Below are 251,410 nucleotides of genomic sequence, written 5' to 3'. Positions count from 1 at the left end.
GAAGAGCACTCTGTGGTTAAAGCGATTAACCCACCGAAGGTATTCAGGGGTTAAAACTTGAGTGCAGGCCCATATCGACCCAGCAGACATAAACAGAGTGTATGCTACACACCAGCAGGCTCGCTGGGGATAGTGTCCCTGGACTCTCTGGGTGTGGCTGAATCCAGAGCTGGCATGTGAGAGGAAATCAGTGGGGAGTGGAGGTGTTGAACCCTGTCATCCTGTTGTTTCTGGTCACACCTGTCTGTTGGTAGTAAAGATTGTAAAGAATCAACAGGAGATGTTGTGTCTGTTTATGGTGAGAGCAGTGAAACGTAGCAAAGAGGAATCTTTTTTAATTATATAGTTTAACCAAAGTATGACATGGAAACAACTCACTTTTGAACGGCCTGGGGGCTTTGAAGAGTCCATAGAGCTACAAGAGACACTGCAATCTAGACAGACACACACTTACATGAACAATGATGGCAAGGCTGTTATTTAACGCCTCCCTCATTCGGCCGGGGGATTCACTAGGGTGCTTTCCTAATGGTCTTCCAACTGTGGCCTGAGCAAAAGGTATAGAGGAGGAGGAGAGTGAGGCAATAAATTTAGAGACAGCTTGATTCTTCTCTTTGGCTTAGCTCCAGTCACAACTTTTTTTTTCTTTGTGTTAGAAAAGTCTGGACCATGTTCACATTGCACTTGAATGGAGCTCAAGCTTGTTGTCAGATAGCCTTTTTCAGGGCCTCTACACGTTACACTCCACTCATAGCTAATCTGTCCATGTAAAACATCCCTCTTAGCTTGGTCTTGGCATCATCACTGTTTTTTTCCTCATTGAGAGCCCCACAGTTAATTCTGTGTATCACAGCCTGATCTCATTCAGCTCCAGTAACTCGGTGAGGAGTCCCATCTCAGACATGGCAGCGATAATGTCCACTTCTTGTAATCAAGCATGAACAAAGCACGCCTGATTACTTCCATACAGTAGAGCACAGTGACAATATAAGCATCAAAGTAGAGGAGGGTGCCACTTATATGGCACGTCAGGGCTGTAGCCTGGGCACAGATCTGGGCATGAAGTGGCTCTTTTAATGTGTGTGCTCTCTGAACAGTGACTGACATGGAAATTGCTTTGAAGTGCAGTTTGGTGAGCCCTCACAGATCTCACAAACACGCTCTCATACTTAAACTACCTAACTGCTTGATCATCACTGACCTACTCTATGTGTCTGCAGAAACAACATACACAGTGTTAGAACTTCTAATGCCTGATTTAGACCTCTGCAGGAAATCCACTGGAAACCCCTTTTAACCCTGTGGCATAACCCTCCACGTCATTCAGTTGTTGTGGGCTGCGTCAACCCAACTTATAGTTCCATTTCTCAGGAGGTGCATGTCAGGTTACGTGGACAGCAGAGGGTTCAGAGGGGTTTGTGGTTATGTCAGATGTTACGGCATAGAAGTCTAAATCAGGTAGATATGCATTCAGAGGTAGTTTGAGGGAAGACTGCTTTTAGGCCTAGCTCACTATTTAATTACTTTTGTTTTCAGGTAGATTTTTGGTTTGCAGTGTTAGCCCCTTAATGCTTAGTGTATAGAATAGAACAGAATAGCCCTTTACTGTCAGTATACATGTACAATGAAACTGTGGGTGCTCCACACCAACTGTGCAAGAATAAAGTATAAATAGTAGGACAATAGGAATAAATAACAAACAAGATCATACTTGAAATTTTTTGATTTTTGAAATTTCTGCATCATCAATGTAATTTCCCCCCCCCTGAAAAACCTGAACAAATTGCAAAAAAAAGCCAGATGTAGCAAATATGACACACATAAAAACTCATATGCAAAATCAATATTTAATTGCTTTTTTTAGGCGCTAAAGGGTCAAAGGGTTACCCACACTAACTTCTTGTCTTGCCAACATGGCGATGAGTCCTGCCCTCATGCCTTTCAGAAATATTTTACATGCATTCTCCTACTTAGCACAAGAGGCTGTCTGTGTAAACAGTGGCCTCTTCAATGCTCTTCAAAAGAAATCGACCACCATGTTGTTTTTCAGGGTCAGACTGGCTCTCACACGGAGAAACATGGAGGACTTTAATTTTCTCCGATCAAAGTGAGCTGTATAGAGGAAAGGCTTAAACGAGGAATCGAAATGACGTGTTTGAGTCTCAGCTTTAATTCTTGGCCAATTTTCCCACCAGGTGCTCTTGGGGAGGAGGGGGGAGTATTGCCAGTACTGCAGGCGATATAATAACACAGTGCTGCCATAAAAATAACAGATAAGCTAAGGGTATTCATTAAAGCTAACGGCACTGTAGCCTGTTGTGCAGTGTTGTTGTTTAAAAGAAATGCAGTGGTGACATAATGTTTTTTGTAATTGTTGTTGTTTGATTTGGGAAATCGAGCTGAAAAATTGCACTGTCACATACATTTAAATGACGTACGCACTCATTCATCTTGTTGTCCACGCTCCACTCCAATTTCCCAGGTGCACCGGGCAGGTCTTAACCAAGCAATGATAATTATGAGCTAGTTGGTTTCTGCATTGTGCATCACACAAAGGGGATTTGCTCCAAACTAAGGTCATGCTAAAAAAAAAAAAAAAACAGGCCTGCACACATTGTACATAAGCCTGGGTGTCTGAATTGCTGGTTATGTCACTACGTCATTTCTTTTTTTCTTCTTTTCTTCTCTCTCTCCATATTAATCATATCAAAAATAGTGGTGTAACAACAGTAACCACAGGCCAAGCAATAATAGTGCTTTACAAATAGTGAAAACTATCATTAAATATAAGGCACATGCAAAATTATTAATAACTAGCATTTATTTCAAGGGTTAAGAAATACTGTTTTCTCTGCACAAGAATGTTTTTTCTGGATCCACACACCTTTGGTGCCCTTCTCACTCTGTGTGGATTAGCAAATGGTTTGTTTCTGTGGTTATAGACACCCAACCCTAAAAGCCTTTATTCACACTGTTCTTGTACAGCCAGACATGAAAGTCACCCAACCAGACTGCAAACATAACAACAGCTACGCTCTCCATTTTCCCTAAAGCTAAGTGTCTCTCTCTATTTTGTTTTGGACTGAAAATTGCCACACTTCAAAGCAAGTAAGCATTTGGGTCAAAATTTGTTATCAGATTTTCCAAGCTGTTGTTGACATATTAAATTCTCATTTTGAGTTGCTGGAACAGCCGACATCCTTCAGACTTTATTTGGTTGTGTTTCTCTTACTTTGAGCAGAAAAATAATGGCCTTTATCTGGAATAAACATGCTCACTTATTAGCTGATTCCGAGCCAAAACCCATTTCTTGTTCACTTCCCCCCTTGTGGGTGCCGGGCTCTCTTCCAGTGTTGAACTTTCACAGCCTCAACAACAATATGAGAACAGAGACAATAAAAACGAGCATCTGCATTACTTTCTGCACTGAATGTTTTGGATTCAAACAGGAAATCCCACATTGTACACACAATCTGCTGAAAGCTGTCACTATGTCTTGTCATGGCAAATATGTTGAAAGTGAGCTGAAAACAAGTTTTCAGAAACCAATCATTTACAGCACAGTACCTACATCTGTCTTTTCAATCAGTCTAATCCAGGGGTAGGCAACTCCAGGCCTTGAGGGCCGGTGTCCTGTAGGTTTTAGATATCACCCTACATCAACACACCTGAATCAAATGATTAGTTCATTCCCAGGCCTCTGGAGAACTTCATGACATGTTGCGGAGGTAATTTAGCCATTTGAATCAGCTGTGTTGGATCAAGGGCACATCTAAAACCTGCAGGACACCAGCACTCGAGGCCTGGAGTTCCCTACCCCTGGTCTAATCAGTACAACCCATTATTCAGTAACAGGTAGAACCAACTACAGCAATAGCTTTAATTTTTATGTATGACTTTATCACTCTTCATGACAACATTGCTTCAGTTGATGGAGGTTTGTGGGTATTCTCTTAAGTGCCGACTACAGCATTTCAATCAGGCTTAAGTCTGGCTTTGATTAAGCCATTTCAGCACCTTGATCTTTTGTTTCCTTTTTCAGTAACTTTGCTGTGCTTGGAATCATTGTCCTGTTGCGTGACAATTTCTTCCAAGCTTTAGCTGTCAGGCAGATAGCCTCACGTTTGAAACAGTTTTTTCAATGACCGCAAGGTACCCAGGTGTCACAAAACGGCCGGAGGCCGAGCACCAAAATTCAAACCCACGTGCAGAAACCCCAAGGCGGAGGCAGAGTAAAGGGTTTAACAAAGGTTTATTAACTAACACCAAAAAATGACGTGGATTGGATTTAAGGCTTGATACATGGGGCATGAGGGTCTTGGCCAGGGGAGTGGGATAAGCAGGGGACAGGTCCAAGAAAGCAATGGCAGATATACATGCTATACTTTATTTTGATGTGGAAAAACACAGATGTAAAGCATAATATTAATAAGGTTTGCATTAAGGTGAGCCCATTAAGCACTACTATTGTGCAGGCCTCTCTTATAATAGAGATTCGTGCCTTTTAAACCAGTGTAAGCACAGTGGAAAATGCCATTGTCATTATGGTTGGTTTACTTACTGGTGGGGCAACTCTTAAATGAAAAATTGATGTTATTAAAGAAAGAAAGAATAAAAGAAATGTAATTTCTATATGCTACAACACAACACAGCGGACAGAACATTACAAAATGAAAGACAAAGCATTTCTCCAGAAGTTTATTGAGTACGTTTAAATTGTAGATGAAGATGCAATAAACTAGATGTGGTGAGTAATGTTAACTGGATTGGCAGTTAAAGACTTGGAGTCTGCAACTTAGTGGCTACGGTGTCAGAGGTCACCACGCTATCCATTTCCTCAGTGACCTTTGCTTCTCCATCAGCAAGCCCTGACATTTCACCCCAGTTTCCTCCTGGCTGGACCCACCTTCTAGGAGCGGTCTCCAGGGAAGGTTTGAAAGCTGTGCTGAAAGGTTAAAGATCACTCAAGCTAGTAATAGTAAAAGTGGTATTTTAGCACTATTTAAGTGCTATTTTAATACAATGTATATAACTTTAGGTCATTTTGACTGTGCAAATTACAAAGCGCCCAAACTCAGAACCAGTTTTAAATCCTCAGTATTTTCACTTTTCATTCAGTCAGCAAGTAACAAACACGATTCCTGTAATTGTTTGGCGAGAGATAACACAGGATGTAATCCTCTGAATCTGAACAGCTTGCTGATAAATCAAAAGTAAATATATTTGTCTTGCAAGTAAATTACCCCTTTTCTGTGGATGTTAGGGTAACCAAAGTGTGCAAATTCATTGTGCTGGCCTTGCACACAAACAGTAGATTTCACCACTCTCTGCTCTGTTGGTGGCCTTTGTCACAACAGCTGTGTTTCTCTAAAGTTCCTCTGCTCAGTAGAATGACTGGTACAGATGCTTTTCCTAAAATGTTTCACGTTGCATGTGAATAATGAAAGTATAAAATTGATTTTACTGGATGACTCTCAGAAGATTTTGGCTTGTCCGATCATGTATGATTTTTTTTAACGCAGCACTTCAGGGTGTGTAACTTTGAGTAGATAATGAAATAATCGCTGTCAGCAGGTACTGAGTGTGTCAATTCAAAGTCACAGCAGGGTGTGATCAGTGCAAATCTTCAATGCCAAAAAGCTCTATATTTTATGAACCACACCTGCCCAGTCTTTAATCATCACCTTCACTTAGTTTTCAAGGTAAACGCACGGGTCACTCCCAGTCCAAGATTTGAAGTGTTGTTTTCTGCTGTGGCGTGGCATGGCATTTTACAGAAAGCAGTCAGCATAATGAAAATGCTCTTTATCATTACGGTCTCTGTGTTTATGTGTGTGTGCATGTGTTTACAGGGTGAGCAAGTGTGAAATTGTCTTCAGCACATGTTTTATTGTGTTCCATGGCAGGGGCAGTGGAAGCAGCAGTCGACAGGCTGCAGTTACGCCTTTTCCTCCAGACTCTTTCCCTGTTCCTTCCACAGCTGTTGCAGCGGTCCAACCCTTTTCCGACCTATGCCGCATACACACAAAGAAATACTTGGTGCTTGTTGCGTTTGCAAATGCATAAAGAAAGTAAATCCCACTGCATTAAAAAGAAAAAGCAATTGTCTTATAAAACCCTGGCATTTGTAAAGACCTAACACTGAAAGATGTTAGGTTAGAATGACAATATTTGCAAACTATTCAAAAAGTGGCACTCCAATCAAGCTGGCAATGTGGCTCGAAATAAGTCTGTGCATGGTTTCCGCAATAATTCTACGACTGTGTGTTTCACATAAACAGGATATCTAGAGAGGAAAAGCTCAGGGTGGGAAAAGACAGAGGTGGGCTAGGATTAGAAGCACTGAAACAAATGCATGAACAAATAATTGTACAATTGAGAGGAACTACTGAATCACCACACTGAAGAAAAACAATCATACAACTCCAAATGAGAAGATAACTGCAGACTAAACTACTTTCCCAATGAAATACTGCTGGGAGCTGCAAACTGTGATGTTGAGATAAGAACATAATCACTGAAAACCAGCCTTGTGCCACAACTTCTTCTTATTATTATGCAGCTTATCTTCTCAAACCTGGTCTAATCCGTTATTGTGGCACAGTGTGCAGTTACATAACTTGGAACAGCATCAGTAAGATGGAGGAGTTCTCACACACACTGGAAGACCATCATATGATGGGCACAGCAGAGTACAAACGCACAATGCAGTGCAAACAGGTGCAACAAGTCCAGCTGGAAAACAGTGGGCTTCCTCTTAAGCTGCTTAAACGAAGTCAGAAAGTTTCGATCTTTTGGTTTTTAGGGCGAACAGTAGCGTATTGTCCCAAAGCATGTCGAGAGGCTGATTTCTACTCGCGGGCGGTGACCCTCTTTCCAGACAAAGTGTTTCCCCTCACCATCACTGACTCACAAGGTAGAGCCTATTACACAACCGACGGGTTGAACGGGGTTAGAACAGGGGAGGTGAATTACTGATGGATGATCCATTTTTCGAGATAAAAGATTTTAACAAAGTGGATGACTTTTGCGTGAGAACGGAGCTCAGCACATGTCCTATTTGCTCGAGGCTGGCTACAAGTCAATTATGCTGTAACTGCCAGTGAAGAGGAAAACCCATTGGAAAGGTCCAGAAGAACTGAGAGAGAGAAACAAGGTTATTATAGTTCGCTAAAACTAAGTTAGAAACTACAAGCTGATTTTAATTTAATTTAATTTAAAATTTAAATAAAAAGTAGATGTCTGAAAAGGAAAAAATGAATGAACATCTTTATTGAGACTCTGGATGTCTTTAAGTCGACTGCTTTCAAAAAGTTTTGTGTTTTTATTGTACTGATATTCCTAAACCTTGCCTCTGACACATGCCCTGCACACAATAACGATTAAAAAGACTAAAACTAACATAGAAACGAATAAAAGTTGAACTAAAACCAAACACTTTCAAAGAATAAAAACCAAACTGAATCAACAAAATACAAAACTATCATAAGTCTGGAGAGAAACCAACTGCCAGGTCGACCCACCACGTAGCCGGATTATTGCTTTATTTGGTGGAAAAACTGAAGATTTATGAGTATCTTAATCTTCCAACTTGTGACACTGTTAGCGACTGTACACTCAGTAATTATACGATTAGACTCTGACAGCTTATTTGTGTGGTTTTTTTTTTTGTTTTGTTTTTGTTGGATCTAAGTTCCCATTTGCTCTTAAACAAACAAAGGGATAGGCCGTGACAAGTGTTTTCAGTGGAAATGAGGAAAGAAGTCGAGAAAGAGTAAAGGGTGTGTTTGCAGTTTTGTGCAGCAGAGATTCCTTCTCGGTCATTATTTGCGAGAAATAAACAAACAAAAACTAATTAAAGAGCATAAAACAAAACAATAAAACATAAAAAGTAGATGTAATTGACTCACAAAGTCTTAACAAGCTCATAAAAGTCAAGTGCGTAAAACAGTGCAGAGCACCATCTCCAACTGTTTGATCTAAAGTTGCTACACTGGTTACTAAATGATAGAGAGAATAAAAAATATCAGAAAACCAGCTGTACAATCAACCCCATGTGTACAGGAGAGCCTTTCAGATAGTCCAGGACTGCAGCTAGCCAGGGGGAGTCTCCTCTAATCCTTCCCCACCCCAGACATCTCGTCTCTGGGATTGCATGCCGCTCAGTGCACCCTCAGGTGGATCTAAATTAGATCTGGCAAAGCCTGGATCAGTCGAGTATTCCATCAAAAGAGACTTTTCATGGTAGCTAAACCCTGGAAAAGTCACATATTCACTCACTAGCCATTTTAAAATATTGTTATTATTAGTCCTACAAAATGCAGGAGATGTGCAAGTTGTGTAGAGAAATGAGAATCTGCATTAGCACGGCTGCTGTTGTCAGTGTTAGAGATTCCCAGAGGGGGAATAAAAACAGGGCTGAAGAAGGTTGTCTGTCAGCCAGTGTTATTGATAGAATAGACTGACAGCTGCTGTCATGAAAAGAGCCGCTGTGTTCTCCACGCTGTCACTCTGCTCCTCACAGAGAAAAGAGGAAGGAGGTACACGGGGAAAGATGAGCTGGCAGCGTGAAACGAGAGCGGTCAGAGAGTCAGAGGGACAACAGGTGATGACTGCAGAGATTTACAGGAGGCATCAGGCAGGTCCCGACACCTTCACAGCAAGCACCGGCTCTAACCTGTCCCATTTCTGTTCTCTGGATGCAGACACAGACAGGGTTAACTTCTAAAATCACTATATAAAAGTACTTATAAGTGTTGGCGTGTGACTTAAATGAGTATGATCTGCCGTTTGTGCTCTTTTTTCCCCCTCTAACCACAAAGAGACACATCTGAGAGATGCCTGTTTGCAGTTTTCCACACGTGCTAACTAACTTTTGATCTAAAAATGAGAAAGCGATGAGTATTAAACCTAACTTGAAACAGAAACAAACAGGCCACAGCAGTGGATTTTTGTGCATTCTTGTTTTGTTGAGACACAGCTTCAAACCGCAAGATGTATGCCTGTAAAACATCAGTCTGCACCAAAAGGTGCCTTAACTAAAGGCTGTGAACATGAATCAAACTACCACTATCTGATGATTAACCATACAAAACAGCTTGAAGTCCTATATCTGCCTGCCTATCTGCTAAAGTTTGCAGTTTTTTCTAAGCCCGTTTCACTTCTTTGGAAATTCGACTCTGACAAAACAGGGAATAAGAATGAGTCATTTCAAAATAAACCTTTACATATGTGAAAGCGATTGAACTTTATTTTACTGTGCCAGCATTTTGTTCTGTGTCTTTCTTCTGTCTGTCTTACAGATAGAAAGATGATAGTGACAAATATGTCTAGTGCCTCAGGCCATCTAACCAATAAAAGATAATTTGTGCTTGGCTTCCTCTTTGCCATTGAAAAAAATCGTATTCTGTTTTACTATTACACTCTTCGGCCTCCCTGGGAAGGTCTATGTTAGGCACTGGAGAGGAAAGTTTGTCCGTTATTCGAACCTGGTTACATCATAAACAATGTGGTTTTTGTCCTGGTTGAAGAACACTGGACCAGCTTTTGATCCCTTCAAGGATATTTGAGGATGTGTGGGAGTTTGTCCAACCACTCTTCGTGTGGTTTGTGGACTTGGAGAAGGCATTCAATCGCATCCCTCTGAGATACCTTTGGGATGTACTTTAGGATTATGTGGTGCTCGCCATTGCTACAAGCCATCTGTCTCTGTGCAACTGCTGCAGGAGCCTGCTTTTCATTGGTGGCAATAAGTTTGGCTCATTCACAGTGCGTGTTGGTCACATTTGTCACAGATTCTTTTGATGGTTTCTGCGGACAGAATTTCTACGTGTAGAGATGGGGTGAGGAGTTCAGTAGAGCCGCTACTCCTCCAAATCAAAAGGAGTTAAGTTGTTTCGAACATCTGGCAAGTGTGACTCCTGGTCGCTTCCTGGGTGAGGTGTTTCAGCTATGTCCCACTAGAAGGAGGCCCCAGGGCTAGACACATTGGAGAGATTACATCTTTCTGCTGGTCAATGGATGGATGGATGGATGGATGGATGTTTTTTTATTAGCAATCTTGTGAAGCCATTTGGTTTTTCCCTGATATTTGTGTTCTGTGTGAATTCAGGACTTCTGTCTGGCTCTGTTTCCTTTCTTGCTCGTTGTAGTTTGTAATCAAAGGCAAGTTTAGCAGATGCAGATGGGACATTTATTTGCCTTGATGCAGATTTGTTTTTTGTTTTTTTGCAGCTTGCTCATTATAGTCAGAATGTTCCTCATAGAATGTAATCATTTTAAAGTAAAATTCAACTTCTTTGTGAACTAACACTTATCATCAGTGTAAATAGAATATATGAGTTTTGAATTACAATGCCTCAACAACGCTCTTCTTCTTTGAGCTGCTCCCTTTAGGTTTCCCCACAAATGATCATCTGCATCAATCTCATCCTATCCCCAGCATTCTCCTTTGACATACCAGCCCTCTGCACACGCTCCTTCACTACATCCATGAATCCTCTCTATATTCTTCGTCTTTTCCTCCTGCCTGTTGCCATCCTTTGTTCACTTTAACCCCAATCTCACCTCTGCAAATCCCAACTGTCTCAACTTCATCTCTCTACTCTATCTTTGCCATCTCCATCATATCAGCCAGCTCTCTTTCCACTTACCAGCCATTTCCCCTGTATTTAAAGTCCCTGGTCTCACCTCTACACACCTGCCTTCATTTTTCATTTTATGGCAAACACCCTTCCTCCTGATTTATCCAGGATTGGGACTGACATTAGCCGTATACTTGCTTGTAGCTCCCCTGCGACTGGGTTAGTGCCTCAACAAGGTTACAGCCATAAAAATCAAAAGGATCCATTAATGTGAAGCTGTAGACAGGTTCTGAAGTACTTGATGTTCAGAACTGGAAAGAGCAGAGGAATGTGAAAATTACTAATTACAGAACAACATGAGCTCATGTTCTGTCGACCCAGGGTTTCATAGTGCTCTTTTTTATATGGAGTCAATGATAATGCTCCTCTGTCTTAAAGGGAGAAAAGCTAAAACAGCTTGTTTCGGATTGTGGATGAGATGAAAGGCTCCACAGTTCCTCTGAGCTTGAACTGGATAAGTGCTTATTAAATGGATGCAAAGCTACCGTAGTGGTGACCAAGAATAGAAATATAGAGTCGATATGAGCATAATAGGTACCCGTTTAGCTACGAATGACTGAATGCAACAAAAGTATTCAACAAATAAACAAATAACTCCCGAGGAAAGCATTCCAAAACACTGCTAATAATGTGGGTCATCAGCTTGTACTGGATCTTATCCGAAAATAAATGGGCTGAAATAATTTAGGCCACTCAATTGGTGGCAGAATTTTCTGGGCTGGTATTTTAGCAGCACAACAGACTCCAAATATCTCCCGGCTTTTCTGTGATTTTGATATCGCCATATCCACAATTGACGTGTGATCGGACCCCTTGCTCTCGGATGCTTCCTAAAATAGCTCGTGTGAAAGCAGGGTCTGTTGTGCGGAGCTGTCACTGACCCTTTCGGCAGGGGAAGATGCGTTCACACTGACTGCCTTCCTTGTGACCGTAGCCTGCACAAAGATAAAGCATGTCACATTCAATCGCCGTAGACACACGGTACCCATGACATCATCCTGTGCACAAGAGGCCGGCGAAGCGGTGTGAAGAGTGAGAGCAAAGCAGAGGAACGTGAAGAAGAGCACACAAACCAGGCGCCCTGTGCATGCTTTGAGCACACAGAGCAAAACCAACATGGGCAGTGATGTCAGCTGCTTTCCCATAGATAGGCTATGGGAAAAAACTGGGGTGCAGCCCCCCTTTTTAACATCTTCTAGCATAAATGGCATATTAATCCCTCACATTTAATTGGAAAAGGTAGCATTAAATATGTCACTCAAAGAGTTGTTGTACATAACCACTTAGTTTGAATATAAAATAGTCACTAAATTCTGATGCTGGTTGATGTAAAGCTTTAAAACCATAGAAAGGATTCTTGCAGTTTTGTGAAAAGAGGTAGAACGTCTTAGTAGTGGATTACGTCACATTTCCAACTACAGACATGTTCTGGATTTGAGGAAATAAAAGATCTAAAGCACAGTGTCTTAGACCAGTCTGCAAGGCTCAAGAGCTGAATCTGAGAAATGGGTTTACAAAGGTTGCCCTCTGTTGGTGATTATGAATCCTGCAGAATAGTTGCACCTAAAAGCTGCATACCGTGCAGCTTGTACAGCCAAGCTGACTGCCTATGCTGAGAAAGGTTTTTGAAAACCAATTTCTATCTTAATTAATTCAGAATTTATGCTAAAACTGCACCTATTGTGTTGGGGAGTCATGCAGGTATTGAATTTAGAAATAGATGGAACGAAAAAAAAACCCAAAAGCCCTGTACACCCCCACCCCTCTTTGTCCCACAATGAAACAATCCCAAACATTAAAGAAATTATATGGCTCACCATTGTCCCTAACAAATATCTGGAATATGTGGAAATTATTTTCCATTCCTTAAATTTTTCTACATTTTCAGCTGATCTACTCATTAAAGTATGCACAGTTGTACAGTGTAAAGTATTTCCCCCCTTCCTGATTTCTTAGGTTTTTATATATTTCTCACAATCACGTTTCAGATCCTCAAACAAATTTTAACATAAGGCAAAGTTAACCTGGTAAATAGAATAAAGAAATTCATTAGTGGAAAAAGTTATCTACCTTCCTCCCCATGATGAACTAACTGTGATTAACCACATTTATCAAAAATAGTAAGGTCAGTTTCTCCTGCCACACCCAGGTCTGATTACTGGCCTGTTGAATCAAGAAATCACTTAAATAGAACCTATCTCAGAAGTGAAGTTCGCTAAAAGATCTCGAAAAGTAACGCATCATGGAACTATCTAAAGAAACTCGAAAACAGATAAGGAACAGTCACTGACGTCTGGAAAGGTCTGGAAAGCGATTTCTCAGGCAATGCGACTCCAGTGACTCACAGTGAGAGCCATTATCCACAAATAGAGAAAAAATGGAACAGAGGTAAACCTTTGCAGGAGTTGCCGGCCTACCAAAATTACTCCAAGACAGCAACGATGACTCAGCTAGAAAGTCACAAAAAACCCCAAATCAACATTAAAGAACCGCAGGCTTCACACGTCTCAGTTAAGGTCAGAGTTTATGAGTCAACAATAAGAAAGAGAGTTGGGAGAGTTCAAGGAGAAAACCACCGCTGACCAAAAAGAACACAAAGGCTCATCTCACAAAACATCTTGATGATATATTTAGGAATTTAAGGAAAATAGTCTTTGGATTCAGAAGACAAACGATGAACATTTGGGAACGTTTGAGTCCCGTTATATCTGGCATAAAACTAACACAGTATTTGGTCAAATAGAGCATCACACCAGCAGTCAAACACCGTGGTGGTAGTGTGATGGTCTGAGGCTGCCCCAGCCAACATGTATATATGGGCCCCACCTGGTTTTTGCGCGGGCTGGATGGGTATCATGTGGGAATGGGCTCAAACTGGGCTTTTTGTATGAGGCCTACTTGGGTTTTTCACATTAAACCCATATGGGCAATCCCAAGTGGGCACTTTTAGTAGGTCCTAGCTGGGTCAAACATGGGAAACACACGTAGGGCCCACTTGGGTTTTCCACCTAGGATAGACATGGGCTAATACAGTCATTTAAGGATAGGCTGTTGTTGTGTGCCCCAGGTGGGGCAAAGTGAGGTAATCAATATATGTTTTAGTATCGATGACACAGGTGGGGCCCACCTGGTCAAACTATATGGGTTACACATGGGCAAATGCAAGTCAGAACCTAAAAACATGTCTATGTGGGCCCCATATGGGGCAAAGTGAGGTAATCAATATATATTTTTAGCACTGATGACACAGGTGGGGCCCACCTGGTCAAACTGTATGGGTCCCACATGGGCAAATGCAAGTCAGACCCTGAAAACATGTCTATGTGGGCCCCATATGGGTTATGTTAAGTTAATATGGGCTTATATTTTATGTGGGCTCAGGATTGTTTAGTATATATGGGACCCACTTGGGTTTCTCACATCAAAACCATATGGGCAAAACCAAGAGGAAACATATAGTAGGTCCTAGCTGGGTCAAACATGGGAAACACTTAACTTGGTCCAAAATGGGAAACACACGTAGGGCCCACTTGGGTTTTCCACCTAGGATAGACATGGGCTAACACAGTCATTTAAGGATAGGCTGTTGTTGTGTGCCCCAGGTGGGGCAAAGTGAGGTAATCAACTTTGCTGCTGCAGGACCCGGACGACTTACCGTAATTGATGGAACTTTGAATTCTGCTCTCTACCAGAAAATCCTGAAGGAAAATGTCTGGCTAGCACTTCATGCCCTGAAGCCCAAGCCTGTTTGGATTATGAGTGGTACAATGATACACAACACACCAAGTCCACTTCTAAATGACTTAAAAAATAGGAAAAACAAAAACAGAAGCAAAATAAAGATATTTTAGTGGCTTAGTCAAAGTCTGCATTAAAAACAGGTTCGAGGGCAATTACTTTTTCACAAATTGGGATTTATTTACTAAAATAAATCATAATTTATCTCATTAATCTGTGTTTAATATTAAGCTTTGCTTGGTGATCTGAATGATCTGTGACAACTAGTTCTTGAATTGTATATTAGTTAACATCACTACCACTTCAGTTTTTGCGCCTGTTTTATCTGCATAGCAGAGCCGCGTAGATCTCCAGCTGTGCATTGCATAATTTAAACAGAATCCACCCACTGTTATATAATGTCGGTGTCTCACATTATTCTCGTGTGGCTGTGGTAACACGTTACAATCCACAGACGACCTGCCTCGTGAATCTTAAAACCGGTTCTCTGCTGGCTTTTTCCATTTGCACTCCGTCTCACTGCACCAATGTGTTCTTCCGCGCAGCATCGTTCCTAATGTGTTTTTTTTTTAAACTTTAGTAAACAAAGAAATAACACGCGATAAAGGGAGAAAAATGTAATCACAAATCTTCTGAAATATTTTTACATCGCTAAGTGCGATATTTATTACAGTTTTACACACGTGTCTCGGTAACGGCGGTGAACGGATCTAGTTTATCTCAAAAACGAGTTCCACCCATCTCGCCATTTTATGATCCACTGCTGCTTTGTTGGGAAGGGGAAGCTAGCAAGAGCCATTAAACAAATAGCACGTAACATGTTAGCTTAAAAACGAGCTCTTAACAGCAAGATAATTGATTGGGTATTAGCCAGCTGATACTAACCACTGCGAGGTCTACATTTGTCGCTTTAGGGAAAAAAAAACACACCATACGTTAGGACATTAGTTTAGCTAACTCTGCATAGCTATTGGGGCAACGTGTTTGCTGCTTGTCGCAATTTTTTTCTCTGAGATTGTTATCTGCTAGAGGACACATTGACGACCACCGTGCAAGACTCGAAGACCGAGGAGATGGCGAGCTCAGTGGGAAACGTGGCCGACAGCACAGGTTTGCTGTTTTTATGCAAGTAATTCTACACAGAAGGCAACAAGGCAAGCTTCAAAGACGGTGTCCTTGTGTAGGTTTTTCCCCCTTAGATGCGATCGAGCTAGTATCTAACAAGTAGACCTTAAAAAAAATAGGTAAACTATTTTAACCCTGTTTTTATTAAATTTGTCTCTTGTCCAACGTGGAAGAACATGTTAGTAATAGCAACGCGGGTTCAAATTTCTACCTCGTATCGCGACAATAAAAGCCCTAAAGCTAACATTAGCGTAATTTAGCTTTTAGCACAGGTTTGCGTCGAAGTAGCCGCAAATTGTCTACTAGTCACACTTTAACGCAGACGAATAAGCATTCCATGAAGGTGCTTTAGCGGTTTGCTCGGGGTATACCATTTTTGTTTCATTGATTTCATGTTTGAGGGTCGCTGTGAAAGCTAAGTCAGCACAAAGGCGCTTGAAGATGTCTTTGAAATTTGTTATCGGGGGGCCTTGCTACTGAAGTCTGGCCTGTGTCTACCGCTTAGCACAGATAGCCTTTAGGCTAATGGTAGCATTATCCCAAAGGTTATCGGCGATACTAATACCAGAACGTTCTGAAACCCGGTATTTTCGCGCATTGACTGGTGGTTTAAGCAGTTTAAGCTATACTCTTTCCACAAGTAATGTTACGTAAGTGTCATGAACGCTTGAGCAAACCGGATCTACTGCATTATTAGCCCTGCAATAAAAGTTTAACTGTATGATGCGGCTTTGTTTTCTCAGCCCCACCTTTGAATAACTATTTTGTTTTGTTGGAGCAGAGCGTTTTGATGTGTTCACTACCACTTCAGTGGTAGTTATAATACTATATATATATATATATATATATATATATATATATATATAACATTACAAAAGGCCCACAAAAAATAAAAATTGTATTAGAATAAGTTACAATAAAGTAATCTGGTGTTTCAAAAAAAGTACATATTTGATATGTGAAATTACTAAACATCCAAAATGTGTTATGGAGAGTTTTTGCCAGAACCTCTCACACCTGTTTCATCCATCTGCTTGCCTGTTTTCCCATCACACCCATTATTTTCTATTTTCCTCCATTTTTTTATTTGTTAGACTTTATTGTGACTCCTACCAACACAATAAGATGTAAAATCCCCAAATGTGTATCATGAGTCCCCCCCCCCCCCCCCCCTTTTATGTTGAGTTCGATTTGTGTTAGTCACTCTTCTTAAATTAAAGCATTTGTCTTATTTTCCTCTTTAAAAAAATTCTGTTTATCATTTGTCTGATTTTAATTTTTTCCATCACCTCTAACGTGTCGTTTTCCCCCTCCTTGGCTTATGTTGGTGCTCCAGAACCAACAAAACGTATGCTTTCCTTCCAAGGGTTGGCTGAGCTGGCGCACCGGGAGTATCAGTCAGGGGATTTTGAGGCAGCTGAGCGCCACTGCATGCAGCTGTGGAGGCAGGAGCCTGATAACACAGGCGTGCTGTTGCTCCTGTCCTCCATCCACTTCCAGTGCCGAAGACTCGACAGGTGAGGTGTTGGGGGGGTGGAAAAGCACACTGGGCATGTGAACAGTAGCAGAGGAAAATGGGTCGTCTTGGCTTTGAGTGCACACACTGGGGAGTCCTGTGGAGCAGCTGGGCTGTCTTGTGCAAATCCTGTTATGTGGTTTAACTTGGGTTTTGTGCACTTCTGGTGGTTGGAGTGTAACCTTTCTTTTCAGGTGCTTTGGTCTTTCAAGTAACATGATCTAAAGGCTTTTTCACTCATTTCAAATCCTTAAATGTGGACAATGCCAGTATCATTACAGCCTTGTAATGCTGTTGAATTTGGTATTTAACCATAATTCAAATGCTAAACTTGTATGCTTTTGTTTACCCCAAAAACTGTTGGTTAGTAAAAATGTTCCATGACAGCTCACAGGATCAACTTGAATATGGTGATCTTCTTCGTAGTATTTTCATCATAACTTATTTTGGGCTGTACTGCCTGCATGTTTGCATAGTAGACATTTGAATAAAAAGTTGTGCTCAGGTGCTGAGACTCATGTTAATGTGTCTTGATATTTGGGATTTTCATCATATTTGACAATGCATCTTAAACTAATTTTCTGTTCTTTAACATCTTGGGCCTTGCTGTTGTTTCTACACAGCAGTTTGAACCAACTGTGTCAGCTCTGGAGTGTAACAGTTTGTGCATAATCTTTCCTTGCAGGTCTGCTCATTTCAGTACCTTGGCCATCAAGCAGAACCCAATGTTGGCTGAGGCCTACTCCAACCTGGGGAATGTGTACAAGGAGCGTGGGCAGCTGCAGGAGGCAATAGAGCATTATCGCCATGCTCTGAGACTCAAGCCAGATTTTATTGACGGGTACATCAACTTGGCTGCAGCTCTGGTGGCCGCAGGAGATATGGAGGGAGCCGTGCAGGCTTATGTATCCGCATTACAATACAACCCAGTGAGTTAATTTATATTTTTTTCTAAATTGTATGTGTCAATGCCCTATACATTTATTTAGTTGGAATGGCCACAAATAGGCTGTTTATTGAATTTTTTATTTTTTTCCATCTTCACAGGATCTATATTGTGTGCGCAGTGACTTGGGGAATTTGCTTAAAGCCCTCGGGCGTTTGGAAGAGGCCAAGGTATGTTACAGCGCGTTGGCGTATATTTAGATGTGGCGTTTGTATTTTTGTGGTAGATCTTTTTTCTTTCTTTCTTTTTTTCCTCCTTGTCCATCAATTTTGTTTTTAGTGTCACTCACTAAGACCATAGATGTTTTTCTTTTCTCCGCTTTGACATTTTTAAAGCAGTCTTACTATTCAACCCACTTATGTGAAGGACAGAAAATAGAAGCATCTCCTCATTTTTCAGAGTTGCAGTGAGCTTCTTATCCCCTTATTTTAAACCTTTTTGAAGTACTGGACTGTAATGGGTTAACACCCATATGTGGAAATCAGGTTTTCTGAATTTCTTTAAAAAAAAAAACAAAGCAATACACATACTTTTTTTTTTTTTAAGACAGCTTACATTTTTTAAAAAAATTTTTTTTTTTTTTTTTAGTGTACACATTACATTCGTCTCTACCCTATATCACTTTTAGTCCCAATGTCCTTTGCTTTACACAGACCTCTTATCAGAGATCAGTCCCTTTCCCTTTCAGGAAGAAAGGCTGGAGTTTCAAAATTCACACAGCTGAACTAACCTCGGCCCATGCATTTCCATAAAGTTGACTTTGGAGGAAAAACGCTGGCTCGGTCTTTGAAGAAATTATGAACTGATGAAAAGTTAGTTTATCTTTGCAGTGCAAAAGATAAGATGGTTTCTAACCTAACTACTATACTCCTGTATTGTTTTTCTTTCAAGTGCCCTTATGACAGGTTCTTCTCAGTTTGCTGTCAGTTTGGGGGTGCTACACTTCAATTTGTCACTTTTAAATGTGTCTATATTCTTGGGGGGGGGGTTACCTGAATTGGGTTAAATTTGTGATATGGAGTTGTCTTGCTGGTTACAGGCCATCTTATTTCGTGCTAGAGGGGGGTAAAGGAGTGGGGAGGAGCATCAGGGAGTCACAAGCTCCCCAGCTCTGTCGCTCCGCCCCCCCGCGCGCTTGCTGAGGATTGGTGGAGTGGGCGCGCTCAAAGCTGTCTTCCTGACCCTTCAGTTTGATTTAATCAGTGCTTGAGCACATTCCCAACAGTGCCTTTCCGCACATATACATCAATTTTTGGATCCACTTGATGGATTTTATCCAGCTGGTTATCTCTTCAGATATCCACTGCTTTTGAATTGTTAACTGAACATATGGATTTAAGAGCAGTCATTCTCACATGCCTTAAAGTGGCACAAATGCTGTCAGGCAGACAGCTTACCATCTGTACTCCACCGCCTGCGTCAGATGCTGGGTTAGAAAGACAGAAGCACGCGCAACAGCGATGACCTCTTTATTTCAGAGCTGTGGAGGCTTCTAGATACAAATAATTAAACCACAGACCTTTCTCCATTGGCCAGGACTCAAGAAAGCAGGCCAGGATAAAGAAATCAAAGTTCTATAAATATTTCATGAAAATGCAAAAAAAAGAAAAGAAAAGCCATGATTAATACTTCTTCCCTTTTTCTTCAAATATGTAATATTATTCCCAAAGAAATGGGATCAGTTCATTTGGGCAAGATCAAGCCAGTAACTGCCCTCCTGTTCTGTGATTGTAAAAACTGAATTGAGAATTTACTGGAAGCTTGACTTTCCCTGGTACTGCACAGATCAAAGCCTTTCTTCCCTCCCAGTTACCCCTAAAGCATTCCTTTTGTTTTCTTTGAAATGAAACATTCATTTGCATGAATGAAAACTAAGGCTAGTATTATAGTTTTTGTTTGTTATTTGGACGAAAGTGCTTTTTTATTTATTTTTATTTCCATATTTAAAAAAGAATGTATTGTTTGAGAACTTTTACTAACGATCTTGTTTTCTGATTTTGTCTCTTTTGGTTTTTCCACAACTGATATTGTTATTTAGAAGGTTTCAGGTGGGTGACACTATTCCTGCGTAGGTGCCTGGCGGAAAGGAACACTAGGGCAGCCTCAGTCCTCTCCTCTTCTTCCAGCCAGCTGCGACCACCACTCTGACAAAGTCCAAAAATATGGTAACGGGTTTGTAACTGCCAACAAAAGAAAAACCACCTTACTTCATGCTTGAGCTCCTCTGTCTTGTGGCTTCCTTTTGAAGAGCAAAAGAAAAAAGTAAAAATTAAAAAAATAATTATAGTAGTAATAATAATAGTAAGAAGGGCATTACAGTAAGCATTTCTTAAAATATGCTATACTAATTACCCAATTTTATATTATGTAAAAAAACAAACTTGGTTTTGGAAGCATTAATCATGAAAAACAAGTAAGAACCCTCTAACTCTTACATTTTGGTTATTTTTTTCCTGTTTTGTTTTGATTTCCCTTCTTTATTTGGAGTTGCAGCGTTCTGATGATCATGCAGATAGTGCGCTGTGAGTCTGCAGTAACGCAGGGGCTGCGCAGCGATATCTTCCAAGCAACCAAAAAGGCGGAAAGCGCAAGCGTGCGGCTCCCCCATACCCTTCATTCCCTTTGGCCTGTTAGTTGTGGACCTCCCCCCTCTTGCAACCAGCCTGGTTGCCAAGTGCCCCTAAATTTCAAGTGTAATTGGCTTATGACAAAACCAAAGACAACGTTTTGTGACAAATGGCAGTGTAATTGTCTTAGCATTTAACCACTGCCTATCTCTGTATTCAGAGCCATTTTGTGGGTGCCGAGTGTGTGCCAGTCTGGTGTTGCAAGTGTTCAGTCAGGGGTTGTTGGTCTGCAGCTGTTTCACGTGGCCATTCAGCAAGCGTAGCGGCGCAATAAGAACCTTTGCCAGGAGCAAGGTCATGCAAAGAGCATAATATGGTGCACAGGCGTGGTGCCAGTGGTGACCCACGCAGCGCGCTCGCGTTTCTTGCGCATGCATTACAGGGACTTTCACCTGCACAAAATGCCCAGCATCCCAGGTTGTGAGATGCCTTGCTAACATCAAATAGAGATTTCATGCAGTTCGTTTGTTGTTACTTTAAATTTTAATAAAAATTGTTATTAGGGTGGGCAGACAGCAGATTTTACTGGCTCTAGTAACCACTACATTTGGTAAGGATGTGGTCATAACTGGAGGATGAGGGCCTATGTGTGGGTGTCGGTTGGATCCGCGCAGCGTAGGAAAAAGCATTGCAGCTTTGCGCGGCAGACTTGTGCGCAGGCGAGCCCATGCTGTAGACTCACTTTTTGCCATCATGGAGAATGGTCACTAATTTTGCTTTCTCTTGCTTTTTGTTTTCTCCTTTGCTTTTATTCTCAATCTCTTTTTTTTTTTTTTTTTTTTTTTTTTTTTAATCAAACCCTTCCCCCCCCCCCCCCCTTCTATGCACTATACCTCTCCCATTCTACCTCTTCTCCTTTCCTGTGGTTATTTTAAACCCATTGAAGGCTTGTTACCTGAAAGCCATTGAGACTCAGCCCAACTTTGCCGTGGCTTGGAGCAACTTGGGCTGTGTGTTCAATGCCCAGGGAGAGATATGGCTGGCCATACACCATTTTGAAAAGGTCAGTTGCATAGTTTTTTGTAACATTAATCAAACTATATTATGAGACACCTTAACAGTATCAAATATAAAGTCTTTTTCCTTGGTTTTTAGGCAGTGACACTGGATCCAAATTTCCTTGATGCATACATCAATTTAGGCAATGTTTTGAAGGAGGCCCGCATCTTTGACAGGTGAGTCTAAATCATGACAGATTTTTCTGTCAATGCACCACCCTTCCACATTCCTCGATACCTCGTTTAATTAAGTCAGACAATGTTCATTTCAGCACATCCTTGTCTTTGCTCTTCGTAGAACTGTTTCTTTTTTTTTTTTTCTTGTTTTTATTCAATTGACTGGGCAGGGCAGATTTGCTGTGCTTACTGCTGTCACAGCAGTAATGCATCTGCTTGTGGGTTTTTTTTGTTTTTAGGTTGTAGCATACATCATTTCATTTTAAATGTTTGCAGAATATTCATAACTTTTATTCACATCTTCCAGAGCTGTGGCTGGATACTTGAGAGCCCTGAGTCTGAGCCCCAATCACGCTGTTGTCCATGGAAATCTGGCCTGTGTCTACTATGAGCAGGGCCTCATTGACCTGGCTATTGACACCTACCGCCGTGCTATTGAATTGCAGCCCCACTTTCCTGATGCCTACTGCAATTTGGCAAACGCTCTAAAGGAGAAAGGAAATGTAATGTGTTTTTTGTCTCAAATCTTGAGTACCTCTGAGGTCATTAAACACTTACTGAGTTTTTACTGACTGAGTTCTATTTTCCCTAAAAGGTGTCTGAAGCCGAAGAGTGCTACAACACAGCTTTGCGTTTGTGTCCAACTCATGCCGACTCCCTTAACAACTTGGCCAATATCAAGCGTGAGCAGGGCTACATCGAGGAAGCAGTTCAGCTCTACAGAAAAGCCTTAGAGGTGGGTTTAACATTGTCAAGATTAACAGATTTGAAATATTCACTTTTACAGTAAAAATGATCATGTGATGATACTTATTCAAACTTTATTCATCAGGTGTTCCCAGAGTTTGCAGCAGCTCACTCTAACTTGGCCAGTGTGTTGCAGCAGCAGGGAAAACTGCAGGAAGCCCTCATGCACTACAAAGAGGCAATCAGGTTTGTAAATGAATGCTGGAGACAACTGTGGACTTTGAGTTTATGCCTGAAATTAGCTTTCTTTTTCTTTGTTGGGCTCATGTTTAATCACTCCAGTCACTTTTCTAAAGTGAGAATAGCTGTCTTAGTTCAGACATGTTACTGATCTACTAACTTTAAATGGATGTTTGATTTGTAGCATTCCTAAAAGTCCCGTTGGCAACATTTAGCGAAAAAGCTGCTATCTTAATAACTGCTGCTAAATAACTTAATTTGTACATGAAAATAGAGCAGTAAGTATACTGTGAAGCCACCTGAGTGTTGCCAGATATGAGTGAAAATTAAATCCATTAATTTCTCTCCTGTGACACTCCTATGATTATTTACTTTTGTGTAAAAAGATCTGACAGCTGAGTAATTATGTTATGTGGTCTGTTTGAATTTTAGAATCAGCCCCACATTTGCTGATGCCTACTCAAACATGGGGAATACACTAAAAGAAATGCAAGATGTTCAAGGAGCTCTGCAGTGTTATACCCGTGCCATCCAGATCAACCCCGCCTTTGCTGATGCTCACAGCAATTTAGCCTCAATCCATAAGGTAGGAATATTTCTTAATTTTACTCTTCATATGCTCTCTCTAGATGATAGATAGATATAGCACTTCACTATTAGTTATCCACCTCCAGGTTGCTTCTGATGTTGCTTTTCACATTAAATTAGTAAATTTAAAGATGTATTTTCACACAAACCTAATTAAAAATTGAGCAATGGATACCTGAGTTGGCACCCGTTTGTTAGTTGAGTATGCCTTTTTGGAGTTTTAATTTTTATGTTGTTTGTATTTATTTTATTTTTAGGATTCTGGAAACATCCCAGAGGCTATTGCATCTTATCGCACAGCCTTGAAACTGAAGCCTGACTTCCCTGATGCTTACTGCAACTTGGCACACTGCCTACAGGTGTTCATCTGCTGTTATACTGCATCTCCTTTCTGTTTTTTATTTTTTTTACTTCTGCTGTTATCAAAACAAATTTTCTGACTACTTTTTGTTTTTGTTTTTTTTAATTTATTAATTTATTTTTTTGTTGTTGTTTTTGCCCCTCACCTTTTCAGATTGTGTGTGACTGGACAGATTATGATGAGCGGATGAAAAAGCTTGTGAGCATTGTGGCAGACCAACTGGAGAAGAACCGCTTGCCCTCAGTGCACCCACACCACAGCATGCTGTATCCGCTCTCTCACAGCTTCCGCAAGGCCATTGCTGAGCGCCACGGAAACCTTTGCCTGGACAAGGTAGACAAAATGATCAAAGCAAGTAAACCTTTAATATATATTTTGGGAGGGTGGAAGGTGGCTGGTGATGGAAGTGCCTGCAGGGTATGGGGAAGGTAAGGGGGGTGGGCAAGGTACTGGGTATAAAGAAGTAGAGAAGCTGGTGGTGAGTGGGTCGCTTGGAGTGATGAAGGTATAGGGGGTAAGAAATGATTTTTGGGCAAACAATTTTTTATGTTGTCAGTCAAACATCTGCCATGTAGACTTTACTGTCCTACTGTACACGTATTCTTATAACATTACTTACTCCACAGATTAATGCACTGCACAAACCGGCTTACGAGCATCCTAAGGATCTGAAAGCTAGCGGTGGACGTCTGCGCATTGGATATGTAAGCTCTGACTTTGGCAACCATCCAACCTCCCACCTGATGCAGTCCATTCCTGGAATGCACAATCCTGAAAAATTTGAGGTAATTTCAACTCAGAATTGTTTTTTATGGTTTAAAAAAATGGTGCTTATTACACTCTGCAATGTATTGACACAGCGTTGACTAAAGTCTTCATTTTGTTTTCCTTACCCTAAAGGTGTTTTGCTATGCACTCAGCCCTGATGATAGTACCAATTTCCGTGTGAAAGTGGTCGCTGAAGCTCATCATTTCACAGACCTCTCACAGGTAACTCGTAACATGTTGTTTCCTCAACAGTATCTTTCTATTTATAACACATCAACCTTGAGCATTTCTATTTTTAACTTGGAAGGCATTTCAACCATTGTGCTGTCAGATGCAATGTCAGGAACTCTAGCCATTTACATAAACTGTAATTTTTGTCTCCAGATACCTTGCAATGGCAAGGCAGCTGATCGTATTCACCAGGATGGAATCAACATTCTAGTGAATATGAATGGATACACCAAGGGAGCAAGAAATGAGCTCTTCGCCCTCCGCCCTGCCCCTATTCAGGTAAGCCTTACATGTAAATTGTTAGCCTGTCTAGGGGATAGCTATATTTATAAGCTTGTGCAATATACTGACCGTGAGAACGCACAGCTAACAATTTATACCTATTCAATAGGCTATGTGGCTAGGTTACCCTGGAACCAGCGGAGCTCCCTTCATGGACTACATCATCACAGACAAGGAGACATCGCCTACGGAAGTGGCTGAGCAGTACTCGGAGAAACTTGCCTACATGCCCAATACCTTCTTCATTGGAGACCATGCCAACATGTTCCCTCACCTCAAGGTTTGTCCAGCCTTACAATGCTGCAGATTGATTCTGTGAGCTGTCTTGTTTTCCTAAAATTTTACTTTCACTGTTGTTGTAACTTTATTTATTTTTGACCAACAGAAAAAGGCAGTGATTGATTTCAAGTCTAACGGGCACATCTTTGACAACCGCATCGTTCTTAATGGTATTGATCTGAAGGCCTTCTTGGACAGTCTGCCCGATGTCAAAGTGATAAAGGTGAGTAAGGAAAAATATCCAGAAACTTTATTAAAACAGATGTTTAATCTGAAACAATAATTCTGATTATTGATGAACATTGTTTTTATTTATTTTTAATTTTTAATCGACCAGATGAAGTGTGACAACAACCAGGAATCTACTGGTGACACAAATGGAGCCCTGTCCATGCCTGTAATTCCCATGAACACAGCAGCTGAAGCAATCATCAACATGATCAATCAAGGCCAAATCCAGGTCACAATCAATGGCTTCACTGTCAGCAATGGCCTAGCCACCACACAGGTAAGAGTCACTATTAGACGTACACACTTGGCCACTTTTGCTTCATGTAAACACACTAACTGTCTGGACACCCTGGTCACGTTCCTATATGTTGTCACATGCTGCTTCTTTTTACAGAAGTATTTTAGTCAATGTTCCCTCATTTAGGAGGGACTTTAAAACAAAACACTTTACAACAAATGTAAGCGTTAAGGCCGCTCGACAAACAGCAATATTTTCATTCCTCATGTTTAGATCAGTAACAAAGCTGCGACTGGGGAGGAGGTGCCACGCACGATTGTTGTAACAACTCGTTCTCAGTATGGTCTCCCAGAGGACTCCATTGTCTACTGCAACTTCAACCAGCTCTACAAGATTGATCCACCTACTCTCCAGATGTGGGTCAATGTAAGTTTGGACTGTCCTTATTATTAATGAACTGGAGTTCCTTTAACTAAGAAATTCTGTTTAAGGGCGTTTAAAAGTGTGTGTGTGTGTGTGTGTGTATATATATATATATATATACACACACACACACACACACACACACACACACACACACACACACACACACTGTGTATAAAGAAAAAAAATAAATAAATAATCAATCTCTTAACATTTGTCTTGTTGCAGATCCTAAAGCGCGTGCCCAACAGTGTATTGTGGCTTCTTCGCTTCCCTGCAGTTGGTGAGCCCAACATCCAGCAGTATGCTCAGAACATGGGTCTGCCAGGCTCTCGGATCATTTTCTCTCCTGTGGCCCCCAAGGAGGAGCATGTGAGAAGGGGCCAGCTTGCTGATGTGTGCCTAGACACTCCTCTGTGCAACGGTCATACCACAGGCATGGATGTTCTCTGGGCTGGAACACCCATGGTTACTATGCCTGGTGAGCAGAGTTTTCAGGAATAGGCTTGGCTACCGATTAGGGCTGCCACAAACGATTATTTTGATAGTCTATTAGTCACCGATTATTTTTGCGATTAGTCGACTAATCAGATCATGCATCCATTGGACGTAAACGTACAGCTTATTGCACCAGCATGCATCTGCTCTTATAACTATCATTAGCTTACAGCTTTAAGTGTTTAAGGTATGTGCCAACTAAAAATAAAGACAAGATGATAGTTAATAAATTTTAATGAAATTTGCAGATTGTTTCAGTGAAGTTTAATAAACTCCTTGCTATCTAAAATATAACGGGACACCGGAGTATATTCTCGAGCATCTCACACTTCTGATAATCAGTTGTCTGCTTGAGGTTTATTCAGCTGTGTAAAAACTATAACTTTAATCTCAGCCAAACCGATTTACTCAGGAACAAATAAAATACTAAAAAAAAAGCCAAACAGTAACATTTTTAAGTTATCTAAGTGACTTGCATATGTTTAACCTGAGTAGCGAAAGACTGTTGTGGGTTTGAAAACAATTTGTCCGGGGTTCTCACCGGCTCTAGTGAGCTTTGCCCCCGGCTCGCTATCGAGCTAGTGGGTAACAGACATCAGAGCGCTTTTCAAAATATGTGGTGTCTTGATAAACTGAGCAGATATTTGAGGTTTACACAGCTACATTCTCGCCTGAAAATATGTTAAACGTTTATTTTGTGACCTAGAAAGAATAATAAGAGTAATATTAAAACTAACTAGCTGCCGCCATTGTTGGAAACTGAGCTGGGCTGCTCTATGAATTCTGGGACAAAGCTACTTCTTCTTCAGGGTTTTCCTTGTACATGCAGTGCTGCCATCTTGTTTCAGTCCGTTATTACACTCTTAAATCCTACTACTTATTCCTACATCTTTTGGGATCTTACAAAGCTTCAAACGACACGTCGACTATTAAATCATTTGACTATTTTGATAGTCGACATAATCGTGACTAGTCGACTAATCGTGGCAGGCCTACTACCAATTGTTGCCATAACACAAGTTGAATAATTAACAGATTTTAAAAAATATAAAAACATGACCATGAGAAGAATGTTAATTGAAACCTGTTTTCTTTTAAAATATTGACACCACTGTAGGTGAGACTCTTGCATCCCGTGTGGCTGCCTCACAACTCAACTGTCTGGGTTGCCCTGATCTAATAGCTCAAAGCCGCCAGGACTATGAGGACATAGCAGTCAAACTGGGCTCTGACATGGAATAGTAAGTAGATGTTTATCCTAAACACTTAATTTTATTTATTTTTAAAACATCCTTTGTCACCTGCTAACTCTGATTACTCGCCCTCCTCCTATAGCCTGAAGATGGTCCGAGCGCGTGTTTGGAAGCAGAGAATTTGCAGCCCTCTTTTCAACACCAAGCAGTACACAATGGACCTGGAGAGGCTCTATCTGCAGATGTGGGAGCACCACAGTAATGGCAACAAGCCAGATCACTTGGTCAAACACCAGGCAGTAGAGGCTAGTGAAAATGCTTGAACTGGAAGCATGCAGAATTATTTTCCCCTTTCTCCCAGCCATTTTAAACCCCCATCAGCACCATAGTTTGAATGGTCCGTTTCCACTCCAGCCCCTTCTTGTCGAACTTTTGTCTGTATCACTCTCCTTTGCTATTAATGGGACTCTTGTTTTCAAGGAGCCTACACATGTTCACATTTATATCCCATTTACACTGATCGTTGCCTCTCACATCTGCATCTACTGAGCCAGATTGATCCTGAGACATTCAGGCAACTCTTCTGAGACTCTTGTCCTAAAACACAGTATAGGTATTTGGTGAGCATGAAAGGATTGTGAATGCCTGGCTTCCCTTTTTTTTTTTTTTTTTTTTTTTTTTTCCCCTTTTTGGTACTTGGATCGATGGATTTACTTTCTTCTGTCATTGTGCATATGGGACTAAGTGCAGCTTGTGGAGAGAATTTCCAGCCGTCATTACTTGTTGATCTATTTATAAATGGATTAAGAGTGTTGTGTGTTTTTAAAAATGACATTGTTGCACCATGGAAATTGTACCTGACATGTTTCATCAGCTTTAACATGCAATTATAAAATATAAATTGCAACTCCTCTTTAGTTTTTTTTTTTTTTTTCTTTAACTCCTCTCACATACCTGCAGAAGTAGGTGTTCTAAGTTTCTGAAAACGTGACAAAATGAAAACTTCTGAATGCCAACTTCATTAAGCAAGGACTGTTTATTACAAGGACTATTTATTATCAGGACTATTATCAGTTCTCAACATGTTCATAAGACTGGACAAATCTAGATAAAGCAACTCCTGTTAAGTCGGCGGGGAAGACCTAAATGTAATTTTAGATTACATACCTTATACATTCTTTTTGGGGTTTTTTTTGTTTTTGTTTTTTTTTTCTTTCTTTTTTTTCTCCTTATTAAATCACACAAACCTGAAGCAGGCTGGTAAGTATTTCTGAGCAAATTTTTTTTTTTTTTTTTTTTTTTTTTTTAAATTCTGTTTACCTTTATGCTGTCAACGATGCCATGAGGCACTATATATAATAAATATTGAGATGGCAATCACTTTGTATGGTGTTTTGTACTCGATGGTAAAGCCGGTGGAAAAACTGAAACCCTACCCCTTCTTAAATCCTCATCAGTGTGCCATCAGCAGCTCACAGCACCTTGTTAAACTTGGTAGATTTATGTACTTGTATTCAGCTGTGCCTTTCTGGGTCCATTGGAGTCTGCTGACAAAATGAAAACAAATTTCCTGTGCCAAAATCTTCAAGCAATATTGGCGTTTATGGAAGTGTTAAAAAATAAAAAGTCCTGCATTCACAAGTATACCAGTCCCAAAACCAGGTGAAAGAAGAAATTCAGTTAAAAACCAAATGGCTGACAATTCCCCCCTCCCCCCATGTTTTTATTTGAACAATAGTGGGAACAATTGAACAATTTCCTCTGGATATTTATGTTACATGCACTTAATATAAGTTACCAATGCTTTTTCTCATTGTCATTGGAGTTAAAGTATGGATCTCCTTTAAATGCCATTCAACTTTGCTTTGCTAACTTGTGTCAGTAGTTATATAATCTGCATACTTGTGCATGAACTGTGGAGTGAATGTTAAAATTCATAGTTGACCAACATTCTAATCTAGAATACATAGATGATGAATTCACAGACTGACTGTAGGACATGTGGCTGTCCAATAAGACGGTCATAAATCATAGATAATAAAAATATTCAATATATAAATGCATGGTTGGTACGTCTGGAGCTACTAAAAGCCATGGTGATTCCTTGTCAGACTGATGCATGACAGCCAACCAAGTCAAGTGATACAGGTAATAGAAGACTTTTATATTATCTGGTAAGATGAGATATAACAAATGTGCACATAGATTAATTTAAATGGCTAATTTAAAAGTTTTGTTAGCCATGACAAGTCTAGTTAGACAGTGTGATTAGTTGGTTTGGGTGACGTATAACGGCTTGCTGTAATTCATTTCTACCACAGTAATTTAAACATCAATTTGACAGATTATTTTTTTCTATTAAAAGTAGAATTGCATTAAAAACGAAATTGAACTTTATCTTCCTGTGGAATTTTTCTACGTGATTATTTTCCTGCAAACGTAGGCGTGGACAAGATGGTTCAGTGCCACTCCGAACGCGCTACGATTGGTCCAATATCACGGTGACAACTTCCGGTGCAATGGAGCACAAGATTTGAATTTAACTTCGTAGTTGCTTCCCTATTCTCTCAGCCACTCTTATTCTCTTATAACAGAAGCGCAATTGGTAATGAAATAACAAATATTGTCGGGTTCGTTTGTTTGTTTTATAAGTCGGTAATTCAGTGTGTGCTAATGGGGGAAAATGAACCAGCTAGCTCTTGTTAATGTTAGTTGATTAACGCTAGAGACCCCGTTGCTAACGGTAACGCTAACGCTGCTCAGCTAAAGGCTGTAACCCCTCAACCATATAGATATATTTTGTTCCAACCAGAAAAATTAATTGGTTAAATGAAAAATGTTTGGTAATAACTATCAATTAGCAGCACTCTGTGGTTTTATGGTGTTATAAAAAAACAGCTTGATGTTAGCGCTGGAGCAAACTTTAAATGGCTCGTGCTATTGTGTGCTATTGCAGACTTGAAGGAAACTATGAACGATGCTACGTCCAAGTCTTTTCACAAAGTGGCTAAAAGAATGGGGTGGATGGATGAGGGAGGACTGGAGGAAACGGAAAAGAAGGTTTGCTGCATACTTTTTTAAACCCCTAAATTATCGCGGACTTCATTAAAAACTGGTAAACACACTGGCACTATTAGCCTGGGTTGCTGGAACAGAGAATAGCTCTCAAGTACAGCGTTGGAGACAGAGGAGAGATGATCGATCGTCTCCCTTTTAGCTTCATATATCAGATACCTTTTAAGAGATAATTTTTTTTAAATAGTCCGTCAACCTAGGTCCACAATATTTTTTCCGCACTTTTACATCTGAGGAATTGTTTCAGCATGAATATCTCAAAACTATTAAAGACAAACTCAAACTTCAATGAATTTGGTCAAATTTCAATGGTCTATCTGCCATAATAAATGTCATGGCATCACGATCTGTAATTTGGGGCAGGTGCATCAAAACTGTGATGGCTGGTTGCTTAAATAAATATTTGTATAAAAAATGATTTTTGAATGGAGTACAGTTGTATTTCACAATGTCAATTGAAGCCTCTAGAAACATTCTTAGTTACAAAAATGCTATTTTCATTCAACTTTTATGCTGGATTGAGCAAATATGGTAACCAAAACAAAAAGAAAAATATCAATTGATAGTCTAATGTCAAAATGTTGGTACTCAGGTAGCACTTTATTAATGTCTAAGAAAATAATTTTGTTAAATATACAGATTTTATTTATTTATTTTTTTTTTTGGAGACCCACTATGGCAGGGGTTGATTTTGTTGATTTGCGTTTAAAAGTGATGGTATCACCATGAAGTAAATGATTGAAAATGAATAAATAAATAAACATTATTATTGTTGTTGCTTCTGTTTGCAGTTGATGAGTAAAATTGGTAAGAGTCGTCATGCTGGCACAAGTGGTCATGGATCAGCAAGTAAGTGGAGAAACTCTGCGTTGAGCGAATCGAGTGACGATGAATTTGACAGGTGTAAGTGTTTGGGCTTTTTAAAAAAATTTTTTTTATTAATGTACAATGCTTAAAGGTGTGACTTTGGTTTCATGTATGGATTTCATTTTTTTCCTATTACCCTTTAATGCCTTAGTTCTTATGGAAAAAGCCACACCCCAAGCTAAAGCCACTTCACACAAACCACGCAGTCCTGCAAAGACAGGCAGGTATGAAAATGTTTTCATGAAGCATTTTGTCTTTTTCTGATCTAGATTTTCTATCTGATTTATCATTTCACACTAATGACTATATTATGATATAACTAAAGTATTTAAAAAGCACTTTTATTATTTTCAGTTCAAACATTGTGGTGGTGAGCTCAGATGATGACAATACCGCTTTTGAAACATGTAAGTGCTAATGTCATTCTTCTGGTTAGATTTTGTCTATATATCCCACCAATACAATTTTTGGATATTTTATCTTTGCTCATTGAAGTTCTTCAGCGGGCAAAAACTCCCAATACCAAACTTAAGAAGACATCTAAAAGTGGCAGTGAGGACAGGTGAGTCCGATGAATTTTTATCCACCACTTTTATTTCCCGTCAGAAGTAAATGTTATTTACTGCTAAACATTTTCCCCCTGGGTTAATTTCACAGCCTCCATAATTTTATAGTTGACGACTACTCATCAGATGATGACTTTGTTGAGCCAAAATCATCTTTCAAAGGTAATTTTGCTGTTGTTCCTCACTTCCAGCATGATCCCAAATAATGTCGGGAGATGTCACATGCAACAATAAATGACATAGCCTTCACATTTACCTACCATTTGATCCCGGGAGGAGAAACAAATCCCTTTGGAGTTGCATCAGCAAGGCAGCCTGTTGTGTTGGTTCTAATATAACAGTGATATTGATTTAATTCATTAATGGGAAAATGAGCTAAAATCTCATCTTGGGAAGTTGCACCTGACTGATCTACGGCCTAGATTATCAGTCAGTCACACCTAGTTGTTTATGCTTACGTGACAGTGTTCACTTGCTGTGTGGTTTACAAACCGGGAGAGGGTTGTTCTTCACTTTGCAAATTATTTTCTGGTTGTATACAAAGCTTTTGTTGATGTATCAGGCGTCTTGTTTTTTCTAATTTCCCTGTTGCTGCTTTTTTAAATATGTGTCAGATGCATATGTAAAAGTCTGTTAATTAATTTTTTTTGTCTCAAATTTTTTTGTAGTTCCTAAGAAGACCAATACTCCAACATCTCAGCCTCAAACAAGGCGACCCCTGTCTCTGTTTAATTCACCTGTCTTTGTCAGCGACGATGAGGATGATGATAATATTGTGCTGAAGAGCACTTGGAGAACCCGTCACACGAGGCCCAAGTCACTTCCAAAGACCAGTGAGAATACTCCTCCTCTGTGCAATGACGATGAAACTTCGCCGTCACTCCCCTCTCCTCCTGCTCTGTCTCCTTTGTGTCGTCCTTCAAACAAAGCTAAAACATTAGTGATCTCTCCCAAGCGCACTTTTTCACTGCCTTCCAAGCTGGATGATTCAAGCAGTTCTGAGGAGGAGTTCACATCCCTGCTGGAGAGACTGAAAAAGAAAAACAATTTCATAGGGAATTCATTCCTACCAAACAACAGCAAAGGTACGGTAACTGCTTAATTTTGAATGTTTGAATCTGACAGTCTTTTGTTTTTTTTGTCATGCTCATATCTCTTGCTCTCCTTTTTCCAATTAAATTTAGAGAGCAATAAGGAGCCTGCTGGGACAGTCTCAGTTCCTCCTGTATCCCAAACACCAGGCTCTAAATCATTAGGTGTGAAGACACCTGGAAAATCATCGATCTTGAAGCCCGCCGTCAGTCAGAGCGAGCCGAGACACGGTCCAACCAGCAAGTGCGTCTAGTGGATGCACTAATTGGACACCAGATAGTGAGCCTTTTCCTTTTATACACGAACGTTTGTCTTCATTTTGCTCTGTTTGCTTCCCTCTAGGAATGTGCTGTGTAAGACCCCGGGCTGCTTCCTGCAGTCCCTCACAAATCCCAGCTCCAGCTATGTGGGCAGCTTTAAGCAGAACAAAGAGGCACTCACAAGTAAACTCTACCACCTGTACAACACCACAGTGTTTGAGAGTAAGGTAATGAAGAGTCATTGTTTACTAGACTGTTTTCCATTTGAAGCTGAGGAATATTTAATTTGATGCACGTGACGTAAAAGAAAATCTCCAGACTTTGTGAAATACCCCTTGCTTTCACTGGTTGCCTAAAGTCTATTGGCAGCCATAGTAGAACCACCTTCTGTAATATATTGTGCGTTATGTTGTTAGACATAAACAAGTCAAGGATGGGTCACATATTGAAGCTGCAAAGCTCTCTGGTTGTTTTGTGTAGGATAGCTGTTGTGCTAAATGATAAAATGCTCACTAATGAGTTTCAAGAATGAAGATATGAACTGTGAGCAAAGGCCTGAATCTCCCATGCAGTTCTTTCAATATTGATGTACAATTTAAAACTCCAGTATTCTTTTTATATTATTATTATTATTATTATTGTAAATTAAATATGATGAAACGCTCTGTGTAAAGAACGAAATATTTATACATTGCATTGTTTAATGTCTTTGCTAACAGGGTGAGTTTTTGTTTTCATTTATTTCTAACTTCCTTTCTTTTTAGCTCCCTGCGAATATGTCAGTGACCTGGAATAAGAAGATGCGTAAAACAGCTGGCTACTGCGTTACAGGGCAGGAAAAGGGTGGAGGAAACCGCTACGCCCGCATAGAACTGTCAGAGAAAGTCTGTGACTCTGCAGGTAATGGCTTACTAAGGTCCCCTAGAATTATTTGCTTGTCAGGGAAGCTGCGACCTTGTGGAGCTTTAGAACCTCTTACTGTGCTGTTGTTCCTGAATATGTGCGTGCGCATATATACGAGGTACCTCGTCTTGTATGACAACGTTGTCTTTGTGCTTCCCTGCTAGATCGTCTCAGGGACACACTGATACATGAAATGTGTCATGCTGCAACATGGCTGATTAACGGTGTAAGGGACGGGCATGGAAACTTCTGGAAGCTCTATGCTCGCAAAGCAACACTGGCACATCCGGAGCTGCCGATGGTCACGCGCTGCCACAGCTATGACATCAAGTACAAATTCCAGTACCAGTGCACTCGCTGCAAGAACACGTATGTAAACCAAAACCACTTACTCCATTTTATGAGTCACTGTGTGTTTCCAGAGCATTTGAGCTCATTTCAGCCTGATTAATGTCTCTTTTTTTTTACTGTGATTCCATATAGGATCGGCCGTCATTCCAAGTCACTGGACACGCAGAGATTTGTGTGCGCCCTCTGCACTGGTCAGCTTGTCTTGTTGACGCCTTCTAAGCCACGTGCTCCCACGCCTTTTGCCAACTTTGTCAAGGAAAATTACTCGAGTGTACGACAGGAGCTAGCAGGACAGAGTCATGCAGAGGTGATGCGGAAACTTAGTGCAGACTTTGCCTCAAAGACTAAACTGAGTCAAAGCTGAGCCAGTATGTGTCCTTTACACAGGCAGCCTATGAAATATCTCAGTCAGATAGTCTTACATTATTGAGCAGCTATGATTCTCAATGTTTTTTTTTCTGTTTGTCTGTTGATCATTAGAGTTGCTGTAACTGGAAAAACTGAATGAATAGAAAGTAAATGTTTCTGATTGTGTGCTTGTGTAGATGATAGCATCAAACAATGTCATACTTAATAAGTGACAGTGCCATGGTAAATGTCTGATATGAGCCTTTTAATGCTGTGCTGGTGCGATTTTTTTGTTTGTTTGTTTGTTTGTTTGTTTGTTTTGCACCTTCAAGTCTTCAAATAAAGTTTAATTCTTTAAGATGGTCAGCATGTGCGCTAGCTACAGCCTGAACACAATGCTCAGTGTTCCTCTGCTCATTGTCATCCCGCGCTCCCCGTCACTCCTCAGACACACTCGGTTCTTGCTCCTCATACACCTTCTCCTCTGCAATAATCTCCAGGTAGGTCTGCACATTTTGATTTTGGATTTTTTTTAATTAACCAAACCCTTCTTAGATATTATTCTCACAAACATTTGAGCTAAATCATCATAATCAATGCTTTTTCAGCAACTCATCTGGACAATCAAAGCAGTTCTTTTAGGATGTGGGGAAGATTTTTCTGTGACCTAGTTTTTGATCTTCAGCGCTACTAATCAGGCCTTGTCATTGGTTTGTAAATTCTATATTATATTTGTACAGTTCACTGTTTGTTAGTGACTCACAATATACACCATTTTCTACTGTCATTTACTCTGGAGAATATCACCTGTTTATTTTATGGATTTTGTTTGGAGGCCACATGACAACATGCTGTTTTGGATAGGGATAGGTGTTACTTGGGCTTAGCGCACAACCAATCTGCATATATGCTCACTGGCCACTTGATTGGTTATATCTGTTCAGCTGCTTATTAAAGATCACATCTAAGTACTCAGACAAATTGCAGCAACACAATACACTGAAGCATAGTCAAGGTGACCTCCTGAAGGTCAGACTGGCCAGACTGCTTCAAGCTGACAGAACTTCAGGCAACAGTGACTCAAATAATCACTCATTACAACCAAGATATGCAGAAGAGCACAGAACCTGTCAAACCTCGAAGCAGAATGGCTACAGCAGCAGAAGACCGCATAGGATCTGTGTTTAATAGCATCAGAAAAAAATACATTCAAGGTTTTATGATGCAACTTAAAAAAATTGGAGATAAATCCAAAGTCAAGCCACTCAAATGAGCAATGCTCATTTAAAAATGAAAGTAAAAATAAACAGGACACGAGGACAAATTGCTTCAATGGGTTTAATTTTAACTGAAATACTGTTGTGCTGTTTACATAATTCAATTCACAAGACATTATGTAAAACATTCAGGAATATTGATGATAAAATACGCACAAAAGCATGACAGAAAATATATTAACAATCACTTTAAGACAATGTGACCAAAAACTGTATATAAAAAAAACAAGGAAGCAGCTTCTGAACCTGGAAAGGGAAGCCAATGCAAACTGACTTAAGCCTGCATTTCCTTCACAGGCCACTAGGGGCAGCTCTTGTAGTTCCAAATGTCTTTAAACAAACTGCTGTAGTACTTATTTGACCTATAAGCTAAGTACACAGCTTCCTCACTAAATAAGGGTCTCAGACACATGTTTCACATCAGCATGATGCTATTTTGATTCTTCTTTTTTAAAACTGTATTAGTGCAGGTATACCTGTTGGTTGACAACTCACTACTATGTGGTCAAGCAGTGTTGTTGCTTTCACAGTCACACCCAGGTAACGCTGAGTTTAACTCTTTAAGAGTTAAACTCAGTGTTACCTGTTAAAAGCCTACTAAGAGTAACCCTTGAAGCTGTTTTCTAAACTGACTGTTTTTTTTTCTTCTCACATTTCAGGCCTGCTTGTACAACAAAATGACTGTGTGTTGGTCAGAATTTAGTGAGGGTGGTGTCTGCAAATGCAACTACCCTTGGAAACTATTTGACCAGTAAAGGTGGTCAAACCACACCTTTATTGATAAATACAGAGGTGTCAAAGTGGTCATTAAAGGTACGGGGAGGCATTCAAAGGTCATCTTTATGGGTGAAAGAGTTATTTAAAAAAAAATGAAATGGGCAAATTGTTCAAGTGAAAGCTTCTAAACAAGGTTTCACAAGGCTACATCCATGTTTTTTTTTTTACACAGCCTTAAGGCTTTACACACCGGACGCATAAAATCTGTGCGAATATTTTGTTGGTTAAAAATATTTTATGACAGTCACCTATTCTTAATGCAGTCATTTATATGTTTGAAACAAGCTCGATTTTTTCAGTTGGCAAGAAGTGTGCTGTACCTTGAATCATGCACAGTACTGAATATACAAATAGTTAGATAACAGTATTTTACCTCAGACACTGCTCTGGGTCAGTCGGCTCTCTGAACACAAATGTGTTCCCAACTCTGCCAACAAGAGCTCAAACTGCCCCACTGACATCATGAAATATGTCCGGAAGCAGTCGTGATACAGCATGGATGAACCCAGAATTTCCCAGGACCGACTCATCTTTGCTTGATGTTGGTTTTGAGGACGAATTTTCCGCAAAAGTTTGGAACAGAAAAAAATTCTAAATTTTATGTCACTTTTTTTAAAATGCACTTGGTGTGTAATGGCCTGTAGGTGTGGGATCCAAGATGATGGTGTGCTAAGAGGCAGCTTCCCTGATTGTGAGAATTACCCCTTTAAGAGGCACAGGCACAAATCCACAGGCAGCACGGAGATGAGACAGAGCGCTCTCCAGTCGTCAGTGGTTAACAAACACCTTCACTGCATTGCAAATTTTCCCAGGAAAACCAGTATAAAAGAGCCGAAACATGAGACGGTAATGGGAGTCACCAGTATACGAGAGTGAACAGACACTGCTAACATAATGCACAAAGTATCACACAAAGCGCTGGAATGTACTACGTGTCACTGTATTGGTGCAGGCACGATGAATAACCTCTATAATATTATCAATATATATCCTTCATAAATGAATGCAGCATTCTAACAGGTAAGAGGGTGTACTCTTACAGTTTTGGCAGTATGTTGTCATGTAACTGAAAGAAGGATGGTTTGGGATTTTGCTAGACTTTTTGTTCAAGTCTTTAAAGGTTTTGTAGTGATTGTAGTTTTTGAAGCTTAAATGTCTTGACTGATTTAAAAAAAAAAATTATGGCACTATACAACGATAATAAGGTTTTGTTTTCTGGATAAATGGATGAGCAGCAAAACACCCTCACTGATCCAGCCTGGTCCACCCAACCTTAATGCCTTTCGTTTGCTTCAGTACAGGCAGGTTTTTTTCATAATGCGCAGGAACTCCTGCTGGTTCACTTCCCCATCTCCATCCCTGTCCGCTTCATCTATCATTTCCTGCAGAAACACACAAAACACGAGGAAATGAAAAGAAGAACTGAGAGATGGAGAAAGCAAAACAAGCTGGCTTGATAGCATTCACGAGCAAATGCTGTGTTGACGTTATTCTAAATTGCCTTCACAGCCTTTGGCTTTGTCAACACAACCCACCAGCTAGATACAGTAATATGCTTTTGATATTTTATTATTAGCTGTTTTATGCCATGATATAGAGCCTCACCTGCAGCTCTTCATCTGTCAGGTTCTCCCCAAGCTCTTTGGCTACCCTCTTCAGATTCTTGAATGATATCTTGCCCGTCTCGTCGTCATCAAACAGCCGGAAAGCTTTTAAGATCTCCTCCTTAGAGTCCTTTTCAGCCTAAAAGTAGAGAAGAGGGAGAGTACTTTACTCCGGACAATACAACTCTTTAGTAACATAGAATTAAAAGCAATGCAACACATGTCTACCATTTTCTGCGTCATGACAGTGAGGAAGTCTGCAAAGGAGATCTTTCCTGTGCCATCCTTATCAACTTCACCTATCATCTTCTTGATCTCCTCTTTCTTTGGTTCAAATCCCAGAGCTCTCATGGCAACCTGGCACAGAGTAAGAAACGCAGACATTCAAAGCATACATAGGTAATTATCTTTCCTTAGCAGCGGCAGGATAAAGTATGTATCATATCAGTGGGACATAATAACAGTTAATCTGGTCTTTACCCGGTCTTAAAAAAAGGTTAAAAAAAAAACTTCAAATAAAAGACTGTAAGGTTGCTTCCAAACAGAGTCCATCACTGTGCAATGAGAATGAGTATTTACCAGCAGAAAAACATTATAAAAAATGAACTTATTTTATCCCCTTTTATATTTAAGCCCTTTCAAAATAGTGAACAAAGTCTTTACTTTGGGTCGATAGTCATCATTTCAGTTTAACTTAAATAAGTTTGGCTAAATGAAGCACTAAATGATGAGTGTGCCAAATAACTATATATGCAGCTAACTGTACATGTAGACATCAGGGCATGAGATCTTTTACCTTAAGCTCCTTCACATCGATGTATCCAGAGCCATCGGTGTCAAACAGCTCAAAGGCCTCCCGGATCTCCTGCTTCTGTACCTCCGTCAGCTCTGGCTTGGGGGCTGTCTTCTTGCGAGGAGGGGGCACCGGACCCTGCAGGGATGGTCTCTTGGCAACGGTTGCCTGGTGGTGGGGACACGGGAGGAAAAAATATAAAGTATTGTATTCAAAACGTGTTTTCCACCATACCTAACCACTGCCGGTTTACAAGTTATACCAGTCAGATGCCACACACGAACACGGAATTACGTAATTTCTAAATAATGAAATATGTTCACTCACCATCAGTTGCTCTATGTGTACCTGGCAAATCTGGCTGCAGATCTTTTAGGCCAATCACTGTTTTCGTCTGGGCTGTGACGCTGTCATTTTGGGAAGGGGAAGACAATAAAGCGGTTTCCAGTTTACACCACTGCTTTAATGACACCTAGTCTGGGAGAAATGTGTTATACAGTAAAGCATCGTTCTTATTTCGCTGTAACAGCCTACCTGCTAAAATGTGGATGAAAAAAGAAAAGCGCAGGCGAACCAGCTTGTGTCACGAAGCGGATGTTTCATTTGTTTACCTTTTGTGCCAGCGGACAACCAGTGGTTCCTGGCCGTGGAGGAGTTAGAGAAATAATGTACTGAGGCACAACGAGAAGTAGAAAATCAAACGCAACAGTCGGGGAAAAAGCTGATTGGTTGGTGAAAATCACGGGGTGCTTTACGGTAACAACATTCACAGCGGCGCAGAAGGTGTGCTACGGATAGAAGCTGCTTGGAGATAATGTGGAGATCTGAGAAGTCATACCTAAATAGATATGATGTCATTTCATTATGTAAATGGTGTGATTCCTCGTGGTAATCAGTTTAATTTCCTCCGTGCTAGGGATTCAGAAACACACTGAGAGTCTAACACAGTCTGATGAGACAATAAATCAAGTCAAAGTCAGCTTTATTGTCAAAAACCATAAGTACAGATCATAGACAGAAATTTGAAATTGCAATGCATCCACGGCCCCCAGTGCACACTAAAGAACATAAATTAAAAATGTAAAAATAAAATAAAACGCTTATATACAACACAATATAATACAGTCTTATATAAACTCATCATTGCTCACAATAATGCACGATGATAATAATAATAATAAGGGTTAGCACGACGTGGAAAAAGCATAATCTTCTCCAGAATCAATAAAGAAGAACATGAAACGAGAAGTTATTAGTCCAAGTTATATGGAGTTTAATACTGCAATTAGAAGGCTCTTCTTGTTTTATTTATATATCTATTTATTTAATTTTTTCTACACACTTTTCTACAGTCTGTGATATTTGCATCATATGTGAGCAGGTTATTTATGCTCAAGCACAGATCTTGTAATATATGCACCGAGATGGTGGAGATCTGTGCCAGAGATGCCTGCAGGATCAACAAATTAATCCACGAGGCTGGAAGCATCATTGGCCTGAATCTGGATGCGCTGGAGTAAGTGAGGAGCAGAGGTTCACTGATATAACTGCTCTCAGTCACGCACAATCCATCATCCCTGCTTCATTCCACCCAGCAGACCCAGCAGACCTCATTCTCCCTCAGACTTTCTGAACCCTGCTGCCATAAAGAACGCTTCAAGAAATCAATTCCGCTGCTCTCTGTAAAACTCACACAAACACGAGTCTGTATTATACCTTCTTGCTGTTGTTTCTCAGACTCACTGTGTGCATATTATTTATTCATGCTCTTTTGCACGATCTCAGTTTTATAGATTTTTTTCTTTAACGTCATTTTTTCTATTCTTCATTTTTATCACTGTTGTATACAGTGGCGGTCCTAGCCTGTTTGGCGCCCTGGGCGAACACTCCCTCTGGAGTTTTACGATTTATTTTTGGAGCAACTGTAATCCACATTATTTCCTTAGGGATTAATAAAGTATTCTGATTCTGATTCTGATTGTTTCAGGATGACCTGCCATTATCCAATGACACATCTGCTTACCTGCATCTTTTGCTCGTTTCTCCTCTTCTTCTTTTCTCTTTTTTCTAAACTGAGCACCTGATGGCTTTGAACTTTTCTTGTCCATCTTCCATTGGTTTCAATTTTGCACTCCAGTATGAGCACAAATCCCCCAACCCGAGGATCACCACAACATAACCTAATAGACCTACACCTTAGTTCACAGATTCACTTTGTCTAGGGTGCATTTCTGGGATTTCGCACAACCCAGGATTCAAATCAGGAATACACAATGGGCTTGGATTTACAACATTATGAATGAAATGTGCACTGCTGTAACTGGAGCCTCGTCGTATTGTCTCTCTATATACTGGACTGTATGTAGCGGAGATGACAATAAAGTTTACTTTGACTTCAGCACCGAGCAGGCGCACCGAGGACTGCCCGTGTCGCCCCTATCAAAAACCGCTACTGGTTGTATATGCCAACACGCCTCACATTATAAAGCCTTCACTCTGCTTGCAGTACTTTCATTTTTGGCAGTCGTGTAAGCTCTGTTTGAGTGGCTTGTAGAACAAAATGTTTGAAGTAAGGCTGAGATGGTTTGGACATGTGCAGAGGAGAGATAGCGGATATACTGGAGAAAAGATTTTGATTGTTGGGCTACTAAATATCAAACATCACGATTTTCAAGCTGGCTCCTTGAAGTTAGATTTTCAAGGGGCGTGGTTTTTGAGCTGGTGGACGGCTGAAATTAGCTTCTGCCCTCTGATTGGTCAATGTGGTGGCGTTCTTTGACGTATCCCAAATACTACTGGCTTTTCGCAAGGGTCAGCTTCGTGACTTGACCAATGACAGAGCGGTTCTCTCTCAGCTGATTGAACATTTCAGGTGGGTCGTGCGCGGTTTCCTTGGGTTCAGGTATATGACACAGGAAACAGTGTCGCATGCTTCTTGTACGAAAAGTCGTCACATTTATCTTGTCTGCGCTGAGCATCGATTTTCTCCACGCAAAACTTTTTCCCACGCTGCCTGAGACCCACCACGGTTTACTTACGTGTTGGTCACTTCTCATTGGTTTCCCATGGCTACACGTGTGCGACCGGTGAGTTAAAACATCATCATCAGCCCAGTTGTGCTTTGATATTTTATGTCAGCGCCGTTTATATTCACTTGTGCGTGTCAGTAATCGCCCCCTGCTTGTTTTGATACAGAGTAGTAAACGGTGTGCGGTCATCGGGGGGTCCGGTTTCTTGGGCAGACACTTGGTGGAGAAGCTGCTGGACCGAGGCTACTCTGTTTCTGTGTTTGACATCCGTCAGAGCTACGAGCTGCCCGGCGTCACCTTCTACCAGGGAGACCTGTGCGACAAACAAGTGAGGCTGCTCTTTCAGATCTCTGAGGGCTCAAAGGTCAAACAAGGAAAAAAAAATTGCTAGACCACAAAATATTGGGTGATAATCGGGTTAAAAGGCCTTAAATGATTGCTTATCGGGTCAGTTTAAAGAGTAAAGACTTCTTTAAGTGCAATTTTCTAATTCATTCTTGCACCAGATAACAAAACTCCTGCCCCAGGACAAACAAATGCAAACCAAATTTCACCAGGTGTCTGCTTTGTTCTGCTCCAGGCTCTGCTGGCAGCTCTGAAGGATGTGTCCTTGGTCTTTCACTGTGCCTCTCCATCGCCTGCCAGTGACGACCGTGCTCTGTTTGAGAGGGTCAACATCCAGGGCACACAGACTGTTATCCAGACCTGTATAGAGTCTGGAGTACAGGTGAGGGAGAGCATTTAGGTGCTCTAAAGTTCACTCTTTAGAGAATAAGAGAAGACAAAGTGTCTTTAATGTTCAGTTTTGTTTCGTTTTTTTTCTTTGCCAGAGGTTGGTCCTGACCAGCAGTGCCAGCGTGGTGTTTGAGGGGACTGACATTAAGAACGGGAGAGAGGATCTGCCGTATGCCAAGAAGCCCATTGACTACTACACAAAGACCAAAATTGAGCAGGAGAAGGTAGGCAGGAACGTAGGAGGGTGTATTCGAGTTTGTTGGTGTGACTGGCAAGGCCCTGTAGTTGGCACTGTAGCCCAAAGGCAAGAGAGAAAATTTTAGTTGTTATTTTAAACCAAAATAGGAGTGAAATGAAGGCTCTAATTTCCACTTTTTGATGCAGTCAGTCATACATTTTAGAGAGAGCAGGAGAAATAATAAACTCTTCATTTGCATTTCATTTGAATACATTTACAAGTATAATTTAGCCTCTTGTTTTCTATTGTCACATTTTTAAGCCTCATCTAGACTGTTTGTATCTGTACAGTTAGATACATAGAAAAAAAAACCCCTCATATTGATAATGGCTGAACAGAACAGCTGGAGTAATTATGCAGATTATGGAGATGCAAATGTTATTAAATATATTAAATTAAAATAGATAATTTAAGACACATATAACGGCATATGGAAGAGAGAAAAACGAGAAACAAAGACCTCACAGTGGATTGTGCATGAATGCATAAATACACAGATTTGTGTATTGTTTCCAATCTGTAAATTGACTCATCTCAGCATGCCATATTATGATGAATTGATCTTTTTTTGAATTCTCAACATATTATTTGTTCCATCTGACATATCTTCCTATCTTCATTACTCAGTTGTTATACAATGGAGGGCCACATTTGAGCCATCTAATAGTATACCTCTTTTTCCATCCATCTATCTTCTTCCACTTATCTAATTCACGGTCATGGGGGGCTGGAGCCTATTCTAGCTGTCATAGGGCAAAAGGTGGGGTACACCCTGGACAGGCTGCCAATCCATCACAGGATTAACACATGAAGACAGACAACCATTCACACCTGCAGCCAGTTTAGAGTCACCAATTAACCTAACCTGCATGTCTTTGGACTGTGGGGGGGAAGCCAGAGTACCCAGAGGAAACCCATGCAAGCCCACAGGGAACTTTAGCTTGGCTCCACCAGTGTGTGAATGTGAATGAATAGTGGAATTGTTAAGCTCTTTGAGGGTCTCGAAAAGCGCTATATAAATGCAATCCATTATTATTATTATTATTATTATTATTATTATTATTATTATTATTAACATGCAAACAAATAAACATAGCCTACATTCCTACTAGCCTACTTCTTTTGCTTTGAAATGCATATATACATGCATTCTCCACATGATCTTGTTGCATTATTTTGTTAAGATCCAATATTTAATCTGGTAACATTTTAACGTTCGAGTTAATGGTTTCTATATTAACGTAAGTTAGGTTAAAAACTGTTCTTGAACCATCAGAGCCAATTCAAAGAATTCAATTCTAGTCACCGCTAGAACAGCTGCCTTATGGAAAAACAGGTTTTTGGCTTGGATGCACAGCCTATGATACCTGACATCTAAATGATGAGGTTCAAAAGCACATAGGCTAAATTTGTTTTCAACTTACTTTGTTATATACTTCCACAGTAGTGTGATTACTTTTTTTAGATTTGATGCAATTACGACAAGGGGACCAATTGCAACACTCTGACTTTTTGCGTTAAAATAATTTAAATAGTTTTCATATTAGTGACAATGTTACCAATTGTATTGTTAGTTGGTGCACATGTATATGTCCCTTTTGTCAAAATGTGGCTAATGTACTTGTTGTAGTCTCTCATTTATGAAGGAAAATGTAATTTTTCTTGTCTCCCTTGTTATAGCAAACAAATACCCAACAATGCATGATAAAGGTGCCCTCTAACTTTAGCTTGCTACCCTGTTTGCAGGTTTATTATAAAAATTTATAAAGTTCGATAAAGAAAGTCCTTAGTTGAAGATGACTGTGTTATAAAGGCTGAATTCCTTTCAGCCTTTCAGTTGACTTAAGACCACCATCATTGGGTAAAAGCAAGTCCATAATCTGATCCTTTTTTTTTTTTTTTTGTACCTGTCTTGTTTTTTAATGCGTATTAGTGCAGAGAGAGTCCAAATGTTACATTTATTTCCCTCCAAATTTTTATTCCTTAATTCTTGTTTCTAGTCCATTTGCTATTCTGTGGGTTGTCTGAGAGAAGCGAGGCCTGTAGGGGCTTAGAGCTGAAGTCTGGAAGTTGCAGACACTCTTTTGCAGCTGTATCCTGTTCTGTTTTTTGTGTTTAGCTGGTCCTCAAGGCTTGTGACAAGCAAAAGGGCTTCCTCACAGTTGCAATTCGGCCTCACGGCATCTTTGGTCCTCGAGATCCACAGCTGGTTCCCATCCTGGTGGACACGGCTCGCAGGGGCAAAATGAAATTCATCATTGGGTGAGTCATAGCATTTTAAGTATTTAATAATCACTCACGTAATAGAAACAGCTTTTATATGATAAAACACAACTAACAAACTGATAAGACTAAATGATAATCAGTTCAGCAACAATCACTGCTGATGATCTGAAGGTCTGCTGATTTTAGTCCAATCCCTGTGCTTCTTTGACGACATCAGTGCACGTGTGTCATAAGAGCTCAGAGTCTGCAAAAAAACAAGAAAAACACCCCCCCCAATATATTTTATGTATTTGAGGGAGCCAGCAGCTGCTGCATCTGCATGTACTGCCTTCAGCATAAAACACTGTGATGTGTTGTTTGTGGTGTGGAAGGCTGGACTCACAGCATTTGACAGAATGGAGTTGTAGGATTTGAAAGTGAGGCTTTCTTTGGTCTTGAGTGGGTTTTGATGGTGAAACAATACCGAGTTGAATCAAGGATTTTAGTATTCTCTTCTAATAAACAAGGTAAGTTATCAGTGAAGTATTGGTGTTTCTGAAATACGAAGCTGAAAGCAGCCTTGAGATAGTGGTTCAGCCCACACAGCCATGTGAAAAACAAAACAAACTTGAATTGCTTTCTGTATGACGTTATCAATCTCTCACATAAAAGTGGAGGAATTTTGGCCCACTCCTTTTTACAACATTGCTTCAGTTCATTGATGTTTACCCACAACTCTGTTTAAGGCCTTCTATGGTATTTCAGCCAGGAAGGGGTGTGGACTTTGACTGGTTCATTGCAACATACTGATTCTGTTCTTTTTCAGCCATTCAGCTGTGTTTGGGATCATTCTGTGCGTACCAGTTTGCAGAATTTTAGCTGTCGGATGAATGTTCTTACATTTGACTTTAGAATACTTTTCACGGTCGACTCGTTGACTGCAAGGTGTCCGGGTCCCGTGACTGCAAAACGAGCCAAAATCATGATTCCCTCCATTACCATGTTTATGCTGATATGATGTGTTTGGGTTTTGTCAAATTTGGCACTGTGTATTCTGGTCAAACATCTCAACTTTGGTTTGGTCCATCCAAAGGAAATTGTTCGAGAACTCTTGTGGTTTGTTCAGATGTAATTATGCCAACCTATGCTGTGCTGCCGTGTTCTTTTATGACAGAAGAGGCTTTCTCCTGGCAGTCCTTACAAATGGGCTGTACTTTTTCAGTTTTTTACGAATTGTACTGTCATGAACTTTAACTTTTAACACGCCAACTTACACATGTACAGTCTGAGATGTAGCTTTTGGGCAGTTTTCTGAATATTACTCAATCTGACCTTGGGGTGAATTTGCTGAATCGTTCACTCCTGGGAGAATTGTGGCATTGTGTTACCACACACCTGACTGCTCAATGCCAATAAAGCGCTCAAACGTTTGCTTTCATAGCAGTGCTCGCACTTGCTGATGATCAACTGTTCATGTGATTAGCAGCATCTGACAACAGCTACTTAACATTGTAATTCCTGTGAAAGCAACATGAAAGCGTGCTACTACCACTAATTATTAGATCCTAGTACTTATTTTCAAAAAGGATTTCTTGATGGTTTTCAGTTAAATAATTAGTTTTTGTCTCCTTCAGTGATGGAACCAATCTGGTAGATTTCACCTTTGTGGAGAATGTAGTTCATGGACACATTCTGGCTGCTGAACGGCTGAGAGCAGACTCCCCCATATGTGGGAAGGTAAGTTAAAATAAAATCCACAGCAGTGGTGGCACCAAGTGGTTAACATGCTTTTCGATCAGTTAATTTACTTTAATTTTTCTCCATTTGTCTGCCAGCCATATCACATAACCAACGATGAGCCAATTCGCTTTTGGGACTTCATGTCTCAAGTATTGGTGGGTCTTGGATATCCTCCTCCCCGCTACCACCTGCCTTACAGTTTGGTGTACGGACTGGCGCTTCTCCTCTGGCTGCTGTCCGTACTATTGAGTCCTTTAATATCTTTCAAGCCAACTTTTACACCGATGAGAGTGGCTCTGGCTGGAACCCACCACTACTACAACTGTAAACGTGCCAAAGAAGACCTGGGCTACACACCACTGGTCAGCCTGAAGGATGCGATTGCACGCACCGTAGAGGGCTATCCTCATCTCAGATGCGAGGCTTGACAGGTGGCTGGAATTAGAGACTGCTGAGACATGTAGAGCTCTGGGCATTTATACAATTAAACTCATAATGAGAATAATGTGATGCGGTAATACTAAATGGAAAATGATGGAAGTCACTAGTGATAGATAAACTTCACCATGTGAAGCATTTGTATGCCTTTTTTATTTTTCATGTAGCATTCCACCAGTAGATGGCAGCAGATGGTGCTGGTACTGGTGCCCTTATTGCAGTCTGATCATACACAAACTGCAGAGTACATCCACTCTTAATGCCAGTACAGTGATCACAGCTGATTTTTGTTGTCTTCTGTTCTTTGTACTTGTAAACACTGAGATGCTGCTCTTGAGATTTCAAAATGCCTTCATACATTCCTCCACATGCTCTTGATAGAACATATATATTTACATGTGTGTAATATATGATTATGTGAATGTTTGGCCTGGAACAGACGTTGCACAAGTTTCTGACATGCTGTTAAGTGAAATCTTCAGCGATACTGTAGACAGTCTTGTGCTTACATATTTGTTCCAACTGTCTGGGCAGAAAGTCCTTTGCTGATTAAACTTGACAATGCCCTCATGCACAACGTGAGGTTTTCTTAGGAAATGTTTTTCAGAGTTTGGAGTGAAAAGAACTTGAATGGCCTTCACAGAGCCCTGACTTCAACCCTGTCACATACCTCTGGGACAGCTTAACTGGCTGATTGTAAACCAGGTCTTATTGCCTAACATCAGTGGTTGACCTCGCTGATCATCTCGTAGCTGAAAGGGGACAAATCCCTGCAGTCAGGTTCCAGAAGTATGTGGAAAACTTTTCTAAGAGAATTGACTGCACCGTCACTGCAAACATGCCCACGCAAACAAGGCTCTCAGACGCATCCTTCAGCCATAAACCGATACAGAATTTCATTGAAACACTAATTGGTTAGAAATGCATCTGCAGTGTGGGACATTACAGAAAAAAACAAGTCCTAACTTGTTTGGCGTCACGACAGAAATCAGGATTTTGACAGCCAATACATTTGGGTCTCTCTTTATTACACACTGTGTTGAAGCCAAGGGGATTTCTTTGTTGTTGTTTTTTTTTTCTTTTTTTTTTTTTTTTGTAGTTGTGGTAGTGCAGGTTTATTATCTGCTCTTTGCTTACCTGGCAGCACTTTTACAAAGTTGCCCACACCTTACCTGCAGGGCAGAGCCATCTGTTATTTTTATATAGTCTCTGCAGTCTGCTATAACTCCAGACCTCCCCAAGGGGGAACTACTGTTTAAACAACACTCTCACATCATTATGATTTTTTTTTTTTTTACTTTTTTGGGACTGTTCATATTGCCTATGAATATCCAACCATTCATATGTCTTCATCCGGTTTGGGCTGGAACATCTGAGCTGTCATAGGGTGAGGGATGAGGAATGCACTGGACGCACCTGTTTGTTAAATGTCTAATAGAGTGATTCACACTTACACCTACAACCAATTTTAAATCACCATAGTGCTTAATGTGTAGGTCTTTGGACCTACATGGGAGGAAGCCGTAGTACCCACAGAGAATCCGCGAACTCCACACAGAAAGGTCATGGCCAGGCAGTGGATTCAAACCCAGGATCTTGTTCCTGCTGCAATGAGAGAACAAACCTCTGTACCAAAATACTTCCTTGGGTCGGTATCTTGTGTTGTTGTCCACGGGGACGACATCCTGAGGAGAAAATTAGCAGAATTTGAGTGCACCATTTCTGATATAAGAGGAGAAATAAACGCAGCCACCAGTAGTGGTTTCAGTGCACATCAGTCTAATAAAATTCTGATATGACATCATGTGAACTAGATTAACATCCACAGGTTCCAGTCACTCAGCTGTTAGATGCTGGGTGTCATAAGCATAGCGTGTGCTTTGATGAGTCAGGGAGACTCTTTGTTATTCAAGCACCGTCATTAAAAACAATGATGGGCTGGGTAATACTAAAACACAGCTATAATCTTAATATTTACACATCCATCTCCTACATGGAAATGAGAAAGTTGATACTAGATACTAATGAAGTCGTCGACACTGATGTGCTTCACAGCGTTAAATGCATTGGTTACATTACTTAAGTTTGTCTTTTCCCTGTTCAGCATTTCTGTCATTCCTTGTCTTGGTGTGGTGAGAATAAGGTGGGGGTTATGTTCAGATACTTTGCATTCTCATTTTAATTCTGAGCAGCAGCACCCTAATGATTCACTTGCTAGAGTCAGAGCCACTGGGCAAGGCCGTCTGACTGGTTTCTTCTACAAGGGAACAAGGGAGAGAGATCCAGGTGAATAATACACGTTAGCATTTACACTTGCAAGTGTGCTCGCCAGAGCGACACTTTGGCATTCAGAGTTGCCAATTTCCTCTTCCACCTACTTTCTGTGACGTGTTGTGAAACCTATCTACACCCTTTCTGTGATTTTGAAACGGCCTCGTAAATATGTACACAGACTGTTTATGGGGTTTTTTGTGCTTTTTCTAAGGCACAGTGTGGTTTCAGAAAGTTGAAACTGTGGCCAAATGCTCAGAAAGTGTTCTTTTGCCATTTGTAGGAGAAAAAAATTGCTCGACAATTGCAGGCACATCCTTGACTTTCTCTTACACAAACATGGATATAGTCGCTCGGATTGAGCAAACAGTTTGTTTACAATGGGCTTTCATTTGTTTTTCTTCCTAGGATATCCTGCGTATTGCAAAGCACAGGGTAATCCATAAATGACCTTTACCAGAGCTTATATAAGAAATTCAATGTTCACGCCAGCATTCATGATTTTTCCTTCACAGAAACACACGTGAAAGTATAAAACACCTTTGCTTTAAGAATAAAATTAAGAATGTTCCAAGCTTGTGTTCTATTTTTTCTGCCGACCGCTGTTTCTCTTCATTATCTCGGCTCTGTGCTGTGTTCTTGTTCTTGTTCTAATGCTTGTGCTTCCTGGGCTGTCCTACCCAGTGAGCATGAGACGAGTGTTTCCCAAAGGAGATGTTGCTGTGTGTCACTTCGTTTATGTTTTCCGTGCAGTGCACCTTGTCGTTGCCCCTATGCCTTGCTCGTTCCAAGCATTGATTGCCAGCCACCTGTGCGACAGGTATGTGCTTGCTGTCATCCATGAACAAAGCCCAGATGTAGTAAACAGAAATTAATTCTTAGCAACCTCTCTTACGCACACACACACACAAGTGGATAGACAAACACACGCTGCTCCACCCCATATTTACCTCCCTTGACTGGCTGGGCTTGTTAGTGCTCACGCCTGTACCTGTTGGCTAATACGTCGGGCTGAGACACCTGTTAGACAGAGAAAGACTTTTCCTCTGTTCACACCAACCACGCTCACTAGGACACAGATCCTCAACAAATCTTCCTGTGCTGGATATAAAGTGAGAGCAGGTAGGAACTCTGGTGTTCACTTATTCATGACATGATATTTTGTGTATTTTAAAAGTGTCAGAGTGATCGGATTGGTTGGGTTACATAAACTGTTTGTTGAAAGTGTTCATTATGAGTGTCTGCCCTCTCATTTTCTGGGTGTTTCTTTGCCATGATTGCTTCCTATCGTGCTCGGGGCTTGCTTTAAAATGCTATTGGCTTTCATTAATCATTTATCTCTTATAGACTGATGTGCTAAACCGAAGATAAATATGGTCTCTGAGCCCTCAGTTTGTTCTGTCACCAATATTCAGGAAAATCCTCAAGAGATATTGTGCCGACTTACTCCAAAGGGAATGAATTCACAGCCTAAGGAAGGACTTTTTTTAAAAAAGTGATATTTGCATTCTGACTTTAACAATACTCCACAGTTTTGCATAAGCTCTACTCTGTGTCTACTTTCAGATAAGGGTACACTTGTGATTGTTTCATTAGTATTTTCCCCTTTCTACTGAAGTTCCCCTGAGGACGTAGGCTTGCCTCTGAGCAACTCGTTTCTGTTTTCTGATCCTAAATAGCTGGGGCTCAGTTCATTTGGAAATGAGCGAATAGAAACCGATATTTGTGTAATCAGGTTAATCTTATGTAGGCCAGTTTATATTGTTACAGAGTGTCAGATACACAGAATGCCTATCTGCGTCCATTCATATTTGGTCAATCGCTGCATATTTTAGAAAGCGGACAGACAGGATTGTCGGCATGTTTTAAGGATGAAACTGAGGAATGTTTGACACAGCACATGTTTCTCAATGGGAGGGGACATAGTATGGGAACAAAGTTGCAACTCGCTGCTCACATCACACGCCTTATTTTTACAAGATGCCAATCATCTCTCTGAATTATCTATAATTTAGTGGCCTGCAAAGAAAAGAGAAAAAAGAAGAGAGCGAGAACCCCGTGAAACAAGCATGTCAAAAGGTGAGCAGATTTTTATTTTAATGTGAGATGATGTGTTTCCTCTAATAAAAGCTGGGAGTATTATGCATCTGTGCCGGGCTCTTGGCTATAAATTCACTTATTACCCTGATTTAAGGCAAACTACAAGTGGTTGATGATATAGTGTCTTCTGGCTCAAAGGGGGACTGTATATCTTAGAAGCTATCAAGCAGACAATTATTAAGCTGTCATTATGATGCAGCATATAGTGTGTATCATATCTCAAATGTGAGCTTGTGCGCGGGTGTGTGATATGCACATGTTTGTATCTCAGAGGGAGACAGAGCGTCCGTGCTGCGTACCACCAAAGTCCGGACAAGGCTGAGGGGAGACGCCAGCTGGTTGCAACGCAGCAATGACTCCAAGGATGAAACGCAAGAGGAGAAACCATGGTAAACACCCCTGTTTAAGCACGATACCAATCATCCCGTTATCATCTACTCTGTCACAAAGGAAATAAATGAAAATAAGATAAAACCGAATTCCATTACAGGATAGCAGAAGTTAAAGCCAGCCGTCTGAGCGGAGCCCCTGCTGACACCAGTCCAGTGTCTTCGCCAACAATTTCTACTCCGCCACCAACCAAGTCTGACACCGAGAGGTAAACCCAGGTTTTTAATGTCATAGGCTTATCTGCAGTTCTTTGAAACATGACTGTGCTGATAACAAGTCTCTGTTTTGAGTTTAGGCAGCCAACATCCGGATACCTTATCAGGTAAGAGAAAGGCTTCTGATATTCTGAGCACCACCATCTGGGTTATAAAATACGTTTACCACAAAGCATATAAAAACATATATATTTATAAAACAGAGATTTTAGTCAGCCAAAGTGGAGTCTCAGTCACCATCACAGTGAACACTTAAAAATAAACAAACAAAACACACACACACACACACACACAAACTGTATAAAGAAATAAGGGCTTGTTCAGGACTTTCTTTCTTTTTCTTCAGGGGTGTTTTCACTAAAGTGGACAAGCCTCCTCCATCCTCACCATCTAACGGCTTTTAGGTAAGAGCAGCTGAACCACACAGCTTCGACGAGCAGTTTGACCTTTCCTCCATTACTTATTATCTGGTTTTATTGCAGCAAAACACCGCAATTCAACAAAAAGCCTTCAGAGACCTACAAGAAAATGTGAGCAAACGTAAATTCAGAGTCCCAGTTTAACTGCTGGCAGCTGGATGAGAGTCTTTTCACAAGGTGCATGTTTGTGCTTCTGTTCCTCAGAGCCCCCCACACTGTGCGGTCTGCTGCAGAGAAACAGGAGGGCCAGCTTAGCCTCGAGGACCTGGAGAAGCGGTAAGACTCTCCTTGCATCCTGAAGTTAGACACCCGGGAAAGAGATTACATTAACATTATTCTGATTCATTCTGCAGGACGGAGAAAGCCAGTAATGTTCTGACGAAATCTGCAGCCAGGCAACGGTCTTACGTGCTTTCAGCTGCAAAGAAATACGAGTACGTATTTTCTCATGCCACTATTCTAATGCTTATCTTGAGATACAGCATGTTTCTGTAATGCTTTCATAAAAGAACAGTGCATATGTTTAAAACTTCCCATGCAGTGGGAAATTCTTTTTATTGACGTGCCTTGCTGAGCACTTACGGAGGCATTCACACAGGCTTTGTGTTCAAAACTCTAAGGTCTCAAGAAACGCCTGACACATCGCTCAGCAATAGCAGTCCAGCATTTGTGGCTACAAGGTAAGCCCTTTTTCCTAGAGGCAAAAAGAAAAGATATGTGAAATATGTGCTCTACACTTGCATGCATTTCTACTTGTGCCATCATGTGGTTGACTAAAAATGTGCAGGGTGGAGATTACTGATGATGATGAGCCTTCTGAGACTCCTGCACCTGCCAGCGCTGTGCTGCCATCCCCTGTTGTTCCTGTCACATCTGTTGCATCCAAGCCTGCACCCGAACCTCAGAAAATGTAAATCCTGCACCATGTTTCTATTTCCAGTGCAACAAGTGATTTGAGTTTGATTCATTATCTCTGTGGTTTACAGTGCTGACACCAGCGCTAAGACAGCTGCTGCTGTGAGTGTTAATGAGCCGGTTGCTCCAAAGTTGGAGAAGAAGGCCACCCCAGAGCCTGCAAAAGAAGAGACCCCTCAAGTGTCTGTTACACAAGAACAGCCAACTTTTGACAACAAGGTGGCTGCTCCCCTCCCTGAACTAATCAAAGATTGTCTTCAAGTAGCCTCTAAAGAGCCACAACCCAAAGAGTCTGGGCAGACTAAAACGCCTCTGGTTGATCTTTCGCCACCATCAAAACCCCCAATATCATCTAATCAAAAGTCCCCTGAGTCGACCACTGCAGCGTCTCCTGTCCCGACCTCCACTGTCACCAAGTCACCTGCACCTGTGTCCCCGGATGTGACTTCAACTCCTAAAAAATCAGATGTCAAAGTGTCTCCTGTCCCGACCTCCACTGTCACCAAGTCACCCGCACCTGTGTCCCCGGATGTGACTTCAACTCCTGAAAAATCAGATGTCAAAGTGTCTCCTGTCCCGAACTCCACTGTTCCGACCTCCACTGTTCCGACATCCACCGTCCCAACCTCAACTGTCACCAAGTCACCTGCACCTGTGTCCACGGATGTGACTTCAACTCCTGAAAAATCAGATGTCAAAGTGTCTTCTGTCCCGACCTCCACTGTCCCGACCTCCACTGTCCCGACCTCCACTGTCACCAAGTCACCTGCACCTGTGTCCCCTGATGTGACTTCAACTCCTGAAAAATCAGATGTCAAAGTGTCTCCTGTCCCGACCTCCACTGTCACCAAGTCAACTGCACCTGTGTCCCCTGATGTGACTTCAACTCCTGAAAAATCAGATGTCAAAGTGTCTCCTGTCCCGACCTCAACTGTCACCAAGTCACCTGCACCTGTGTCCCCTGATGTGACTTCAACTCCTGAAAAATCAGATGTCAAAGTGTCTCCTGTCCCGACCTCCACTGTTCCGACCTCCACTGTCCAGACCTCCACTTTCCCGACCTCCACTGTCACCAAGTCACCTGCACCTGTGTCCCCGGATGTGACTTCAACTCCTGAAAAATCAGATGTCAAAGTGTCTCCTGTCCCGACCTCCACTGTTCCGACCTCCACCGTCCCGACCTCCACTGTCACCAAGTCACCTGCACCTGTGTCCCCTGATGTGACTTCAACTCCTGAAAAATCAGATGTCAAAGTGTCTCCAGTCCCAACCTCCACTGTCCCAACCTCCACTGTCACCAAGTCACCTGCACCTGTGTCCCCCGATGTGACTTCAACTCCTGAAAAATTGGATGTCAAAGTGTCTCCTGTCCCGACCTCCACTGTCCCGATCTCCACTGTCACCAAATCACCTGCACCTGTGTCCCCCGATGTGACTTCAACCCCTAAAAAATCAGATGTCAAAGTGTCTCCTGTCCCGACCTCCACTGTTCCGACCTCCACTGTCCCGACCTCCACTGTCACCAAGTCACCTGCACCTGTGTCCCCTGATGTGACTTCAACTCCTGAAAAATCAGATGTCAAAGTGTCTCCAGTCCCAACCTCCACTGTCCCAACCTCCACTGTCACCAAGTCACCTGCACCTGTGTCCCCCGATGTGACTTCAACTCCTGAAAAATTGGATGTCAAAGTGTCTCCTGTCCCGACCTCCACTGTCCCGATCTCCACTGTCACCAAATCACCTGCACCTGTGTCCCCCGGTGTGACTTCAACCCCTAAAAAATCAGATGTCAAAGTGTCTCCTGTCCCGACCTCCACTGTCCCGACCTCCACTGTCACCAAATCACCTGCACCTGTGTCCCCCGATGTGACTTCAACTCCTGAAAAATCAGATGTCAAAGTGTCTCCTGTCCCGACCTCCACTGTCCCAACCTCCACCGTCCCGACCTCCACTGTCACCAAATCACCTGCACCTGTGTCCCCTGATGTGACTTCAACTCCTGAAAAATCAGATGTCAAAGTGTCTCCTGTCCCGACCTCCACTGTCCCGACCTCCACTGTCACCAAGTCGCCTGCACCTGTGTCCCCCGATGTGACTTCAACTCCTGAAAAATCAGATGTCAAAGTGTCTCCTGTCCCGACCTCCACTGTCCCAACCTCCACTGTCACCAAGTCACCTGCACCTGTGTCCCCCGATGTGACTTCAACTCCTGAAAAATTGGATGTCAAAGTGTCTCCTGTCCCGACCTCCACTGTCCCAACCTCCACCGTCCCGACCTCCACTGTCACCAAGTCGCCTGCACCTGTGTCCCCGGATGTGACTTCAACTCCTGAAAAATCAGATGTCAAAGTGTCTCCAGTCCCGACCTCCACTGTCCCAACCTCCACTGTCACCAAATCACCTGCACCTGTGTCCCCCGATGTGACTTCAACTCCTGAAAAATTGGATGTCAAAGTGTCTCCTGTCCCAACCTCCACTGTCCCGACCTCCACTGTCACCAAATCACCTGCACCTGTGTCCCCCGGTGTGACTTCAACCCCTAAAAAATCAGATGTCAAAGTGTCTCCTGTCCCGACCTCCACTGTCCAGACCTCCACTGTCACCAAATCACCTGCACCTGTGTCCCCCGATGTGACTTCAACTCCTGAAAAATCAGATGTCAAAGTGTCTCCTGTCCCGACCTCCACTGTCCCAACCTCCACCGTCCCGACCTCCACTGTCACCAAGTCACCTGCACCTGTGTCCCCTGATGTGACTTCAACTCCTGAAAAATCAGATGTCAAAGTGTCTCCTGTCCCGACCTCCACTGTCCCGACCTCCACTGTCACCAAGTCGCCTGCACCTGTGTCCCCCGAAGTGACTTCAACTCCTGAAAAATCAGATGTCAAAGTGTCTCCTGTCCCGACCTCCACTGTCCCAACCTCCACTGTCACCAAATCACCTGCACCTGTGTCCCCCGATGTGACTTCAACTCCTGAAAAATCAGATGTCAAAGTGTCTCCTGTCCCGACCTCCACTGTCCCAACCTCCACTGTCACCAAATCACCTGCACCTGTGTCCCCCGATGTGACTTCAACTCCTGAAAAATTGGATGTCAAAGTGTCTCCAGTCCCGACCTCCACTGTCCCAACCTCCACTGTCACCAAATCACCTGCACCTGTGTCCCCCGATGTGACTTCAACTCCTGAAAAATTGGATGTCAAAGTGTCTCCTGTCCCGACCTCCACTGTCCCAACCTCCACCGTCCCGACCTCCACTGTCACCAAGTCGCCTGCACCTGTGTCCCCTGATGTGACTTCAACTCCTGAAAAATTGGATGTCAAAGTGTCTCCTGTCCCGACCTCCACTGTCCCAACCTCCACTGTCACCAAATCACCTGTCCCAGTGCCTGCTGTAACAGAATCTGGACTGAACACAAAACCTGAACCCAAAATGGAACCAGAGCCACAGACTAAATTGCCTCCAAAACCAAGGTCAGATTTCCATTCAGTCCTGGCACATTTTGTAGCATCAACAGGTGGAATGGAATAAACTCAGGTGTTATGTTACTAGTTCTTGCATGAATTTGCATTTTAATGTAACTGTGTTGATCTATAATTGCGCATAACAATTTATATAAGCTTATATAACCTATTAAGTTACTATTTGCTTTATATGGCATTTGGTTTGGTATTTTACAGACAAAGATCAACATAGTATAATTTTATTCAGTGGATTGTTAAAGATCACACTAAGAAACATTAGAAACAGAAGCTAAATTACTTCCACTTAGACCAGCTCCAAGAGTAAAATTCTCCTTGCACATTAATGTGTCCTTTCTAGTGCTCCAGTAATGTAGAGTACAGCAATAAAAACCTCACAGGGACCATTCATCTGCCTGGAGTAGTTTTACTTTGGGGTATTTAAAGCTGTTTTAGCTGGAAATATTTCTCCGGATGTAATTTTACTTTTATTTTCTTAAGTAAAAGCTCTTAATACTGCTTCTACCACTCCAGCAATATAACATAAAACTACCTACGTATATAATGAGCCTTGAGCATGATTTGTAAGCAAAGCTATGTTTGTTATGAAAATATGCTTTCAGTGGTTTAAGTGGTTTTCTTTGTTTAGGTGTGTTTGCTCTCATTCTTTCACATGTGTAATTTAAAGCTGCTCTGGAATGTGATGTGTTTGTTGTCCATCTTGTTTCACAGCTCCGCTGCTGACACGCTCCCTGCTCTGTCCGACACTCTGATTTCTTTCGACACCAGTTCATTCAGGTACTTCCAGAAGAGAAAGATGAAAGCCGGAGAAACCAGAAATGCAGTGACACATTAGTTCCCACAGCCTCAACAATATGCCATCTGATAATAAGAGCTTTTGTTTTTTTTTCTTTTTCCTCAGTAGCTTTAAGAATGATGAGGAAGCCCTGGCAAACCAAAAAGGAGACTCAGCGGACGATCACCCCACAGAGAACAGGTATAAAACCAACAACTTCCTCATTATTGTCATAGCAGTGTTGGCAAGAAAACTGATGAGGGCTAACTGCCACTGAGCTCACTTCAAAGTAATTACAAAATAATGCACATCTCATTTTCAGGCGCTCAAAAAGCCTGATACCAAGGGGTGTCTCTAATTATGCCTGATTAAGTGTGGCACTTAAACATTTGATATAGAGATATATGCTTTCTTGCCAAAGCAGGTGCACTAATATATCTTTTCCTCTCTTGTACTGCAGTGCTGAACAGAAGCCAGATTCAGAGCTCAACAACTGTGAACCAATAGCAGACGATCTCCTGGGTTTCAGTGATGGGTTTGTTAAAAATACATTGTTACAATTGCGCAATTAAAAAGTTGTCACGGTGGCAAATATTTGAATAGCTCTCACAAGGTGGCACTGTTGGGCTTCTTATAATCTGCCCGTCCTTTACCTCAACTGGCCTGTTCTAGCTCTGAAATCTCTACTGAATCGTAAATCCCCCTTTGTTCATCAACTTCTCTGCTTCCTCTTCCTCTCCTCTTTCTACATCTGCAGTCCAGAGGAGCCAGCAGAGCCTGTTCCCCCCAGCCCAGGACGCTGGAGTCAGGATCTGCTTGGTGGAATGGACAGGTAGAGGAAGAATTCTTTCTCCTAAGAAAAAAAAAGAGTAAAAATAACTTCCTTGTCAGTAGCAAACCAAAATACCACCTCAGCTTACCTTTCCAGAGTTGGATGTAGAGTTTCAAGAGAACTCTCCCCCATATTTCAATTTTCTGTTTCATGTCTTTAGTAAGCCAAACCCAGTGAAGACCAGCGGCACTCTGGATCTTCTGGCAAATGATGTCATTGTAAGAGGCACAGAGGCACACAGGTGAGAAAGAGACAGACCGGCTTCTCCTCCCATCTCACCCTCCTTGCTTATGCATCCTTATTATTAATAAGATCCCGGCTTGCTGAGTTGAAAGACTTTGATAAACCCTCATCCTCCTTCAGTTTGATCCACAAATCAGGGCTCCGCTCCCGTTTGGCATTTTCTATTTTAACCTCCTGCTCCACGTTAAATAGAACCAAAGTCTCAAATTCCTGAAACGACTGACTTTGAAAGGGAAAGCCAGCTTTCATCTGCAGCACGACTGGAAATAGAAGGGAATGTTCTGTACTGATTAGTATTGCTGCTTTGTTTTGTCTCCACCAGCCTCAGCATGCAGCGAGAGGAGGAGAAGCAGACAGACAAGACAGCCAAAGAAACACAAAGGTAGCGGGAGATGACAGGCTGCTCTTAAACAATTATCTATCTATGCAGAACTGTTCCTTCCAAGAAATGCATTCCATACACACGGCTTGTAATGATTTATAACAAGTCTGCCTGCAGCTATGCTGCCAGCGAACCCCACAGAGACACAGAGTCACTATAATGACCAAACTGTGATCATTACCTAAAAAAGCATGACAGCATACAAAGCTATAGTCTGTGCTTTATTCAGATGGTTTTTGTGATTGCTAAATAGTTCAGTGCATCTTGAGCTTTACTAAAGGACAGACATTTTAAATAGTGTATGAGAACAACCACACTAACCTTTACTTGCCCTCTCTTCTCTTCCCATTATGCCATTCATCCGTACCGCCCTCCTTACTTCTATCTCACCGCTGTGCAGTGAAGAGGACAATGCGGATCCCTGGAGCTCACGTGTGACAACAGTGACAACCGTAGTCACTAAATCAAGGTAGTTTATTTACTGTCACATGTCACATGCAAACCAGTGTGCTTAAAAATAGTAAATAATAACACACGGTTTCACTCCAGCTTGATAATATAAATGACCGGGTTGGCGTAATTGTTCAAGGGTTAATCTTAGGTGAAGAAATCCTGAAGTCCGCAGATTTTGCTGTTCAGCAGTGGAATAGTGTTTCCATTTGTCAGCAACATCCTGATTCTGATTTTTATTGAGTTTTGCCCCACGTCCCTCCGTGTTTCTATTTACCATTCAAACTGCATTAAATCTTTCCATTATGAGTCAATGTGATCAGAATTCCTTCGACACAAGATGGGCAACGCTGACAATTGAGAGTGAAATCAGTGTGAAATTGTTTTTCAGCTCGGCTGATCCATTTGATCCATATCCGATAGGGACCACATCCCCTAACAGGTAATCATATTGGTTTGGAGCTATGACTGTTTTCCTGCAAGACAGATAGCATCTCAGCATGCATAATTCAGCAGTTTCTGATTATGAGACACTTTTCTCTATTCCAGCTCCTCTGACCTGCGCCAACCCCTCTCTGATAGTTCCATCAACAGGTACGGGAATGATAATGCAAATTCCCTTTTTCGATACTGTAACCTCTGTTTGTGGCGCCGATTTCATCATGTTAGCACACGGTTTCCTCATTACTACAACTGCTTTAGTTTGTAAGCTAATGCAAGAATTGTTATTCATAATCAGTAGATGTGATGCAAGAAGCACCAGGAGTCTGGATCTATTGACATGCTCAAGCTGATTTACTTATTTGTTTTCTGTTTTAATTTTAATTTTAGTGCATTACCTGCTTTAATGGAAAAGAGCTCAGAAACAAAATAAGTTTGTTATTGCTTACATGTTTCAGCTTAAGAAAAATTAATATTGTGAGTATTGAGGACATTTTTAGCATTAGGGGGTTCTACAAAGTCCTCCACAATGAGTTTTTTATGCACCCATTCATACAGTTACACACCAATTACACTGGAACTGTGAGGAAAGGGAGATTGCCTGCCATTGGGAAATCTGTAGAAACGTTCTCTGGCACCTGAAACAAAGTTGCCCCTGAAATGATTCATTATAGGAAACTAAACTGCAAATGTAAGAAAAAGAACGAAAGAAAGAAATACTCGTGAGTGAGCCATGCTGATGGCTTTCTCTCTTGTGTGTCTGACAGTATGGGCAGTAATGCCTTGCGGTCCCTTGCAGATGACATCATCCCTTTCAACACTGACAAAACAAGGTATTGAACCAACTCAGTTGCATACTTCTGTGACAAATCTATGATTGAGAAATGGGAGTGGAAGGGAAAGTGCAGACCCACAGAAATCTTTTTCTCAAACCTTCCTGCTTGAGCGTTGTCTGATGTGCTTCATCTGTCACAACTCCCAAATCCTTTCCCCCTCTCCCTCTCTCTCTTGCTATCTCTCCCCACTTTGGCTGTTTTAACATCAGCACTCAGCAGTCATGGGAAACCAGCACAGTCCAGGAGTCGAACACAGAGGAGAGGTGATGACATGCTTTGATGTACTTTTGCACCCCCACACTATACACTCTGTGCTTCATTCATCTACTTTCACCCATCCGTGTCCATTGCGTGTTAAAAGCCTTTCAATGTCTCTCCCCTCTCAGCCAAGAAGCGCAACCAGAAGCAGAAGGCCAAGCTGAAGATCAACAGACAGTCATCATGTTTGAGAGGAAGTAAGTGATCTTGGATATTGGCTCCTTTTTATTTCTGTAACCTCCCCCCTTTTCACCGCCGTGAAGTAGCAAGACTCTTGCAGTCGGAAGACATTGTGCACTGGCGCTGATGAAAATAGGTCAGACATATATTTGTTACAACTTTCCCTCACAACTGAGGTAACCCCCCCCCCCCCCCCCCCCCCCCCACACACACACACACACTCTACCTTTTTTGTCTTTGGAAGAATAAACATCATGTGAACCGGCCATCTTCCAATGCTGCTATGTCTTTGTTTGTTTGTTTTCAAGGTCCCTTGAGAATGACTCTCCGTGGGACCGATGGACATCACCGACTGTCTATACCATCCCCACAGAAGAGGAGGAGGAGGACGACGACGACGAAGAAGAAGAGAAGCAAGAAGAGGAGCAGGGAAGGTATCTTCGGTATGGTTAAGCTCATTAAATGCACATTAAAGCACCTTTTTGAAACTATTTTAGTAGGATGTGATTATAGCACCTTAAAATTCAGTGGCTGTCAAGCATTTAATTGAAAGAAAGCTGAACACAAGATGAAACATCCTCCCGGCTCAGTCAGAGAATAATTAACTTTTTCAGCTTGTTCTTTTTTTTTCTTTTAAAACTTTAATATTGTCTTATCTTTACCTGTACAAACTCATTATAATGCAGGAATTTTTTCTCTTTTGTAGCACTGAGGATACACAAACGGTCACAACCATCACTACCATCAGGTAGGGAAAAGAGTTTTTTTGCGTATTGAGATTGAAAACTGTAGAGATTAGAAGGGCTCAGGTTAAGAGCATGAGAAGATGTATAAGTGGAGGTTACAATCACACTGCTTGGGAGGAGGGCCTCAGATCAGGCAGTGGTGCAGTACTATATAAAGCAGACCACAGCTGGTCAATAAACCGTGACCCTAGTGGAGCTGTGAGCCAGAAAGATCAGTTTCATACACATTTTTAAAAAATGCAGCAGTCTCGCTTACTGGATTGCGTCCAGCTTATTGACTGCTTCAGCCTCCTATAAAAGTCTAACACTGTTTTCTTTACTTTCCAGGGAGATACGCAGTGAGCCTGAGCCCTCCATGGATCGGTAAGTTTATGATCTTGTAAAGTCAGACAGCGTAATGCAGAGGGTTATTTTCTCTCTCGTCTGTTGATTTTCTCACTTTTGTAACAACACTGGCTTGCCCTTTTTTTTTCTTTTTAAATCCTTTCATGCCTCTAGAAATTTGAGCAATGGTGCGGTGTTGCATGAAACTTACATTTACCTGTTCTTCAACGAGTGGAATAAATGGTTATTTTATGAAATGTATCTAAAAACAAATGCACGCCATCAAATATTTAGCACGTGTGGGTTTGTGTTACGCTTTCACCTTCTGGATCTGCTTTTGTCTCTTTGTAACGCAGCCATTTTTAGTAGGCGTAACTGAAAATGGTTAGCAACTGAAAGTTATCCGTGAAAGTTACCCGTAACTCCATCGTGACACCCGGTTAGACAGATTTCCATTTCAACTCTATTACTGAAGTTGAATGACAAGATCTGCTCTTCCATTGTCTTTCAATTTGCCCTCATTTCCTTCCCTCTAATTATCAGCCTCCAGATGTCAGAATAATGATGTGTATTAGAGATGTCCTTTTGTCAAATCACAGCCCGTTAACCAGCCTGTCATTAACAAGCAGTGGCAGAAGTGATTATCTCCTGAGCTGCATTTGACAGATGTGGGGTCTTTCTCTATAACCCATCACTGTAATGCCATCATTGAGTGAAAGATGAGACTAATTTTGCTGCACGTTGCATGTCTCCAGTTTTGATACCTATTCCAGGACCATAAGAGAAGAGGAGCAGAGAGTCAAAACCCCAGAACCTGAAACCAAAAAGTGAGTGACTGTACAAACTATAAATTTAATTTGGATTGACAGCATATGTAAGTGTGGTCAGAATCCTGAATATACTCATGGCGGGTGTAAACGTCAAGATAATTTGGGGCTTTAAATTATTTCTTTGAACTGTTGAAAAGTATACATACACAGGCTCAGACATATGTACATACACGTCCACTAATATTTGGTTAAATGTTCCTTAGCCAGTTACACTCAGATGCTTTCGGTAGGCATGAACAATCTTCTGGAATAATTCTGGCTGGATATGTGACCGCTCTTCTTGAAAGAATTGGAGTTATTTTAAATTGCTTGGGTTTGCTACCAAGGACCCAGCTTTTAATCCTATTCCACAAATTTTCAATAGGACTGAGGTCAAGGCTTTGGGAAGCTTATTCCATAATATTAGCCTGCCTTATCCATTCAAAACCAGTTTTGATGTGTGTTTGGGATCATTGTCCTGTTGGAACAGCCAGTTGTGTCCACATTAAATCCATCTAGCTGTTGGTTGGATGTAAAGGTGAAGAATTTGGAGGTAGCCCTCCTTTATTATTCCAATCACTTTGTGCAGTGTACCAGTACCACTAGCAGCAAACCAGCCCAGAGCATGATGCTACCACCATCATGCTTGACAGCGTTCTTAGGTTTGAAAGCCTCACCTTTGACTCCTCCAAATATACCTCTCATCATTATGGCCAAATAACTCAATCTTTGTCTTGTCTGGCCATAAATCTTTTTCTCCTAAAAGCATTTGATCTGTCCATGAGGACAACCGCAAATTTCACTCAAGTTTGAAAATGTCGATTTTGGAGCAGGAGCAATTTGTGATAGTTTGAGTCTTCTTCTGGATTTTGGCAAAGTGGTGATTGAACTGATGAACCTGGAATCTGCGGTTGTTTAGAAATGGCTTCCAAAGACCCTCTCAACTTATGTGAATCTACAATTCTCCTTCTTGGAACAATGGAAAAGTCCAAGGAACTCAGTGAACATCTGAGTATTTGTCAGTCCAATGAGTATTATTAAAACAAATCCTTTTTATGCTGGCAAAGACAAACTACCAGTCAGTCATGATCACTAATGAGAAGTTAGCGAGCTTTGGCTTTGTCAAGTTAAAAGGCAGTGAAGCTTTAGGACTACTTATTAAAATATTTATGTTGTGTATCCAATTTTTTTCAAGCCATTAAAGATGTATGTCATGCAATCATTCCACCCTTGAAAAAAAAAAATCATCATGAAATTCATACCCATGATGAGTATATGCAAACCTCTGACCACAATTGTGTATATATTTTAGCTATGTGTATTAACCCACCTTTTGCCTCTCCTTTAAGGCCGTTTGTGTTTGTGAAGGAGTATGTCAATGCAACTGAGACGTCCTTGCAGAACCCCAGAGACACGCTCAATAGGTGGGGCCAATAAATTATTTACAGTCAACTGCCATATTGATATAAAATACTGCTTTAAAAAACTGCAAGCACTGCCCTCATGATGATTTACTCATTGATCTTGTTTCCAATAGTAGGTCAGATTACCTGACTTCAAGCTCCACCAGCTATTCTTACAGCAGCCCATCTCTTTACTCCAGGTAATAACACAATCTGAGCTCTACTTCTCTCTCAATACTTTAACTGCTTTCACTTTTTGCTCTTTAAATGGCAGTTCAGCTTTTTTCCCCCCACTAACGTCATTTAAACTGTATTCATGGGTTTCTCAAAACTCCTTCTTAATTACACTTCAAACCCTTTTAGCTGTGTAAGTTTAACCTGCTGCTACTGTGTCCATTTTCAGTTCTCACAGTTCAAGTACTTCAGCTGGAATCACTGTTTATAAATCTGAACATGTTTCAGGAATAAATCTTACAGAGCAACATTTTAACCTATGGCAGGAAAATACTGCACATTCACTTTTGAACCAGACCTAGACGTCTCTCTATCAAAGTTTGAACTATATATACACATATATGTGTGTGTGTATGTATATGTATATATATATATATATATACCGTCCTTTTTGGATGCTTTGAGAACATTGAGTTTCTTCTCACCACTCTTTCCAGTTTTCTTTCCTTGCATGCATATATATATATATATATATATATATATATATTTATTGTGTGTGTGTGTGTGTATGTATATATATGTACACATACATACATACACTGGGCTAGGCTCCTGCCCCCCTGCAACTATGACAAGGATAAGCAGAGTAGAATAGATGGAGAATGATATTTAGGTATTTTTACTGCTGTCACATTAAGTCAAGTTGGCTTCAAACAGCATGCAAGGGCTAAAATGCTTGTTTGGCATTTTGGCTACATTTTATTTCCTGTATTCAAAATTGACAGTATTTTGATAGCCTGTTTGGCAGGTTGGAGCCATAAACTCTATTTTACAATTCTGGATACCTGCTAATAAGCTCTGACAAAAATAAAAGAGTATTAGAAATTCACCTAATTAAAAAACACAACAACTGAAAAACAACTTGAGCACAGGCTTCTTGGTTGTCTTGCTGTTTGGTACAATTAATCACAAAGCAAGCCATATTTTATCCAATTTTGGCAGACTAAAAAATGCTCCAAAAAACAGAGATACTGTAGACACAGTTGAGAAATTCAGTGACATGAATCAGCTGAGATTCTGCTTCGAAGACAGATAGCAGTTATGACTGAGCACCTGCAGTTTTCAAGGAGATAAAAAAGACAAACATTTTTTGTACCAGGTTGTAAACATGTTTTGTTTTTTTCCTTTTTATTATTTTAACATGTGAGTCTGTGGGGGTTGCCATGGTGCTTACATTTCACCTTCTTCTTTTAGTATCTCTATCGCAACTACTAGTATTTGTTTTACCGTTTACACTATTTGACATATTTCAGTTACATATTTCGAGTGCTGAGCATGTGTAGCCTCTTGGTTATCTCTACGGCACCTCCATAAACAAGACTATTCCCTAAACGCATTTTAAAGCCGCAACCACAGCTATAAGCCGCAGCTCTTTCTCCCCCACTTTGTTATTTCCGCTGCTGACAAAACTAGATATGTGCAAGCAGAAGGGCAGAAATTCCACCAAGCCTGCTCATTAAGAGGCTGAGCATGGACATCAAAGGATTATTTACACTTATTAATTTCCCTCACATAGGACTCAGAATATCTTGTTATTCAACCAGACTGAGCTTCAGTGCACTGTACCTGTTCCTGATTCAGTGGTCAACTTATCTTTTCTCAATCAGCTACTCCAGGATCCCACCGTCATCTACCTGTACATACTGCGGAGAGCAGGTGGGAAATGATGCCAAGATTACCATTGAGCACCTCAACATCAACTGCCATCCTTCCTGCTTCAAGGTAATTTAGTCAGATACAACATTGAATAATTTTTTTCCTAAATAATAATAATCATATTTGTTGTTATTGCCAGTCCAGGCAAGTTTAACCAGATAATTACGTTTTTGTGGCTCAAATCGTTTTCCTGCAAAAATTTCTCATCGAGACGTTATCACGTGGTTTTCTTATCTTTCAGTGTGAGGTGTGTAAGAAACCCATGGGAGACCTTCTCCACAGTATGTTCCTGCACGGTGGGAAAGTCCACTGCGAGACCTGCTACAGGGCCTTCTGATCATCAAGAGCTTCGCAGACCTCCTCTCTCTCCTTTCTGTCATGTTAATTCGCACACAAAGCGAGAACTGCTCTTTTTTTCAAAGTTTGCACTGCATTTGTTTGAACTCCTGATTAATGTAGCTTAAAGTGACCGGCGAGTATGATTTCTTAAACTTGATAATGACATATTTTAAAACCTTGCGTTGTGTTTTGATGGTGGTGAAACTTTATCTGCTTCGGTTTACTATGAAGGATACGTCTGTCCAACATCACACACTGATGTGAACAGATTAATACTGGTGAGGGATACAAGAATTTAGCAACAATAGGAAATAAAAAAAAAAAAGAAAAAAGAACTTGGTTACAAAATGTTTACTTAATTTTTGCTCTTCTTGATACAAAATAGTGTTTGCATGTATGATGCTTTGTTAGCAAAATAAAACAATTTCTATAATCCTGGTGTATCCATGTCATATAAAAGTAGTTTGCTACCAGATACATGAGTCAAGAGTGTTTCAGAAAAGAATGATTGGTAGTTATTGCACATGATCCTAAATGATGTAACAGAAAATTGTCAGACAAGGTGATATTCTAACATAAAAATCAGAGTTTTTCCAAGCTGAGCTGATCCTGAGAACTCTGGTAACATCCCAATGTGAGGTTGTACTAAATTTACATTTGCACCTCTCCTCTGCTTGGCAAAATAATATTTTCCTTGCATAGTCACAATAGCTTTGCATCTAAATGGGATTTTAGCTAATAGCCATCAGCTACCTGCTGAGTAACTGTAAAGAAGCTGATGCAGTCATTTGGCTACCGTCTTGATGGTCTTCACACACAGTTAGGCAGAGCTCCCGCGGTACAGAGGACAAGTCTTTGGCTCTGCCCCAGTCTAATGAAAAGGCGCATCCCATGAGAGTGTGCCCATTTGGGACAATGGTCCTCCAAGTAGTTAATACTAACTATGGGCAATATAATGGAAACTCAGCTACGGTGATAAAACCGGTTGGAAAATATTCGCATATAAAAGTCTAGAATGTTATTTTCCCATTACTGAGTGTGGGATGAAGGCAAAGTTTAATGTCAGCTCAACAAAATAGCAAAATTTGTTTCAGGATAACTAAACTACTCACATGGGTAAAAAGGGGGTGGGGTTGGCTTGGGTGCAAAACTATGAGCAATGTGTACTTCATTCCCTCATTTAAACAAGAGGGGGGAATACATAATCTGGGGCACTCCTATAATCCTGGACGGACTCCATCCTCTGTTTGTTTCAAGGCCTGTGTCAGTGTTTTCCTTTGGCTCTGCTCACAGCAATGCTTTGGATGTGCTTCCACAGCAGAGAAGGGTCTGACTCGTTGTGTCTTATCAGAGACTCCAGCCCCTCTGCTTGGTCGAGGCTCTGCCAGTAATCCTGAGGCCATATTTGCAACCATCTGCAGACAGATAAACAAACAGATTAGGCTCATCACAGAGGATATTTTAATTAGACTATTAAAACAGACCGATTTCACTCCCCGCAGGACATTATTGTTCACATTTCAGCGCAGGGAAAAAAAAATAAATTGTGTTCACACCTGGTGCTGTTGTTCATTTAAAGACAAACTCACCCATCATCTGAAGGTAAGTCTTTGACGTCTCCATATCCCGGACTGGGGAGCGGGCAACCCATGTGAGAGTTATTAGCCATTTTAGGCCGAGGTGGTTGATTCGTCTTAGGGGCCTTTTTATGTGCATGCTCTGCAGCTAATCGAGCATTCTCCTGGTCACATACGTAACATTCAAATCCATTCAGGTAGTTGGGTTTACTCATGTCATTCACCCCCCACTCGCGGGTCTTCAGTGACTCTAGCAAACGAGTATTAGTGATGCGGCTGGGGTTCTTGAACTTTAAATATTTAGCATATTCATCGTCATTCTCGTCCAGATGTATGAGGAAGTCGGCAAGAGCTTGGGGTGAGGGGAAGTCATCTATGATGATCACCGAGCGGTCGTTGGGCATCCAGTCCGCCACCGCGGAGGCACCTCGATAAATGGGAACGCACCCCTGGTGTAGAGGCCGCCACATCTTTTCAGTCATGTAATCTGGACACAGGCCATTCTCCAGAGCCAGGTGGAACTTGTAGCGCGCCACAAAATTCATGAATTTTGGTTCTTCACCGGTAGCAGTGGCTGTGTCCTCCAGATATTCTGGTAGGGGTTTGTTGTTCAAGCATTTCCCATAAGAATCGATCTACACAGAGATAATGTTTGGAAAGATGGGAGACACAGTTAGGGCATATCTGGGAACAGATTAATTATTACACAATGACAGATTTGGCTGTTCCACTGAGTATTTTCTATACAAAACATTTACACATTTGCTATTGCAATTGGAAGCACAAAGATTAGTGATTTTTATCTGCTGTGCAGTGCGTAATAAAATAAGAAGAGATATTTACCACTGAGAAAGAATCTCGGCATTTGTGTAAAGCAGAAAAAAAACATTAAGGGTAACGGACCGCTATATCTTTCATTAAAAAAAAAACAAAACAAAAAAAACCACAGGACCATAATCTCTTTCACTGTGGTTATTACACAGCTGAATTATTCTGCACTTTACCTTTATGTACTTCATGAGCTCCTTTACATATCTGTCTCTGTCTGACGGTACATCACAGTGAGACTGCATGTAGAGCACTGGAGCCAGACCCTCCCTCCTCAGGCGGTTCTTCTCTTCCAAGGACACAGCGACAGGCTCCAGCAAGTACTCCAGAGAAGGAAGCCACTGAAGGGTCAAGGGGTAGTCTGACTCCCTGCGAAACGTAGCGGTGTAATTGAACAGCCGGATTCCCGGCCCATGAGAGAGGACATAGTTATTCATAGGTGACTCTTCGTGGAACAGTGCCCAGGTTTGGTGGCGGAGACGAGGGAGAGGCGCCTCATATGCCCGGAAGTCTGTCCCATAAAAGATGATGGATGTTGTCCGTTTGTACAGCTGCACCTTTCAAGATCAAACCCAAGATTAGTTGCAGAGCAACCCGAGAAGCTAATTATTATTAATGTGTACATGCATCTTCCTCCTGTCCAAGGCAGGAGATTCATGAAAGGTGTTTTAGGAGGGTAAGTATCTCGGGTACCTTACGATTGCTCGTGACCAGACAGGAGGACGTGGCACAGTCAATGCGCTCAGTGTCGCCTGGAAAATGTGGGAACAGCCCACCGCTCCACCAGAGGAGAATGGGCAGCTCCTTGTTACTACGACGGTCGCGGTTCCCTGGTCCTCTGTATGAAACCACGGAGGCAAACTCCATCTCTGAGAGAGCACTCTGAGGCTGAAAGGCTCCTCGGTCAAGTGCATCCAAGGCCTCCAGGGGAAGCACCTGGTCATCTGGAAAGGAGGCAAAGGAGACCCAGACCCAGCACAGGACCCCGAAAAACCCCAGACAAGCAAAGGGCAGAAGTCTGCTCCTACCCGCCATCTGCAGGGGTGAATTGAACAAAGACACACATTTAAAATAAACACCACATTACTGTGTAGGGACAGCAGTATGATTGTTTTTCTTTATAAATGCGGTTGTATAAATGCGATCCGCTACGCAAACAATCCAGCGACTTACTCTACAGAGCCAGTGTTTTCAGAGCATGGAGAAACATCGGAATATTCACACTGTTTCCTACCATCATCTCCGCGGGAAACACGTGAAAGGGGCTTTTTCTTAGCTTACAAAATAAAACATCTAGCGCTACTTTTCACGTAAGCTCGCTTTGATGAGCAGTGCTAACGAGATGCCCCAAACATCAGTTAACAGCTGACTTCTTTTTTTTTTTTTGTAGAGTCCTGATTTTCTTCTTCTCTAGGTCTCAAAAATATCTCACTCTAGCGCCACCTACAGCCCCGGAGTAAGATTGGTTCAGACAGGTTCAGTTCAGAATCTTTTGATACTTAACGGATTTTGCCACAACAAACACAACAAATCATACATAAAAACATAGAGTATATGTTTTAAGATAAAAAAAAAAACCCTAGAGATTTATATGAACTTTAAGCAAATACAAAAGTCATTCTAAAAGCAAACAACATTAGCAGAATTAATAACACGTCCTTTATGTCTTAAAATAAGATTATCTGAGGAAAATTGCATTAAATCGGCTCAGCCGAAAAACCATACCACAGTGGGTACACTTCTTGCAAAGCTATCTCCTAATTCAGAGTAAGGTAAAGGCTCAGTCACAAGGAAGGGACAGCAATCTCCTTGCATCTATGGTGGCTGCCTGGTGATTGTATTGAATTTTTGTCACATTCTGCAACCAATTGGAGATTGTGGTAACTAAATGGCTACATAGAGCTTGAGGGTGTTGCACTCTCACGACCACTTTTGATCACAAGACGACTTCCTTTGGTCACCTGATAGGAGACAACCTTTCTGCAACAGTCACAGTCTGACCTGGACCAACTACAGTCACTCCGAGAAAGATTGTCAAAGGTTTGCTAATAACTGTTGTCTAATTTATAAATGCAGACAGATTGCCAGCTTATTGCCATCAGTCTTGCTGAGTAGAAAAGAGTTCGCCTTTACTGCTGTTAACTACAGTGCAACACTGGCAGATCTTGATTTGGATGTTAGTGTAAATCTGATGTTTCCCATTTAAAAAAGCATTTTTATTACGTTTACATTTTTGAGGTTTGAGCTTGACTGTGCAGAAGAACGTTTGCATAAAGCTTGGCACTGCAGGATGTGTTCGTAGTTTCTGCTAAAGGGAGAAATTTCACTGAGAAATTCATGAGCTAATGGCTCGTGTGACTGAGCCATTAGCTTGCTCCAAATGAGGAGGCAGCTTTGTGTGTCCAGTATTGGATGGTTTTTCGGTTGACTTGATTTAATGTAAGTTAAATTAATATCGGTTAAATTTAATGTAAATCAAATTAATGTTTAATGTAAGTTAAATTAAATTAGGCCAGAGTTTAAAACTCATACTTAAAAGATGACTTTGTGACTTTGAAATGAGGCGGGGAACCAATCATGATCCAGTTTTCAGTTTTCACAGGTCAAACGTGGAACTTTAAAGTCTACGGTAGATATTTAGACTTCAACAGTGGAATGAGCAGTTGAAGAGTTTGTATAATTTGATCTTCAAAAATAATATCAGTCTCACAATAGAACTCAGTTAACAGATTTTTGTGTAAGTAAAAAGTGCCAGAAGTCAGTTTCACATCATGGCTACACAGAGTTTAGCAGAGGGGGCCACCCCTGTGAGGTCAGTGCCATGAAATGCATCCAGAGTAACATTTAGCAGACCTGAAGTGAAAACCACATCAGCTCAACTGTCAGGTCAGAGCATCTGGTTTTGTTTACTGAGAGACAGAAAGGCCACTTCATCACATCAAGTAGATGTGTCAAAAGAAGGATGGTTAGTTTTCTCAGAGAATGAATAGTTGTCACTAAACCACTGTTAGAGAAGGGAAATTAAGTCCAGTTCTGGGTTTAAACGGGTTGGAAAATAATCAGTAAATCAGTAATCAGTAAATTATGCTTGGACAACAAAGTAGAAAGAGACAAATAGTAAGATTTACTAAAATTCTTGCACATTTTTCATAAATCCAGCTTTTATTCAGACTGAACTGAAATGCAAAATGTTACAAACTTACAGTTCTTAGCAAAACGATTACCCACGACCCAATGTACGATTTATGCCACAGATGCCCTAAATTAACAGTACTGATAATTTCCAAAATTATTTGTGTTTCTGTAAAGGCTAACGCTAAAATATCATTATTGTTGTTATCCATTCATTTTCAAACTCAGTTTTACAAAAAGCAAAGCATATAAATTATGTTTTTTACTAAGATGCCTACTAAGATTACTAGCATTTAGTGTATTAATGCAATGCTTGATTACGTTTTTACTTCCGTTTGTTTATCATTTGGGGTATCCGCTCATTTTACGGGCTTTAGGACCCCGCTTTGCTTGGGCGGTGTGCACGTGCAGGTCCGCGATGGGGCGCGCACGTCACGACACTGAATCTCAGTCAGATGTAGGGTAGCGGGACAGCCACGCAATATTACCTACCAGAAGCAGGGTAAGTAGAAATAAATGTTTCTACGATATGCATTTAGTTTTGAAAACACCAGCCCACTGCAATAGTCGCTACTGGTAACTGCGTCGCCTTTTAAAACTCTTCTGAGCCGCATATAAATTAGAGCTAACGGTTAGCCTGACCGGGATGGAATGTCAACAAGGCATCAGACTAGTCGGCTAGCTTGCTAGTTTGATAGGAGGGTTGCTAAGCCGGTATACATTACAACCGCTTTACTGTCTCGCATGGCGTGATTTAGAAGTCTTACCTGTTTCGGTTCCCATTTAACTTCTTCTCTGAAGCACTTCTGCGGACAGTTTCACAAACAGCATCGACAAGAGAGTTCAGCGAGAGTTTTTGTTTTCTAACAGCCACAGTTTGGCAAGCTGGTACATATTTGTGGTTTGCGCAGGTGCAGTGGATTTATGGTCAGCCGGTTGTGGTGTCGGGGTTTTCCTCATGATGTACTACAAAAAAAAACCCCGTTTTCTTTAATGTTTAATTTTTACTTCCTAATCTGTAGTTGGCATCTGTTCACTGTAGTGCATGATGTGTGGACTAGCCAGTATTATAGTTTCATGTCGTAAACAGCAGGGCTGTCTGCTACCCTGTATTTTTCTACGCCAGAGACCTTTGGAAGACATCTCGGTCCTTCACCCCGTCATTTTGTCCCTGAAGCTAGTCAACCATTACACTTCTGTCATGTGATTTTAATTACGCAGAAAGGTTTACTTCCAAGTTATAACAGTTATCCTGTGGCTGCTGACTGTTCCTCTAATTACCTACTCTGAATCATCAGCGGACACAAACCCACAGACTGCTTTGGCTTTTAAATGTTTTCTGAGAAGTCATTATGTTTCATATCCCAATGACCAGCAGTAATTTCCACATCTCGTTTTCACCCTTCCTGTTTCTAGGTTAGGTTCACCCCGGTTTACCACCAAGTGGGGAGGACTTTAGCCCTGTGAGGAGGCCTAGTTGGGTGGGTGGCATGATGAGTGGGAAGAACCTGCTGCTCAAAGTAATCCTACTGGGAGATGGTGGAGTGGGCAAGTCCTCCTTGATGAACCGCTATGTCACAGACCGGTTTGACTCCCAGTCTTTCCACACCATCGGCGTGGAGTTCCTTAATCGGGACTTGGAAGTGGATGGACGCCTTGTCACTCTTCAAATATGGGACACAGCCGGTCAGGAGCGCTTCAAGTCACTACGTACACCTTTCTACCGAGGCGCCGACTGCTGCCTGCTCACATTTGCCGTGAACAACCTGCAGAGCTTTCAGAACCTGGGCAGCTGGAAGAAGGAGTTCATGTACTACTCTGACGTCAAAGACCCCGAGCGGTTCCCTTTTGTGGTACTGGGCAACAAGATAGACATGGAGCAGAGGGAGGTTGGGGAGGATGAAGCGCGGGCCTGGTGCGAAGAGAACGGCTGCTGCCCTTACTTTGAGACCAGTGCTAAAGATGACACTAATGTCACCGCTGCGTTTGAGGCAGCTGTCAGGGAGGTTCTGGCTGCTGAGGACCAGATTGATCATGCGCTCTTGAGTAGTACTATTGATCTCCATGGAAACCGCAAAACCTCCCGAAGATCTTGTTGCTGATTGGATAGGTGTGAATCCACTCTGTTTTAATCCCTCTGGCTGAAACTTGCCTGTGGTAGTTTTAAGAGCCAGTCATATATTGTTTATGGTACGTGTACTGTTGGTACAAGGTACTGAGTGCAGTATTCCCTGAAGATAATATGAATAGGATACACCTGCTCTGAGGAGGCGTATCAAGGATTTAGCTGGTTTCTAGAATGTTGAATTATTGCTCCTACAAAGGTACCGGCACACTTACAAGCTGTGCTGCCAGTAGTATGGTACAAACCATTGTTTCCAGCTTGTGCAGGGACTATAGCATCTAGTGCATTTAAGGGATTAACTTTAATCAAAATAATATAATTTGGAATTAATGCATTTGAACAAAGAATATACCAATCCACCTTTGAAGAGCACTCCTTTTTTTGCTCTGTAAAGCTGTGTTTCCACCATAGGAACTTTCCTAAGGGACTAGGAGCCTTTGAAAGGACTCTGTATGTTTCCATCAAAGGGACAAAGGTTTAAAGATTAAATTCTCTGGGAAATGTTTACCTCCAAAAAGCTCTTGTTTGTGCAACAGTGTTTTCCCTTGGTTTAGGAACAGTGGTAATAATGTTTGCAGCACTAAACTTGTAGCATTCAGCCAGTCCATCTTAGTCATCTTACTTCAAGTTGTTGCAGTTGCTTATTTTGCTTACTTTAAGGCTTATATCAGAGATTACTGTTGTTAAGCACAATACTCAGACTTGGTTCGTCTGCCTGGTTTATCTAAAAAAAAATATATGAAGAGAGCAGTTGTGGTTGAGTAAGCTAGAGAGTGCAGTGTTTTGCTCAGAATTGGATTGTAATTGTGGTGGTACCAAGGGTGCCTTTGTAAATGTGCCCAGAAATTATGCACACCCACACATTTTTAAATGAAATTAAATAGCGTCTCATATAATGTGCCCCTCTGACTCTTTTAATTTCCAAATATTTTGGGAGAAATAAATAACGGATATATTCAGCTATCTGTCCACTAGATGGGTACTACCAGACACCCCACAATATATTATTATTACAGTATTTTACTTCCGATAAGATATTACTGTGATTCTTTTAGCGTTTATCATTTTTTAAACATTTTAACCATTTATTACCTTTTTTAAACTGCAAATTTCATCCTCAGAGTAAAATTTTGTAACAGTTCTATCCAATAAGATAACATTATCTAACTCCATTTATTTTTTTTGATACAAAATAAGACCGTCAAGCACACCAACACTGTCACTAAAACCTGTGGTAAATGTTGCCACAAGACAGGGTCAGTCTATTATCAGTCTGCGATTGAATGGGGTCAACTTGACAATTACATGCAATCTATTTCTGATAATACAAGAAATTAACCGTGGTAAATTGTTTAAAATCTCAAATCTCTGTTGCTGTATAGATAGAAAGAAATTCACATTTGTGCTCAGCAACCTTCCCGTTCTATAGGAATGTAACCAGAATACATCCAGCTGGCAGCCAGTTGATTCAAGTCCCCTTGTATGTGCCTGTATTTATACAATATCGCCACACATAATGTCACGACACCGTGCTGTAGCGATTGTTGATTTCTGAGTCGTTCATACTTCAGAATTGTCCAGATACAAACGGCCACCTCCTTGAATTGCGTTTGGAGACGATTGTCTTTGCTCTTCTCAGCTGTAGTGACATGTGAGCTGCTCTCTACCTGCTGCAGATGTTTGTTAGTGGTCTTGTGGTTAGTGGTCACATCTACAGAGCAGAAAAAACAAACCTACAAAAATGGAGTCCAAGACTGTGGATTCTGAGTCCATGAGATGAGAAATTCTGGTCAGCCTGCTGAAAGGCAGAAAATAGGACTGGAAGGGCCGGGGCTAGCTGGTTAACACCAACTAATATTTCAAAATAAGAGCAAGGGGACTGTCAACTAGTAAATTGGTCAAGAATGGCTTAATTAAAAAATAGATGGGGAAAAAAATCTAAAATGACTTGCAAAATCTGCCCTGACAGCTGTTAATATAGCTGACATCCTGCCCAAATAAGTTCTGTGTTTGGGGTAAATAAAGTAACTAGAGTAAATAAACAGAAGAAGCATTGTTGGTGAAGTTTTTCTGATTAGAAATGCGCTCACCCCTAAACCACCCCGAGGGAAGAGGCCTATGCCAGACTTTGTCCAGGCTTCATCTCGTTGACTGTGACCGCTCCGTTTTTTCTGTGTGTGTGTGCACACAAAGACCTACATAACTGAGATGGACAGAGGCAGCCAATGTAACATGGTTACTATATATTTCAATAGTCTGACATGTTAAAAAAACAAACAACAAAAAAACAGCCAGCACTTTTTAATATGTCCAGCTTCTCTATGGATCTTTCACTGCAGAGGAAATGGAGACTAATGATAGTCTATAGGAAGCTTTTTGTTATAAGAGAGGCTCAGGTGGAAATGCAGCTTAACACACAGTAGCTCTAGTCACTGCTCCATTTTCTGTTCATGAAAAAGTCTCATTTTATGAGATGTGTCGGCAGTTGTTGGAGAGCTAATGTATTTTCCTGACACTGACTGTGTCTGTGAATGACAGTGTTCCCAGTACAGGCAAATATTGAGCTTCAGAAGTCCCCACATCAGTGAGATAACAGCATTGAAAGTACGGGTTATTTAAACGATTGCTGCACTCAAAAGGAAGATGACCTTGTTTGTCTTCAGTAGCAAGGGAATTGTAAGCTTTAATTTTGCTGTTTCAAATTTGAGCAACGGTGCGAACAATTGTGGTACCCTTATTCTGTTAATTATATTTTTCTTCCACTGCATTGTAGCTGGATGTGTCAGGGAATCAGACATTATTGTTTTTACTTCTTGTAATTTATGTACATGTTTACTAAGGCCAGGTTTTTTGGGGGTTTTTTTTTGGTCCAGAATCAGAAGTAGTACTACTGGTGATAGTGTTTATTTTTTGTGTGAAGCACATTCCCATCCTTCAAAGTGTTATATTTTTTCTGTAGTTTTAAATTTTTATCTAACAAAATTGGGCTTCAATGTTTGATCAGGTACAGATTAAAGTTCTGATGAGTAGAGAGGTTTATAAATATTAATGGCACCTTTGTAATCTTGTGCCTGCCTTGTGAATTGTTCAGTAGGCCTTAAGATTCCAGTATTGTAGCTTTGCCTATTCTGATGGGCTCCTGTACTTCACCAATATACAACATACACTTTTTGCTGTCAGTTCAGTTATTATACGTCTCAGCTGAATGTGGTAGTTTGACCACATGGATTGAGTCCTTCCATATCCATTTAAACAGTATTTAGTGAAATGTACAACCTCATATTCTGATACTTAGTGATATTTACTTGTTTTCAGCTGGGTTGTTTTGGTACTTTCTACAGACACTGTTGACTTTTCTTCCCCATGGTTTTACTGCTGTCTGCCTGAGGGATTTGCTTTTAAAAAAACTTATTTTAAAACAATAATATAGCTTAAATTCATTTTGAAGAATGTAATTTAACATTTAAATGTATTATTATTTTGATCTTGAAACTGCATCTTCTCAAGCAACAAATTCAGTTGCACGAATCGGATAAAATATTTCTCTTTTTATGGGATGCATAAAGTTCTCATTTGGCCCCTGTGTTCTCGTAACGGTTTCTGTAACGCTGGCGGTCTTGTGTCGTCCGTCAGCGTGGGCTCACAGTGTTTGCCTTCCGAGTCAAAATTGAATCATATTTCTGTGAGCGTGCAGACTAATGGCGAACATTACAAGAGGTTCACTTTCAAAGTGCACCAAATCTAATCAGGTACTGTCGTATTCTCCTATTATGTGCTTTTTTGGAAATGTAGGCTTACAACAGCTCATGCATTTGATTGTGTGTTTGAGTACTGGTATTATTATTATTTTTTTTTTAACTGTGAAGTGAGTAGGGCTTTTAATATCAGGCTGGTAGTCTACATTAATTCAAAGCAAAAATGAGGGCTTTCTGCTTATTATCAGTGTTAATGTTTCTGTAATGAGACAAAAGGCTGGTGTCTTACAATACGATTCCAGTTTAATCCTGTTTCAACAATGTAGCTCATCTCAGCGTTTACCTGAAGTCTGACATGCCTGAGAATCCAATATTTATAACCTTCAGTATCACGATACCATCTCCTGTGTCACTGCAGTCCTGCCTAATGTCAGTATTTTTTTTTAATGTTGCTGTAATATTGAATGTAAAAGCTGATTTTTAATTTTTTGTGGGCTTGTCCTCGTGTAAATTATATTCATTTTATAATGATGTACAAAACAACACCTAACATCCGTTCCCCCTTCAGTGCTCAGCCAAGGAGTACGAGTTAAGCTGTGTGAAAGTTAAGTGTGTTCATCTTGATTCTGTTTTACTGTAATGAAAAACTTCCCTTCTTATTGCACTGCTGAGTAGAAGCCCGTCATGAATGCGCTCCAGTGCTTGGCTACAAATAAATCATGCAAACTACCAAATAAAGACCCTATTTTTCTTTTTTTTTTTTTTGGTACGTGTTGCTTGAAAATCCTTGAGTGTGTTATTAAAGTTTTAAAAACAATACCTAAACCTGTTTTTAAATCTCTTAACAGGTCACTAAAATGCATCTCTATACTACAGGTTCCCTTTTAGCAGTAGCTACTTCACTTTTTAAAGCAGATATCTGTAACATTTAAAGGTTAAAATGAAGCATCTGGATTTCGGAGCAATATCCCAAATGAAAAACAGCTTCAGATTTAACCCCAAAATGTGCCGTATTTAAACTGCATCAAATCCTTGAGTGTCACTGAATGACTATGTGTGGGAACCTGATGGTGAATGGTGTTCCTCTCCATTATAAACAAAAATCAAACCATGTGCTACATTTTTATTTTCCCTTCATTAGAAGGATCCGCTGCATACTGTCAAATTAGATTGAGGCAGGAAAGAAAATCTTCACGTTTGCCTTCAAAAGTACATTTTAAGGAAAAGAAAAAGTACATAATCTATAGAAATTATTCACATGCAGCACATTGTGTTGAAATAAGGATAAATACGAAGTTGTAATGCTTGGTTAAGAAAAAAACCCTGCTTTTGTATCATACCCCAACTGTTGAAATATGCCTCTACAATACTATTAAAGTGGAACAATCTACAAAACAGTGTCATTTGTTGACACGCTCTGGTGTTACAGTTATTGCAGAAAGCTTGTTAGCAAAACTACTACAAAATGTCCTTTCACAAGGTGTCAGACGGGTTGTTCTCAGAGTACGGAGAGCGCAGTATCCCTCCTCTGTCCCTCTGCAGTCTCCTATACAGGTCGTAACCTCTCTCCTCATTTTTTGCCCTGTGTCGTAGCATCTTCAGGTAGACCTGGTACACAGCCAAGTGAAGGGAACAGTGCACCTGTGGACACACGAGGAGAGAATACAAAACACCTTACAAAACACCTTGGCCTCCTAATGTGGCAAAAAGCCAAGGATGAACCATCAGCTTCACATTCTGATAATACACCAGACACTGAGGTTTCATAAAGTCTACAAACAAATGTTTTCAGAGGCCATGTGTACAAACAGTTCAAAGCATTCTTTTTCTTTTTAAATTAAATATTACTGACATATGAAAATGAAACTGCTGCAACATGACAAATCCAATATTAGAAGCTATGCTAAGCTTCCACTAAATCTACTTTTTAGGATTCAAAAGGTTTTGTTAGGAATATCCAGATGTTTTAAAAGAAAAAAAAAAGGCTACATTAGGTGAAAAACAAGTGTTATACAATAACTACAACAAAATCCCTAAAGAATTAGACACAAAACAAACCTGTCCTTTTTCTATTTAAGTACCTCAGCCATTCATTACCAGCAGGGGGTATCACACCTCAACAAAGTGGTTTTGGGCTTATATTATGAGGTTACTTCAAGTATAAGCACCTAGTGCTTCTGCCATCTCAACATTATGAGAAACAATTTCAGACCTCACTAGATCTAAACAAAAACAAATTGTCCCTTTGTCAATAAGAAACTATTCAAAATAAAATTCCCTTTGTCCCTTCACCATGAATCCATTTTACATGGTGTTGGGGGTGGGGTCCATGCAGCAGCATGTGGACGAGTTGTATGTGTGTGTTGTTGCTGTCCCAGAAGAGCTACATTGTGGCTCTGGAGAGGTCTGACCCTCTCTTTGTCCAGAGGACCCTGTCCCTTGACATGCAATATAACCCCTGGCAGAGAGTAATGGTGCAGGTGGCCCCAGAACTGGCTTCTTATTGGTTAGCTTTTAAAAAAGACATGACTCCATTGTTGGAGCTTTTCTCCGGCCCGTGAGAAAAGTCCGGGAGGTCAGCATAAGACCGCAAGTGCATGCTTGTCTGCTACCATGGCAGCCAGATGTGATGGTTGGTAGCCATAGTAACCTCTAATCCCCAATTCTTATTAACAGCTGCAAACTACCTGCACATCTTCTAATTTAGTGGTCATTTAATACATATGGTAATTTGTTAAAGTTGTGTTATTTGTGAGTACAGCGGGAGGCAGAAATTCATTTCAAACATTGAACTTGGCAAGTGACAAGAGCAATAATTCACAAATATTTTGGCACAGATTGAAAAACATCAGAAAAAATGAAAGTACGATTTCAAAGCAGAAATTACACCCACAAAAAAAAAAAAAAAAAAAAAAAACATAAAACCATTTAAAAAAAAAAACAACTTCCTTATAATAAGAAAAGTAAAAATATAACAAGTTTAGAAAAAAAAAATCCAGGAGCAGACGTAGTAGTGTGCACATCACATAGAAAAGAAGAGTTGCCATCGATTTAAACTCCCATGTTCGTGGTGAAGCCAGAAAAGACAGGAAGCTGGGTCCTAACACCGTGCACCTATGCCCTTTCTCCCCAGATACCGCAGAACGGCAAAGTTATAGGTGGTTGACATAGTATAGGTCAGCTATGAAAAGACAAAGAGAAACAAGAGGAATCAGAAAATAAAACGAACATAACAGCTTCTGTAATGAAGCATGTGAGTATAATGGCTGCACAATTTGCTTGCATGGCTGGAACACCAGACATTACAGCATTATTATGATGTTTGCATCAGCTGAGAAAGAGGAACAGAGAGCAACAGTACAGAGGTCATCAGTCATGGATGCCTGAGATGCCTTGTCGCCTACACTCTGAGCGTCACTAAGTCACATGAGCCATAACACCAGTGTTATATTACCACACTGCAGCCAGACTGGCCTCAACCTCAGCATAATCACTCACCAGAGCCAGGAGCGTGATGCCAGCGCCGGCAAAGGCAGCGATGTAGAGGTCATAGGTCATGCGGTACTAGTAGGGGGAGATTATTGTTAGTGAATACAACATGTTGTATTTGTGTTATGTCAGTCAAATTTTACAACATGACAGCAGACCTCAAGCTGTTTCATATTACCGTACTCACTTCTCTTGTCTTGCAGACACTGGACAGGGTCATACCACAAGCTTTCCCTGGTACTGCATTCCATGGCAAGAGTCCTGTTAAAAAAAAAAAAAAGGTATGTACTCAAATATAACACTCAATTGCACATAAAAAGATAGAATTATTATATTTTGTTCTTGCTGCCTGTAAAATTACATTAAAGGTCCACAACAAATCAATTAATTTGTTCATTCTAAATCTTTTTTGACTTTCACAGTCTGCGGCACTCAAATCAAACCACAGAGCCAGGCATGTTAAAATTTATTAAACTTCCACCAAACAGAAGAGTTTGTGTGTGTGTGTGTGTGTGTGTGTGTGTGTGTGTGTGTGTGTGTGTGTGTGTGTGTGTGTGTGTGTGTGTGTTGGGGACTATTTTCAGCTGCAGATTAATACGCACATTTGATGTGTTAGCGAGTGTTTAACCCTCAGGACAGTGTAATGAAAGAACAAATCACTCAGTGCAACAGTGTGCCTCATTGTGTGGCAAATGTGTTTTAGCCACACTCTGGGGCTCCAGGGATGGCAGCGTTGTGCTGTGGGTCTGCTGACACTTTTAGTCTGGACTGATATCTTGACAGCCATTAGGTGGATTGCTATGAAATTCTGTACAAAACATAGCCCACGGAGCATGAATGAAAGCTGACGTTCTGGGGGATTTTAGGAAAAATGTCTTTAAGTGGCATGCGAGCTGCCACGAAACTCTGTAGCTTACAGAGATTGATGTTCCCCTCTGGATTTCGTCTGACTTTTCCCTCCAGTGTCTTTGCCTTGCTGAGATTTTAATTTGATCAGCACTATGATATATGACAGAACTGCTGCAAAACTAATGAGATCCCAATGACCTCAGGAGCACTTTTTGCGTTTACTGCTAATCATTCACAAATGTTACCAAACTAAATAAAAGGTGCCATAGAGAGCGCAATCAAGGCAGCAGACAAGTCTCAACCAGCTCTGGATGGCATGAAAATGCCTCCTAGTACATAAACTTTATAAGAGCTAAGCCTTCAGGGAGACTCAAGTACAAGATGTGAGGCGTCAGGAAGAAGAACAGGAAAAACTACGAATCTAACACGAAATGCCAGTGTGCAGTAAGAGCTGTCGCCACTGAGTCACACATCCAAATGAATGTATCTACAAGTTAGGCAATGTATTTTGACACCATGCAACTTGTACTAAAGTTGAGTGTGGATAATTCAGAAAGGCATGAGCAGGGGTCATGAACCCTTCTAGAGCTGCATTGGGCTCGTCGGGCTATTTTAAGTGGCTCCAGTGAAAAATGGAAATGAGAAATAGTAATTTTTTTTTTTTTAACTTTTTTTTTCAAATCATAGCTTTAGGCAATTCTTGATTATAAAAAAAAATATATCTCCAATTATAAACACAGAATTTAAGGTCAAGTTTTAATAATTTGGTACCTAAAATGTACATCACAGTGTTTGACTATCACATGGCACCTTATCCTCTCAAATTTGCTGAAGTCGGACTGCAGTGGCTTGTATGGCTGTATACATAAATAAGTAATTCTGAGTCCCTATAGTTTTATGCATTCAAATCCAAATAAAGTAAATCCACAGAGGAAAAAGAGAATTTAGAGCTTTCACCACTAATGCTGCTGGCTTACTGGTAAACCTGATCTCAGCAAGGACTTTAACCGGAATTAAACTGAAACTGCCCCCCCCCTTTTTTTTTTTTTTTACTATGATGCAAAATGTTTTATCATCAAAGTAGACCGATTTTAATTTGATTCATTTACAAAAACACTGACTGATGAATGAAATGCACGTATTCTCAAACTAGTGCAGGTGTAGACTTTTTCTTTGTTCCAGTTTCACAAATGCAAAATGCCAACTAATCATTTCACATGTGTTAAAAGATCAAATAAGTTTTGTCACACCATATAAACTTTTGGGGGTCAAAAACTGCTCAAAAATGCCTCTTTTGGCAGTTGAGTTTTCCCACCACTGACCACGAGCAACAATATATTTGCAAGCACCTCAGCTAACTACATTAGCATGCTAATAGCGTCAACACAAGGTGTGTGGCCTACTGTTTATGAGGCCATTACTGTAGCAAAACTACACGCACAAATAGTTCTGCCACAGTAATAGCCTCATAACCGTTTCCCCTCCAGCTGCTTTGTCTCTGTATTAATTGTTATATTGTTTGCATTATGTCCTTAGGTTAAGCCTCAGACAGCTGTGGGAATGGCTGTTGACCTCGAGCGTGCTAAAGACTTTTTGAACAGTGGAGGTTATAGCAGAAACCATAATCAGGATTTAATTTTCCCAATTCTTTGGCAAGAAATCATCACTGGAAATGGCCGTTTCAAGAGATTTGTTTACAGTAAGATAAATATGCAGTGTGTTAACAGGTTTTCCTTATGATTTTGCATGAGGAGGCCAAACACTGACTGCGATGGGAGTTCCTCTTACCGTACTGTCTCGCATCAACACAAAGCTGGTTGATACTTGCTGGGGTCTCAGTCAGAATATCAATAGTGTGGCAGGTAGCGTCCATGTTGTAGAAGAAGTAGACTGGCAATGCCGAGAAGGCAAACACCAGCAGCCACAGCACAGCGAGCACATACGTCATCACTATAAACTGCACAAGGAGAGAGCAGGCCACAGATTAGGGTGCATTATCATATTAAATGGATGCACACAATCTCAGAGTGTTTTTATGAGGCGTGACTCACTTAATAGCCACACTTGTTTTTCAGGTTAGTTCTACTTATCTCCCTTTTTGCCTCCTCTTCCAACTACTCAAGTCTTAGACCACTCAAACACTCACTGTATGCTTATCTTTGCATGTCCCTTAAGATTTTTTCTTCTTTAGGAGCTTTAAGATTTTTCAGCTCACCACCCACCAGGGAGTGATATATGTATTAAATCCTATCCAATCTGTCCAATCCTTTTTACTTTTCCCACTCAGGGCCCTCTCACCGAGGAGCTGAGGCAGCGGCCGCACATGGTGCTCCTGAACTCTCCAAAGGTTTGCCTTGCAGCGCTCGTAGTGTAGAAGCCCTCGGCCAAAAGCACAATGCAGTAGAGGAAGAAAAAGGAGGCCAAACCATAGATGACATACTGGAAATATTGAATGCTGAGAGTGGCAAAGGAAAAAGAAAACGTTAAGAGGTTAAAAGGGTTAAACCTTCAAAATACAGACGAAATCATGAGAAGTCTGAAGATCAGGTTTGATCACGCTTCGATGATGGAAATATAGGACGACTTACATGTAGGCTAGGGTTATGTAGTCCTGAAGGTTACGTGCAAAGTATGTCTCGATGAGCCTCTCTGTCTCTGTGAGTGCCTGGTGCCCACAACCACAGAAGAGGGCAATGCCAGAGAAGCAGAGAAGTGTGGCAACAAGGGAGCAGTACGGCACCCCACCCAAACACCGCATACAGCACTCATAGCAACCTATTAGTCGACATGCAGCGCCATGGAAAACAAAGCATATTATGAACAGCGGAAAGACATAGTACACCATTAAAACTTACGAAATATTAAAGAATATACTGCATGGTTTTTTTCTCCCAAGGACAGGAAATATGTTTTCACTCTTTCAAGTTAATGGAAATTAAATTGTGCCGCAACTTTTAAAATGATTTGTTCAACTAAAATTACTCTCACTGAACTCCGATTTGTGCCATGCAGATAGTTTTGATTGCATTTGTTCTGGTTTTAAGACATCCCTTTATGAGATTGTTGCTTCCACCCCAGCACAGACAAGCTAAATATTTTTTTGTGTTTGTATGTGCTGCTTAAAACTGCAGAACAGTTTATTGATCGTTCTTTCAATCTAAACACGTGCAACTGAGAGTTAACTTTGTGTGATTCGTGCCCCAAATATCCAACAGCAGATCCTTTCTACACAAACTATTTCATGTTACCCTTGATAATTAAAAATATAGGGCTTCTGTCAATTTTCATGATTGGGAGTAGACAAAAAGGTTATCATCTGATTCCATAGCACGAACACAGCATTTGGCATAAAATACAGCTGAACTTGGTGGCGACAGAAAACCCCAGAGATAAGAATCATGAAATTTGACAACCCAAAAACCTACCTACATAATACTAGGGGTAAAAAATACAATAAGGAAAAACAAAGCCAGCCAAAGCAACCTTTTAAAGATAAAATGTCAGCATTGATCAAGCTGCAGCTGTAAACACACAAGTTCGCTTATTAAGTCTGTACATTCTCCCCACTAGTCATGTGCTGTTTGAATGGATGCCAAGGGCCACGGGCATGGGGACGTGTCGACTCTGACCCCATCTCACACCCTGACTCCATTCACCAGCCAGGATGGAGAGTGTGAGAAAAGAGGGAGGACGCTGAGGAGAAGGCAAAGCGAAACAGAAAGAGTGGCTGCTTTTGTGACTGGAGAGACAACAGTCTTTGTGCCACACCATCATGGGGGTACAAGGGCCACCAATGTCAAGCAAACAAAGGCCAGAGGCACCTCTGTGCTTTGCGTGCACACACACACAAGGATATTCACCAGACTTCCTACTAAGAAGACACAGGAACAAGAAAATGATAGTGGGGAGCTGCCAGTGCTGGAAGAGGATGGAAAAAGCAAACCTAGAAACAAACAATGGAACTGTGTAAATGTGTACATGCATCCACACAGACATGCACAATAGAAGCAGGCAGACTGTAGCTGGTACCATTACAGTAAACACAGATGGCCAGAGGGGCAAATAGATGGCTCTTTAAGCAAACGCATAGCTTTGTTGGGTGTCTGTGCATGACCAGACATGCAAACTGATTGCATGTGATTCACATAGCGAGGGTTTGTGCACAGAACACAGAGTTTGACAAGAAATTGTGAATAACATAGCTACACAATAAATTATATACAGTACATATAGATAGATTTTTTTTTTTTTAGAGAATGAATAAATACACACACACACACACATTGTATCAGCATAATCCATAAGTTTTAACACTAACCTCAGTCAGTCAATCAGGCCGGCCTTCAGATGCACCTTGTGCCAATTAGCCAATTACGAATCACTGCGGCCCTCTCTGGCTCTTTGATTGTGACCCAAATGAAAAGACAAGCCCTGCAGGAATAGTCTTGAAAATGCAAAAGCTGGGGCCAAATCGCCTCTATAAAAATTGAGAAGGATTGCGAGCGAAAGCAAATGCGACAAGGCTCGTCTGAAAAGTAGCCCTGCCATCTCAAGCATGAAATAAATCTCATAATATCAGCGGCGCATCAGCCGGTAAGAAGCCGACCTCTACACTGACAAAAAAAAAAAAGAGAGCCCCCACTTTAATAACTTCTGATGCCCTCTCACTGCTCCCCTCCCTCCCAGAACAATCGCATACAATCAAGAAAAGAAGTGATAATAAGAACATACTACAAGCTAATAAAGGTAGACTCTAGTCTGTGTGAAGTTTCTTACCCATGTCTGGAAAGATGCGTTCAAGGACTTGTCGGCTACTGTCTCGCTGCCCGAACTGCAGCTGGTCCGCTGATGATATGCGCAACTTGTCTCCGGCCCCCGTATATCAATCTCAACTCGCTGTTCTGTTCCCCCCAACAATGGACAGACCCGCCGATGACTGCGAGTGCAACCTTAAAGAAACAATGTCGCTTTTCAATGAACTTCAAGGAGCAGAAATGATGAGGAGGCCGGGGGTCCTTAAACTTGCGGACATTTACTAAGTTCATTGTTGACGCTCATTTGCATACAGACGTGCTCACAGAGAAGAATAGATTTTTCTTCTTCTCGTGTGTGTGGGGACAAACAGTGGTTAGCTAAGACCTTTTTGTCTTAAAAGTCAAAATGCCAACATGTCCAGGCAAATGAGGAATGAGTCGTACATCATGTTGAGTCGAGCTTGTTGTTTCAGACGCTGTGGGTCTACGACCTCTGATTGAGATAACACTGGCTATCATGGTGTTGCCCTTTGAGCGTTCAGGTGATATTCTTACAGGAAATTGACAGATATCATCTGTTTGCAGTGAGATACACTTTACCGCGACTGAAGTGGCATCCCAGCAACCCAAATAAACGGTGTCACGGTTTTTTTTAACCTCTTTTGGAATGTTCCAGCGAAAGGAAAACTATAAACATGTGCACACTTATGAGAAGTGTTTATTTTTTAGCGATCTTACCTAACAAGATAGAGTTTCAATGAGTCCCTTTCGTTTTGTAATATGCAATCACTTATCTGTCACGACAGCTCTCTTTTGTGCTATATAGCCATCCATCAAATGTTCAGCATAAGAAGAAGAAAAAGGGAACATGATTAAGATAAAAATGTCCTTTTTGTGCACATCAAGGAAACATTCCTGATCCCAGGGCACCTGACTGTGTCGCAGTGAGAGACTGTGCTCTGATTCATCTCCTCCCTCTGGCCTAATACCAGAAATGTAAAAACAAAATTAGCCCTATTTTGCTTCATTTGCGCCCAGTAGATGGCAGGCGTTGCCCTGCAACAGCATTGTAAGGGTTTGGGTTTAGTTTCGTCCCCCAGTGGACTGTAGTTGGGGCTAAAAATTGGCCAATAACAATCAATAAATTATGTAAAAAAAAAACCCAAAACAAAACAAAAGAACAAACAACCCCCCCCCCCATAAAATAAAATAAATATACTTTAATATACATTTCTACATGTTTTTTTATGTAAAGATCTGCTGTTAGTCTGTAATTTTTATGTAGCAGTCTTTGTTTCTGCTCATTTGATATAGTAAATCTCACACCGAAGTGTTAATAGATTATTTATTTTTTGAGCCGCCAGCTCTGAAATCCTCAGAGAGGCACCACTCATGTTATACAAGCCTTGTTCCCCACTAACCAGGTTGTTGTACATTGTGTTTTACAGGCACCGAGTCTCTGCTTCCCTTCTTCCCTCTAACGCAGGTGTAGCTTCAAAGGATCTCTTAATGGTTTATGATACTGTAAAGATGATTTTAAAAGGTGGGGGAGCTTTTTCGTTTGAGAAAGCTGAAACAATTACCCTGCCCTCTGTGCGCGACTGTGTGTTGACAGATTTGCAAACACGTTTCAGCCTGACTCATTCATACTTTATGCATCACTTAACCTGGTTTGATATCTCAATTGTTCTCCAGCATGCAAATGCATCAGTAAAACACAAGAGCAAGTGTCTTTTGTAATTGTGTCTTTGAACACGGTGTGATTTCACTCCAAACATCTGTTATCAAAACAACAAGCCTGTCAGGTTACTGGGTGCAGTACGGTAGGTTTGGGTTTTTTTCTGCCTTGTTGGTGCGATCCAGCTCTGTGGGTGAAAAGCAGTGCTATCAAGTAACAGGTGTGAGGCGGTTACTTGAGATGTTTTTGTGCCTTCCCTCTGCCGCCTCTCACCTGTCCGTGGCCACCCTCTGCCTCCTGAGCTCATCTCAGAGTTACTTCTTGAGAGACTTTCATCACTTCCCCAACCGAGGAACATTAAACCCTTTTGTGTGTCTAAATACTTTAGACTCTCCATCACTCAGTCAGAAATCTGAGAAAGGACCAATCAACCTGACAGACCATTACTTCAATCTTTCTACCCGCAGGGGTCATGGGCAATAATCCTTAAAGATAATGTCTGTAATGCTGGTATCTTACCGATGGCCTGCTATGGAATAAATCTGTGAAATACAGTTGAATTTAGTTGTTTTTTTCAGAGAATTGTCAGGGAATACGTTTTTGTTATGACTCGGCATATTTCACTTATCAGGTCAACGTGTATGTGCTCGTTCCATTATCAGAAAATGGATCAACTTTATTTCTACAGAACCTGTCAGTTTTGCAGTCGACATGTTTGAATACACCGTGCACACTGAATCAGTGACTTATTACAATGCAAGAAGCCCTTGACAAATACACAGAATACATTTAATTCACAGGACATTTTTATCTTTGAGACTGTGAGCTTTACACATTGCTTGCTGTTATTAATCAGAGTAATATTTGTCTTTGAGCCTGAGTGGAATCTCATTCGCCTCAGTGTATGCTCTCTTGTTCATTTTCAGACTTCTACTCCTCTGTTTTAGGCAGCAAATAACTGTGGCCACAAACAAACATGTGGACACCAGCATCATACCCAGGCCTATTAACAGAATCAGTTTTGAAAATCTGGCAGTCTCCACGTCACAGATCGGTTCCTTTGAAGGGGTTTGAACCAAGTTTAGTGTCCCTGTCCAGGTGGGCACCCGGTCCAAGTGGCAAGGCTCTGTGCTGTCATTGACCAACAAATTCATCCAGACAGTGGTATAAAGTGGAACTGGTTTACCCCCATCTCTGACCACAATGAACAGGTGATGCATTCCCAGGTCTGTATGAAGGAGCTGCTGGTTTAAGGTGATGTTCCCTGACCTTGAATCGATCTGAAAGGGACTTCTGTTTTCCAAACGCTCCGGTGCCGTAGCTGAGTAAGTAATCTCTGAATTCCGTCCAGAGTCCTCATCGATGGCATAGATCTTTCCTACCGTGGCACCTGCCAGGGTACCTGGAGAGACAGTTAGGCATGAGGAGTTGCTGCCGGGAAGGATCACTTTTGGCTGGTTGTCATTGATGTCTTCCACAAAGATGGTCACTCTGGCAGTGGAAGTCAAAGCAACTGTCTGGCCGTGATCACTGGCCAGCAGGTAGAGTTCATAGCGGTCTTCTGTCTCGCGGTCCAAGTTCCTAGTGGTGCGTAGCATCCCCTGGGTGTTATCCACAACAAAAGGTGCACTGCTGTTTACAACATACAATTCTGTTGTCCCATTCTCCCCTTTATCTGGGTCTTTCACCTCCACCTTCCCCACCTGGGATAATGTTGGAACATTCTCAGGAATGAAAAAGATGAAGTGAGGGGTAAGAAAAACAGGTGGATTGTCATTCTGGTCACGAACGTGAATGGATACAGTGGCCATGGATTCCAAGGGAGGAGAGCCGCTGTCCCGAGCAAACACAGTGAGTCTGTGTACATTCTGTTGCTCCCTGTCTAGAGGAACCAGCAGAGAGAGTTGACCTGTTACAGAATCAATGCTAAACATGGTTGGATTGTAGTTTTCAAGCCTGTATGTCACCATGCCGTTTTCTCCACTGTCTGCATCTGAAGCCGAGATCTGAAGCAGTGACAATCCTGGCTGATTGTTTTCTTCCACTTGGAGTTTGTAGTGAGGCTGTACAAAATATGGCGCATTGTCGTTGATGTCTGCCACCAGCACCGTGACTACACGTCTAGAAGGAACGATCACAGATCCCTCAGCTGATCTCACGCGTGCTACCACGGAAATATGATGTTCACGATCCATCTCATAGTCTAAGGGCTTTGATGTGGAAAGCAGATACTTGCCATTCTGTGGGCTCAAAGTGAAAGGCACTTCACCTTCAATGGCAAGAAATAAGTCTTTAAAGATGCTGTCACCCTCGAGCTCTAAAACGGCTAAGGCAGTGGGGTGCTGGTTCTCTTGTAACACCATAGTCTGGTTTTGATGCTCCGCTATGAACCCGATCTTGATCGTCAGCTCTTGGTTCGCCTTGGGGAGCACGGATATGGTTACCTGAGTGTCTGCTGGAGGGCAGTGATGGCCGCTGGCTAACACTTTCAACACGAGCTCCTCTGAGTTGTCGCTCTCAAGGTCCCGTGTAAGGCTGATGGACCCGGTGAGACTGTTGAGGCTAAAGAGCGTCTTGACCCGCTCAGAGACTTTGGGACTGAGGGAGTAAACGATATCACCATTTGGGCCTAAATCTGGATCTGTGGCTCTGACCTGAGTGACCACTGTGTTCTTCCGAGAGTCTCCTGGGATGGTGACACTGTGTGGGCTATCAGAGCTAAAGGTTGGACAGTTGTCGTTGACATCTGTCACTGTGACTATTAAATCTGCAGACACACTTAAAGGGTCTACACCACAGTCTGTGGCCACTAGCTGCAACTGAAACAGGTCCCGAGTTTCCCTATCCAGGGCTCTTTCTACAACCAACATAATTAAAGAGCTGTCTTCTTCGATTTTTAAACCGAAAGCTCCATCAGAGCCTTTTAGGTGGTACTGCACCTCTCCATTAGGACCGGTGTCACTGTCCAGAGCCTGAGTATCTAGCAGGAAACTGGTCCCCACGGTCGTATCCTCGGGCACCCCAAGGTGTATTTTGTTATTTTCAAAATGCGGCGCATTGTCATTGATGTCCTCTATGATCACAGAAAACTGAATAAGGTCTTTTGAGGGCCCCACGATGGCATTGTATAAAGTAACACATTCCTCAGCTTTTTTCTCTGTGGGGCAGATGGCCTCGCGATCCATCTTTAACTCAGTGGTGTAGAAATTCCCCGTGTTTATGTCCATCCTCAGGTACTTGTGGGGCAGGAGCTGATATGGAGGAGAAAAGTTTTTACTAAGTGATCCAACCAGAGTGTCAGGCTCCAGTTCCTCTGGGACGGAAAACAGGAGAGAACTACATATGATCTGCCTGATGTGAACCACAATCAGCAGCTTCTGACAAAGACAGAAAACAAAAAAACCAGTGAGCAGTAGTCTTTGTAGAGTTACACTATTCTATTTAAAACTTATGATATAAGTTATTTAAAAGTTTTCAACGTGGTGATAAAATTTAAACTTCATGCCTCAGTGAGCTCTTTTAAAAGCAAGCAGCTGCACAATAAGGTAATTCGATGCCTCCCTCTCACTTATCTCCAACCAAGTGCTCTTGTAAACAAATAACACAGAGAATTTAAATAAAAGGAAAATATCAAAGCAGACATTCTTTATTAAAAATGAATAAAGGGTCATACAATTTAACGCCTCTTTAGAACATGATGCCGTACAATACACCGAGCACATTCGTGTGTTGCTGCAATATATCACTCAATTAGAAACGCTAATACAATGCAGATACCATCAAAAGAGATAAACTCAGCTGGCTCTTACCTGCAGTAGTCCGGCCCAATTCATATTATCAGGAGTCCCATGGCCCATCGCCCTCACACATGTTAGCCAAGTTCCCAGCAGCAAGTGAGGCAGTTAGGCAAGGACTGAGGCAGCAAAATAAAACTGCTGAAGGCATAATTATGCTCCTCCTACAAAACTTACCTTCCTGTCAGGCTGCCACATGAGAAGATGGAAGAACAACAGGTTTACCTGGCTGAGCTGAATTCATGTGTATTAAGCTGGAACTACGAATGCACTGTTGCTTAAAATTACTTACAACTGCACGCACGCAAGCCTGCACACAAACACATTTATGAATATATATAAATATATGTCCACATGCTCATGCATAGATATAAAGTGCACGTAGATGTAAACTGTCATAAGAAACAATGACTCCTCAGTTACAATAAAAGTACATTTGAGAGTGCAGTATGTAACCTTTGGTATGCTTTTTTCATGTGCCAAAAAACAAGACAAACAAACAAACAAACAAACAAACAAACAAACAAACAAACAAACAAACAAACAAACCGAAACGCAAAGAAAAGAAAAAAAAAAAAACAGAAGAAAAAAGAAAATGTTTATTTTCTTTAGGGTTAATCATCACGCTGTTAAGTGACAGTAAACGGTTGGTGAAATTTGACCCGTAGTCATGAAAGCAAGATACATTTACTTGAGATCTCAAGATATCAAAGAACAAGACTGGTTATGCAGCATTTATTTGTGTGGTATTGCTTCACAGCAGGGCTTTTAAGTTTCCCTGACAGTTCCAAAGTACTGCATGGCCCATAGGCTTGCACTCTAAGGCCCCCTACAGACAGAGCAGAGTAGTGCACGTGTGAAAGAAGAATAAAGTTTGTTGTTCCGAGTTTTGTTTTGGAGCGTGTGCGACACTTCTCTTTCCTATCAAAGTGTCCTGTGTTTAAGATTACTTGTGTCACAGCCAGGAAATTATATCGGGAAAATAATAATATAATATTAATGTACATAAAACCCAAACCCCCGCATTACGCCCCCTACCCAAAACGGAATACCTCGAGGATTTGACACCCCTCTTTTCTGTCTTCATCTAAAACCCCAACGGATATTTTTCCCACAGCCCCGCTTACAGCATTTAATGGGTTATTCCAGTCCCACTCTCTTTCACTTGCGTAACAACCTCGTTTTACTTTCCGCCCCCTCCCCATTTCCATTTTCAGTCCCCTCGACCTCTGAGGTTTTTAATCTGTGACACGATTGGCTGGGCAGGCCCTCTCTCAGAGCGGGTGTGGAAGGCTTTAGAATAAAAGTACAGTAGTAGTGTCAGCATCAGACCGCTCTGAACCCAGACACACAGCAGCTTCGTGGCGCTTTTCTTTCACGTCTCGCTATGTCCTCAGACAGTACCATGGGTGAGTCCAACGCCTGCTTGAGACAATAATTTGAATTTATTTCAGTGATGGATCATAGCGCACGTTTTCCCAGCCTTTTATTAAATTTACTAAACAGATTAAAAAAAACACAAATATATGTAAAAGATAGAAAAGCTTTATAGGAAGATTTAAAAATCATCTCGCTGTGACACTTATTTTAAATTCCTAATCCTTTTTGTAGTTGTATTTTTCTGTAATCATACGTATTTACTTATCTACCAAACACACGAAAGTTGTTTTAATTTTAGTGTTCCAAAAAGAATTTTAACTTTGAGATATTTATGTGAGCCTAATAAAATGTTAGAAAACCTAAACTGCGTTTATGCAACACCCATTTTTAAAATAATGGTGCCGGCGCTAAAAAAGTTTTTATAGCAGCCGAGAGCGTACAACTCTGATTTATGATGTAATATATATAAATATATTTTTAATCACACTTTGCAGACCAGGTGTTTTACTGTCCGTCTACTGTTTTATATGCCATATGGGAACATGTCCAGTTATCTGATGCAGCACGCTGACATAAACTTCAGCTGGTAGTTTTTAGATTTTCCTTTTTTTTTTTTTTAATGTATATTTCTTAGGTTTAGGAATTTGGTATCTTTGAAACGCCCTTTAAAACATTCTCAGGTCCCCATATTTAATCAAGTCTTTAAAAATATTTATTTCAGTGTTTCTACTATTTTCTTTTACTACTGAAATAAGCTGAGTCCATCTTGAAGATTTCTTTCCAACTGCTGTCACATTTTCCACAGACTTGGACTTGGAGCTTGGTGAGTTGCTCCAGGAGTTCCAGGATGTGGTGGAGGAGCTGAAGGCCCCTTCTCAAAGCAGACCGCATGCTTACCAGAAAGCACTGCACGAGGCCAAAACTCTCACAGGGCTGAGTGAAGACAGTGGAGTCGAGGACTCAGATTACAGTAAGTTATTCAAAAAAAAGAAAAGAAAAAAGAATACGTTAGAGAAGTGATTAAGATAATATCTGCCTAATGTACAAAGTGTGGGGGAAGGAAAGTAATTATTTAGTGCATCATGCTGGTGAGTGACATTGTTTGGAATCCCCGTGGACTCCAGTTGAGCCCCTTTATCAGCCCAAACAACTGCAGCTTGACACATTTAATTTGCATGAAATTAGTGGTACAAGAGGACACATCCCTACACACTTCCATTAAAGTGGCTGTTTGTGCTCGTGACAATAGCTGTATACTGGAATGAGCTGCAATTACGGATATCCCATCTTGTGTAATTGTCTTTCCCCCCTTTGTTCTGCATTTGTCGACGGTTATAAGATAAAAGAAGAAACAGTTTCCCCCCCCTCTGCTCCCATGTGTCGTCATTATTGAAAGTATTTTGCCCCCCTAACCATTCAACAGGCAAACTGCTTTCAAAGGCCGACACATGGGAGTCACTAGCGCCGAACACTTACCTTTTAATTTTTTTTATCGCATGTTATCATCATTACGTGCAACTCCTGCATTATGTTAGAGTTTTGTCATTGTCACTGATCATTTGCAAGGACTGCCCTTAGTGCTTGTTATCTCCTTTCACTCCCTCATTGCTTCCCTCTCTTCCCCCAGGCAGTGAACCATCTATGGGGAACAGTTTGAATACCAGTGAGGAGGAGCTCCACACAGCAGGAATAACGCTGGCATCAAAAGGTACTGGAGCCTTCTATCAGCTCATCTCCATCTAGATAGCCTCAGTTCTTACAGCGATCACTATCACTTTATAAGAGCTACACAGAAAGCATCTGCAATGCCCTGGAATCTGTCTTGGTTTACACAACAAAGCAACTTCCACTGTGGCTGTGACGTCTCAGCGCTCTTCTTTCAAAGCTCCTGCGTGGAGTCATTTGTGCTGTTATATGCAGTGATGAGACCGGCTCTTGGCTGCGTGCGCATGTGGATTAATGAGTGCTGTTGCAGTTGCATCCACAGACTACTGTTAAAGTTAAACATCAGGTGACCAGAAAGAGACAGTCATATTTTTTCATCAATTTTGTTTGGCTTTACACAGAAAAAGCTTACAACAGAGAGATCCTGGTGGGAACGAGGCTGCCAAGGCTTTTTTTGGAGCTCTTAAAATCAGCTTTATCTCAGTTTGAGTGTTCAGTTCAAACTTTATGTAATGCCGAGACTTAGATAACTTCAGCGTTTGGTCCAAAGGAAATAGGCTACCACTGAACTGAGCTGCCTTTCTCTACAAAAATGTTCCACTGCAGCTCTATTTTTCTTATAGTTTCTTTCTCAAATTCCATTTCTTTCTGTCCTCTTTCTGCAGCCAAGCTGGGAGACACAAGGGATCTTGAGAGTTTTATCGACATGTTGGACCGGGAACTTGCTGGTGCGTATTTAAGAAAATTACACCCTCTATCATCCAATCTTTTCTTGACTTCTTTTGTACTGAGTCGACAAGCCAGCAGGTTGGAGTATGTTACAGTGGCAGAGACGCGCCGACATGAGCGTGGCGTATGCTTTGGTGTTTTGGACTGTGTAGCAGTATCCACCTTGTTTCTACAGTGTACTGTACCCCCTGCTGTTTATCTCTGAGCACCCTTTATGTGTAAATACCATGTCTGAGGACTCAGGTGGACTATCTACACGCGCTTTAGCGATAATGGCATACTTGACTACATGAGCGTCATGATCCTGCTATCAGCGGTGAAGCAGTGGTGTTCCAGAGGCCCCTAAACACACACGCATCACCCAGAGCATGCACACAAGCAACAGGGAGCAAAGCATAAATCCACTGCTATCAGTGGTCTCGACACAAAGCGAATTAACGTTACAAATTAATCGTAACTCCCCGTGTATCTCTACAAGGCTCACTTAGTCACTGCATGTTGATGTGTTTGTTTACATGCCTGTGCTTTTTTTTTCTTCTTTCTTTTTGCAGAGATGTGAACAGAGAGCAAAAGTGAGCTACGTACAATAATGGAGGGGGGGGGGGATAGGGAATAGGCTGGGGGCGACACGACTGGCTACTGCTGAGCAGAAAGAGAGATATACACCAGAGCAGATCTGATGGAGCAAATGGTCCCCTCGCCGCTCCGGGGGAAAAGGTTAACATCCGAAATTAAAAGGGCAGTCCATTCCGAAAATGCAAGAACTCCCACAGACCCCCGGCGATGCTGCGTCCAGCCAGCAAAGACAACGTCCGCCTGCAGCATCAGATCCAGGATGTGTGACATATTCTTAAAATGAGACAAAGCTTCCATCTGTTTGGGCATGTGACAAAAAAGAAAGAAAAAACACAACAAAAACACTGCCTGGAGTATAGAAAGCATGTTTATCCCACATTAAAAAAAAAAAAAAAAATCCCATAAGTGCAATGCCTGGAAAGGGCTCTAAATCCTCGCGGCTGTGTAGTTTTGAAGAAAGCTGAGCATTGTCTGGATCAAAATCTTAGACGGCACAAAAGTTTTAGGCTAATTTCAAACTAATTTTAACTAGAAGGGCATTTCTGGTGTACAGGTCTTTATGATATTTGTTTTGTTTTAATAATATATAATGTATATACAGATGAATGCATGTAAAAATAAAAAGAGATTTGTAATGAATTTGATGTTTTCTATCCATCCTTCCTTCCAATTATCCTTATTAGGGTTGCACGGGAGCTGGAGCCTATCCCAGCTACCATAGGGCGATAAGTGGGGTACACCCTCCACAGGTTGGTTGCAGGGCTAAAATGTTGCCATTTTTTAAAAACATATTCACTCTGTGCAGAGACTCTGGCCTTACCAGCCACATATGATTTGCCACACAAGTCTGAGCGGTTGTCACTTTTCTTAAAAAAACCAGCAAAACACCCCAAACCTCCTGACAGTGTTCACAACTAACACTCAATGTGCCCACATCTTCTTTCTCTCTAAACTGACTTCTGCCATTGTCACACTTCATGTCTCATAAGACCCTCAAATGTTTTTCTTTATTTTTGCAGTTGCTTCCTCTGTGTCTGTTCTGATTATTCTTTGAGTTTCACTTCAGCAACCAGCACAGGAAAACCACAAATTTAGCTCAGACACAGGCTTAAAAAGGAAGTGCGTCAGTGCTGCTGAGAAAAGCAATGCTCATTTAGACTGTGTACTTACTCCTAACACAAATCTAATCTTTGAACTGAAGGCAGGAAACCGCTGCGTTTTGACTAAAATGCAGACTTTCCCATCGCGGTTTTTTCTATACTCTGCTGTCATTTCACGGGCGTGTAGGTGTAGCGAGTGACATGCATGTGCAGGTGTCTCCTCCAGTCTGTCAGAGCGCCACAGAAACACATGAGGGTGAGGTGACTGTTGTGCTTGTAAAGTTGTCACTCTTTGCGACTTGTAATTTTACAATGAGGGACAGAGGCACTGTAACCCAGCTGATCTATGCAAATGTATTTTTAGCCTATGGTAACATGTCAAAGCGGAATTTCAAATGATTCTGAATGAGGAATTGAAAAAGCAGCCTGAAAAATTTAGAGTCTGCTTATTGCAATCACACATCTGCTTGCTGAAAAACATAGTTGTCAGGGTAGAAGTTATTCGGACTGCCATTGTTTTGTCATTAGGAATCTCTAGGCAGCTATAGCTGATATAATCACCGGCCCTGGTGGTGATATATTATAGATAGACTCCTTGGGTGGGCCTATTTGTTTGACAGCATGTCAGTGACAGAGTCCAAAAGAGGAAAGGCTGGACACTTAAGTTACTGTTCTTGGTCTGATTATGTCTCATTAGAAGACAAAGACAAGTTCCCGCTTTGAACTGTGGCCAACTATTTAACCGTGCTGACTGGGACGAGAGCCGCTTCACCTCAAAAGGTGAAGGAGGGAGAGACAAGAGTGTAGTGGCGAGAGCAAATGAGCTTCAAATGTGATGCTACTGTAAAGATAAGAGGAATAATGGGAACCTAAAAGAAAAATTGAGACTGCTCAAAGAGTAAGGAAATACAGAGGGGTAAGTGTGGAGTATCCGGCTTCTACTGTGTTGTCTGTTCCGCTTAAGAGAAAGGCCAGACTGACTGATTGAGGCCACAGCTGCTCAGGATAGTTACAAAGCTGGCTTCCACATGATGGAAGTTCCCTCGCAAGCGATGGGCACATCCTGTTTATTTTAAATGAAGGTGAGGAACAGCAAGAATGCAGGAAACACAATGGTGAAGTGCAAGCAAGAGTGAAAGGAATTTCACCGGCATCGCTTCCCACTTTGTCATTCTAATGTGATGTTTCAGGTCCTCCATCCCGCTCTGATTCTTGCTGCTGTGACACTGCTGCCACGCTAATCCACGCAGGCTACATGAAAAGTCACCAGCGGCTAATTATGCGGCATGATTTTTATTAGATTGCTCTTCAGTGGGATCTGATGTAATATATCAGTTTGGCTTTTGGGAACGCCTCCTCGTTATTGTTTATGCGCTCATTACTATGAGCTCGGCGCTTGATTGGCAGCACAGCGAAGTAAGAGGTCAATATGTCAGCCAGTCGTTGTTTAGATAACAGACAGACTAAATGATGAATGAACTGAGTTCATTAGCTGGTAAATTAGAATGAATTGATGCTATGATGAGACAATGAATAGTCCTGAGAAATGAAGACGTAATAAAAATCACGCTGTCCCCTTTACGACCCTCACCCATATACTCAGGTATCCTTGTAATAAATGTCACAAAGACTTAAAACCGCTACACACAATACTTGTTTTAAACTAGTTAGCAAGCTAATGAAGACGTAATTGAGTGCAGCAGAAAGGAGACACTTGTTATTATCAGACAATGAGTAAATGAAGCAGAGATATGGCCTGTGCAGCGAGGCCATCGTGGCTGAGATGAGTGCAGCATGCAGAGCACGCAGTCTTCTGTCATCTGCCTGATGAGAGACCGGAGCAACGCCTTTCCCCTGAGAGTCCCCCAAATGGTCCAGGCTAACAACGCTCTCCCAAGGAATTAGCTTGCTCAACCACCCAACACACACACACACACACACACACACACACACACACACACACACACACACACACACACACACACACACACACACACACACACACACACACACACAATGAATTGTAAAAGTCTGACTGGGTCTTACATAACTGAGGCTGCTCTCTGAGCCCAGATCAAGGACTCAGAGCACTTTGTTATTCCTGCAGAGCTCACAAAAGCAGGACTTGGTGGTATGCTTTACAATATAGATATAACTGTGGAGAAGCCGAAGGATGGATTGATGCATGGATAGTGGTGGATGCCCATATTAAGCATAGCCAAAGTTTAAAATAATGAGGTCAGTCTATGTGGAAATAATCACTGTAAGTAAAAAGCTCTCAGACTTTAGACTGCTTGGTTTCCAAAAGCCTTTTCTACCTTTGGATTTGTATCACGTCAGTAAGAGCAGACATCCCTAATTTGCTCATCTCAGGTTCACATCTCTTTCTGTGAGCACCACAAACCATCTAATTGCAATGGCAATCAGAACAAAGTTGACTTAAAGTGGGTGCAGTCTTAATGGGAGAGAAGCTCTCAGGGAGAGGCTTACATCAGACTGTAGATAAATTAATAGGCTACAAATCCCAGTATAAGATAAATAAGGATTATTTTAAACTGTGAATCATGCAAAGCTACACCAGTAGGCTTAAAATATAATTTAAAATTCCCACAGTCACGATTCCTTTTTTTCAGCTTTTGTATTTCGAAGAAATTATAAGTGGCTGTGTGCAAACATTTGAAGAAAGGCTCATTTTTAATGCATGTTTGCTGCACAGGTTGTATTTATTTCTTTTCACTTCAAAAATCAAGAAAACAAGCAGTTTGCCTGAGGATGCCCAAACCTTTGACTACAGGCATAAACAATCTCTAAAATAGCATCAATTTAAAGTCGTGTGAGATATTTATGTGTAAGCCATAAATGCCTTAAAATCATTTTTGGCTCAATGAAAGTAAACACTGACCTGCAGCAGGACTATTTTTTTCTCTACGACAGTGACTGGCATAGCAATTTCCACTTTGACTGCATAAAGGTAACATAACAGCCTCCTATGTTCCTTTTCCTCAGCTCTGTATAGCTCAACACTGGAGCCTAAAAAGATGTTCCCCAGCTTTGCATTCTTGTAATATCCCACAGGGTGTTACAGGAATTCATTAAAAGTTCATTTTCTGTTCCTCGTACTTCTGCATGGGTTTTCCAGCCCCACACCTGAACATATAAAAATTGTTGGGCTCACTAAAAAAATTGCAGTTACATTATTTTAGGTGAAAACTAAGACCATGAATTAGCTAACTGGAGGGTGACGATGGTGAGTGAAGAGTTGGAAAGATGATGTTCCTAGTTCTCACGACATAAAGATCACCTGGTTGAAGCTTGTGTTTTTTTCTGGTTGAAATTCCCAAACTTTGGATTTATTGCCACAAACATGTTGATATTTGAATGTTCCCATAGTAATATTCATTTTGATTGCTAACAATCCCATGAGCCTCACATGTATTTTGCTTAGTTCAAACTAATGCTGGCTTACTACAGTGATGGGCGCTGTATACATCACGCCCACTAAACATCAGCATCTGTTCCCAAGCAGAGCCAGAACAACGTGTAAACCTCCAGTCAACTGAAGAGTGTTTAAAAAAAAGCAAAATCAGCCGTTTGTGGATTTTCTGTGGAGTTTTTCTTAATAATAATAATAATAATAATAATAATAATAATAATAAAATTGTAAACTTACTATGAAATAACAATGCAATACCCAACTCATTTAGGTTAAAAATCCCTGTGCTTATCAGGCATATTGCTGGGAGAGGTGGAAACAGTTTAATGGTGTGTTTGGATTTGAGTGGTTTCCGTCACGTACAGTAAATCTCTGCTTTCATCCATGTCATTTCCTGTTTTGCTCTCTGACGTCTGTCTCATTGTAGACCATGGAACAGGAAACCAGTGTGATTCCTTTTAAAGGAGTTCATTCCCGAGGAATGCGATTCACACAGTGTTCCTGGCCTCAAATGAGCCATTACATCACTGCTGACTGGGGATTTCTTGACGCCACTTCACTGTTCCTCTTTCAACTCAGGCAGTCAGTTTACTTGAATTCATTACAGAAAAGCAGGCATTACCAAACAATGAGCTAAAACATCATTCGAGTTTCATTCGTGCGTAATGGAAATCATTTCTGTCTTAACTAATGTCCAATTTAAGCTCAATCCATAAATCAAAACACTGGTGGGAAAAGGGAGCAAAACCAAGCTGTGAGAAGATGTGGATGTGTGAATGGAAGTGACAGCGAACATAGCTTTAGCAAATGCCATGGGCTACCTAGTGGGCAAAAAAACTGTATCGTAAAGTAGCAAGCTGGTAAGCTGTCAGTCATACAAGGAGGTCTCGGGGCATCTTTGCAGCTGTGAAGATGCTTCCAGTGTGTATTAACCGTTCCTGGAGTGGACAGAAACGAACGTGTGGAATTTTTTAGTATCCAAGAGAAGACTTCAGAGGTCCTCTAGTGACCAGACTGCCTTGTTGCTGTATTCTGTGGTGTTTCCATTGCATAGATCATTTTTGTGGCTTCGTTCTAATCATTAATCTGACATCTGACCATAAAGTAGGCAGTGTTTATCTTATTTATATTATGTACAAACAGTAGACGAATGGACAAGTTTGAAATATGATGGATTCCTAACTCCTAAACTAAAAGAACCAAAAAGGATTTTGCAAATGTTTTTTAAGGTCAGATGTCTTATAAGCTACATGATTAAGTATTAACTATATATCTATCTTTTTTGATAAAAAAAGAAAAGAAAAAAGAAGCAAACGTCTATTTCACTACACAGGGCTAATATTTAGGCTTTCACTGATAAATGAGGCTCTCTGCCTCTCGGGGCAAAAATAGGCTTAACTTCAAAGGGTGTTTCCAGTATTTCATGAAAAAAAAAAAATGGTGCAGATTTTCTTGGACTGAGCTCACACACTAAAGTCAAGCTCACGGTGCATTTGATCTGAAAGATCTGTGAAATGCCTGGTAGCATGGATTAGAACTAAAGATCAAATTGTTGCTACTGAAAGTCATTGTAATGTGATCTAAGTGATAAGATACTTTCGGGAAGTCCTGTGGGAGTCCTCTGTAGTCTGCACCGAAGCAACACAGGCTGGCGAGTTCTGACACCATAAGTCCACTGACGCAACCTTCCCACTGCCACCAGTAACCCACATCTGAGAAAGGCATTAGTGGACTGCCATCTGATGGTGAACTCCAGCTGATGCAACAGAGCGATAGCAGCTAGTGTGGCTCCAGTCGGTGAGGAACGACCTTGCAAGAAAAAAAGAAAAAGAAAAAGAAAGCTCTGAATATGCAAGATAATGCTATGAGTGATGAGTGCAGTTAGAGCAGGAAGGAAACTTTTCCCAGTCACAAGTAGACCAACTAGTAGGAAAAATTAGATGTCAAGTGGGAACTCCACAGTAACAGGTTTTTTGCAGGATGGATCCTCTGCTGAGGCTTAAAATGTGCTTGTTGCCTGCTGTTGTTACTTTCCCCACATACTGGGAGTGTGCGGGCTTTAGTCTCAGCGGTGTCAGTGGTATCTCCAGGCCATCTATCTTACAGAGGGCAGATCATTATGTAGTCGACAGGTAGCTTTAGGTTGGAGCCAGGTGGGAATGCCTGTGCTAGATGAACTATAGGATACTACTGTTGTTCACTGGACCTCCATAAAACCACACTGGCTCCTTTAACTCTTGAATACTACATTACACTTGGGCTTGTTCTATTCTTGCACTGATGCCACAGTTTATTGCACCCAAAGCTGCATTTAAAATGCTGGTGTTATTTTATTTTATTTTTTACCAGCTAATCCCATAAAACCAAACACATCAATGAATTTATCTGGCTAACAAGTGCTGTCTGTGCAGACTCGGCTTGTAGCTTATGGTCTGTGCCACACAACTCCATCACTGCATAAAAACCACTTAAATCACATAAAGCATGCATACTACTGGGTGATATTCTCCCTATTTTGACAGCTCTGCCGCTGTATTTTGCCTCGACAGCAGCTCCGTGTCGAGAAGGCATCACAGAGGATGCAAGGGGAACGTGTCTCCTCTGCTACTCGGATGAGCTAAAGAAAGAAAGCTTTACTGTTTGTCCTCATTGTAATTACTGAATACATCACTGAACACACCATTCTGGCTTTTGGCTCCATGTTTTTCACAGTTTCTGGACAACAGTGAGTTCAACGGCACAGAAACGTATGCTTCATTTGGCTGTGAATGCAAAGACAGTGCTTGTTAGTGGGATAAATTCCTTGTTTGGTTTTGGTCTGCTTGTGGAATTTGTTGTTAATTATAACAAAGATAAAACATGCCAGCCTTGTTAATGAATGCAAAAAGTGTGTGATTTTTGAAGGAACATAGTAGTCAGGTATATTGTCTAGGACTGTGGTGCTTTCTCCATAAATATTTTTGTTTGATTCATACTTTGTGGCCACTATATTAGGTACACCCGTTCAACTGCTCGTGAACACAAGTATCTAATCGAGTATTGATGCGTTTGGGCATGCATTTCATGGTCAAGAATGGGAAAGAAAGGGGATTTAAATTACTTGGATAGAAGTTACATGGTTGTTGGTGCCAGATGGGGTGGTCTGAGTATTCAGAAACTGCTCATCTACTGAGATTTTCCACACAACCATCTTTAGGGTTTACAGAGTATGGTGTGAAATGCAGAAAATATCCAGTGAGCAACTCTTCTCTGGATGTAAATGTCTTGCTGATGCCATAGATCAGGGGAGAATGGCCAGACTGCTTCAAGCTGACACAAAACTTGGCATGTAGAGGATCACCTCTAAATGCACAACATGTCAGACCTAGAAGCAGATGGACTAAACCAGCAGAAGACCACACTGGGTGCCACTCTGATTAAGACCAGAAAACTGAGGTTGCAATTCATGTAAATTCACAACAATTGTGCAACAGTCGTCTGATGTATCTTGATTTCTGCTACAACATGGGATGGAATAGTCAGAATTTGCTGTATAAACCACAGAAAAGCATGGGCCCATCCTGCCTTTTATTAACATTTCAGGGCCCTGCTGGTGGTGTAATGGTGTGGGGCATATTTTCTTGGCCCCTTAGTAATTTAAACACCAAAGCCTACAGAGATGATCAGAGTACTGTTTCGGTTATGACCACAGTGTACCCATCTTCTGATGCCTGCTTGCAGGAAGATAACCCACTGTGTCACAAAGCTCAGATCATCTGTACTCAAATAGCCTCAAGGGTCATCCGATCTCAATCCAATAGAGCACCTTTGGGATGTGGGGGAATGTCAGATTCTCATTTCACGGCTGTGCAGATGACAGATCTGCAGCAACTCTGTGATTCTATCACATCAATATGGACCAAAATCTCTGAGGAAAGTTTCCAGCACCTTGTTGAATCTGTGCCACAAATATTGAAGAAGAAAAAAGGGGGTCCAATTTAGTATTAGCAAAGTGTACATAATTAAAGTGTCTGGCGGGTATGTACAAACACACACAAACACAAAACACCCAAACCTCTTGACTTCAAGTCTTCTGAAAATGAATGTGATGTTCTATATTCACGAGAATCACAATAAGATACATAAAGAATAGATATTTTATTTTTGATTACTCCAGTTTCCATGATTATAAATACATTCTATGGACATAAACATAGAAGTAACAGGGCATCTTTAGTAATCTGTACAATAACACTGAGATAACATAGATTTATCAGAGATGTATCTGGGCTCAAAGCCCATCGCTTTTGTTGATTAGAGTCCTCGTTTCCAGTGATACATTGTGTTATAATATCTGCCTTCGCATGAAACTCCTCATTAGGTGAACCTGAAAAAAAAAATGCCACAGATTTGTCTATGCAGTATGGGTACAAAACATTTTTTTTCAAGATTGCATTTTTCACATGGAAATAATAGATTATTGATGTTTTGACAAAACACATTATGATATCCCTTTTGGAGAAAAACAGGCTATTTAAATTCAAAGTGCAAGAGTTTTGGTTCACTGACTGACTCGAGTCTGCTTCTCAATAAGTAATGTTCATTAGCTTCGTAGTCAGCAGAGAAACACGGTAACTCAAGAAAATTAGATTCTAAATGAGTGGAAATGAGTAGCCCAGATTATGGCACTTACAAAGCTGGAGAAAGAGAAAATGGGCGCGCCATATATGTGCGAGACAGAGGGAGAGCTTCCCAGATATATTTTACATGAGGGGAGCAGAAAAAACCCCAACAACATTTGAGCACAAAAGAAAAAGAGAGATGGGGAAAAAGATGAACGAGGCTTGAGAGCAGAGAGATGAAGGTGAGGAAGAAGGTGAGAGGAAATATAGGTAACAACGTGCTCTCTGTGGTAGAAATAAAATTCTCAATATCTTCACGCAAACACAAAGACACCCACAACTGCACACACCTGCAGCTCTCTCCCAGCGGGTGGGATTGTGTAATTTGGCACATCCATTTCCTAGGCTGGGTTTGTCTTCGCTGCTGTCGAGGCAGTCACAACCCCCATCGGGGTATTCTAGCCATTCCTTGAATGATGTCACTTTCGAAGCACACTCGCTGAACTGCAAACAAATCTCGGTCGTGGAAACGCGTCTCACTCATAACCGCCCCCCCCACTGAGCCATCCATTCCCTTTTTCCCCCTCGTGCGATTCGTGTCATAGGAAGTTTGGACTAATTTCATCAAGCCTTCAGGTTACTGAGTGCAGAGGAAGTTTGACCCCGTTTTTCCTCCTTCTGCAGTTTCCATGGTCTTCCCCCTTTGGTCCGTGACTTAATTATGTGGCTCTTCACAGGGCCATGTATCCCAAACTGTGTCCCTGAGGCCACTAGGTCTGCCCCTGCCAATACTCAGTGACATCTGCTCTGCTTTAACAGCATATGGGAAAATTACATGGCAAAAAACAAGTTGCCCTCCCATGACATTTCTTCCCTTTGATAGTTCACTCTCAGCTCCACCACTCAATTTTAATTCTGTGTCACTCTATGTGTGTGTGTGTGTGTGTTGGGGCCAGTGGACACCGACCTCACACCACGGCACATGAATCAGAGAAGAGAAGAATCCGCTTTGATTCATAACGGTGCTGTTCACCCAAATGGCAAAATAACTTCCAGGCTCAAAGTACGTTTACTGTAAAATTTTCATGAGCTTGCTGTAAACTTGTTAGCAAACAGCTGCTTATTCATACATTCAGCAGAGGCAGAGCTTTACAGGGATATTTCTGGCCACCTGTCCAGTAGTTATCCTCTTTTCAAATTTAGCGATCAGTGCAGCGGAAGTGATCCAAAATAGCTTATTATTGTGAAACTTGAAATATGCTGAAACACGGAGGAGAGCTGCACAGTTATGTGATGACTGGGGACGATCTTCCAATAGATGCCGATGTTTAGCATAACAATTAGGCTTTTTTGTTTCCTTTGTTTTTATTTGTATGATTTTTTCACAGACTCTTTGAATGTTTAACCAGGACAAAATTGATGTGATACAACAGAAAAAATACACTGATCAGAAATAAGATTATGACCATCTGCCTAATATTGTGTTGGTCCCCCTTTTTGATTCCCAAAATGCCGTGAGCCATCAAGGCATGGACTCCACTAGACGCCTAAAGGTGTGCTGGGGTATCTGGCACCAACATGTTAGCAACAGATCCTTAAGTCCTGCAAGCAGTGAGGTGGGGCCTCCATATGGATCAGATTTGTTTGTGCAGCACATCCCACAGATACTTGATTGGAGAATTTGGAAGCCAAGTCAACACCTCAAACACATTGCTTTACTAAAACAATTTCTACACCATTTTTGCTTTGTGGCAGGGAGTATTATCCTGCCACAGGCATCAGGGAATACTATTTCCATGAAAGGGTGTACATGGTCTGCAACAATGCTCAGGCAGGTGGTACGTGTCAACATACCACCTGGATGGATGGCAGGACCCAAGGTTTCCCAGCAGAACATTGTCCAGGGCATCACACCGCCTCTACTGGCTTGCCTTTTTCCCATAATAAGTCCTTGTGCCAGGTGTTCCCCAGATAAGTGCAGTAATCAGTGAGCCTTGGCCAATCATGACCCAGTCGCTGGTTCGCCGCTGTTCCTTTCTTGGACCACTTTTGACCGACACTGTCCACTGAAGTCTGGGAACACCTAACAAGAACTGCAGTTTTAGAGATGCTCTGACCCAGTTGCCTAGCTTTCATAATTTGTCCCATTTTTCCTGCTTCTAACACATCAACTTTGAGGACGCAATGTTCACTTTCTCCCTAGTATGTCCCAATCAGTGGTTCAGCTACTGCCCTCTAAGAATCTATAGTATTTATAACCAATATAGTGATATAGTTAGCCAAGTTGTAAGTGTGGGTCACACATGAGCTGATGCAATCTAAAGATAATGACTACAGCAATGGAAAACTGACAAAATGTGATGCTGGAATACTCAACAGAGCTCACTGTGAACATTCTATCAAAGAAATGCTCCCTAAAAATTCCAGTCCAAAGAGTGTCTTTTGTGGATTTCGCAAGCAGTGTTTCAGTAACTAGATCTCACATTTTTGTTTTTATTATATTCAAAACACACTTATTTTCCTGCCTAGAGCCCCACAAACAAAATTTAACTTACTTTTATTATATTGAAGTATACTATATATTATATTGAGGGCGCAGCAGAAATATAAGTTCTCATAAAAGTTTGAAGATGTTTTTAAATGACTGAATGAATCAACCCTTTATGGACTTCAGTAATAAAGGAGTGCACATATTTCACAATCAGAAATATTTGAAAAACAGCTTCGCTCAACAAAGTGTAATCAATGCAAAGACTGTATATTGAAAAGGACACACCAGTTTGTTAGTAAAGTTATATTAAGAGGAGGACTTTGGCAGTTTCTTGAAACTGGGTGCTCCAAAGGATTGATGAATATTATTGAGAAATGCAGCATGCTCATAATGTAGCACCATGGAAATCTCAAAGTAGGCAAAACCTAAACCGTGCCTTGCTTTCTAATTGATTCTTAAATAATGGCAGTTACAAGATCAACCTCATCTAATATTCAGCATTACTTGAACCTAGGGACTGTTTAATTAGGTCAAAGTTCAAGTGAGCAGAAGAGTCATTTTTCTTCTTCTTTTTTGCCAGCAGAGGAATCGCCCCCTAATCCTGGTCAGTAGAAAGAATACAGGTTTAAGATAGATCTGCATTATTGTTACTTTTTAGGTCTGGAAGCCACTTCCATCTTTTGATATGCAGCCTATAAATCAATGCCACAATGTTTGGTGACTGCATTATCCGTTTATAGTTATGGACGCCTTATAAAGTGTTTTCTGTGTGCACAAGAGCGCTCCAGGTAGAAACCAGCTGCTTGTTCCTTTCTTAGAAGATGTGGTTCAGTTGAAGCGAGCGGCTGATTAGTAGGTGATTCCCAAATAAGGCAAGATGAGCAAAAAACAAGATGACTCGTATAGATCAGTCTCAGAGCAATTTCCCTCAAATAACCCATTTCTCTCTTTCTGCTACTGGCAGGATCGGTGATAAGCTGACCAGACTGTGCTTCTCGCTCTGCTACACCTCCAATCATTAAATACCAGAGGAAGCAGTAATGGAATACTTCATAAAAATGGTGAAGTCTGTGTGCATGAAGTCTCTGAAAATTGCAGCGCTGATCTTGGATCACTAGTTGGGTCGCATTACTGCATTTCGCTGTAACTCGGGAGACAATCTGTGTGACGCCAAGATACTTAATGAAAATTGTCAGTTTTACTCACAGAATCAATAACTCCAGTTTTCACCTCGAGAATAACACATAATAGGATGCACTGTGAGTACATCAAGGCAATCTTTTCACAATCTCCCATTGCTGCAGCACTACTTTGCATGAATTACAGTAAAATCTGGGGTTATGCACGCAGATAGGCCCCAAGCTGTTAGCCTGTTTTTCTCAAAGGTTTCAGTGAGAGAAAAGGAGAGAGGCAGGAGGAGGGGGAGGAGGGGAAAGAGGAAGAGGGGAGGTAGAGAGGAAGTCCTGGGGGGGGGAGCCTTGCACTTGCTGCAAGACTATTTCTTTTTTAACTCATTCAAAATGGAAATAATAAAAAGTCATAATAGGAAGGAAAAGAACTTTGATCAAGAAAGGGAAAAAAAGTTTAGTGAAACTTTATATTGTTCATTTTTTAAAGTTTTAATTTGGCACATGGCACAATCAGCATGTATGCATCTGGTATACATAAATAAATATTAAATATTTTATACATAAATATACATATAGAGCTCCTACAAAGACACCTGGAGAGGTCTTGGCTTGGTATGTTTCAAATCACAACAGTACAAAGAAACTAATTGCGTTGGTGCTTTTCAGTCTAAAGAGAGTTTTAAATATTTGTTGTTGTTTTTTTTAAGTGGGAAATATATCTTCATAGAAGCCCTATACATACATGTATGTATGCCCATATTTATATATATATATTCAAAGAAATACAAGTGTGCACTGATGTAGGTTTATTCAGTGCAAACAGGCCACTGTCTGCTTTCGAAGAGGAACTCTTACAAAGTCAATGGAATCATGTCAGTTAGTTCAGTTGAATCTTTAGCTATTTTTTTTCTCTTACACATAAAATAATAGATTTATTTTGTAATCTTTAAGCAAAAAATTAGACATATATAACTTTAAAAATAACAAAAGTGCTATTTTGCAAAGACAGACACCCAGAGACGCAGCAGAAACACTACTGGTGGATGAACCGAAATCAACAACATGGGAAGGTACTCAGCCCCCAACACCCCCCCCCCCCACCCATAACCACACAATATAACCTACAAAAAAAAAAAAAAAAAGGTGCACGGACCCACACACACACACACACACACACACTCACTCGCTCGCACACTTTCGTTCTCACACGCGCACACACCCGTTCTCGCTCTCTCGCAACTCTTGAGCTTGCAAGTTCCGACAATGTGTCTCTTCCTTTATCTCACGCTCCTGACCGCGCTTGCACGCAAAGGAATGAGAAATCATGTTCACATGCACACAAACACACAGGTGCTCTAAGCAGCATGTGCACGTGCACACCTCGTGGAGATAATATCGGATAGCTTGAACAGATAAATTGGCTGTAAAAGATGCACTTTTCTCTTAACCAAACAATCACAGTAACATAGTGTTTATCTCTGCCTTCTCATCTCTTGGCAAGAGCTGTCCCAGACAAATCATTTCTATATGAGCTTGAAAAAAAAAGAAAAAGAAAAAACACCATTTGGGTGGCTGTTGTGTTGATACGCAACAGAAAAAAAAAAAAAAGAATGAGTTGCCCAAAATGGATTTTAAAAATCTCTACATCTGCATATCCTCTAGATTCCCATCCTGGATTCAGTCTCTCATCTTTGAGTCTCAACTGTTTGCAACACACCCCACATGGAATAGTCTCGGGGAATAGAAATAATGACAAAAAAAACCCAACAACAACAAGCTTTTTGTAAGGCATTGAAACGTAAAACAAAACAAAGAAGCAATTAAAAACATTTCGTGAATATCGACGTAGAGGCCATTGTTCTAGACGTGTCTCCCGCAGGAGGAAAAGGGATGGGAAATAAAAAGCACTACTCTTTGTTTTTTGTTTTTTTTTGTTATGAATTCAAGAAAAAAAAAACTGTTGATATCTCCTCAGTCTGCTTAAAAAGGCTTTTAAAATGATTATTTTAGAAAAAAACACTGCAGAAAGACCCCGCAACCCCCCTTCTCTCCTGGTCGGGAGAAGGGAAGCAGTTTGATTTTGGCAGCTCTGCACAACTTGACATCCACGGAGAGCTCTCAGCAACTCTCCTCGTAGTAAAAGTCGTGTTAAATCTCCTCACGTTTTAATCTGACTGATGCCCTTCCCCTCCTCTCCCACCCCCCCTCACGGCCCTCCCCCTCCCTGTGATATTTATAAAACACAATCCTCTCCTCCATTCGTTCATCCGGACCGCTCCTCCTCTTCCACCCCTGCACCGCCGCCTCTTCCTCCCCTCCCCGTTTTTCGCCGGCTGCCCCTGGCCTCCTTAAAGCTATACGCGGGTGGTTGAGTGAGAGTGAGGCAGGCCGGTGGAGTTGAAGCCAGTTGTGAAGGTGTTGTAGGGGTGCAGGTTGGGCATGCCTACCAAGGAATTGGGGATCATGGTGATGGTGTTGGGGGTCATCAGGGGGATGTCGTCCGGAGAGCGCCGGAGTGTGAGCGTGTAGTCGGGCAGCGAGGCCAGGCGCAGTGCCCCCTCATTGCTGTTCCCAGCCTCACACTCATGGTGCGTCTGGTTCATCTGCAATGACATGATCTCCTCCTCCGGCGCGTGGTGGCCAATGTCGTTGGATGTGGTCTGCCGCTGCGGGCTGGGCTGCCCGTGGCCGGAGTCCTGCCGCCGCTTGTCCTTGCGGTAGTAGAGGGCTGCGAAGGCCAGGACGTTGAGGAACAGCAGCGAGGCCCCAACAGCGATAGTGACGCTGAGCTCTGTAGAATAATCCCGAGGGTTCTCTACAACCAGCGGCCCTGTCTCCTCATCATCGCCCCAGGAGTCTTTGTCCTCACTGTTGTAGGCCGGGGACATAGGTGGCCTCTTGGTGTTGAATGGCCAATTTTTCCCATTGGGCCTTTTGGTGGACAGTGTGTTCTGCGTGGTCTCTGGGGGCGGCACTTTGGTGGTGGTGGAGGTGTAGTGGAACATATCGTGGAGGTTGTACAAATGGGGCACTAGGTGTTTCCAGAAGGCCACTTTGGTGGCACGGTAGTGATCGCGCACACGTGGCTTCAGGCCAATATGCAGGTAAAGCTGATCCTGGGGGTTGTATTTGGACCAGGCCACCTCTTCGAAGCGATTGGCCTTGGTGTGGATGAACTTGGTATCTTGGGGAACTGGTTTGTTGGGATCCCTGGAGACAAGAAAGAGAGACTGTTAAATGTGATTCTAAGAGTACATTAAATTATTCAAGCTCTGACATTCATGTGGGATAGGAAACGTCCAAAAAAACTAAAAATACAAGCATGTGATTCACAGCTCATATTTTGGCGTGAAAGGGGTTCAGCTAGTGGAGAATTCATTGATTTTGCTCAGTGAAATCCACAACAGCAAAAGCACAAACTCGCATCGACCAGCCAAATCCTCCTGGTTATATTGGATTTGCGTGTGCATGCTGTTGTGTGTATATATATATGCTTTCTTCTTAATGAATGAGTTGAGAACGATTTCATATTATATTTTCCCAAATGTCTTTCTGCTTTTGGACACCTCTTTGAGCATAACCCCCCCTCCCCTTCTCTTCTCTCTCCAGATGTTGTTCTTATTTATTTCATTTCTAAGGCAGCCCACCTACAAAAAACCAGGGCAAAGGCTTTTAAAGTAAACACATATGAATAAGTCAGCAGGCTTTAGGGCTCGCGTCAGGAGGCATCTTGTTGTTGATAATCCAACGCTGGTGGAGCCGTTTCGCTAATTGCTTAGGGAAGGCGGCACAGTGTGCATTGGCATCCAATGTGCTGATGTAAAGTGGACCATATTAATCAAGATACTAAAGGAACTGCTTAGCCCTGTGTGTGCATATATCTGTGTGCATGCATGGATATCAGGATGTTTGCATGCATGAGAGCGAATGGATGTTTATGAGACTGAGCATGACAGACAAAAAGGAAAGAGCTTCTTCTGGATGCAGTACCTCCTGTGATCTACAGAGTTCACTGTTCCACTTTTCGGTTTTTAACATGCTGCCTCAAATGACCAGCCATTTCAATTACAGTGAAGCTATTGATTTATTGAACAAATTAACATATAGCAATCTCCGACAATCACACAACTCTTTGTTGCCGTACAATGTCAGAAGTGGGAGTTCTGCGACCCAGAATATTGCTTCTGGTAGTGATGAAAGAATTGTCCTGTAGCCACGAAAACACAATAATTGATGTTGGAGCGGTGATGTTAAAACTTGCGCTGTTGCAAGGAGGCGAGGAGCAGTGCGACATTTCTCTAAATATCATGAAATATCCCTTTGTGGATCTGACTGCAATGTCAGTGGCAAGCAAAGTTCAAATTTAGCCGGGGATTTAGGGATATAGTGGCTACAGTGTTGTGTTTTTTTCCTGTTCTTTCTTTTTTTTTTTGGCACTGGCTGAAAAACCACCAAACATGGCTAAGAGAATTAACAGCCGTGCCAGAAGAATTCAACCTCCATCCTCTCTCCTGTTCGTTTTTCTGCTGTCAATTTTTCTTTTTCAGGTCAGTGCTTCTGGGAGAAGTGAGAGAGAGAGATAGAGAAGGAGAACGAGAAAAAAAGACCGAGAGAGGTAGAGCAAATTGAGACGGCTGGAGCTGAATTCCTAGACCACGGCTGGTGTCAGCAGAGCGGCCCGTAAATAACCTCTTTTATTAGGCCCGTAATGATCCCCGATGAATATTGACAGGCAGACTATGATGACTTTGTAGCTGAATATCAGTAATTAAGTTTCAAAGGAGTAGGTGGTGGAGGTAAGGTCATATTGATCTCCCTGTGCGCAACATGCCAGAGAACAGGATGTCAATGGAGCCGCCTCAGACGTAGCTGTCTGCAGCCTGCGTGCTGCATGAATTCTTGCAAGAGTGCACCAGTGTGCACACACCCATGCAAGCACAGGTTCTCGCCCTCTATCTTACACACGTGCATGCGCATCGACAAGAACGATGGATATCGACACTGCTGCATTTAATGGGAATTCTTTATTTCCATAACACCATAAATGCTCTCTTTTCTGGAAGGTCGATTTGCTGAATGGTGATGGCACAAATATTGCAACTGTCCTCTGACAGATCTCACAAAACAATCAGCATGTGCATGTGGGGAGTGCAAGGGAGTGGTTAGCAGAGGAGTTAGAAAAGCTCTTTGGTGGCTGGCTGGCTGGTTCAGTGCAAGTGTAGATGAATAATTTAGGGAACACAAAGAAATCAATGTGGCATCTTTAGTTAATTTGATTTGCCGCATTAGAGAACAACTGGCTGCCTTATCTAATTACACACACATATGCTTGGGTAATTGTTGCAAAGTCAATAGTAAACAGGCTACATTCCTTTGAACAATTTCTACCACTGCTGCTCAACTTTGGGCTCCTGTGTGGCTTTGAAGTGCTGCCCTGAGCTGCAGAGTCACAGGGAGTGATCTGAACTCAAGCTTTACTAGTCAGTGTAGCGAGGGCAACTAGGTTACCCTGTTCGATTTGTATCAGTGGGTGCTGCTGTGCGCCGTTGTCAGATTGACTGTTTCTTGAGTGCTGTGCTGCTGTGCTCTCCATCTGTGGTAAAATAGTGCTGTAATCATTTGTTAAAGTCTCTACAGGTGCCAACCTGTCTGAACTGCATGCTCATCTTATAACAGGTCTACTGTAAAATCCAACACAATAGGCTTTAATATATTCAGCAAGAATGAAGGTGCCAGGTTTTGTTGGGAAGTGTTTTTTTAATCTTTGTTTAGCATGTATGCATGGAAAAAATAGTATGATGCTTCAGCAGATACTGTGCTTAACATGTAAAGATAATAAAGACACTTTGGGGTTTTTTTTTTTGCATGTCCCGTTTGGATCTTTAGCCATCAGAATTATTGTCTGAAGGCCAAGAAAGATGCCAAGCGGATTTACTTTACCAATTGGATCATCATGGCCTTGCCATATTGGTCCATTTGATTGACCTTTATTATAATTATGTATTTATTTTATTTTATTTTCGGTTGTTACAGATGGGACAGACATGATTGGGGGATAGGACAGGGAGAAAGAATGAAAGAAAGAGGGAGAGAAAGAAAAATAGAGGGGAGAAGAGATGGTAAGAAAGGGGGGGAGAAAAAAAAAGAAAAACAAACAAAACACCTTGATCACGTATGGAGATAAGAAAAAACAGAAGAGAAAACAAACAAAAAAGAGCAACATAATAAATACAACACCATCACAATAAACTAGCTAACAGTAGATAACAGTAGATACTAAATATTACATGTTATTGAGCAGTACGCAAGATCAACAGCGCACAATGTGCTTTGAAGTATCAGCCAAGAAAGGTGTAGTTTGTATCTGTGAACACCCGTGTGTACACCTGTGTGCATCAGCACGCTTGTATTCAAAAGGTTTCTCCATGTAACAATCTGCTAGGGAGTGTGGGGAGCCATAGCCCCGTCCCCCAGGGCATGAAGCAGGTATGGAGGAGATCCAGGCCCCAGACATCCAGAGGCCCCACAATACGAGGACCCAAGGAGGACCACCAGGGGGGCAACCGTGCCACCCTCCTGGGAAGAGCTGAGGAGAGCCCCAAACAAGAGATCACCCAGCAGCCATGGAGCAGAGGCCAGAGGGGGTTGCAGTGACGTGCCAACGGGTTCTGCCGGCAGCCAGCTGTGCCAGAGAAGACCGGGCCTCAGGCCCAGAGGCCAATAAATAATAATAAATAAAAAAGACACTTTAAAGGAGTTCCAGTGTCTAATTCGGATGCTAATTAGAAGTTACGCCAGTGAATTTTCACTGTCGTTAAAAAAATTAAAACATATATTAAAAAACAATTTTAACCTGTTCAAACACTTCTGGCAAGCTGATATTAAATGGGAGGGTGTGTAGCTATTCATTTGAAGTGTCCGAATAACCTCAGATTAAAGCCAAATCTTGTGATCACCAGCTCTTTTCACTTTTAAACATAACATCAGTCTGGGTACAAAACTCTGCAAAGTGCACTGTTGTCCCATCTCACCGCATGTGTTCAGCTCTGTGGCGAATGCCTAGTGTGACTTGCATGAAGAGCCCTGGCATAATGTGATGTTTGTGGTCCTGTTGGTGCTGTCAGAGCTCCCCTGCATTAGCTGATAGCCTGCTTCCTGTCAAACCTCCCACCTAATCTGGGGATGGCCACTGAAGCTGTGGCTGGACTCCCAGGCAGAGGAGAGGGATTATTACACCCATAAAAGCAGGCGTTTTAATGGCCTTTCAGATTTCCTCTGATGTGTTCATATGGCCGTGGTAGTATAAACTATCGCCTTCATCTCCTCGTCACAACCCCCCGCCACCACCAATCTCAGTGACCTGCTGACCCCTGCTAACCTTGGCCTGTCAAGCGTATTTAAGTGTTCCCATGTGCTCTTATTTATGATTGATGGAGAATTTGGATTTCATCTCGCGACTGTCAGCCTGCGTGCCTGCATGTGCACATCTGTGTGTGTGTGATTGTACTGGATTTGGGCCACATTATGGTACAATAACCTCTTGGACTGAACAAGTGAAGCACTTAAACACAAGACATGTCACATTTCACAAAGCTGTTCACGCTCTGTGGTGAGGACAATGGGCCTCTCCCGGCTGATATTAAAAGTGTTAAGCAGTTCTGCTATAAGAAGCCGTGCCACCTGGATGACAGACACGACTCTCAGCTCTGCCTACACATGTGGCAGAATGGGACCGGAGCTCATTACTTATTCCAAGCTCTATCTGCAAGCGCTGATGTAAAAGGTAGATAAGGGGGGAGAATGAATATCATTTTCTTTCTTTTTTCATTCCCGGTGTACCTCCTTCCCCTTTTCATCCTGATGTAATTTGAAGCGCTTGAATGATCATAGACCTAGCCATCACCAAATCTGAAAAGACACGTTTACGTGCCCTAAGGCGGAAGACAAGAATCTATTTTCACTGCACTCAAGGTCTCTGAATCCTGAGCTGAGTATAACTTCTCAATTTATATATATATATATATATATATATATACCAAGGAGCATGCATTAATTTAACGGCACTGATGCTCATTTTGCTAGGCTGCAGAAAAAAAGCTTTCTTTGGTATTGTTGTCATTGTTGCTTAACAAATTCATCCCCTGCAGTTGTTTATCTCCTTACCAGGTGACGCAAAGTAAGGAACTAATTGTAATTTTCACTCCATGAGAAGGTTACCAGATCTTTTCCCCCGACACTGTGTTTGAAATTTTGAAGAAATACACTCAGTCTCATTCTGTTTGTAGACTTCGTCTTGGTTCAGTGTATGGGATGGGCTGGAGGGGGGCATCCTCAGCGCTGAACAGGCAAATTATCAGGCTGTGCTCTTTTGCCCTTCATGTGGTTGCACGGTGGGACATGGGGCTGAGTGATGCGAGGTTCATATTTAATGGCAGCCTTCGGTTCAGCAGGCTAAGTGATGCGGGGCGAGGCGCTGTGACTTTGGGGTGTGCAGAAGTGTTGGAGGACACAGCTCTGGGGCTGCTCCCTGTTATAGATGCCATTGATTTGTTTGATTAGATGAGTGGCAGCGAAGAAAAAAAAAAAACGCTTCTCCTGGCTCTCACAAAACTTTCCCTACTTTCACTTTGTCCTTTTTTTTTTGAACAATCGGGAGCTTTAAGCTATGTCTGAAGATCATTTTACATGAATACGTTTAAGAATATTATTCATGTTTTAACCTGACAACCACTTATTCGCAGACGCATACATGCAGATCTACTTCCTCTTCTCCTCCCCTGCGGCCCTCCTCTCATTACATTCACTGCACAGCATGGACACTGATCAATGGCATCCCGGCCCCTTAACAAGCCACACCACTTCCTTACCTTCTCTAATGCAAATCAGGATATTGGCTACAAATCTCCTATCAAGTGAGTGCCTATTTAATGGAGTAGGTAGGTTGCTGTTGGGGGCTGAGCTTTTCGACAATGCCAAGCATTCAGTACTCCCGGTGCAGGTTTAGTCGGTTGGGCCTAACGAAGGAAACTGAAGAGAACCAGGGATAATCCAGACGAAGGACAAAGAGGGAGATCAGAGTTGAATGATGTAACTACTAGACAGCTGGGGTAAAAAAAAGGAAAAAAAGGCTGAAGCTTTGCATGAATGAGGTCAGACAGGAGAAACAGCTGATGTATGTGTGTTGTTAATCCTACAGAAGAGGAGTGTTCGATTGACAAGTAGGAGGAAAACAAAAGAAAAATCAACCAGCAGTGTTGTAAATCAGAGTGCTGGCTGTAACACTGTACCACAGACACAGTGTAGTTACTTCTGTCTACATTTGTTTAGTTGGCAGCCTTTGTCACCAAACCAATCAATGGTGCATATTTTAGCTCACACTGTGATCGTAATACATGACTGTATAGAATAATGAGAGAGAGAGTGAGAGAGGAACGGGGGATCTGTGGAGGAGAATTAAAAAAAAAACAACAACACGTGACAGCGCTCTGCTCTCTAACTACCTAGCTATACCCAGCACTGCATGTGGCAGAGCTCAGACACAGAACTGGGGAAATGAGCACAAGCCAGCAGGATAAAAACAAGTATAAAGATGGACCAACAAATTTCTAGCACTAATGATATATAATGATTGATCTTTTCCAGGCCTTTCATCATCCTGTCTTTTTCTGAAGACTTCTGCCAAAGTTTCTTTCTTTCTTTTTTATGTAAAGTTGTGTCGCTGCTGTGCTCACATCAGTCGCAGTAGACTTGTGCACGAAAAAAAAAAGCAAACCAAAGTTTTGACAATACAGTTCAGATGAAGTTGTTGTGGCAACAAAGCCCAGGCCAATTTTTGCTTGTCAATAGTAAAACAAATGTTGCAGCCAGAAAAAAAACTCAGAGCTGAGCAAATCCCTGCGCTTCGGAAACATCTCTGACTCTTGGGAAAGAACGGCCCCATAGTGTAAACGCACACTCTCGCTCTGGCTCTCACAATCACACCCGCACACATGTGCGCACACACACTAAGAAGATTTGACAGTGTGCACTCTGTATGCTTTTATGCTTCACTGATGCTGATGGAGGAAAAAAAAAAGGGCATGGGAAGGGATTTGCCCTGTAAAGATGACACAAGAGAGCCAGGGACAGGAAGAGCTTTGGGGGGAATGCTGCTATGATACCCACTGTTGACATGCAGCCCAAGTGTTTCGACATCGTGTCACACATGTTCTTACAGCCGATTTAGAGACAGGGGCAGGAAGTGCAATCTGGGTCAGTTCATTATGAACATCTGGAAGGGGAGCGAGAGCTACTCTGCAGATACAGGCGAGATGGCTGTTGGACGAGCCATGAAGGCGAAGCCAATTCAGTTGGGTCTTAATTAAAAATACGTCCTCCTGAGCCAGATTGCGTTGGGTGGTGTTAGAAGAGAGTGATATCCCCTCACGTGGTCTAAATTAGAGGCACGAACTTCAGAGTCTGTGGGAAATATCTTAAATCCTCAATCCCCCCCCTCCTTTAAGAGTTTATGGTAGATTCCTTTACATAGGCCTGGGTAAAATTACCCTTTAAAGCAGCACGGTGAGTTTTTATTCTGCTGGCATCTAAACCTGGGCTCTTTACCATCTGAGTGCCTAATTGTGGTTTGCCTGTAATCTTTCTATCTGGAGACAGGCCAAGGCGACACACCACAGGACAGATACCCATAACATGGTGAACACAGATATAGAGCCGGTTTATCCTCTCGCTGCTCTGCCCCTAATCTCAATCAATCAGTGACATGGAAATCTACAAAACTGACATGGGGTCAGTTGTAATGTAAAGTGCAGTTTGCTTTTTCTACTCTTGGCGCATGCCAGGGTGAAGGCTAGGTTAGGGTTACAGCAGGCTCACTGCCCACGGCGCTGTGTTGAGTCTGACTGGATATAGGCATGGCAGACATGCTGTCATCCTTCATCAGAATTAATTTCGGTGACATCACAAGATCCAAGATCAGAGACATAAGCACCATGCATTGTTAACTCGAGACCTCAAACTTCTGTTTGTCATTTAGATTAAACACATTGTCTCCTCTCATGAGACCAGATCACTTTCTTGAAATGACAAGTTAAAAAAAAAAAAGAAAAACGAAAATCAATCTGCACGCATCTACAAATGCAGCTTTGTGTGTGTTGACACAAAATGGCTGCCAGGCAGAGGAGACAGCTGTCCGGGCATCACTGATGGACTTCAGTGCTTTCCGACATCAGTCCATCTGCACTAGTCAGCCATTAGCAGCTCAAGGTCCTATCAGCCAGACGATTGGATGTAAATGCCACCTGATTGGACGGCAGATGATGTAGAGACAGATAAAAAAACAGAACAAGATTTCTGATGGCATCCCATTCAGGATGGGATCAATACCCCTCTAGGAACAGGGATTGTAAAATTAAATTTAAGTTGTTAGAAATGATTACTAGTAGTCATACAAAATGGTCCGGTTTTGTGATGGGTGGTGGGGAAATTGAGCATAGTGGGGAGCAAGAGACACCCAGGGCACGAGTGATTGACTGGGCCCAGGCTTAGGGAATCAATACCGCTGAGGGCAAGAGTTTGATATGCCTCCCTGATAAGTCTTTGTGTCTTTTGGTCCCCGGTATAATAGAGCATAGATAGTATTTCCAGCCAAACACGCAGACACGCAGCCACAGTACACACACATATGGACGCAAGTATACAGAAGGGCAGGCAGCCATGCACCCAAACAGGCAGCCAAGCACGAATAGCAGAGCACACATTCTGCAGGAACATTTAATCTTCCTCACATTCAATATGTCTCAGGTTTTCAGACTGAGACCCAGGAAGTCGGGGCAAAAAATACCTCAGAAAAAAGGTCTCTCTTGAAAAATGCCTTTTCTGTCCTATACAATCTATTGTAGAGCTTCCTTTCTCCTGCAGCTCATTTTTTGAGGCACAGAAGTGCTGTTAATAGAACTGAAATAGGATTTTTTTTTAAAAATCTGTAACCTTCTATTAATAACTTAGCAAGTTCATAATTGCATGTGCACTAGTTTAACAAATGTAAAAGTACAGAAAACACAAACCAGGGGGAATGTGGAGAAGCACTGTGTTTCTGCAGGAGGAAACACAACACAAACACCTGCCTGATCTGAGATCAGAGATTAATATATCCAGTCTACCCACTGTTAAATGAGCTTCTGCATTTGTAGCTATCTGTTCATGTTCCTTATGGTTTCTTACCACTGCACAACTACTACAGATTCTGCTGGTGAGTTTATGCTCTTAAGACGGTCTATGGAGTGGTAAAAATAAGCTACCGGAGGAAGAGCGAGCACAAGAAAACCACACATAAACTATCAACAGCATCCATGCATGCATCCATCGCTCCATCGGTTCGCCCAGAACATCTTACTGAGCTGGCCTTAAGTTAAGATAACACTCTGTAACCCTCGGGGTAAAACCTCAGTCATCAATTTTAGAGAGTAAAGCTTCAGGTAAAAATGTAAGTTACTGTATACTAGGACTGCAACATATTCCTGATCAATTACTAATATATTTGTACGATTTAAATGTCCTGCTTTATCCAGCAAACAGTCACAGCAATACAAAAGAAAACATATTCACGTCTTGATCCAACAAGTGTTTTGCATTGTTTTCTTACAAAAAAAGGCTTAACAATTAAAATAACTGAAAATAACTTAAATAACAGCTAATTGATTAAATGACTGATCCTTTTATCTTTACAGTGTGCTTTTGCTGAGTAGAAAATGAGCAAACAGGAAATTGACTACTTGAGCACATAGGCATACATCAAGCTGCTACCATTATGAATACGTTTGTAATTTAAATGGCAATGGTAGCTTCCCTCTGATGGAAAATAAAAAAGGTGCTCACCCAGTCTTGGCAAAGTTGGTCCAGTAGGTCATGACCACAGCACTCAGCATGACATCGTTCTTGGAGAAGTTGCAGGGAAAAAGGTCAGTGGGACCAATCATAGGAATTCCAAAAACATAGGGCACCTCATCGCCATGGGCGGCATCAGACCAGGCGGGCTTCATCAAGCTCTGGCAGTGATGGTAAAAGGCGTAGAAGTAGGTGGGCGAGCCATAGCGAGCGTGGAGATCAGCCGTAACCACCGACGGCTCGACCCACTGGTGGTCAGTAAATAAAGCCACCAGCGTTTTTCGTCTGGTCTCAGGATTGTCCCTGTCTGCCCAGTCTGTATACATGAACTTAATGGTTTCCCTAAGTGTGTCCTTGCCTTCCGGGTACCCGTAAAGACTGTCCACAAAATCGGACACAGAAAAATCAAAGTCATTTCCAGATACGCCGTCCTCTGAATCCACCACGTTCTCCACAAACCGGAGCCCTTCACCCTGGTTGACCCCCAGCATAATATCATAGTTGAGAAACTCTCCTTGCTCCATTAGGATCTCAGGGTCGTCGGGAATAACATCACCATCAATTACAGGTCCAAAGGCCACGTGGTACCTTGCAGGCTGTATGTCCTGCTCCACCAGCTCCCTGGAGCTCTTCTTCCTCAGACAGTCCACCATGTCTGATGTGTCCAGCACATTACAGCCCACCTTCTCTGCCAGGAGACGCGTATACTTGACCGGCTGATAATTCACTGCCCAGCTGGAGAGGGCTGAGCCGCTCTGAATGATGGCTCTGTGGAACAGACCTGCACAAGGACACAAGAAGAGACAAGATGATGTTTAGTGTCGTTATTCTGAAGGATAATTCAGTTATGCACTATACTACATGATAGCAGTTAATTTCGTTGCTGCCATGATCAAAAGGGGGCTGTCTGCTACACAGTTGATAAGAATAACAAAGGCCAGACAGAAAAAGTCCTTGTTGCCATGCAGAACAATAATGGAATCACTGCCGTGATAATGAATGTGCAGATGGCCTGGTCTCGCCGACAGCTCGCAGACATGGGAAAGAATCAGCGCTCTGTCTGTCATCCTCTCTTCCCCTATCCATCTCCCCTGCCCTCTCGGAAAATGAATCAAAGCTGGCAAACAAGTCTATACCGTAAAATATATTAACGCCTTCCCTCATGCACATGCACCACAGTTTGATTTAAGAATATATGAACCCTGTTTCCCATCCCCTCCTTGTGATAACGTTCTTTTCAAGGTAGCTTAAACTGGGTGAAGCAATTACACACAGACTTTTTGCGCTCATTATATATGCATAGCACCTCTGCATCAGTTATATGTCAGTTTTTTCCACATAGCAAAATTGAAGTCTTTCACATTTTTTCCATGTGGAAGACCACTAAATTCAACATAGTGGGTGGGTGGATTTCTATAAATAATAATAATACTGCACTGACTCGCGCTCACTGCATTTGCAGAAGTAGCTGCAAATTTTTAAACTGGCACTAGAACACACTGCGGTGGCAAGCAATGAAAGAAGACCAGACTGCACAGAAAAGGTCTCGCCTGCTTGTGCGCTGCAGAAATAGACACATGTTGAAACAAGAGTCAACAGATCACGCATTATACGAATCTACATGGAAGTTTGTTTCTTGTGTGTGGGTTTTGAAAGGGGGGTGGAGGTGGTTCAGAAATCAAGGCGAACGCATTTACAGTCTCACGGGGAGCTCTTGCAAATTAAATTACATTTTAGCTGCACTGATGTATGAAGGAAATCTGAAATGACTGTTCATCAAGGAACAAATCCAAAACAACAAACATAATTTCCTTAGAAATAATTGGAAAATTTGAGAAGAGTGAAGGTAAAACGACATGCACCCCCCTCCACACACCTAGTGTCAGTTAGGCCTCCCTCATATCACCGGCAGCGCCCTGTCCTCGACAGCACCACTCATCTGCACTCCAGATATGGTTTTCGAAAATCACAAGTGCTATTTTACTGATCTCAGAGAAAATCAGAGGCAAAGCTCCTACCACTTGACCATGCCGCTTTATTGCTCACGGTGCTATCATTGCCGGAGTCAAGGAATTCCAGTGAACTCATGATATTGAAAGCCACAGCGGAAGAAATACTCCTGAAATGGCATGCATTAAAAAAATGTCATTAGACATCCCACACTGAAGCCAAAAAGACTAGCAGAGAAACATACAGGCACGCAGACTCAGTTTGTGATTTTTCAGCGTCAGTGTGGGTGGCTGTGCTGAAATCTTTGTGTTTATGAGGTAAACAGCAGACTTAAGTGCCAGATATATCACTTTGGTAGTCTTAATCAGAGGCGGCAGGGGGTTTATTTCTTCTTGGCGAAGACGGAGTGTTTATTTACAGAGCTATTTACATTTATTTGTTCTCAAGTAGTAAGTAGAATTAATGTGTCTGGGTGAGTGAACTGTAAAGCGTTTTTGTTGTGAGTCTGTTCACTAGTATATGATGCATTTTAATGTTTATTTCAAGAGCTGATCTATTCTATTTTTCTACTTGTCTGAATATAAGTTTTTGACTTAATCCCCCGTGCCACACTGTCATTTTTGATGTCTTTGTTTTTCTGTCTACGTGGATAAGACCTTCCGCCTTCAGTGGCGCTGGCCTCACAGTGCCCCTTGAACTGAGCTGTGGTTGTGCATCTCCGCAGGACGGTGGCCTGTGCTGTGTCCCACGGAGCGGAAGCAGATGTCGAGGGCTTCGCCCACTTGAAAGCATTAGAGGGGCAGTCGCAAGATGAAAGATGGCCGCTTGGAGGCTGAGAGAGGGTAGGGGGTGGGCTGGGGCTTAATCCTGCCATCCCTCCCTCCTCTTCTTCCTCCTCCTCCTCTCCTCTCCTCTCCTCTCCTCTCCACTCGCCTTCCCCTCCCCTCACTCTTTAGTGGTATTGCCTCTCTTCACATCTCAACTCTGATTGCGCTGTGCAAATAGAGCCAGTCATGGTGCAGGAAGTCTGTCCTGAATCCCAATGCCGCCAGCCATACCACAGCCACTTTTTGAATGTCTTTGATCAGAAGTTGCTGTAGGAAAACGTTTGCCAGCGCACAGGTTCCTGTGATTGCCAAGGCGATTTGACAGACATACGTATATCAAATCCGTTTGCAGTAATTGGAGAGAGCTGCTTGAGTGTACCTTGGCTGGGTCCCATGTCCAGATACACCCCAACCAACCAACAGATGGCCAGCTGCTGAGGAAGCTACAGCCAGGTTGACACTCCTGGATTTATCTCCTGCTTTGGTTGATGAAAAGAAGGACGAATGAATAAGGTTTTACTATTGTTTGTCAGGAAACATATAAATCCAGCACTCAAGAGCTGTCACTGGGCCGATAAATATGTATTAGAGCTGTGTGTGATGAGCCCCACTGTGGTCGGAAGCTCACTGGGGAAGGTCAGAGAGAGAGGAGAGAAGTGCACAGGCTTTATCACCCACTGAGGGAATCCACTAATTATCCACACTGGGACGAGGATGTCTGCGTATGTGAGAGCACACTTGTGCGTTTGCATGTGTGTGTATGTGCATCCACGCATGTTTTTGCCGACTTTGATTGATAAAGCAAAGAGATGGGCCTGCCGATGGATAGAGCAACCGTTGACAGGCATCATCATGATGGGAATTAACCATTTGTGACACCGTTTTGTCTCTAGTATCTACTCTGACACCTGCGGAGGCAGTGATTCCTTACGCGCCATCCGGGTGAATTAAACAGAAAGTGCACGAACGCACGCGCAGCATTAATATCCACCAAGTTTTATTTTGTAAAAGCAACAGATAGCCTGATTATTATCTGCCTGTGTTTGACATGCGAGGACCCGACACCCAAACTGTGAGCAGATCCATCAAACTATAGCATTGCTGGCATATTGAGGTCACGCTGAATTATGACTGGAGCTGCAAGGTAATCACTCATTGGGCCCCTGCTAAAATGCTGTTGCGTCGCCCCGAAGCCACCTCTGCGCTGTGGTTTTCTGACCTCGACCGCGTTGGCCCCCCCCCCTACACTTCATCCTCGCTAGACTCCCGTTAAACAGGTGTGTAGTTCAGGCTGCGAATTGGTGGTGTGGCTTGTGGAGATAATTTACTGATGATAAGAAAGAAAGAGCTTGACCTTGGGGCCAATGATGACCACACACACTGGTTGGAGAGCCACACACACTAAAACACACCCACAGGCTCAGACAAGTTTAAACATTGTTTTGACAATAACAATATGGATAACGTGCTGATACTAATGAGCAAATCCTGCATCAGTGGAGAGAGTAGCATGACGTGGTCGTACTTTGGATCACTGTGATGTATTATGCGGCAGCTACGGGCATGTGTGAGAGTTCAGTCTGTGTTAATGGACAAGGATGCTATGCTGGTGCCAGTTAGTGCGATAAATGACTGTACTCTGTAATCTGGAACAGCTGGCAAAATGCACTCAAGCGTCAGTGGTGAGTTTCATCAGTCTGCGGCGCCGTGATGTTTTTAATGGCAAAATCCATCCCACAGAACCGCTCCAAATGCCATCCGCACAAACAACAAGGAAAAGAAAAAAAAAAACAAAGAACACCTTTGTAAGTTTGGACCGGCTAGGTCTCATTTCATAGGTCAGCGATTCATTTTTCCTTCCAATATTCCTACACGACTTTCAAAGCTATTATGGACAAAAATATGCAAGGCAGCAAAATGTTATCAAAACTCTTCTCCAACACATAAAAGCCATCGCAGGGGAGAAATAACGTAGCCATGGGGACATGTATTTCTCGCTCCTTTTTCTCCTCGCTAACAACTTGCTTTTTTTTTGCTTGCTTCAATCCATCCCCTGCTCTGGTTTTCCTCCCTCTCTGTTGCATTCACGCAGTCTCCTTTTCTGAGGGACCACGCTGAGTCCTTCCCTGCTGATTATTAGACATAAGCTTGCGTTCAGCGGAGCTTGAATCCTCTGAGCCATCTTACCTCCACCATCTCATCACTGTAAGCAAATCTCCACAGACCCGTGGACTTTGCAGAGCCCCCCCCTCTGTTGAAAGCATTTCTCTCTGTCTACAGCCAAACTAGGCTAGCACAGTAGTTGGACACAGCAAGTGTTGTTCTGCCTCTCTTGCTGCATTTCACTCAGTCGGTAGTGTTGTTATCTTCTTCCAGGAATCCACAGTGTTAGTGTCTCCCCCCCCCCCCCCCCCCCCTTTTTTTTTTTAATTAACTACGGGGATAAATGAAGTGAACTTAAGGCAAATAATCGCATGTGAAATATTTAAAGCCAGGTGGGAGACCATAAAATCTGTCAAATTATCTATCCTTGGCCGGTTGCAGTTAAAGCTGTTGTCTCCATGGCTACAGCTTACAGGCAGCATCCACTTAAACACAAGTGCCTCTGGTCTGATCATGCATTAGTCCATGGGTAATTTCACATCGGTATGGCAGCCCCGAAACAACACCTACATTGTTTTTTCTGTTCCATTAAAATTTCCACCCAACACTAAACTTGTCAACTTCAAAATGACACTGACAGAATCAACATCCGAGCAAAATGACTTTTAGGACAGCAGCGTCTTTGAAAATACTTTCTGCATTCCCTTAGGCTGCAAGAACATTTTTTTAAAGGGACAGTTCAGCCCAAACTGAATGTCCATATTTTTTCTCTGGCATGTAGTGCTGCTTTAGATTGTTTGGCGTGACAAAAAAAAGCAGGGAACAACTTTGAAAGTTTGGACTGGCTAACTTGCATTTTACAGTATAGGTCAGTGATTCGTTTTTTCTTCCAGTGCTCTACTTTGGGTGGCTGAGTCTCAGGAGGTACGGTAGGGCATTGGGAGGTTGGTAGTTCAATCCCTAGCTGCTCCAGTCTGCATGCCAAAGTATCTCTGAAGATATTGAACTCCTGTTGCTCTAAGTGCAACAGGAGTGAATTTAAAGCACTCAGACGTGGAAAAACGTGTTTGTGAATGAGGCACGTTGAGTGCTAGAGTAGAAAAGTGGCATATACGAAACATTTACATGACTTTAAAAGCTGTTACGGACAAGGTGGATTTATCCATCTAGATTGTTTGGGGTGAGGTGGCCTTAGTCTTAGACCACCAACAAATACATTTGAAAGCTTCTCTTTCCAGATGTCATGATGAGGTCAGTCAAAAAATTCCACAAGCCTTGTTGTGAGCATGTAACCATGAATCATTCCTTTCCTATTTCCTACCAAGACACAGCTCCTCACCCATTTACTGTGGAAAGGGAGGCAAGGAACTACCGTCAATGAGAGACTTGTGCTCATGACAGTGAGACATGATGTAAACATTAATGGCTTCACCTCCAGGCTGAGCTGCAGTAGGTGCACACATCCTTTGACTCTTGGATGGAGACCGGTGTAAAGAACATACCTCTCGCATAAACAAAAAATGCACCAAGATTTTTGGAATTTAAAACAAATAATTGTGTCATCATTTATGTAAAGGAATCTTCAAAAAACATGTGTTTGGTGCTGTGTTTTTCCACTAACATAATAAGGCGATACGGAGTTTGCATGCTCTCCCGGTGTTTGCGTGGGTTCTCTCCGGGTATTCTGGCTTCCTCCCACAATCCAAAGACATGCAGTTAGTAGCGTTAGGTGAATTGGTGATTCTAATTTGCTTATAGGTGTGGATGTGAGAGCAAATGGTTTTCTGTCTCTCTGTGTTAGCCCTGCGACAGACTGGAGATCTGTTCAGGGAGTACTCCACCTCTCACACTATGGTAGCTGGCTACAGCCCCCCTGTGACCTGGGTAAGGGTAAGCAGAAGAGAATGGATGGACAACAAGGCAAGTTCTATCTAGCTACTTTATTTTTAAGAGAAATCTATAGACCCAAAACTGGGCAACTAACACCAAAGACAATCTAGATATGTAAATACTATTACAGATCAGAAAAAGAAACATGCATTTTTTTATTATTATTATTATTATTTTTATCTAGGTGATTTGTTATTTGTAGTACCTGCTTACTTAAACATTAAAAATGAAAAAAGACATAAAATAGCCCACTTATGATTGATTGCATGCACAATTTATTTAGCTTCAGAGCTACAACTGTTACTAGTACCTACAGTAGCTTCAATTCTTTTTCCTTCTAAACTAGATTTACTCTGGACCTGTTTCATAACAGATGATCCAACAGGATGGCTGCCAAAGAAAATGTATCGTCCTCCCAGAAACTGACAGTTTTTTTCTTTTTTGTTACCGATCATAATACAGAAGTACGCTGTTTCCTAATTTGTAGCAAACCTTAGCCTGCCTTAAATCCCAGGTGGCCTTGTAGCAACACTTAAGTGAAGAGCAGGCTTTAACACAGGAGGACTGCCCTATGTCCATGTTTCATCATGCCCATAAAGAGACAGTGGCTGAGGGGCCAGTGTTTTCATCTATCAGTGTGAGACATGCTTCATGCCAGCCCTATATAATGTTGTTTGAAGCTGTTGGTCTTCTCCTCCAGCCTCTGTAGAGACTGCCTGCTTGCCTGCAGGCTGTGGCTTAGGCCAGATAAAGAGTTTGATCCATGAGGGTGGATGGATGGAAGAGGGAGGGAATGGGGAAGCAGAACAGAGGAGGGGGAGGGGGGGCAGAGAGAAGAGGAAGGCTGGGCAAAGATGAAGGTATTAGTGAAGGAGAGGCGAGAAAATGTGAAACAGCATGAGGCAAAGGGGGAGGAGGCGAAAGGAAGAGAGGAAAGGAGGGTAAAAATGACCCCGCTGACAGGCTGTACCTAGGTTTAAGGATCGATGTGTATCTGAGCCCAGTGAGTGTGATATCTCCTACTAATCACGACACGACATCCACTGGTCAATACTTAACACTCCAGGCCTCATCATCACACACGCTGACCTCCCCCCTGTCTGCACGGACAGCACAACAGGGCCACGGCTCCTCCTTGAACTCATCAATCTGGCTGCTAATCACATGGCGTGCACGCCACACCTGAGTCAAACAGTATTTGTGGACTAATTCTCAGAATTTAATTTAGCAGAGGATCGGTGTGGGCGGAGTTTACTACACCAGGACATTCCAGATTAGTGTGCGTTGTCATTCAGAATAAAGCAGATTACTCTGCATACATCTTTGTGATTGTCTGAACTTTTTGTTGCTTCTGCGCTGCACTGCCCGATGTGACAAATTGGATCTGACATTTTCAGCAGGATGACGCTGCCATTTACTCGAGCATCATATGTGATCCAGTTATGACGTCCACTCACAGAGAGAGAAATACAAATACAAAGGTACCCGCAACACTTACTACACTTACTACACTTACTACTGGATGATAACAGCATTTGTAACACTTAAACGAAGGTTAGAAGAGCTTTAAAGCTCTCTACCGTGCTGGCTAGAAGCCAGAAAAGCACGTGGAAACGTGTTTGATGGATGAAAAAAAAAAATCAAAGGGTGCATGCAGGCTTGTTTTTTTTAGATTTGGGATTCACTATGCAAGAAATAGAATATGTATAAAACATGAATGGAGATCTTTCTATGCGACACAGAGAGTTTCAGTTTAGAAAGGAGGCAATCATTCCACAGTTTTTATTATTGACTTTATGCATACTTAAACAATCTGCCCTTTTCATGCACTTGCTCGTTCAGCTGCTTCCTGTTTGGATGCTACCAGTGCATTCCCAGCACTGCTCACCTACAGTATGCATGCACACACATCGAACTGATTTCATTACTTCTTTCCCCTCTCAGACACTCTGCTACACCAAGAGAGACAGAGCCGGCGCTGTGATTTTTTTTTCCATTTGCACTCATGCATGTGTCACTAATGCTGCAGCCTCTGAAAAGCAGAGAAAGCTATCTCTCTGTCCTTCTAATGCTAGCTCGCTTTGTGCAGTGGCTTTTTTTAGGCGATTTTTCGCCACGCTCACTCCTCACTGCTGCAGTGCTAAGATTGGCCTGATAGCTGTGTACACACAACAACGTGCACTGTCAGCGAGCCTTGACAAGGCGTCGATGTGGAAATGTGAAGAATAATGAGTTATTACAGGGTTATCTGTGTGTATCTCCATGTCATGACTGTGTAAGCGGCTCTGCTAATCTCATTAGATGAGACAAGTTGTTAAAGATGTTTTCTGATTTCCTCTCTCTTCTCTCCTACTGCTTCCACAAATAGATTTCAGAGCAGTGTGCTGAGAGGAAATGATTAGTGCTTTTAGCTCCCACGGAAACCGGTTTTTCACGAGAGAATTGTGCAAGTGGCTGCTGCGTAGCGCCAGTAAAAAACATCTGACTCCTGTTGTTTCTAAATATATGCACCATATTTTACACCCCATCTGCATTGTATAGCAGCCCCAAAGCTTGGTTCATTTTTATATATGCAGCCAGCAGTGACAGCTGGAAACAAAGAGAGCACTGACTTCAAGGAAGCTAGTACAAATCAGATGTAAAATATGTCTAGCATGGGTGGGTCAAAGATATAAGTCACACACAAATACGACAATTCAGCCATGAAATGTGAAAGGATGGGAAGCTTCTATTCTTGGCGACATCTTGCCAATGACAGCCAGATGGGACGGCTGAAACTCATTTTTGGGCCAAGGAAAACCACGAAGAGGGCGCAGTTGCATTTGTGACAGACAAATTATCACAAGGGGTGTACAACCCCCCTGGGGGAGGCAGAGAAGTAAAGGAAGAGTGACAGGGAGAGAGAAAGAGAGCCCCGGTCAAAGTCTTATGGAAAAAAAAAAAAATTAGCTGTGAGCTGTAGGGGTATGGGAGGTGAAACTGAGATGGATACGCACAACCCAGCTAAAAGCAGTTGGTGGGTGGAAGCTTACTGTGCCTTTTCACAGACTTCCAAAACAGCAGATTGCTTGCTTGCAAGCCTTTGAGTCTTGTTTCGAATAGACGACGTCCCTGATCTGATTGTAGCTTACAAACAAAGGCAAACAATGTTCATACGCACAGAGCTGATGGCCAAGCATGCACATGTGCGTCCTCAAAGCATCATTTGTCTCTCCAGAGAAGTCCAATCCTACTCCGGCTTACGTAGAAAATACCTAAAGGCGATGTTTATTATATATACACTATGCAAAACACCCACATAAATACTAATGCACACACACACACACACATACACGGGCACATTCAACAATTCAGGAAACTCATTAAAAACTGCATGCAGACCACCTCGTAGGCAGCAACCTTTTTTCTCTGACCAAGAACATCAACAGCTCTTTTAATCTAAAACAGCATAAATGAACCAGAACCAGAGGACACACTGGAAAAAAAAACCTCCCCTGGACGTGTTGTAATTCCTTACTCCACTCTCGAAATTACAGTGCTCTTCCTATTAGAAAGACTCCCTCCATTACAGATGCCTTTAAGGGTCAGTGCTCACACCAGCAGCAGAATCTGAGCTGATTAACTATTGTACCATGCATGAACGTGCCAGAGCGGGCACGGGTTCCAACAGGGTAAACATATTCTTCTAGCTGTGCCTATGTCACTCTGTGTTCCTCTCTCGCAACGTCTGACACCACTGTTCCCTGCTCTGCCCGTCGTGCCAGCAGCCCTGCAGCCAGAAGCCACAAAAGCTTTGTTTAATTCAAGGCGGCACTCCATGCAAACAGCGGCCAAATATGGGAGGGATATGCGTCTCCTTCTCCTCAACCTCATTCTTGTGCACACATTAAAGATAGAGAGCGACGCTGAGTCTGGGATGGGACCTGATCTCAGCACCTGAATGTGGAATTACCTGCTCTGAAGAGGGCAGCTGGGTTTGTTCACACACACACACACGCACACACACTACCATGTGTGCCCATCAGTAGCCTGCCTACTGTGTGCAGTGAAGAGATAGCAACAGTGTGACAACAGCCTATCCCTGGAGAGCACTATGCCTGCCTTCCCTGCCTCATGCTTCATACTGTAAATTCCCATTGAGTCAATTACCGTGGCAGACTCTTTAGCCACCACGGCCACTTACTGTAAGTGGACGTTGAGACAATTGGGTTATGACATGTTCTGCTGTAAAAATGGTTTGGAAAAGTTCCATCGGCAGCAGAGGCTCCCAGAAAAATCTACTCAAACAAATCAAGTCAACTGGAAATCCGAACAATTAAGAGCTATTTGTGCAGCCTATCTGAACTCAGCAACCAGCGACTGAGCATCGATCCTCCTCAAAACTAATCTCGATCAATCCATTCAAATGTTTTTATTTTGATTAGAAAAATACACAGAGTTGCTGAGATGTTGACTTTAGTAATAGAGATTAAAAATGTGTTGACCAAAGTGTTCATCAATCTGAAATGCCTTGTTTTTTTTCACCCCTTCTCTCTGAGAAAAAAAAAAAACGTGCTGACTACACATTTATCTGCCGTCCAAACTGAAAAAATATATCGCAGCAAGACAAACAGGCCGACGTATGGATGAACCGAGCCGCCGACATCTATTCTCATTGTGTCACAGACAAAGAACAGAGGACGGGGAAGAAGATGGAGGTCATGGGAGGATAACAGGAGGATAGAGGTGTGTGTGAGTGTGTGTGGGGGGTGATAAGACTCTTAAAGTTCCTCAGTGTGTGCTACTGTCCCCGGAGAGTATTCAAGGCAAGGCAGAGACTCTCTGCATAGGAAATAGCACTCAGCATGCTAACTGTGACTTTGCATTCATTGTGAGGAAGACACAAGCATCTTAATGTATCGGGTGACTCATGCAACCATTTCATCTCGAATACGTGCTTGCTCCAAAAGCTCGGATAAGAAGGCTTTGAAATGATTGCAGTGTGATTTGTGATTTGGAAAATGTCATTTCTCAGCAGTTTGAGATCGCAACATACCTGAGATTTCCAACTGAAACGGCTTTGCTACTAATGCAGATTTGTCAAACCAGTGCTTGAACTATTTGATTTTTTTTTACTGAAGCTATAAAAAAACCTTAAATAAGTTTGTTTCTTCATTTGGGCAGTTTTATTTTCTCGGCTAGTTGACAGCTAAGCAGCATCGCTGGCACTTGAAATAATTTACTGTAAGTATTTCCATTTAACCGTATTTTGTGCAGCTCTGCCACCTCTTTGTGAGGTCATATTCGGTTATGATGCTCTGCAACTGTGAGTAAATATAAGCCTGTGTATTAGATTTTGGAGCCTGAGATGAAATCTAATTTCTGCGAGCTGAGTGAGAGAGATTGCTTGCTGATACATATCCAAGGCCACATCTGGTAGACCCTATCAAATATACATGAACTTGTGGAGATCATGATATGGCAGCGCTCCCATTATTTCCCCACGACCGCAGCACATTCGTGCTCATTGTATTCCTTGTTCGATACTGCTGCCGACATTTACTTTGATATTTACAAAGTTTGCAAAAGACAAACACAGCGACACACTCACACACACACCTTCTGTGTCGGTGCTTGCCAAAAAATCCTGGTTACTTTCTGATCTCTTAAGGATACCATTTAAGAACTGAAGATTGTAATGGAGGCAATAAAGCATGGAGATGACTTTCCTGATATTGAAATGTGACAGTTAATTTCAGTCATTGGTGGAGCCAGCTGATAACAGATTGATAGTGTCACAAACTGTAATGGACAAGTAATTAATATCTATTGCGCTGCCTCCATTTGGAACACTAATGTATCATATTGAATTTCAGATGAAGGGGGGGGGGGGGGGGACGAATGACAGAAAACATCTCAATGTCTGGCATGGAGTCAACCTCATTTCAATCCGGGATGGTCTAATAACAAGGACTATATACATTCCCCTTTCAGAGCAGCACTCCAACCATTTTCAATTTTGGCAGGGGAGAAAGCAGAGTATTTTTACCTCCAGTCTTCTCTGTCAAACTCTGAAAAGGCCAAATGGGAAGCGGTGGGCAGTTTCTTCACCACCTCAATACCAAATATTGTGGTGGCTGTTTACAGTGGAGTCGGGCTGCAGGGAGTAAAACACAGAGTGACAGGCCGAGGTTTCGGCACAAGGGCAAAAAGCTGTGAGTCTCTTCCCTGGTCACTTCATTCACTCCTCTTTTGTATGTGTGTGTGCGTGTGTGAGAAAGCCCGTACACAGAGGCATCACTCTCTTCACTTATGTTGTATGCATATATAGCATATACATACATCTGCATTCTGGTTAACCTTTGTCATGCCGCTGTGTGCCCGCCTCGCCGAGGTAGGAAAGGCATTCAATAGTTGCCGTTCCACCTCAGCGATCAGCTTCAGATTATCAGTCTTTCACAGTCAAGAGGCAAGAGGAGACGAGAGAGGATAACAAACAAAAACGAAAAAGAAAATATAATGGTCATGTGAGAGCATGCGCGGTTATCTTTGTCGTGTTTTTGTCCTCTTTCTTGGTGCTAAAATGCTTTTCAGTTTTCATATCCTCCCCTGTATTCTCTTCTCTCTGTTGTGCCTCGTGCTGCCAGTGCCATCAGGCACACAGCTGTAGCCACATGAATCCGCCCGGAGAGGGAAAGTATGTGGTCTTACATGAGCACATGGAGTGTGTGTATGTGTGTGTGTCTGTGTGTGTAGCTGTGGTGAGGTGAGCACAGAGATTGGGGGAGGGGGGTGCAGTATTTACACAGGACAACCTTTAATGACAGTCAGTCCCACGGGTTTGGACCTGCCAAAACCAGATTGTGTGTATGAGCTGTGTGCTAAAAATGTCCACCCCACTTTTTGTGCATGTTTGTGCAGTACTGATGCGAGTCTGCAGAGATGAGTTATGAGTGCGCACGGGTGTGTGTGAATGAGACAGAGTGTGCTAGTCTATCAGTTAGGCCGCATACTGGCATGCTTCACTTTCTCAATGTCAAGCAAACACATATTCAACAGCAACTAACGTCACAACACTTGACACATATCGCACCCACAGACATTCTTTTCCAGCGCACATTCAGAGTGGCATCGGTAAGCCTATTGCCATTACTATAGAATGTGTCATTGTCAGCTTTCATCACCACCTAAAGAAATGACAAGCGGGTTTGGGGCCTCGTTTATAAATCAGTGCGTAGGCTTGATGCTAAAATTGTGCATGCACACAAAGGAAAATGTACGCACACCTGCAGTCAGTGTACCCGTTATAAATCGCAGTCCACCTGGGAATAGGGTGGATGAGCTCCATATCCCATCATCTAAACACCCACATTCAACTATATATGGTCAGTGCAAATGAATGTGCATCGAGTGATGTCGCTCATCAACAGGTTACGTGGTTCTCTAGCAGTGTGAATCCTTGCACATCCATCATGCAGCTTTATGCACGAGTGTCAGCATGGTTATTTCTTCATACCTTCCCCAAATAATCAATATTATCCAGCTAGATATACAACAAGGAAAACAACTTTTTTATTGGGCAAAAAAAGCCTTAATTTTATTTTTTCACTAAAAACTGTTTGATATAACAGATGCTACAGTAGCATCTATGCTATCGCTTGAGGAGCCACCATTGTTGGTTGTGAACAACAACTCTCACACTACCTAACACTTGTGCTGATTGGTCAGAATCGATGAGGTTTAACTAGCTAAAGGCTTACGAACATGGATTCCCTGAGGATTCCCTTGCTAGATAATAAGAATATGGATTATATAGTAATAACATGTTATTCCAACAGGATTTTTCTGAATTTTCTGTGCACATTTCTGTTCATAATGTCTCACCGTGACAACTTATTTGGATTCTCAGACAGTTTTCATTTTTAGTAGCATCTGTGCTTTTCCTGCTATGACTATCATAATTTCAGACAAGAGAGTAAGCCATTGTAATGTTCAAGAAAGCAGTTTAAGATCATTTTAGCTTTGTGATGCGAAGCTTTATTCGATAAACATCAACAATACCAAAGGAGTGACACCCGGTGTGGTGCTCTGCTGCAGTAATCCATCTGCTTGAAGGTCTGACATGCTGTGCATTCAGAGATGCTCTTCTGCATACCTTTGTTGTAACAATTGGTTGAGTTACAGTTGCCTTCCTATGCGCTTGAAGCAGTCTTACCATTCTCCTCTGACCTCAACAATGTATTTTCATCCAGAAAACTGCCGCTCACTGGATATTTTCTCTTTTTTAGGCCAGTCTCTCTAAACCGTGCAGATGGTTGTCTGGGAAAATCCCAGTAGCTCAGCAGTTTCTGAAATACTCAGACCAACAACCATGCCACATTCAAAGTCACTTAAATCACTTTTCTTCATCATTCTCATGCCCGGTTTGAACTTCAGCAGGTCATCTCGACCATATCGACATGCCTAAAAGCATTGAGTTGCTGCCTTGTGATTGGCTGATTAGACGTATTCATATTAATGAGCAATTAAACAGGTATAGCTAATGCAGAGGTTGGTCAGTGTCCAAATGAACATGTATATATATATCTGTATGAATACAATACATATATGAAGGTGTGTTCTTTTGACCAGAAATGTATACGTATATGTCTCTATATTATATTACTATATTTATCAAAATATGTTTGATTTTCACAATAATTTATTTAAGGCCCACCAACTATTTGTTTGACACTCCTCAGCAAATTACATGGTCTATCCATGGATCCTTGGATAAAGTGACAACGGCCACTGAGCAAACACCATCTGCTGACTGTTAAAATGTATTAATTGGAGCTAGAGTTTTTTTTTTTTTTGGTCGAAACAGCAAGCAGTAGTGTTTCATGTTTACTAAATTAGATTTAAATTACTTCATTTTTAAGTGCTATAAAGGCAGTATGAATAAAACTCCTGATCACAGTGTGTATTTGTAGAATATCGCACATACTGAATGTTTATCACTTTGATAGATGTGCTCGGTTTAAGACTAAAGGGCTACACAGATATATTTGCATTTAGCAAATCTGACAGATGAATGTACTTAAGTGAATTAATGAAAAATGCTGTGTTCTTAAACTTTAAAATACTTAAGATTCATAAGTGCACATACATTGTTTTATTCTCAACTTTTTGCACTTTAATTGTCTCAAGTCAGCAATTGTCTTATGTTTGTCCAACATGGTTTTATTACTTGCCAGGGAAAAAATTACTTATTCTGTGTACACTTCCTGAGATTTCAAAGTGACAACAGAGTCTGCACTTGCTGTCATTTACTGTAAATAGCTGGGAGCATATCTGTTCTACCACACACTGATTCCTGTCAGCCTCTCACCATGAAGCTGTGCACTTTGTTTGTCTGCATTTCTGCATGGAAACTGTTACTGACTGGCTTGTGTTAATTCAATGAAGTACTTCCATGGTAACATGTTTTCCTGTTTGAATTTTAATCAAACACGAGCCAGTCTGTTTTAGCCAGGGATGTGTTTTGGCTGTAAGAGTGGGTGCAGTGTTTTTGGCTCTGATCTGTAGCTGATCCAGTGAATGCCATCAGATATTCACAGTGCCATCTCTGATGTCACAGCTTTCCATCCTCCTTGCCAGCTTCATCAGTTTTGACACAGAGAAATAGACTTGTGCGTTTGGGTCTCTGACAAATTACAGCAATACAATCTACAGTCTTTGAATAATTTAACACCGTACTACTTTCTTTTGATGGGGGGGTTGGAAAAAACAAAAAACACAGACACATCGAACTGCCCACTTTTCTCTGCAGAAGGTATCATCTGCCTGTCCTCTGAGATTTTGAAATCTTGTATCTTTCTTTATCTACAAGTGAGGAGCATTTTTCTGGCATCGTAGATGCCGGTGGCTGTCTCCAGAGAAAGCGCAGGTGCCCGTGCTCCAAACATTTTCCCTGTGGGCTTGGGTCGGAGAGAGAGAGGGGGGCAAAGCGAGTTGGAATAATAGTTGATCTACGCTGGGAAGGATTATTTTGTACATCTCTTTAATAGAGACCAGAGGGAGAGGAGGAGTAGCAAAAGCTGGTAGGACTGTAGTAGAGTGACTCTGTTTCATATAGAGTCTCCCTCTCCTCCTCCTAATGAGCATTCTATTAGCAGCTAGGGGACGGATTTAGGCAGTTAGGCATACGGAGAAGGCTGGCTAACAATGCAAGCGGTTAGCTAAACAGCTGTTCTCTCTCTGCTGCCACCTCCCATCTTCGGCTAATGAAGCCCTCACCGATGAACAGGAGTCCCGTGACATGCAGGAGAACAGCCACAGACATTCAGTCAGGGACTCTCAGTCACTCACAATCCTCCTATAAAGTCTACGTCGAGGATAGCTTCACCGATAGGACAACTCGGGCTCCAATTAGATAGTGGCTCTAAGGGGAACTCTAAGAATAGCACATTGGGCGAGCAAGCTCAGACAATTTTACGAGCACTCCGTCCTGCTCCGTATTTGGTAACCAAACACCGACTTTGTGTTTTTCTGGCTGGAAAATGTCCGAAGCTATGAAGCATTTCATATCAGATAATAAACCAATCACAGGGATGATTTTTGTGAAATGTTGCACTGTTACATTTCATTATCCTCTACAGTGTGAGCAGTGTTCACAGTGGTGGGCATCGATCAAGATTAGTGGCACGCCATATGGGTTTGTCAACATCCGAACCACTGCAGAGGATGCGCGCTCTCCAAACAGCCTTCACTTAAACAAGGAGAAATGATTCAGGGGTGGTGACTATTTTTCATATTATAAAATATGATGCAGCATTATGTCTGGCTAACAAAAAAAACACTATTTGTTTTACTTAAATGTTCAGTCTGTCAAAGGCTTGATTATGTACTGAAAGCCTGGGTCACCTTCAAAATGATACACGGTTAAGATTTACTTTGCAGGTATTCTTGTTTGCTTTGTTGAGCAGTCACTTTAGCTGTCAAAGCCTGCTGGCATGCTTAAATGAAGTGCTGTTTTGAATGTGCAACTGCATCAAAGCTTGGGCAGGAAGTGTCAGGATTCTAAAAGTCTGCTTCGATTTTGAAGCAATTAGCCAGGTGCGCTTACTGTGGGTGAGAAAATAGGAGTTCAGTGCAATTTCTTTTCTGGTCGTTGTTCACACGGTTACTTCTGCCACTCTGTTGAATATTAAACACCACATCACGAACAGCTCTGAGGCGTAAGGGTTCCTTTTAGTGTTTTATTTAATCTGACTTTGTTACCTTAGCTGGATTTCGCGCGAGTTTGCTTTGACTCGTACATCGCTGTTCTTGTTTTTAATTTAATGAACTGGAGGCTCACTGGTTCCTGATCCACCACAACCTCGAGCTTTGAAAAACACTCGAGGAGGCATAATCAAGTTGAGGCAACACCTGTTTTCTTGTTATTGTATAAACAGTTCTTTTTTTAAAACTCAAAACTATTGGATCAAAACAAATCCATGAACTGGTGCAATGATATGAAATATAAAAACTTTATGTGTGGAAAATTTTGACATCAGTACACATTACTGTGCAAAAGTCTTGAGCCGTGGCTCATTTAATTTTTGTGCTTTCAAAGTGGTCTTGAGCTATAGTGCTCCAGGCTTTCTGGATGTCTTTCAGATTTTTCTTTTGGACACTGAATGCTTTTTCACTTGTTCCTGATTTTCAGTCCAGCCCTTGTATCCGACTATTTTTAGGTGAATGTTTTTGTGTTTGTTTGGTTTTTTTTGTTTGTTTGTGAAGCCACTTATGGCAGGAGGTAGTTACAAGAGGAAGTAGACGAGCCACCTTGGAAATCTTAATCTGATCATATCACTTGGTAGTGGCAAGGCCTCGATGTAACAGGTTCATTTCAATCGTTTATTTGATAATTAAGTCAAGTAATCAAAAATAAGACTGGATCTGCAGCAAACAAAAGTTCAATAAAACCCATAGAATTAGAAGTATAAGTGGGCAGTACGATGGTGCGGTGGTTAGCACCTTTGCCTTACAGCACAAAGATTCTGGGTTGCAATCCTTCATCTAGCCAATCAATTTCTATGTGTTTTCTGTGTTTGTGTGTTGTATTTGTGTCTAAAGACATGCAAGTAGTGGGGTTAGGTTAACTGGAGATTCTATATTGCCCATAGGTGCAATTGGTTTTGTCTCTCTTTACTAGCCCTGCAATACACTGACAACCTGTCCAGGGTGTACCTGCCTTTCACCTGATAGTAGCTGGAATTTGTGCAAGCGCAGCCTAAATTAGACAAGTGGAAGAAAATAGATGGATACTAAAAGTATTATCTTAACCATTTCAAAAACACAAGAGCTACAATCACAATACTAAAATAGTTAAAATATCAGCCCAGCAAAACAAGCAAATTAATACAGCTACCTTGGGGAGACAATTTACACTGAGGAGTGCCCAGGAGTGCAACTTACTACTGAACAGATGTGTTTCACTGCAAACTGAAATCGTATTCTTTGTATTTGTGCCGCAGTGCTTTTACTCACAGGCACAAGTCTTGGGAGGGGACCTCACCAAAGGCTAACTGTGAAGGCTGACTGAAAGTTAAAACTAAACAAAAACAGATGAATATTAACTCTACAGAAACCCAATACCAAATGAGGCAACTCAGTTCAAATACAAAACACTTCTGTGGTTAATATATTGAAATATGCAATCAAGCTAACATACAAAAGACAACAGAGTAGCAGGGGAGATCACTACAAAGGAGAAAATTGGCTGTTATCTGCCTTACTGTAGTCCAAACTAGAGATTTAATGCTGTGCTCCTTTTCACCACTGTCAGGCTCTGGGCAGACAAAAAGCCACCAAAGGAGATAACAAAGCTAGTCCACAAACATTAGGATCAGGAAGACTATAACAGAAAGAGAGTTACTACACATGTTTTGACAGTTAGTTTAACACATTGAATGCATTTTCTAAATACCTACAAGCAGAATGAGACCAAAAAGCAAAGAGAGACTTAACAGTGGTTAAGGTGCCCCTTGTAATCAAGCTCTGATCAGAGAGCTAGAGGACGAGTCAGGGTTAATGCTGCGTTCAAAAGCAATACTCAGGTGAGGAGTGTTTTTTCACTGGGAATTCCCTTACAACACACTTAACACTGACCTATGAATCAGTCAAGTATAAAAAGACCCCTTTTAACTCAAGGGATGAACCAGTGTTGTGTCTACACACAAAAAGAACCCTAAGGCAATTTCTTACCACCGTGTTGCAAAGACACATAATTTGTTCCCATTTCTTTAGCCGAATCTCTAAAAAATGTCAAAGATAACACAGTTTGACAGGTATAAAATTGTACTTTTGAACCAACAAGGTGATTTCCAAAGAGCTAGTATCCAAAAACCTGGCATATCTCAGCATGGTGTGCAGCATGTCCTTAAAATTGTGAGGAAACCAGACAAATAGAGGGCAACAGGAGAAGTTGTAGGTCTGAAAAACCATGTACAACTTCTGAAAGTCAAGGCCTTAAGAAAATAAGAAAAAAAAATATTGAAGCGGTGTGTGGGATCATCTTTACAGAGAATGTAACAAACGGCATCATCCAAAGAAGAGCTTTGGAATATCCTTCATGAAGCTTGCAGAGCTAAAGACTACTTAAATACTGTGAAACTTTTCACACAGGTCCTAAAACCCCAATATATCCCCCCAAATATAAAAACAGTTACACGTTTGATGGTTGCTAAAGTCAGAAGTTTTCAAATTCTACACATGAGCAGTTTAACGTGGCTCAGGAGAGCCTTTTCCTTCTAACCATTGAATTGTAGCTGCAGCGTTCTAACCTGGTTATACTGTCAATGCTGCAAATATTGTGTATTGATAAATCATGTGCAAAGATTGTGAGATTTCTATGTATCAGTACACAAATTTCCAGGGGTAAACCCAGAGCTGATTCTTATTTTTCTTCCTTTTCACACAGCCAGAGATTTAGTAAAAAGATAGACCCATTGTCCCAGGATGAGACATTTGTATTGACAATCTGTGCATGTTCTGTCTCCCAGAAAGATGAGCTAGAGGAGCCAGGAGCAGTGTAGACACATATAGATACAGGGCAACATGCACATCGATAACTTTACATCACACACCAGTGAATTACATGAGCACAAAGATACTGCAGTGAACTTCAGCATACTATTTTATTTGAGGCAGTTGTGGCAAAGGGCAAAAAAATAAATCGGGTTCTCCTCCGTTTTGAAGTCCTATATCTGTGGCACGAAGGGAGCAATTTGTAGAGTGCACCGAATTATACTCTTATGATTGCTCAATCATTATGGTATAGGAGGTCAGCTGGTGGGTGGGCTCCACATCTTTGTTAAAAGCATGCAGAAGCCATTACCTGTTGTTAAGATAATACTTTATTTGTAGCATGTGGATGGTATAAAGGTAAAAAGTGAACTTTTCTTCTCAAAGCATTTGTCTCTAAAACCTGTAACAGGTAACCTCTCAGTTCAAATACAAACCAAAGGTGATCACTCTAACCTGAGATAGAAGTTCCTGTTCAGGAGAGGGAAACTGTCTTCAAGTTGTGAAATAGCAAATTGGCAATGTTGTTCTGTAACAGTTGCATTCGATTTGGTGAGTCACTCTCTTTTACCACTGAAAAGGATCTATAGCTTATGTTACCTCTCTAAGCAAAAAATCTATTACAGCCTTGTGGGCCTGAGAGCTAAAGATTTAGTCTTTTTGTCAGTTTGCACAATGTTGGCCCTTTACAGTAGGGGTTTCTGCTTGTCAGCATGATTGCTGAAGTTCGTCTCATTGGGGATTTTATTGTGCTCAGACTATGCAAATTTTTACAGCTAATACATTTGCACTGCCCGGAACTGAACGACTCAAACGCGGAGCTACAGCTTGCGACTGCACGTCACAGCCTCACACACGCACAGTGAAGAGCTGAGGTGTAAATTACAGCACATTATGTCACTGGTAGGAATCCAGATGGTATACACGAATATCATTGTCTGCATCACACTGTGATGGGCTCTCAGCGAGAAAATCCCACGAGCTCGGCCCAACTGCAAAGTAATTGGACTGATGTTTTTTCCTATGCGACACTTCTTATCGCACACTGAAAAAACAAATTTCCCTTCAAACCATCTTGTCTGTAAGCACAAACTGTACCAAGAAGGGTAAATGTAAACAGAACGATGCATATGTTTGTGGATGCCTATAATCATGAAGCAGGCAAGTATTTTTCTCTTTGTATGGATGGAGTAGTTAGAGGAGAATGGAGTGAGAGTAAAATCATACATTTCCTATTTGAAAATAATGTAGGAGTTTGAAAAACATCACCGAAAAGCACTCGGAAACACCTGGTAAGGCTCCCTTTTTCCGCCAGCGGAGGATGTACACACATAAATCACATGGTATGAAAACCTGTGAAATTGACGAGAAACGCAATGGCGCTTTCAAGCATGGCGTGCTTTAAAAGCAGCTCCACAGTATCCATCTGTTATTCATGCAGAGACACTGAGCGCTTTTTCTTTTCCTCAGCCGAGAAAACAGATGCACAGCCACCAAAGGACTGACCCAGCTAGCCGCGGAGGTGAGCTGTCAGCTACAACAAGCAAACACGGAGTGCTCGGGGTCATCGCTAAAGGGGAAAGTTCAGCTAATTACACTGTAGTTGTTCATCTGGCAGACAAACACAGAAACAACCATGTATTTATTAACACGTTTCACCGGCCTTTTTTGCCTGGTGCAGAATGCCTAATGAATGAGTACAAACAATCATGGGTATAACAAAAAAAAAAAGAAAAAAGAAAGAAAGAGCAAAAAACTAATTTTAACAAGCAGGAAAGAGGGCAACAAAATAGGAAGACATAAGGAGAGGAAAGAAATAAACTAGATGGACATAATGAAATGTGAAAATGGCGTAAAGGGAAGATAGTGAGCGTCAGAAATTGGGCCGGTTTGTGTTGAACAACAGCGACCAAAGAGAGATAGAGAGAGAAAGCGAGGGAGAAGGTGTGAGAGGAGGAGGGAGGTCAGTAGAGATGTGGAGATGGGCGGAGGAGGAGGGGGAACGATGAGCCCCCAGTGCTCAGCTGTCAGTGCTTCCTCTGCAGGTGGGGCAGGAGGAGTGCCAAGTCCCTCTCTCCCACTCACACAGACACCCATGCATCGCTCTATAATGGATGCTTTACACTGGTGCCAGAGAAAGACTGAGGCAGAGAGAGGGAGACATGGTGAGAAGACGAGAAGAGACACGGGGGAGGGCGCGCAACAGAGAAAGAAAGAAACTGCTTTGAGAACAAGGAAAAGGAGCTCGAGAAAATGCCTCGGAGATGAAGGTGCTAGAGTGGGGCGAGTGCAGCGAGGAAATAGACAGACAGACAGACGGAAAGAAACCTCCATCAAGTCATTAGACCAATAAAGAGAGGAAGCAGACCAGACAGTCTGGGAGCAATATGATGCAGCTATTGGTATGATTGATCCAAAGCCTAAGAGGATCAAAGAACAGTAAGGGCACAGCGAGGAGCTGCGCCACCATTCCCCTCACCACTGCTGTCACTGTCTATTAGGAGCTGTTTGAATGCGCCCTTGACAATGATTTATCAAGAATGATTCATAGATTACATCTACCTGAACTAATGACTCGCCAGCGTCTTCGCCGGGGACTGCAGGTCATAAACAGATGACATATTCTGTAGTGACCTCGTTCATCAGCTGCGATTAGATCCCAAAAGTAATCTCGGCAATACATCACCAGATGGGTCTCCTTGTATTATCTTGAAGAATGCTGCTCAGACAGCCCGTGTGTGCCACGAGTCTCTCAAGCTGCTGAGGTCTATCGTACCAGTTGTGGGTCCTGGGCTGCAGGTATATGCAATGCTCTGAGGTATTACCTTGGTTGATGGAGGCATGGATTTACTAAAGTACTCAATTATCCACTGCTTCTTACTCTGACCTGCTGCTTGTCTCTTTAACACCTATAACTCCATGCTTTATAGGCTCAAAGAACTGCTGCAAGCTGAGACAGACTGATGTCTGGAGCACTTGAATAAACTGCTTTCTCCATTTTAGGACCATTTGTCAATTCTTCATTCCTCGGCTCTCTCCTGGTGAGGGATAGGTAAAGCTGCCATACTCTGATGGACAGTCCGACTGGATATTATTTTCTAGAGTGTTCACCTCAAACTGGCTATCTGACCTCAAAGGCTTCTTTCCCCTCATAACACCCCTCCCACCTCACATTACTCGGGTGCTTTTCCTTTTTTTCCCCTTCTGCTAAGCACAACTTTGATTTCAATTTCCTTCTGCGGAGCTTTTGGAAGAAAAAAAAAAAGCCAATTTGCTGCTTGAATTAGGCTATTTACAATTTCTTTCAGTTTCAAAAAGAGTGTAATACCTTTTATTTGGTGGGTAATCCTCAGTCTTTGTTTAGGAAAAAATTAGGCAATTTTGCTTCACTATACAAAGTCGAAGACACCGTCCTTCAAAGAGTGACTGAAAAATGTCACAAAGACCACTTGTTAAAAGCAGTTTGCTTTTTCCACACAATGAAGGCGACGGTATGTGGCAGACAACAAAGCTGAGTAGTCAGCGTAAATAAATACAAGCATTCTTGCTCCGCAGAGATGGCATCCCCCTGGTTTAATTATCGCTCTTGTCAATCGAGGTGGAAGAATACAGCACCTGACAAGGCGCGTCCCCATTCTCTCATCTCGCATAGGTCTTTTTCACACCCTGAAATGCACAGACACCCTTCAGCAAACAGCCAAATCAAACCTCGAGATAGAGGCATTCTGTTGCCCCAAACACCCAGGTAACTTTACAGTGTCGAGTCGCTGAATGCTTTTGACACCTTAGAAATGGGGTCTATTCAAGTTTGACAATTGTCCCTGAATTTTCTCAAGCTGGATGCATTTGCACAACAATGGCAGCTGCATGGTGTATGAATAACATCCCAGGGATGCGGTTATGCTGCTATCTTTCCTGGCGACTCTGAGGAAAATTCCAGCTCTTGCGAGGTACCTTTATTTGTCGCTTAAACCAGACAGGGAAAGGATGGGTGAACCCACACAAATGAAGTGGGCCAAGAACGTAGATGGATTGCACCTCTAGATCTGTACAGCAAGAGCTCAGTGCAGGGACATTAGCAGGCCTGTAGGCCATTCCGCAAGGAGAACGTCCCATGAGTCTTGTTTCAGAAAGAAAACCCACACGTGTTATTTTTCAAAGGTCATAGCCAGACGTAGACCAACATTACAGTTAAAGAAGTGATTCACTGCAACACTTAGGTGCTCTTCATGCAGCCTGTTGGCCTCCTTCTTCACTCTCTAAGACAGGGTAATTTAAAGCAGCATATATATTAGCCTTAAATTACGTGTTGTATCTCAAGATGCACCAGTGAATAAGAGCACAAGTTTTCAAGGCTCAACACACCCTTGCAATTCCAAGCATGCATAGAACAACAGTGTTTGTGTTCTTTACTCTAAGGACAACTACAAGCCTGTGTGTGCATCATAAATGCTTATCAGAGCAGAGGTTGGGTGCACATGCCAACACAAGCACTGAGTTAAAACAGGCAGATTGATTTGAGGTCAAATAGATGGCATCATTATTTTCTCCCCTGTTTTTGCTTTGGAATCAGTCAGAATCAGTCCCTACATTGCCCTTCAAAATTTGAATCTTCTCAAGCTAAAAGAGATTCAAAGTCCAGTGTAAAACAGAATGAAAGTCTACAAAGTTATAATGTATGGAATACATAAATTAACAGGATCGCACAAGCCATGACACCAGTGAGCTCTTGGATCACACACACACAGCCTTGCCCGTACACACCCACCAGGCTTGAAACTGTAACATATCATATATGTTAATGTGCAGTGCACATTATAGCTGGGGACTTCAACCATGCTGATTTAAGGTCAGTATTTGAACAGCATATTAAATGTGCAATGAGGGGGAAAACACACACCGGGTAAAGCCTACAGCAACATCCAAAAAGGCTACAGAGCAACCCCTGAAAACACGGACTGGAGCGTGTTCGAACATCAGGACCTTGAAGAGCACACAACATCAGTGCTCTCATATATTAACTTCTGTGTCAACAGTGTCACTGTGGACAAACGTCTCCGGGTCTATTCCAACCAGAATCTGAGTTGAAAAGAGGCATCAGAGAAGCCAAGGCAGCGTACAAGAGAAGGATCGAAGACCACTTCAGCAACAACAACTCATGACAGGTATGGCAGGGAGTTCAGCACTTAACCAACTACAAACCTTGCAATACCACGTTGACTGAGGGTAACGCGGCGCTTGAGGAGGAGCTGAACCACTTCTTCGCATGCTTTGAGGTGAAGGGACCAGAGGCGGCAGCAGCAAAAACATCGGACAGCAGCAGCAGCCCAAGCCTCATGGTGCAGGAATATGAGGTGAGGCGCACACTGAGGGCAGTGAACCCCAGGAAGGCCGCCGGACCAGATGGGGTAACCGCAAAGGTCCTAAAAGAGTGTGCAGACCAGCTGGCTGGGGTCTTCACTAGGATCTTCAACACTTCACTGTCCCAGTCCTGCATCCCGCCGTGCCTAAAGTCAGCCACAATTGTCCCACTGCCAAAGCGTACTAACATTAGCAGCCTCAACGACTACCGACCAGTTGCTCTAACACCTGTTATAATGAAGTGCTTCGAGAAACTGGTCCGACGTCACATCGTGTCCTGCCTGCCACCCACACTCGACCCGCTCCAGTTCGCATACAGCGCTAACAGATCAACTGAAGATGCCATTGCTACAATAATAATAATAATGGATTGCATTTATATAGCGCTTTTCGGGACCCCTCAAAGCGCTTTACAATACCACTATTCATTCACTCTCACATTCATACACTGGTGAAGGCAAGCTACAGTTGTAGCCACAGCAGCCCTGGGGCAGACTGACAGAGGCGAGGCTGTCATATCGCGCCATCGGCCCCTCTGGCCAGTGGAAGTGCAGGGCCATTACGCCAGGCTGCTCTTTGTTGACTTTAATACTCCCGGTGTCATGTTTCGGCTGTGTGGCAGGCAGGGATTGGACCCAAACGCAAACTCACGGGGACAGAACTTGAACTCAAAAACACAGCTTTATTGCTGGGAAAATAGAACACAAGCAATACAACACTAAACTGGAAAAAGATAATTATAATGCATACCAGGAGACACGGGGAGAATCACACACAGCATGAGGGAGAACGCGTCACAGAACTGAGGGAGACGCAGACATAAGTACACAGAGGGTTAACGAGGGAAGTGGGAGCACACGGGGAACACAGGTGACACTGATACTCATAACAAGACACGGCAGGAGTGAACGCAACACTGACGGGAGACGGGCAAAGTAAAACAGGAAGTACAGAGGTTCAGACAGGAGGAGAGAGAGCACGGGGGGAACACAGACATAACAGGCTGGGGAAAACATGGAATAAAACACAAGGAGAGACGAGGGCTCACAAATACACAGAGGGGCACACAGGGGGTAAGAGTCACAAGGGGAAAACACAAAAGGAACAACGTAACAGGGCAACCCAGGAAGCATGGCCTAAATAAGGAACAAAATACAAAAATACATGAAAACTAAGAATACTGGGCCAACATGGCCCAGGATCATGACACCGGGACAGACTAATAGTTAAACTGCTGGAAATCGGACTTCCTTCTACCACCTGCCGCTGGATCAGAGACTTCCTCTCAGATCGTGTACAAAGAGTTAGAGTGGGGCCTCATCTTTCCTCAGCCCTCAGCCTTAACACCGGCTCTCCACAAGGCTGTGTACTGAGTCCCCTACTGTACACTCTGTACACACATGACTGTGTTAGTACCCACCCAGACAACTCAGTCATCAAGTTTGCAGATGATACCACTGTGGTGGGTCTCATCTCAGGGGGAGATGAGACGGCGTACCGAGCTGAAGTTCAGAGGCTGTCAGATTGGTGTGTAGATAACAACCTGGACCTCAATACCACCAAGACAAAAGAACTGGTAGTTGACTTCAGAAGGAGGAAGTCCGAGCCTGTCAGCATCAACGCGGAGTGTGTGGAAAGGGTCTCCAGTTTCAAGTTTCTGGGTGTGCGCATAGACACAGATCTCCAATGGAGCTCTAACACCTCTGCGGTTTTAAAGAAGGCAGAAAAGCGTCTCCACTTTCTGAGAATCCTCAGAAAAATGGACCTGAAGAAGGAGCTGCTGACCGTCTTCTACCGCTGCTCCATTGAAAGTGTGCTGACATATTGCATCGGTGTGTGGTTCTCCAGCTGCACCACAGCACACAGAAAGGCACTCCAGGGAGTCATCCTTATGGCCCAAAAAATCCTTGGACATCCTCTTCCCTCCCTGAAGGACCTGTACAGCACTTGCTGTCTCAAGAGGGCACGCAGCATCCTACGGGACTGTACACACCGAGGACACCGGGTGTTTAAGCTGCTGCCGTCTGGCAGGAGGTTCAGGCTGCTGAGGTCCCGAACAAATAGACTCAAGGACAGGTTTTACAACAGGGCAATAGTCCTAATCAATGCAAATAGCTGACCTGACTGGCTACCTCCCTGGACTTTTTTGGGGGGAGGTAACAACGGTAAAAACAGTAACAATAATAATATTTATATTTACAACAAGGTGCAATAACAATTAATGTGCAATAATAACAGTGTGCAATTCAAATACACTTCTTCTTCTTTTTTATTACTAAGTTAATATACTGTGTTGTGTTGTTTGTGTTGCGTTGTGATGTGTCGTATCATGTCGTGTTGTGTTATATGAAGTGCCGACGTAGGACAGCTTTCCAATTTCATTGTACTATTGTACTATGTATGACTATGCAATGACAATAAAGAGTTATCTTATCTTATCTTATCTTATATGTTAGCCAGAGCTGAACATGAAAAAAAAATCATCTTTTGTTAATCATCTCTGAGTTTTTACTGTTTTTTTTATGATTTCTTCTTGCTGAAGAATAATAAGTGTTACCTGATTATCACCTCCGCATTATTATGTTGTGACACCAATGAGCCGCCCACTGGAAGGCTAAATTAATACTCTCATAGGCAAAGGGGAGTAAAGAGGCGCAGAAGTTGGAGTGTGGCTGCTTTAAAGAACAAGTACATGTCAAGCTGTGTATTTTTGACCTATTGCAGGTTCCTGCTTGTACTTTTTGAGTGTTTATTTCTGTACCGTGCATGTAGAAACTGCCATTCTTCGACACTAGGTCTGGTATTTCGTGCATGCTAGTGAGCTTCCTTCCATCTTGTCTTCGTTCTGGTGTGCTGATATTTTCTTTAAACTGCAGATTGAGCAATGCTCGCCCATTTTAGAATGAGCAGGGGCCACTGTCGTGGTGTAAGAACGCTAAGCCTAATATTTCTTTAAATTACAATCATTGGCAAGCTAACGCCAGCAGGTTAACACTACAATCAGCTATTTTTGTACGACATCTTACTATAAACAAAGACTGAATACTTTAGTTAGCCTTCTGTGTAAGTGCATACTTATGTTGTAATATCCATCACTGTATGACTCACGGCTCTAACAAGCCTGCTATTTGTTTTACTTGGTTTTCACTTGTTGATTTTAATCCTTTGGACTCTCTTTTAATCTTTCCTTTCATATTTAGTTTGTTAGGATTTGGGTTAAAGAATCCCCCTTAACAGCATTAATAAATAATTGATAAAGGTTTTGTTTGTGCGATGATTTCAGGGTCACAGTCCCCGATGGTGGTAAATGCCATAAAATATCTTGTGGATCTATCAAATCCCATGAAACGAGAAGGGCTAAATCCATGTTCAAAATCAACCTTTGCTTGAATCTCAGTTATACTCTTGAAGCTTTGTGGCTGTATCTTACCTACCTGGCTAGACATGCTCTGTAAGTGTCTTCCAAAACACATTTTGAAAGAATGACACTAGAAACACTAGACACTCGCAAATTTAAAACAACATCGGTGGCCTGTAATAAAGTTCATATTTAAGATTTTTAAAAAAAAAAAGCAAAAACAATCTGTCGCTCTGATCTTCAGTTTCTCCAGATCCAATCACACATTCTATCACTTAATCAAATCCTCTCCTGTTCTTCCCACTAAATAGATTCAAACCTATGCCCTCTCCTGAAAACAAAGTACCTGCTCCCTTGCCCTCATGGTTCATGGGGTTTAAGTATTTGCGAGGAGGCGTCTTGCATTAAAATGCATTTGTACTCCTTGCACTTCTGTAATAAAACCCAAGCATTTAACATGTGTATTTATGGTTCTCAATAACCCAGAAGTCTTAATAAAAATGAAAGCTGACATTGGCATGAAGGATCCTCCTCACTAGCTGTCTTTAATGTCCAGAACATTCCATTAAAACGGGAGCACTTCCTTAGAAGTGGAGCTTTTATCCTGATTGCTTACTGGAAGAGAGGGAGGAAGGAAAAAAAAGAAAAAAGAAACCGAACGACCTTCAGCGCCTCTACACCTAGCCCTTCCCTCATGTGTGCGCTGTGAATGGACACGCCTGTGCTGACATATGTGCAGGGATGAGATGCACACTGACACTGAGTGTGAATGGCATAGTATATTTCCTTTGGGTTTTGAATTGAGCAACACTTCTTTGAATCTCTAGAGATATATGTACAGATGCACATGTCTGAGTCACTGGGCACTTGGTATTCTGCTCATGCACAGAAAAGCCATCTCAATTTTGAAATCACAACGATTATTAGGAGATAGGGGAAAAAGCCAAATCTGCATGTTTAATTAGCGCCTGTGCGATGCCAGATAGATAATACATGGGACTTGCTAATGTCCTTTCTTTTGAACTTCTTTAGCCATTTTTGAAGATGGAGAAAAAAAGAAGATGGGGACAGAGATTTTCCTCAGTGGGAACACAACTGTTGAGCTACATTTAATAAGCTGGTCAAAAACACTCTCCTGCCGAGAGAGACTGCGCTTTTAATGACCATTCTGCTTCCAAAGTCTCAGATGTGCAGCAAGAATGCTTGCCACATACCAGACAAGGCAGCCATCTTATTAATAGCAACACACCACACATGCTGCAGACTAGGGAGCAGAAACCTAGAGAGGGAGACAAGGGAGAGAGACGCACTGGCACATGGTGAAAAAGAGCATGTCCCGTGCATGCTTTTACTGACTGTGTAGGCAAGGAGACAGATGGGTGAAGTAAGGATGAGATTGGATGTAGGAGGAGGCAGGGCAGGCACCACGGTCTAAAAAAGCTAGCCCTCGCGAGAAGGCATCCAGACCAGCCTCCACACGGGCCAGGAGGGGAAAACTCCGTGATGGATGTACCCTGTGACTGGAGCCCTCGGCACGCCCACACGAAAACGCCACCAAGGCCAGGCCAGCGGAGCAGGCAATCAAAGAGGGAGGCCAGAGGGCCAGGATGATATAGGAGAATTCAGCTTATTAAATAAGCTTCAGGAGGAGCATGGAGGATCTAAAATAAGTTGTCACTCTGCCACCAACAGGCATGAAAAGAGTTTCGGTTAGATGGAAAGTCTATGCACTGCAGGCGGTGATGACAGACTTTGTACCGTAAGAGTGGGAATACTGTCATTAAATACACCAACACACCAGGGAGCTTCAGTACAGTGTGCCATCATTGATTTCCTCTTTTTTTTATTTTTTCACCTGGGCTTCATTATCGTGCATCTGAGCAGAACAGGAAGGGAAATGTTTGTGTATGTAGGGATGCAAATCTTATTCCATAATACCACATGTACCACTACTATGAAAATACTACTTCTCTAGTGGAAAAGGGTTTACATGCAAGCAAGTTGGAGTACAAATTCAGGGGCTGTGATGCGCCGTGAGTGGTGTTTCTGACTTAATTTTCATTCAGACTGCAAAGTAGGAAGCTCAATATAAGAGGTTCTATCAGAGATGCAACAGTCTGCTGACACGGATAGAAAATCATTACACAAGTCCATTACCAGAGGCCACCTGAAACCAGGTGTTCTTGTGTCACAGTTTGTAATTCAGTTGATTATATATTTTTATCCTTAATTTTCAACACTTTGTAGACCCGGACACTTTGATTCCTTTCTTGTTTGTGACGTTGCCTTGGCAACAACAGCATCTTACCAGTTTTCGCTTCGACGCTTAAGACCGAAGGAGGGGCGGGGTGGTGTACAGTGGAGGCTGTGAAAGCAGGTGCAAAAAGACATTTCTTCACTTGTATTTCCTGTCACATCCAGCAGCCCACTCCAGTCCTAAACTTTATATAATTACAACAATCTGTGCTCCCAGAGAGTCTGTGTGAAATCTGATTGCCATTGGTAACATTCACAGCAAGAGTCCTGGCGTGATAGAAGGCTTCCTGTTTCAATTTGCTAGGATCGCTCAAGTTTTACTGGCTTTTTCTTTTTTCTTATCCCATCAGTGGGGCATACATTTCCATTCAGGGGAAAAAACAGAGCCGGTAATATCCAATTTACTGGGAGGAGATGGTTTCTCTGGCAGTATAATAACATGCTACATGGAGCGTAGCATTATGAAGTATGAATAAAAAAAAGGCATTTATGGTAAAAATTCAATTCAAAAGCAGTCATCAGTCATCGGAGGAAATCAAGGCAATTAGTAACACTTTAATGCAAATTGGAGAATGCAAAACATATCACAAATCCTTGGCACTGTAATGGGGTTCCAAGGAAGAGACGATCAAATGACCTCTTTCAAACTCACCCTGGTTGGTCCACTAATCAAAAATCCAAGAAGAGAGATTTCACTCTGTTCTTGAATAGTGTGTGCTTCTGTGTGTGTGTTTGAGCTGGTGTGTGTAGTGATGGGGGTGTATCGCTTAATAGCTTTGTGGCCACAACACTGTCTGGGACCAGGCCTCTATCTACTGCAAGAGTGGTTTCTTTGATGTGGTTTACTTCCATGTAATGTACAGTAACAGCCCAGTGTTACACCTCCAGCCATCTGTGTCCAAAGCAACATGTTTGTGGCTTGTTAACATGTTTGCAATGAGGCTACATGAGCCTGGCTAAATGTAAAAATCTCTCAGTTGGAAAATAACATATAAAAAAATATAACATCGCTTTGCGGACTGCAGCCTGTCGCATCCACACAACTGTGGTCAATTAAGAGTTAATTTATCTGAATTTTAGGAGCTGGACAGCACCTCATACACTCCCCTTCGAGTGCTTTGACTATATGGTAAATGAACTCGTACTTATATATATAGTTTGTCTAATACTCACATTGCAATGGATGGATCTGGGGAAACTCAAGGTTCAGTATCATTCCCAAGGATACTTCAACATGCATACTGGAGTAGCCACAAAACTGTGCAATGACCTTCCAATTAGTAGATGATCTGCTCTACTTGCTGAGCCACAACTACCCATAATGCCTTTGTACCTCACCCTACCTCCCACAGCCCAGCTTGGGAGCTGCAGCCAGTCCTTATGAAGGCCTTCCCCAAACTGCAACCTCAGATCCATGCATCCATCCATGATGTCAAATCTAATTGAGGATGCGGTCCCTTACAGTAACGACTTTTAAATGTTTGCACAAAAACATGTAATAATTTCACTTTCAGTATTATGCATTTGGGCCTCCAGCAATTACTTACCTGTAATGCTCTATTTGAATTTAGTGATGCATTAGAGGAGGATTAGTATGAGGGATGTTTATTTCATGTCCAAGTCAAGCTTGCATGTTGCATTAAAGACAAGTCCAACATGAGCAGTAAATCATCATGAGGTGACATTAAAGTAGCAGCTAAACATTGTGATTTTGTTTTTTAAAAAAAGAAAACTTGCAAGTGTGCACCATTTAGCACGACGTGGCTACCTTGAAAAGCTCTCCTTGACATACAGTGTCTTGCTTCCAGTGTCACACTACACCCATTTTTTGGTACAGGGAAGAATACTAACAAACCGGCAGAATATGTCAAAGCCCACATGTGGCTTGAAATCCACCGTGAAGTTTCCATTTCTGGACTGAAAATCGCATTCATTTGAATGCAAACTTGTTTCATCTTAAAACATTTCTTATGCTGCACAGTGAACTAGATTAGATTACTCGCTGTAACTCACTACCTGCATGCCTAGATAATATCAAGAAGCCTGCACACCAGCAGGCACAAGCTGAACAGCTATATCACACACAGCCCCACCACACCGGCGCCTCTGCCCCACTGTACCTTCAGAGTGATGGGAGAGCGTGAGCAGGCTGACACAAGAAGCTCCGATCCCAGAACCAAACACTGTGATGCGATTGGAATCTCCTCCGAAGAAGCCGATGTTCTCACTGATCCATCTCAAAGCCTGGATTTGGTCCAAGAGCCCATAGTTCCCTTTAGCTGCCTGGTCACCTGTGCTGAGGAAGCCTGCAACACAAAAAGAAGAAATTAAAAAGCCATGCAGTGAAAGCAAGTCAAATGAATCCCAGGCATAAAGTTGTTAGCCACTAAAGGTTTTCCACAATGACGGACACCCCACTCCGGTTTTGTCAGAAGAACCACAACACCAGGTTACTGCGGTTGTGAAATCATGACTTATTGGATGGCTCTTGGTAAAATAGGAGTGTGTGTCACCGCATGCCATCTGCACTTTATTGGAAATCAATGCCATGTCTCCCTGGGTAAACACCCATCATCAACAATATTGAGCAGCCGTGATGAAAACCTTGCAAATCTATGAAAACTCTGCGGACAGAGAAAGAGGGAAAAAAAAAGCTTCAAATGCTGCAAAAATAAGCAGTATGGAACGCACACACTGCACACGTGTTCTGAGTTTTATCCTGTCATTACCATTCTCTCTCCTGCTCCATAGTCCAACGAACTTACAGTCAAAACATTTACATCCAGCACTATTTATGTACATTTTCCTCCATGTCAGTAATCTGCTAGATTTGGACAATGAATTTCTCTTGGCTACATCAGCGCTCGTGTTCACACGCCACCCTTTCCCAGTTGCTCTCCAGGGCCTGAGCTCTGACGACTGATGGTTAATGGAGAGTCACGGGAGAAGATCAAAGGCAAGCAATCCCCAAAGTCCCCACGGTGGAGTCGGTGTCCGTCAGACCCATGAGCATGCATGTGAGGTGACAGATGGGTGATGTGTGGAAACCAGCACCCCACTCTCTTTAGCAGCAACGCTGCCAAACACTTCACAAGCAATGAATGTGTTGGTGGTGAATGTTTGGAAGCCTCCGGTGGTCCTTCGGCATCTCAGCATTGTTCCTAACATCTATTTCGTGGTCTGTTCCTCCGTGTAAGGATAAACTGTCAAAGCGAAAGAAGATTACGGTTTTGATATTAGCAACGCATAAAAAAGAATTACATTTTTTTGACTCAGGTCAGCATAGCAATGCTCACTTTAGATGAGCACTGATTAGAAAGTAGCTTTCTCTGTGGTCATTAGCTTGTTCATTGTGAGCAGTCTATGTACAAAAACCCAGCATGTTCTCCACTGCTTATCATTTCTCTTTGTCTGAATCCGGGCACAATCTCCTATCTCAACCCGAACAGCAAACCCGCCTCGCCCTGAGGGCCTGTTGGCAGACACAAAGAGGGTGGGCAGGGGAAAGGCCAGGCCTGATCATCGATTGGAGAGAGGCAGTGGCACAGGAAGCAAAGCAGGAGACAAATGGATCAACAGATGGTCTCCTTCAGATGCATCCCTGAGGATGACAGAGCAGCAGGCCACATGCAGAGTGAGAGTGAAAGAGACAGACGCAGACGGAGAGAGGAGAAATCGGGGCTCCAATTGAAGAGCTTTTCTTTTTCTTTTTCTCTCGCGGCTCCTCCTCGCTTTCCGTCATCACTAAAGGACAACAGCTTTTACAACCTTCTCGAGGGTGCATGGAGGAGAGCGAGAGGGAGAGAGAGGGAGGAGAGACGTGACTCTCCCAGAATAACCCTCATTTGCAAAATGGTTCACACTTCACCAAGTGTATGTCAGCTGGGTTAAGAAATGTCAGGAGACTGGCATGTGAAAACGGACTCTGTACAACTGTTAGGCTAATTGAAAAGATACTGTAAACACTATCCATGTGGCATTGTAATATGCGGCATTGCTAAATAACAAGATGTAAATCATTAGAGCTGAATCCTCAGCTGGCACAGTTTAAAAAAGAAAAACAAAACACAGTTTCATGCTACGGTCTTTTGTGGCTTCTTGTTTAGCCGTGTTGATTCCTCTGCATAAATAAAACTGGTCATTAAAATGTAGAGGTGGCATCCAATATCTTAGACAGCAAGACATGCTGCAGGCACCATTTAAAAATACATCTAATATAGCTCCTGGTTATGTTTTAATTGGAAAGGTGACAGAAAGTATTTTCTTTGGAAAGCAATTAAGATAGCAAAGTAATTGTTTTTATGCATGCCTATTGCTATTTTTACATTGCAGACTTTTTACTATGGATGTGCCATTTTGTACATATTTGGAGTTGATGACCTATAAAACACCTCAGTCTCCTCTATGATTACAAAAAAATTACTAAAAAGTAAGCTTACTTCAATGACACATAACACACTGTATAGCTTCACTTTGGTTCTGGTTTGAGCTCTCCAAATTTCCCCTTAAGCACCAGCGACAGGGTTATAGATTCCAGATATAGCAGATGATCCCTGTCTGATCAGCACTGCGTGGGCTTTGGCTGCACATAAACCATGATGTGCATTGCACTCTCGTTTCACAGCTCACACCTACACAGGACCTTGGGATTCTGGACTGAAGCTCAATGCTTCTGAAGTGTTTGATCAAGCTGGCAATGTGCTTGACTGCACTACTCAACCTGACTTCCATTTGATTTTTAAAAAAAAAAAACATTTAAACATTAGGTGCTTTGCAAAGAGCATTTAATTCTAAACTGTAATACAGTATCAAACAATATCCATCTTTGTTAGTTACCCAAATTCAAATCAATATGCAAATGATCTTTTAAATGATGTCAACGATTAACTTTCAACCAAACTGTATACGCAATTACAGTGTCCCAGTCCAGTTAATTTAGCAAACGTGAAATCATCATTAAATACTAAATAGTTCTAGTTGATCTGTGTAAACAAATAAATTATTAATTATTAAACACATCATTTGTACTCATTTAATTTTCCCTGCTACATTTTTATTCTTGCCTGCTGCGAGCTCTGTAACAAACTATAGATTTGCTGTGGGGTATTTTCACTTCACTCAGTAAGTGAGGCAATGCTCAAAACCCAATCCCTATGATAATGTGTGATTTACTTAATGCTTTGTTTTTCTCTTAAAACATTAAAAAAGCCACCTCAAAAACAATACTCTATCTCCTACGTCAAGCTCGAGAGCCTCAGCGGGACGTGTTGGCTTGAGCGGAGAAAAGAAATCATCAAAATAAACGTTATTTAAGTCGCTATTCTTAAATCATATAAAGCAAATCCATAATGTTTTCAATAACATCTGGTGAGAAAAGAAGTTATAAAAGAACCACATCTAATAATAATAATAATAATAGCAACTTCAAATGGTCTTTGTGGGTGAAACAAAGATTTCTAAATATGGAATCCAACAAGTCTGCGCAGTTCAGCTGGATTATGCATTATATTTGCATGAGAGTATCTTATTCACCACAAACTGTGCAAGTTAATAACAGTGATTGTGTGGCCTTTCTCTGTGTGTTAGAACTGTAATTTATACTGACTGATTACATGATGAGTTTTTGTATCATGTCCCAAACCTATTCTTCCCTGACAGTGATGTGGTTCACTTTTTCTGTACGCGGGCAACTGGCATTTTCTCCTCGTGGCAGCAAAGAGACAGAGACTCAGTCGTGATCTCAGCTGCAACGGCAACGGAGAACGTGGTCCCGTCACAGCTGGGTCAGGTCACACCTGTCTCCTTGCATTGTCCCTGCTGGACGAAACACTGTGTGTGTCTTGTACGGCTACCCCTGCAAGTACCATTGCTTCCCTAGTTACCTTAACGTGACCAGAGAGTCGGATAGCGGCTACGGCACGTCATCGTCCCCTCGTGATGACGCGCTCGCTCCACTTTCACACATTTTTGCACACCAGCCACAATGTGCATTAGTTGTGCATTAGAAAAAAAGTGCAAAGCGTGACGCCACATATTGTGTGTGTGTTTTTTTTCTTTTGGCTTGATCATGTCTCATCAATATGTGCGTGCCACCGTCTCAGTCTCAGAGTATGTGTTTCCTCCAGAGCCTGGAGCCCGATTTCCTTTTGCCATGCTTCTCAGCATTGATATTGCTTTATTGATTATGATTTAAATGTCTGTTTCCAGTATGGTGGGCTATAACTCACAAGTGTAGCAGCAAGGGGTGATGATAATGATCGCTCTGACCCCAGACATCTCTTTTAGCCCGCTCTCCCAGATAATAGAATGTGCGTAAACTAATGGACGAGGTTGAGAAGAGGTGAGGGGGAGGGCAAAAGCTTGTTGAGCTGAAGATTGAGCTTACATGGGGACAGATGGAGGGAACAGATAGGGAAGGGTAGAGTAGAATGGGAATAACACAGTGACGTAACAGAGGGAAACAGTTTTTTGGCTTTAAAAAAAATAAAAATTTCATGCTTGGTGTTACTTTGCCTTTTCCGTCTTTCTTTTCTACGTCTCATCCTCTCTCTCTTTGGGGGAGCCGGTTAACAAGGCCTTCTGTGTCCAAACTCTCCTTTGGAACCACTCCTCCCTCTCCGGCCTCCCTCTTGCCCTCTCCCTCTATCTCTACCCCCTCCCCCCCATCTCTTTTCTGGGGAAATAAAGGCGCACACAGTCACAGCCTTGACAGCCCCCACTAAGAATCCCCCTCCCCCCCAATACAAAAGAGCTTCAACTTCCCCCCAGCCAGGCCTGGGTTGAATGAGAGCCTCTGGGGTGTGGATGAGAAGCAGAGGATGGAAGGGGCCACCCTCCTCACAGCCACATAAAGGGCCTATGTGTCAGGCTCACGATGAGCAAGGGGCATACCCAGCGGTCCATCCTCCGCACAGGGAGCTGTACCCATGACATTTTTACCAGTTTTTTGGGAGTGTGGATTCAAAACACTGACGAGTTTCAAAAAGAGGGAGAAAAAAAAGAAATGGTGTGTGAGGCGACTGGGGCATGGGCCTGAATGAAGGTGACTCGGATCAGTGTGCCGCTCCTGTTTACAGCTCGTTGCCCAATAGCGTGGCTGGAGCACAGTCTGATCTGAGAAAAGGAGAGCGAGAGAGCTATAGAAACAGGGCGAGCGAAAGAGTGAAATGCGGACAAGCACAAGAAAGCCTCTTTATGGCTGAACACAGAAGACTCTGTGATCCACGCCACATCACAGCTTCTGCGGTGGACAGAAATAAAAACTTGCGGGAGAATCACATATTTTCTGATTGTCACTCCAATAAATTACTTATTCCATATTAATGAATATAACATGAGCACAGAATTAAACCAGAAAATGGTTAAAAGAATTTATGCATAAGCCCCCATCCCCTGCATGCCACCCCGATTCTGTCCTGGCCTCATCGCAAATTAATAATTAATTTTAAAAATCACAACGCTTCACATGGCAACAAAGCCATCTGATGTTCGAGGCCCTAGCCCTTGACACTTTGCAAGCTCAAACCAAATCCTAACACAGTCAGTATACTGCAGGTCTTTTCCCAAAACGTCAACACGCAGATGATTATAAGAAACCTAATTGCTTTGGCTTAGCATTAGTCTCAGCTGCACAAAGATTCCCGGACGCAGTAGATGCCGGGTGTCGGCTGGACGCTGCTAGAGGTAGATTATTATGCATACTGTGCTACTACATACAGACTGAGCCACTCACATGGAAAATGTGGTCTGTGTGCAACAAAGCAATGAGAAAAAAACAAAACAAAACAAAAACCTACAACAAAATGTCAAGAGGGAAAATCCATGCCGCACAGACACCAGAGCTCATCTGACACATATCTGAGCCCCTAAAACCCAGATCTCTTACAGACAGACGAGGGCCTGTTATGGCAGGCGGGGGATGAAAAACAGATACTGTAAGTCAAAGTCGGTGGTGCACGTGGCAGCTGCTGGTCGTCTTGCATGTGATTTCGGGGGCTGCTTAATCTGATTGTGCGATGTGTCCCAGTGGTCAGACGACACTGTTCAAGGGCTCTGGTGAACAGCAGCTCTGGCAGCAACTACAAATGAGCAGTTTGCATATGTATGACCCCTGGCATCCGAGCACCACTCCATCAATCATACATCGACTATTGGGGCTGTCAGTTTCGTTGCTTCTCTCCCGATCTCCCCTTCGCCATCCTTCCCTTTCGCTGGCTCAGTTTCCTGTTGTTACGTCTGGTTCAGTTTGGTTAAGAAGGAAAAACAAGCCGAGTCCGTGTAAGGTGTCAAAAATAGTGATTTTATTACACACTTTTGCGCAGAAGTGCGGGGAAAACAGTCTTGCATCAACAATCTCCGCCGGGCGGAGGCTTTTCATCCTTATATTACCATTATGACATCACAGTTAGATCTTTACTGGAAATGATAACAATTGCCCTCCTCTTCCAAACATTGTCCTAATATAGACATGAACTGCTACTCTTAAAAGAAAAACAAGTGTGTATTACATTGTGCATTTTGTGAAAGTGTATCTATCAGAAAAACTGTCCTCAGACGACCCTCCTATTATTACTAAATGTGTATGTGAACGTGCGTGTCTTATACAAGTACGTGCATGTGATCACAGGCCGGCGTACGTGCAGAACTGAACGCAGACAGGCCCGAATCCAACTGGACTGGTGTGATTGCAATATAGTGCAACAACTTTAATCATCTGTATGCATTAATATTTGCTCAGAGTAACATAGATGTGATTCAAAGATTATTCTGTCAACTGATTCAACAATGGTAAATGATTAATCAAGGATAACTGATTATAAGAATACAAAATAAAATATCTCCTGGTCACACTGTCCACCCCTCCTCTCAGTGTCTTTCTCCATTCTGCCTCCCCCAACCTATCACCTTTTCTCTTTGCCGTGTCTCTTATTGTCGTTCTTTTCACATAATAGCACGGACAGAGGCTTCTCAAAGACAGCAAAAGGCTTTTACACAAAGGGGAGCTTTGCATCTCACAGCTGGTGCGGAGGCGTGCTTGCATGCTTCCACAAGGGGAGAGGGAGAGAGTAGTGTTTGAGAGCCACAACTGTGAGGTTAAGCAGCACTTTGGTTCTACTTGGAGGAGCACGTGTCGTCTGGATATATTTCACATTTGCACAATCATTTTCTTTTACTAATGTCTAATGTTTTTTTTTTTTACAATGCACTCTTAGTATAATCATAATCCTTTGTTCAAAACAAGACATCGTCAGGGTGCTCTGCCTCACTTTTTTGGCCTGTGGCTGAACAAGTTCAAAGGCATGGTGTGAAAAATGACATCAAGCCTGGGTGATGTAATTTGAGGGCGTGGTGAGAAAGTTTAGCGCAAGCCAGCTCGGGGAGGACGGCGCAGTGTGCAGTGATGCAGTGATGCAGTGATACCACAGAAGAGATCAGAGCCCAGCTTATCAAAGCACATCAGTGGAGCAGGGTAGGAGAAAAAGGTCATCATTTAGAGCATCTTCAAAGCCTAACTCCACTTCTCCTCAGGTTGGAGTAGCTCTGATAGCTGGCCATAACGAGCTTAGTTTTGGTTGACCCTACCCCTGAAAAAGTTGAGAAACAAGCCCCAGCGGCCAATTTTACAGCTTCCATTTGCGACACTGTAAATCCTGCCTTCAAGTATTTGTTCATTTATTGAAACCCGCCAACTTGAGTTGTAAATCTATCGCAGCAAATTTGAACGAACATCTGTTTTCCAGAGGTTTAGCACTGTGGTGTGTGTGCTGAATGAGTGATTTTTTTGTGTTTGTCTTCAGATGGGTACAATATTGTTGGCAACACAATGCAGCGCTCTTGCCAGTGGGGCTGTGTTCTAATTTGAAACTGCCTCAAAGCTCACAAGAAGCAATAATTTTACAGAAACATGCTGTTTGTGCTCATCGTATGCAGTAAGAAAATTTGCATGTTACACCTGTTTGACTGTACAAATCAGAATTGTAAAGCAGAAGAATGCTGATAATATATGTTTTCTTGTTCTCAAAAAATGTCCTGAAAAGAGAAAAAATATATATAACAATGTATTATCCTTCTCAAGCACTACCTGTGGAGCCAAAGCCTAATAAAGCTCGTCCCTACTTACTAGAACCTCTATTGTTGGTCAGAACCACACAAAGGAGCTACTTGATTGGATGATATGTTCCTCCATTACAATAAACTTGTAGTTTATTCAGAGACTGATGGAATTCATTGTGCTACCATGAATACTCTATAACAAAACCAAGAATGAAAATTGTCCTCAACAAATACACTCTAGTATTTGCTTAAATCTTCCGAGTCTAGCTATTTTATGAACAAAATTTGGATTTAAAAAAAAAAGAAAAGAAAAAAGCAGACTGGAGACCAAAATTCTTACGTCGCTCTAGAATATATTTGTTTTTTTTGTGTTTGTTATGAATTGAATACAATTTTTTCCCTTACAGATGAAAATGGTTCATAATTTCCCTAAATTAATATAATATAATCTACATAAATCATATAACGTGCAATCTACATAAATCTACATATGTTCTCCATAAATTTAATTACAGACTATCTTTGAATATTTGCCCTGCCTTCCTTGTGCTTTAGCGACAGCATGCACTCGAGCTGGCAGAGCCTCAACAAATTCGTGTAAAACCTGACAACCCACATTGCCCCAGCATGATTTGAAAATCTTCCAAAGTGCTTTTTTTTATGATGTCACTACATGTCTGACTTTTTGATTCCAGCAAAAAGCCATTTTACAGTTACCACTGTGCTGGTAGGTCTTAGCCCATCCAAGTGTTTGGCTTAGTTTGCCTTTCCAAGGCTGGTTGACAGACTGGTACTCATCCTCAGAGAAAACTACATAGACTTCTTTACACAACTAATTGGCGATTGATGTGCTTTTATTTCCTTTAACTCTGCTTACGTTGATGTTCTAGCTTCATGTATGGTCACTTTTAGTCTCTCTTTTGTACCTTGGATACACCTGATCCAGCTTCTGTGCTGTTTCTTTCGCCCTTCATAACCTTTGGACAAGGTATGACTCTGACTTCTGACACTTCCACTTGGTTCTGATGCCATGTTCCATGCTACAATGGCTACAAAATCATTTACTGAGACAAGCCTCTAATGAGCAGATTAAATCAAACTGAAATGTGTATATGTGTTTTTCTCTTTCACAAAGGACGTAACATGGTCAGTGTCACAAAAGTGATTCAGTATAATTGGTGACCTTGAAATGTGCAGAATCAGAGATCATGTGTGCCATATAACTTTTTACTGTGGTTAAATGATTCTAAATATGTTCTATTATTAAAATAAATGGTAACAGATTTTCCATGTTCAAGTAAATTCAACTTTATTTATATAGAGCCAAAAAACAACAACAATTGCCTCAAGGCGCTTCTCTTCTATATATTGTATCAATAAATTCTGGTATAAAACTACCTTTAGTAGTAAAAATCAGGCTTGGGAAAAGCATCACAGATGGTCAAAAAGTATTGAGGGATGTAGTAAGGTATTATTGGCAATAGCAGAAATATAGAATATCACTGGCTTTATCCTTTAAGCTTGTCAAAGACAGCAGTGATAAAGTGAAATGGAATCATGGCATATAGTATAAAGCCAATCTGAGATGACAAATCATTTCCTACTGTATTACATATGACAGCTTTTTTTTTTAAAATAATGCTTTCACAGTCACCACAGGAGAATGACCCAAGTGCAGGACGCACATAGGCAGAATAAGATCCAAAAATCCATTCATCCATTTTACAATTCAGGGTCATTGGGGGGGGGGGGGGGGGGGGTGAAGCCTACCCCATCTGTCATAGTGTGAGAGACGGAGTACACCCTGGACAGGTCGCCAATCTATTGCAGGGCTAACACAGAGAGACAGACAATCATTCACACTCACAGCCATGGCCAATTTAGTATCACCAATTAATCTAACCCCATGCATGTTCCTTCTGTGGAAGGATGCTGGAGTACCGAGAAAGAAGTCGGGGAGAACATGCACACTCCACACAGAAAAGCCCCAGACTGGTATTGAATGCAGGATCTTCTTGCTGTGAGGTGATGCTTCTAACCACCACACGATCAGGAAGGCAAGCAGCATGACAAACAATCCAGTAGGAGCAGGCAAAAGGGCGACATCCAAAAACAGACACACAGCTCATATGTGGGAAATCCAAGAAAACTACAAAGCACATAAATAGGTGGCTTAATAACTGAGTTGACTAAAGACAATCAGTCAACTTAAATGTACAAAGCAGGAGGTACATTCAGTGTCACTAGTTACTAGTTTAACTACTCATTAACGCAAATATCTAATCAATATATTTATGCATTTAGAGATGGTCTGCTGAAACTGAGCATCAAAATTGGGAAGAAAGATGATTTAAGTGACTTTGAATTTGATTGCTGGTGGTTGTTGGTGAAAGACAGGCTGTTGTGAATATTTCAGAAGCTGCTGATGTAAGCAACCATCTCTACAATTGTCTAGAAAAAAAAAAAGACGCCTGAGTGATAGTTCTTTGGGGACAAATGCTTTGTTGATGCTGGAGATCAGATGAGAATGTACAGAAAACTTTGAGCTGATAGGAAGGCAACAGTAACTGAAAAAATGTATGCAGAAAATGCCTCTGATTGTTTGCCAACAGCCGAAGAACAAGCCAGATACCTGCCAGCTAAGAACTGGGAACTGTGGCTACAATTAACACAGGCTCACCAAAACTGGACAACAGAAGACTGGAAAAACATTGCCTGGACGGCTGAATTTTAATGTCAGGTGCCACATTATGATTGTAGGATCGGGTTTTGGGATGACATGGAGCATGAAAACATGGATCCATCCTGCATTTTATGGTTCTGGCAGTGGTGGATATTTTCTTGGCCTCTTACTAAGTGACCATCATTTACATACCACAACCTACCTGTGCATTGCCGCGTTGCAATCCCTATCCCTTTACGACAACAGTGCACCCATCTTCTGGTGGGTGCTTCTAGCAGGGTAATGTGCCATGTCACAAAGCTCAAATCATCTCAAACTGGAGAAAATGGTCTTATCACACACACACAAAAAAAACAAAAACAAAAAAACCAAACTAATATATATACATTTATACATCCAAACCAACCAACTCAAACCCACTGAAAACTACAAGGACATTTTTTTGTTTGAGACAACTGGGAAGGTTATGTGTGCATATCTGGGTTGTCTCTGGGCTCCAGCCATGTATGTATTACAGAGTAAATGGGAGCGCCATGGCAGTGAGTGCAGGTGAGTGCAGAGAAGGGCTTCCAACAGTGTGTGTGTGTGTGTCAGTATTTGTTTGCTTGTGGATGTGCATGTGTGGAGCTGTGGTGGGGTGTTGTGTGAGTACGGTGGTGGGGTTATGCAGCGCAGTGAGGGAGGTATGGATATTAATCACGGTGAGAAGCATGGTTCTGTGGTGCTGCACCGAGATGGATGGGGTGTGAGTGCAGTGATGTCACCCTGACAAATGGACTGGCCATGTTGGCGGAGACTTGCACATCGCCTCTCATTTCAATTAGTTCCTCACACAACAACCTTCCTAACCCACAATCTGCAGGTTACACATGCACAAACACATACACTTTAGCCAAAAACACACCCCCTCGAGCGCCTCAACCCACAGCCCTCTAACAAGATGCACTGATCTGTAAGAATACAGTGGAGCTCCTTTAATTAATCTAACTCAATTATGACAGCGCTTTTGCTTTCAATCCCAACAGCCAGTCACTCATTACCATTCATATTATCAGCCAAAAGCACTGACTAGGTCTATGGCCAGCACACTAGCCAGTGGAAACTGGCAGAGAGTCTGGGTGTGTTTATGAACTAAAGACTGGGCACTGCCCGTGTGTTTTCCCACAATATCAATTTGATGAAGTGCCGAAATGATGGCAATGTGAGCAGCGGCTCTGGCCAATGGTAATAGCATGCACTTACTCTCTGATGTAGAAAAAGGTACAAGATCTGTACCAGCCAGTGCAGTGAGCAGCACTGCTGACAAACTGAGTTCAGGTATAAAAGGTCTAACCTTCCCACTAGCTGCTTATTGGCTTGTTCTTAAAAGCTTGACACCACTAAGTAATGGACCACGGCTGATTTTAAAGTGTCTGTCACTTTAAAGGGAAGTGTTGGGCCCTGTTTTCAAAGGTCTGATGCTGCTAGCCCCAGAAGCAGCAAGCCTCGTAATCAGCTCCTGCCCATCTTGCGTGAACTTTGACACTGGAGGAATTCACAATGCCGCGGACATTCCTGGAAGTGCCAAGTACCTCTCAATCATCATTCTCCTTCTTACTTTCTTCTTCTTCATCTGATCTCCATCTCTTTCTACTGTGAGCCTCCTTTTCATGCCGGGAGAATGGTGAGAAAGGATCACTTTGGTATAAGCTGGGGCATGATGGGCCATGTGAAGGTGAAGTAGGCTACGCAGTGCACAGTGGAGCGTTAAGTTGAGGATTTGATCACAGACTCCTGGGGCTTCAGCTCAAGTTCCAGCTTAACATCAATATCTCTTTATCTGCTCACGAAGCAGCAGGAGGTTAATACCAACCCTATATCTAAGAGTGAGGGCGGTGGCTTCATTGTGCCACATTTTTAATTAGGCACTGTCAACATGAGCATTTAGTTTATTAAAGCCAATCCCCCCTCAAGGTTCCCCAAAAATGGATGCTGCAGAGAGATAGCAAAGCACCTTTAATAAACAAATATGGGTCAGTGCTGCAGCTTTTTTCTGAACTGTAACCAAGGGCACCGTTTTTTTTATTAGACCAGCAGAAGAAGAATATCCAGCACTAGACTGTCACCTACTGAATGTGTGATAATGTGGTTTTGATAACAAAATGTTCACCAGAACTGAGCAAATGAGATATATCCATATTAGCAGTTCTGTATCATAGAATCTGAAACCACTGGTTTTGTGCATATGCAGAATTTATAACTTTCCACCTTGTGAGGGTGTTAGTCTTGCTTGGCTTCATGTACTGCTTTGTTGATGAAATATGCCTGTTCTTTCACCCCGAGAACAGCGAGAAATGAAAAATAGATGAAAAGCTTTTGAAATACTGTGTGTGATTACCATAATTCTACTACAGGAGGGAGTGTGGTCGTTACGTGCCTGTTGTATGTACCACAGAGGGCACGCACTGTACAAAACACACTTGTATCCATGTCCCACAAAGGACGACAATATTTACTCTATTTTCTTCGTTTCAATTGATATGGAAGTTCTGTCTCCACTAAGGGTCTCCGTGTTCGAACAGCTGAAGTGATTCCTTTTTCATTTCACTTCGCAGTTCTTGCTTTTAATCTAGCAGCACTAAAGAACTAGGTTCCATCAACAACAAAAAGGTTAGATCTCGCTTTCACTTTCATCTCGGCCTCCTGCGATCCCCAGGGACGTCTCTCTGTGCTCGTCTGCGCTGCTTGGCGATGGGAGATTGTGCCAGGGCTCTGTTTGTTTGGCTTTCTTCCCCCTCCTCATCGTGCTGAAATCTGCCTGACAGTTTGGCAGCATGGCTCAGGCCCCACAGGAGCTACCGTCAGATAAAATGTCACTGTGGCTTTGTTCCATACACCCTATAGGCTGGCCAGATGCACTGTACACCTGAGAGCCCGAAGGCCAAAGCGCAGAGCAAAAGCGGTGTGGAAGAGGGGGAAGGATGGAGACAAGAGCAGCTTCCAGTCTTGTTAATTTCGCTGTCTGTGCCTTCGCTGCGTTTTGTTAACCGTCTGCTTTTTATCTTCATTGGCAGAATCGGCTTTGATGGAGAATTAGATTAGGGTTTTTAACCTTACAGTTATGTGATTAAACTACAAATATATCACAGATCGTTCATCTACGGCGCTAAATCAGCATCTTGTGTTCCAAGGAGATGTGATTGGATAAGAGCCCACTATCCTCGCCATCGTTTAACATAACAGCTCCTGAGCCTCAAACTCTTGACATCTACAGTTGAGCCTGATCCATTTTTTTTCCTCTGAAGGGCAGCAGCACCAGACCCAGCTCCTGTCTCTGAGCCTCAGATGACTATTCTCACTGTATCCCTAATGAGGCTTGAGTGAAAGAGCCGACTGGTCCTCTCACAGCCGAGTGCTAGGGCGGTTGCCACTGTCAGGTCCTGTTAGCTCAGCCTCCTCTGGTTCACGTTTCAAAGAGCAAAAACACACTCATCCAGAAGGAGCTCCTTTACCCACCCTGCCAATAAATTAATAAAAGGAGGAGCAGCTCCTGCAGGTAATTTGATTAAATACGACATCCCTGCTCTAAAGAGGATGCTGACAAAGCAAAAATCAGATGGGACGTTGTCGGAAGAAATTGTCACTGTGCTCGAACACGACCTCCTCCGTGGCGGCTCTGCTCTTCTCGTCCCCTCTATCAGCTAAACTTACTCCGTATTCCAAGACGTCTGCAAGTGATATTAGATGAAAAATGCTATATACTCCAGATGACCAAGCTCGTCAGTCACCTAATTTGATGAAATCCCTGCCAGATCGCTTCTCTTAATTGAGTTTCTTTTGTTATTTGATAGCAGACGTTTATGAGTTCATATGTTTGAGTGGTGGCTGCATGCTGCCTAAGCCTATGGGCTTATCTAGGGCACATGCTCATACTTCTCAAAACAGACATATGTAAACAACAGCTCAGACATTTGCTGTGCACCAGGGGCATAAATGAGTCTAACCACTTTCTGACAACGTGCTGATGAAATTGTATTAACATAAAAAAAACACTTTATATAACTAAATGCCACAATCTTGTATTTTACCACATATTTGTAATATTATTATTAAGTAAATGGAATAAATGCCACTGTGCATTTAATTCAATATACACTGCATATATCCCTTCTCCCTGGTGAACACTTTAGTTATGCCTTTCTGTGTTTATGTCACCCCCACTGTCTCCTCACGCTTGAGAGCGCTTAGTGGAGCTGGCGAGGATGTATCGAGCTACGACGTATGAATGGAATGACAAGCCATCTCAGGAGGGAAACCACTCATTATACAGATTGCATTGTGGTGTTTCTGGGTCATCAAGACCAATGACACCTCTCCTCAGTCTGGCCTTAGCCTCAGTGGGCATTGCTGCATGTCGTGGAGCTCCCACTCTCTATCTTTGAGTTAATACACTTTGTTGTTTTGTAAAAAGCAGTTAAAAACGGATCTGTTTAAACTCGCTTTTGGTTGCTTTTGTTTTGTTTTAGATTTTAATGTCTGTTTTCTGCCTTTGTAAAGCACTTTGTGATTTTATCTTGAAAGGTGCTATATAAATAAAATTTTACTTTTATTTACTTGTTAACTTTGCGTTCTCGAGGGGCAGTTTGCCAAGAGGTTGCAAGGGTGGATTATAGGCTCAAAAACAATGCCATTAATGCAAGGGAAAACAGACACCTTTTAATGGAAGAAAGGATTCTGAATCTTATTAGCAAGACATCTTGTTTCAGTCAATGCCCCTGTAGCCCTCTGGCTCTTTGACAGCTAGCAGCTGCACAGAAATGAAGCCAATTCTGTTGATCTAATCATCCTGTTTCTACAAGCCCACATTTACTTTGGTCGACAAACTGGCTATTCCATTGATAATGCACTGTAATATTTGGTAATGCTCCGTGTTGTACTATGAAGACATATGCTGATGGCAACACTCTCCTCTTGTTTCTGACAGGAGAGCTACTCCCACGTTGGGAAACAGGTGATTAATGGCTTCTCCTATCTCTTTCCTTGGAAAACTGGAACACGCTTTGTGTTGTTGCTCACTGCTGGTAACATCCCTACCTGTGGATGGAAATTCTGCAGCCTTGCTACCTGTAGCAGCATGCGCTGTAGCGGTAAGTCTGTAGCATACTGAGCCTTATCTCCCCCAGCCTGAGCCACTGTCCTTGGGACTGGCACGGGGAACATCCTTGAGTGGCAGGCTCCTGTTCTAATTAAACCAGCAGAAGCATTAGTCCCGCTTGTGAGCAGTTTTCATAATTACCCATGCAATTCATTCATTATTTAACTTAACAAGGTAGTTCAGTGGCCAAACATACTGTGGATTGCTGGTTTAATTGGGGAAAATGCCATTAAGATATTGGATACCTGAGGTTTTGGCACTAGTCACCTGTAAAACTCCTGCATGATGAGGGATCAAGAATAATGACAGAATATCTGGTCTTATTAAATCTGAAAATGTCTGCTGGTGATGTAGGCAAATACAGAAAAGCACTCTTATTGCAATGTCTATTAAGTTCAAATGAAATGTAAGTATGACCTTTCTAAGTGCCTTAATTCAAGTAAATTGGCTCCAGAGGAGGCTAATTTAGCCTTCTAAAACATGGGGGGAAATGGGCATTAGAGCACTAGTGCCACCAGCAAATGGCATTGGACCTTGACTTGTTTGCACAGAAAAATGTGTTAGCTTTATATCTTAAAAAAACAGGGCCTTCCTTTTTCCTTTAAAGCCTTAAGGGCTCCCCCACCCTTCCCTCAAAACTATTTATTCTCAACCAATTGCTAGTATTACCATTATAATTTAGGAAACAGTGGTATTGTTAGTAAATGTAAATGGGAATTTATGCGAAGCTGCAAATGCAGGCTGCAAAAGCATGCAGTCAGCGTTTTATAATCCTGCATGAAAACGGGAGCAACCTCAGGAGGTGCGTATATTGCCTCCTATGGCTGAACCAGGATACACCAAATCTAAACAGGGCTGAACTCATAACCCGGCCTGCTAGATACCGGGGATAATTGATACATAATTCAAGTCTAAAATGATGGGGGTGGATGATCATGTTAGACTGGTATGATGCAACCCCTCAAATTTATTGAGCCAGGAGAGAAACTGTTTGATGCAGCCCTTAAGATAATTCATACCGTCCAATTTTCTCATTCATACATAACGCCTTGAATGACTGATCGCAGGAGCAACTCAATGCCTCTTCCTTTTCATATTTAATAATGAAAAAATGTACAGGTAAACATGCTCCTGTTTGTTGCTGTCAGCTGAGTCTCGTAAACCCATTTCTGTTTATCTTGACATTTCAAGTCAAAGAATTACACAGATCCCGCGTGAGTCAGGAACATCCGTGACATGCAACCCAAAATCTGAATGCAACTTACATGGTCTGACACTTTTTACAGTAAAACTAATATGATCTGTGTCATTGGATTTCTGACTCTCAGAAATCCATATGAATTTTAATGCCTGTCAAGCATTGTTAACTTGTTTACTGCTGTATTAAGCACCGGATTTGCTGTCTGAGAGAGAGAGAGAGAGAGGTATAGCCTGTGGCAATTTACCTCCAATGAAAGTATTAAGCTCACAGTAGTGTTACCGGAGCCCTGAATTAAATTACATACGTGCTCTTGTATAGTGAAGTTCGTAGAGCCTATATTTTGATTTCATCAAATATTTATCAAATAATGAGGCCTATTTTCCAGGATATATTACCTGCATTGGTTCAGTGCATTGAATACTGAGCATATGTGAGATGATGGCCATGTGTGCCTCAGGCTTAGATTACTTGTAGCTAGGTTACTGCTCATGCATTTGTATTGTCAGTGCCGTGTTTGCGGCACAGCTTGCTGTTGATTTAAGGACTACTGAGTTTGGGAGAGCAAGATTAGAGTATACAGTATAAAGTAAAAGCCTGAAAATCTATGGCATTGTTGCAAGTGCAAACCCGTTGAAACGTGGCAGCGTGCGTGGTGTTTTGAGCACAGAGATTTCGCATCAGAAATCAGACAAAAGCCCGAGTAAAGCCACTTACCCTCCCTCTGCTGCTGTTGAAATAAAATAGTATTACTAGACTTGTAACTGTGTTCCAGTGACCCAGAAACACATATTTCTAATTGTTCTAGCTGGCCTCTAGGGCTTCTTTTACAAAGCTATAACCTCTTCGCAATCAGACCACAGCGCATGACCCATCAAGACCCAAAGGAGAGCCTGAGTGAGTATGATCCCCTCAGGCATGGGAGCTCTCCCCTGAGCAGACAACTCGAAATGCCACCTCGATGTCTGTCGGCAAGTCATGTTTTATGTGCCTGAACAGACACAAGTGCTTGCACACGTGCAAACATCAAACACACATTTGCACTCTCGCACACTAAAGTCAAACACCCACAGACAGCTCTATTTGTTCTTCCAATCCCCTTGAAAGTGCACTATAGACCAAACTAAGACAAAATGGACTGCGTATGCTTTTTCAACCTTTCTCCCTCCCGAACAATCTAATAACATCAGATCGCAGCGATGCAGCAAGATTTGCCCTGGTCCAAGGTCACTCTGCTGGGTCCACAGCTGAGGAGGTGTGCTCAGAGGAGGGGAGGGGAGTGGCGCACATGCGGGCCAGTTAGATGAGATCTGATTCCAGATCCACGAGCCCCTTTTGATTACACTATAATACTTTATAATTGAGAGCGATAAGGAGCGGTGCCATTTAAAATGTTGCAAGTGTGCTGTTGATAATCAGTGACCCAGGAGAACAGGCAGTCTTCTTTTCTTCACAGAAGCCGGTGGGGCTTGTGATGAGATCCTTGCTGATGCCGGCAAAATAAAAGCCACCTAAACAGTCGAGAGATGGAGAATTACGTACTTATCAAGCCCAATCTTATCAGCAGGCAAGCATGTTTTGAAATCATAGCTGCAACTTTGTTGTGATGCTATTTGGGACTTTGAAATGATAATCCCCCTAGTTTGGAAAATATTATCCACTAAAGTCCTCTCTATCTGTTTTCTGGAAGACATGTCAGGAGCTAATTGTTCAGAATTGAGTTATTGAGCTGTATGCCCTTCTTCAGCCCCTGAAGGACTAGCACCAATACAAACAGCTCCCAAACACTATTGGAATTCCACTGGAGTGCCCCTGACTTACCCTAGCCATAATATTGTTCTAATAATTGGAGCTCACAGGCCATCAAATATCATGCCAGTTTGTTCAATTGATTCAGACAGGCTAAAGGAGGGAGGAAAAAATAGGCATTTGCAATTTTTTCATTTGTAATCCAAATGGCATTCCTCTGCTCTGTTTTTAATGATGGAAAATTTTCTGAGGCGAAAGCATTTTGTAATTTGTCCTCTGGCTAACTTTTATGTAATGCAGTATGCAGGGTCTGTTCAGGCTTTGACCGGACTGCAAACCAGTACACATGCAAAGAGTATGCAGAACTGACCTGTACCGTTTGACTTCAAGTACATGGGTTGATATTTCACCTGCCTCACAAATGGAAATGCCTTTGTGATAGCTGCACCGAAATGCTGTAATTGAGTGTATAATGTAATCAGGTAATTTGATAGGATTCATTGTGAAAGTGTTCGGTTCAAATGGAATAGGAGAAGTGAGGTGTCAACTGCCTGTTTGCCACATTCTGCAGCCGACGCGGCAGCGCTGAAAACGATGAGAGCGATATCACAGGCCATCAGTGAAGGCAGTGGATTACTTTTTGTGGGAGACTGCTGACTTGGCACGCGGCAGAATGAGGTTGAGTGAAGGCAAGTGGCAGAGCTGGATGATAATGAAAATAGTTGATAAAGATGTAATGGATGTGGGATCTGGGTAAAAACATTCCTGAATAGCATCACAGGAAAGGTGTATGATGTGGATTGACTCGGTGTGATTACACACAGACAATCTGCACTTTAAAAATACATCCCCACCGACTCCCTTTGCAGACTGTGCTCTTATCACCTGCGAACAGGACGGTGCCAGAAATGTGTCCAATCAAAAAGTTGCCGTTCAGAAGTGTTTGAACATGTTTTAAAGCATTACAAGTGCAAACTGAGTTTAATTAGAATTGCAGCTGATTAAAACTGCTGTGGATGAAGATGAGCCTCCAAAGAATATCAACAGTGCCTCAGCCACAGCATGTGCTCGTCTGGCTGAGCTCTAAAGTTCAAAGTGGGGGGGAAAAAATGAAAAAGATGCTGAAAAGAAACAGTATAAAGAGGTTAGACGATTCAATAATATATAAAAAATGTGTAAGTGATTTGCACTTTTCCTGTCTTTTCAAAGCATTGAAAGTACATTGGTACAATCTCAGCTGAAGCAAATACATTTGTGTTTGTGTGTGTGCAGTGATAAACAGGCTTATGTGTATTAGTAACATAAATTAACAAGAGTATGCTTGGAAGATGGCTTTAATGGAGCAGAAACGCAACTTGTTTACTGTTTGTGCTTTTTGTACTCAGCAGAAACTAAGTGTTCTAACTGCCAAGTGCAAATGTGCTAACTAGCTCTGCATCCCTCCTTTATGCTCCTTGATATACAATATACCAAAAGGGAAGCAAGAATAATAAAGACTTCAAATGACAGGCACGCTGCAGGGTTAATGATAAAGGTCAACTTGCCAGCATGCAGCCAGCGAGTGTAAAGGACAAGTGGCATGGGGTCACAACTCACACGGGCTCCTGGCCAATATATGGTAGGACCCACAATTCTCCACATCCACATGAGAGCTGCTTCTCTGCAGCAACCGTTCCCAGAGCGGCTGCCATGTGCTGCACACTTCACTGATGCTTTTATTAGCCTGCTACGTTAGGTTAGCGATGACAGAAACTAATACAGTTTGATATGGGAAAACACAGCAAGGCCCATTTCTGTGTAAACAAAACAGAAACAGATGAGATCTTAGAATATGGGGGGTGGGGTCTCTACAGTATGGTGAGGTTGTGGATTTTCAGTATTGCGCTCACATTGTGGAAGGAAAGCAAGATATAGAAGTGCAGCGACTGTGCTATTGAAAAAACCTCATGGAAAGAGACAGAGACAGCTCTCCAGAAGCCCTGCATTGATTTGACAGGCAGCTCCACAGAGAGAATGTCAGCCAACACCTGAAGCCATGCAACTTCAACAAGACATTCAGGATTTATCAACACATTTCACCGCTATTATTCATGAGAAAACTGGCATTCGGCAGCACCTGACACTCACATCAGTCCTGCATGATATTTACAAGAATCCCTTGAACTTCTTTCGCCTGTGAGGAACAAAGCTGCCTTCTGTTCCACAAAATAATCTCAATTAGGCCCTGCTGTTGATTGCGCAGTCTTTGAAAGTCAGTAAAGGTTGGACACTATGAAAAGAAAAGGCAAGTCTAATAGCACTAATGTATTTATTTTTAGTTCTGTACAATGTTCAATTGAATTATCCTCCTGCAAGTCACCAGTTTTAATAGATTTACTCTCTTTTTTCCTTTTCTTTTCTTTTTTAAAAAAGTTGAATATCTGAGTTTTTATCATTACATCACACTGGCTGTGTTTGCTGTGACTACCCTGTAAGCGCTTTTGCTGGAAACCCAAACTCTTGAAAAAACATATTTAATCCTCTGATAAACATAGCAAATCAAATTAAACAATAAAGACTGAAAAGGTAGAACTGTTCAGCATCTGCACTGTATTACAATGGCAATATTTTGCATGGGGGGAATGAAGGGGTTGTATACTGGTTACTCAGGTAAACTCTACTGTAATGAAACACACAAATACTGCATGCTGAAAAGGTTCCTGGTAGTTTAACCTGAGTCTTTGCATGTTGTGATTTTCATTTGTTTCCCTTTATTTTCTGGTTAGTTACACGCAAACCATGTCAGATTTATTCTAAAATTCAACTGAACTGTTGGATATCAACCATCTGTGCTGCTTCCCTTCCTCTGTAAGCTGCTTTGTCATGCTGGAATTTCATTTCCCCCATTTAGAACGCTCTTGATACGCAACTTTCTTTACTTGCTGTTTACTGACATAATAATAATAAGAAAACAAATAATATTAATAATAATAATAATAATAATAATTATAATTATAATAATGAAGAATTCTTGCCACCACAGTGATGTATAAACTGTTTGTTTTTTCTTTACAAACTGTGACCTATAGATATATTCTTATTCTATATATGTTCTATATAACGATATATTCTTAGTCCATCTCTTTATTGGAAGTACTGCTAAATTGCCAACAATTGTTGTATTATTAGTAAAACCTGATAATAAAGCCAATTAATTGCCAAGATATAAAATTATGCTGTTTTTTACTGATTTGACAACAAAGTTTAGACTTTAAAAGGAATTTAATTTCACAGTAATTTGGGTAAAAACTCCTTTCAAACAGACCAGCAGAGGCTACTGTGCATACTCAACCTGCTTTGCCCAGGGGCCACTAATAAAAAATGAATAAGGCCATGGGCCATTTAATAAACAATAATAAGTAAAGATAAAATTGATTCACATTAAAATGCTCATAATTCATCCTCCTTTGAAACAATTTATTTTCAAATTACCTGACTTAACCACACTATCCTGGTATGAGGATTGATGCCAAGGCTATATGACAGAGATATCATACATCTTACTGCACTCAATACCTGCTTCATTTGAAAATGCTTCAGCTATATTTGAAAGCGTTTATACAACATTAAGCATAGCTGGAACCTCTTCAATCAACTTTATCCAGTAAATTAATGACATAGTTGGCAGGCCAGCACTCTGTGGCAGCCTACTTTGAGGATCACTGCTGTAGTGTATATGAACAGGAAAACAGGGGGGAGGGGAGTGTGCGCGTGGATGGGGGGTGGGGGGGATATACATAAAGTCCCATAATTTCATCTAATTAATCACTCCGAAACTGTAAACTGTGTAACTCAGGTCCTTTCCGAACTGTTAAAAACTCTATTGCAATGATAATCTGATATCTGATAATACCAAATGATTGTACCATAAAATGTGTTTTCACTGTTACAAAGTTACCTGGTGCTATTTGACATTCAATATGAAGGTACATAAAGCCTGGTAGATGTGAGAGAAGTCAAGTTTAGTCCCTAGCACCATTCTGCAGCATGTCAGCAATCAATAAGACACAATAAAAATATCTACAATAAAAAAATGGCTGGTTTAAAACCAACCCCTTATTCCTTTATATTTTGCTAGGAAAATTTATTATAACTTATATGTAAGTTGTATGTTGTTATATTGTGCAAATATATGGAAAAACTGAATTCGGACTAATTTAATGAGCTTGAACGTCAAGAATTGGTATGACTACTATTTTCAATACAGCTCGAAAACTCTTAGGCAGCTTTCTTGTAATTTCTTTAAGTAGTCTTTAGGAATAGTTCTCCAGGGTTCTTGAGGGACATTTAGAGCTTTTCTTCTCTTGGCTGCCTTTTGTTCTGTTCTCTGTCAAGATGATCCCACACTGCTTCAATAATGTTGAGGTCTGCGGAGGCCAATCCATGACTAATATGTTCTATTGTGTGTTCTTCTGTCCAGATATGCCTTTACACCACTGCCTATCAGATGCTTTTGAGATGGTTCTGCATTGTGGAACTAAATCTGATGATACTAATTCTATCAATGTTGACAGAACTCCAAAACCCGGCTGGCTGAAATGCTGCTCCAAACCATGACAGAGCTTCCACCATGTTTTACAGATGGCTGTGGAGACTCACTGTTGTACCCAAACTAATTTTTAGTCTAGCTCTTGTGTAATTTGGCATACCTCAGCCTTTTCTCTACGTTTCCCATAGCATCTTGACAGCCATCCTTCTACTGACATCATTTCTGATGGGGCCAAATGCACCTCTCAGGTCGTGTGTTAGATATGTTAGGTATATTTAGGTTTTGTACTATTTCTTAAGAACCCAACTTTCAGATACTGTTCATCTGCTGTAGATATATTTTTTTCTGAGCTGCCACTTGTCCAGTTTCTTCAATATCTTTCACACACACACTGTAGTATGCTGCGATATGCCAAATTTTTGTTTAGTTGCTCTTTGGGAACCACCTTGTTGGTCCAAAATAGATATTTTATGCTTGTCAGAGTGTGTTAGCAAAAAAATTTTTTTTCAGGAACAAAAAATTTGACTGAAAATGGATGATAAAGCAGCTAATGACCAAAGAAAAAGACCTCCAGAAAGCCTAAAGAATTATTGCTCAACACTGTTATTGTTATTGTGTGTATGGTCACACCCTACTTAAAATTGATTTCTCACCTAAAGATCAAATATGCAGAGTTTCCCCTTTAGGTAATCATTTTTGCTACTGTTTTGATAATGACAATATTTTTTTTAGCACTATAGCTTTGGTTAGGATATTTCTTGACTTCAGCAGCTAGGCCCTACTCATCCATTATTCTGCATACATGAAAGACAGTGACAGCAAGTGAGGAGAAGGGAGCTGTCACAGGATCAGAGAAGAGTTGCATAAGGGGTTTGGATGTACAAGCAAAGTCTGAATCATAAAAAAACAGGGGTACTGAGGCTGTCAATAGGACAGTGGCATGAAGTGCTATGTGATGATGCAATCACAAGCCCTGACTGACAGGCTTTACATGGAAATGAATGAAGAGTGCTGATTTGACGTGACATCTTTGTGTTTTGCCCTTTACAGTAAAATAATGTCCCGACAGCTATGACGGAGTTCAAGACTCCACCTGAGGATGGCTACTGTAACAAATGAGCTTAAGTGTAAATGAGAAAGACCCTGTGTGTGTCCACAGCTGAAGGGTGTAAAAGTACAAAATGTCACTTTCCTTGAGATCAGAATCAATCCTATTTGAGGATTTATAATGGGACCTATACATATTTACTCAAGATATCACTGCTGTGCCATATGTGTACATGCACACAGGTCTTTGCCTTTGGATACAGCGCTGCAGGTAATTAATGAACTTAGGAAACAACAAACTAAACTTCAGAACCCACAAAGTTGATTCTGTTCATGTGGACGTAGCGTTTTCAGTGGAAGAAATGTTTTGTTACTCATCCAAGTGACTTTTTCAGTCTCGGCTGAGGTTACCCCAGGTTACCCCAGCCTTTTAAACAGTAATAATAACTCAAACTAGCACCACTGCCGAACAATGGGCTGTGAGGTCAGTTTTCTTGATCATTAATATGCAAATTGTCATGACCATTGATCAGCAACCACTGATCAATGACTATTGATCACTGATCATTGGCCATAAATACCATTCACAGAGAGTGTTGGGGAAGGGCCGCAATTGCAGCAGGTCTTCAGGTCTTGTTAAAGTTTTGTCAGAATCACATTACATTTATTTTGTGGTTGAGTCTATGCCTGTTACAATATTTTACACCCATTTCAATGTAACAAATAACATAGTAATAGAGTTGTAAAGCCATGTAAATGGTGCAAAACTCAAAACATATGCATAAGAGCCTCCTTCGAGGAATTTAAAGTATGTCTTCTCTTATTGACTAGTGTTGGTGCTGAAATGTGGAATGCCTGGAAATGCCTTTTGTTCTGTGAAGACAGAAAGACTATTTGACCTACATTTTTTTCACAGGGTCAGCAAGGCTTCTCTTATTTGGCATGAGATTATATGGTCAGTGTGAAAGTGTAATAGTGTAATATGCCAAAGTGTAAGAGCTGGTAAATCTGCTGCACCTAACCTTAAACCCCAAACATGAACCTGTTTCCAGCCTACTCTACTCGTTTTGCTTGCTGCATATAGAATAAACAACTATTGTCGATATTTAGTTTCTTAACTGAAATACAGCTCATAACTTGAGTCATTAGCAACCTGACTGCTAGACAAAAAATTATAATGACCTTGGCTATCCGAAGAGTCATTCCTATCTGACATGCTTAACTAACATACATTTTTTACATGAGAAAGACTGTGGCCACGTTTGCATGAGCAAAATATCATTTTAGGAGCTGTGCATTAACAAAAAAAGGAAATGGAAAAGGGAAGGGGATGTAAGACTACGTTTTAGCCAACGGTTGACACATGAACAACCAGCTCTGGAAACCAGCTCATGCACTGATCAACTCTCTCCTCCTCCATGTCTGGCACTACATATGTTATTTCAGTGTTATGTGAACCTTTAGTTAGTCCTCTCCTTTTTTCTCCACTGTTAGTCTTCAGAATGTAGTGTAGTGTGAGGGCATAGCAGAAATAAGAAATATAGCTTTATTCTGTAGATAATGGGAATAACTGGGCTCAAAAATAATCACAGGCCACTTTGTTAGGTACAGCTGTTCAACTGTTCGTTAAAGCAAATATCTAATCAACCAGTCGCGTTGCAGCAACTCAATAAATGTAAGTATGTAGACATTGCTCAAGACAAACTGCAGGGGTTCAAATTGAACATCAAAATGGGGACAATTTAAGTGACTTTTACTGTGCTTTTGTTGTTGACCAGGCGGGCTGGTATGAGCATTTCAGAAACGACTTCTCTACTTGAATTACAAGTAGAGAGTTACGTACAACCATCTGTAGGTTTTACAGAGAATGGTCTGAAAAAGAAAAATATCCAGTGTGTAGCAATTCTCATTTGAGGATCTTTGAAACACCACAGCCTGCCTAAGTAATATTGCAGTCCATCCCTTTATGAACACAGCGTACCCATCCTCTGATGGCTGCTTTCAGCGTGATAACACACCATGTCACAAAGTTCAGTTCATGTCAAACTGGTTTCTTGAACTCTCTCTGTACTTAAATGGCCTCCGCAGTCACCAGATCTCAATCCAGTAGAGCACCTTTGGGATGTGGTGGAATAGGACATTGACATGATGGATGTGCAGTCAACAAATCTGCAGTAACTGTGTGATGCTATCAAGTCAACACAGATCAAACTCTCTAAGGAATATTTCCAGCACCTTGTTGAATCAATGCCGTAAAGAATTTAGACAGTTCTCAAAGCAAAATGGGATCCAACCAAAAAAAGTAAGGTGTAATTAATAAATTGTCTATAATAATTGTGTATATGGCTGAATATATGAGAGGATGTGGCTCCATAATCACTACTAAATTCTATAATCTAAGCTGAAAAAGCAAAAGTGCCTTTTCATTTTTCAGAGACTTGATTTAACTTCTTTTTTGCATACTGGGAAAGAATTCTGCTGCTGAAGTTCATTGAGCCCAACTACACATCAAAGCTTTGCAAAGCTAAGACCAAAGACGACCTCGGAGAGCTGACTATCGTGGACATTCCTGTACAGTCACACAGGACATTTATGGTGGCCCTTGAAGACCTTCAAAGCCCAGCATTTCTGGCATCTCTTTGAAACACTGTGAAGTCACGCTGGGATATCAGGTGTTACCTGGGTTGTTGCAAACTTATGAAGCCTTTTCCATTTTTGAGCACTGATGTCATTAAAAAAAATATAAAGAACAAGTCAAACGGCGTACTTCTTGTACATGTTTTCATTGATGATAATTATGTAATGAATTTAAAGCAAATACATAATTGAAGTCTGCACTAGTCTTTTTATTCTAAGTAATATTTTGCAGGTACTGAGTGTAGGAGTGCACATGGAGGTCTGTGTTTTGAATGATTTTAGTTGCATAGCCTACATGAGGACTTCTAATGCTACTGTATTGATCTGCATACTGTAAGTAAGTCTTCTCCACTAGATATCATCCCTTTTACATTCACAATTAGCTCATATTTCAAAACATCCTAAACATACATTGGTCATTCAGGCCATATATAGAAGCACAATGCTGTTTTTCTACCTATTAAAAAAACAAGAGAGAAAGAGAAAACAAAATAGAGAAGACAGAAAGCAAAAGATATTTATTATGTGTAATATGTAATTGTTACAGACACAGAAATAGTGTATAGTGTATATCCTCACTCCCTACATAAAAACATGGCACAAATTACATAAGCAATGGGCCTTCATACAGGTAAGGCATAGAGAAATCATTGTAGGCTGGATTACAATAAGAAAGCACTTCCAGAGTATCTCCACCTTTACGGAGTTTGAAAAGAATGGACGGGCAAAGGTTATATAGGAAAATCCCTCATGGATCAAATTTATAACAACCAGGTTTCCTAAATAGTGAGGGAGTAGAAACTGGACTGAAGTGGACTGTTGCCAGCGCTGCTTTGACTACAGAATTTAAGAATATACTGCACCTCTGTTTCACATGGCAGGAGAAAACGACTGTATTCTCTTCTCCACACATTTGATAAACCCTCTCTGGGTTACCACACATTCAAAACCTGATATAACCCTATAAAATCAGGCCTCATAGGAGGAATGAACTTAACTGATGTAATAAACCCTGTCATGGATATATTTTCACCTATTTACTTATTATAATCCTTCCCTGGATTTTTTAAGTGTGCGGGTTACACTGGATACCTGGCTCTAAATTAACAGCAGCTTTATCAGTTGTAATCTCTCTCAAAGGTCCAAGCAGCCATGATTTTTCCCAAAGAGATGTAATTCTCACCTCCGTCAGATTCTAATCACAGAAAACTCCAACTTGAGGGGTGTGATTAAAAGCATTGTTGCTAGACCTTGCTCACATGCTGTCCCTCTCAACCTTCCTCCCCCTGATTGGTGGTTCCACCCACTGTACCAGTGGCACAGTGTTAATTTGCTACCCTCCCAACAGCTATACTGCCCACTTTAATCCATTATTCCAAAATGTCCACCTACCTTTGCTTAGCAATCTCTTTCACTACAGCATCAAATGCCACACTTTGCTTAACACACCCACAAGGTCATCACTAATTCAGCCGTATTCTCCCTGTTCTTCACCACCTACTTTAACCTTGTCAGTTCAACATCCTGCTCCTCACTCTTTTCAAACTCCTGCCTCTGTTAGGCCCTCTGCAGCAGCCCTTTGTGATGAAAGCTGTGGGGAGTATTTCCCACATGAGCTAGGACTGCTGACCTTGGTGGTTAGACTTGGCCGCTGCTATGATTAATGTGTCTACAAGACAAGAAGCAAGTACTTCTACCTGCCCGGCCAATATATATCTTTTTACACACATCATTTCTGTCAATGGGCAAACCAGATGATGGACAGATGTTAACCCGCTTCGATTCCTGTAATCCTCATTGCACAATACTGCTAAAGAGGGCGGAAACAAATGAAAGAGAAGGGAGGTTTAGCTTCACACATACTTTATTTCTTCTCTGAATGATCAAACATGCTGCACTGGGCTCATCTGGAAGGTGTACATGCCGGCTTGTGTTCGATAAGGCAGTTACCTGTGCGTATTTTGCCCTGAGGAAGAAGAAGTGCCTGTGTGTTTTAGGTTGTGATGTTAAAAATCCCTCAAGGACAAATGCACTAAGAAGAAAAGCTGTGCTGCCATTAGGAGCCCCCATACTCCCTCCTAGAGTAGAGCATAAAGGAAAACAAAGCATTCAAGCAATGAATCACCACAGATAGATCTTTCAGGCAGCATAAACAAGGAGCCCAATACAAGTTGGGAATAGACTAAAGTTATAAAAGTCTGAGAAATACAAATATTCACCTTCAGGTATTGAATATATGGTGGCGGTGTCATCTTGTGATGGAATGAGATTTGTTCAAAGAATTCATACCACGATATATGCTGTTTTCATTTAATTGATTTTTAGACCCTGTGTCAATATCTCAGCGGAGAAACACAGCAGTAATTTGCAGATCCCATACAGAATGCATTGTTTTTACTGTGCTATTTTCTGCCACTGAATTCACCCCAGCTGTGGAAATGCAAAGTGGTTTGCATTATTTAGAAGTACACGCTAATCCACATACTGGTTATTAGCTTCTAGACATTTTTTTTCACACATGCCTTGAAACTTGTGTTTTTTTGAGTTTATGGGGTTTAGTTTGACAGAATGAGCACGGTAACACGTCAGTTAAAACTATATGGTTCATGATATGATGATATAAGGTGATATGGTATTCAGTGAGACAAACTTTAATTTATATCCTTGAGAAACCAAGGTCATTTTGCAGCTGTTGAGCAATATATCAGTCTACATGCCAACAGTTCCCACAAAGTCAAAGGCTTGTAAATGGATTGGTTCTTATAAAGGACTTTTCTACTGTACCTGAGGACAAAGCACTTTATACACTTCTGTCATTCACACCAATTCATACAAGCATGTTTTTTCTATGTTTAAGTGCTTTCTGTGTAACATTCACACTCCAGTAGACGCACTGGAGAGCAACTTGGTTAGTGTCTTGCCCAAGGGTATTTGACATGTAGACTAGAGCAGCCAGGGATGGAATCACCAATCTTCTGATTTGTTGACAGCCACCCCAAGCACTACAGGATGGTGTGGATATATTTTGGGATTCACAGGTATGGCGATTAAAAGGTCATGTGGTTCTGAAAGAAAAGCTGAAAGGTTAGGGATTCACACGGAATTCTGAAATGCATATTTTTTGTGATTTAATGACCTTTTGCCACAAAAATAAAACAAAAACAAAACAAAAAAGAATGAAAGAAACAGCAGGGACAGCCCCTGCCATTGTGTGTGCAATGTATTATAAATTGCCTCTTTATTTGAGTCTCACACTCACATGCACTAAATGTAAAGATCATTTTAAAACAAAAAAATTGGCAGTGATAGATCCAGATACCTGGAAATTGGAGCCCTGGCCCTGATTCTGTGTTGGGCCAGATTGTGCTGAAGTGGAAATGGAAATGTCATCTCTTGTTGCTCTACCATGTCACGTCAGAATGGGTGAGATAGCAGCTCGGTAAATATTAGTCTTCTGTCTTTGAGAAACCACTCAAATCTCTGCCTGCAGAAACTCTAATTTTTGAATGCTGCTAGACAGAATGGGGATAATGTTTACCCGTGTTCAGGATGCAAATAAAAGCTTCAAGAAGAACATGCTCCATCACTAATAGAAAAGGTCAAACCTCCAGCAATAAAGCATCTCAACCACAAAGACTGACACAAGGTTGACATTTTCTCCCAGTGAACTGTTGTTCCATCTGTGCACTTCATATTGCCATCTTTGGGTGAAGTGCTCCATTTTTACATGAGATGCTACAGAGGACCCCTTGACCAGATGAAAGCAATTGTCGGGTTAGCTCTTTGATGTCTTTGTAATGCATATTTACTGTTTTGGCGAGAGTGCTGCAATCATCTAAACATGTTTTCATCTCTGGAAAGTGCTACAGCAAAGGTTGTTTTGCATAGTGAAACGCATTACTGTACCATAGAAATTGATTTCTTAATGTCACAGTTTTCCGAAATGTCATGCTTATGAAACATAATGAGCTTTGTTCCTGCTTCGATTTGTGCTGGGATGAAGAAAAAGGACAAACTCTCATTAACAATACATCAGGAATCTGATTTCAAGTTACAACAGTAAGAGAACATTTGTTTGCACAGTATTTGTTAATCTAGTGTAGTACATCTTTATACAAATCTACTATAATGACTCAGACCTGTTGGTTCAACTTAAATAAAAGGCTCTGGAAAGCAGGCTAATCATACACCAGCTCTTTAATGAGCGTTGTTCCTGTTTCGATTTGTGCTGGGATGAAGGTCTCTCTGGCATCATGGCAGAGAGACCTGCCATGATGCCAGGTCTCTCTTGTAAATGAGATTTTTAATCTCAGTGAGATTTTTTACCTGGATAAATAAAGGACTAATAATAATAAATGCCCTTTTACACAAGAGTGCTGATTTGAAAATGACAAAAATCGAAGGTTCTGAAGCAAAGTTCAAAGTGAGTCATATCCCATAAAACTCTGGCAAACACTTGCTGACCAAAGGTGAAAAGAAGGAGAAAGAAACTATTTCTGTGGTCAGATTTATCAGATAGCAGCTGTATGTGAAAGAAAAGAAGTCTTACAATGTGAAACATGGAAACTGTCATGTTTTGTGCCTCCATGTAAAACTGATGTCTTGTCAGAAATGCTAGACACGAACGCCGTACTGTGTAGAAGAACCTTTGATGTGTGTTGTTGATACTACCACCTCTTTCATCTCTGTATAGGATGACCTACCAAAGTTAGAAATCTAGTTAATGAGTAGTTAACTATTGGTACTTAAATAAAGTACATAACAAGAAAAATGCAAGAGGTGAAAATGATAATGCATATTGGAACACCTTGAACAACTTGAAACATATTGGATATCAATGGAGACAAAAAAAATCCTGCTGGATATCGATACTGAGAAAGGATGGATGATGTGTTAGAAACAAAACGATGCCACATCATTTTACATTGGTCCTGCTGATGAGTCAAGGCCATGTCCAGCTCTTTTAAAATAAATGGCTATCTCCTGGAATCTCCTCCATGCTTTTGAGACTGTACTGGGAGACACAGCAAACCTAGCAAAGACACGTATTGATGTGCCGTCCTAGAGGAGTTCGACTACCTATACAACCTGTGTAGGCTTCAGGATTTGCCTCGTGCTACCAGTAGTGGCACTGACCCCTGCCAAATGCAAAACAGTCAGAAAAAAATGAGGAGGGGAGAAAGTCAGTGGACTCCACCTGTAAAAGCATTGCTGTTCTCGGGATTGTGTCATAGTTTTTGTTAATTCCATTAACACCAAAGCAGCTAAAACTGATTAACAACCCCTTCTGCTACTTAACTCACCAGATCAATATCACAGAAGTTGAATTGACTTGATGATATACTCTGATTAAAAAGTGTTCCTTTAATTTTTTGAGTGCACGTGTACGACAAAAAAGAGTAAGTCGCATGTTTGCAAAACTAGCACTCAAAGAGTTTTTTGCTAAAAAATAAAAAATAAAGTGCCACCTTATTCACACTTCAATGCAGAAATAACACGACAAAATAATTCTAATACTATCAATGGGAAAGGTTAGGAATGTCAGGTTTGGTTTTTTATTCATTATGCAGCACTCGACCTGCTTTTCAGAACCTGAAAAATACCACATTAGCCAGGTAACTTTCTATACTAGCAAGTAACAATGTGAATATTTGTTAATAAGCAGCCATAATTAACGCTTTTGTTTTTAAAAGGTTAGGTGACAGAGAGTAAAGGCCAATCATCTCCACAAGCCCTGCACAAGTGGGTGTTAGTGGCTGCTTGATGAATGTGCTTACAGCCTTTGGGATCATTACAAAATAAAGGAATGGGGGTTGTCCAACTGGGTGCAGTCGATAGCAACAATAAAATGAAACTATACAAAGTAACGCTGAACAATTATTCTGTTCTCCTTGTAACGTTTTTTTGTACTTTTTGTATTTGGCAAAAAAATGACTAAATGTAATCTGACAACTTCACCAGGAGGTCGCCATTCCCCCCAAAATGCTTTTGATAAATGACTGTTATCAGGCTGTAACATCTTCTAGACAAAAAAGCCATCTTTTGCTTTTGCTAATAAGTTGATTTTAAGGAAATCAAATATGTTTAGATTTGTATTTTTACAAACTTATTACACCTTAACAGGACAACAGGAAGGTGGTGAGCTAACAGTGAAGCTGATATCAGTAATGTAATGCAGTAATGTAGACAGAGAGAAAATAGATTTAATTTCCATTTCAATGGCTACTACAAAATAAATGCTGTATTGTAAATAGTTCCCAGGAAGCCACGATAGGAAGCCAGACTTCCAATGCAAACATTTTCAAAGCAGCCCTCTAAAAAAATCCCAAATGAAATAAATTCATTTGTGTTCTACCTACTGTCTGCTGTGTATTTAAAAAAAAGACACTTTGACTGGTTGAAGCTACATATGTGGTTCTACAGACACTGTTTCATGTCTGTCTGGTTTTACATTCCTGCAAAAATACCTCACAAAGGCAAAAGTGTGAGGAAATTCATTTGCAGGTTTTGGCTTTTCGACTCTGCCATCAGTGTGTGAAAACAAAATTAGCCTTGATTGGTTTGCCTCCCTCAACAATGGACTAAATCTTTTTTATCAGGGAAGCCTGCAGCATTTAGAAATGACACACCCTGCATGCAATATGTACCAATTAAAGCCCAATTCTGTGCTTCAACCTAGGATGTATATTTCAAATGAAATGAATTACTTTTTTTTCCTTCTCACAACCAAAAAGCAATTTATTTAAAAAAAAAGTTAATAACATCACACATTTAAAAGAGCTGCGGTATCTTCCAAACTCATCACACACAAAGAAGAATCTCGGTCCTGCTGTGAAAATGCCATTTTACATAAATGCACCATTATTTCTATGGGCTTATTATTATTTCAGTCCTGCTCAGCATGATCCCCTTTTAGTTTTAATCAATATTTTTCAAGTTTGAAGCTACAGAGGAAACAACTTCTGGAAAAACATTGAGAAACAATAGGCTCCCCTCTTGGCCCTTTCTTGCAAAAGCCAGACGTTTGTAGCAGTGTGTCTAGTAAGAGCGGCTTAAGAGTTAATTTCCTGGCAGTGATTTGTAGGAGAGCAGCATCAACAAGCTGCTGCATACTGGAGCATGAAAACCATTACTTCAATCCCTCACTCCCTGACATTAATAGGATGAATAAATGTTTTTGTTCTCTGCTTAATTTGGATGGATTCATCCAAATGGCTATGAAAACAAGTAAATATCCATCTCAGCTCTCCTCCCGATAACAAAAGACAAAGAGGACTCACTCTGCCTTCTCTTTTTCTTCCACCTACTGTTGGAGAATTCCTCTCCTCTGTGCTGAGCTCATATATCAGATGCTAACCAAAATGACTGAGACTAGGAACATGTACTGAGGGAGCCCCGTGTTATGGGAAGGGTTTATTTTAAGTCAATAAACCACACAGGAGGTTGTCATGTTGAGTTTTACTCCGTAGTAACTCAGAAAGATTTTTTTTTTCCAGGGGGCGGGGTCCCAGACAAGGGATGTAACAAATGAGACGCAGCTAGACGGATTATATAATCGACGTGAACTAGTAGGTTTAAAAAATAATGATAAGGGTTCTGTTTAATCATAAAGAGCTAAAATAAAATTGTTGAAGCAAATACAGATTATTTTGCTTACACTTAATCACTTTACACGTCCGCACACTGAGTGGAAAGTCATCCAAGAAGCACAGAAGCAGCATTGGTCTAATATGCAATCTTAGCCTCTGCAAGATGCAAATGTAGTCTTTATGCTTATGTCTTTAATATAGCTGTCTATCTGTCTGTATGTTTTACTTTCACTTCACAACATTTTATTAGGGAGTTGCAGTTACTAATTATACGTTGCGCTTGTTAAAACCCCACGACAATGTCAGCAGCTCGGCATTGTATAAACGTTTTAAACAGAGCTCTTTTTCAATACAATAAAACTATAAAATGCATCTTATCCTGCAATTATAAATTTTCTTAGCTGTGTTGAGTTGGTGGTGCAGGTGTGGATGTCAAATGGCGAGAGCCATCCACATCTACAGCCAATTTAGAATCACCATTTAACCTAACAAGCCTGTTTTTGGACTTTGAGATTAAGCCTGGTGCATGAAAACTCCATGCAGAAAGGCTCCAGCCAACCAAGGACCTCTTTTTTCTGAGCACACAGTGCTAACCACAGCAAAGCCTGTTGCTGCAATGTATCTTATATGCAAATGGATATTATACAGTATAATAATAAATGTATAAATGATGTAACACTTAGAGAAGCATTTGTGGCTGCAAAGTACTTTCAGCGAGTATAAAAAAGGGCAACCGCTTTTATAGCACAGACAAGAAGTGCTCAGATGACATCGTGTAGTATTACTACTGAATCAACATCCAGCGGAGTACAGTGTTTGGGTCAGAAGGCCATGAGCACACTGGGTGCTTCACAACTCTCAGTGGAGCTCAGCAGTTATTCTGTAATGAAAAACGACTACACAAACTTGTGCAATGGACTATATTTTGCTCTGCAATATCGTTCACACACAGACACAAATATCCTCTGCTCCCCAAATCCCTGGCTGAATTACCAACAGTCACTATCTTTAGTTTAGGAGAGGGACAAAACAGAGAAAGACAGAGTCACTTACCACACACAGAATAACCCTGGCAATTCAGCAAATCAATGCTAAATCACCACACTGCCGCCTCAGTGCCGAGAGCGCTTTCACATACTCTCATGCTGTAGGCTGAGGTTATTGTGATTGGATCTAAAACTATACTTTTGAAGGCCTAAATAACTTCACTAGAGGTGACAGTCCAAAGCAGAGATGATTGTGAAGTAAAATGACTGTGATGGCAGAGATATGGAAGATAGAAATCAAAGGTCGCATATAAACCCCGTCAGAGGTGAAAGGCGTCTGCAAGTACGCGCCGTACTTGACCGTTCTCCTTTTCAGAGCATACGGCCGAGAGGATGAATCTCACCTTGGGTTTTGGCAAGAGAGGCGGCCTTTGTTAATTTTTAATGCATTTGGAAACTAGTAATTAAGCCCCCCCACACCAACCCCACCACCACCACCCCCAACAGACTGGGAAATTGACATGCTCTGGAGAGCCAGTGAGTAATTATATTTGTAAAGAGCAGTGATACAAGATACTCCCCTCTGACTGGGACTCATTACACATCATTAGAGAGGAGCAGCAACTAGGCACGTGCACGCGCGACACGTGCATGTGCGCCACCCCCTCTCCGAAAACCAACCTACACATACATGTGGGCATTTTGAGGCACACGCGCGCACGTCACTCTCTTTGTCACACACAAATACAGATCAATGAGAAGAAATCCAAACACTGGTCCTCTTTAGTAAACAAACACAGCTCCTTGAGCCTCTGACCCAAGCGAGTGTGATGAACGCTAACAGGACAGCACAGACGGTGTAAAACTCCAAGCTCGTTATCTCATCCGGCGATAATCGCACCGCGTGGGTCAATGTGTAAATAAAGATTAAATCTCAAATTATTTCTCGTTCATCTTAACAGCAAAAGGTTAAATCGTAAAAGTTTAAAAATGGGGCCTCAGAAGTATTGTGGTCCACCCTTTGAAGCAATAATTACCATTACAGCAGCGTAGGGCTAATAGCTACAGGGGGATGAGAGAACAGCACTGGAAGCTCAGAAGATTCCTCTTTAATTGGACCGGGTTTGATGGCAATTCAGCACATCATGGTATCTGAAATGAATCTGTACATCTCTCCTCCATCATGTTCATCTCTTCCTTTTTCCAGTACTTCACCTGAGTCTCAGTTTCTTTTTCTCTCTCTCTTTTTTTTTCTGTTTCACTTCAGCAGCTATTTGCATATCATAAAACCACATTTAATCCACTGTGGTCGCTCTTGTGGAAAACACCAAATGCATTAATCTAAATTTCATACACACTGAGCATCTCTCAATAATTTTTCTCCATTTGAGTAAAAACGGTCTAAAGAAAATGAAATTAAAGAAAAAAAACATAACAAAAGTATTAATTATCTCGGGTCTTGTTCACAAGTGGGGGCAGAGCAGAGGGGGAAACTGTCAGACAGGTTGAGTGGAAGACAGAACCCACTGTGGAGATGAAAATGACACCAGGCAATCCGAGTCACTCCTATGGTCACAAGCTATACAGTCGGTAATGATTAAAACAACAAGATCACATTTACAGCCAGGTGTCTGTGCTCAGTCTTAGACGCTCAGTGATTCAAAGCAGAATAGAGCCAATGCTCCTCTGAGCTCCCGGTTGAGGTGTTTCGGGCATGCCCTCCTGGGTGGAGACCCCTAAGGGAGGGAGACACATGACATGCCAGAAAGATTATGTCTGTTGGTTGGCTTGGTAATGCCTCACGTATACAAGCGGAGGAACAGGATGTGGTATCTGGACATCTCTGCTTAGACGCCTGCCCCTGTCACCCGGACCCGGATAAGCAGCAGAAAATGGATGGATCGATGAACGGATAAATAAAACATTCATCACTGACATTTAACATTGCTTGGTGCTGTTCAGTTTATTGAAATCTTGCTATTAAAATGTTTTTCCGCGTCTAAATGAAATCCTCTGAGCAGACGCATTAGTGGTGTCTGTTGTTGCCTAATAGTTTAAGTGTATTTTTTTCCTCTCTAAAATGATTTAAATATTCAGATTGTTGTGTGTATTTCAAAGGTGTTTACTGCATTATTAATGTACTATTCAGGCTGCCTAGGGACGGAGGGAGAGCTGTATTAGTGTCAGAAATTGTACTTTGAGTTGCCTTGTCTGTTTTCACTTTAAAAATCATCTCGTCTAATTCGCTCATCCCTTTAAGCAGCCTAATTAAAACAGCTTTCTTTTTTTATTTAATTTTAACAAAGCAAATATTTACCGTTTTAATGATTTATTTATTCTTCATTTATAGGTGTTGCGGTGGTTTAGTCGTCTCACAACGAGGAGACACAGGCCCGGCTGGAGCCTTTCTGTGTGGAGTTTGCACGTTTTCTATCAGAGTACTCTGGCTTCCTCCCACAGCTCAGAGACCTCCAATCCACGGCTGTAGGCGTAGGATGGTTTCCTGTCTCTACGTATTGGCCTTGCAATGCACTGGCCACCTGTACCCTGCCTTTTCGCCCTATCACAGCTCAAACAGACTCCCCCCACCCACCCATGTCAGATGACCATATATTATCTAGCTGTTAAAGCTTGCAGTTCACTGTATTCAAAACAAGCAGTTAATCCCCTCCATTTAATACAGTTTAGGGTAGATTAGGGCTGACACTGTTAACGACACTCATTTTCTATATAAAAATGCAAACAAATAGAAATAAAATCATGTAATTATGAATTCTCACACTCTGAGTATTACAATTTGTACTTTATGGCCGAATATATGCAGACAGCATAGTGTTAATTGGTCTGTCATGGTGCGATTTCTCTCTGGCCCTGGTTTTATTTGGTTTATATGAGTGTGTCGGTAATAACAGTTTAAAGCCGTACCGTAGGGAGATTATCAGGCCATGCTACAGTGATGGACATTATCGCTCAACTACATGCATCGCTTCTTCTCCGCTCATTGCTCAGAATGGCTGTTGGGGAGCTCACCAAGAGAGCTGCTTTGTGAACTGCATTTTGGAGTGTGTGCGTTTGTGCAAGCTGCCAAACAACATCAGTATATGTGTGTGGGGGTTGCTGTTGCTTTGTCCCAATGCCTGCACTCATAGTGTGTGCATGCGTGTGTGTTTTAATGTGGCCGGTAGTATGCGTGTGAATGTGCTCATGGGTGCTCACAAGTATTTGTATGTGGTGTATAAGGGTGTGTGTGCACGCATGTAGAATGACATTTACTGAAATGTGGCAGTGAGAGAAGAAACATCTGACTCATAATTGAAGTGCCATGAAAGAAATATGAACAAGAATCTGTATTGGGCTTACGTGCTCAGGTTTAACCAGGGGCAGGAGCATGAGGCAGCATGCTAAGCCAGTCCTCTGACTATCTTACCACCCCGAAGGCTGATTACAATGCTCAAAATGATACTTGGGGAAAAAAATGACAGAGGAAAACACACAGTATTCAAGGTGAGCAATCCTGATGATAAAATCGATAGGCCGTGGCTCTGTGATCTCCATCAAAAAGAGAGTCTAAGATGAATGCAGTTTCTGTGATTCAGCATCTGAATGTCCTGGAGGATAAAGCAGTCACCCTCCTGCTCTTAATGTGTTGGATTCTTTGAGCACCAAGGTGAGGCAGACAGTTTTTTTTAATATATAAAACCGGTGACATCCTATATTTTTACTGTTGAAAACAAGTGTCATGAAGGCTACTACGAGCAATCATGAATTGATCCTACTAACAATTTATTTGCCTGACAACCCAAATCATGATGTACTGTAGCTCAGTCGTTTTCATCCCACATGTCTGTTGCCCTTTTGAAAAATAAATCACATGTGACAGCTCATCACAGGTTGTAGAGCTGGGAGGAGTTTATTTTTCAACGACTGTTAACTGTTATAGGCATTCCCAAGCTACAACCTCATGAGCTGCTGATGGAGATGTTTTTTCTTTCCACAGTTTAAATTATGCAGTCTGAATGAAAGTATCACTATTAGAGACTTGATCAGATTCTCTGACCATTACACAGGTGGCTATGGAATTTTTAAAATTTTAATATACTGACTGATAGCATGTCTTGTGATGTGACTTTTTAAATGTTAACAGTGTGTTCAAGAGATCCGTGCTTCAGTTTGGAGAATGAAAGACAATGTTTCTTAGCACCAATCAAAGGTATCTATGGCTGTAACCATATATGTACATATGCACTCATACAGTTTAATGTACGTTCACACCAAAAGTGAAGCAAAGTTTCATTTCACCTCACCTTACCACATTAATTCAGTGTCAACCTGTGAATATTCAGCCCTAGCAGTCATGGGTATAAGGACTAGTGCAACCAATAAACAAGTTACAGTAACATATTCTCACAACTTACCATGAACTAGGGACGTTTCTGGCGATTTATTTGCTAGTTGTTTAAACAAGAGAAAAAAGTCAACACTAGTTGAATTGTACAGCTCCAGCTGCCCTCAAACAGACTCAGTAGTATCTCCCTTCATTTCCAGTTGTCCATCACTTTAGGAGAGAATCACAGTGGATTGGAGAAACCAGTGTGATGCAAATTGTTTACCAAAGTAGAAATACATTAATCTACATGATTAGCCTCTATCTGGACCACCCAGCAATTTATATATCAAATATGTATGAAGGATGACTTTTTACATTGTGCAATTGGGGTTGTTACTCAAAAAAGTAATTTATTACACATTACTTATTACTTTTCATAAAAGTAATACTGCACTCAACTTTGTTACTTTATGTTATTGTTACTGTACTTTGGTGTTACTCCATAAACTAACCTGAAAGGCATTGTCACATAATTAAAAGTCTATCCTGCAAATGTCTATCCTAATGAGGACACAGATGATCTCACTTTTAGTTTCTACATATGAACACAACACTTACAAAGTAAAAAAAAAAAAGGCTTTTGAGGCACTGTGATGCTACTGTAGAAACACATACAGGTGGAAATGGAGGTGACAAAGCTGCAAGCCTCACTGCTCAACACTGGCTTTGGTATTGGTTCAAATTCAGGGTCTGGCCGATGAGCTCAGGTGTTGCTAAAGCTACACTCAGTTTAAATGTGAATTTTAGATAGAAAGCACTTAGATGAAGAAAAAAGTCACACACATATTCAATGTATGAATGTTTGTGTGACTGAGTGAATGAGAGGTTGTACAAAGTCCTTAGAGTGGTTGAGTAGAGTAGAAAAGTGCTGTACAAAACCCAGTCTATTCACCATTTACTCTGGGTTCTTTGCTAGCTTTGTGTTAGCATGCTGTCTGTGCAGATGCTTGCCGGGAGCCACAGTTGTGTTAGCAGTGTAGCAGTTGGCTCCGTCCCGGACACAGTTTGCATTTCACAACAGCACTTTTGTCCTTTTGTGTAATAAAAATAAAAGTAATGTCTATATTTCCACTTCTCAAAAGCTGTAGATCGCTAAACCGTTTTCTTCCTCCCAGTATACGAGATGAAATCAGCTGACTGTAGCGCAAACATGCAGACAAAGAAAAAGATATTCATTTGTTTGTTTTTTCCTTCTATTCACAGTGTACAGATAAATATAGAGTATTTCCTAAATCTGAAAGTAATACCTAATTGTAACTGTAATGTAATTACTTATTTTAGTACAGTAATGTTACATTATTGCCTTACTGAAAAATATTTGGAATGTGTTACACCCAACACTAACCAAGCCTGCTAGCATTGGCTAGCATCCCAACCATCTGAAAACAGTCTCTTCTGGAGCCAAAAAGCTAATAAAGCAGAATAATGCCTATATCCACATCTTATATAAATAAATCCATAATTGCACATTGTTCTTCTCTAACTATAAATACATTCACCAAGCCATTTCCTCCTGAGTTGCATGCATTTATTATGATAATTCATTGGACAGTTTTTGTTTTTTTGTGAGTTAATCCTGCACACGCTACAGCAGCTCCGAAAGCTAATACACAAAATGCTCAGCTAAATGCAATCACGTGCTCTGCTACAGGCCAGCTCAGTGTGTAATGGCAACGGTTGCTAATGTTGTATAATGTTAGTGATCTTTAGATTTTGCTGTTTTACTGTGCTTTTGGTGTTTATCTGCATTGCTCAATCACTTCGTTCCAGCACCCCATGTTTGCCCCTTTTACTGGTGGTGACTAAGTTTCTCGGGCTTGTTTTAAATTGTGCCTGAAAATAAAATGTTTTTAAATATTCAGAGTACGTTGGAAGCAACTGGGTTTGGGCTGATAGGGCAGTGAAGTCTGAAAGCACTGAGGAAGACTGGGTTTTTGTCTTTTCATGGGATTTACTGACAATAGGAAACACAGAATAAAGCGGCTATATCCTTTATGCTAACAGCTGCCAACAAGTTCGATAAAATCTGAAGCAATATTCTAAAGAAATTCAGCAACATGGAAATTTCATTTTATATTCAAATTGTTTGTAGTCAGGCCACATCCACTCTAAATGTAAAAAAAAAAAAAATAAGTGAGGAGGGAAATCAACTGTGTCAGAGAGATGGATGGAAAAGGTACAAAGCTCGGGTAGTGCACTAACAAACTCCATTTTGTGTTGCTGCAGCTGTTTCCATGGAGCTCTCTGTCTCTCCTTTTTGCTCTCTCACTCTTTCTTTCTCAGCTTCTCCCTTCCCTCTCTCACTCTCTCTCTCTCTCACACACACACACACAGGCTTACACATACACACACATGCACAAGTGTCTGAAAGGGGATTCAGCTGCATGAGTCAATGCAACCAACCGCAACTCAGAGAGAACCTCTCTTTCTCTCCAGCGCACTCTTCCGCACTCCTCTATCCTTCCAGCATCACGCCCATCTTATCATTTTTTCTACTTCATTTCAATAATTTCTTAATTTATTCTAAACCCCAGTCACAACAACAAACCCACATTATGCAGCACACTCAATTACTGTGATTTTGATACATGAGCACTACATCAACAAGCCAGTCCATGTATTTACAGTCCTGCTTTTTTTTCTCTCTCTCTCTCTCTCTCTCTTTCAGCCTTATTTAGAGTGTATGTGGCAATCAGCAGAGCTCATTACTTCTAAGCTAGGTGCCCTGCAAAGCTGCCCCAGAAAATGTCCTTGAAGAATAAGGTGAAGGAAATAAAAAAAAACAGAGAGAGGAAAGGATGCTTACCGAGGACTCCAACACGGTAGTTGAGAGTGATAACGATGACATTTCCGTAGCTGGCCAGCACGCTCCCATCGATCATGTTGCCTGTCCCCTCCATGTAGGACCCTCCATGGATGTAGACCATCACGGGCTTGGCCCCAGTGTCTCGTATGTCTGCAAGAGCGGCCATCATTAACATATTCACAAAGCCGTCCATCCTCTCTGATCAAGGGTCAGCGCAGATTCAGATAAAGAAGTTATAGCACATAGTGGTCACAAACAGACAAGCTGACGATCACCTCCCAGATACCAGCTGTATTCATTCAGTCTTCTGGCCTACTAATGGAACTGGAAGCATTATTCTTTTCATATCAGCTGTACGAGAAACAAATGACTGTCCACGCTTTTTTTTGCAGTCCAGCTCTATTATAGCAATCAGCTATCTCATCTAAAAACGTGGTGAGTCATTTACTTCATATAAACCAAACTATTAGGCTTGTATTTGGTTTTGCATTGCCTCCCAGGAGGCAGACCCACTTCCTAATATAGACATGCAGGAAGCCATTAGGGAGAATAAAGAGAGAGGTACTCTGACACATCTCCTAAGCAGGGAGAAGCCTAATCTGGCCTGACAGTGATAGGGAAAACACACTGGCTAATTACACAATGCTACCTCGCGCCTCCTTTTTACACAGGCCTATCATGCCGCCACAATTTATTTGCACAGTCCTGCTTGGGATTGCAGGCAGTTAAAATTTCTGCTTCACTTTTGGCAAAATGCTGTTTATTTTATTCCTGGAGCAGTTTTTGATACCCAGCTGGAGCGACACTCCAGCCAGATAAAGCACATCCAGAGGTAGAGGGATGAAAAAAGCCTCTGTCTGAGGAATAGACTGAATTACTGACTGGCTAGCTAGAGCTGGGAGACAAGACAAGAAACTCTCATTTTCACTCGTGCTCCCCCCTGCATTCGGTGCAGCTTCTTGCCTTCCCCCTCCCTTGCTTTGTATCACTTTCACTCACAGACTCTCCCCTGTCTCTCTCCCTGTTTTTTCTCCCGCCTTCTCCCCGTCTCTGTCCAACTCCCTGCCTTTCTTTTTGTCCCCCCCACAAGCCCTGAGAATGGTGAGAATGAGAAGGAGCAGGAGTGCAAAAAGTGTGGATGACATCGGAACAGAGAGGGAGAAAGAAAAACACAGAGACTATAAGGAAGGAAGGAAAAAAGAAAGGAAAGGAATACAGATAGAAATGGAAAGGATATTAAGAAGAGAGCAGGAGAAATTAAAAAAAAGGAAAGAAAGCAATGGGCTCGGATTTAAAAGGATGGTATTGTATTCTGGTTGCTATGGTGACTGAGAGCCAAAATTCAAAATCCTCAAGAACAGCTAATCGCAGACCACATCCTGAACAGGCTAATCTGCATCGATCTGCAGGCGCTCCTCATCGTTATGCACCCCAACACATTAGCATGCTCAACACAGAAGACAACTACTTAGATGCATTTTGTCCAGACACCCTTTTTTTGTAAACCTCTATAAGAGAACTTAGCCTGTTTCTTTTTTTCTTTTTTACATTATTCCCTTGGTTATTCATGGCCCTGTTACATTTTAAAGCAAAGCAATAAGTTGTACTATATATGATGTGGCCTTATTTATGGATTCCTTTATCTTGCTGGTATCTGAGAAGGCTGCACAGTGAAATATGATTTATAGCTGACACTTCTCTGTACACACACTTATCTTAGACAAGAGGAGGAGGGGATGCATGGGGTGAGAAGGCATGAAAAGTACAGTCAGAGAAGGGAGGAGGAGGAGGAGGGGTTCAGAGAAGCAAAACGATATCCTACACAAGCTATTCAAAACAAATGGGCCACAGATACAAAGAGAATGGCAGAAAGGAAGAAGGAACAGGGGGCAGAAATAAGAAAAAAAAGAGATTAGTCATGTCAATGTTATCAGTCACCTCTTTTGTTGATTCACATCGTGTCTCCATGACAACAGTTAAATCCCTTTGGGAGAGCGATACAAAACATTCGAGCTCCATTTGTTCTAATCTATTCATTGAGTTGATCTGATGTGGGAGGTGTCACATAGATGTGATATACAGCTCTCACTCATCTGTTGTCAGAGGAAGATATGTACGCAACAGATCCCAATCGGATTCTGGTTTACAGTGAGAAATGATAATCCTTTACGGATACATCTGGGCCGATGACTAAGTCTTCTTAACCAATCAGATCGGAGTTTACTTGGTCACGGTTAATGGCCTAATCTAGTGAAGCAGGTGACTAAGTGGCTACCTCAAAATAAAAAGCTGCTTCCTGATTCACTGCTTCTCCGGGGGCAAACACATCATTACATCAACACACATATTCTTAGAATCAAAATTTAGCACAGAGCTGTGACGGAAAAGAAACAGAGATTTATTCATTAATGCACAGGCTGGTATATTTGCAATATGAACTCCATGCACAACAAGCTCAGAATATTACAGAAAGACAAAAACAAACTTGTGTTTTGGAGATGGGCAAAAAAACGTGATTGATGGCAATGTAGATGAAAGCTGATGTGCAATGAAGAATGAACTCAGCGGGGGGAGAAAAAAACTAATGTATGTACACTTTTGTCACATTTATTTTAATACGACGTGGTGTCATGCAGCAGCTACTACACAGTGACACTCATACACTCCCAGCACGTATTACACAAACAGCAAATAAATGTCTCACTGTGGGGAAAAAAAATTGCCTAATGAATGAATAAATCAAATGTTTTCCGTTTGGATGGTAGGTGCAGCCGGAGTTAAAAATATATAGCATGAGCTTTAAAAAGCAACTGAGGGGCACAACCTTTCATAGGTTGCCTCACAGTGGCTCTGGTCTGATTGGAGTGTCAGTGGGAGGCATAACTCAGGCCTGAGCTGAGCCCCTTAGTATTGCTGCTGCAAGCGAAACCCACCAGGAGGGTTTGGAGCACTCCTTCCTTTTTTCTGCAATCTTATTTTCTCTCACTACCTGTACCTCCACCTTTTTGTCCTTTTGCTTCTCACTCCAATGAAAGCAGTCAGTCATATATCTGACGTTAAGCGCCCCGGAACTGGCCTTGACACTCCGGACTAGGACAGGACAAAGGCAAGTGGAGATAAGTGTCGGTGGCATTCACTGTGTCAACACTTGGTGAAACATGGTGGCTGTCAGCGGCTATATGTGAGGGCTGAGGTTTGGGGGAACAGGTGACAATGTCCTGATGTGGCAGGACATGACACGCAGCCTACTGTAGTGCTCTTGTCAGGTCAAGCTTCACGGTCCACCCGTGATATGCCCATTACTGGCATGTTTGCATTTAAGAACGGGATATCGCGGATACATTTCGGGAGGATCTTTAAGAAAGCAACTACAAGAAACTATACAGTGGATTGTTTCATTGCCAGTGTCACTGGTGGTATTCTGAAAGTCACTGAATGTTTCCTAATATTCACTTTACACCGAAGCTAATGAACTAGCGCGGGTGGCTAGGCAATGGGAAAGATAAGACGCTCAAAAGAGTGAACACACAGAGACAAATTACAAATTTTCTATTTTGTGCTAAGAAAAGCCAGCTAAATGAGGAACATTTATAAAATTTGAAAAATTTAATAAATGTTGAGCCAGTAGGGCTTTTATAATCTGCTATAAGACAGGGATGGGAAGGGCTGGAGTCGAGCTGTCACAGTGTCATATTTTTCCCTTCATGACTATTGTGGATGAGAAAAAAAAGAAAAAGAAAACGCATGACAACCTAAATATCATCACAGCACCACATCAATAATGTCATCAGTCAACTTCATCAATAACTTTGTTTATTGTCTGTTGTCTTTTTTTGCAGAATAATGAAACTGACAATATACAGTCAGGTCCTTTTTTTGATACTTTTTTCCCTTTTTTGACTCTGTGCACCACCGCTGTGGTTTTAAAGCAAACAGTCAAGATTGTGACTGAAGTGCAGACTTTAAGCTTTAATTTAAGGGATTTAACAAATGTATTGCATTAACTGTTTAGGAATTACAGCAGTTTTTATACAGAGTCGCCTGTTTTCAAAGGCTCAAAATTAATTGGATGAACTAATATAATTTTAAATATGAGGATTGTTTTTAATATTTGGATCAAGAGCCTTTGTAGTCAGTGACTCCCTGAAGCCCGTGGACATCACCAAGTGCTGCGTTCCCTCTTTTAAGATGCTCTGCCAGGCCTTTACTGCAGCCTCCTTCGGCTGCTGCTTGTTTGTCGGTTCCTCTGCATTCAGTTTTGTATTCAATGACTTAAAAGCTGCTCTGTACTGGGTCGAGATCAAGTTACTGACTTAGCCACTGAAGAATTTCACATTTCGTTGTCTTGAGAAGCTCTTGGGTTTTGCAGTGTGCTTTGGGTCATTATGTATTTGCACTGTGAAGGGCTGTCTGATCATTTCTGCAGCATTTCTCAGGCTGAATCTGAGCAGAGAGGGCAGAACTGTATACTTCATCCTGCTACTTCCATCAGCAGTCACATCATCATAAACACTAGTGACCCGGTTCCAGTGGCAGCCAAACATGTCATTTCCATAATATTGTCTTTGAAGATGATGTGCTTTGCTTTGGATCATGAGCTGTTTCTCTTCTTCTCTGCACTTTCTCAAGTTAACCTTATCTTTTTTCTTTTTTTTTAGATATTTTCTGGGAAAGTCTAATCTGGTCCTCTTATTCTGGATTTTATTCTGGAAGGCATCTCTTGGTTGTATACAATGATACACTTACCTCCTAGAGAGGATTCCTGACTTGGCTAGATGTGGTGTAATTTCTTAACGTAGAAATATTTCTACAATCTTACAATCCCACTTGACCTTTTTGCCTGAAAGATCACAGTTAATGCGAACAATTAATTGAATATTTTTGTTAAACCCCTTGAATTAAAGATGAAAGTCTGCCCTTCAATCGCATTGTGGATTGAATATTTGCCAACTTTGAATCATTGTCCAAATATTTATGGACCTAACAGTGAGTGAACAGTAGTGAGACAGTCTGTAACCAAATTATTCCAATTATTAAAATATTTATGATATTGTCATATATGTATTAAAACACCTCTACGCTAGACTACGTGATTGCTCTCCATACATGATATGTCTAAGTAACTAAAATAAAATAAAATTAAAAAACTGAAACTAGGATAGAGTAAAAGGGAGAAGCTTGTGAGCGTGTGCGCCTCTATTAGGAACATTGACTACAGTAAACTTAATGGGAGGAATGACCTTTGTGTGAAGATGACATCTTGCTTCCTGGCTGCTGTGCATGTGTGTTAAATATGATGTTGGAAACAGGGTAGATAGAGTGTGTAAATGCATGAGGATAGAGAAATGAAACACAGGGATAGCCAGTGGCTGAGTTAAATGAAAAGAAAGACAGTGTGAAAAACCTACAAAGGCTATTAGCCAAAGCCCCCTACAGCTGGCCAGGATCTAGTTTAGAGGAGGAAAGCAGTAGAGGTGCTGTCATCCCTAAGACTCACAGACAGCTGTTTGCTGCCAGAATGAAAGAGAAGTAACCCTTTAGTCTTTCAATAAAGCCTGCTGTCCTTGACATGAGTTTAAGAGCTGGTGACTGTACAAACACACTGCAAGCTCGATGACAGCACACGAACAAACACACTGCAGCGCACAAACCCTTCAGACCTGCTCTGGCATTGTATGAGGAAAGAGTCAAAGTGCCTCTGTGAACTAATTCAAAGCCTTTCTCCACTCTATTCCTGACAATTTTTTCAAAAGAAGTCTGTTTTTACATGTTTTGCCTTCCCAATTATTTTGTGCCACTCAAGAGGAAAGGACAAAGAAAAAAATAAAGATGACAGTACCAGTCTGGCTCTCCTACCCTTTGAAATGGCTCAAATGATGCCCGTGTGGATCAGCCATTAGCAGCAATGCTTATCTTGGAAAGAAGCTGAGCAGTAGCATTCCAAAGATCTCTGCATAAATGGGCTTCAAGGGGCATGATTCCTCTTCTCTGCCACATCAGAGAGAATAGGATAGTGGCAGAATAGAGAAAATGGTGTGTGAATTGCCCCCACTGTCGATTTGCCACTCTCCAGGCTGCCTGAGCTGAGCTGAGGGCTTTGCTGGATAGGGATCCAGTCAGGCCTGTGCGATGGAATTAATGGTAATACCCAGGCAGGTGGAGCTCAGCTCTGCTCTCTGGCACAGCCCGAGCATCTCTAAGGGTGGGGGTAAGTCTGCGTGTATCTGCATGTGCTCGCTGTCTTCTTAAGTGTTTGCTTCTAGAGCTGGGCAGCAAGCAAGTTTGTGTGTGCACTGATTTAATGGATGCGAGCGTACATGTCTGAGTGTGTGCGAGCACACTCTCGGTGGAGGTATTCCTTCTGATTAGAGCTAAGTCTCAAAGCGCCAAAAGACAGAAACACACAGTTCTATTTTTCATCATTGGGATAGGGCTGAGGCAGCAGTGGCGCAAGACAGTCCATAGGTGGAGAGCAGACTGCTGCTTCTCACAGGCTATCACTAGGCGCTCTACCTCAGCACCATTGCTATGTTCCACCTGGAAGATTTAGCCCCTACATGGACTCGCTTACTCTATTTACATGCCCACCTTTATCTAACAACAGCAGGTAGGTGATTGAAAGCTTGCACTCCCCTTTACAGTGCAATAACACAGTCTGTAAAATTGAGTCTTGATTGTGGGCTGGTGTAAATCACAGCAACTTGGCCTCCATGCTTGTTTTGCAGGCGGGAGTGTTGTGCAGAATTTGAATGCACTTTGGGGGTGCCAGTGGGTTGACTGTTACTCAGACAGACAGATGGACACACAAAGGGACAGACAGCAAGACACAGGAAGGGATAAACAGGCAGATATGTTAAAAACATGGAGCCTTAGAAAGAAATACATCAATATAATAGTAGTGCAGTATAATATATTCCAGACTACATATTTCATTGCTCTTATCTCTTTGTCTCATTTGAATACTTTTACTGGCTGTTAGCCACCCTCTTTATTGTAAATTTATATATTACGATTCCATACGTTATATTTCTTTGGCAATAAAAGAAATTCTTTATTGTTCCAATATTTATTTTGATTTGACTTTGAGAACATGTCTGGAGGGGCTATAACAGGGAGGAGGGCAGTTCAGATATATTGTAGGGAGGAAGCAAATTAGGCCAGGATAGACAGACAGCCAACTGAGACCACATGGTAATGCTGGGAGGAACAGACTGAGAGATGGAGGGGGTTAGACAGGGAAAGCAGGCAAGACAGTAGCTCTCGCAACTGAATGAGAATGTGTGGATAAGATGTGCACCAGCTCAGCTCGGGTGAGAGTGCAAGTCATGCTCGTGTTGTGATTCTACTTGCCCTTTAACTTGAGTGCAAATGTCTAAATTTCACTGGTGATCCCTTGACTGTAGGCACAGTTTTTGGTAATAATAGCAGTGCTACCTGTGAGAGCAAATGTACGTAGGACTTACAAGGACTTTGTGGTTTGTGCACTTTACTCCTTCAGGGAGTAAAGTCTTTTCCTCCTGAGGCATCAGCTCTCTGCGGGGGGAATTACAGAGGAACAAAGAGGAGTCCCTGAACAGCGGTGTTCATATGTTGGGCCATGACAGTTCCACACATTCAGCGGAACAATAAAAATCTTCTGGATCATGTTTAGGGATTGATGGCCAACTCTGTCACACAGGCATTAGTTACAGTAGTGTTTCAGAGGCTCTGCTGGGACTGTATTGTACTTCTACGGTGATGCTCTGTAAATAGCATTAGTTGCGCTCAGTAAAGAATAGACTTGTCACATTTTCAGTGAGGCTAGTCTAGCACAACAGCTTGGAGACCAAGCCACTGTGTACGCATGCATAGACTTGCCAGACAAAGGGATCGGCACTTGTCAGCAATTTTAAACGGACTCAGGGCTGCATACTGTCACATGTGGGTTTGCTTGAAGGAAGAAGAACCTTCCACACGCACGCACATACGCACTCAGTCGAGCTGAAGACTGAAGGCAATTTGGCTTCGGTTGCAACAGCTCGCCCTGGGCTTGAATGAGGAAACACCTGTGTGTCAGAGTGGTGCTATGGCAACTCTTCCTGTTCTGTGATCAAGGCCAGCATGAGGCTCCTTTTTGAGAGAACAGCGCACTGAGCAAGGAGTGAGAAGAGACCCTATATCTGGAAAGAACCCAAAGCAGGATCGATCCAGTGCTCATTTTTTCAGTATCTAAGAGAAATGAGTGATAAGACATGGCGCTTTGGTGTGACGTTCAGTCCATACCATAGTCCTTAACATGTGCTAAAGTCCCAAAAAGCTTCCCTCCAGATTCAGTTGAATCGTTTTCACCAAATATACACATCATGCGCAAAGATCCAATCTGTCCAGAACAAACAAATGGAGCATAAAACAAAGGGTTTACCTTGATACCCGACATCATGCTCGCATCACCTGCCCTACTATGGCAAAGGAGAACAAGGGTGGGGCGATATCAAGGGTTTGATTTAGATTCAGACACTTAAGCCGTTTCTGTTGCAGCACAAGAATCGTCTCTCATTCTAATCTCAGCAGAGATCCACCCTGAGCCAGGAATATCCCAAGATAAATATGGAAAGCGAACAATGCGATTGCTGAGCAGCAACTTCCCATTTTTTACACCTCTCGCCTCTAATCCTCTCCAGCAGCACTCCTGAACTGCCGCTCCTCATCTAAATCTGCCGGCACTCCGGGTGAACAGTATGATATTACACTGCTGCTTCACTTTCCCTCTGTCATTATCGCCACCAATTCAGCTACTGGCCACACCTTAAAAGGGGGCTCTAACTACCGACTCTCCCCTTGTAATAACAGTTGCTCCAGTCCCTGTGTGAGATATTAAAATTATTCAACCCGAGCCTGGTTATCTAGACAGCTACTAGATCCCATCTGCCTCTAAAGCTAAACACTCCTTTCACTGACTGAATTCAGATGCTTAGGAACAAGAGCCTTCGCGTACACTCACATTCACACACATGCACTCTTTTTCACTACATTGCTCTACAGATTGAAATGTGACAGGGGTGCTTGATGATTGCATTTGGAATTGGAACAAAAAAACAAAAGAAAACAAAACAAAAAATCCATAAATGATCAGAAAACAGTGTCATTTTTGTAAGAAAATCATGCACCATCTTTGATCACCATGGAAAATACCTTCATCTTCATCACCGTCGTTATCCGATAAATCCTCGCCCTGTTTTTTTGCATGGGTCCCTGTTATTGAAGCAGGGAGAGACATAGAGAGGTACAGGGAAATTCAAAATAGCATGTTTGGAAAAATAGAGATGGGAAGAGAGGCATTTCAAAAAGTACACACGAATTACAACAGTGCTGATTTAAATACATTCCCACCACACAATTTTCATTTTGCACAGAGAGCATATACAATCGCAGGACTACAAACATAAAAAAAAAAACAACCTTACAATGAGGAAAAAAACAAACATTTCTATCTTACAGAATTATATATGAACACAACTTCACTGCTACTATAACATGTATCTGTAGCAGAGTCATACACCACTGACATTTTCAGAAAATCCATTTAAAATTTATCAGGAAAAACAACCCAAGCCTATTTATGTGAGTTACTTTTTTCTAGTCTGTTGGAGAAGCGAACAGATACACCAACTCATTCAGTTTTTGTTTTCTTTTTATGTTGATCTTTGGAGGATTTTGTGCATTTAAACACTGTAGGAGACTCTAGGAAGTCTCCTTGGTATTAATTTGTAACTTGATAACAGAAAAATGATACTTGAGCACAAGAAAATCAGGAAGCTTTTTGAAAGGAAATGTTTTAAACTACAAATGCAATTTCTCCAGAGCTGCTGAGATCTGAATAAATCCTAACAATGCATCATGCATGCAATTGGTCTGTCTGTCTCTTTGCCCAAAAGAGTCGCTAATATCTTGTCCTTGTGCTGTGTTTTGCAGTAGTACATAAATGTAGTCCCCTGGGTCTGCAAGCTATATCTTCACCTACCATTTCCCATAAGCATTTGACATCCTTGTCATTTTTTGTTGTTCACCAGCAGCACAGTCTAAGGATATCAGCAGTGATTAGTCAACAGGGCAATCCATCAAAACCATCCATTTAGTAGTCAATCATCCTCTCACAAGCTTTTAAACATATTGGGAATATAAATAAAATAGAAAAGTCTTTTCTAATCTTTTCTATTTTTTTTATAAACCTTGCAGATCTTTGGTGATGCCCTGATCCGTTATCTTGATGCCTGTTCAGGTGCGCTCCTCTTCTGTACTCACTACAGCAACTCCTAATGCTTTTATTGACCTTGGGCATTTCCTCCAGTGAAAGACCAGAATGAATACAAATTGATAACAAAATATAATAGGCTGATTGACATTGAATTAACAGAACCATTCATTATTCGAAGAAGATGACTTATTTGAATAATGCTTTTGCAGGAGTGATAAGCTTGAGCCTTGCGTGAAACAAATGCCACATCTTCTAACATCAATTTGCAGGCAATGAACATGATTTCACGGGGAATTTTTGGTCTCTGCCCATGTAATCCTTTTTTTTTATTCTCATGACCTTGGAGGAAATTGAGGTGGGGACCATGAAATGTGCTGTAGATTCCCGATCAGTAGGGAAGATCCCAGTAAGCACAGAGGTTCCAAACAGTAATGGCACAGCAGACAAAAGTGGATGCACTCAGACCACGAGACTCAGCGAATGTTAAAGCGTGAACCTCTCAATCCTCTATTTGCTGTAACGGAGAGTTTACAGTATTAGGAAACTTTTTCTAACGTTCATGCCGAAAACGCAGTCAGTCTGGTGGACTCGGACTTGAACGCTATAACTCACAGAAGTCAGAAGCAATGTGGACCTCATCGATACTGGTTAAACAGGCTCTATTTGAATAAATGCGTTGTCCTCTTTGAATACCTCATGCATTGTTAATTGATAGATGCAATACAGTGTTATGCATAATGTAAAAGGCTGAGCGTGATGGTATTTACTGAGCAAATTTATGCTCTGAACTGGAGCCATGGTTGGTACAGCGACTTTGTTTAATCTGCCCATCATTTTTCAATTATAGGGTGAATGAATAATGCAGACTGTATATCATGCTATATTACTTTTAGATAAACAGAGATAATGATATGAATATGCCAACTTTAAGCTTAAATGCCAACATTTGTGTCATCTCGTTGACAGCAGAAGGTAAGTGGACTGTTGGTGAACAACACCGATTTGTTATTGATGAGATTTTAATTAATAATAATGCCAATATCCAATCTACTAGTATGTTCTTTATCATTTTCCTTACTGAGCATCAACTTGCTTAGTAGAAACAGAGCAGCATGGGGGCCGCTGCCATGCGTTTGAAGTCATTGTTTTGCAATGCACAACAGTCAGAAAAAAACATATCAGTATTAATAAAGGGAATTTCTAAACTTGGAGGCACGGTATTCCAATGCATTGGTTCTCAAATCCCATCTACCCTCTATCTACAGCCAAATAATAACAGAAATGTGGGACTCGTATAACAAAATAATTAATCTGGTGTTCCAGTCAGCTACTTGGTGAATATGTTGCTGAATATGTTGTAACTTCTGCGCCAGGATATATTTTTGGAGCCCTCTGTGTCAGCAGCCCAGTTATGCCAGCACAGTGATCTTACTGAAGCAAATGTGTTGCTTCAAGTAGCGCTAATGTCAACTTCCCTTTGTAGAAATCAGCTACCATTAAGTTATCAAATGTCACATTTATCATGTTGGCTTTCTAGAAACCTACAAGAAGATTAACAGCCTGAACAGAATATAGAGCTTTGGTGGAGACCGGCAGGTCAGGCAGCTACAAATCAGCATGACCTGTTGGGCATGCATCATGTTGTTTTATTCTCTTTTTGCCTTTTTAAATGCATTTTCACAACCTGTAGTGACATTAGCTGGCTACTCGTACAAAGAAATAAGATACATAATGACACCATCTTGACAAAGAAGGAACAACAAGCCAACTCCAACTATGTTTTATGGATTCTTGGGACACATAGATAATACTAGCTAACGCTAACTGTTTCCAGTTCTTCTTTCATATACTGTTCTGGCTACTGTTTATTTAAATAGTAGTTTTGCAAGAACTCAGACAACACAAGCTACAGAAATGATGCCAGTAAGCAGGCTGGCATTGCTGGGGCCTTTAGGCAGTGGGTGCTATTACTGGCATGGCTCACTGTTGTAGAACTGGTGATTGTAATAGCTGCACAGGATTTTTCAACTGTCAACCCGGTTGGCAGCAGCCATATACACGGTTGAAGACCTTGGAAAACAATGACAGAATTTGGTCTGGCTTGGTTCTGGTTGAAGGCAGGTGGCAGTGGCTGATGTAACTGTAGAGATGCAGTCACATGAGGGGGCCATAACAGTGAGAGTGACAACGGCTTTGTCGAACAGGGAAAAGGAAGCCACATGGAGAGCACTCGCTGTCTCAAAATGCTAAAGAATAAGGCGCAAAGAGGGACCTGCATGATAGGAGATCTGGACAAAGTCTCAAATGAGTATTTGCAGGAGAAGATTACTGAGTGAACATAAACTTCATCAATTATGTAAAAGTCATATGAGACCTATATATAATAAACCAAAGGGAATATTTGGTAGACATTTTAGAGTTTGCAGTTTATTTCCTAAACATGATTAAATAAGACATTGCTAATTGATTCAAAGCTGTTATTAATGTATGTCCCTGGGTACAAACTGGAAGCACAGGAAAACTAGGAGAGGGAGCAATAATCTCCACTGGAAACTCAATAAATATTCAACAATTGTAATAGAGTCTGATTCTTGCTATTAATTTTTAATAGCTATTACTTTTTTGTCTTAAGTGGTCTTTTGGATTATGATTTTATAAAATCCTCCTGCTTGTGACAGTGTTGTTAATGATTACAGAAATCAATCAACCTAAAATCTGAAATCTTTCTCTTTTTGGTGATTATAACAATGATCGGTCAAAACTTCAAATGTCAATTACAACATTTGACCCCTATCAAATTATCAAAGATGACATGCAAATCACAAAATCTGTCAGGGCACAAATTAATTCTTATGAAGTGTTGTCTACAACATCAAATTAACTGAAGTTAACTGTTAACCTAAAGCTATACACAATATATTAATTGTTGTAAAATGGGACAATTTTAGGCAGGGACTTGTTAAGGGTGATGTTCTTATTGTATTTTTTTAATCAGATTTTTTGGCAGATTTTCTTTAAGTTCTATATAAATAAACTGATTACTAAAAATGAATAGCAATCAATCAAATAAAAAATATTTAACCTGGTCCAGCAAAGTTCAATGAATTCATGAACATAGCTCTATTAATAAAGTCTACAGTGTAAGAGACCCGTGTTATACAAGATTTAAGGCACATGCTGCTTATACTGTAACTCATTATCAGTATCATAGCCCTAACCCAGCAAATAAATACTACACAGCTACAGCCAGCAATGAGTAAACATAAAACTGGGGGTCAGTTGGTTGGTAACTATAAGTGCTTTTCTAATCAATTCATTTATTTTAAACCAGCGCACTACCTTTACAAAAGTAAAAAAACAAACAAAAAAAAAACTATTATGGATTTTGTCAACCATTCCATTATCATCAGGACCTTTTTTTAAAATAAGGCAGAGTGATGCTAATTTATAAATCAGGAGCAGCTCATCAGACATACAATTATAGTCAATTAGTATCGTACCTGTATTTTCTAATCTTCAGTAAAAGTTGTAGCTCACCACGAAGAAAGTAGAGTCAAACCATTATCTACAGCCATTAGATTCCACCTGAATTATTCCACAGAGACTGCTAATTGCTTTTTTTATAGAACAACTTAAGTCATCATTTGATAAAAGTGAAGAACTCTGAGCAGTTTTCTCTGGATCTTAAAAAGGCGTTTCACACATTAAATCGTGGTATTGTTAATCATAACCCTTCCAGTTTTTATTTATCTGATATAAACTTATTTTTGGTATCTTTAAATCTAATCTTTAGAACAGTAGATGATGATTATGTCACCTTTATATATACAGTATGACCCACTTACCAAAAACTTGTCTTGAAACAAGTTTTTAAATGTATGGCGATGATCCGCTCATAAATCCGGTCATTTAACAGCAGCATGGTTCGGAAACTGGTGTTTTATACTCAGCATGAAAAACAATTCTTCCGGGGCTTGGGCCTCAATAAAAATAAATGGGTTTAAACTAAAGATTAATAGGCACTGTATTGAACAGATTTGAGACATAAAATATCTCAACCTTGCATTATTCAAACGTTAGATTTCAGACGCCTCCAAAAATAGCAAGAAAACTTGCAAACGAACAAAAACATTTAGACTCATCAGAGGCTGCTTGCTTTTTCTCTTTGAAATTAGTCTGAAGATCATCGCTGCCGACTTCTCAAGAAATTAAATAAGTTTCGCTTCCATCATTTTATTACATTTGCTAATATCAGCCTCATAAATAATGAGTTCTGGGCTAAGTAGTGTGTGGAGCATCTGGCTGTAATTGTAAGGTGCCCCGTAAATCCTCTTTTGTACAAATAGGTTTTGTTGTAGCTTCTAAAGATGGAAATTCTCATTTCATATTGCATCATGCTTTGTGTTTTGTATTGTCCCTTCAATCTGCTCAGGCTTTGTGTTTTTTTAACGTGCATATATATATACTTATTTATTGTTGAGTCTGTGCAGTGGGTTCTGTGTTTGCTGTAGGGTTTATGTAACCTAAAGGCCTCTCTAGGGACACTTGGTTTGGGCTACTTGTCTTTAAACAAATACAGATTTAATTACAAAATAAATAATAAATAAAAAGCTTCAGGCCTTGCAATGAATTATAAATGATAGAAACACAGTGATTATAGAACGCCTTTGCTATCGAGATGCTGAAACAATTAAGTTACTGAGTAATAATCCTCAAGACAGGCACAGGTGTCGACAAGTGAGCTCCGTCATTTTGAATTGTTGTCTGTGAGCCCGTGTGTGTGTCAATCGCTGGATCTTTACCAGGGACTGCAAATACGTGACATCTGCAGTGACTCAGCCGGCGATCCTATACTTGACCTTGAATGTTTGAAGCAATGCCACAGTGAAAAGTGTGCGCCATTAAAATAAAACTACAATGACGTGCCGAGTTTCCTTTTTGAATAGCTGGCCTTCAGGTGTCTAAATCTGCATTGCTTCAAAACAGGCAGGCATGTAGAATAACAGCTATTATTCATGTTCCTTGACAGGTAAAATAGAAACCTGTCGCATTTATCAAATCGGGTTCAAACGAAATCGCACTCGATTGGGCTTACTCGTTACACGGAGGAAATCAAAATGAAACATTTCATAAAGACAGCCTAGTTTGCTATATAGTTTTACATGAATAAACCCAAGCATGCGTACGTATGTACACATACACCCACGCACTTACACGCAGACATTAAGATACAGAGTGCTCTCACACTCTGGAGGCTTCTTGACTGAATCCACAATTCACTCAATACATCGTGGAAGGGCTGAATGTTAACTGCCTTTCCTTTGCTGGAAAAAGGTTCGCTGACAATAGATGGGCCTTGGAGTTAAATATCAGAAAGGTCAGAATGTGGAAAGGGACTTAGTGAAATGTGAAATGTTGCAGCCTTGACAATTTAGAGCAGTTATATTCAGTCTGTAATCCTCAGGTGGCCGTTTTCCCTGTTCTTTTCTCTTTTTCTCTTTCTGTTGTTTTTTTCTTTCCCTCTCTGTCTGTCTGTCTGTCTTCATCTCCCTCAATCTGTCTTCCTACATAGAGGTGAAGGCACAGCTTGGGAGGGACACATAAGAGAGAATGATGGAGAATGCAGCTAAAAGGTTAAGGAGGCTGTAATCCTGCTGTAAAGGACAGCCAAAACTCACACTGTGATTCAGCTGCTCCAAAAAATTTGACAAAAATAAATAAATAACTAAATAAAAAAACTCCCAAAACAAATAAAGGCCAGCAAGCTGTCTTTCTGCCCGACGACAGCTTCATAATAGAAAGGGACAAGTTTCACAGAGGCCGCGGGTTTCTGAGTATAAATGCAACCTAACACAATGGGGAATCAATATGGAAATTAATAAACACACCCGTAAGCAAAATCAATAACGGCACTGGTATCGCTGGATATATTCGTATCACTATACGTCCCTACACACGAGTACGAGGGCACTGCAATTCCAGCCCTGCGAAGGCAGTAAAGATGAAGACCGCAAGCTAACAAGCAAGTGTAAATGTGAACAATGGATCATTTTAAATGTTTAAAAATCATAAATTCCCCTTAATATTTATCTTACACCTCAAGGAGACAAATAGCAACGCATTGTGGTGCTTGCTTACAAGTAAAGTCCGCAAGGCACCATTAATCTCTTTATCCCTCCCAAACACACAGACAGGTGCGCAATTACAAATGCATGATGTGTGTGAAAGTATTGCTCAATTTTTTAAGATACCAAATTTGGAAGACTGAATTCTTTACGTGTAACATTATATGTCACAGTGTGGCCAGGGACATGCGTGTGAATAATTTATCACACTTAAGAGGAAATCCGAGGGGCTGTGGAAGCTCAGTCTGTCTTAACAAGAGATAGGAGATGCAACAAATTGTTTTTTCCTCTTTAAATGGGCTTTAAGACTCCACAGGCTGTGTCCACCATTTCTTTTTAATTTGGGATAAACAAAGAACAGAACAGAGATATTGAGCCTTGGATTGACTGGGGAAGCTGGACAGCACAGCAGCAGGAGGCCACTGAATAGGAACTTCCTGCTTAGGTCATGCTTTGCATCTCAAGTCAGCGCGATTGCATCTGCTGGCCGGCAACAGCCTTCCCTCACTGGGGTCATCAAACATCCCAGATAGATAATTGTAAAAGATCATAGGAGCAATTTTCTCTAAAACAAAAACATGGGGCATCTGCTCTGTTTTCGAATCACACAAGCCAATATTTGTTCTTGTTTTCTTGGAAAGTTTTCGCCCTGTCTGCTTGGCGTGCAGATCTTCTCGGCAGCACTCAGGGAGCAGCCCCTCCTTCCTCGAGGCAAGCACAGTCGGCCAACCAACAGGATTACCATGGTGTGTTACTGTTTGCTGCGGCCCTGCTGCAGTCTAACCAGGACTGGGGCTCTTATACAGTTTTCACATCTTTCTAGCATCTGGAGGTCATCTGGTAAGATGGAAAAAAAAAACTGTACCATGTTTCTTCTGGGGTAGTTAATCTACAGGTTTGGCAACCGATCGGACTGTTCAGTACTGGCGCTGAGCTGAGTAACACATGGCAGCCTGCTGCCTGTGAGGGCTACATAGGAATGATAGTTGAGTGGTCCAAATCAAGCCAAAACGTACAACAGATTTTGCTGCACTTATCTCAAATGGACTCATGATGAGGGATGAATTTAGGAGTCGGAAAGGTTGATCTCAGAGTGTCTCTCAGAATCAGCGTTATTCAGAGACGTGAGCGTGAAGGACTCTGAGGACGAGTTTTACAAGCAGGCTGCAAGCAATGAAAGCGACACGCTGTAAAACCTGGTACGAAATAATGTGAGCATTATACAAACAAGAAGCGCACGGCGCAGCAGGAGCGTATTATAACCAGAACTCCACCTCGTTGAAAGCATGTGAATTTACAGGTCTTTTTTTTCATGTTTGTCGATCAATTTCTCAATGCAAAGCTCTTTTACAGATAAACATTGACCTCGTCGGGTTTGTCCTCACAAAATTGACCCATCTGCAGCCAATCTAGCACTCTGGGGCTGAATACTGCTTAGCTGTGTCCCCGCACATCATTACCCCCCTCTTCACTCCATTCACTCTGACTCAGAGCAGGAAAATGACTGAGTGATATAACCAAGGCTCCAGTGTCTCCAGCACCGTCGCTGCTCCATGCTCTCGGTACGTGCTGTAAGGCCACATCAGAGAGAGCGAGTGAGCAGTGGGCTACGGTGCTGATGTTGCACATTAGATCACCTACACATGACCTCAAACGCTACCTGCTCGGACATCTTGGATGTGCGGTGCTGTGGTAGAGGGCAGAGACCATCTCTGTCTTTCTCGCTTGCTCTTCTAGAGCAACACTGTGGTCAGTGCAAACATCAGAGTGTTTATGAACAAAGAGAAACGCTCTGGTGAATTAGCCCCGTCAAAATTAGCTGCAAAACCTGCGCTCACTCTAACAATCAACCATGCTGGTATTGAAAAAATAAACAGCTAGTGCAATCTGTATTGAGCTTTATGTTATTTTTTTATTTAAGGAGTCTTTCTTTGATCTTTGTTCAAGGCACTGCTAGAGAGGTTTAAAGGCTTTCCCTCTGTTTAATGGAGGAAAATGAGCCGCAGCTTTGATATCAGTGCATCAGATGTTTTACTTGCACAATGCTCTGCAGGACGTTAATGGTGCAGAATCCATATGATAGGCTTTCAGTATTGTTTGCTGGAAATGAATCCCTTATAACTGAATTGTATAACCTCATATTTAACCATTATTTTTTTTCACTGTGGTTTTACTATGCAAAACACTCTCTGAGTCATCGTATGGGAAGACTTTACCTCATGCACGCAGGAATCTTATTATGATCACATCCGATTAGGGATTTGTATTTTTCTCACTTGATCAGCATCACCACTACAGCAAAGGTGCTTCATGCCTTTTACTCAGCTCCTGTCACAACTGCATACTGTTGCTTGGCAACAATCACACAACTATTTCATCCAGAATCACCATTTTTCTTTCTGAAAATCAGTTACGGTTACAGATTGGAAAATTGGTAGTGGAGACGTTATTGGTACTGAATATGAACAGTGTGTATGACTCTACTGCATTATACCGGTCTGTACTGCAAAAACATAAAACTTTGTGTGTGTATATCTGTGTACATGCACAGAGATACACTTGGTTATAGTGTATTTACTTATAATTTTACAGAGAGGATTTAACCAAAAGTAGGAACTAAAAAACAACAATTAAAAATATATATTATCATTCACATGACTCATGAACTGTTTCCTCTTCGAATTCCAATTTAAAAAAAAACTTCCTTGTTGGAAGTATTTATTTATTTATTTTATTATGACCGAAACCAAAGTGTGCCTGGTAAGAATGAATTATGCTCCATTTTCTTGGGTGAGTCAGCAAAAGCTATGATTAGTGGAAGCAGTTTAAAAAAAAGGTGAATCTCATATAAAGTGTTTCCATGGAGACTGAAAATGATGAACTTTGTGTTTATAACAACAGAGGAACTATACAACAGTCAGCTCTCTGCACAATAATATGTCAGAACAACCAACATATAAAACTTATGATAAACCATTTTCTCATTACCAAACACGGGGAAGATAATTGAAAAATTCCAACTGGAAGGGGAATATTAAATAGATATTTCTGTGTATATTCCACAACTGGGACTAATTCAGAAGCAGAAGTGCCTGAAGGGCTAGTCTGTCTCGAACAAAATTGGTTTACCAAAGCTGAATGTACGAGGCACAGAGTGAGGCCAAGAGCTGTCTCCTGTCTCCGTGGAAATCAGCAGCAGAGGTCTCCCAGCTGAAACGGAATCTTTACTGTGCAGCGAGATATGCTCAGGATCACAACTTTAAGGCTACCTGGAAGGGCCCCCGGTGCCTTAAGGGAAAGCTGGGAAAATTAACACTCTTTTGTCAAGAGTGGTTGTGCTTTAGCCGCTGCTAATAAAATTGTGATGTGCTTTTCCGTGGCTGCGCGTGAGGCCATTTGCTACATGGATAGATCAAAGCTGTCGTGCCAGTAAAACACCCCACCGCCCCTTATTTGAACAATGGGAATAATCAATTTGAGATAGAGGTGGCGTTACACTTTTTTTGTACAAAATTAAATCAACCGCTGATGCTGGGGTGCTTTCAGGTGTCGTGCTTGACGAATACTTTCAATAAGCGGCTTAAGTGCTGTCTGAAACGGGACTCAAGTTCCTTGTGTAGCAAATTAACATTTCAGGGATAGTTTAAAATAATAATAATATTCATTTAAAAAGGCATTTATGCTTCTGATTTAATCAACAGTTGTATTTACCTTTAAACAAATGCACTTTAGACATGAACAATCCACACAGTGTTGTGAAAAAAAAAACACAGGTTATCAGTAGACATCACAATCTATCGCTGAACAAAAATTCTGCTGCTTATTTGAAGACTGGCAGTTTTACTCCTTGACTTTAGCTCGCACATTTAAACAACACAACAACCTAAACACACACACACACTTACTCACACAGGCATGCAGCACAGCACAGCCACTCACTCATCTTTCACACTGATGTCAAGGTTGATCTGAGTCACAAGTCCCATGTTCATCCCAATTAGCACTTTGATTTGGGAGTTGATAGGTGGTGATATTGGCGGCTTTGGAAGGATGCACCCATCACTCTCCTCTCTCTTTCACTCTTTCAATTCCTCCCTTTCGTTCCATGTTTTTCTTTTTTCTTTCTTTTTCTTTTCTTTTCTTTTTTTTTTTTTTTTTTACATACCTCCTTTTCTACACATTTTCTTGTTGGGTTTCCTGGCACATTCCTTGGATATTCTTTTGACTGTAAAATGAATGGAAAAACTACAAAATAACAGAGAGCTCTGGAAAAGATCGCATGTGACATGCAACAACTCAGACTGAGTTAGAACCCGTCTTCTCCCTCTTTCCCTCCTCCTCCCACCCTCCCGGTCTTCATCAACAACAAGAACAACAGAGGACCTTTTGAAAAAGTAACTGGGGTGTTGCTGCAGAAATATTCCAAAATGGTGGAATGAATTTGCTGCACCCTGGGACACAAGAAGCCCATATTCACATGCACTTCTATTTAAGACCCATTACGACCACACGGAAGGCAGAGAGGCTAGGTTTTGGAAGATTTTGGAGCTCACATCCGAATCTGTTAAGTGTTATTTGACGTTGTATGTGCGACGCTCAGAGCACTTAACATTTCAAGCCCATTTTCCTGTGTGGCTCTCCTTCAAGTGATAAAGAATAGGGTCTGTTTAAAAGAGATATATAGAAATCAAACACTTTTAGCAATGTCAGTCTTCACAAATTCCCAATTTGTGTTTGCCTTTTTGCACAAAGTTTCCTTTTGCATTTCTCTTTGTGGAAAGACAAACTGGAAGTAGAAAGGAGAGTAAAGGGTCTTACATAGGTCAGGCTGATGCCACAGGCCTCTCATGTACCAGACAGAATATTTCACCAACCCTACAGAAGATCATTCACTTATGAGGCAGGCTACTAATTGCTAATATCCCCAGAACAATCAAGACGGTGAGGGTAGGAAGGTGCACCGAGTATTTCCAATCTGTTTCATGTCTGATTAGATTTCATTTTTCTTTATTTATTTTTCTCAATAAGTCATATTTAAGAAGTCATTTAGTCATCAAAAGAGGAACCTCTAACAGTGGCATGGAAGGGGAGAGTTGATGAAAAGACTAAATGAGAGATCTAGTCAAGATGGGATGTTGTATGATGGACACGGACACAGCATGCGCTAAACAACGGTTCATGCTTCGCGCAAAAAACAAAGGTGGCACAAAATCTTAGAGAAGAAGACAGAAGGAAGTGGGAAGCAGAGACAGGAAAGAAGAGGAGGAGAGGTTTGGTTTCTTCCTGTGTACTCGACACACTCACCATCCTCTGTTGGAACATAGATGTTTAGGTAAAGACAATCCTCATGTTGATCTTGTATGTATGTGGTAACTATATCCAGGTTGAAAGTGAACCATATCGGCATCATTATCTCTGGCACGGCATTGTGTATATTTTGAGGGCAGACAGGAGCAAAATGGGTGGCGTTCTTGATTCCTGACCACGAAGATGGAGGCTCCGGGGGCATGAAGCGTTTTTCTCCCACAGGGGAGGCAGCGTAAGGAACCCCCAGATACTGGTCGACCGGCCCGAGAATCTCGCTAGGCAGGGGGACCCTCACCCCTCTGAGTTTCCCATACTGTGTGTTCACAGTGGGGTGGTAGTTCTGACCACTCACAGCCGCAAAGCACCAACAAAAACTTAACACCCACAAGGACACGCTGAAATTGGTGCAATTATAGGCACCGTGCCAGTTCTGCGAGGGGAAACGATTTCTCCCGGGAGAAAACCACATGGTCCTTGTGAGCGAGTACAAGTGCAAGTGACCAACATACAAGCCAGGGCACCGCCCTCAGCAAATGCACAGGCTTCCCACTCAGCCCAGTAGTGCAGGCACCTGAGGGACAGTCATCAGCTGGGATACTGGAGCCCACCAGCTTACAGATGAGACAGTCAAAAGTTGCGCAGTTCCTGTCTGTGGCGAGGTCCTTATTCACTGTCCTTCCTCCGCTCGTCGGATCTTCTAACCAGTGCTACAAAAAAAGGACAGAAAAATTAATGACAGTTACTTGAAAATCCACCTGTTTGCTCCCATTTTCAATCAGTCATTTTTATTCACTTTTTGAGTCCTTTTTTATTTTTTAGTCATGACATAAAAAAGGCTCACATAAACATGACAGAGCTCTTAGTGCAATCATCAATCCATATAATCAAGAACCTGTCTTTGACTTGGATATTGCAATTAAGTGTTGGGTAACTTGTCAAGATGTACCAAATAATGCTAACAGGACAATTGAAGTGTGAAAGCCATCAGCTGTCATTAGGTAATTATTCTCTACTTTACAGTCTGACGTTTATATTAACGGTTAATATTTAGACAAAAGGCAGTGGTAAAACTAGCAGTGGGAGTCATACACGCATAATAACACGCTAAAAATTTCATGTCATTTTTAATGTTGGCAGCCTTTTCACTGCGTAACCCTTTGGAGTAGTTATGCACAAGGTATAAATTAAATGTCATTCTCATTGTTTGCTTATTCAAGAGATCACTTTTTGGGATGAACACAAAAGGGGGGAGGGGAGGATGTTCGCTACAGGCAGCAGGTCCCTCCAGTGACAGCGCTGCAAATGCTAATCAACAGTCCCAGGGTGAACCAGTAACAACACCTTCCCACGCTGCTTGATCAATTTTCAATTTCTGTGGCTTAGGGTCCCTCTCAACCTTGTGTGCCTACTGCAGAGTTTGCTCTAATAACAATGGAGAAGAAAAGCCAGCATTTAGAGGAGGATATTGCATTCCAAAATGACTGTGTAAATGATTTATAATGTATCAGCAGCCGTTGGAGGGCACCTAACCGCTGAGAGAAACCAATCCTGACGTTTCTGGAGGTGCTGTTATCGCTAGGCAGCTATTACCATCCGCCGCAGCTGTGGATCAGCAGACAGTCTGCCGGTGAAATCTATATGCTTAGTTGTATATGCAAAACCTCACTTCAGATCAAAAACATAGTGCATACGTGCATGCACATATTTAGTAAATACTCAAAATCAGGCCACTTTCAATAACACTTGGATAAATGGAACATGTGTGCTGGACAATTCTGCTCAGAGATTGTGGCACACAGAGTCCCTGTTAAATGATAATACACGAAAAAAAACCCATCCATATCCAGTGTGGGGACTAAAAGGTATTCATTGTCGGGGGGGTGGAAAAGGCTTCAAAATTTAAAAAAAGCCAATCTGGCAAAGTCGGGTCCCTGCTCAGTAGGATCCCTGTACCAGAAGCAGAAAACCTATCTCACTTCACTCATGTATATATATGTATATGTGTGTGTGTGTGTGTATTTTATATAAAACATTTTGTTTATTATGTAAATTTTACACAAGACATGGACCTGCAATAAACCAATTCCATTCAAAGGCCGAGCTAATGTGAAACACTTGAACATAATCAGATACTGTGAAAACACAGCACTATAAGAACTAACCTGCAAAAGCATGATAAATAAAAACTACACTGTAAGAAATTTCCCCATTAACTAACAGCAAAGCACCAGCAGCTACAGCGATCAAATTTGAACTGCTATTTTGCAGTTATTGTTTTCTATATCAACAGCTTATAACTGTAAAAGAATAGAAAAATCACAGTACAATACAAGTCTAACATTATAGTTTTGATAGCTTGCTTGCAACCATACAGAAAAGTTTATTACTGTAAAATCTAATAACATGTACTTGAACTAAGACAAGAAATCACCTTCGCTACACTCCCTGCGCTCTTTACACCGCACGGTTATGGGAATGCTGCCATATTCAAGACGAGAACTAACCAACTGCTAAGTGTTTTGGTCATTGTGGCTTATTTTCTTGACCAAGAAACCATGCCCTGCATCTCCAGTAATTAAAGCTTAAACACAACTAAACTCAAAATAACAGCACTTAAATAAATTATTTAAGCTTAACGTTTGCTCTTGTGTTCGCCGAAGAAAAAAGAGTGCATTATACCGTAAATATGCACAGCAGCTTGCTGATGATATTTTTTCCTGTTTTTAAAAGTGATTTGTTGTCTATTTAACACAACAGCCTTGTGCAAAATCCTACTATATAGATATATATTTTAGAGATACACTAAAATAAATTTGCTGTATGTCTAACAATCACTCCATCTTATTCATATTCAGCCTATTAATACCAATAAAATGTCGACATCCTTTAAAAAAAACAAAAGCACCACAAACTATACTCTTAAATTACCACAAGGTCAAATAAATACCAATGAAACTACTTCTAAAACAGATTTTTCCTAGTATTCTAATCTTCATAACGGCAGGATACATTGCATTAAAGCTAAGTATTTAAGTACTATTAAATTCTAATGACAGAAAGCTAATGGCCAGGCCTATATGTCAGGTTGTTTTTCAAAAACAGTTTCTGCTTCAATTGCACATGATTTGTGTTTGATTTCAAGTTATGCCACAAAAAAGCTCCACATATTGATTCCCTGAAAAAACAGAAATGCTTGACAAAGGAGGCTTCATAAAGGCCATCCATTCACACATTTGCAGACACAGATAGTCAATTTTCCATCGCAATTTTAAATGAAGTATTTTCTGTTTGGATTTTCTCACACCGTCTGAGAATAGGAGTGATGGGACTAATTCTAGTCAAGATAAAATACATCAGGTCAAACTTTTTAATCAGGACATAGCAAGGACATAGGACACTGTGATGGAGTGTGTGTGTTTAGAGGACACACAGCACAGAGGACTTCATCAGTCTCTTCTCCAACAGCATCTCAGAGGTCCTCCGCTTTGATCTCTCTACCTGCTGAAGCACTGCCAAGGGAGAAACAGAGAGAGAGAGCGATTGCATGAGTTCTCCCTCATCATCCCAGAAATATTGATTGTCTCATCACTGTGGCCTTGCAGCCCGTAATAAATACAGCTGGAGTGATGGAGGCGGAAGGAGGGGGGGAGTATGGGTAGGTGGGTGCTGTGCTGACTCTAAGTCAGGTTATTAGCCCTTAATGCAAGACGGCACTCCACCAAGTACATGCCATTAAACACCCTCCTCCCCAATTCTCCAGTGACTGATTAATGGGACATGCGAAATTTCTGGCAGTCCAAATCATATTTAGCATTATTCAAAATGGCCACACTGGTGCATCATGTGAGTACAGATCTCATATATAGAAGAGAAAAAAAACCACATTTTATTTCTCTTTATATTGGTCTGAGTCCAGAGCCGTGCACACTTACTGTAGAAGACCCTTTGTTCTCCTACAGCAGAGAGATTTCTGCATCGCAATAAAAGTCTGAGCCAAATGTACTCCTACGCTCCGACATCCCTTAGAGAGAGGCTGAATGGACTCTGATAAAAAAGGAACCAATAAGAGTTCTGAGTAGATGGGGCATCTGACTCGCCACACTCTGTTATTATAGTAACCAGTCTGCAACAAAAGCATTCACAAAAGCTGCATTAGTCTTCTGGAACATCTAACTTCAAATGAAGTGAGCCATCCCGACCTCAGAGGGTGTAATCAGTGATTACAAATGCAGTGCTGTTACATGGAAACCGAGGGACAATGTAATGCGATGCAAAAAAATGATTAGGGCAGCCCACTGAAGGTCAGTGTTTTAAAGCATCAATCGAAGATAGCCAATTCAACTGAGATTCTCTGAGTTGCACATTTGATTACCCGTGTGACATCACATGCTCATGGTCAACCAGTGGGAGGAGCAAAAATCTAAGACAGAGTGCTACTATTTTCCATCCATCCATCCATCCATCCTCTGCCACTTATCAAATTCAGGGTTGCATGGGGGCTGGAGCCTATGCCATTTGGAAAACTTTCAAAAACTCAGGCAGAGCTTGTCTATCAACGAACAACAATGTTGTGTGCTACCTGGATAATTATACAAATCATTGTAATACCTTGGTATTGTCACGAAAGGATGGGCAAAATAAGTAAATAAATAATGAGCGGACATTTAAATCATTATACCGAATGAGCTAATCCTATTTTATAGACAAAACTCTTGTTCTTTTAAGGAACAGTCAATATAATGGAAAGCAGACCAAAGTATCCAGGTGGTAACTTTAGCTTGAACTTGTTAAAATTGTCTTCACCTTTGATTTGTGCTACCAAAAGATGCTAAGGCCACTTTTTCAGACAAGCTCTTTTTATGACAGGATTACTCTCTGGTCTCTTTGGTTTCAATACTGTGGAAAATACATATCTCTCTAAATGGTCTGCTTACACATGTTTGTTTCAAATATGCAAGGGATCTTTACACACCAAAATCAGTGATGAATGTATGCACTGTGCATGTGTTAGCTCACAGACACACTCTTTACATAAGCTCCTGGGCTCGACAAAAACAGCATGCCATATTAAATCAATGAGATTGGCATGTTTCAGAAACAACATTCACAAAATGTCAAAACCAAACTGCGGCATCATAAGGCTCCTGCTGGGAACCAGTGTAGTGAGCAATAAGGGGCCACTCTTCCCTTCTCTTCCTTTTTTCGTCAGACACAAAGTTGTGCAGTCATTATTACTTAGGAGATTTGGCACTAAATCAAGGACAAAAATGCGGCACATACTGACTGCTAATCACCGCGGTGATGCTGACATATTTTTAAAGAAGCAAACGGGAGACGACAATGGTGCGGCTGTGGCCACCTGCTAAGCTGTACGTCTCCACCCCTTCTCCTAAGTGCTGGATAAAGGCGTCCATGACTATCATTACCAGCCGAGCAGCCAAAGTAACGCAGAGAGATCGGCTTGGCAAGCCAAATAAAGACAGATTCCAGGTGAGCATGTGTTGAGATGAATTCTGCGGCTGCACAGCAAATAAATAATGGCCATTCTGTTAACTGCTGACGGTGCTTGAAACAACTGTTTGCTCTTCGAGACTTAAATGATAGGGACAGATTTGATCTAGAAGTTTTAAAGCTGCGAGTCGAGGCAGAGAGCCCATTCTTACATCTATATTGCCTCTCTCTCTTTCACTTGAATGTGTGTGTGTATGCCTCTGAGTGTCAGATACAGTTTAGTAAGTAATATGATGTGGGAAACAATATGTGGGGGTACAGGGATATTAATCAGAGCTAACCATCTCAATTAGATGGGAAAGGACGGAGGAGTTTACATTTAAAAAAAATGATATATACGTAACTTTCCCAAACAGTTCATCATCCCAACTCCTATTGATCCCCTACAGAGTCCCACAAGACACTCCTACTGAAAAATCTTAAAGTAGCTAATCACTCAAGAAGCCCACAGGGATTCGTTGAGAAACCGCAGGGGCAAGTATTGGGTCCGTCTCTAATCTAGCTGTATGTAAACACATTAAGACTTTACACATGGCATACTCATTATCCAAGCTCCCACAGATGCCGATTGCAGGGAGAGATCTGTTCTCTTGACAAAGTCTTTTGTGTGCAGTTTCCATCACCCTGCCAACACAATTTCATAGCATTGCTTACCAAAGAGCAGAAGATGAAGGTGGCCTCAGTTAAGTCTTTGACCGTAACAATAATAATTAAAATCCTATGATTTTGTTTATATAATGCTTTTCACTTTTCACTGCATAACTGTGTAATTACGTATTAAGGTTGATCTTATAAGTCGAAGATGCCTTTGTTGCAGGCAAAGTCACACAACATAACATATTCTCATTAGCAATATGCAACATACACTTAAATGCGTATCATTATTCTAAAAACACATATTATACTCGTCACTATCCCTTTTACTAGCAAGGCACATCTCACTCATTCGGATCTCCTTTTGCCTTCAGAACAACCTTAATTCATTATAACATAGATTTAACCTAAGTTCTGGAAACATTTCTCAGAATTTTTAGACCCTATTGACATGAACGAGTCACAGACTTGCTGCAGATTTGCTGGGTGCACATTCATGATACCAGTCTCCCATTCCACCACCTCCCAAAGGTGTTAAGATCTGATGACAGCTGAGTACAACGAATTCATTGTCATCTTCAGGAAGCCAGTCTGCGGTTGTTTGGGGGTTTGTGACATGGAGCTTTATGCTTCCAAAAGCAGTCATCAGAAGATGTGATCACAGGGGTCATGAAGGGATGGACATCATTAGCAAAAACACTCAGGTATGCTGTGGTGTTTAAATGATATTCACTTGGTATTAATTGGTCAAAAGTGTTACCAAGAAAATATCCCAATACCGTTATACCACCACCACCATACCATCATATCACAGCCTAAGCTGTTGATACAAGGATGGATGCCAAATTCTCCAAATGTTGCAGCAGAAATCGTGACTTATTGGGGGATGCTTTCCAATTTTCTTTTGCCCAACTTTTATGAGGCTGTGGCAATGGTAGCCTCGGTTTCCTGTTCTTAGCTTGCTGGTGTAGTACCCAATGTGCTCTTCTGCTGCTGTAGTCCAACTGCTTTGAGACCAAGCTTCCTAGCTTGATGCACTCTAGCCATTCTCCTCTGACCTCTGGCATCAAGAAGACATTTTCGCTCTGAAAACAGGATATTCTTTTCTTTTTTTTAACTAATCTCTGTAAATCCTAGAGATAGTTGTGTGGGAAAATCCCAGTAGATCTGCTGATCACACAACATAACATATTCTCATTAGCATATTGCTAATGAGAATAGCTGCTGATCTACTGCTGGCACGAACAGTCACATTCAAAGTAACTTTAATCACCTTTCTTCCTGGCTCTGATGCTCAGTTTGAACTTTAGGATTTTGTCTTGATCATATCTATACGCCTAAATGCACTGAGTCGCCTCTAATTGGCTGATTTTGTTTCACTGAGCAGCTGAAAAGGGGAACCTTGCAAAATGCCTGTTGAGTGTTTATAATTTTGGTGTAGAAAACAATGTAATCACTCATTTAGGTGGTTGGTGGGTAGTCATTTAGCTACTTGACTAAGTAAATCAGTGCATTAGAAATGCAACCATGGGATGTCCAATTTACTACAACGAACATTTTTCTGAATGTTTTGTTTTCTGTAGTTGGTCAAATCATCTTACATCTGTGAAGTGGAAAACTCATTTGATTGGGCTTGCTTTAACGCATGAGGAACCACTCGAGCATACCAAGGAGAATTCAGCAGATATTTCAAACAGCTTCCTTCATCTCCTCCACTGTGAGGACAGCACGTATAACATGGCAGCACAAACATCAATTTCTGGCTTACAGTGGAAAAGAGGATGGATTTTTAGCCTTCTGGGATTCTTTCCTAATAAAATTCAGGCAAGAGCAAGGAACCTGAACAGTACCGGCATGGCACTACGTATATAAAGCAAGTGTAAGTTTATGACCATTGCTTCAAATGTGAACTGCTGTGTATTACTTTTGCTGCACTCTTTTGGCTAAATGCTGCTTGTCCTGGAGTTCCCTGGCAGTTAGTGCCTGAGAAGAAAATGCTTAAATTTGCACTGATTGATTATAGTTATAGAGATTAATGGGGATATTGGTGGGGATAAATGGCTTATTTCCAATTTAAACTCTGTATTGAATACTTAAAGTATGTCATTTTAAGTAATGCATCTAACAATATGCAGTACTCTGCACATTTATCAGACTGGCCTAAGTGGATGGGAGTGGGGAAACATTTTTCTTAAAGCAGCTATTAACACTTAACAAACATATAGACTTGAACTGAGGGTTTGCTTTGAGTTAATTGAGGTCTGGCTGGTAATTACAACAGGGAGTTGATCTCTCGCAATCAAGGTTCCTAGTTCATTGGCACCACATTATAAAATCTTAGATGGATCAGCTCCTATGGCCAGTATTGACTCTTCTACTCTGGGTTAAAGCAACCATTCATTCGTTGCCCTACAAAAAACCATTTGCAGTGCCAGTATCAAATACTAATACGCATTAAAATGAACTCAGACTGAGGAGTGCTTTAAAAAACAACAACAAAAGACTGGCTAAAGAAGAAGAACAGTTTTAATAACAAAGTAACAAACTGCATAAAATACACATTTGACATAGGAATCATTAGTAGATATCTCCCAGTAGGAGCAGACAAAAGAAATTCTTCCAAATGCCCCAAACACCCACCATCTTCCAATAAAAAATAATAATAACAAGTAAAAAACAAAAGAACACAGAAACATTGCAAACCATATAATGCCACAGTGTTTTGAAGAGCTGATCCCCCCCCAAAAAAAAAAAAAAAAAAATTGCACCATCTCAGAAAAGCAGTGGAGTCCTGTGCTGAGTGCATGTAATTCACCACTTTCATCCACTGCATTTTGAATTATGTTTTCTCAAGACGAAGATTAAAAATTCAGATCATCTTGTCCAAAAGAATGTGAAATTCATTAATTTTTTTTGCAAAAAAAGACGAAGATGAAGAAGGCCTCTGGGGCACCACTGTGGCTTTGTGCATCTGCATGAACATATACTGTAAGTATGCTGGGAAAATGAATCTTTCCGTGGCCTAATGAGCTAAATAAGAGCAGTAATTTAAGGTAAGTAGGCCGTGGCTCTGACTGAGAATCCAAAGATCAGCTTTATCATTCGGTGCGAACGACTTACAGAATTATACATATAGGAAGCAGAGACATGACCCAGATGCTACTTGTTAAATTAATGAGCTAATAATGCCTTAAGTACCTTAGCATTTGCAGCGGTAATTTGGAAACAGCAATATTCCACATTCAGGTAAAATATGATGTCCGACTCAAGACTTACTTCGAGAACATAAATTATGGCAATTTAAATGTTTTGATCTGAAAGCATCAGAGTCTCTACAAGCGTGCTGTTTCTGTAACGGGACTCCACTGCAGCATATAAAGCAGCTTAGAAATAGCTTCACCTTCTCCCTGGAGACATGTACTTAAATGTTAGCTGTTCTTCTTAAGCGGCCCTAAATCATACGCCTGAGAGTCCTTAATTGTGATTGATGAACAATTAAACCAAGGTGAATTTTGAGAAAATAACATGTTAATGAAAGCGGCAACACACGACACATTATTGTGATGTTTCCTTTCAAACACTGCGACTACTTGGCTTCCTTGCAGAGTATTTCACAGATGCCAAAAGCACAGTGGTAGAATGATGTTATTGACATGCAAATGTCTGGTAGTTGCAGAGAAGTGAGAGGCGCCAGAGTGTATTGTTGTGTGACAAGCAGAATTTCTGAATACAAAGCTGGAAGCAGAGATGTACACAAGTGTGTTTGATATGGCAAAACCCAAAGCACATATACCCACACTACTAAAAAAATAATGGATCTGAGAACATGGTGGTGGAGGGGGGGTCCTATTTACAGAGGGACCGCAGGGTTACTTTAGCCTAATGACAGAAGATTAAATGAGGTCTGCACATGATGCCAGGAGTTTTATGGGAGCATAATTAAGTTTTGAAACAACCCGACAGTGATGTGCTTTTAACTAAAGGTCAACAGTAAACAGCAAGGTGAGCCACACTTGATTACTATGTATATCACAACATCAAAAAAGATGCTGCTGCTCTAATGAGGGGGTGACCTTCATCTTCAGCATAAACAAAGACCAAACTGACTAATACTGCTCTACATGGCCTCTATCAGCCATTAATAGGAGGCGTTTAAGAAATTAATAGTACTTTAATATTAAGAAGAACTATTTAACATAAAATCTTTGACATATCAGAAGCTGGTATTCCCTTCAATGCTTTCCAATCTAAAAAAGATCAAAAGAAGGTGTGATGGTGAAGATGTAGTTAGCATCGAGACAGCCTGAATACAGATGAATGAAGACGAAAACCCACAAAACATCAGAAACAAAAATTCCTGATGGCATTATCTTAAATCCAGTAATAATCTGCATTTTTACATGTAAATATGGTTTGGGCATTTACATCGTCATTCCTCGCATTATAGGTTTAATTATAGCTAAAGCCGGGTGAGTTTAGAGGAGATGTGGACAGACAGCTGCCATAGCTAAAGCATCCGCTTTATCCAGCACCGTCACAGCTGCTGGCTGCTTCTCCCATTGACGCCCACAGGCCAATGCTGGACTTTAAGGTACAGTAAGTGTTCTAATTTCTCTTCCATAAAACTCAACATCAAAATCATTTTATATCAAATTTTAATTCATAAAACTTAAAAGTCAACAGAAACCTCCAGCATCCAAAAATGTATGGTAAACATTTAAAAGGCGCTCTGGATTATTATTGTTTTCCCACCAGTGTCTCTCCCAGTTGTCTTTTAGAAAAGCAGCTGTATCTCTCTGTTCATTGCATGCTCACCCTGATATTCTTGATATTATTAGTCTGCCTGGAGACTCCACGTGATGATGAGCTCAGAGGGACATTTTAAATGACAGTGCCTTTTCTTGAAGGGATAGCATAAACAACGGAGGCAACCATCTTTGTCTTGTTGCTAACACTGATCTGAATTCACTGGAAAAAAATATCTCTGGAGCAAAGCTGGTAAATGAGACTGTTACTGTTACTATTATTTAGAAACAGGGAGGTTAGGGCTGGCTGGAGGAGTTGGGGGTGGGTGCGGATGAAGGAGACATGCCTCAATATCACACGTGGAGGAGGGAACACTGTCCCCTGACAGCAGTCCTTTCAGCTAGCCCTGGCAGATATGTTTACTCTCTATTCACTATTTCTAATCCTGTCTGAAAGCCTAGCTTGAATGTCAGGCTCCTTCCTAAATTGGCTCGTGTTCTTAGTGATTGATTAAAAGTACTGTAACCCAGCTTTATCAGACTACCCTGAACTCTGCATTTCTGCCAACTCTATTAGGTAATGCATCCTTTGTTATTGTACTTGTTGGTCTCACCGCCTGCCCGTCTTTGGGAAATGCTCAGATCCATTCACTGTGATGCAGAATACCCAGTCGTACCTGACTCTATGGTTGTACAGCAGCCTTCAGATCAAACAGGAGAACTGCCTTAAGCTCAAAATAGTTTCTGACAAATGTGGCATCCTAATTCAATATACCATTATTCAGTGAAATTGGCCTAAATTTATCAGGAGTTTCCAAAACCAGCATGCTGAGGGATATACTTAAAAAGCATTTCATAATCTTTCCATTCCTTTTTTTCTAACTTTTGACTGATGCCATGGTGATAGCGGAAACACGTCTCTGTCCCCTGACACTGAGCTAAACAACACGGCTATAATTCATGCTTTCTAATGCTGTAATATCCCCATGCCATTGCACACAGAGGAGAGGAGAGGTTGCCCTGATGTTACTGCTGACGCCTAAGTCCTAGACATTGTACTTAGAGTGTCTCCTGCAGGACATTATTCAAACACACACACAGGCGCTACAAAGTCCATAAGACAAGAGTAGGCTGAACACATACGTCCTCAGATGCGGCAGCTCGCTGAGGGTACTCAAGGTTGTATTATAAGATAGGAAGTGAAACCAGTGATATTTTGACCTCACCATATGTACTCTAAGATAAAATCTTTGAATTCAACAGAACGGGAAGCTACAGCACAGACACTATGCATATGGCATGAATTAAAATCCCATTTGTGCACTTTAAGCAGAGTAGAAGACCACATTAATGACTGCACGCTTAGAAGTAGGCCATGTCCAAACACTGCAGGCAAATTTGGCCTCGGGTTGTCTGCACTTCCTCAAAAACTGCACCAAACACACACTGGATGCTGAATCTCCCTTCCTATTCTGTGCCTACTCTGCACCAACGAAGCCCAGAGCAATGACAGCACATACTGTAGATACTGTATGGGAACCCATGCATAACTTTGATCACACATCTACACTGATTTCCAAATTCTTCTAAAATAAAGTCGCCTTGATCTGCCTCTCTTTTACCCTTTTTCTTCTTATTATTTTTCGCCTGTTTTTCTAAACATCCTTTCCTGTTCCGTGTTTCATTAGCAACCTAAGGGGGGGTAAAAACTAACATCCACTAACATCTGGATGTTAGCTAGCTCGAATGAAAAGTCATATCAGATCAGATCCCGCTACATCAAATGAAACTGGAGGGTACATTATTTATTCATTTCACTGCTGACATCCAAACCATGCCCTAAACGGTGACACTTTGAAAACTATTCCTCTGTGCCTGAACTGCGCTGATACGAGTGCAACTAGCGGGGGCTCGCAGAGGGAAGGGAGTTTTATGTTCCTTTTACCAGGGATGAATGTAGAGGAGACAGAACAACGGGGCCATTGTTGTTTTCTAGCTTAAGAGCCTTGGAGCTTCTGCGAGGAGCAAACACAACAATGAGAGTGCCTCCATGCCTGCTGTAAAATTTCATGTGACTACAAGGCCTTCCCGCAATTTTCACAGACACTAAAAGCAGAGCCCTTAGGACCAAAAATGGCATGTCAACTGTTACCAATACAACTGCTACCCCTTTGGTGAATGGAAACTCTATGTAGGTAAATCTCAGTGTGGGTTTGTGTGCCAGGTGATTTGTTTTTGGGGTTGTTGTTTTTTTTTAATATATGTTTTGCAAAAATTGTGTGAAAAATAATAAGGAAACTTTTACTCTAGCTTTTATTCAGAGTTTCTTTGTATTGTCAGCACAAAAAGGGAACGCTTTAATTTTGCAGGAACAAAAGCGCCCATTGTTGCAATTAATGCACCTTTCAAACTCAATACTATACTTTTCTAGAACTAAAAAAAAAAAGAAACGACGCACCTCTTGCAGAACCTAAGAGCTGCATGATTGCCCTTTACATCCAGAGGTTAGCATCGCCAATTTGGTATGCAGACAAGCTCCAAGAAAGAAATCCACGTGTGATGGATACAAAGAAAAGGTTTTCAGAAGAGGGGAGAGTCTCCTCTGTGTAGGATTAAGCGCTTTAGATGTAATGATGAGAGAGGCCCTGTTTTTATTTGTTTTCAAAAGGCATTTTGCTCTTAATGGAATAGCGTCTGCTTTCCGTCTCCGGAGGATACGAATGCTCATCAAAGACCTGGCTTTGTCAAACAATCCATAAACTCTTAATGCCACACGGCAATAGATAGTTGCAAGACAGGTTCAGAGCAAGGGAGAAAAAAAATCAATGACAAGTTATACCAATTTACAATGTCATTATAGTGCAAAAGGTTTTATATCATACTCTTTTGCTCTGTGATCCCAGACCATTAAGGGACTGCTCATGTTTTGGGAAGTTCCAGCTCAGAATTCCTTGGTGGGATTCTCGCGCTTCCTATCAATATCTGAGGCGGTGGCTGCCAGAAGATTTGGTAGCACTCGATGCCCAGGGCTGTAAATCTGGGCCAGGGGTTGTGTGGGATGCTCAGATAAATGGGTTGGGCTTTGTTTTATTGCAGCGCTGCTTGTCTTAACTTTCTGTGTCTACCAGGGATTTAGAAAATGTGCTACTGTCCTTGGGCCTCTCTCTGCAACAGCAGCTCTGAGTCGGGTTTGAGTCAGCCCTGGTGCCCCCAGATTACATAAATATCCTCTATAAGCCATTCACTACTATATCCGCGCGCTACTGTTTTGGTTGCTTTTTTTATCTCCGGCAGCATTTTGTTGTTTTTGCACGAGTACGGGGTGCAAGTTTCAGATTAAAAAGCAGAGGAAGCAGAGGATCCTCATTTAACCCAATTTGACGATTCCTCTCACACTGCGTCGAACAATTAAATGCAAAGAGTAAACATTTTGCTTTCAAGTTGTTGAAAGACCTTTACATGTGATGCAGCTGTTTGTCATTTGTGTGCAGCTAAGCATCAATATAAAAGAAAAGTGGGCCACGGAGACACAAAGCACAATTATCCCTGAGGAAATATGTCACATTTCCAACATCCTTTGTGATAAGGTTCCTTTATTCATTCTTCTTTCAAAAAGCACAGTGGGGAAACAAAGGCAAAGATATGGCTTATTAGGTCAGTTTATTATTATTTTTTTGTAAATATATATACAAACTGATCTTGGATCTGCTGGATAAATCACATGGGTATCATTAGAATCAACCCCGAGGAGTCTCCAGCTGCAGCGTGTTCGTGTGTGTTTAGGATGGCTCATGACTTTCCGGTGTTTTTTCAACATCCAATCAAGTAAAGCGATGTGTAGCAGTGTGGCAGCCCTACTGAAATGCATCTGTACTCTTGCAGAGCTCTGATGCCTTTTTGCAGTGTAAAACACACACACTTCTTCATTTAAATAATTTATTTCAGAAGCAGACTTAGGAGACAGCTCGGTCATACAAATCAAGAGGAGGCTCAGAGAATGCAAACTCGTTACCCTGCCCGATTGTTATCCTTTAGCATAAGCTAACCTTAACCCTAACTCTATTGGACATCGCATTATTTAACGTATTAGTGGGTGCCAGGCTCCCCCCCCCCCCCCAAAAAAAAAAAAAAAAAAAAAACTTCAACAATAAATGCGTATTGTCATCGTTTGCTTTGGAGTTAAGGCTTGTGTAGAATTTTAAATGTACAAAAATTTGAGTGAAGCAGGTTTGGATTCAAAGAGGATGTGATTAAAGAGCATATGAGATGAGAATGCCAGTAAATTCTGGGGTGTCAGAAAACACTGAATGATTTAATAATATGGTATGGAGATCTGCCTCAATCAAAAAAAAAATCTTCAAATAAAAAGACGGAATGAAGAAAAACTTCAGGATACAGTTGACTAGGATTTGTATTCTGCTTGTTTGTGTACTAGTGTGGGGTTTTTGTTTTTAAAAAAAAAAAAAAAAGATAGTAAAGCTGTAGTTGTCCGCAGCATGAATAAAACAAACGTGGATTTTTGTTTGACTGGCTTTCTCCAGCCCAGAGCTCACTTGTCAAAAGGCTTATCCAGGCTTATCTTTCTCCACCCTAGCTATTTTCCTCTTGTTTCTTTTCAATCTCACCTCTTCCTTCTGTCCTTGTTCTTATCCTCTCTGATCCCCTCTCCATTCCTGCTACTCTCAGAGAACCATTTCTATCCAACGGTATCATTTCACTCTTCAGCTTCAGGACTGAACTGCCCACCACTATTATGTCATTCAACACCTGTACTTAAACCGGGTTGAAATTCACGGTGAGCCCAGGGCAATGGAACTACGAGAGAAACTACAGCTCTGGAGTCTCTTGTCCCAAATCTACCTTCCTCTGCTGTAATGACTCGAAAGACAAAATGCAAGCGCGACTCTTCAGGTTCGCACTGGACAACAAGCCCATGAGGCTCTATTTACTTTTAGCTCATGAAAAGTACAGTATGTTAATAGTCAAGGTTCAAACAGCAACCCACATATTTACAGCTTTCTGCAAATAATATGCGATTATGGGCTTTTGGAGCACATAATTTGGGGCGTTTTAGTAAAACCCTCAAATCTGTGCTACTTAAAGGCTCAGAAGAGCGCCTCAAGGATTCCTCCCTGGTCTTATGTGCTCGCCCACGTCACCATACTCCCCAGAAACAAAACTTGTCTTTTTTTTTTCTAGATTAAAAACCTCAAACCAAGAAGCTCATCAAAATGAGGCTCCTCCCCTCAGCTTCACTTTTTCACTCAAACTATTGTCATAGTGACCTACAGCCACCAATTCATCACAGCTGCCATCTTAGGGGAGTAAGTTGCGAGGCTATTTCTGTAATGACCCAGATTCTCAGGTAAATCTGGATCCATATCATTGTAATGAGCAGCGGCAAATCAAAGGAGAGCATATTAGGTCAAAGAAACGATTTTCTTATTTATGCTCATTTACTTTATGGCTAAACGTTGTGTTATTTAAACTTTAAGACTCATGAAAAGTGTGCATCCTGTATTGAAAACACAATCGATGCCAGAGAAAATTCCCCAGTCTAATTTCCTTTCTTGGTAATTTTGTCAGATTAATATCAAGTCAATTTCCTGGAGCCTGTTCTTACACAGAGTGATGGCATGTTGATGGTATCATTGGAAGAAAGCTATAATTGTGGAGGATGGCTCCTTTTGGGAGAAATATGGGCACAGATGGGCCCTGAGCTTGATAGAGGAATTTCTCTGAAACGGAAAGGCTATCGGAAAGCATTGCCAAGCTGGCAAGAGATATAAATAGACGACAGCGAGGAGCAGGTCTACATGTAAGCACCAAAATAAACCAGTCCCAAAGTAGGTAGCATCCTATTAAGGCAGAGGGTTTACAATGTCGTTAAGGTAAATTTACAAAACATTATCCAAAGCTGCATAACACTGCTTTATTAAGAGAATCTGATTAGATTTGCTTATTACTACTTACTGTTTTATATAATGGCTTGTGCTTGTACCACTACAATAGCATTTATAGTGCATTTTTATGGCTTTACTCAAAGCTATGCTTATATATTACATTTATATGATATTTCATTTACATATAAATGTTATTTATTCATTTATTCGCTGAACTGTTACACTGCATTGCACAACAACTAGGCCAAAACACAGTGGACTCCCTCCATCAAAAAGATAGTACAGAAACAACCACTCACTTACTCACATTCACACCTACAGGCAATTCAGTCTCCAGTCAGCTTGATGGGGAGGAAATGCGAGCACAAGCACAGGCAGAGACACAGCTACCACCGAAGACACAAAGGACCCGCGCTCAGTACTGTTTTGGGGGGATTTGAGGGGTTTTAATAACCTGAGGAAGAGTTTACATTCTGCAATTACACACACTTTACACGTGAAATTTTATAGCCTGCTCTGATCTTCTGGTCTGTAAAATAAACGATTAGGGCGAAAACACTAAAGTTAAAGAAGCGCTAAATTTGAATTTCAATGTTTACTGAAACATATTAATGAAGACAATGTAGTTCAGTATTTACTTTTAGGGGTTTTCCTTGATAAAAATCAGTTGCTGTATTTCTACAAACTGCACAGGGACAAAACAAAAGCCCACACATAATATTCTACTGGCCTCAAGACTCCTCAGTGGCTAGCATAGTGAAATGGATAATAAAAGTGAAATAGATAGCGCCTCAGTCAGCAGCAGCTACAAACAACTCGGAGCTGTGGCTAACCTAATGTACATGCCATCCAAAATACTAAAAACCCACAAAGTAACAAATATCCAAAAAAACAAAAACAAATACAAATAAATCCTAATACAGGTGAAAGGTCTGGTGTCTAGATAAAAACACACACAAATAAATGTGTTTACATTATTTCCACATTGTCTTCAGAGAGGAAGGACTAACAGGAGATGAATTAGCAGGACACTGGTGCTGAACTCAATGTCAACATTTCACTAAATCTCAAATATAATTTCAAAAAAGTAAAACTTCAATATTTGTTCTCCAGAGTAGCAGATGTATGTGTTTTTGTCCAGGTGAAAGGCAAAAGGAAGGGAGATAATAAAGGAAAGATTATCCTAAAGAACATACAGCAACTGTAATTGAAAACCAACTTGTAGAGCAGGGATCTGCGATTTTATGACGGCTGAACAGTTGCGACGGAAAGTTTGTGCGTGTTGGAGTGTGTGCGTGGGGGGAGAGGGAGGACGGATCTCTATTAATCTCTTGCATTACTGCAGTCATTTCCACTCTCTTCATCACCAGAGCATGTGCTCTGTGAGATTTAAAATATTTAAATCTGTAATCTGTCAGCATTATGAGGTTAACGCACGCCCGCGAGACTGGTGTCCTATCCGTCACTATGCTTTCCACCTCACATGGCCCCCACATATATCACAAGGACCTGACATGGCCTTTTGTAGTTCTGGCTGGAAAAGACTTTGCACCCGATGTCTGTAATTTCTCAACAGCGGAACAGACATGCTGCCGGACCCTAGAGAAAAATTACGGGAAACGTGTGCAGATGAAAAAAAGAGAGAGACAGAGAGAGAGAGAGAAAAACAAGCTGCAGCACTGTGAAGTGCAAAGAAGCCTCTAATTGTTTCCCCAGTGTATGTGACCCAGTGACTCTGGAGGAGCTCTTTCTTGTTCTTTTACTACGGGCAACCCAGCATTCATTATTGATTTGGTGGCACAAACTCATAGTCTCACACAACGCGGTCTTATGAGTGGGCTTAAGTGTTCTGTCACTCTGGTGCACAACTACATTAAAGAAATGCTAATACACCTTTTTCCCCACCTAGCTTGCGCACATTGCTATATTTTCCTAAAAACTCTGAATTAATAACCAAGAGTGAATAAATTGAATGGGATTAAGCCTGAACGACAGTGACCCATATATGAATATTAGGTTGATGGAAGACACTCCAACGTAGCCCATTTAGCCAGCTCCATGTCATGTCTTCATACGACAGGCTTTTACTAAGCTCCTTAAGCGCCTGCCCCGGGGGATCTATGGTAGGCTGGAGGTACTGACTCAGGCCTTATCTCCACTAATTTACCCCATGAATTAGACAGCCCCGTCTTTCTGTGTACTGCCAGACCCACACAATACTCACTCCATGTTAAGAAAATGAGGAGAGAAAGGGGCTTAGTGATTGCTTAGTTGGATAAGAAGCTGAGGAATTGACAGAGGAAAGGCACACTCTGCCACTTAAACTTTACCTGGACAGTAACGTTCATCCCCTGGGATTAAAACGTGTTGACTCCCTGTCACTTGTCTCTGTATTTGCAGGGCGGATTAGGTAAAATAAAATGCGATTTAAATCATAAGGATTAAGGTGACTTTTCGAAAACAAACAGGCAGGGTTTCACCCCTGTCGCTCACGACACACAGAAAGAACGATTAACTTCTTTGTTCGTTTCCGGCCGGCCTTACATATTACGATGGCTGACGGATATTTTACATTTCAAGTGAGCTGGCAAGTCTTTAAAAGCCGTGCATGACTCAGTAGTCAAAGGTCCAGAAATCTATATGTACACTGAAAAAAAGGGATTGGCCAGCTCTTGGATTTACGTAAGCACCTTGCGTGTATTTAACACAATTGCCTCATGCTTTAAAGTTAAGTGTAACTACATAGTGTAGAAACTACATGATATGCAGAGAGGCTAGATTAAATTGTTCATATCATGTTCAAGTGAAGTAAGTCAATAATATATCAATGTTAAATCCCACGACACTGCACGGGTTTCAGACTCGCACTCTTTAGATCGTGGTTTCAGGAAGGCATCCATCTCAGTCAAGTCGAGCAGCCACCTCTACTTTTTTTAGTATACCAAAAAAAGTAAATTGGGTGGTTGTTACATTAAAAAAGTCTAACTTGTAATTTGAACACAATAATTTCATGTTTCTATGAACGTAATTAAATCATGAAGAATCTGTACGAAATTCAACAACTTAATTTGTTCTTGTTGAGACGACATGATACAATCTAGTAAGAGTGGTTAGTTGCTGAACTCATGAAATTCACATGATCGCACAAGATTTCAAACTGCAGGAAAATCACTGGAGTTATAAGAGGCAGACAACTACACACGCACCACGTGCATGCTATTGCTATTTATTGTGTATTATTACAAAAACAAAACAATTCTGCATCAAATACAGGAAATCATACCTTTCCTACATTTCCTAGATTGTTGGCATGCTGGTTAGTGCTGTTGCTTCACAGTAAGAAGGTCCTGTGTTCAAATCCACATTCTGGCTAGTTTGCAGGTTTCTCTCTGGGTATTCTGGTTTCCTCCAGCAGTTAAAAGTCATGCAGTTATTAGAGTTAGGGTTAACTGGTGATTCTAAATTATCTGTGAATGTAAGTGTAAATGGTTGTTTGTTTCTATGTGATAGACTGGTCAGCTGTCCAGGGTGTACTGTGCCTTGTAACCTATCACTTCAGGGTTATTTCCCAGCCCTCCTGCAACCAGGATAAAGATAGAAGGATGGTAGTTGTTGAAGACCCATTAAATTTTTATGGTAACCAGGATCTAGACTTTGTTGAACATTATGTAATATGAAGACAGCATGTAGTATTTAAGTGACCAAGTAGTATTGGGGTAAAAGTTATTGAATAGTGTTGAAATAAAATGACAAAATTGTGAAGGATTAAAATATTCCAAGAGCTCAACTTACTTCATCTGAACATGTTTCAATCGTGTTTTATGAACACAAAATGCACAGGTTTACTGAATATGAAAAAGTTGTGTTGATTTAACTCAGTTGTTTAAGTTTCTGCCAAAGCAAAACATTTGTGTGCAACCAATGTCCATTATTGAATCAAATAAATCCAACATGGCCTTTTTTTCAGTGTACCGCACATGCGGCAAGCATGCAAATCGCAGTCAGAGTCAACAAATAAATGCAACAGATTTGCAAAATAAAGTCAGTGGAATGTGAAACACGCACTGCTTCAGTGGATTGATTCTTGTATGCCATAGCAAAAAAAAAAAAAAGGTCATTTATGTTTGCATGTTACACATGAATGAAAAGAAGTGAACTTTACATAAGCTTACGTAAGCTTAAAGTACGACTTTGCTTTTCCATATCATGACGGTCTCCCGCACCCCGCTCCTGCTGTCTTTCCCTCCATGTGATGCATTTTTAAAAAGTCTCAGTTAAAGGGGGATACAATCAAAAACAGCTCCTCGCTGCTGCTGCCGCTGCTGCTGCTTCTACTGCACGTTCGGCTGTCCCTGATTATAGCTCAGTCGGCTTCGTCCTTGGTCTGTGTGTTATTGAGAGTAAATTGACTAATTAATAAATAATTAATAAGTAGATAACTTCTGGCAGACAGTGAGTGGAGACATACTGTGTGACATCTGCTTTGTAGTTAGAATGGCGATGTCCAAAAGAATCTTGTTTACTAAGCAGACATTGGTCTTTGGCAGGGAAACCTGTTAGTCAGGGGAGATGTTTTTTGGGCCATGAACAATGTAATATCTCAGTTAAATATGTTATGTGCAAAAGACTTGAGGCATATCTTTGTGCCTCGGGCCAAAACCGCTTTGTTAGTCTAACAAACACTCTTTCATCTTTTTACTGATTTAACAAATACGTCTTATTCATTATTGAAACGAGTGTGACACAAGTGTACGGAGCACCGCCGCTTGTTTCGACTAATGTTTAATAGAGAAACTATCAGGGTGTTTTGCAGCGATTCAGTCATATCGAGTGTGATTTAATGATGATGAAGGCGCATCCTCCTGAGCAAACACGAAGAGACAAGTTGATCCTCCTGCATTAGTCACTGTACATCCATGTCTGCGAAAGGCAGGGGGAAAGGGCTCGGGTGACACATCATGAGGCACATTTTTACTTGGTTTTTGAAGATTTGGGCTCCTTCTCAGAGGTCTCTGCGCCACAGCCATTGTGAGAGACCATTAAGACCTCGCACGACTCAGAATCATTTACATTTTAAGCAGCAATAACCTAAAAGCTAAATCTGCTCTCTAGATGAGTCTCAAGAAGTAAAATAAGTCTGTAAACTTTATGTCTGTTTGGGCAGGCATTTGTTACCTGTGGATTTTCAAGAGCAGCAGTCAAGCCAAGGCAATTATCTCGCTTGCTTGGTAACGTGCTAATAAGCTAATCTGTTTTAGATTCACAAACATCACACCTCCCCTCTTCCTTTTGTTTGAGCGATGTTGCAACGTTGTGAGAACAGCGCTAGAACAATGACAGGCCTTTCCTTGGCTGCGGGATAAATAGTGATAGGACATATTTTCAGAAGGTCAGAGGTATCCATTTGGGAAATTATTCAGCTCCTGCTCCTGCCTGCTTCGAGACAACACGTCAAACGCAATGAAGAATATTAGAAAACACAAATAACCTTCCACAGCCTTCCTTATATGTGCGACGACACACCGCCGTGTATACACAGAGGAGCACATGTGCTTGCACACCTCTGCCCATGTGTCTGGACGAGAAAGCAATAAGGAGCACGATGCTTAAAGAGAAACTGAAGGCTAAGGAACAAGAGGCCTCTCGGGCCAGAGACCAATGAGCGGCTCATCCATGTTAAGTCAGGCCAAGACACACTCAGGTGTATTCACGTTAGGTCAGCACGAAGCCTCGCTGACCTTTGCAGTAGACAGAGAGTCTCATGGAGCTTTTCTTGAGCAGCCCTGAGACTCACAGGGTAAACAACGGACTCAATGCTGCACTTGTGTGTGTGTGTGTGCACGCGCATATGTGTGCACGTGTGTGTCTACGGGAGTGTGTCAGCATGTGTGCCTGTCAGTGATCACATGTTGACCGCTTCTCGATGGCCCAACCCCTTCCAGTGTAATCTGTCTAGCAAATGAACACACTGGGAGAGCGCCGTTCTCTGTAATTACTCTCCAACGGCTGAAACCCGAAAGCTCAGTTTTTGTCGTAAATTAAGCTGCCACGATTGTTACACAGCTCAAGTACATCCCAGAAAGAAAAAAAAATCTGAGAAAGGGGTGAAGAATGGATATTAAAACAACAGGGAGCTTGAAAAAATAGCACTTTGCTCGACTGGAATGCAAACACTGAAGGGTCAGAAAGAGAATTCACAAACAGCAGCAGCAGCACCAGCATGCATAATTCTTCACATGATATTGAAGCGCCACTTACAATACAGACACACACCATTCTCCTGCAAATCAAAACTGAATTCAAGGAGCCCTTCTCAGAATTTCACAAGGCCTTTTTTCCCCCCTTTTTTGTTTGAAAAAATATGTACGCAACAAAAACTAGAAATTCTACGTGTCTGTGTGATTATCATCTATTAGGGTCTTCTTTTATCAGCAGTGTGGTTTGCATGCCAAATAACAGGCTGAATCACTTCCTAAATGTTTAGGTTTCAGGGACACATTGGTTATTCAACTAATCACCATGACAACTCCTGTTTGACATTTCCACTTCCTCCTCTCTCTTTGGAATTCAACTCTCTCTCTCTTAATTATTCTTACTGCCACTGATAACAACCAGACAATTTATTTATAGTATATTTCTGAAGCCATGTGTCCAGGAATTTCACACTGTATGGGAAAGTAGACGTGTGTGGCCTACAAGATCATTACACTGTTTATGCACAATAAACTCTTTGCTTTGCAAGCAATATGTTCAGTTCTGCAGCTTTTATAGGTATTAAAGATGGAAAAAACATAACTTTTTCCTGCTTTTTTAAAAATCTTTTTTAATGTGATTAAGCCAAAAGGTTAAAAAGAATGAATAAAAATAAGTGTCAAGCAGCAAGTAGAATAACATATATATATATATATATATATATATATATATACTCTGTCACTCTAAGATGAAAAATGCCCTTTAATAACCAGTTAAGCTCACACTGAAGCTTCTATACTGAGCCACTCATCTAATCATCCACAAACCAATTAGGAGAAAATGTTATTAAAAAAGGGAATAGGAATCGGGGGATACCCATGTATCCCCGTGGCAGATTATCCTGCTCATCCTGATGGAGGTCGGTAGCCTGGTGCAAACTGGTCCCAATCATATTAAAAAAAAAAAAAAAAGAAAGAAAAAAAAAAGAAGGGGACCTTAGATCTGCTTCCAACCTGATCTATTTAAGCCATCAATTCTTTGTTAAATGTACCTTAAAGTTCAGAGCTCGCAGTTTCCGCCCTTTTATTTCTTGTTTTTGCATAAACGCAACTCATTTGGCGTTTTCGGGGTTTTTCCTTGCTACAGGATGAACAATGACACAGAGCTTGCGCCCATCACGCGCACAAGATGTCTTTATGCCCAAGTAACAAGTGCTCTGGACGTCTATCGCAAGCATTTATTTTCTGCATTGACGTTTGCCGTGCGCTGGTATCGCAACACGCTACATATGGCAGTGCGAGGAAAAGATACAGACAGTTAGCAGCATCCAAAACCCCTGCGTCTAATAAGACTCCGGGTAGTCCGTCCAACTCACAAAATCCAAATGCGTTTTGGAAGTATACGTGCCTCCGTGCCGGGTTACAGCGCTGCGTCGATGTTGCGTTACAAAATAGCTCCCACTCTTAATCTTTTCCACACACGCACACAAATAAAATAGAAGCTTAAGTCGTATAAAATAAATCCAAGTATCCCGATATACCCTCTTTCCCCCCTGCACATCTCCTCAAGTCACTCAGAACGCAGACAGCCTTAGATTTTCTGCCCCTTCTCTAGTTGCTCATCAAGTCTCATGAAATGACTCACCTGCCTTGTCGAGATCTAAATCCCCCCATGCCTTTCTGGAAATAAAAAGCCGGGATAATGTTTCACTGTTTCGGGGTCTTCACTCGCAGTCGAGTCTCTGTACTCCAAATATCCGTATAGTCTGCGCACCGCTTATATGTTTTTCGGGAATGACCTTCCTGTGAAGCGATAACGACTCTCATTATCCTCACTCCGCTGTCATTTTAATGGATTTCTCCCACGTTTTATTTTAGTGATTAATTTTCTTTCTTTCTTTCTTTCTTTCCTTTTTTTCCTGCGGGAAGTCTCCTCCTAGTCCTGGTGCGTTTTGCTGCTTTTGCCTTGACTCTTGAGCTCAACACGAGCTTCGCGGGGACGCGCGGCGCTATCCCGTATGAATATTCGGGAGCGCCGATTTGAGATGGAGAAGAGAGTTACTAGGTAACCAAGGGCACACGCATCATACATGAAAAGGAGCAGACGGTTTATGCCTTTCAACTATTCTCTACCTTCTCTGACAGCTCATCAAACATAACCCTTTTTCCCCGGACTAACGTTTCTCACCAGAACAAAATCTATAAGGCAAGTCAGACACATAGCCTATTTAATAATGACTGTAGGGTTACTGAGGCCTCTGAGAACTTCGTTTTAAATGAAGATTGTATTTCTATGGCAGATTAGCAATTTATAAAGAGGATAAAACGTTAAAGGCATCCAAGCACTTGGATGAAGTCAAAGAAAAATAGATGAAGTAGAGGTGAGATCTATAAATGCTGAACTGGCTGGTTAGAAATAATTAAATTATCACAACATATTTTCAGATGGCTCCAGCATTTCTCACTTTATAAATGAACTAGCTATTATAGCTTTTCTTAAGATTTATGTGACATTTATTTAGCTCCCATCTTTACATGAGTCAGTGAGATAATAATATAACACAATGCAGCACAGGTGAGTAAAGATTAGGCCTGGAATCCTTCAGATCCACCAACACTGGATGCCGTATTGAGCTAAGGCAGCTTTTGATTGGTCTCTAAGCATCATAAAAGCCCCCATTTATTCCTGCTGTCAGTTTCCAGTGCAAGCTTTCTATTATAAATCATACTTTACGCCATTATGACATCATCAGGTTAATTCTCTCAGGCTTGACATACCTCCTCCAGAGCTACAGAACTCATTATATAATTGTTTTCAAACAAATACTCATTAAAGGAAAATCATCTTCTTTTTTTTCTTTCCAACGCTGATTTTAAAAAGTGTTTGCGATAAAAGGATTACAGAGCAGACAAATGGATAATTTGTGGTTTCAAACATTTTGTTTTCATTACAAGTCATTACATTACCACCTCTATATATCACCGTAACAGTGCCTGAGTAGTTTATGTAGAATATGCTTTATGTTAGCTGCATTGAAGTACATATAACTGGAGATGAATTGGCCAGTGTTGGTGTGGGAAAAGCAGAGGATTTGGGTCCGTGTTTCAGACATGCAAAATAAGATTACATTGATTAGGAGAAAGATAGAAAACTCTGACAAAGAGCAAAAGAAAGAGTTCCTCCTCTGGAACAGACAGGCATGCAATAACTGTCAAATGAATGCTTTTGAGTAAAACATTTAAGTAACTTTCATTTAATTTTAATGAAACGAGCTCTCGAGTATTTGCAAACATTTACTGTATTTTCTTGAAACCATAGTGCACCGTTGAAATATTAATGCGAGACTGCAGTGAAAAACAATTCTATGATTTAAGTCTAAGTCATTTTGGGTCTGTAGTCGCTATATAATAATATGGAACAGTTTATCTCAACACATCTGCTCTCTCTATTGATATTTTAAAATCTCCCATCGCTTCTCATTGGCCACCTCACTGAGATCGATACTGTATCATCTGTTGTTCCTCTTTTTTCCTTGTGTTCTGCTCTGTTTACATTTTATTTTGTTACCCGTTTCCTCTTCTCAGCTTACTGAAGTTGTAATATGGCCAATAGTAATTATTTCAGTTGTCACAAAAGTAATACAAACATTAGTTCTGAGATGCAGTCCTTCCAAATTCGCCGCAGCATTACAAAGAGTCCTCTATAACGATCTGGCAGAATTAACCTATCTATGAAACACTAAAAAAATAGCGTTGACTGCGTTTTAGGACAGTTTAAATGCAAATAAAAGAAACACTATTCCACATAAGTGTACCACATAAAACAGGTAATACTAAGTGCAGGTCTAATTAGAGGTATAATAGTCACTTGTACATTTTAAGAGAAAGCTGGAAATCACTGAAATCTAATTTGGTGTTTGGAACAGAAACCAGCATACACATGACTCTTGTGAGCAGAGACCTTTTAATTATAGAACAGCAAGGGGTTGATGCTGCTGCTGCTTTTTTTTCCACTGATGTTCAACACTCACACAGTGTAAAATACAAAAAAAGGGAAAGAAAAGGAAAGGGGGGGGGGTACTGACACAAACAAACCGGAGTGCAATGCATCCACAAGACATATTGTTTTTGAGCAAGACGCTCAATCATGACGCACTGTTACTTTTATGAACCAGTCAGCTGAAAAAAAGAAGAGCAAAAATTCAAAGGGTACTCTAAAGCGTTGTAACCCTTTACCGTCTAATGTTGAGGGATAACTTTGCGTGTGTTCAGTTCCAAGTTTTAAAGGTGGGCACAGTAAAGTCATTCATTCACAAGGACATTTTTTTCTTTCCAAAGGAGAAAGTCAGCTCCACGCAAACAGATGAATGTTGCCTGAGGCAACCGGATGGGTTACATCAAACGCACACTCAGAAAAACTATTTATGCCTTAGAAGTGAGTCATGTGAACATTACAGAAATGCAGGAATATCAACAATTCACTGTCCCGAGACTGTTTTCTGACATTTTTTGCAACACTGTTTTCAAAAATATTAAGTTTTAGAGCACTGTCTACATCAATAACAATACACGCAGCACCCACATGAGAGGGAAACAGGTGGAATTGAGTGTGAGTGGGATGGGATTTTAGATGTACACATAAAAGCTTCTTATGGGAGTGCAATACTGACTATGTTCAAATATCATTTAGTCTTCGGCTGAATGAAGTAAAACAGCTCTTTGTGGACAAAACAGGAATTTTTTTTCTCAGTTGTCTTGACCACATGTTTTGAAAATGATGACATTAGTCAAAAAACATAAAGGGAAATAGTTCACGGAGCAGAGCAAATAAAGAAAAATCCACATACATATAAAAATAGATAAAAAATAGAGTTCATGTCTGTCAAATGGGATTGGGCCATTCTTTAGAAAAATATGTCTAGCAGGAAATACAAGAAGGAAAAGACAAGTAAATGAGACAGGCGAGCAGGACGAGAGTCAGCAGAACAAAATTCTGATGACCACTGCTGTATATTAACAAAGAATTGAAACCCAAATGTAAAAAACAAAAACCTAAACAAAATGATTTGCAAATTATTTATTACTATCGGGGGCGATCGTGGCTCAAGGAGTTGGCAGTTCATTTTGTAACCGGAAGGTTGCCGGTTCGAGCCCCGTCGTTGTGTCCTTGGGCAAGACACCTCACCTACCGCCTACTGGTGATGGTCAGAGGGGCCGATGGCACGATATGGCAGCCTCGCCTCTGTCAGTCTGCCCCAGGGCAGCTGTGGCTACAACTGTAGCTTGCCTCCACCAGTGTGTGAATGTGAGAGTGAATGAATAGTGGCATTGTAAAGCGCTTTGAGGGCCCCGAAAAGCGCTACATAAATGCAATCCATTATTATTATTATTTAAAAACAATATTTTGTTTAAAATGTGCAAAGGCAATATGGTCAATGTAGAAACTGATACTTTGTTCTAATAAACCAAGTCTGGAATAAATGTAGAATATCCCCTCACAGAATATTTTACAGCTAATTAGATTAACTGGAAGTAATAGAGTAACACAACTGGGTATCAAAAAATCATCACAGAGAGCTACCTGTGGAAGGATTAATGGTTCAAAAATTTAAGAAGCACACCCTAAGATTGGAAAAAGTCCAGAGAAATCTCTGTACTCAGTGTAAAAGGCCAAAAACCAAAAGTTAAATACGGCGTAGAGGCAGCACAAACACAATTACATCGTGGAAAGATGGTTTGTGAAACACTTCTGAAAACCATGGCGAGTGAATGGTTCATTGTTGCATCTACAAATGCACGTTAAACCACTGCCATACAAGAAAAAAATAACATATATTAACAACATCCAGAAATACTGTATCCTCTCCATGCATTAGCTCATGTAGGATGGAGCACTCGATATCTACAATTATTCTTGGGAATCATGGATGCTTTGAGAGGGACCATCTGGCTTGTCATCAGTGTAAAGAAGCCTGCATCATTGTTGGTATATGGATTCATTAGTGTCTACGGAACTTGTATACATGTGAAGGTACCATTGATGCTGGAAGACATGCACTGAATACGGAACAACTTATGCTCTCATCCAGTCAATTGCAGCAAGAAAATTACAACCGTGTGGCTCTGCGGTGGTAAACATTTGATACATAACAAATAGAAAAATACCACAATGTGCTGAGCAGCCAAAAACAGTTCTTTTTCCAATTACAGGGACTAGTTTCATATATTCCCAAACATTTGCCAAAAGTTTTTAAAGAGAAGAGATTTACAATATCGTTTAACCCACTAGATTTCTCAGTATTTGATGTATTTTCTAATATGTTACCCTTTATTCTAGTGATGACTGTAACTATTTGTAAATTATTGCATTCTTTTTTTCACACAACTGACGGTTTCATTTCTTTTCTTGTTTTTTGTCACACAGATAATGTGCATAAAAGGGGCCCACCTCCCTCACTTTCTCGCAAATCAAGATAAAACAGAAAAGGTAAAGACAGAAATGCAGAGGATCCAATATCCAACAATACTCAAC

At 41.4% G+C, this 251,410-nt stretch overlaps 11 protein-coding genes across 38 annotated transcripts; 6 read left to right on the top strand and 5 right to left on the bottom strand.

Annotated features, from left to right (window-relative positions):
* Positions 1-15,134: 15,134 nt before the first annotated feature.
* Positions 15,135-28,706, top strand: LOC120724064 (UDP-N-acetylglucosamine--peptide N-acetylglucosaminyltransferase 110 kDa subunit). Of its 9 annotated transcripts, none has more exons than XM_040016017.1 (22): positions 15,135-15,491; positions 16,873-17,023; positions 17,708-17,951; positions 18,070-18,138; positions 21,482-21,598; positions 21,691-21,770; positions 22,078-22,273; positions 22,366-22,506; positions 22,603-22,703; positions 23,130-23,283; positions 23,543-23,644; positions 23,800-23,997; positions 24,273-24,431; positions 24,547-24,636; positions 24,799-24,924; positions 25,037-25,207; positions 25,313-25,429; positions 25,544-25,714; positions 25,949-26,101; positions 26,327-26,579; positions 27,702-27,837; positions 27,932-28,706. In XM_040016017.1, exons 1-22 carry the CDS (start codon positions 15,455-15,457, stop codon positions 28,110-28,112), a joined length of 3,147 nt encoding a protein of 1,048 aa, XP_039871951.1. In that variant the 5' UTR covers positions 15,135-15,454; the 3' UTR covers positions 28,113-28,706. The 9 variants fall into 9 exon arrangements, with proteins under 9 accessions (XP_039871951.1, XP_039871949.1, XP_039871947.1 ...); XM_040016015.1 differs by having other exon boundaries at positions 16,843-17,023; positions 23,800-23,979; XM_040016013.1 differs by having other exon boundaries at positions 16,843-17,023; positions 27,714-27,837.
* Positions 28,707-30,257: 1,551 nt separating this feature from the next.
* gcna (germ cell nuclear acidic peptidase) lies at positions 30,258-36,529 on the top strand. The gene is made up of 13 exons (XM_040016023.1): positions 30,258-30,394; positions 30,746-30,849; positions 31,656-31,767; positions 31,883-31,955; positions 32,086-32,138; positions 32,227-32,293; positions 32,389-32,459; positions 32,966-33,382; positions 33,482-33,632; positions 33,732-33,876; positions 34,414-34,549; positions 34,717-34,921; positions 35,036-36,529. The coding sequence occupies exons 2-13, from the start codon at positions 30,760-30,762 to the stop codon at positions 35,265-35,267; spliced, it is 1,752 nt and encodes a 583-aa protein (XP_039871957.1). The 5' UTR covers positions 30,258-30,394; positions 30,746-30,759; the 3' UTR covers positions 35,268-36,529.
* A 451-nt stretch (positions 36,530-36,980) lies between these two features.
* On the bottom strand, positions 36,981-40,366 carry cetn2 (centrin, EF-hand protein, 2). Of its 2 annotated transcripts, none has more exons than XM_040016034.1 (6): positions 40,237-40,366; positions 40,030-40,109; positions 39,706-39,870; positions 39,138-39,266; positions 38,911-39,048; positions 36,981-38,687 (listed from the first exon to the last, which is right to left on the bottom strand). In XM_040016034.1, the coding sequence occupies exons 2-6, from the start codon at positions 40,030-40,032 to the stop codon at positions 38,598-38,600; spliced, it is 525 nt and encodes a 174-aa protein (XP_039871968.1). In that variant the 5' UTR covers positions 40,033-40,109; positions 40,237-40,366; the 3' UTR covers positions 36,981-38,597. The 2 variants fall into 2 exon arrangements, with proteins under 2 accessions (XP_039871968.1, XP_039871969.1); XM_040016035.1 differs by having other exon boundaries at positions 40,314-40,332.
* A 2,198-nt stretch (positions 40,367-42,564) lies between these two features.
* nsdhl (NAD(P) dependent steroid dehydrogenase-like) lies at positions 42,565-49,288 on the top strand. Its single transcript, XM_040016028.1, has 7 exons — positions 42,565-42,788; positions 42,898-43,059; positions 43,312-43,458; positions 43,562-43,690; positions 45,824-45,966; positions 47,544-47,646; positions 47,745-49,288. The coding sequence occupies exons 1-7, from the start codon at positions 42,768-42,770 to the stop codon at positions 48,075-48,077; spliced, it is 1,038 nt and encodes a 345-aa protein (XP_039871962.1). The 5' UTR covers positions 42,565-42,767; the 3' UTR covers positions 48,078-49,288.
* A 2,101-nt stretch (positions 49,289-51,389) lies between these two features.
* znf185 (zinc finger protein 185 with LIM domain) lies at positions 51,390-68,156 on the top strand. 10 transcript variants are annotated; one of them, XM_040016007.1, is made up of 33 exons: positions 51,390-51,480; positions 52,374-52,437; positions 52,730-52,847; positions 52,949-53,056; positions 53,144-53,170; positions 53,410-53,464; positions 53,544-53,593; positions 53,687-53,758; positions 53,836-53,916; positions 54,103-54,162; positions 54,270-54,392; positions 54,469-54,813; positions 54,904-57,870; positions 58,591-58,656; positions 58,781-58,855; positions 59,115-59,189; positions 59,412-59,486; positions 59,647-59,727; positions 60,052-60,111; positions 60,512-60,580; positions 60,953-61,003; positions 61,111-61,155; positions 61,770-61,835; positions 62,048-62,101; positions 62,225-62,293; positions 62,585-62,719; positions 62,983-63,024; positions 63,350-63,385; positions 64,102-64,173; positions 65,505-65,579; positions 65,693-65,758; positions 67,400-67,514; positions 67,690-68,156. In XM_040016007.1, the coding sequence occupies exons 2-33, from the start codon at positions 52,428-52,430 to the stop codon at positions 67,783-67,785; spliced, it is 5,439 nt and encodes a 1,812-aa protein (XP_039871941.1). In that variant the 5' UTR covers positions 51,390-51,480; positions 52,374-52,427; the 3' UTR covers positions 67,786-68,156. The 10 variants fall into 10 exon arrangements, with proteins under 10 accessions (XP_039871941.1, XP_039871942.1, XP_039871944.1 ...); XM_040016008.1 differs by having other exon boundaries at positions 54,469-54,838; positions 54,929-57,870; XM_040016010.1 differs by having other exon boundaries at positions 54,469-55,038; positions 55,339-57,870.
* fut11 (fucosyltransferase 11 (alpha (1,3) fucosyltransferase)) lies at positions 67,834-74,204 on the bottom strand. Of its 3 annotated transcripts, none has more exons than XM_040016027.1 (5): positions 74,092-74,204; positions 70,886-71,227; positions 70,369-70,749; positions 69,377-69,999; positions 67,834-69,202 (listed from the first exon to the last, which is right to left on the bottom strand). In XM_040016027.1, exons 2-5 carry the CDS (start codon positions 71,225-71,227, stop codon positions 69,052-69,054), a joined length of 1,497 nt encoding a protein of 498 aa, XP_039871961.1. In that variant the 5' UTR covers positions 74,092-74,204; the 3' UTR covers positions 67,834-69,051. The 3 variants fall into 3 exon arrangements, with proteins under 3 accessions (XP_039871961.1, XP_039871959.1, XP_039871960.1); XM_040016025.1 differs by lacking the exon at positions 74,092-74,204 and adding an exon at positions 71,427-71,585; XM_040016026.1 differs by lacking the exon at positions 74,092-74,204 and adding an exon at positions 71,366-71,584.
* rab9b (RAB9B, member RAS oncogene family) lies at positions 73,704-78,681 on the top strand. Of its 2 annotated transcripts, none has more exons than XM_040016032.1 (2): positions 73,704-73,826; positions 74,741-78,681. In XM_040016032.1, exon 2 carries the CDS (start codon positions 74,815-74,817, stop codon positions 75,424-75,426), a length of 612 nt encoding a protein of 203 aa, XP_039871966.1. In that variant the 5' UTR covers positions 73,704-73,826; positions 74,741-74,814; the 3' UTR covers positions 75,427-78,681. The 2 variants fall into 2 exon arrangements, with proteins under 2 accessions (XP_039871966.1, XP_039871967.1); XM_040016033.1 differs by lacking the exon at positions 73,704-73,826 and adding an exon at positions 74,101-74,212.
* Positions 78,682-79,296: 615 nt separating this feature from the next.
* plp1a (proteolipid protein 1a) lies at positions 79,297-88,699 on the bottom strand. Of its 3 annotated transcripts, none has more exons than XM_040016029.1 (7): positions 88,259-88,699; positions 86,071-86,257; positions 85,781-85,937; positions 85,271-85,439; positions 82,821-82,894; positions 82,643-82,708; positions 79,297-80,785 (listed from the first exon to the last, which is right to left on the bottom strand). In XM_040016029.1, the coding sequence occupies exons 1-7, from the start codon at positions 88,260-88,262 to the stop codon at positions 80,618-80,620; spliced, it is 825 nt and encodes a 274-aa protein (XP_039871963.1). In that variant the 5' UTR covers positions 88,263-88,699; the 3' UTR covers positions 79,297-80,617. The 3 variants fall into 3 exon arrangements, with proteins under 3 accessions (XP_039871963.1, XP_039871964.1, XP_039871965.1); XM_040016030.1 differs by lacking the exon at positions 88,259-88,699 and adding an exon at positions 87,801-88,224; XM_040016031.1 differs by having other exon boundaries at positions 80,664-82,325.
* A 1,859-nt stretch (positions 88,700-90,558) lies between these two features.
* Positions 90,559-93,914, bottom strand: pcdh20 (protocadherin 20). Of its 2 annotated transcripts, none has more exons than XM_040016022.1 (2): positions 93,724-93,914; positions 90,559-93,288 (listed from the first exon to the last, which is right to left on the bottom strand). In XM_040016022.1, exons 1-2 carry the CDS (start codon positions 93,769-93,771, stop codon positions 90,763-90,765), a joined length of 2,574 nt encoding a protein of 857 aa, XP_039871956.1. In that variant the 5' UTR covers positions 93,772-93,914; the 3' UTR covers positions 90,559-90,762. The 2 variants fall into 2 exon arrangements, with proteins under 2 accessions (XP_039871956.1, XP_039871955.1); XM_040016021.1 differs by having other exon boundaries at positions 90,559-93,291; positions 93,724-93,912.
* A 1,069-nt stretch (positions 93,915-94,983) lies between these two features.
* si:dkey-27i16.2 (regulator of cell cycle RGCC-like) lies at positions 94,984-98,498 on the top strand. The gene is made up of 5 exons (XM_040016600.1): positions 94,984-95,117; positions 95,894-96,058; positions 96,716-96,796; positions 97,419-97,481; positions 98,034-98,498. Exons 1-5 carry the CDS (start codon positions 95,096-95,098, stop codon positions 98,039-98,041), a joined length of 339 nt encoding a protein of 112 aa, XP_039872534.1. The 5' UTR covers positions 94,984-95,095; the 3' UTR covers positions 98,042-98,498.
* A 14,550-nt stretch (positions 98,499-113,048) lies between these two features.
* nlgn3a (neuroligin 3a) lies at positions 113,049-246,892 on the bottom strand. 4 transcript variants are annotated; one of them, XM_040016595.1, is made up of 8 exons: positions 246,524-246,892; positions 221,932-222,641; positions 220,793-220,852; positions 209,440-209,499; positions 200,269-200,418; positions 157,592-157,777; positions 123,687-124,476; positions 113,050-114,023 (listed from the first exon to the last, which is right to left on the bottom strand). In XM_040016595.1, exons 2-8 carry the CDS (start codon positions 222,401-222,403, stop codon positions 113,168-113,170), a joined length of 2,574 nt encoding a protein of 857 aa, XP_039872529.1. In that variant the 5' UTR covers positions 222,404-222,641; positions 246,524-246,892; the 3' UTR covers positions 113,050-113,167. The 4 variants fall into 4 exon arrangements, with proteins under 4 accessions (XP_039872533.1, XP_039872529.1, XP_039872531.1 ...); XM_040016597.1 differs by lacking the exon at positions 220,793-220,852; XM_040016598.1 differs by lacking the exons at positions 209,440-209,499; positions 220,793-220,852 and having other exon boundaries at positions 113,051-114,023.
* Positions 246,893-251,410: the final 4,518 nt, after the last annotated feature.

Source organism: Simochromis diagramma, unplaced genomic scaffold, assembly GCF_900408965.1.
Source record: "Simochromis diagramma unplaced genomic scaffold, fSimDia1.1 OVJJ01000685.1, whole genome shotgun sequence".
Taxonomy (NCBI): Eukaryota; Metazoa; Chordata; class Actinopteri; order Cichliformes; family Cichlidae; genus Simochromis; species Simochromis diagramma.
This window is presented reverse-complemented; position numbering and strand designations above follow the sequence as displayed.

Excerpts from the sequence above, each read along its gene's own strand:
- plp1a (XM_040016029.1), bottom strand. Across the intron at positions 82,709-82,820 it reads GTGTCTGCAAGACAAGAGAA|TACCGCATGACCTATGACCT; the intron begins GTGAGTACGGTA and ends TCCCCCTACTAG. Across the intron at positions 80,786-82,642 it reads GCATCACGCTCCTGGCTCTG|GTGCACTGTTCCCTTCACTT; the intron begins GTGAGTGATTAT and ends GTGTGTCCACAG.
- rab9b (XM_040016032.1), top strand. The coding sequence starts at position 74,815 with ATGATGAGTGGGAAGAACCTGCTGCTCAAAGTAATCCTACTGGGAGAT.
- gcna (XM_040016023.1), top strand. The coding sequence starts at position 30,760 with ATGAACGATGCTACGTCCAAGTCTTTTCACAAAGTGGCTAAAAGAATG. Across the intron at positions 32,294-32,388 it reads AAAAGTGGCAGTGAGGACAG|CCTCCATAATTTTATAGTTG; the intron begins GTGAGTCCGATG and ends TTAATTTCACAG. Across the intron at positions 34,550-34,716 it reads GAAAGTCTGTGACTCTGCAG|ATCGTCTCAGGGACACACTG; the intron begins GTAATGGCTTAC and ends CTTCCCTGCTAG.
- LOC120724064 (XM_040016011.1), top strand. The coding sequence starts at position 15,455 with ATGGCGAGCTCAGTGGGAAACGTGGCCGACAGCACAG. Across the intron at positions 17,952-18,069 it reads CCGCATTACAATACAACCCA|GATCTATATTGTGTGCGCAG; the intron begins GTGAGTTAATTT and ends CCATCTTCACAG. Across the intron at positions 25,208-25,312 it reads ACATGTTCCCTCACCTCAAG|AAAAAGGCAGTGATTGATTT; the intron begins GTTTGTCCAGCC and ends TTTGACCAACAG.
- pcdh20 (XM_040016021.1), bottom strand. The coding sequence starts at position 93,771 with ATGGGCCATGGGACTCCTGATAATATGAATTGGGCCGGACTACTGCAG. Across the intron at positions 93,292-93,723 it reads ATTGGGCCGGACTACTGCAG|AAGCTGCTGATTGTGGTTCA; the intron begins GTAAGAGCCAGC and ends TGTCTTTGTCAG.
- si:dkey-27i16.2 (XM_040016600.1), top strand. The coding sequence starts at position 95,096 with ATGTCCTCAGACAGTACCATGG. Across the intron at positions 95,118-95,893 it reads GTCCTCAGACAGTACCATGG|ACTTGGACTTGGAGCTTGGT; the intron begins GTGAGTCCAACG and ends CATTTTCCACAG. Across the intron at positions 96,059-96,715 it reads AGTCGAGGACTCAGATTACA|GCAGTGAACCATCTATGGGG; the intron begins GTAAGTTATTCA and ends CTCTTCCCCCAG.
- znf185 (XM_040016001.1), top strand. Across the intron at positions 61,156-61,769 it reads TCTGATAGTTCCATCAACAG|TATGGGCAGTAATGCCTTGC; the intron begins GTACGGGAATGA and ends TGTGTCTGACAG. Across the intron at positions 65,580-65,692 it reads CCCAGAGACACGCTCAATAG|TAGGTCAGATTACCTGACTT; the intron begins GTGGGGCCAATA and ends TGTTTCCAATAG.
- nsdhl (XM_040016028.1), top strand. The coding sequence starts at position 42,768 with ATGGCTACACGTGTGCGACCG. Across the intron at positions 43,691-45,823 it reads CCAAAATTGAGCAGGAGAAG|CTGGTCCTCAAGGCTTGTGA; the intron begins GTAGGCAGGAAC and ends TTTTGTGTTTAG. Across the intron at positions 45,967-47,543 it reads AAAATGAAATTCATCATTGG|TGATGGAACCAATCTGGTAG; the intron begins GTGAGTCATAGC and ends TGTCTCCTTCAG.
- cetn2 (XM_040016034.1), bottom strand. Across the intron at positions 39,267-39,705 it reads TCGATGTGAAGGAGCTTAAG|GTTGCCATGAGAGCTCTGGG; the intron begins GTAAAAGATCTC and ends ACTCTGTGCCAG. Across the intron at positions 38,688-38,910 it reads TGACAGATGAAGAGCTGCAG|GAAATGATAGATGAAGCGGA; the intron begins GTGAGGCTCTAT and ends GTGTTTCTGCAG.
- fut11 (XM_040016025.1), bottom strand. Across the intron at positions 70,750-70,885 it reads TGGTCACGAGCAATCGTAAG|GTGCAGCTGTACAAACGGAC; the intron begins GTACCCGAGATA and ends TGATCTTGAAAG. Across the intron at positions 69,203-69,376 it reads GACTTACCTTCAGATGATGG|ATGGTTGCAAATATGGCCTC; the intron begins GTGAGTTTGTCT and ends ATCTGTCTGCAG.
- nlgn3a (XM_040016595.1), bottom strand. The coding sequence starts at position 222,403 with ATGTGGTTTTCTCCCGGGAGAAATCGTTTCCCCTCGCAGAACTGGCAC. Across the intron at positions 209,500-220,792 it reads GAAAATGTGTAGAAAAGGAG|GGACCCATGCAAAAAAACAG; the intron begins GTATGTAAAAAA and ends CTTCAATAACAG. Across the intron at positions 124,477-157,591 it reads GCTCTCCCATCACTCTGAAG|GTCTGTTCCACAGAGCCATC; the intron begins GTACAGTGGGGC and ends GTCCTTGTGCAG.